Source organism: Anomaloglossus baeobatrachus, chromosome 4, assembly GCF_048569485.1.
Source record: "Anomaloglossus baeobatrachus isolate aAnoBae1 chromosome 4, aAnoBae1.hap1, whole genome shotgun sequence".
Lineage (NCBI taxonomy): Eukaryota > Metazoa > Chordata > Amphibia > Anura > Aromobatidae > Anomaloglossus > Anomaloglossus baeobatrachus.
Window position 1 is genome coordinate 627,190,629 of NC_134356.1, and position 283,750 is coordinate 627,474,378.

General features: G+C 50.7%; 2 protein-coding genes across 5 annotated transcripts; both read right to left on the minus strand.

Annotated features, from left to right (window-relative positions):
• Window positions 1-42,894: 42,894 nt before the first annotated feature.
• LOC142301941 (CD209 antigen-like protein A) lies at window positions 42,895-204,408 on the minus strand. Of its 3 annotated transcripts, none has more exons than XM_075342999.1 (12): window positions 204,299-204,408; window positions 152,982-153,065; window positions 143,765-143,860; window positions 138,154-138,252; window positions 130,215-130,256; window positions 117,151-117,192; window positions 110,368-110,409; window positions 105,179-105,235; window positions 97,557-97,610; window positions 88,465-88,616; window positions 73,972-74,081; window positions 42,895-43,144 (listed from the first exon to the last, which is right to left on the minus strand). In XM_075342999.1, exons 1-12 carry the CDS (start codon window positions 204,330-204,332, stop codon window positions 43,015-43,017), a joined length of 942 nt encoding a protein of 313 aa, XP_075199114.1. In that variant the 5' UTR covers window positions 204,333-204,408; the 3' UTR covers window positions 42,895-43,014. The 3 variants fall into 3 exon arrangements, with proteins under 3 accessions (XP_075199114.1, XP_075199115.1, XP_075199116.1); XM_075343000.1 differs by lacking the exon at window positions 204,299-204,408 and adding an exon at window positions 158,981-159,199; XM_075343001.1 differs by lacking the exon at window positions 73,972-74,081 and having other exon boundaries at window positions 43,030-43,144.
• A 24,674-nt stretch (window positions 204,409-229,082) lies between these two features.
• On the minus strand, window positions 229,083-247,916 carry LOC142301942 (uncharacterized). Of its 2 annotated transcripts, none has more exons than XM_075343003.1 (5): window positions 247,818-247,916; window positions 236,776-236,928; window positions 234,035-234,130; window positions 230,014-230,076; window positions 229,083-229,773 (listed from the first exon to the last, which is right to left on the minus strand). In XM_075343003.1, the coding sequence occupies exons 1-5, from the start codon at window positions 247,885-247,887 to the stop codon at window positions 229,340-229,342; spliced, it is 816 nt and encodes a 271-aa protein (XP_075199118.1). In that variant the 5' UTR covers window positions 247,888-247,916; the 3' UTR covers window positions 229,083-229,339. The 2 variants fall into 2 exon arrangements, with proteins under 2 accessions (XP_075199118.1, XP_075199117.1); XM_075343002.1 differs by having other exon boundaries at window positions 236,743-236,928.
• Window positions 247,917-283,750: the final 35,834 nt, after the last annotated feature.

The following is a 283,750-nucleotide window of genomic DNA, read 5'->3' on the forward strand; positions in this document are numbered from 1 at the left end:
CGGAACCGTAGGACCGGGGATGGGCGGTGGCCCGCCGGTACCGAACCGGGGAGCGAAGAGAAGCCAGCACAAATCGGCAGGGCCTACGGACCCCGACCAGGCTTGGAGTCGCCATTAAACTGGTCAAATCCGTTAGCGACTGGAACCTCCGGGGTTTCCTAGCAGCAAAGACCCAATTGAAGGCAACCGTCCAAACCGAACAAGGGAAATACAGCTACCGCCACAGCTAGAATTCCCAGGGCCAAAGCCTGCGGGCAAAAGGGGCTCCTCCGTCACACATCCAAGCTCGGGAGCGGGTTACCGGTGGGAAGCCGACCGAAGATACACAACAGGTGCAGGGAAAGGCAGCCACCACCACCCGTCCGGGAGTAACCACCGCAGCCGGCTGCGGGACCCGTCCATCCAGCCATTTGTTTTATCGGAGACTCTGTATTCGTCATTGGCTGAGTGAGTACCACCGTGCCGTCTGGCACCGCGCTGTCCCCGTGACCCTGCACCTCGCCAGCCCTGCCTTACCCGCCACAACACCGGGCCCCGGGACAACCAACCCCTACCCACGGAGGGGGAAACAACATCCAAGCTGCTCCCCGCCATCGCTCCCGGGATCCCTGTCACTAGCAGCGGTGGTGTCCAACCTCACCACAAACTGTCGGTGGCGTCACGGACCATACCCTTCAACCCCAAACCACCCCTTTCACTCACGGGCGAGGAGCGCCGCTCGAGTCCCCGGATCCGGCCCACCGCTCGAGCCACCAAGCAGCGGCGAGCAAGCAGCAGCCCAGAGCCGGACCCGAGCGTGGTTAGCGCAGCGCCCTCCCCTCCCGCGACACTACCAGTCCGTCCTGCCTTGTCGGTACTATTGATTCTGTCTGTCCTGGCCCTGCCATCTGTCCTGCTAGTGAATTTGCCTTTCCATTCTGTCCCACTGGTGCTAGTGACTTTGACTTTTTCTATCCTGCATAGGTTACCCTGGAGGTCTCTGTCTACACTTGACACTCTGTTCCATCTGCTCCTGTGTCCGCCCCTGTTCTGAGGGATAGCTGCCACAGTCCCGGCCTCTACCCCATGTGAGGGGAGGCCCGGGGTATCCCTATGGTCCAGTGGGTCCACTTCTAGCTCGCCGCAGGACCACCCGAGCGAAAGTTACAAAAACACTTTTTCATAGGAAACCTATTCACATGATTTTAAAGGTGATGGGCAGAATTTATAACCAAAAAAACTGCTGACCGGTTCCCTTTAATGTCTGATAATTAAATAATAATAAATATATAATATAAATAAATAAAATGTTACACTCAAAACTATACAATCATTTGCGCATAGCTCATACTGATAATATCTCTTTCCTTAGTTGTTTGTAGTTGTAAAATCATCCTAAGGCCTAAGCCACACGGCGAGAAAAATGGTGTAAGTGGAGTGCGATAAAACATCGCATTCCACTCGGACCAATATTAGCCTGTGTGTCAGCGCACATGAGTGATTATTTTCTCAGACCTAATCGTACCGAGAAAACAATCGCAGCATGCTGCGGGTGTAATGCGAGACTCTTTCTCTCGCACCCATTCAAGTCTATGGGGCCAGAGAAAAATCGCACTGCACTCGCGGTACACCGGTGAACCGGGCATGCAGAGCGAGAATCGCAATAGCCAACTACGGAGCAGAGAGGGAGATAAATCCCTTTCTCCCCTCCTCAGTGCCGGCCCGCCCCCGCAGCTGAGGTCCGCTTACATAGTCGGACCTCAGTCGCAGGGACACTAGCATGACACTCGGCTCTGCTGTACTGCCAGCGTGAGCCGAGTGTCATGCGAGGAGATCACAGTAATCCCCGTGTGGCCCCAGCCTTACGGTCTTTCCCTTTCTGCTTAGCCCGTGATGGGCCTGTGCTTACAGACACCAGCTCCTCTGTTCCATGACGTAAAGTATAGGGGAGTGACATCAAGAGCAAGAGTCCGAGACAAGAAATTGTTCCCTTCCCCACACTTTTTTTTTTTGCCAAAAACATACATAGAAAAAAAGAGAGTTACATGGCAAAAACCCAAATCTGATGCCCCCACTCATGCTATGATTTCCATACTAGACAGAAAACACTAGATTTTGCATCTTCAGGCTTCTTAACCTTGCATTTTCTATGGTGATCCTCTGATTTCCCACTTCTGCTTCTGTTCAGTGGTAAAATAAGGAAGTGGTAGGCAAAAAATGCATCAATGAAGACGCCAGCGAGGTCTCAGCATAGTAGAAATGGATTACGCTGGCACAATTACACGGTGACAGCGAAATGAGGCTTAGTGATGATAATGATTAATATTATTAGTGAATTTTCACCTTTATAAAACAAAATTGTCTTAAGATCTAATATTTCCATGTGACTAAATTCTTCCCTGCTCCATGTGGATGACGCATCTTATATCATCCACACAGTGTCCTCCATTGCGCTCCTGCACATTTCTCTCTACCTTGAGGACAGAGCAAAGAACTGTAATTTTATTGGCCCAGTCCAGATTGTGTCTGTCCCTTTAAGTATTTCCACTTATCTTTAATGTATTTCTCATATTATGTGTGCCAGTACCATCTACTGGTGAATATGTATGGCTTATTTTTATCTCACACTGTGCTGAATCTGAAGTGCTGATTGGGTGTTCTCCTATCGACCAGTGAATTGGTCACAAGGCCCATTAGGTGGAGCTACTTCCAGCCTCTGTCTGGCTAAACAGAGCTGGAATTTTCGAGTTCTGGCCCAGACTCCTTTGGGGGTGGACCACATCTTCACCACAAGATTTCCTGCCAGGCCCAAGGTCTATAATTTCATCATATCCTGACTTCCACAGCTAATATACTAAATTCTTTTATCCTGAATCCTCGATTTCCGGATCCAGACGTGCAAACTCTTCAGACAGTAGGGCATACTAAGTATATACAAGAACCTACTGCACGCAGGTTGGGAAAGTTTAAGGGTCTCCCGTCCCACTGCAATATTAGTGCCTTTCATGCTACTGTCCACGCACCAGCCGTCCGGTCCCTGTAGCACGCTGGGCAACTCTTTACGTTTGCTTATAAGTACTCCTGTACATGTCGTGACTAGTGGTGATAATAACCCCAGGATGGCAGTTCTCTACAATTTTCTTATTACAACTACCCTCCTACTATAAGCTACAAAAGACTGTAAACCGGCTTCTAAAAGCACACCAGTATTACAGCTAAAACAAATTGTGCTCTTGAAGTTTCAAATCCTAATTGCACTTCAGTATTCAACTCCAAGTTGTATTTGCCATGGCCTACCCATGAGAGACTGGGAAACGTTTATTCTGTGGTGGATTGCTTCATTCCTGATGTATTAAAGCGACTGTTATCCCCAAAACCTGCGACTGTGGTTGGTCCATCAGCTGTGGATACTGTAGATCACCCAGGGAACACAGCCCCTTCACCCTTGCGCCAGAACAGCAACAGTGACATACAAAACATTCGGGGTCCCCTGTTTTTGGGCTCCTGCATAATGTGCAGGTGCAGGGAAACGTCAAAGGCCACCAGTGTATGCGCACTACAATACTTTGCTCTTCCGTCCGCAGGGCAGAGAGCATTGCACATGTGTAGGAGCTCAGTGGAGGACTCTGTATGGATGACATAGGACACATCATCCACACGAAGCATGAACGGAGGACGACGATCGCAAGAAGAGAGGAGGCATCGGATCAAGACCAATGGACCGAACCGCCCACAGGTAAGTATAATAAAGGTCATTTTTTGATTATACAGAGCGGCCCGGGCTCTTATATACAGTATTTTAGAAGAGCTTACTGGTGGTGGCCACAGCTTATAGGACACAAATCTAGTGACAGGTTCCCTTCAATATAGTGAAAATATAAGATTCTAGATGTGTACAGCCACCACTAGGGGGAGCTTAGACTAAAACTGTGTGCAGTAAGCTCCTATGCTCCGCCTACTGGACTGCAGGCCACCAATATATTATTTTTACTATGTGTCTGACTATTTGGCAACTCAGAGTTATCGTAGGGACACTATGGCGGGCTTTACACGTTACGACATCGCTAGCATCGGCTAGCAATGTCGAGCGCGATAGCACCCGCCCTCGTCGTACATGCGATATCTGGTGATAGATGCCGTAGCGAACATTATCGCTACGGCAGGTTCACACGCACATACCTTGTCGGCGACATCGCGGTGACTGCTGAACAATCCCTCCCTCAAGGGGGAGGTGCGTTCGGTGTCACAGCGACGTCACCGTGACGTCAATAAGTGGCCGCCCAATAGAAGCGGAGGGGCGGAGATGAGCGGGACATAACATCCCGCCCACTTCCTTACGCATTGCCGGTGGAAGCAGGTAAGGAGATATTTGTCGTTCCTGCGGCGTCACACACAGCGATGTGTGGTGCTGCAGGAACGACAAACAACATCATACCGCCAGTGACATTATGGAAAGGAGCGACGTGTCACCGATCAACAATTTTTGACGTTTTTGCGATCGGTGATTGTCGCTCCTAGGATTTACACGCTGCGATGTAGCTACCGGCACCAGATGTGCGTCACTAACGACGTGACCCCGACGATATGTCGGTAGCGATGTCGCAACATGTAAAGCCCGCCTTAGTCTAATAATAACAAACAGCAAAATCAATGTTTGTAGCACATCAAAAGAAATTGTTCAGAAGGATCTGAGCAGCTGCTTTTGAGGTCCAGTATCTCGGTGGGACAGATTTCTACTAAGATTTTGCATTTGTTTTGCTTCTCAAACACACAAGTACAGACAAGATTCATAGGTTATTATAGATTTACTTGTGTTTTACCCGTTACAGATTTGTCCGGTTTTCCTCCTTTTAGTCGATGCATATTCATGTACACATCTCTTTTGTTACAGTTGTCTGAAAATGAAAGACATTCATTTATTAGTGAAATATCACATTTTCCAGACCCAGAAGGTGAGGAAAGAATGAAAATTAAAGTTTAACACATTTTATTGATGCAATTTTCTTTTTTATTGTATTCAGCTAAAATGCAAACCTCCATTTACCAAAACAACAAACACTTGTGAGATCTTAACCAACAACTAAAGTGGAAATATCATAGCACTTTATACATATTAAGAGTATAGACACATAATGAGAGATTCTTGTGAGAAAAGCATCCAACAGATTTATATAGGGACTGCTATTCCTACCTCTAAGGCCCCTTTTACGCGTCAGTGATTCTGGTACGTTTGAGCTTTTTTTTAAAACGTACCAGAATCACTGACATACGCAGACCCATTCTAATCAATGGGTCTGCTCACACATCAGTGATTTTTCACTGAACGTGTCTCAGTGCAGCGTGCACGTGTGGCCGTGATTCTGCACGGAGACATGTCAGTTTTTGTCTAGCATCACTGATAACCCATGGACCACACTATGGTGTGATCCGTGTGTGATCAGTGAAACACGTACCAGAAAATCACGGACATATTAAATATTCAAAATTTTCAACTTACCTTGCCTGCGATTCGCTCTGCAGCCTCCGCTCTTGGCAGCTCCTGCCTGGCTCATGAATATTCATGAGAGCAGGAAAACCCGACCAGGAAGTAGGTGCTGACAGCGGTGGGCAGACGCTGCAGAGCTGGAGACTTCAGCACCAGGGACAGCAGCAGTGAAGGCAGGTGAGTAATGTCCATGTGCAATCACGGATCACGGATTGCACATGGACAACCCACGTGTGCCGTGAATCACGGAACACGGAGGCACATGTGCGTGTTTTACACGTCAGTAAAGAACGTCAGTGTTTTTCACTGACGTGTGAAACGGGCCTTATGCTTGGGCATTCTATCGTCTCACTGCTCTAACTGTAGAGAAGTCTTTCCTGTTTAGCTTTCGGTATCAGCATTCCTCCAGATATAATTGCCTCTGATCTTTGGAAGGAATAAATTATTTGCCAGCCCTTTGTTATGACCACACATGTATTATTACATCCTGTATAAATCTCCTCTGAGGTGTTTTTTCTAAGCTAAACAAGCCCTGCTTTTCTCATCTCTCTTTACATGAGAGGTCTTCCATTCCATGTAATAATTTAGCTGTCACTTTTGTACTGATTCTGACTTCCCAATATCCTTTATAAAAAGTAGAGTCAAAAAACGGATCTCATATTTTAGAAAGGTGATAATACATTGTGATCTGTTTTTTATCTCCCTTTTATAAACCCCTAAAATCTTGTCTGCTTTTGCAGCTGCTGCTTGATGTTGAGTGCTGCTACTTAGTTTATGTAACAGGTTCCTTTTACACAATAGATTATTTTGTGTTCTTTTTCTTTTAAGGCTACATGCGCACGCTGTGTTTTTTGCTGCGTTTTTGCTGCGTTTTTTGGTGCAGTTTTGTTGTCAGAACTTTCTGACATTTGACTTCCCAGTAAAGTCTATGAGAAGTCAGATTTGCTGTGCGCACGTTGCAGTTTATTTGTCAGCCTTTTATTTGTCAACAGTTTTTGACAAAAAAAAATGCAGCATGTTCATTTTTCCTGCGTTTTTGTCAACATTTGTCACAAGAACACAGCAAAAACGCACCGAAAACGTACCTACATTACAAGCATTTTTGGTCACATTTCCAGGCTCTCTCTGACAACGTGCAGTTTGGGCTGCAGTTTGTGAACACAAAAAGATGCAGCGTGTGCATGTAGCCTTAGCCTTGTAAATAATGAAAAGCTGCTATTATCACCATTGTTATGTACCGCCCCCGTGTCAGCAGCCGGGCAGCTAGGATCCGGATCCGCGGTGGCTCGAGCGTACACTCGAATTAAAAGAGGGGTATGTACAGGGGACAATGTCTATAGTTCGTGACGCCACCCGCGGTGTGTGGTAAGATGCAGTACCACCGCTGCCGATTAGAGTACCCTGTGGCAATGGAGTGGGCAGCCAGGTGTTTAACCCCTCCGCGGGTAGGGGAGATGCCCCGGGACTCGGTGATGATGGCGGGGAAGTTCCGTTGGGGAGGTAAGGGTCACTGCGTACTCACTCAGTCCAATAACGCTGACACCGACAACTTAGTAAGTTCTGAGCACCGCTGCCGCTGTGGGAGCACGTTTTGGGTTCTGTTTCTGTTGGTGTTGCCTGTTGGTCTGTGACCCTTTCCTGGCACTGTGTCTTTACTCTTGTTGGATCCCTTTAGTGTAGAACTAATCGGGTCCCACTCCCCAGTCTGGCTAACTGGGTGAGCTTGCTCTCAGGGTTCATGCTTGGGATTTCCTGGACCGTATATGTGGAAAGTCCTACCCCCCTCGTTGCGCTAGTACCCCAATTTTGGAGCAGGTGGGGAACGGATCTTGAAGGCTCCGTCTTCGTCGAGTGAATTGACAGGGAGCCTGAAGCTACTCCCTGTCCTAGGGTCCTCGTACCTCGCCGTGCCCTGGCCCCTGCCCGGAGATGGCACAAGGCCGCCGGCTTCCCTCCTTGGCAGTTCCGTGCCCCTTGTCACGATCTCCTGCGACCGGGGTTCCAGCTCCTACCAGGCCTAGACCAACGTCTGCCACCTAGTAGTTCCAAGGAGCCCAGCTCCTGACCTCCTCACACTTTCACCTCCAACGCTACTCCTCAACTGACTTGCTCCTCACACTCTTGACCCCCCCTTAACCAACCCCCCAAGTGGGTGGCCCTATTCCACCCAGGCCGTCAACTGGTGTGTCTGGTAGGTGTGGTGCAGAGTGTTCCTAGGATTTTACTTACTGTTCTTGGCAACACCGTTTGTTAGGGACCCGTAACCAAGGAGGTGATGGATATTGTACAGAAGGGCAGATTGCACAATACCCTGTGACGTCCTGATAGGCCAGGGCGTCACAGTTAACCAGCTGAGAATCTCTAAACATAGTAAAGGAAATATTTGCTTGTGATATTCTTGTGGTTATATGTTAGGATATGAATGAAAACCTAGTCCAATAAAACAACCTTCTTCTACTATTTTTGCAGCAACAGACATTCCTCCAGCTGCGTAGTCTATTTGCCATAATTGTGTCCCGCTCTGGAAGACCTCTTGTGAGACTGGGACCAGAAGGTCACAAAGCCTTATTGTTTGCAGGTCTACAACTGGTATTTGAATGTAGGTACTTTCCTTTAGTGCTGAAAGGGGTTAAGGACTCTTTCATATTTGGCTGTTCTTTGTAGCCTTAACCTCAGGTACAGCTCTTTTGTGACCACTGCCCTTCACTATAAAAAGTCATGTATCTTTCTATCCAAAGCAGGTTATAGAACATCATTCTTATGCTGACCACTTTGGAAGGAGACAGTCTGCGGAAGAAGCTGAGGAGTCGTGACTATTGCAGCTCTGGGGTTTTCCTGCATTGAAGAAACTTGGAGTGTTTTCCTTTTGTCTTTTTCTTTGTCTGTCTCCCTTATCTTGTGTAGTATTATTGCCGTAGTGACAGTAGTGCTCTCATCGGCCTTCTCACTAGACAGAGTGAAATCAGGGCAAGCAAGGGTCTAGGCACGTGATGGCGACAGCAGAAGGACCTGTAAAGGAATGTTAAGGAGCACAAAGTACAGACTCACAAGGTGCCCCTCTCCCTATTCTCAGAGCCTTCCTTCTATACCATCCCCATTGTCACCTTCATGTTGCACTGTATGCCGAGTATTTGTATGCTCTGGCATGACACTATATTAAAGTGCTTGTTTTTTTCCTTCTGATGAATGGAAACCTGACAGGCATCATGATAGCCAACGATATCTGTCTAGATTTATTGGAATTTGTTTAAAATCAGAAGTCAGAACACTAATGTGAACAAAGTTGTTGGTGTCGTTCACGCCATAGGAGGTGAAGTACAAGCGCTCAGGTAGGAGATCATGTGTAGGATGACTCTTCCTCTAGGTTACCTACAAGAAGGATCATGGCTAAGATCAGACAACTCTAGGTGTGTAGTTTGAAAATATTGAGATGCATCAGTCTGCATATGAGCTGCATACACAAAAAAAACAAATCAAGGCTATTACTAGTTTCTTCATTTCAAATTCATCAAAGCAATACAAAATTATTTCATTTATGTAAAGAAAGTTACCGTATTTTATAAGACTTTTTAACCCCTAAAAATCTTCTCAAAAGTCGGGGGTCGTCTTTTACGCCGGGTGTTGTCTTAAACGTCGGTGCACGGTGCTGCATGAGCCTATTGTTTAGTAATGCCCTCCTACCAGTCCCCTTCATACACACAATAAACATTATTCTCACCTGTCCTCCGTTCCCACTGTGCCTTCAGCTTCTTCTGGCAGACTGCAGGCCCATAGACCCCTCCGCGATAGCGTCCTCTACACGGGGCCGCCGCTGCTGCTGTCAGCGCTTTAGTACAGTTGAATACTTTGCGGTGCGGTAAAGCATTCAACTGCAGTAAAGCGCCGACAGCAGCAGCAGCGGCCCCGTGTACAGGACGCGATCATGGAGGGGTCTATGTGCCTGCAGTCCGCAAGAAGCACTCCTCCATGTTTTCATCCCATACACGGAACCGCTGCTGTCAGCACTTTACTGCAGTTGAATGGTTTACAGCACCGCAGAGAATTCAACTGCAGTAAAGGCAGTAAAGCCATGACAGCAGACAGCAGCCCCGCGCATCGGACGCTATCAAGGAGGGGTCTACAAGAAGCAGCTGAGGTCACGGGAACGGAGGAGAGGTGAGAATAATGTTTATTGTGTGTAAATAACGGCATGATAGGGGACAAGAAGGGGACCGGTAGGAGGGCATTAATAAACAATGGGCTCATTACTACAAGGGGGGGACAAGGAGGGGCACATTAATAGAGGACACATTACTAAACAATGGCCACATTACTGCAGAGCACATTACTAAACAATGGGCACATTACTCAGGTCGGCTTATACTCGATTATAAACGGTATATCCCAAACTCTATATTTTAACTTGAAAAGTTAGGGGTCGTCTATACGCCCAGTCGTATACGCTATAAAATATGGTACTTACCCATTATTATTTCCTCAGTTTCCATAGATATAGCCAGATTTGATTCCTCCACATTCCCATACACATTGTCCTCGTAATCCTTTGCTAAAGAAATTCATGGAACCAGAGATAGAGAGAGAACGTTAACATCAAAAACATAAACAAAAAACCCATAAAGGACTATTCACCCAGGTAATGTCAGGGTTTACTGCGATACCGAAAGCCCATTGCTACGATCTGCTCATATTAGAGTCCTATGTATTTTCTCGTTTCCCTGCAGACAGTGGAATAATGACATCGAACATAGCTCTATTCTTATCTGTGGTATGTCTCAATATATATACAGCAGGTGAAATAAGTATTGAACGCGTCACCAATATTCTGAGTAAATATATTTTTAAACATGCTATTTACCTGAATTTCTCACTATATGTCAGTAATAACCCATCCAATTTATACAGGAAAAGAAATCAAACAATAAATGTCCATAAATTAAGTTATGGGTAATAATGAGACATGACAGAAGGAAAAAGTATTGTACATATGAAGAAAAAGAGGTAAAGCCATGGAAAGTCATAACACCAGCTGAAATCTATCAGAAATTAGAAAGCAATCCTGCCACTTAGAGAAAAATAATATGAGCTGGTTCAAGTGATGGCCTATAAAAAGGTGTCTCATTACCAAGGTGCAACACAAGAAACACCTCATGATGGGTAAAACCAGTGATCTGTCCATAGATCTTTGAATCCTTATTGCTGCAAAACATACTGATGGCATTAGTTACAGAAGAATTTTGACTGCATGGGTGTGTGAGAGGGTTGATGAGCTAGATGCAGGGTCTCCTCCCAGCCACCAGAAGGATGTCTGTGCAGTCTGGGAGCAGCATCCAGAGAGAGGAAAAGAGACTGAGTGAGAGATGCTGGGAAAAAAGTGGCTGTCTGTTTCTGGTTCTATTCTAGATACCTGGAGTGTTAGAGCCAGCCTGCTGATTGCTGTGCGAGCAGACCTAGGGTGTGAGGGATAGTCTGCCGATTGCTGTTCGAGCAGAGGCCATGCAGCTGCATGTGAGTGCATTTAAGCGGCTGCCAGAGAGAAAACTGTGAGTGTAGTTGTTATCCTGGTGATTCGTACCTGAGGCCTTCCTACCAAACCTGACTTCTGCCCTGAGGTGATCTGTCCCCGTGATTGCCAGTGCCATAAAGAACTGCTGTGCTGCCCGGATAACCCTTTGTACTGGAGACCTTCCTGGATCTATCTGTTGGTACTGTAAGTCCTGAGCTCAGTCCCCGCTTATATTTTTCTTTTTTTACAGGCAAGTGTGCACACTTATGCTATAGTGGTTTTAGCGCCAAAACGGGTATAATATGCAGCAGTCACCCCTGCAGAACTGAACCTTAATTACTGTTGTATCCTTCCTAGCAGGTGTTTTACCCAGTGTACTTTCCTGTTTTTTCATATGTGTGAGAGGAAGGGCTGGGGAGAAAGATTTAGCTAAGATTAGTAATTGGCGTGCTGGTCCAGAGACAGGTCCTTATTACACCCACCCAGTGATCTACACTTTCTAGTTCCTTCCTGGAGTTCCCGGTTAGATAAATTGTGTCCCTATTGCAAATCGGCTCCTCGACCAGCACACTGATCCTGTTTTAGTAACCGGGTGTTTGTATATTTATTGGTGTTAATATTTGCTTTCCCTTTGCAGGTTATAAAGGGTTTGCATTTAAACCTAGTCTGGTCTCGTTTTTTGTTCGTGGCCCGCTGTATTCTGAAAGTAACCTCTCTGTTTCACAGGTGTACAGTTCACACAACTGAAGTCCACACACCAATCCAGAACCACGTCTTGTATCTAGCATGCAAGGGCATACAGAGACTATTCCTCACCCACAACTCCTGCCCTGCGCCACTCTACAGAATTATGCAACAAAAACGGTTTAATTCCCCTTTTTCTGCCGAAAGTACTAGAAAAATTGCAACACAAGCAAGATAGGCAGTTTCGTTTCCTTTGCCATGCCGTTTGCACTGACTACATTACAATAAACAGAAGAACAGTGTCTTTCTAGGTAAAAATGAAATTATCATCTTTTTGTGTTATTGTGACTATTATTATTATTATTTATATATATTGATATTTAATAATATTTATCATGAGAACGATTTTAATCCACTTATTTTTATTGCCAACCTGCACTAGCGCGTTTCACAATCAGACAAAGCAAGAATTTTAATAAGGGCAAGTGAATAACTAGAATGAGGGGAAAGGAGAGTTTGCATGGAATCGAGGGCAGCGATCCAATAGGTGGGAAGTATCCCCTGAGGACGCACCTCTTATGGCGATACTTGTGGGGACATCATTTCCATGTGACATTTTCTCTATGAGCCCGGGTGACTATGCACATGGCCCTTTATTGTACAGTGTTACTGCTGACTTCTTTTGATATCATTTATATAGTGTTATCTGTACCTGTGTATTGCACCGCTGTTTAATTATTGAATACTTAATGAGATCATGTTGGGGTACTTCGTATTTATATCTATTTCAGATATCCATTACATGGCTCTATTGGTTATCATGCCGATCATATGGGTTGTTCCCCAATTAGAGATGAGCAGATCAACGTGCGGTGGATGGAGTTAAACTCAAATCTCCTGAAATTCAGTTTCACACGAATCCAAATACTTTGAGATTCAATTCGAAATTTGCAAAAAAAACCCCAAAAACCTGCCCAGCAGTATTTCCCACATTGTTGAAGCATCAGAGAGCTGGCTAATTTTTTTCAGTTTGACCAAGCGGACTTTCCCATAATGCCCTGCAGCTATGACACCTAGCAGATTATCATACCGTGTACAGTGGTTGTCAGCACCTGAGTCATCACAGGTCAGCAGTTCCCAGTGGAGCACAGCTTGTACACCTCTAGAATCACTGGTAAGACTTTCCCTCCTATTGAGCGTAGGGTTTTATGATCAGCAGGGTTTTTCCTCTCTCTACAGTAGAGTGTAAGCTCTTATGGTCACCGCAGTCCTGTCACCTGTAGAGTGTAAGCTCTTATTATCAGCGGGGTCCTCTCTCACCTATACAATAAAAGCTCTTATGGTACGTGGGTTTCGCTCTCTCTTAGGCCTCTTTCACACGTCCGTGAAAATCACGCACGTTTTTCACAGACGTGTCAAAGGTGCGTTTTACCCTCCGTGAGCCGTGTTTATGGCACACGTGTGTTCTCCGTGTGTTATCCGTGATAACACACGGAGAACAGGAACTTTTTCCTCACCTGTCCTGGCATAGCTGTCCATAGTGCTGATCCTAGGGTCTCCGGTCCCCCAGCTGCTGCTTCCGGCCCACAGTGAAGTGAATATGCAATGAGCATAATGAGCGGCGGTCAGAAGCAAGTGACAGCAACGGCAGAGACAGCAGGGCTGGAGAAGGTGAGTAAAGATTTGTTATTTTTTTCTCATACACGTGTGTTTTCTCCGGTGCGTGTCACACGGAACACCTCCGTGTGGTCCGTATGCGGGCCGTGTGACACCCGTGATGCAAGAGAAAAATGGACATGTCTACGTGTAGAGCACACGAGCACACTTATGCTCCACACGTACACACGGTCTATGGCAGAATACGCACATGTGAGCGGACCCATTGATTTTAATGGGTCTACGGGTGCCCGTGTCTCCGGCACGTGAGGAAACAGACCAAACACGTACTGGAGACATGGACGTGTGAAAGAGACCTTATAGAGTGTAAGATCTAATATTCAGCATTGTTCCCTCTCTTTGTTTTCCGTAGAGTGTAAGCTCTTATTGTCGTCAGGTTCCGCTCTCTCTCTTGTAGAGTGTAAGCTCTTATGATCAGCAGGGTCCCCTCCCTCTCTTTTCTGTAGAGTGTAGGCTATTATCTTGAGTGGAGTCATCTCTCTGTTCTGTAGAGTGTAAGTTCTTATGTTCAACAGGGTCCTCTGTCTCTCTTTTCTGTAGAGTGGAAGCACTTATATTTAGCAGGGTTCTCTCTCTCTCTCTCTCTCCTGCAGAGTGTAAGCTCTTTTATTCAGTGGAGTCCTGTCTCGCTCTCTTCTGTACAGTGTAAGGCCCCCTTCACACGTCCGTGATACACGTGCGTGTTTGGTCCGTTTCCGTATATACCGGAGACACGGCCAAACGTGCACCAATGTTAATCTATGATTGTGGTCACACGTGCGTTATTTCATTATGTCCGTGTGTGCGTATCCGTGATCCATATGTGTTTGCGTTTTGCACGGATGCATGTCCGTTATCTGCACGGAGCACGCACACGTGGACACAATGAAAGTCTATGGGTATGTGCACACACGTTAGTAAACACGTATGCATCTACCTATAGTCCGTGTCCGTTTGGTGTTTTTATTTCTAGTGATGTCGGCTATTCTTTCTATTTCTGTGTATGTCGGTCAATCTCCCTGAGTCCGTTGGTCGGTCTCTCTGTCGGTCTCTCTGTCTGTCTGTCCCCCTCTCACAGTCTGTCGGTCAGTTTCCCCCCCTCTCTCATACTTACCATTCCCCGATCACCGGCGCGGCGCTGCACAGCTTTCTCACTGCTGCGGCGGCTTTTACTATTTTGAAAAAGCCGGCCGCTCATTAAACAATCTCCTATTCCCTGCTTTCCCCGCCCACCGGCGCCTATGATTGGTTGCAGTGAGACACGCCCCCACACTGAGTGACAGCTGTCTCACTGCACCCAATCACAGCAGCCGGTGGGCGTGTCTATACTGTGCAGTAAAATAAATAAATAAATAATTAAAAAAAAACGGCGTGCGGTCCCCCCCAATTTTAATGCCAGCCAGATAAAGCCATACGGCTGAAGGCTGGTATTCTCAGGATGGGGAGCTCCACGTTATGGGGAGCCCCCCACCCTAACAATATCAGTCAGCAGCCGCCCAGAATTGCCGCATACATTATATGCGACAGTTCTGGGGCTGTACCCGGCTCTTCCCGATTTACCCTGGTGCTTTGGCAAATCGGGGTAATAAGGAGTTAATGGCAGCCCATAGCTGCCACTAAATCCTAGATTAATCATGTCAGGCGTCTATGAGACACCTTCCATGATTAATCTGTAAGTTACAGTAAATAAACACACACACGAAAAAATCCTTTATTAGAAATAAAAAACACTAACAAAGTCCCTCATCACCAATTTATTAACCCCGACAAGCCCTCCATGTCCGGCGTACTCCACAGTCCTCCAGCGTCGCTTCCAGCATGAAGGTGACAGGAGCTGCAGAAGACACCGCCGCTCCGGTCACCTCCAAGCAGCAACTGAGGTGAGTACAGCGATCAGCTGAGCTGTCACTGAGGTTAATCGCGGCCACCGCTGGATCCTCCAACAGTGACAGCGGGTAACCTCAGTGACAGCTCAGCCGATCGCGCTACTCACCTCAGTTGCTGCTTGGAGGTGACCGGAGCGGCGGTGTCTTCTGCAGCTCCAGTCACCTTCATGCTGGAAGCGACGCTGGAGGACTGTGGAGTACGCCGGACATGGAGGGTTTGTCGGGGTTAATAAATTGGTGATGAGGGACTTTGTTAGTGTTTTTTATTTCTAATAAAGGATTTTTTCGTGTGTGTGTTTATTTACTGTAACTTACAGATTAATCATGGAGGGTGTCTCATAGATGCCTGACATGATTAATCTAGGATTTAGTGGCAGCTATGGGCTGCCATTAACTCCTTATTACCCCGATTTGCCAAAGCACCAGGGCAAATCGGGAAGAGCCGGGTACAGCCCCAGAACTGTCGCATATAATGTATGCGGCAATTCTGGGCGGCTGCTGACTGATATTGTTAGGGTGGGGGGCTCCCCATAACGTGGAGCTCCCCATCCTGAGAATACCAGCCTTCAGCCGTATGGCTTTATCTGGCTGGCATTAAAATTGGGGGGGACCGCACGCCGTTTTTTTTTAATTATTTATTTATTTATTTTACTGCACAGTATAGACACGCCCACCGGCTGCTGTGATTGGGTGCAGTGAGACAGCTGTCACTCAGTGTGGGGGCGTGTCTCACTGCAACCAATCATAGGCGCCGGTGGGCGGGGAAAGCAGGGAATAGGAGATTGTTTAATGAGCGGCCGGCTTTTTCAAAATAGTAAAAGCCGCCGCAGCAGTGAGAAAGCTGTGCAGCGCCGCGTCGGGGATCGAGGAACGGTGAGTATGAGAGAGGGGGGGAAACTTCAGTCACTCGGGGGATTAGCGGTCACCGGTGAATCCTTCACAGGTGACCGCTAATCAGTACTCGACACAGACAGAGCCGCGGTATGAGGATGAAGTCGGGTGAAGTTCACCTGAGTTCATTCTCATCGCGCAACTCTGTCTGCTGTCAGCCGACATTTATAAACGACATTGTGCATCACACACACGGACATTCTACACACAAACACGGCTAGCATACGCAATTCACACAGGTGCCACACGGACCATAACAACGGACACAAAAACGGGACACGGACCCGAAAAACGGCCCGTAACACACGTGCGTGTTTTTCACGGACGTGTGAAGGGGGCCTAAAGCTGGGTTTACACACTGCAACATCGCAAACAACATCGCTGTAACGTCACCGGTTTTGTGACGCAATAGCGATGTCGTTTGCGATGTTGCAGTGTGTGAAACGCATCAGCGACCTGGCCCCTGCTGTGAAGTTGCTGATCGCTACAAATCGTTCAGGACCATTCTTTGGTCCTTTGTTTCCCGCTGTGCAGCATGATCGCTAGAAAGTTTTAGTGTGTAAAGGGACTTTGCAGCGACCTTGTTAGCGACTTCCCTTTCAAAAAGCTGCTTTTCAACGTCCCCAATGACTAGTTCTGCAGGTCCGGATCGCTGTTGCGTCGTTGGCCAGGTTTGCCTGTTTGACAGCTCACCAGCGACTCAACAGAGACTTTGGGAGGTCGCTATTGCGTCACAAAACCGGTGACGTTACAGCGATGTTGTTTGCGATGTTGCAGTGTGTAAACCCAGCTTAAGTTCTTATGATCAGCAGGGTCCTCTCTCTCCTGTAGAGTGTAATCTCTTATAATCAGCAGGGTCCCCTTCCTCTCTTTTCTTTTTCTGTAGAGTGTAGGCTCTTATCTTGAGTGGAGTCTTCTCTCTGTTCTGTAGAGTGTAAGCACTTATGGTCAGCAGGGTGCTTTTTCTCTCTTTTATGTAGAGTAGAAGCTCTTATAATCAGCAGAGTCCCCTCTCTCTCTCGCGCTCTCCTGCAGAGTGTAAGCTCTTTTGGTCATTGGAGTCCTGTCTAGCTCTCTCCTGTAGAGTGTAAGCTCTTATGATGAGCAGGGTCCTCTCTCTCCTGTAGAGTGCAAGCTCTTATGATGAGCAGGGTCCCCTCTCTCTCTTTTCTGTAAAGTGTAAGCTCTTATGGTCAGCAGGGTATTCTCTTTCCCTCTCTTCTGTAGAATCTAAGCTCTTATTGTCAGTGAGGTTCTCTCTCCTGTAGTGTTTATTCTCTCATGGTTAGCAGGGTCCTCTCTCTCCTGTATCGCTCTCTCCTTTAGAGTGCAAGCTCTAATGATGAGCAGGGTCCTGTCTCACTTGTAGAGTGGAAGCTCTTATGGTTAGCAAAGTCCTCTGTGACAGTGTGAAGAGTGCTGTCAGTTGTGCTACAATTCCTAATCAGTGATGTCTCCCTGTAAGTGACTCATCAGCTGTGAAGAGGGCACTAGAACCTAGAGACTCACGGCTCCAAGAAGGTGACGGCCAGACGGCGAGGGAGCAGTGTAAACAGGATGTGTGCAGACAAGCCCAGGAGTCAGAGATTCAAAGGACTGTGCAGAGATGTTGTCAGAAGCTCCGTGAAAAGTGGTCTGCAGTTCTTGCTGAGGTGAAGGTCAGCTGTTGACCGGTAGGTCACCCTGGCACCCAAGGGTGAGGAGAAGCTCTTGCCCTGCTGAGGAGACCAGGGAACTCCTGTAAGAGACGACTTCCGAGCGGAAGACTGATAACCTTAGGCCTACAGAACCGTGAGTGGCACTGTACCGCCCCGTGCTCGGTGGCAGCCGAGCCGCTTGGATCCGGACCTTCTGTGCGTGGCTCGAGGGTCTCTGGACCCGGGGGTCCTGCGGTCGCTCCAACTGAAAAAGGGGGATTTGTGGTATGGGGATGTAGGTGTACAGCCGGAGCTGTGTTTAAGTTCGTGATGCCACCCACGGGATGTGGTGAAGGTGGACACCACCGCTGCAGTTACGGGGCACCCACGGGAGATGGTATGCAGCAAGTTGTTAACCCCTCCGGGGGCAGGGATGGTGGCCCCGGGACCCGTTGGGGGTGTTTTGGCGGTGCAGTGAGATGGGCGGCCGAAGGGCACTGGTGTACTCACTATTAGAATGAAACACTCGAGTGTCTGGTAAACCAAGATGATGGTGGTTGGTGCCTGCAGCCGGCTGCAGTCAGGTCCCCCACCCGGCTGGTGGTCTCTGCCTCTCTCCTGCACCTGTTTGTGATGTTGGACTACCTGCGCCTGCAACTACAGGAGTCCGCTCCCCGGCTTGTGATTGTCGAAGGAGCTCTTTGCCCGCAGATGCTGGCCCGTGGGATCTCTGAGCCTTGGCGGTGGCTGCTTATCCCCCTCGTTGGGCTGTTGTCTTCTATGAGGGACGTTGGGTGGGAAAGGACCTCGAGTCCAGACCACAATCAGTTAATTAACTCAGTCCAGTAGCTTCTGGACCTTGTTTCAGGGTCTGAGTACCCCCCTTTGTGCTTTGGTTTCCGAGTCGGTTCCCAACGGTCGGTACCGGCGGGCCACTACCCTGTCCCGGTCCACCATGGTTCCACCGAGCGAACTTACCGGCTCCTGCAGAGGCCTCCGTATGCCTCCTAGCCAGAGGTACCAGGGCTCCTACCCTGGCACCTGTCAGACAGTTGCAGACCTGACACACAGGCCTGCTTCCACTCAACTCTACCTCCAAAACTGATCTCCAGTTAGCCTGAACTGAACTGAACTGGGTTTTCCTGCCTCAGGCTCTCTGAACTCTTCGGTGGGCGTGTCCAACCACCTGACTCCGACCCCTGGTGTGTCCATCCAGCACTGATGGAGGTACTAGGGTTTGAAAGTGTTTGGCCGGTGTTACCTAGTTAGGCACTGGTGTAATGCAGGGGCCCTATCTGTGACTACCTGGCTGGCCAGGGCGTCACAGCACGGCCGGAGGCCTTTGAACGCTGAGGAGGAGAGAGAACATATCTGTTTGTTTATGTCTGGATTGCTGCCCTATTTGGCACCAAAGACCTCGGGAAGCGGCTGAGGACAGGACTCTTCACAGACCTGTGACTGACTCTGTTAGGCAGTATGGTACCTTTGGTGCAGTTATAACTGAGTATACCAAATTGCTTATAGTATATGCGCATATACTGTGTCTCTGCTTATGTGTTGTATTGTGTTATAGTTTGTGCAGATAAGTTGTAAGTTGTTGTGGGGCCTCAAAGTTCCCCCTGTAGCCACACTCTTATGATTTACACCCCTGTTGCTGTGCAAGTTGTTCCAGCCTGAATACTGTTAGGTACATTTTTTCCAAGTTTGCTGTGAAACTTAATCTGGGGAACTTTGAGACGGCCACACCGACCCAGGAGTATATCTCATTGTACAGTATTACCGTTGTCGTTTGGGGGAACAGTCTGCGTACTGTTGTCTATACCTTATTTCCTGTCCCCCCCAACCTTGTCAGTAAAGTTCAGTAGGATAACTTCCTGCCTGCATCTCTGTCTCATGACTTGCTGGATCCCTATTGGACCTTCGGTCATTACACCTCTCTCTCCTCCACAGTTACAAGAAATGCGAGGTACCAAAAAATTTTGCCTAAAAACATGACCTTTATTCCATAATATTAAAAAATGTAACACCAATAGGAACACAAAGCAACATTTAAGCCATATCTGGCCTTTTTCAGGCTTAGAAAATGCAGCTATCTTAAAATTATGGGATAAAAGTTATGTTTTATATAAGGATTATTTTTTGATGCTTCAGATTTCTTGGAATTATATTGCTTTGGAACTAGTGGGAGGTCAAACAGAGTATTCACAAAAACTATCAATGGAGCATGAGCTCTTATGGTCAGCAGGATTATCCCTCTCTTCTCCCTCAATTGTATTACTACTGGATTATGTTTCACCAATCAGGGTAGACCCAGTACAATGGGAGTAGGAAGGCCCTCCAGTATATAGCAAGAAATTACTTCATAATGCAGGGGTCTTACTCTCAGTTTTATACCATGTTTTATCTGTGTCAGGCATCCCTGAGCAAGTGGTGCTGAGTGATTGGCATAGAGATGGGGTTAGTTAAAATATTGACGGTAAACCCATGAGTTCTTAGAAATTCAGCATCCACCATCTTGACTCCTGCTCAACTGTCCACAAACACAGAAACTTTCTCACTCCTGCTCTCTAGCACCACCTCTGCTGTCAGGACAAAGCGATAATTATATGTAGAAGACAAACAGACCCTGATTGTCCATCCACACACCACCAAGGGTAAACCGAGTACCAGATGTTCCTTTTTGCTTAGGAATTGAGGGATCAACTCCAATAAAATGACTCTCGTTACCACAAAAAAAACAACTCCTCTTCTCTTTGCAGATTTTAGTGAGAACATGAGAAGTAGTGGCTCTGCCTAGCTGCATGGGCTCCTCCAAACCCATGAGTGATGGTTCACCCCTGAATCGACCCCTAACAATGGAGTACTGCCCCCAGAGAGAGTCTCCAGAGAAAATGGTCTAACCAGTTTATATCAGAGGCATCTGTCCACGCATAAAGCCAGGGATATGGCAGCCTCCAAGGTATCTTTCAATGTCTGAAAGGCCTGGACAGAATTTTCTTCTGAGAGCCGGGTCATTCCATTTAGCGCCCATTGCCCATCTACCAAATTCCAACAATAAAGGGGGCTTTACACGCTACGATATCGTTAATGTTTTATTGTCGGGGTCACGTGGTTAGTGACGCACATCCGGCGTCATTAACGATATCGCAGCGTGTGACACTTATGTTCGACCTAAAACGATCGCAAAAGCGGCCAAAATCGTTTGCCGTGGAGAGGTCGTCCTAAAACAAAAAATTGTTTACCTCTCATAAACGATGTTGTTCCTCGTTCCTGCAGCAGCACACATCGCTGTGTGTGACAGCGCAGGAGCGAGGAACATCTCCTTACCTGCCTCCACCGCCGATGCGGAAGGAAGGAGGTGGGCGGGATGTTGCGTCCCGCTCATCTCCGCCCCTCCGCTTCTATTGGACGCCTGCCGTGTGATGTCTCTGTGACGCTGAACGACCAGCCCCCTTAGAAAGGAGGCAGATCGCCGGCCAGAGCAACGTTGCAGGGCAGGTAAGCCATGTGACGGGGGAGCACGATTTTGTGCATGACGGGCAGTGATATGCCCGTGTCGCACAAACGATGGGGGTGGGTATGCACGCTAGCGATATCGGTACCGATATCGCTAGCGTGAAAAGCCCCCTTAAGTCTTTGCTGACTGATCTCCCTGCTCGAGGTGATGCAGCCTGGACTCCGCCAAGGAGACGGGTAACACTTCTGCATTTTTACCCATCCTGGTTTTGGCTACAAATACTGAGGTAAAAAACTCACCAAATACTAAACATGTTGACATGGCCTTAAAAGAGATGGTATCTCAACTAAGGTTGGCTTTACATGCTGCGATATCCGGCCCGATATCGCTAGCATGAGACCTGCCCCCATCGTTTGTGTGCGACGGGCATATCGCTGCCCGTCGTGCACAAAATTGCGCACCCGCGTCACACATACTTACCTGCTCGGCGACGTCGCTGTGACCGGCGTACCGCCTCCTTTCTAAGGGGGCGGTCCGTTCGGCATCACAGCGACGTCACTGAGCGGCCGCCCAATGAAAGCGGAGGGGCGGAGATGAGCGGGAGGTAACATCCCGCCCACCTCCTTCCTTCCGCATTGTGGCCGGAGCCAGGTAAGGAGATGATCCTCGTTCCTGCGGCGTTACACACAGCGATGTGCGCTGCCGCAGGGACGAGGATCAACTTCGCCCCTGCGACACCGACGATAATTGGGAGCGGCCCCCATGTCAACGAGGAGCGATTTTGGACGTTTTTGCAACGATCCAAAATCGCTCCTAGGAGTCACACGCTGCGACATCGCTACAGCGGCCGGATGTGCGTCACAAAATCCGTGACCCCAACGAGGTCGCTGTAGCGAAATCGTAGCGTGTAAAGCCCGCTTAAAACTGGCAAATGATAGGGTTCTTTTATTATTTTATCCCATTTAAGATCTTACCATCTTCAGATTAATACAAAGATTAAAAAAGATTAAAATAAAGTTTTCTGCCAGCTATGAAAAACATTAAAGAAGCCTTAAGCATTAAGTTTTTTCCCCTCTAAATCTGTGTATGGTTTCTAGTGTGAGTGTATTGATATACTCAGCTCGTGCCGCCTTCCCTGAGATTCAGTTCCATTCTGCTCCTCTTTTCAGTGACATCACTGCTCTCAAGGTTCTCCAGGTTACACTGACCTATGCATGACCCGGAAGTGGCTTTTAAGTCTATGGAGCATGAGAATGAGGCTCCTAACGAGGCTCTATTGTCATGGAATATAACAAGGTAACTTGGAATACTGACACTACACTGTCGTTAGGGCTAGGGTGTCCCTAGCGGTCCCTGTTCCAAAAGATATGTCTAATGGGGAAGATGTTTGGGCCGCGTTCCTAACCCTAGCTCCTGGGTAGATTATACCCCTTCTACTCCACCCGCGGGGAGGGCGGAACAGTAGAGATTTGTCCCATACAAAAAATAGACAGACAAGGAAAAAGCAAAACTAATACAGCACACACGCACACACACACACACACACACACACACGTAAGACAATATGTGCTCAGGAGGAAATAAAGAATCAGAGAGGAAATAACAAACAACGACGATATTTCCACATCACACTAAATAATGCACAGGAGATCACCAGAACTAGATCACAACAGCACAAGAACCGGTATCGCAAATTAAGCTATAATCGGCGTGGGGAAACAGGCTCCACCATCTTTTAAAGGTCAAAGGCGGTTGTGATAGGTCTCCTGTAACCTGTGACCCTAGCAGTAATCCACACGCTAGCAAAAATTAACTCCTGCTAGACTGAACACTATTAAGCACACAACTTGTCAATGCCAGAGTCTGACTGTGCAACTCAACAGCACCAGGGAAACCACAGTGTGACGTGTCCAATGCTGCAGTGTGAACAGGGTCAGAAGTCGCCAAGACACTCGGTGAGTTTAGAGCTGAACACTGTGTGACATCCATAGACTTTTATTATAGAAGAGACTTCCGACTCACACACAGAGTGTAATGTGATCCGGAAAGTCAGAAGAGATGTGATGTCACTGAGAAGAGGAGCAGAATGGCGCTAGATACCAGAGAAAGCGGCAGTAGGTGAGAACAGTAATGGACCCACTCTACACCATATGCACATTTACACAGATTTAATGAAAAAAGAAACTTAATGTGAGGAATATTTATATAGTTTACATATTCCTCACATAATATACAGTATATACGGTAACTTCTACTGATCTGGAGTTCTATCCTTTATTATACTTAATAGCAGAATTATAAATGCTGCTCTGGAGTACAATACAAAACAGAATACACCCTTTATACATACTGTAAGTAGTAAAGTGATGTTCACAGATTTAAAACAGGCTAGAGACAAGAAACCATGGAAATCGAGAATGATGGTTATATAATATGGAGTATGGATAGGTTTTAATGACGTCTTATTTCCTACAGTGAACACTTCTAAGCTCAGGACATTTTCATATATTATATTAGTACAAGCTCAGTATAATTTACCTTTCTTTCTTGTATGGTCTTTAACTTTCTTCATTTCTGCTCTTTTCAATGCTAAGTTGCCAAATTCGTAGTTCTTTGCTGTGTCCTTTAGCAATGTTATTCTACGTTCTGGTCACCGTCAAGTGTCGCTAGAAATGTATATATACAGTATGTTATATATATATCCATATGTATTACCTAATACACTGGGAGACCACAAAAAAAAGGGAAGTGAGAGTCTATCGGTGGTGAGCTGCGACTAACATTTACCAAACTTCCTAAAATTATTACGTAGAGATAGTAAAGCTCTAAAATATGAAATGAAAGAGAAACCATTGACAGCTGTTATCATTTTTATTTCATAACTTAATAAAACACATGAAAATAATTAACTTTTAAAATATCTTATCAGAGAAATCTGCTTCTTTCTCCTCCTGGATTGATCTTTCACTCTCAGTTCATAGCTAAAATCTATATTCAGTGAAGACAGGTTTTTCCCATTATTGAAATAGGAGGCGGTTGGTGCTTTTAAAAATCCATGGAAATGGGAAGGGGGAAGAGGAGCTAGGGATGCCACCGGCGTGGATTTAATCATCGCTCAATGTATAGTGAGTGGCAGTTGTAATCACATTCCTGGCACTGACTGACAACCACTGTGTATTGGATCTGGCTGTCAGTCAGTGGCGGAGGCGTGGTTACAGCCGCCACTCACTATACACTGAGTGATGATTAAATCTGCACCTCTATGACTGGAAGCCAAACGCTGGCGGGACAAATAAAGTTAATTTCCTTCCAGCGGTGCGGCTCTAAGTGCCGGCGCCGGGCAGGTTAAACATACTATTAACTCCATTTCTTCAGGTTAAGGCCTTGTGCGCACGCTGCGTTTTTTGCCATGGTTTTCCGCATTTTTCAGATGCAGTTTTTGTCCCAAAACTGCATGCATTGCCTTCTCCAGCAAAGTCTGAGATTTTATTTTTGCTGTGCGTACGTTTTTTTTTTTACTGCATTTTTGTGGTGACCACAAAGATGCAGCATGTCAATTCTTTATGTGTTTTGTCCCTGCGTTTTGGAAGATTTGGTGCAAAGAGGTAGGAGCAAGAATTTCATACTTAGCGATTCACCGGGGCGGCTGTAACACAGCTAATCATTCTTCTTACCGGGCTGCTCATTAGGCTCATGTGACGCCCTGGACTAGCCATGTAGTCACAGACATAACAACACACACACCCCCTCTCCTGGATAGTCACACCAGTCAAACAAAAACCCTTGTTGCCTCCCTCCAGGGTCTGATGTCCACACCAGGTGGGGCGGAGCCAGGCGGTTGGCCCCACCCACCGAGGAGTTCACAGGCCTGGAGGCGGGAAAAAGCAGTTAGTCTAGTTGAGAAGGAGAGAGATTCAGTTTGGAGGTGAAAGTGTGAGGAGTAGAAACTGCAAGTGTCTGGGTCAGAGCCCAGGCACTGACAGCAAGGCTGGCAGACGGTGGTGGCCGTCTACAGGAGTTAGTGGATCTCTGCAGAACCGTAGGACCGGGGTCGGGCGGTGGCCCGCCGGTACCGAACCGGGGAGCGGAGTGAAGCTAAGCACAACAAGGCAGGGCCATCGGACCCCGACTAGGCTTGGAGCCGCCGACAACGGTCAAATCCGAGTGTGACCGGAACCCCAGGGGTTTCCTAACAACCAAGACCTGACAGAAGGCAACAGTTCACACCGTGAGGATATACAGCCACCGCCATAGGCTAGAGATCCAAGGGCCAGCGCCTGCGGGCAAAACAGGCTCCTTCGGCACCTATACGCTGGGGAGCGGACTACCGGTGGGCAACCACAGGAGTCAGAACATTCTAACAAGGTGCAGGGAAAGACAGCCACCATCAGCCGTCCGGGGAGAGCACAAACACTGCAGCCGGCTGCGGGACCCATCCATCCAGCCGTTTGGTTCACCATAGACTCTGTCATTGACTGTTTGAGTGAGTACACCAGTGCCATCCGGCACCGCGCTGCGCTGTCCCTGCAACCCTGCACCCCAGCCATCCAGCCCCCCCGTTACACCATCGGGCCCCGGGATCACCAACCCCTACCCACAGAGGGGACAACATCCTAGCTGCTCCCTACCATCGCTCCCGGGATCCCCGTCACCAGCAGCAGTGGTGCCCTTTATTACCACGACCCGTGGGTGGCGTCACGAACTATCTCCCAAAACAAACCACCCCCTTTTCACTAGTGGACGAGGAGCGCTGCTCGAGTCCCCGGGTCCACCCACCGCTCAAGCCACCGAGCAGCAGCAGAAGCCTCGGACCCGAGCGTGGCGAGCGCGTCCCCTCTGCCCGCGACACTCATACATATTCACTGCTTCCCCCACTCACCGGCATCTGTGATTGGTTGCAGTCAAATGAGCTCCCACACTGAGTGACAGCGTGTCTGAAGCTTCCAATCACAGATGCTGGTGAGCCGGTCTATATCGTACAGAAAAAAAAAATGGCGTAGGATCCCCCCAAATTATATGATACCAGTATAGATAAAGCCCGACAGCTGCAGGCTGGTATTCTCAGTCTAGGGATACCCATGGTTATTGGGCACCCCTCAGCCTAAAAATATCAGACTGCAGCCCCCGGAAATTGTCGCATCCATTAGAAGCAACAGTCTTGTTGTGGCGCCCCTGAGGCTTCAAGCGCCACAGGGTACTGCACCTCACCCGAGGTGCGGTACTCATCTCGGATACGGAGGAGGTCGTCACCGGTAACCACCAACAAAACACTTATTCAACACATAAAACAGGAGCTCTTCCACTGAAACTGGGCTAGGGTAGGTGCTAGGGTGGCCATCATGAGGTTATGGGACCTCTTACCCACTAGTTCAGTTATCAGGGAGGCGGGGCTTCCACAGGGGAAGTGAAGAGCCATCTCACACTCTAGTCAGTCAGAAGTTAGCTCCGGGCGCAGCAGCATCTGGTTGGACTTGGGAGCTAGCAAGAAAGGACACGGATAGTCCGGGGCCCGTGACCTGGAGTTGTAATGGTTAACCTCCGACCCTGTGGGCGCTTCACTGGCACTTTACCCAGCTCTTCTCGATTGCTCTAGTGCTGTGGCGATCTGGGTAATATGATCTAGTAATTAATGGCAGCCCACAGCAGTCACTAAGTCTTAGATTAGTGATGGCAGGTGTCTATGAGACAACTCATCACTAATCTGTAAATGAAAGTAAATAAACACAAACACCCAAAAAAAATCCTTTATCTATTATATAAAGCTGAGTGTATGTGTGTGTGTGTGTGTGTGTGTGTGTGTCCACTAAATGAAGCCACACCTTCGCATGTATAATCACAAAATTTTGCACAGACAACCCATTTGACTCAGGAAACGTCATAGACTATGTTTTGAGGGGAAATTTTAACCCCGCGCTTTACAGTTATTTGCCAAAAAAACCTGCCTCCATTAAAGTCAATGGAGCTGGGAGCCACAATACAGCCAGAACTTCAGAAGAATGTGCAGCCACGCCCTTGAATGGAAAGTTGGCATGTCACAATACAGCCAGGGAAAGAGCCAGACAGACAGAAACACACAGACAGACACAGACAGACAGGGAAAGATACAAACAGACAGGGAAAGATACAAACAGACAGGGAAAGATACAAACAGACAGGGAAAGATACAAACAGACAGGGAAAGATACAGACAAAAAGACAGACAGACAAAGAGACAGACAGACAAAGAGACAGACAGACAAAGAGACAGACAGACAAAGAGACAGACAGACAAAGACAAAGAGACAGACAGGGAAAGAGATACAGAGACAGACAGAAACAGACAGGGAAAGAGACAGACAGAGAAAGAGACAGACAGAGAAAGAGATACAGAGAGAGAGACAGACAAAGATAGACAGACATTCAGAGAGACAGACAGAGAGAGGGAGACAGACAGAGATTGGGAGTAATACAGACAGTTACTATCTTGGGCAATGCCGGGTACTACAGCTAGTTTGAAATAAAAAACAAAAAAGCCACCCTCTTTCACCACTTTATTAAACCACCAAAGGCCCCTGCAGGTCTGACGTAATTCACACGAGTTACCACGGCAACTTAGCTCCGCTGAATCTCAGTCATAGCGAGCAGCCATAGAGCATGACTGCCTGCTGTGAGTGCAGAGAATGAATGTCAAAACACTGTTGTGTCACAGTGTGATTCCACCTGGCATCACGGAACACTAGCATGTCATCAATGCTGCCACCCTTTGCTAGGAACACTGTTGTGTCACAATCCCACTGACCTCATAATGTGCCCTCTGCCTATAAATCTGGCTGCCTGGCAGTAACTGTGCCAGTTGGATAGCTTTTTGTCTGTCTGACAGGCTAACTTGCTGGCTGACTAGATGGCTAACTTGCTGTCTGGCTACCTAGCTGGCTGGCTCACTAACTTCATAGCTGGCTTTCTAGCTAGCTGGCTAGCTAGCTGGCTGACTGGCTAGATGTTTGTCTCACTAGGTGGCTGGTTGGCTTACTAGGTGGCTAGCTAGCATGCTGGCGGCAACCTGGCTGGCTGCCTGGATGGATTGAAAGCTATCTGGTTTGCTGGCTAGCTGGCTGACTGGCTAGCTAGTTGGCCGGCATGGTAGCTGGCTGGATGGCTGCTAGCTGCCTGGCTGGCTAGCTGGCCAGCTTACTAGCTGGCATACTAGCTGGCTGGCTAGCTAGCTGGCTGAGTGGCATGCTAGTTGGGTGGCATGCTAGCTGGCTGGATGGCTGTTAGCTGGCTGGTTTGCTTCCTTGCTTGTACCTAGCTGTATGGCTAACTGGGTAGCTGGCTTAATAGCTGACTGCCAGGCTAGCTAACCATCTAAATGGCTGGCTAGCTTGCTAGCTAGCTGGCTGGTTGCCTGGATGGATGGCTAGCTATCTGGCAAGCTGTCTGGACAGCTAGCTAGCTGACTGGCTGGCTAGCTAGTTGGCTGGCTGGAATGCTAGCTTGCTGGCTAGCTGCCTTGATGACTGGCTAGCTCACTGGATGGATGGATGGATGGATGGATGGATGGCTGGATAACTGGCTGGAATGTGCTAGCTTGCTGGCTAGCTGCCTTGATGACTGGCTAGCTCACTGGATGGATGGATGGATGGCTGGCTGGCTGGATAGCTGGCTACCTTGTGTGCTGGCTATCTTGCCGGCTAGTCAGATGAGTGGCTGGATAGCTGGATGACTTGCTAACTGGCTGGATTAAATTATTATTATTTTGTTTTTCATTGGCAGTCAGTGCCTGTAGATGGAACACTGCTGTGTCACAGTGCGAATCCACCTGGCATCAAAAAACATTAGTGTGTCACCAACAGGGCTGTATTTTGCCTTCATGCTGCCCTAGGCACTCTAAGTGGTCGCGCCCCTTAGTGACAACGTAACACTGAGATTTCGCACACGACATCTGTTTAAGGCAGATCTACTCTGTAAAACACGAAGGGCACTAACCCCCCCCCCAATGGAGATCACCACAGGCACATCAAAACATAGCATGAGTATAAAATATTCCCACCACACCATCCCCACTTATATACTGTGACTGTGACACTGCCCCTAATAAACTACACACTGCCCTCCCTTATAAATTATACCTACCACACCTTCCTCAATTATGAAATATGATCTGCACATTGACCTCACATCATGCTGCCCCCTCCTCACAATGTCCCATGCATGCTGCCCCCTCCTAACAATGTCCCATGCATGCTGCCCCCTCCTCACAATGTCCCATGCATGCTGCCCCCTCCTCACAATGTCCCATGCATGCTGCCCCCTCCTCACAATGTCCCTTGCATGCTGCCCCCTCCTCACAATGTCCCATGCATGCTGCCCCCTCCTCAGAATGTCCCATGCATGCTGCCCACTCCTCACAATGTCCCATGCATGCTGCCCCTTCCTCACAGTGTCCCATGCATGCTGCCCCCTCCTCACAATGTCTCATGCATGCTGCCAACTCCTCACAATGTCCCATGCATGCTTCCCCCTCCTCACAATGTCCCATGCATGCTGCCCCCTCCTCACAGTGTTCCATGCATGCTGCCCCCTCCTCACAATGTCCCATGCATGCTTCCCCCTCCTCACAATGTCCCATGCATGCTGCCCCCTCCTCACAATGTCCCATGCATGCTGCCCCCTCCTCACAATGTCCCATGCATGCTGCCCCCTCCTCACAATGTCCTATGCATGCTGCCCCCTCCTCACAATGTCCCATGCATGCTGCCCCCTCCTCACAATGTCCCATGCATGCTGCCCCCTCCTCCCAATGTCCCATGCATGCTGCCCCTTCCTCACAGTGTCCCATGCATGCTGCCCCCTCCTCACAATGTCCCATGCATGCTTCCCCCTCCTCACAATGTCCCATGCATGCTTCCCCGTCCTCACAATGTCCCATGCATGCTGCCCCCTCCTCACAATGTCCCATGCATGCTGCCCCCTCCTCAAAATGTCCCATGCATGCTGCCCCCTCCTCACAATGTCCCATGCATGCTGCCCCCTCCTCCCAATGTCCCATGCATGCTGCCCCTCCTCACAATGTCCCATGCATGCTGCTCCCTCCTCAAAATGTCCCATGCATGCTGCCCCCTCCTCACAATGTCCTATGCATGCTTCCCCCTCCTCACAGTGTCCCATGCATGCTGCTCCCTCCTCACAATGTCCCATGCATGCTGCCCCCTCCTCACAGTGTCCCATGCATGCTGCTCCCTCCTCACAATGTCCCATGCATGCTGTCCCCCCTCACAATGTCCCATACATGGTGCTCCCTCCTCACAGTTTCCCATGCATGCTGTTCCCTCCTCTCAATGTCCCATGCATGCTGCCCCCTCCTCACAGTTTCCCATGCATGCTGTTTCCTCCTCTCAATGTCCCATGCATGCTGCCCCTCCTCACAATGTCCCATGCATGCTGCTCCCTCCTCACAGTTTCCCATGCATGCTGTTCCCTCCTCTCAATGTCCCATGCATGCTGCTCCCTCCTCACAATGTCCCATGCATGCTACTCCCTCCTCACAGTTTCCCATGCATGCTGTTCCCTCCTCACAATGTCCCATGCATGCTGCCCCTCTCCATGAGCTCCTAATGCTGCCTTCCTCTTTTCCATAATGACACCTCCATGCTGCCCCATTCATCATACTAAAACCATCACATTAACGCTTATGCTGAGACACCCCTCCCACACACACACACACACACTACCCCACTCTTAATATTGACTCCCCTACATTGCTCCACTCCATACTGAGCCCACACATGCTGCCCCTTCTCCATAATGAGCTCCCAATGCTGCCCCCCTTTCATTCTGAGTCCTTACACTCCCCCCCATTGATTTTGTCATTGCATTATCCCTCAACCCTTGTCCTCTGTCTCTAGGATTGGCCCCTCTCTCCCATTCCCCCAGCAGCAGCCGCTCTCCCCCGCCTTCACCAGCAGCCTCTCCCCCAGCATCAGTCTCTCTCCCCCCAGCCCCCCCAGCATCAACCTCTCTCCCCCCAGCGTCCCCCAGCATCAACCTCTCTCCCCCCAGCCTCCCCCAGCTTCAGCCTCTCGCCCCCCAGCCTCCCCCAGCTTCAGCCTCTCTCCCCCCAGCCTCCCCCAGCTTCAGCCTCTCGCCCCCCAGCCTCCCCCAGCTTCAGCCTCTCGCCCCCCAGCCTCCCCCAGCTTCAGCCTTTCTCCCCCCAGCCTCCCCCAGCATCAGCCTCTCTCCCCCAGCTTCCCCCAGCATCAGCCTCTCTCTCCCAGCTTTCCCCAGCATCAGCCTCTCTGCCCCCAGCATCAGCCTCTCTTCTCCCAGCCTCCCCCAGCATCAGCCTCACTCCTCCCAGCCTCCCCAGCATCAGCCCCCCCAGCATCAGCCTCCACCCTCCCAGCCTCCCCCAGCATCAGCCTCCCCCCTCCCAGCCTCCCCCCTCCCAGCCTCTCCCAGTATCAGCCTCCCCCAGCATCAGCCTCTCTCCTCCCAGCCTCCCCCAGCATCAGCCTCCCCCAGCATCAGCCTCCCTCCTCCCAGCCTCCCCCAGCATCAGCCTCTCTCCTCCCAGCCTCCCCCCTCCCAGCCTCCCTCAGCATCAGCCTCCCTCCTCCCAGCCTCCCCCAGCATCAGCCTCCCCCAGCACCAGCCTCCCCCAGCATCAGCCTCTCTCCTCCCAGCCCCCCCCAGCATCAGCCTCTCTCCTCCCAAACTCTCCCAGCATCAGCCTCCCCCAGCATCAGCCTCTCTCCTCCCAGCCTCCCCCAGCATCAGCCTCCCTCAGCATCAGCCTCTCTCCTCCCAGCCTCCCCCAGCATTAGCCTCCCTCAGCGTCAGCCTCCCTCCTCCCAGCCTCCCCCAGCATCAGCCTCCCTCCTCCCAGCCTCCCCCAGCATCAGCCTCCCCCAGCATCAGCCTCTCTCCTCCCAGCCTCCCCCAGCATCAGCCTCCCTCAGCATCAGCCTCCCTTTTCCCAGCCTCCCTCAGCATCAGCCTCCCCCAGCATCAGCCTCCCTCAGCATCAGCCTCCCTCCTCCCAGCCTCCCCCAGCATCAGCATCCACCCTCCCTGCCTTCCGCAACATCAGCCTCCCCCCTCCCAGCCTCCCCCAGCATCAAACTCTCTCCTCCCAGCCTCCCCCAGTATCAGCTTCTCTTCCCCCAAGTCTCCCCCAGTATCAGCCTCTCTCCTCCCACCCCATACGCAGATCTCCAGTCTGCATTAGAGACACCCCCACGCTCCTTATGAATCTTCAGCTCTGCGAGCACTTACCTGCTTCAGGGCCCGCCGTCATCTTCCTGGCTCGTGTGAGTATCCTCTTCTGACACCGGCTTCCATCCTCTGCGGCGTCCTGCTGTGAGCTCTGCATGTGAAATCCACACAGCTTTGGACGCAGCACAGAGGAAGGAGCTGATTGGCGCGCCTGTGACCCCGGAAGTGCAGGCGCCGGCAGTTCCGGGGTCAATCAGCTCTCTGTGCCCGGCTGCCGCAGTTTGTCTGCATTTGCGACTTAATTGACGCGGATACAAATAAATAAAGGTGCGCCTCTCCCCCCTCCCCCCTCCGAAAATACAGCGGATTTAATGAATGTGTAAAAAAAAAATTTTTTTTTTTTTACTGCTAGAAGGTGCCGCCCCCCTGCATCCTGCCGCCCTAGGCACGGGACCACGGGTGCCTAATGGTAAATACGGCCCTGGTCACCAATACAATGATGCCTTGCATGGAACATTGGTATGTCACAATGTGCATCTAACTGGCATCACAAAACACTAGTTTGTCATCAATGCAGCCACACCTTGGTACAGACACTATTGTCACAGTGCCTCCGAACCTCACAATGTGGCCTCTGCCTATACATCTGCCTGGCAGTAGCTGTGCCAGTTGGATAGCTAGCTGACTTGCTGGTTGAATTGCTGGCTCACTGGTTGGATGGCTGGCCAGTTAGCTGATTGGCTTGCTGGCTAGTGGACTAATTGGCTGGCTGGCCAGCTAGAGTGCTGGCTAGCTGACTTAATAGTTGGCTAGTAGGCTAGCTAACCGGGTGAATGGCTGGCTAGCTTGCTGGTTGCCTGGATGGCTGGATGGATGGCTAGCTATCTGGCTGGCTAGCTAGTTGGCTAGCTGGCTTGTTATTTGGCTAGCTGGCTCACTTGCTGGATGGATGGTTGGCTGACTGGCTAGCTGGCTTGCCAGCTTACTGGCTTACTGACTAACTGTCTGGCTAGTTGGCTGGCTGGTTACCTGACAAACTAGTTGGCTGGCTTGCTTCCTGGCTTTTAACCTGGATGACTGGCTCACTGGGTAGCTGGCTGCCAGGACAGCTAACCGGCTACTGGGAGCCTGGATGGCTTGCTATTTGACAGGCTGGCTAGCTAGCTAACTAGTTGACTATCTGGCTAGCTAGCTGACTGGAATGCATGCTTGCTGGCTAGCGGTCATGCTGGATGGCTGAATGGTTAGCTGGCTGGCTAGCTAACTGCTTAATTAGCTGAGTAGTTGGATGACTGGCTAAGTGGCTGGATTAAATTATTATTAGTTTTTCATTGGCAGTCAGTGCCTGTAGATCGTAGGCACGCACCCTTATATGTCAGTCCGAGGGGGCTGAGTTTTACTGCTATTGTTATATTCCATATAGCTTCCCCCGAATAATAAGATAATTGTGAAAAATATGGCAAAACTACGTTAACTGTGCCATCTCCAAGTGTACTGTGTACCTACTTTAATTGTTACACACTTTTTTGTATACAAATCTTTAATAAAGCTCAGAGCACGATCTAAACTCTCTCTATTTTTGATACAAATATGCTGCAATTTCCAAGGTGATGTAAAAACTAGCTGTAGTAAAGGGGATTTCTCATCATTGCAATTTACCTTATTCAATATCCAATCTGTTCTCAAGAGTGTATTTTAATTCTGTACTTTACCGCTCCTTGCCTAGGTTACCAGCCACCACTGAAATTAATCAGCGGTGGCATGTTTACCAGGCAAACAGCACAGTACTTACATGCTTTCTGCCATACAGCTTGCAAGCGCTGCTCTTAAGCTGGCCGGTTGGTTGGGTCCCACCAGCTTCAGTGCCCCTTTGCTCCTCTGATCTGATGCTATAGAAGTAAAGCTTGGAGAGTGCACAGTTTGGGTCAGATGAACAACAATGCCAATAGTCCAAACTGCTCCAGGAGGCATCACCCATGAAGACAATTACATATTACATGGTCAGTATGTAATAGGGTCAGGACTGTGGTCACCCCTGTGTAAGTGGCACACTATGGTTTGGTTTGCGGTATAATGTATTGTATTTTGTGTAGTGGTCACCAGGTGGCAGTGTGGCTTAGGGATAGCAGTCCTGGCACCTGGGTGGGCAGTGTAAGGATTAAAGGAAGGGAGGAGAGAGGCCCTATAAAAGAGACAGTAAAATGGAGGAGGGCTCGGAGTGTCCCCGGGAGTAGATAAAGAAAGGAGGAAGCCTAAACCTCAGTTTTTTTGGCCAGATCACTGAATTATTTGACTACAAAATGGATACAGCCGCACACTAAATGCCATCAAGGTATAAGGGAACTCTGGTACTGCATTACTGCTATATGAAAAAATGAGATTTTTAGTTTATGAATTGGCCAATGCATGTAAGCCCGGACACCAAACGGCAAGGTAAATCTCAATATTCCGGGTCCCTAACTAAAATGCCACTATTGTGAACACAGCCTGGTTTATAGGGCGGAGTGCTCAGATTTTTAGTCTAGCTGCCCAGGCATGGATGTTTTTAACCTAGATAGTGGCATTTTAGTTAGGGACCCGGAATATTGAGATTTACCTTGCCGTTTGGTGTCCGGACTTACATGCATTGGCCAATTCATAAACTAAAAATCTCATTTTTTCATATAGCAGTAATGCAGTACCAGAGTTCCCTTATACATTGATGGCATTTAGTGTGCGGCTGTATCCATTTTGTATTTGCTAGGTTTTTTCAGCTGGCACCTATACACACTTGTAGGATGTGCAGGTCAGTCTTTTGAAATATTTGCAGTGAGTTTTTTTTCTGACTGAGCACTCCGCCCTATAAACCAGGCTGTGTTCACAATCCTTATACCAGGAGTCCTAGCTGCCCAGACATGGAGGTTAGTCCAGATAGTGGCATTTCAAGTTAGATTTTTAGTCTAGCTGCCCAGGCATGGATGTTTTTAACCTAGATAGTGGCATTTTAGTTAGGGACCCGGAATATTGAGATTTACCTTGCCGTTTGGTGTCCGGGCTTACATGCATTGGCCAATTCATAAACTAAAAATCTCATTTTTTCATATAGCAGTAATGCAGTACCAGAGTTCACTTATACATTGATGGCATTTAGTGTGCGGCTGTATCCATTTTGTATTTGCTAGGTTTTTTCAGCTGGCACCTATACACACTTGTAGGATGTGCAGGTCAGTCTTTTGAAATATTTGCAGTGAATTATTTGACTGACCTAAGGGAAGTCGTCCCTGCGCCTATGGATCCACGGGAATTTGCATGTGTGTGAACGTGCAGTCGTGGCCCGCCGTTGCGTGGTGCAGTTCGGTCGGCAGGCAAGGCGTCCGTTTTCTGGATGCATGTCCCTTACGACGTCCCCGGCGGGACTAAAGGTCAGTGGCCCCCTGTCAAGGAAGGGGAGGACCCCAACACTAGTGGAGTCTGTCACACAGGACTATGTTAGCCGGGAGAAAGAGTTGCCTGCTGGTGTTATCAGGAGCCCAAGTGACAGGAAAGCGGTCGGCTGTCAAACTAAATGTGATAGTGGAATGTGGAGGGAACCCTAATGGTACCAGTAGTGGTGCCCAGACAGTGAAGAAGCTAGATGCTGTAGATGTGGTGCTGATGTGTCGCCCCGAGGTCAGCAGGCGGGCTGCTCAGATCTGGATCCGCGGTGGCTCGAGAAGGCTCCGGACCTGGGGGTCGTACGGCTCCTCAAACCAAGAGGGGTTATGTACAGGGGATGGTGTGGAAAGCTCGTGACGCCACCCGTGGTGCGTGGTAAAGTGGAGTACCACCACTGCAATTTGGAGTACCCAGTGGCGATGGTGTGGGCAGCCAGGTGTTTAACCCCTCCATGGGTAAGGGGAATGCCCCAGGAGTCGGTGAAGGTGATGGGGGGTGCCGTTGGGATGGTAAGGGTCACTTGTGTACTCACTCAGTCCAATAACGCTGACACCGACAACTGTAGTAAACCAAAGTTCTGCACACCACTGCCGCTGAGAGGGAGCACACCTGGATCCCGTGCCCGTTGTTGTTGCCTGTTAGTCTGACCTTTGCCTTGGCACTTTGTCTTTTAGTTGGTCCCTTTAGTGTGAAACTAATCGGGTCCCGCTGCCTAGTATGGCTAACTGGGTGAGCTTGCTCTCAGGGTTCACGCTTGGGATTTTCTGGACCGTATGTGTGGCAAGTCCTATCCCCCTCGTTGTGCTAGTACCCCGATTTTGGAGCTGGTGGAGAACGGATCTTGAAGGCTCCGTCCTCGTCGGGTGAATTGTCAGGACACCTGAAGCTTCTCCCTGACCTAGGGTCCACGTACTCCGTCGTGCCCTGGCCCCTGCCCGGTGATGGCACAAGGCCGCCGGCTGTTCTCCTCGACAGTCCGTGCCCCTTGTCACGATCCCCTGCAACCGGGGTCCAGCTCCTACCAGGCCCAGACCAACGTCTGCCACCTAGTAGATCCAAGGAGCCCAGCTCCTGACCTTCTCTCACTTTCACCTCCAACTCTACACTGTCCTGCTCCTGACACTCCTGACCCCCCCTTAACCAACCACCCAGTGTGCGACCCTATTCCACTGAGGCCGTCCACTGGTGTGTCCGGTGGGTGTGGTGCAGAGTGTTCCTAGGATTTTCATTAGCTTGCTCATGGCAACACCAATGGTTGGGGACCCTTAACTAAGGAGGAGGTAGATATTGTACAGAAGGGCAGATTGCACAATACCCTGTGTCGACCTGATAGACCAGGGTGTCACACTGACAAGAAGGAAAATGGAGAAGTTAACTGTATGGAATGTTGAACAGACCAGTATTGAAGTGCATAAGATGTATGCTGTACGTTATACTGAAAAAGAAGTAAAGTTCCGTTGTTTAAAAAACCTATAACTATGTGCAGTTTATTGCGTCAGTGTGAGAATTGACTGTGTGGAAGACATCCTTTCAGTAACGTGGTGCCTGGGAGGCGAGGGGTTACCGTGCGGCTGCTACGTGGCCTGGTAACCCCCGAAAGCACTGTTTCCACCACTGCCGCCAGACCCCGGGCACCCGTTACAAGTACAAACAGTGATATTATACACATTTCTCTACCCATGCTAATAAAACAATGAAAGATTTCTTACTAATTGCCCTCTACAAAGCCCTGCTGGACTTACATTAGAACCAGGACCTCTCTAAACCTTGATAGCCTACCACTTGAGGTCTAATTTATGAGACCTCACAGATCTCTAAAAAAATGCAAGGAGACTGTAATTTACAATTCAATTACATACAGTACAGAGCAAAAGTTTGGACACACCTTCTCATTCAAAGAGTTTTCTTTATTTTCAGGACTCTGAAAATTTTAGATTCACATTGAAGGCATCAAAACTATGAATTAAAACATGTGGAATGAAATACTTAAAAAAGTGTGAAACAACTAAAAATATGTCTTATATTCCAGGTTCTTCAAAGTAGCCACCTTTTGCTTTGATTACTGCTTTGCACACTCTTGGCATTCTCTTGATGAGCTTCAAGAGGTAGTCACCGGAAATGGTCTTCCAACAGTCTTGAAGGAGTTCCCAGAGATGCTTAGCACTTGTTGGCCCCTTTGCCTTCACTCTGCAGTCAGGTTCACCCCAAACCATCTCGATTGGGTTCAGGTCTGGTGACTGTGGAGACCAGGTCATCTGGCGTAGCACCCCATCACTCTCCTTCTTAGTCAAATAGCCCTTACACAGCCTGGAGGGGTGTTTGGGGTCATTGTCCTGTTGAAAAATAAATGATGGTCCAACTAAACGCAAACCGGATGCAATAGCAAGCCGCTGCAACATGCAGTGGCAGGCACACTGGTTCTGTATGCCTTCAATTTTGAATAAATCCCCAACAGTGTCACCAGCAAAGCACCCCCACACCATCACACCTCCTCCTCCATGCTTCACGGTGGGAACCAGGCATGTAGAGTCCATCCGTTCACCTTTTCTACAAAGACACGGTGGTTGGATCCAAAGATCTCAAATTTGGACTCATTAGACCAAAGCACAGATTTCCACTGGTCTAATGTCAATTCCTTGTGTTCTTTAACAAGTCTCTTCTGCTTGTCGCCTGTCCTTAGCAGTGATTTCCTAGCAGCTATTTTACCATGAAGGCCTGCTGCACAAAGTCTCCTCTTAACAGTTGTTCTGGAGATGAGAAGGTGTGTCCAAACTTTTGGTCTGTACTGTATATTCTTTATTATTTCTGAAATACATCAAATACAATGATGCAGAGTAACAGCAAATATACTTACATGTTGGTTCAGAAAATCACACTCGCGATGTGTTGGCGGCAATCTCTATCTCGCTTGAGAATGGGGAAATGCCTCCAAAATATTGTGTGTGATCTCTTCCTGAATATCACAAACAGTGGATGTTACAACCCATAGTGGACATTGCTTAAAAAAGCGGAACGTCCTCAAAACAAATGTGATCTCTTGCTGGATACACCAGTGCTCCTGCCAGCGTTTTCGGGAATAAGAAAAAGGTTCAATATTGACTTTTAGGGTTGCTATTTCCTATGGATGGCACTAGAGTTCCACTCCTTCTCTCTTGAGAGCTTATTTGCATTTGCTACCTTTGTCCTTCCCAAAAGACCTATAATTGGAACATTCTAAATATCACAAGCAAGATTCATTAGGTTTTCCAATTATTTCTTAAATCTAGGGTACCAACACAAGAACTAGATTAGCAAATATTACACATTTTGGGTATTTGACCTAAAACCCAAAGTGCAGGACACCTTTGAACATCACCAATCCAGATAATCTTTATCATTCTCAAGGACTTTTATGGTATATTTCAATAATAATTAATCTTTAAATGATAAAACTAATTGTGTTACTACCTACCAGACCAATATATCTTATACGGGGCCTTACGCAATGTATCTGTGCCATATTATTATTATTTATTATTATAGCATCATTTATTCCATGGCGCTTTACATGTGAAAAGGGGTATACATAATAGGGACAAGTACAATAATCATAAACAATACAAGGCACAGACAAGTACAGGAGGGAAGAGGACCCTGCCCGCGAGGGCTCACAGTCTACAAGGGATCGGTGAGGATACAGTAGGTGAGGGTGCAGATGGTCATGCGGCGCTATGAAGGTCTGAGGGTTACTGCAGGTTGTAGGCTTGTCGAAAGACGTGGGTCTTCAGGGTCCTTTTGAAGCTTTCCAAAGTAGGTGAGAGTCTGATATGTTGCGGCAGAGAGTTACAGAGTATGGGCGAGGTGCGGAAGAAATCTTGTATGAGATTGTGGGAAGAGAAGGTGTGAGGGGAGTAGAGAAGGAGATCTTGTGAGGATCGGAGGTTACGTGCAGGTAGGTCCCAAGAGACTAGGTCACAGGTATATAGAGGAGACAGGTTGTGGATGGCTTTGTATGTCATGGTTAGGGTTTTGAACTGGAGTCATTTGGCCATGGGAAACCAGTGAAAGGATTGGCAGAGAGGAGAGGTCAGGGAGTAGTGGGGGGACAGGTAGATTAGTCTGGCAGCACAGTTTAGAATAGATTTTAAGGGTGCGAGAGTGTTAGAAGGGAGACCACAGAGCAAAGGGTTACAGTAGTCCAGGCAGGAGATTATAAGGGCATGCACTAGTGTTTTTGCAGCTTTACTAGAAAGGAATGTACGAATTCGGAAAATAGCCAGGAAGCGAAGACGGTTTGGATGTGTGGCTTGAAGGAGAGAGCAGAGTCTAGAGCAAACCTGGGCAAGGGGCGGCCCGCCTACTGTCTGTGACCGGCCCGCCCATCTTAGCTCAGAGTTGGAGGCGTGGCTTGATATATGCCTCAGCCCTGCTCTCACAGCTGGGAGCTATGTATCCCGCATTGCAGTGATAAGCAGTGCAGTGATAAGCGACAGCCCCACATCCCCGCAGTCTTCCGGCCATGCCCCTTCTTGCTGCCAGTCATGCCACCTCCGGATGTTGGCCACACTCTCTGGATGCCTTCCATGGTATCTCTACTGCTGGCCACGCCCCTTTTGCTGTCATCCACGAACCCCTCTCAATGCTGGACACACTCTCCTTCATGCCTTTTTTGTCCCCTCTTGCTGCTCTCTCGATGCTGGCCACACCCTCTTTGTCTGCCCCTTCTACCAAGGATGCTCACATGTGACCGGCTCATCTCCACAGCGGCCACTTCAAAAATGTCTGTTCTGCAACTGAGGTAATGTGCACCAGTAGCAGCAGGGAGAGTGCAGTGTGAGTGCAGGAGGGGAAAACAGTGTGCCTGCAGGAGAGGACTGGGCAGGAGAGAGTCCAGCACTTGTGTCTTCTCAAGTCCCCCCTGTGCCTGCAATAGAAGAAGCAGACACACAGGTGACTCAGAGAAAGCAGCTAGTGGTGCCCTCAGGCTCTGCTGCTACAGTGCTGCCAGCTTGGGCCCATAGCGTCTTCCAGTGCTGCCAGCCTGTGCACTCAGTGCCCCCAGAGCGAGTATGTATGCTCCACAGGCCACCACTGTCAGTATGTATGCTCTACAGACCACCAGGGCCAGTATGTATGTTCCACAGGCCACCACTGTCAGTATGTGTGCTCCACAGGCCACCACTGTCAGTATGTATGCTCCACAGGCCACCACTGTCTGTATGTATGCTCCACAGGCCACCACTGTCTGTATGGATACTCCACAGGCCACCACTGTCTGTATGGATGCTCCACAGGCCACCACTGTCTGTATGGATGCTCCACAGGCCACCACTGTCTGTATGGATGCTCCACAGGCCACCACTGTCAGTATGTATGCTCCACAGGCCCCATTAATGTGTATTCTCCCTACTGTCCCCAGTAATGTGTATGCCCCCCACTGACCCTAGTAATGTCTATACCACTTACTGACCCCAGTAATGTGTATGTTCCTTACTGACCCCAGTAATGTGTATGCCCCTTACTGACCCCAGTAATGTTTATACCACTTACTGACCCCAGTAATGTGTATGGCTCCCACTGACCCCAGTAATGTGTATACCACTTACTGACCCCAGTAATGTGTATGCCCCCCACTGTCCCCAGTAATGTGTATGCCCTCCACTGATCCCAGTAATGTGTATGTCCCCCACTGACCCCAATAATGTGTATGCCCCCCACTGACCCCAGTAATGTCTATACCACTCACTGACCTCCATATTTTCATTGAATCTTTGTATTTTTTAACTGTTTATACTATATACAGTATTGGGTAGACCTGAGTTAATGTTATTAGTCCAGCCCTCAAAAACCATCCCAATTTCTCATGCGGCCCCATGGGAAAATTAATTGCACACCCCTGGTCTAGAGTTAAGGGTACTTTACACGCTGCGATATTAGTACCGATATCACTAGCGAGCGTACCCACACCCATCGGTTGTGCGACATGGGCAAATCGCTGCCCGTGGCGCACAACATCGCTAACACTCATCACACGGACTTATCTTCCCTGCGACGTCGCTCTGACCGGCGATCCACCTCCTTTCTAAGGGGGCGGTTCATGCGGCGTCACAGCGACGTCACACGGCAGCCGTCCAATAGCAGAGGAGGGGCAGAGATGAGCGGCCGGAACATGCCGCCCATCTCCTTCCTTCCTCATTGCCGGTGGACGCAGGTAAAGAGATGTTCGTCGTTCCTGCGGTGTCACACATAGCGATGTGTGGTGCCGCAGGAACGACGAACAACATCGTACCTGCAACAGCAACGATATTAAGGAAAGGAGCGACGTGTCAACGACCAATGATTTTCCACGTTTTTGCGTTGATCGTGGCTCCTTGGTGTCACACGCTGTGATGTCGCTAACGGCACCGGATGTGCGTCACTAACGACGTGACCCCGACGATATATCGTTAGCAATGTCGCAGCGTGTAAAGCACCCTTTACTCCCAGGCAGCGAGCACACAGGACTGGGGAGACTGAGCAGCCATTGACTATGATGGATAGGTCTGTTGGGGAGGTGAGTGAGGAGGAGGAAAAATAATGAATTCTGTTTTCTCCATGTTAAGTTTTATCTACTTGGATCTATTGGAGGCATTGGTAAAAACTAAAATGTGGTATCAAAATTGTATTAAGGTGTTAGAAAGGGGAAGGATATTAAAGTAATTATTGGACTTTATCTGAAATACTCATTAATTGCCACAAGTTTGAAATGTAGTTATACCAAGGCTTTTGCACACACCCTCGCCCTGTAAATTTGCATGATTAGCTACTCTATCATGATTTTGACCAAACGTAGGTTCCTCATCAATCCTGCTGGTAACCAGCAAAGTCGTCTTGTCATCCTTTATAAACTGTAATTTCTCTTCTTCCATAGATTCTCATTTTACTCCTTGTCCTCCAACCCCTTCTTGTGTACTGTTATGGCATTCTGATGGATTTTGGGTTAAAGTCTACTGGGCTTTCCACCAGACCCTGGATCACATTAGGTACTACAATAAAGAGACCTTTTATCGACACCACTTGTCTTATGAATAATTAACTATTTATTTCAAGTAATTAAGAACTAAGACAAAATTTATAAAAATATTGACTCTCCTCCTTTCACTGCTTTTGCTCCCATTTGAAATTACACAATTTAATTTTTCCAACAGATTAGCGAAATAATAAAAGTCTGATGTTGCACGATCAGTCTTCGTGAAGTATCAGCACCAATCTCAGCAGCAGCAGCACCCTTTTTTGCAAACATACTTCATTTTACTAGAGCAGCTTAGATCATTCCAGTTTCCAGAACTTTCAACACAATCCTCTGTATTATGGTTATTTGGCTCTCCTTTGTTCCAATTTCTGAAGAAGAATAAAAATTAAAATTTGAATTAAAATAGAAATAAAATGAAATAGAAAGTGATTTAATAGCACCATATACAGTAAGTGAGTAAAATAAATAAATACATTTTTTGATGGAGAATAATTACAGAGAGTGAAACTAGTATTGAACACGTCTCCAATTTTCTAAGTAAATATATTTCTAAAGGTGCTATTGACATGAATTTCTTTCCAGATGTCGGTAACAACCCATCCAATCCACACAGGCAAAAAAATCAAAGCATAGATGTCCATACATTTATTGTTGTGTAATAATGAAAAATGACATAGGGAAGAGCATTGAACATATTTAAAGGGGTTATACGACTTATTTTGCTTATTTTAGTTTATTGCACTATTGAGCTACATTGGGGCAGGTAAGTAAACAGCAACTACCTACCTGCCCTGCTGTCAGGCCCTCTCCCCCGGTTTAGAGCGGTCATATGACCGCTCCTGCCATGATTTTGCTGCTTCCTGTGATGTCACATCGACAGGGGCAGGCGTTTATGCTCGCCTTGTACATAGGATCACAGCTGATGTCAGGTAGCCGCCCTACTGAACAGGTACATTGTGCCGGAGTTCCCGCTTCCCTTCCACCGTACCCTCCCCACATTCCGTACTCTACCCCGCACCCTCCCACGCAACTGCTGGTGGGAGGGTCTGGCCGCAGCTACCGTGGGGTCACCCCCAGAACCGGGCCCCCTGCTCAAGATCGCACTTTCAAATGTATCGGCATCACAGATGTCGATACATTTGAAAGCACTGATGAGAGGGAGCGCTGCTTCTCATCATTGTCCTGCTGTGTGTGCTCTCTGACAGCTCAGTACAGCGGTGACGTCACTACTGTGCTGATATGGCCAGAGGACAGACAGCGTGCGAATGAGGAGCAGTGTCGGAGACTGAGGAGAGGTATGTATTCTCTACATGGTGGGAGCGTATACACTGTGTGCAGAATTATTAGGCAAATGAGTATTTTGATCACATGATACTTTTTATACATGTTGTCCTACTCCAAGCTGTATAGGCTTGAGAACCAACTCCCAATTAAGTAAATCAGGAGATGTGCATCTCTGTAATGAGGAGGAGTGTAGTGTAATGACATCAACACTCTATATAAGGTGTTCTTAATTATTAGGCAACTTCCTTTCCTTTGGCAAATGGGTCAGAAGAGAGATTGAAAAGTCCAAAATTGTGAAATGTCTTGCAGAGGGATGCAGCAGTCTTGAAAATGCCAAACTTTTAAAGCGTGATCACCAAACAATCAAGCGTTTCATGGCTGCACCCTCCGGGGTGTGGCCATTTATGGCTTCTCCACCTGTTCTCTTCTGGTCCCCTCCCATTCCTCAGCAGCATACAGAGCTGAGAGGGACCGCTTGCTACGTCGTGCCCACTGGGGGTGGGCTCCACTCATCACAGGCCATCCTCTGGATCCCGGGTAAGTCTTCAGCACTGCACTGATTGGCGCCCTTTTCAATTGGCGATGCCCATGATAGGTGAGTACTTCCCCTTCCTTTGCGCCATGTCCACTTTTCTTCGGCAGCACGGGTGTCACCCGTGCCACATGGCCTGCACACTGATGTGCTCCGTGTGACATCAGTGTGACACATACCAGATAAAACATGTGTCTGTGAAATAAAATACTTTTCTATACTCACCTGTTTCCACTGCTGAGGTCTCCAGCACTGCTGTCAATTGCTTCCGACCCAGCTCATTATGCTCATTGCATACTCACTGTGTGGCGCCCATGAGACTCCAGTCACCACAGAGGTACTGCACCTTAGGCAGAGGTGTGGTATTTCATTCTCGGGTAAGGAGGAGGCCATAACTCGTTGCACACAAACACAAACACACTCCATCAGGCCAGGGGTTTTCTGTACAAGCCAGCTTGGAGGTGGGGATAGCTATTGGGTGTACACCTAGTGTGTAGGAAGGAAAGTGAAACTAACAGAACAAGTGAGTGCAAGTCAGGAGGAGAATGGAGTTGGATGTGCAGGAGACAGGTCCTAGGGGACTTGAGCTGAAGAACCTCACCCTAGGACCAAAAGGAGAGAAGGGGTCCTAAAGTCCACGGGACGTTCACCATACACCCGTGGTCTCGTTCCACAGCTGGCATACCGGAGTGGAGGGACTTGGCCGCATAGGGGATTGGCCCCTCAACTAGTGAAGAACTTTGACTTCAGCCAGCAACTGGTGGCTAAGCCTACTGCAAGTACTGGAGCCACATCCAGTGAAAAGGTGACCACATAGGGCCAAGCGATTGAGCTTCAAGCCACCCAACAGGGTCCATGGACACCGGCTCGGGGCTCTGTGTGTGAAGCCAGCGCAGGAAGTCGACCAGGGAAGGTATACAGACGGGAACACTAATCTTGGCCTCCGAACTACCGGGGATGGCTGGAGCTCCATCACAGCAGTTTTCAGTGCTCCAAGGGTAGCATCTCAAACTGTGAATAAAAGAACTAGGACTGCAACCCCCTGTGTCTTGGAATTATTTGCCGGCCCTGCACCCAGCCTTTACACCACTACCATTTGTGCAGACTACTACTCCCAACAGCCCTGGGGCCCAGCTGTACCTGTGGAGAGCTATACCAACTGAGCTGCATAACCACCGACGCCCAGGGAACTGATTAGTAGCGGCGGCACCTATCTTGCCGCATACCACCGGTGGCGTCACAAACTATCATCCCCTATAAATAATCCCGCACCATCACTGCCATTTATTAGTCACTCCGCTGGGTCAGGACTCCCCCCATGGAGCTGGCACCTGGCTCTCTTACCGCTGTTTTACTCCACTTCATGGTTTGAATAAAGAATAGTGATGAGCGAGTACCAAAAAGCTCGGGTGCTCGAGGCTGTTAGAGAATAGTCAGCCATAATATGCGGAGCAGCCATGTTGTATCTAATAGCCATCTTGGGCAGACTTGAGCAAACTAACTTTGCAGCTAATGAGATGCATTGGCTAGAGTTCTCCCCCCAGAGAGGAGAGAGATGATATCAGTGTTATTAGCAAGTATAAGAAAAAGTCTAAAAAGGTTAAATCGAATAGAAGAATACAATTGCGTCAGTTGATAGATGGTGATGTGTAGTCATAAACAGTAGGTATATTGAATTGATAAAGAAACAAAGTTGTCAATAGAGTTGTCAGTGTTTAAAGAGTTATGTGAAGTAGAGGCGCCTTCAGGGATCAGAGATGTTAGCCATAACAACATTACTGAATTAATTAAAAGTACCATGGAGGCCCATAGGGATCTGATAAGTTTCTACCGCAATGCTCGTAAATAATGTCATGATGTATCATTATATTCTTTGTTTTCTAATGTGTACGCCTTTCTCTGCAGTATGAGCTTTCCTTTGTCTAACATGTATAAAAGCCCCCACACGCCTATCGGGGACACTTCTTCTTCATCTGTTGCTAATTCTGCTGTTCTACAAGACACCTGCGTGTGTCTTCGTGCCGATAACCTGTCTTATCTGCTCTGTTGCTATCTCGGAATAAACTTCAGTCTTTGCTTGGAACGGATTGTCTACAACGTCTTCTTAGCTCTCGAGGTCTACGAAAACTTTTTCTTTCAGTGGCGAGCCAGCCAGGAGGAGAAGCCAGGACGGTGGCTGCCTCCAAGAAGAACCTAGGAAGAATTTGTAGACGAGAGCTAAGGACTGGAAGGGAAAAAGAAGAAAAAGCGTTGCGCAACGTGGAAGTCACTCAAAGGAAGCCAGCCTGAAGAGAACCACTCACGAGTGCATCCCAGTCTGCCCGATTGTTTTTTTTTTATTTTATAAGAGACTAAGGACTATAGAGATTTATGTTTAACTAAGAAGAAACCTCTTTGTGAGTTTATCTACAAGGACGTGGAGTACTGTTTTTGTGCCACGGTAGCAAAGAGGCTTTAAAAGACGGAGGGATACGCCTGGCAAGCGTAGTGAGTGAGGCTGGAAAGCAACTACATCTCACTTGGTCGACTCAAGCCGGCACACGGGTCTTCCATACAGAGAGGTGTGAGTATCTAACTCTTGCTTGAATCGCATTGGTTGATACTAGAGCAGACTTAAAACGCGTCCTTGTAGACCACTGAACTGATATGGAGTGGTTAAAAAGACAGGCAGAAAGGCACGCTGTCACACCCCAGGTGGAAGGGGTTAATGCAGAAGTTACATCGTTAAAAAGGATGCACTGGTTTGTGCAAGAGAATAGAGAATTAGACAGAAAGAAGATGCTAGTTAGGGAAGGGTGCCGAGTAGCGGCTTTGTGTAAGACAGTGATGGCTTTTGACCAGACAATTGAAAGACAGCCTCAGAGACAGCATATTAGTGGGGTCACGCGGAATGGAGTAATGTATGGAGAGAGAGAAGCGCAGTTGAATGAGACATTAAAGCAAGCAGAGGTAGCACAAAGGGAGGGGTATGAGCTCCGGGACCTGCATGCAGAGGCTGATGATGGGAACGATTCATCCCAGATAGAGGACAAACCTAATGCCACTTCTACCCCTAAAATAGCTCCCGGCCAGGCATCCCTGATACATCTTAAATTTATTAAAAACCTGCCCAATTGGGATGAAAGTAAAGGGGTGTTCCGTAATGTTCGTGGTTTTGAATCATGGTTGAATAAGTTTCAAATTGAGTCCACAGAGGATGCTGCCCGATATTTTCTGTCCTTTGTTCCTCCTGAATTTTTGTCCCACTACAAAGTACAAGAAGGAAGGGGGATTCATTATGACCTTACAGATTCTCAGGGGAGGATGAAGTTAGTGATCTCCCAAAAGCCACGAGGGAGAAAGTCTACTCCAGGATTGTTAGAGTCCTTCAAAATTAAGAAAGGGGATGAGCTTGGAGTTGAAGCAAGTAAGTGGGTTGCAGCCTGGTGCGTAGTGTTTGACAAGTTATTGAGTAGTATGGATCAAGGGAATAGAAATGTGATGATGGAACAGTTTGTGAAGAAAATACCCTTTGACGGGGCTTTCAAGTCAGGGGTTTTGAATAATGCTGAATCTATTGAGGATGTAGTCGAAGCCTTGTTAACCAATGTCAGAACCATGCAGTCCGAGACGAAGGGAGACGAATCTAATGTTTTTGCCTACCGCGCGCCTTGGGTTGCATCTGCTGATTCACGGAGACCAGGGTTTCCAGGGGGGGATGGCCAGCTGCCGAGAATGGGCTGGTCCCAGTCGGCAGAGCCCCCCTTTCGGAACCCCAATAGGGGTCCTCTGGTGTGTTATTTCTGTGGACAGGTGAGACATATCAAACGTCAGTGTCCTCATTTGGAGCAGAGGAACATACCTCGGGTAACATTTAACCCCCCCATGTCCCGAGGTATTCCCGGACCCCATCCACAGGGAGTAAGACCTCCTTATCCCCTCGTGGATGATCCCCGGCAGTATCAGCAGTACAATGGTCTTCAAATGGTTAACCCTGCCACTCAGGGACCTTCCGCCCCCATAGCTCTCAATTACACAGGCCCAGAGATCAATGCTATTCAGGGTGGAGCCACCCCTCCTCGTTTCTATGCTCTGGCAGTGAAGGAGCTTCAGGAATATGAGGACCGGGCTCTCGCTGATGGTCTCTTTGGGGCAGAGGTGGGGGCTGTGGGGCGAAAGACTCTCATAGACAAGAGTGATGGATTTTTTGGGCTTCCCACGGTGGGAGACACGGATTGATGCCGTGAACCCCCTGTTCCCCTCACCTTTCTTGCCCATCTTTCCCTGGGCAGGGATGGACGACCATATGTCAGAGGGAGAATGGAGGGGCTACCGTGGGAAGACATTCTCGTCGATACAGGAGCTTCTGTCTCTGTAACTGGGCACAAATTGCAGTCACCCCCTGGACTGCCTGAAACTACCACTTTGGTAGGATTCGAAGGCTCCTGTATTCAAGCAACAAAAAGCCATCCAGTGAACCTGAGATTTCAGGAGTCAGGGGGATCGAAGCAAAGGGGTCTTCGATGTACTTTTTTGGGTAAATCCGCAGTTGGATTCCACCATTCTGGGAACTGATGTACTAGGAGCATTGGGAATTGTTGTTGATTTATGTAACCGAGCTCTGTGGTGTGACAAGAGAGCCACTGTTTGTTCTGTTATTGTGCCTGTGGAAGAAGAGCTGGAGAGTCATAAAGTAGACATTGCCAGCTTGAATCTATGTACTGATGACATTTTGGGGAAAATGTTGCAAATGATGATTTAAAAGATGAATTGAAACAGTTGTTCCCAGAATTGTGGACTTCAAATGAAACTGATTGTGGTCTAAAGCGGGCTTTACACGCTACGACATCGCTAATGCGGAGTCGTTGGGGTCACGGAATTCGTGACGCACATCCGGCCGCATTAGCGATGCCGTTGCGTGTGACATCGATTAGCGATTTTGCATCGTTGCAAAACAGTGAAAAATCGCTAATCGGCGACACGGGGGTCCATTCCCAATTATCGTTACTTCAGCAGTAACGAGGTTGTTCCTCGTTCCTGCGGCAGCACACATCGCTGCGTGTGACGCCGCAGGAGCGAGGAAGCTCTCCCTACCTGCCTCCCGGCCGCTATGCGGAAGGAAGGAGGTGGGCGGGATGTTACGTCCCGCTCATCTCCGCATCTCCGCTGCGATTGGGCGGCGGTTCAGTGACGTTTCAGTGACGTCGCTGTGACGCCGCATGGACCGCCCCCTTAGAAAGGAGGCGGTTCGCCCGTCACAGCGACGTCGCCGGACAGGTAAGTATGTGTGACGGCTCTGGGCGATGTTGTGCGGCACGGGCAGCGATATGCCCGTGTCGCGCAACAGATGGGGGCGGGTACCCACACTAGCGATATCGGGACCGATATCGCAGCGTGTAAAGTAGCCTTTATGCGAACTCAGGTTAAAATTGATGGTGATAAGCTACCACCTTTCCAGCGACAGTACCGAATTCCTGAAGAAATCATCCCGTACATACGGGTGGCAGTTTCTTGGTTGGAAAAACAGGGCGTGGTCGTGCATAGAAACTTCCTGTGCAACAGCCCCATCGTGCCTGTCAAAAATACAGATGGTAGCTTTCGCATGGTTGTGGACCTGAGACTTGTAAATAAGTACACTCCGTTAGCTGCTTACTTTGTTGCATCTGTCCCTGAAGTCATGTCGCAGCTGAGGAATGAATGTAAAGTGTTTTCATGTCTTGACATTGCAAACGGATTTTTTTCTGTACCCATTGTTCATTTTTCCAGAGAATTTATTGTGGTCTTTGCTTGCCTTGCTAAACCACTATATGAGCTCCTAAAAGGTATTGAGAATGATTATGTCCAAATCATTATCGAAGCCCTACAGGCCTTTGAGGGGTTAAAGCGGGCTCTTGCTGCAGCCATGGCATTAATCAACCCTGATCCATCCCAGCCCTTTTACATCCAAGCCTGCACAGGGGATGTATCCATCTCATCTGTGCTTTTGCAAAGGGCCCAAAGAAAGTTCTGAAATTGCAAGTCATTTACATGCCTTGGGTTTTTCCGCTCAGTTGTTAACGTCCGTGGAAAAGGTTAAATCGAATAGAAGAATACAATTGCGTCAGTTGATAGATGGTGATGTGTAGTCATAAACAGTAGGTATATTGAATTGATAAAGAAACAAAGTTGTCAATAGAGTTGTCAGTGTTTAAAGAGTTATGTGAAGTAGAGGCGCCTTCAGGGATCAGAGATGTTAGCCATGACAACATTACTGAATTAATTAAAAGTACCATGGAGGCCCATAGGGATCTGATACGTTTCTACCGCAATGCTCGTAAATAATGTCATGATGTATCATTATATTCTTTGTTTTCTAATGTGTACGCCTTTCTCTGCAGTATGAGCTTTCCTTTGTCTAACATGTATAAAAGCCCCCACACGCCTATCGGGGACACTTCTTCTTCATCTGTTGCTAATTCTGCTGTTCTACAAGACACCTGCGTGTGTCTTCGTGCCGATAACCTGTCTTATCTGCTCTGTTGCTATCTCGGAATAAACTTCAGTCTTTGCTTGGAACGGATTGTCTACAACGTCTTCTTAGCTCTCGAGGTCTACGAGAACTTTTTCTTTCAGAGGCTCGGGCCGAGCATCCCAAGATACTCGTGTACTCGGCCCGAGCACCGAGCCCAATGTTATCCTATGGGAGACCCCAGTATTTTTCTGAAATGACCCCCGGCAGCATGTAGAAACCCTAAAAATGTCACAAAAGTCTCAGAAGAGTGCTCAAATGACATGGCAACAGCATGGGGAAGACCCCTTGAAGCATTTATCACTCAAAAGTCACAGCTGTGAACAATTTTGTCCGAGTTTTACGCCATTTTTATGGACTCACCAGAAAACCTTCCAAAATAACACCAAAATGAATTTTCATGGCGGAAATGTCAAGGGCACATACCCAATAGTGAGATAGAGCTGGTGTATGTTACTTTTTGAGATTAATACATGAAAGATTTTACGTAAAACATTGTGTGGCACTCCGATGTCCAAAACGCACGTTTTGTGCTTTTTACTAGCGATGTCGGTCATATTTTTTTTGTCATTCTATCTCCCGTCGGTCGGTCTCTCTCTGTCTTATCTGTCCCTCTCACAGTCTGTCGGTCATTCTCCCCCCTCTCTCTTACTTACCGCTCCCCGATCACTGCCGCGGCGCTGCACAGCTGTTCGCTAAACTCCGGCGGTTTTTCCTCTTTTGAAAAAGCCGGCCACTCATTAAACAATCTCGTATTCCCTGCTTTCCTGCTTTTCGGCGCCTATGATTGGTTGCAGTGAGACACGCCCCCACGCTGAGTGACAGGTGTCTCACTGCACCCAATCACAGCAGCCGGTGGGCGTGTCTATACTGTGCTGTGAAATAAATAATTAAATAATTAAAAAAAAACGGCGTGCGGTCCTCCTCAATTTTAATACCAGCCAGATAAAGCCATACGGCTGAAGGCTGGTATTCTCAGGATGGGGAGCTCCACGTTATGGGGAGCCCCCCAGCCTAACAATATCAGTCAGCAGCCGCCCAGAATTGCCGCATACATTATATGCGACAGTTCTGGGACTGTACCCGGCTATTCCCGATTTACCCTAGTGTGTTGGCAAATCGGGGTAATAAGGAGTTAATGGCAGCACATAGCTGCCACTAAATCCTAGAGTAATCATGTCAGGCGTCTCCCCGAGATTCCTTCCATGATTAATCTGTAAATTACAGTTAAAAAACACACACACACACCTGAAAAATCCTTTATTAGAAATAAAAAACACTAACAAAGTCCCTCATCACCAATTTATTAACCCCGACAAACCCTCCATGTCCGGCGTAATCCACGGACCTCCAGCGTCGCATCTAGCTGTGCTGCATGCAGGTGACAGGAGCTGCAGAATACACCGCCGCTCCGGTCACCTCCACGCAGCAAATGAAGACAGCCGCACGATCAGCTGAGCTGTCACTGAGGTTACCTGGATCCAGAGGTGGATGCAGCGGTGGCCGCGGGTAACCTCAGTGACAGCTCAGCTGATCGTGCTACTCACCGCCGCTCCGGTCAGCTCCACGCAGCAACTGAGGTGAGTATAGCGATCAGCTGAGCTGTCACTGAGGTTAATCGTGGCCACCGCTGGATCCAGCGGTGGCCGTGAGTTACCTGACTGACAGCAGCTGATCGCGCTACTCATCTCATTAGCTGCGTGGAGGTGACCGGAGCAGCGGTGTATTCTGCAGCTCCTGTCACCTGCATGCAGCAGAGCTGGATGCGACGCTGGAGGACTGTGGAGTACCCCGGACATGGAGGCTTTGTCAGGGTTAATAAATTGGTGATGAGGGACTTTGTTAGTGTTTTTTATTTCTAATAAAGGATTTTTCGGGTGTGTGTGTTTTTTAACTGTAATTTACAGATTAATCATGGAAGGTATCTCGGGGAGATGCCTGACATGATTAATCTAGGATTTAGTGGCAGCTATGGGCTGCCATTAACTCCTTTTTACCCTGATTTGCCAACGCACTAGGGTAAATCGGGAAGAGCCGGGTACAGTCCCAGAACTGTCGCATATAATGTATGCAGCAATTCTGGGCGGCTGCTGACTGATATTGTTAGGCTGGGGGGCTCCCCATAACGTGGGGCTCCCCATCCTGAGAATACCAGCCTTCAGCTGTATGGCTTTATCTGGCTGGTATTAAAATTGGGGGCACCGCACGCCGGTTTTTTTAATTATTTATTTATTTATTTTACTACACAGTAGACAAGCCCACCAGCTGCTGTGATTGGGTGCAGTGAGACAGCTGTCACTCAGCGTGGGGGCATGTCTCACTGCAACCAATCATAGGCGCCTGTGGGCGGGGAAAGCAGGGAATATGAGATGGCTGTGTGCAGAGCACAGCGCGCCCGCCGGTATAAAGGCTCGGTCACGCTGTGCAGGCCGGCCAATCACTGCAATTCCACAACTAACAGGGCTGTGGCATTGCAGTGGTCTGCCAGCCAATCCCTGCATGAGGGCTGGCTCTCAAAAGAGCGCCAACATGCAGGGATGAAGACCACGAGTACAGCACGAGTATCGCGAAATTACTCGGTCCCCGCCGAGTAGCCCGAGTACAGTGATACTCGTGCGAGTACCGAGTAGTAACTTGCATACTCGCTCATCACTAATAAAGAACAGCTTGGATTTTCCCTGTGAGTGCCGTGATCTTATGTCTTCTTTGGAGTTCATTTAAAACCAAAATCCCCAAACAACAAATCACTTAAAAATCAATAACTTAAAAGCACTATGAGCATTTGTCAATAAATAGAGAGTGAGATGCATTTTTACTTAGATAACTGAGGAAGGTGGTTGATCCCGCCAAAACGCGTTGTATCTGTTTTTTATTTCCGTATGTTTTTGAGCAATAAATTCCATTGTGGACAAGAGGTTTTAAAATCATTACTATGGGGAGCCACCACAGAATTGGTTTACTTCATTCTTAAATTTGTTTTGTTGTGCATTTCCTGTTTTGGAGATATATTGCTTTAAGTTTCCTATCTTGACGCTTTGATGTCTTCCTTGGTCTACCAGTATGTTTGTCTTTAACAACCTTCCCATGTTATTTGTATTTGGTTCAGATTTTAGACAGCTGATTGTGAACAACCAACATCTTTTGCAACATTGCGTGATGATTTACCCTCTTTTAAGAGCTTGATAATCCTCTCCTTTGCTTCAATTGACATCTCTCGTGTTGGAGCCATGATTCATGTCAGTCCACTTGGTACAGCTCTCCAAGATGTGATCACTCCTTTTTAGATGCAGACTAACGAGCAGATCTTATTTGATGCAGATGTTAGTTTTGGGAATGAAAATTTACAGGGTGATTCCATATTTTTTTCCTCGTAATTGAGTGATTCCATAATTTTTCCCCCTGTTTGGTTTTTGTTTGGTGCCATGTCTGTGAGCCGCTTTTTTAAACAAAAGTAAACAACTGAATAAACAACCTCAGAGCCAGGGGAGTCCATAATTTTTGCCAGGGGGTGTAGTAAGCTCTCTGTGTTTCCTCATCTGCAAATAAGGACGAATGTTGTTCATTAAAAGGAACCTGTCATCAGAAATTTAGCTTTAAACCTAAAAGTTTCCCCTTCTGCAGCTCCTGGGCTGCATTGTAGCAAGGTTCCTATAGTTTTTGTGCCCCCTTTGAAACCAAATTAAATACTTTATAAAGTTGTACCTTTTTGTCTGCAATTCTTGTAAATTATCCATGGGGGCGGGCTCTCTGGTGTCCGTTGCTGTCCCTCCTGCAGATTGACGCCGTCCCCCAATGCTCTATTTCATATCTCAGGACGCCGCCCACTTCGCCCGAGGTCCCGTGCACGCGAGGACCACTGGTGACGTGGTCGCAGGCACGAGATTATGGGCGGTGCTGTGATTGCATCGCAAGTGCCTGCCCATAATCTAGTGCCCGCCCTTTACCTTCTGCCTCCAGTGTTCTGCGCAAGCGCTGGCCAAATGACCCGACGTCACCTCTTTCCCATCTTACCCTGCAGCAGGAAATAGATGGGAGGAGTACAGTCCAAGTCTCTCTCACTAAGCTATTTCTATATTCAAATATCAAGAGGAGCATTGCCTATAAGTCTACTAACATCAATCTCCACAAGAAATGACATTACCTTTTCACCTGCGGACTCTCACCTAGCCAACTCAGACCTCCTGCTTTGTACTGATGACGGTAAAACACCCTGAAACATGGTGTCTGTAATTGGAGAGTCTGGTTTGGCTTCTTCTCCAAAGGCATATAGCAAGTGTGACGCCCTGGCCTATCAGGTCGTCACAGGGATTTGTGCAATCTGGCCTTCTGCATGGTACCCACATCCTCTTTGGTTACGGGTCCCTGACCTTTGGTGTTGCTAAGAACAAGCTAATCAAAATCCTAGGAACACTCTGCACCACACCCACCAGACACATGGGTAGCCTAAAGGGAATAGGGCCGCCCACTTGGGGGGTTGGTTAGGGAGGGTCAGGACTGTCAGGAGACAGACAGTTGAGAGAGGGGTAGCGTTGGAGGAGGTTGGGAGCAGGGCTCCTTGAGAATACTAGGTGGCAGACGTTGGTCTGGGTCTGGTAGGAGCTGGAACCCCGGTCACAGGGGATCATGACAAGGGGCACGGAACTGCCAAGGACGACAGCCGGCGGCCTTGTGCCATCTCCAGGCAGGGACCAGGGCACGACGGGGGACGTGGACCCTAGGCCGGGAAGTAGCTTCAATTGTCCTGGTAATTCACCCGACGAGGTCGGAGCCTTCAAGATTCATTCTTCACACGCTCCAAAATCGGGGTACTAGTGCAACGAGGGGGATAGGACTTTCCGAATACACAGTCCAGAAAATCCCAAGCGTGAACCCTGGGAGCAAGCTCACTCTGTTAGCCATATGGGTGAGCGGGACCCGACTAAATCTACACTACAGGCGCTAATCAGTAGAAAGGTGCCAAGGCAAAGGTCACAACAAGCAACACCAATGAGCATGAGATCCAGGCGTACTCCCTCCCTGCTGCAGCGGTGCTCAGAACTTTGGTTTACAAGTTGTCGGTCTCAGCGTCATTGGACTGAGTGAGTACGCAGTGACCCTTACCTCCCCAACGGTATCCCTTTGTCAGCATCACCAAGCCCCGGCGCATTCCCTCTACCCACGGAGGGGTTAAACATCTGGCTGCCATCCCATCACCACCGGGTGTTCCCAACGGCAGCGGTGGTACTCCACCTTACCACACACCATGGGTGGCATCACGAACTTTAAACACACAACCCACTGTAAATACCCCCCTTTTTATTTTGAGTGGCCGCACAACCCCCCGGGTCCGGAGACCCCTCGAGCCACCGCGGATCTGGATCCGAGCAGTTCTGGCTGCTGACACGGGGGTGGTACACCTCGAAACGTCTGGCGTCACGAACAGGATACGAGCAGGACCCACTTACCTGGGTGACGTGCACCTTAGAGCCGAAAACCACTAGTCAAAATTCCTCTTCCCGCCAATTCCGCCATTATCCGCCATCTTTTCGCCGTCTTCCCTGTGAAAGCACACGAAGCCTAAGTCCCGCCCTTCATCTTGCATGTGAGGCCAGAACCAGAAGTTCCCAGAGGGCCACAGCGCGTGAAAGAGTGCTGAGTGAAAAACGAGGGGGCGTGCCGGGATGTAACAACAGCGGAAGAGAAGCAGGGATGCCAGGACTCTGCCATAACGTTCCTGGACAACGCAGAGTCAAGATGCCAGAGAGGCACAGCTGTTAAGCAGAGGCTCCCAGAGCAGCTCCGAGGATGGAGACGCGGAGGATGGCTGTGGCAGTGCAAACTAGTGAAACCGAAGTTCCACGAGAGGAGCGGGTAAGCGGTTACCCAGTCCCAGATGATTTCCTTAATCCGGCTGATGCGGCTGTGGGATCCGAGCCGCCCCCGCTCCAGGCCAGCACGCAGTTGCCGTCACCTTCAGCCTCCGCTGCGGCTGACCCTGGGGCACTGCCCGCACCACCGGCAGCGGAACCCTCAACCCCTGAAAGGGGTGATCAGTCTGTGGCTTCTGACCAAATTGCCCCGGTTACCATGGACTCGGAACCGGAAGAGATAGAGGAAGGTGATTCAGGTTCCAGTACCCCAGAAGCAGCATGGGTACTACGTTATGGAGGAAACGGCCACAGAATGATACTGTCGTCACAGGCACAGTTGGCATTGGAGATCATGGAAATGGAAGCAGAGTCCAGTTCAGATGAGGAGATCCCCGTTGATGCTATGGAAGTAGTGCCTATCTGCCGTCGCTGCGGTTTACCAGGGCACTTTGCAAGAGTGTGCCCAGGAGGTACCCAACATTAAAATGGGGACCGGAACCTGCAAGTTGTAAAGTTTTAAATAGTCTGCGTCCTCCTTGTTGAACCTTTCTCCCACGCTTTTGTGTCGCCCTGGGCAAGCCAGGGGACACATGTCACACACCACCACACCCCACACCCCAGGTAGGCACATCTAAGCTGAACCACAAATCCTTGTTGCCTTCCTCCAGGAGTCTGATGATGCACACCAGGGGGTGGGCCAGGCGGTTGGCTCCGCCCACCAAGGAGCTCACAACTCTGGAGGCAGGAAGTACCAGGCAGTTAGAGCTCAGGGAGAGATGGAGTGAGCAGATTAGCCCAGGCAGGGCAAGTGTAAACAACCAAGTGACAGTAAGGAAAGAAAAGTGGAAAAGGAGGAAAGCAAGAAGTGGTGACAGAGCAGAGAGTGTGCAAGCCTGAGAGCCCAGCTTTGTGTAGGGCCAGAACAGCAAGGTCAGCGACGGCGGTGACTGTCCGGAGGGGGACCGTTTGGAAGTTCCTGGAAGGACCCCGTTGGCTGTGTGCCCGGTGGTCTGGAGCAGTGTTCCGAAAGATAGTCAGCACCAGGGCAGGGGCCTCTCGGACCCCGGCAAGGCTAGGAGTCGCCAAATTTGCCGAATCCGTCAGTGACGGGGACGTAGATTCCCCCAACAACCAAGTCCCGATTGAAGGCAACAGTCCAACCTGTACAACAGAGGCACCGCCACCGCCAGGGCACCAGTCTCTGAGGGCCAGCGCCTGCGGGCAAAGTGTAGTGCTCCTCCGGCCCAGCTTGAAGCCGGGGAGCGGGTTACCGGTGGGGACCCATCGCAACCATCCGTACATACAGGTGCAAGGAAGAGGGACATCACCGTCACCTATCGGGGAAGCAAAGCAGCCGTCTGTGGGACCGTCCTACCAGCCGTTTGGTTTACCGTACAAACTGTGTCCGTGTCTCAGGCTGAGTGAGTACCACAGTGCCGCAAGGCACAGCGCTGCCCCCGCGTCCCTGCGTCCACCAGGCCCTGCACCTCACAAACCATCACCGGGCCCCGGGATCACCAACCCCTACCCACGGAGGGGCAACACAACACCTGGCTGCTCCCCATCACCATCCCCGGGATCCCCGCATTAAGCAGCGGTGGTGCTACACACCACCACAACCGTGGGTGGCGTCACGGACATTATCCCAACACCCCAAACAATCCCCCTTTCACTCACGGGCAAGGAGTGCCGCTCGAGGAAACCCCCGGGATCCGGCCCACGGCTCGAGCCACCACTGAGCAGCCGGACCCGAGCAGAAGGGGTGAGCGCGGTGTGCTGACACCCTCCTCCCCGCCCGCGACAACTTGGCGTCACGAACAGGATCCTACCGCTCTGCCATCTGGTAGAGGTGCGCCTTGTGACAGCCGGAGGTATCCGGCAGAAAAATTTCAGAAGCCGCCATCTTTGGCGCGAAAAGTTCCCGCTCGAGCGTCTTCTCGAGCAGTAGAGGCGCGAAGGCCAGAACCCCGCCCCGAGAGAGGAGGGGCCGGAAAGAGCTAAGGGGGACGGAAACAAGATGTCTGCACCCGACGGAGCCGCTGGAGGAGCGGTGGTCGCAGCCGCAGCGGCACCCGCGGATGGGAATGGGCCTGCCCAGGTCCCGGCCGTACCGGCGGGAGGTGCCGCGGCCCCCGCGCTTGCTCAGGTCATGCCGTTTTCCTTGCCCTATGCGCCCGGAGCTGCCTGGCTACCGCAGTATGACGGGAAACCGGATGCCTTACAGGCCTTCCGGAAAAAGCTTAACCCGTTGCTAGAGCTGTACCCCCTGACTGATAAGCAACGTGCAGCGATAGTGCTAGGCCAGTTAACCGGTGCGGCGGAGCAGGAAGCGGAGACCTGGGCCGAGGGGGACCGGCTCTCTGTAGCCACCATCTTCGAGAAGCTACAGACTGCCTTCGAGACCCGGACTGAAGCTGAGCTGAGGATGCAGTTTTACCAGTGCCGGCAACGAGCTGGGGATAGCATTCGGGACTATGCTCTACGTCTGCAGACCGCCCTCCGCACGCTGAAGCGGGTGAACTCTATTAATGAGGCGGATAGCAACAAGATGTTAGTGGAGCAATTTGCGCAGGGGATGAGATCCCCTGAGGATCGTAAACAACTCCGGCTGTGGGCCCTGGAACACCCTGATGGGGACTTTGCTGTGTTAAAGGAGCGGGCTATCAAAGCACTACAGCCCCCAGCTGCTGAAGTTCTGGAACCCGTCCCGTGGCCCGTCGAGACAGCTCCCGTTGTGGCAGCCCCAGCCAAACCAACCTCCTTAATACCTGCAGCCTCGAGCAGCACAGTGGAAGAACTGGCAGCCCAGGTCCGTCGCATGGACGGAGACCTTGCCAAAATCCTTGCTGCGCTACAACCTCTGACCAGATCTCAGCCTCCAGCACAGATACAGCTTGCTGACAGTCCCGAAGATGTTCCCTGGATGCAGCGGAGAAGCGCTAACAACCCGCGGAGTAGACCTCCAATCTGCTACAAGTGCCGTAAGCCGGGTCATTACTACCGACAGTGCCCGTTAAACGAGCAACCCCTGGGGCCCCGGGCCAATCCTCAGGAGTAGAACACCGTGGCCCCCTGGACTGGCGAGACCGATATGTCCGGGCCCGCCCTATCATCCCCGTGGCTGTGGACGGCATACCAGTGATGGCTCTCTTGGACACTGGATCACAGGTAACTACCATACCGTACACGTTGTATCAGCGATATTGGGCCACAGACGAGCTGGCGCCTCCAGACAATAGTATAAATTTGATTGCCGCTAATGGACTTCCATTGACCCAGGTGGGGTATAAACAGGTGGCTATGACAGTGGGGCAAGCTGAACTGCAACACCAGGGTATGATTGTGATCATGAATGAACCTAGTGATCATAACCCGAAAATAGTGCTGGGAACCAATGTGATGGAACACTGCATGGCCGATGTGTTGAACCTATTGCAACAGCTAGCCGCCACGGCGGCGGGGAGCCGGCAGAGGGCTGTGCAGCGTGAGATCCGCGCCCTGATGTACCGCCAGCATGTAAGCTCAACCGGAGGGGAGATTGGTGGAGTGCGAGTGATGGATGTTGCTCCATTGACTGTGCCCCCTAGGAGTGAGATGATGATCTGGTGTAGGGCAGCAGTAGGGCCTCAGGGGCGTGACTACCCTGCGATGATGGAGCCCATGCCTTCCGAGCACTGGCCCACTGTAGTAGCCGCCCGAGGGGTGGTAGATGTGAAGAAAGGGAGAGTGCCTGTGAGAGTGTTGAACTGTGGGGAGGAAGAAGTCAGGCTCCCCCGGTATGCCACCATTGCCAAGCTGCTCACCCTGGACCCTCACACTATCCAGGAAGCCAGTCCATCCACACTCCCACCTACCACCAGCACTTCCCCACCCCAGGGGGACACAAAGGAGTGGCACCAACAGCTACATGTGGGCACTGATGACACCCCTACACATCACAGGGCAGGGGTATACAGGGTGGTGCAGGAGTATGAACAGGTTTTTAGTAAGCACCCCCTAGACTTTGAGCAGATCAAGGGGGTCCAACACCACATTCCTACGGGTGAACATCCCCCCATCAAAGAGAGGTATAGACCTATTCCCCCTGCACATTACCAGTGTGCCAAAGATATGTTGAGGAATATGAAGGAGGCAGGGGTTATTCGGGACAGTTGTAGTCCCTGGGCCGCTCCGTTGGTACTGGTCAAGAAAAAGGATGGTACCATGCGGATGTGTGTGGACTACCGGAAGATCAACCAGATAACCCATAAAGATGCCTATCCATTGCCTCGTATTGAAGAATCTCTGGCTGCACTGAGAACTGCAAACTACTTCTCGACCCTTGACCTCACCAGCGGATACTGGCAAGTGGCCGTGGCCCCAGAGGACCGGGAGAAGACCGCCTTCACCACCCCGATGGGGCTCTGCGAATTCAATAGCATGCCGTTTGGGCTGTGCAGTGCCCCCGGGACCTTCCAACGGCTGATGGAGTGCTGTCTGGGACATTTAAACTTCGAGACCGTCCTGCTGTATTTGGATGATGTGATTGTTTATTCCCAAACGTATGAAGCCCATCTGGAGCACCTGGCCGAGGTGTTCGCGTCCCTTGCCAAGTACGGGATGAAGTTGAAGCCCTCAAAATGCCACCTGCTGAAACCCAGGGTGCAATATCTAGGGCATGTGGTGAGTGCGGATGGTGTCGCCCCCGACCCTGAGAAGATCACTGCCATCCAAAGCTGGCCGAGGCCCACTACAGTGAGGGAAGTAAGGCAGTTTCTGGGTCTGGTGGGGTACTATCGGCGCTTTATAAAGGGGTACACGAAGATGGCCGCCCCCATGCAAGATCTCCTCGTGGGACAGACCAAAGGTGGTAAACCCGTCGGAGCCCCACTGTTGTGGGAGGACAAGCATGAGGAGTCCTTTGGCCAGCTGAAGGCGGCCCTGACCGGAGAAGAGGTCCTGGCGTACCCTGACTACGGGCGCCCATTCATCCTCCACACGGACGCCAGCAACGTGGGGCTAGGAGCGGTCCTCTCCCAGGTCCAGGATGGAAAGGAGAAGGTGATTGCCTACGCCAGCCGAAAACTCCGGCCTACCGAAAGGAACCCTGAGAACTATAGCTCTTTCAAGCTCGAGCTACTGGCGTTGGTGTGGGCTATCACGGAGCGGTTCCGGCACTATTTGGCGGCAGCAAAGTTCACCGCATTCACGGACAACAATCCGCTGACTCACCTGAACACGGCCAAGTTGGGCGCGCTGGAGCAGCGGTGGGTAGCCCGGTTAGCCAACTATGATTTCACCATAAAGTACCGAGCTGGTCGTGTCAACATCAATGCAGATGCACTCTCCCGGATGCCCCATTTGTCAGAAGAGGGGTGTGAGGATGACGACCTCGAGGAGATTGAGTTGCCTGCGTTTCACCAGCCGCCTACTGAGAGGGTACAAGTATGTCAGCAAAGGGTGGATCTGGACCCACGGACCAGTCAAGAGTGTCAGGACGCCCAGGACCAAGCGCCGGCTGTCCGACTTGTCAAGACTCTGGTGGAACAAGGCGCTATGGGAATGGACCCTAGCGCTCCAGCCGAAGCCCAACGCTTGTGGAAAGAGCGAAAACGGCTCTACCTACACCAAGGGAGGCTGTGCCGTGAGCTGATCAACCCAAAAACCCATGAGAAAATATGCCAGTTGATCGTTCCTCAAGCTGAGGTCGCTACTGTCCTGCGGGCATACCATGATGGTGCTGGCCACTTCGGGTGGAAAAAGCTGGAGATGCTGTTGAGGGAGCGGTTCTATTGGAGTGGGATGCGGGAATCGGTGGAAGCCTGGTGCCGAGAGTGCGGTCCTTGTACACTGAGGAGAAAGGACGAGACTAGCCAGAGGGCACCATTACATCCCATCGTTACCCATCAGCCGCTGGAGCTGGTCGCCCTGGACCATGTCAAACTCACCCCTAGCCGAAGTGGGTACACCTATGCATTGACCATGGTAGACCACTATTCAAGATTTATGGTGGTAGTCCCCGTTAAGGACCTAACTGGTCGAACCGCTGCTCGAGCGTTCCAGGCTTATTTCTGCCGACCCCATGGGTACCCCGAGAAGGTGCTGACAGACCAAGGCCCGGCTTTTGAAGCAGAAGTGTTTCACGAATTCTGCCAGTTGTACGGCTGCAAGAAGATTCGGACCACCCCGTACCACGCTCAAACCAACGGCATGTGCGAGAAAATGAACCACTTGGTCCTGGGACTCCTCAAGACGTTACTGCTGGAAGAACGGAACATATGGCCGGAAAAGCTACCTGACTTGGTCGACATGTACAATAACATTCCGTCCAGCTCAACGAAATGCACCCCAGCGTATTTGATGAGGGCTCGGCCTGGCCGCCTGCCGGTGGACCTGGAGATGGGGTTGGAAGCTCCGGAGGCACTCCCTTCAACGGCGGAGTGGGAAACTCGAAGGAGAGCACAGTACCGGCAAATCCAGGAGTATGTGGAGAAAAACCTCAGTCGAAGTCGAGAGCAGCAAGAGCACCGGTTCAACCAGAAGGCGCCCGCAGGTCCTTTCCAGCCAGGAGATGTGGTGCTGAAACGGAAGAGAAAAGCCCACAAGCTGGATGATCAGTGGGAGCAAGTCCCTTATGTCATACAACCCACAGAATGGGGAAATGGAAAAACTTACCAGATTAGTCGTGACCAAGGGGGCACCCTAGTCACAGTTTCCCGGGACCATCTAAAAAAATGCCCCCCAGCGCTGAAAGCAGAGGCTGAAGTACCGGTTCCTCCACCAGTGGAGAAGGCAGCAGAGGTAATCCACACTGTAATGGGTGACTTCCCACCAAACTGGCCTACACAGAACGGCGCGGTGATCCTTCCAGTGATACTGTTCCCACAACCCGTGGATGAAGAAGTAGTGGAAGCGGTTAACCGTGAGCCAGAACCAATGCCAGTGCCCAGGGATGAACCTGCACCCAGCCCCCCTGCACCTCCGCCTGCTCCACACTATAGCAGGGAGGAGGAACCGATTGTTCCCTCTACCCCACTATCTAGCACCACTGACACCGGGCTCCGAAGGTCCACCCGTTCCAACCTAGGTAGACCCCCACTTAGGTACAGGGAGACCGTTCTATGAGTAAAAGGGGTCCGCAAATGTAAAAGAGTGTTGTTGCTTGGTTGAAAAGTTGAAAGGTTACAGAAATGATAAGTGAAAATGATTACTGAAAAGTTACCTGATTGTCTGCTGTGATTTGCAACCGGCTGGAGCCGGCACCGTTGTCCCCGTGGGGACCGTTTAAAGTTTAAAAATGCATGGGAACTATCCATGGACAAGCCCGTGAACTTGCAGGGCAACCACAGACGTTAGTGGCTTGTAAATATGTTGGGTACCGTTACCGTTTTCCGCAGGCCGCCTCCGGAGAGGCAGGTTGGAGGGAGGGCCCTGAGCAGAGCAGGCTAGGGCCCAGCCACCAAAGGAACCGGTGGCTACCCTCTGGAGGGCAAGGACAGATCCCGCTCGGGTACCGTGTGCTGGACTGTGGGTCAAGGGGTGCTGCCTGGGCTTTAGGGGCAGCATCAGGGCCAGGTTACTTGGGTGGGAGAGAGCGGAAACCGTAACCGTACACCGTTGAAACGTTCAAGTAAATGTGCCTCCCGTCTTGGGAAGATTTATTGAAAATGTATATATGTTTAACCCTGTTATCCCCTTTTTACAGAAAAATAAAACCGGTGTAGGACGGCAGCCCGTGGACGGTCTGCGTTTTGCTAAGGGGGAATGTGTCGCCCTGGGCAAGCCAGGGGACACAGGTCACACACCACCACACCCCACACCCCAGGTAGGCACATCTAAGCTGAACCACAAATCCTTGTTGCCTTCCTCCAGGAGTCTGATGATGCACACCAGGGGGTGGGCCAGGCGGTTGGCTCCGCCCACCAAGGAGCTCACAACTCTGGAGGCAGGAAGTACCAGGCAGTTAGAGCTCAGGGAGAGATGGAGTGAGCAGATTAGCCCAGGCAGGGCAAGTGTAAACAACCAAGTGACAGTAAGGAAAGAAAAGTGGAAAAGGAGGAAAGCAAGAAGTGGTGACAGAGCAGAGAGTGTGCAAGCCTGAGAGCCCAGCTTTGTGTAGGGCCAGAACAGCAAGGTCAGCGACGGCGGTGACTGTCCGGAGGGGGACCGTTTGGAAGTTCCTGGAAGGACCCCGTTGGCTGTGTGCCCGGTGGTCTGGAGCAGTGTTCCGAAAGACAGTCAGCACCAGGGCAGGGGCCTCTCGGACCCCGGCAAGGCTAGGAGTCGCCAAATTTGCCGAATCCGTCAGTGACGGGGACGTAGATTCCCCCAACAACCAAGTCCCGATTGAAGGCAACAGTCCAACCTGTACAACAGAGGCACCGCCACCGCCAGGGCACCAGTCTCTGAGGGCCAGCGCCTGCGGGCAAAGTGTAGTGCTCCTCCGGCCCAGCTTGAAGCCGGGGAGCGGGTTACCGGTGGGGACCCATCGCAACCATCCGTACATACAGGTGCAAGGAAGAGGGACATCACCGTCACCTACCGGGGAAGCAAAGCAGCCGTCTGTGGGACCGTCCTACCAGCCGTTTGGTTTACCGTACAAACTGTGTCCGTGTCTCAGGCTGAGTGAGTACCACAGTGCCGCAAGGCACAGCGCTGCCCCCGCGTCCCTGCGTCCACCAGGCCCTGCACCTCACAAACCATCACCGGGCCCCGGGATCACCAACCCCTACCCACGGAGGGGCAACACAACACCTGGCTGCTCCCCATCACCATCCCCGGGATCCCCGCATTAAGCAGCGGTGGTGCTACACACCACCACAACCGTGGGTGGCGTCACGGACATTATCCCAACACCCCAAACAATCCCCCTTTCACTCACGGGCGAGGAGTGCTGCTCGAGGAAACCCCCGGGATCCGGCCCACGGCTCGAGCCACCACTGAGCAGCCAAACCCGAGCAGAAGGGGTGAGCGCGGTGTGCTGACACCCTCCTCCCCACCCGCGACACTTTGTTCCAGGGAAAAGGCCATCAGGGCCTTGGACAATGCAGTGCTGGTAGACGGCACCAGGAGGCCCCGGTGGGGGTCGGCGCCAGGGGCAACGGCTACCAGGTTGCTCAGGGTTTTACAGAGAAGAGTGTTGAAAAATATTCATAATGCCAGTAGTTTTACGATGCCATAGAACTGTTAGGTATCGGTGTTTTCGGTTATTTTCCACAGTTTGTTATTTTCATGTAGAAATGTTAGCAAATAAATGTTTAAGTAACCAATTGCAAATGAACGAAGAAGTAACCTGATTGACAACCAGATTCCTTTACAGTGTGTACACCCGGTAGATGGACTCCGTTACGTTTTTTATATGTAAGTAAAAGTGGACCATGGTCACAGGATTGGCGTGACCAACACAAACTTGTGTTTTGTATATAGTTGCACCTCCTGTGCCAACCAGAGTCATCTAATACCACGCCCGGGATCTTAACCTGGTCACGGACCCGCGGACAGGTTTGCAGGGGTCAGGTTTGTTTGGGTGGCGGGTTATTGGGATCCAGGACATTGGGACTGGACTGTCGTAGGAAAGGGCTGCAACGGAGCAGGTTGAGCCTCCGTTACCATGAAAACCGGTAGCGTCACATCGTTGGACGATGAACTCTTTAAAAAGTTTAGTAACGTTTAAGAAAAGTGCCTCCCCCGCGTGGGATGAAAATGCAAATAAACATGTTAACCTTGTTTTCTATCTTTTCTACAGTTGAAAAAAAAAAAATAATAAATCCCTGGTGTCCTGTAGCTCGGGTACCAGCTACGTTTAACCAAGGGGGAATGTGACGCCCTGGTCTATCAGGTCGTCACAGGGTATTGTGCAATCTGCCCTTCTGTACGGTATCCACATCCTCCTTGGTTACGGGTCAATGACCTTTGGTGTTGCTAAGAACAAGCTAATCAAAATCATAGAAATACTCTGCACCACACCCACCAGACACACCTATGGGTAGCCTGAAGGGAATAGGGCCGCCTACTTTGGGGGGTTGGTTAGGGAAAGTCAGGAGTGTCAGGAGACAGACAGTTGAGAGAGGGGTAGCATTTGAGGAGGTTAAGAGCAGCGCTCCTTGAGAATACTAGGTGGCAGACATTGGTCTGGGCCTGGTAGGAGCCGGAACGCCGGTCGCAGGGGATCATGACAAGGGGCACGTAACTGCCGAGCAGGGCAGCCGGCGGCCTTGTGCCATCTCCAGGCAGGGGCCAGGGCACGACGGGGTACGTGGACCCTAGGCCGGGAAGTAGCTTCAAGCATCCTGGTAATTCACCCGATGAGCACGGAGCCTTCAAGATTCATTCTCCACCCACTCCAAAACCGGGGTACTAGCGCAACGAGGGGGATAGGACTTTCCGAATACACAGTCCAGAAAATCCCAAGCGTGAACCCTGAGAGCAAGCTCACTCCGTTAGCCATATGGGTGAGCGGGACCCGACTAGTTCTACACTACAGGGGCCAATCAGTAGAAAGGTTCCAAGGCAAAGGTCACAGGCTAACAAGCAACACCAACGGGCACGGGATCCAGGCGTGCTCCCTCCCTGGTGCTCAGAACCTTGGTTTACAAGTTTTCGAGTGGCCGCACGACCCCTCCCGGGTCCAGAGACCCCTCAAGCCACCGCGGATGCGAGCAGTTCTGGCTGCTGACACGGGGGCGGCACACAAGGCTCGTTAAAAGTTCGATAGTGATTTTTACGACTGCTATTGTCGCGGGCGGGGAGGACGCTGTCGCTGCTGCGCTCTCGCTAACACTCGGGTCCGGCGCTGCTGCGGCTGCTCGGTGGCTCGAGCGGTGGGCCGGATCTGGGGACTCGAGCGGCGCTCCTCGCCCGTAAGTGAAAGGGGTGGTTGGTTTGGGGAATTTAGTCCGTGACGCCACCCACGGGTCGTGGTGAAGTTGGGCACCACCGCTGCTGGTGACGGGGATCCCGGGAGCGACGGTAGGGAGCAGCTGGGATGTTGTTTTCCCCCTCCGTGGGTAGAGGTCGGTGGTCCCGGGGGCCCGCTGATGATGTGACGGGGAAGCAGAGTTGGTGGGGTGCAGGGTTGCAGGGACAGCGCAGCGCGGTGCCGGATGGCACGGGTGTAGTGACTCAGAAAGAAAGGTACAAAGTCCTCGGTAAACCAAACGGCTGCATGGACAGGTCCCGCAGCTGGCTGCAGTGTCTCTCCCCGGACAGGTGGAGAGACCGCAGCCGTCTGCCAACCTTGCTGTCAGTGCCTGGGCCACAAACCCAGACACCCAAGTGCTCACTCCTCACTCCTCAAACTCCAAACTCTATCTCTCACTTTTTCCGCCTCCAGGACTGTGAACTCCTCGGTGGGTGGAGCCAACCGCTTAGCCCCGCCCCACCTGGTGTGGACATCAGACCCTGGAGGGAGGCAACAAGGATTTTTGTTTGGCTGGTGTCCCTGTCTAATGGGGGTGGAGGGTGTTGGTATGTTATCTGTGACGACCTGGCTAGGCCAGGGTGCCACATTCCCCCTTGGTGAAATGCAGACCGTCCGCGGGCTGCCCGTCCATCACCGGTTTTATTTTTCTTTTCAAAACTGTAAAAAGATATAAATAACATGTAAACATTTTCAAACATAAGCATTTTTGTTAGGACACTTGAACGTTGCACAGATAAACATAAACATTTTTAATAATGACGGACGGACGGCTGTGTTCCGCTCTCCCACCCAAGCAACCTAGCCCTGATGCTGCCCCTAAGAAGTGGGCAGAACCCCTTGACCCCAGTCCAGGTCCAGGCTACCCGAGCGGAAACGGGTACGGTTTCTCGCACCCGGCTATCACTTCAGGGGACCCCACGTCCTTGGGGGACCTCTGACCCCCGGAGGATGGCCACCGGTCCTGGTGGTGGCCGGCCCCAGCCTGCTCTGCTGCGGGCCCTTCCTCCAATCTGCCTCTCCGGAGGCGGCTCCGACAGAAAATCAACCCTCAACTTATTTACAAGCACACAAGATCGTGGGTGGCCTGCCAGTTCTCGGCCTTGTCCATGAGTAGTCTCTCATGCAGGTTGTAAAACACACAGGGTCCCTCTGGGGACAACTTGCCGGCAAAGGCCGGAATAATCACTTAGAGAATCAGATGAGGATCACGGTTCATGAAAGTCATTAATTTAAACTGCTGAGGGTCCCAACGGGGACAACTTGCTTGCAACGGAGGACCGCTGTCACTTCCACTCTCTTCAGAATAAACGCGGGCATGCACATCCGCTCTCCTGCCCAGGAGCCAGGACCACCTGGGTGCCCACAGTGCCGGCCACGACTGGCCTCTCACACTGCCGTGTGCCCCACCGATCAGTGGCTTGCTCCGGATCAGCCTGCGTGGGGGACGGGCCCAGCTGGAGTCCCTCCGTGCCGGCTACGACCGGCACCTTCAGTAATGAGGGACCCCACTGTGACGTGGCCTGCTCTGCCGCTTGGCAGCTGCGTCCCCGCCGTGCTTCAGCTGAGGCCAGGTGTCTGGACTTCTGGGCGAGGGTCGCCTCCGTTGCGGCCGGGCGAACTGCCGGGGCCGTCGTAATCTCCGTCGCGGCCGGGATGGAAGCCGGGACGGGTGCCAGGGCGGTGACAAAGGTAAGGCCTGGGGGCCCAGGTCTGGGCCGTCTCCCACAGACGCTGCGGGCTCCGCTACCAGTGGCAGGGGTAACGGGTCGGTCGAGGCGTTGGCCGCGGGCATGGGCAGTGAGTGAGGTAGCGTGGTGGACGGCAGCAGGCCGGGCCCCTCAGCCATATCGACCGATCCCTTGGGGACATAGGGGCATGGGTCGCTTACCCGCTCCTCTGAGACCACCTCCACTTTGGATGCCCAAATGGTTGCGGCCAGGCCCTTCATCTCCGACGTCCACTTCGCCAGCATGAAGTGGACTTGGGCCTGGAGCTCCTGGCACATCTTGCGGCTGGATCCAGGAATGTGTCTCAGCAGAGTCCTGGCGTGCCTGCACGCTACAGCGCTAGTTACATGCCGCCGCGGTTGCGACCGCCGCTCCTCCGACGGCTCCGTCAGGCGCAGACATCTTTTTTCCGTCCCCCGTTGGTACTCTTCAGCACTTCCGTTTGTTGTGGGCGGGGCTTCGCTTTCGCGCCTTCCCTGCTCGGAGAAGACGCTCGAGCAAAATTTTCGGCCGGACGCCGCCAGCGGAGATCACAAGGCGCACTTCTACTGGTAAGTAGATGGGTTCAATCCTGTTCGTGACTCCAAGTTGTCGCGGGCGGGGAGGACGCCTTCGCTGCTGCGCTCTCGCTAACGCTCGGGTCCGGCGCTGCTGCGGCTGCTCTGTGGCTCGAGCGGTGGGCCGGATCTGGGGACTCGAGCGGCGCTCCTCGCCCGTGAGTAAAAGGGGTGGTTGGTTTGGGGGATTTAGTCCGTGACGCCACCCACGGGTCGTGGTGAAGATGGGCACCACCGCTGCTGGTGACAGGGATCCCGGGAGCGATGGTAGGGAGCAGCTGGGATGTTGTTTTCCCCTTCGTGGGTAGGGGTCGGTGGTCCCGGGGCCCGCTGATGATGTGACGGGGAGGCAGAGTTGGTGGGGTGCAGGGTTGCAGGGACAGCGCAGCGCGGTGCCGGATGGCACGGGTGTACTGACTCAGCAAGAAAGGTACAAAGTCCTCGGTAAACCAAACGGCTGCATGGACAGGTCCCGCAGCTGGCTGCAGTGTCTCTCCCCGGACAGGTGGAGAGACCGCAGCCGTCTGCCAACCTTGCTGTCAGTGCCTGGGCCACAAACCCAGACACCCAAGTGCTCACTCCTCACTCCTCAAACTCCAAACTCTATCTCTCACTTTTTCCGCCTCCAGGACTGTGAACTCCTCGGTGGGTGGAGCCAACCGCTTAGCCCCGCCCCACCTGGTGTGGACATCAGACCCTGGAGGGAGGCAACAAGGATTTTTGTTTGGCTGGTGTCCCTGTCTAATGGGGGTGGAGGGTGTTGGTATGTTATCTGTGACGACCTGGCTAGGCCAGGGTGCCACATTCCCCCTTGGTGAAATGCAGACCGTCCGCGGGCTGCCCGTCCATCACCGGTTTTATTTTTCTTTTCAAAACTGTAAAAAGATATAAATAACATGTAAACATTTTCAAACATAAGCATTTTTGTTAGGACACTTGAACGTTGCACAGATAAACATAAACATTTTTAATAATGACGGACGGACGGCTGTGTTCCGCTCTCCCACCCAAGCAACCTAGCCCTGATGCTGCCCCTAAGAAGTGGGCAGAACCCCTTGACCCCAGTCCAGGTCCAGGCTACCCGAGCGGAAACGGGTACGGTTACTCGCACCCGGCTGTCACTTCAGGGGACCCCACGTCCTTGGGGGACCTCTGACCCCCGGAGGATGGCCACCGGTCCTGGTGGTGGCCGGCCCCAGCCTGCTCTGCTGCGGGCCCTTCCTCCAATCTGCCTCTCCGGAGGCGGCTCCGACAGAAAATCAACCCTCAACTTATTTACAAGCACACAAGATCGTGGGTGGCCTGCCAGTTCTCGGCCTTGTCCATGAGTAGTCTCTCATGCAGGTTGTAAAACACACAGGGTCCCTCTGGGGACAACTTGCCGGCAAAGGCCGGAATAATCACTTAGAGAATCAGATGAGGATCACGGTTCATTAAAGTCATTAATTTAAACTGCTGAGGGTCCCAACGGGGACAACTTGCTTGCAATGGAGGACCGCTGTCACTTCCACTCTCTTCAGAATAAACGCGGGCATGCACATCCGCTCTCCTGCCCAGGAGCCAGGACCACCTGGGTGCCCACAGTGCCGGCCACGACTGGCCTCTCACACTGCCGTGGGCCCCACCGATCAGTGGCTTGCTCCGGATCAGCCTGCGTGGGGGACGGGCCCAGCTGGAGTCCCTCCGTGCCGGCTACGACCGGCACCTTCAGTAATGAGGGACCCCACTGTGACGTGGCCTGCTCTGCCGCTTGGCAGCTGCGTCGCCGCCGTGCTTCAGCTGAGGCCAGGTGTCTGGACTTCTGGGTGAGGGTCGCCTCCGTTGCGGCCGGGCGGACTGCCGGGGCCGTCGTAATCTCCGTCGCGGCCGGGATGGAAGCCGGGACGGGTGCCAGGGCGGTGACAAAGGTAAGGCCCGGGGGCCCAGGTCTGGGCCGTCTCCCACAGACGCTGCGGGCTCCGCTACCGGTGGCAGGGGTAACGGGTCGGTCGGGGCGTTGGCCGCGGGCATCGGCAGTGAGTGAGGTAGCGTGGTGGACGGCAGCAGGCCGGGCCCCTCAGCCATATCGACCGATCCCTTGGGGACATAGGGGCATGGGTCGCTTACCCGCTCCTCTGAGACCACCTCCACTTTGGATGCCCAAATGGTTGCGGCCAGGCCCTTCATCTCCGACGTCCACTTCGCCAGCATGAAGTGGACTTGGGCCTGGAGCTCCTGGCACATCTTGCGGCTGGATCCAGGAACGTGTCTCAGCAGAGTCCTGGCGTGCCTGCACGCTACAGCGCTAGTTACATGCCGCCGCGGTTGCGACCGCCGCTCCTCCGACGGCTCCGTCAGGCGCAGACATCTTTTTTCCGTCCCCCCTTGGTACTCTTCAGCACTTCCGTTTGTTGTGGGCGGGGCTTCGCTTTCGCGCCTTCCCTGCTCGGAGAAGACGCTCGAGCAAAATTTTCGGCCGGACGCCGCCAGCGGAGATCACAAGGCGCACTTCTACTGGTAAGTAGATGGGTTCAATCCTGTTCGTGACTCCAAGTTGTCGCGGGCGGGGAGGACGCCTTCGCTGCTGCGCTCTCGCTAACGCTCGGGTCCGGCGCTGCTGCGGCTGCTCTGTGGCTCGAGCGGTGGGCCGGATCTGGGGACTCGAGCGGCGCTCCTCGCCCGTGAGTGAAAGGGGTTGTTGGTTTGGGGGATTTAGTCCGTGACACCACCCACGGGTCGTGGTGAAGATGGGCACCACCGCTGCTGGTGACGGGGATCCCGGGAGCGATGGTAGGGAGCAGCTGGGATGTTGTTTTCCCCCTTCGTGGGTAGGGGTCGGTGGTCCCGGGGCCCGCTGATGATGTGACAGGGAGGCAGGGTCGGTGGGGTGCAGGGTTGCAGGGACAGCGCGGCGCGGTGCCGGATGGCACGGGTGTACTCACTCAGCAAGAAAGATACAAAGTCCTCGGTAAACCAAACGGCTGGATGGACGGGTCCCGCAGCCGGCTGAAGTGTCTCTCCCCGGACAGGTGATGGTGGCTGTCTTTCCCTGCACCTTGATGTTCTTCTTCTGACTACTATGGATTCCCAACGGTAGCCCGCTCCCCGGTGTATGGGTACCGGAAGAGCCCGTTTGCCCGCAGACGCTGGCCTCTAGCCTTAGGCGGTAGCTGTATACCCTCACGGTGTGGGCGGTTGCCTTCAATCGGGACTTTTGCTGTTATGAAACCCCTGGGGTTCCAGTCACATTCGGATCTGACTATTGACGACGGCTCCAAGCCTGGTTGGGGTCCGATGGCCCTGCCTGTGTGTGCTGGCTTCACCTCGCTCCCCGGTCGGTACCGGCGGGCTGTCGCCGCGTTGCTCCACCACTCCTGCAGACGGCCACCACCGTCTGCCAACCTTGCTGTCAGTGCCTGGGCCACAAAACCAGACACCCAAGTGCTCACTCCTCACTCCTCAAACTCCAAACTCTATCTCTCACTTTTCCCGCCTCCAGGACTGTGAACTCCTCGGTGGGTGGAGCCAACCACTTAGCCCCGCCCCATCTGGTGTGGACATCAGACCCTAGAGGGAGGCAACAAGGATTTTTGTTTGGCTGGTGTCCCTGTCTAATGGGGGTGGGGGGTGTTGGTATGTTATCTGTGACGACCTGGCTAGGCCAGGGCGCCACACTATCTTCAGAAATCCAATGCTCTTCCTCTGTGAATAGGCTTTCTATCACTTTTAAAGTGAAAATCCATGATTACCTTGCACACCCTGGGATGTTGTATGGACATTTTTTTAATTGTTTTCGAGGTTGTTAGGAGCAGTTGTGTTTTTTAACTATCATTAATCTAGCATTATTGTTTCTGAAAAATGAAGTAGAAATTTTATTTACCTGAAGGACAACACTGATCCATCCAACCAATTCCATTTTGCAGGGTCTTCTTTATCACGCCTCAACCCAATCCAGTAAGTATTATCTCCAAATGAAGATTTCAAAGAATCCTGGAATAACATAAGCCTATAAATGATTATCTGAACTTCTAACCTAATACCAAAAATCCAGTTTGATTTCTAAACCAAATATGCGTTACAATTTCATCTCCATTTTTGAGAGATGAATTTAGGAACAAGTCCGAGTTGTGTCTAAATTTATGAGATTTTTCTAAACTTTCACTCCAGAATTCAGTCATGAAATCTTTCATGAATCGGACCCTTAAGGGGGCTTTACACGCAACGATATCGCTAACGAGATGTCGGGGTCACAGAATTCGTGACGCACATCTGGCCTCGTTAGCTACGTTGTTGCGTGTGACACGTACGAACGACCGCTAACGATGCAAAATACTCACCAAATCGTTGATTGTTGACACGTCGTCAATTTCCCAAATATCATTGCTGATTTTGGACACAGGTTGTTCGTCGTTCCTGAGGCAGCACACATCGCTACGTGTGACACCCCAGGAACGACGAACAACACCGTAACTGCGTCCTCTGGCAATGAGGTGGGCGTGACTTTCATGCGGCTGCTCTCCGCCCCTCCGCTTCTATTGGACGCCTGCCGTGTGACGTCGCTGTGATAACGCACGAACCGCCCCCTTAGAAAAGAGGCTGTTCGCCGGCCACAGCGACGTCGTTAGGAAGGTAAGTATGTGTGTCGGGTACTAGCGATATTGTCCGCCACGGGCAGTGATTTTCCCATGAGGCACAAACAACGAGCGCCATCCATAGCGATGTCGCTGCATGTAAAGCAGCCTTTGGTCCTTAAGGGGATTTAAAAAGCAGGCATAGTGTTAAAAAAAAAATCATTATTTCTCACCAGTTCAATACACTACTCCTGTGCTTCCACTCTGGTGGTCTCCAAGGCTTTGCAGAGATTAATGTCTGCCGATACGCTTTGTTACTGAGCTAAGAAATAGGGGAGCAACATTTCCTGAAGTGTATATGTCGCGGGCGGGGAGGAGGGTGTCAGCACCGCGCTCACCCCTCTGCTCGGGTCCGGCTGCTGCTGTTCAGTGGTGGCTCGAGCGGTGGGCCGGATCCCGGGGGTTCTCGAGCGGCGCTCCTCGCCCGTGAGTGAAAGGGGATTGGGTTTTTGGGATATTGTCTATTGTCCGTGACGCCACCCACGGTTGTGGTGATTTGTTAGCACCACCGCTGCTCGGTGTGGGGATCCCGGGAGTGATGGTGTGAAGCAGCAAGTTGTTGTGTTGCCCCTCCGTGGGTAGGGGTTGGTGATCCCGGGGCCCAGTGATGAGGTGGGAGATGCAGGGCTTGGTGGGCGCAGGGACGCGGGGGCAGCGCTGTGCCTTGCGGCACTGTGGTACTCACTCAGCCTGAGACGTTGACACAGTTCTCGGTAAAACACATGGCTGGAAAGACGGTTCCCACGGACGGCTGCACTTGCTTTCCCCAGTAGGTGACGGTGATGTCCCTTTTCCTGCACCTAATGTTGTTGATGGTCTCGATGGGTTCCCACCGGTAACCTGCTCCCCGGCTTCAAGCTGGACCGGAGGAGCTCTACTCTTTGCCCGCAGGTGCTGGCCCTTAGAAACTGGTGCCCTGGCGGTGGCGGTGTCTCTACTTTAATGGTTGGGCTGTTGCCTTCAATCGGGACTTGGTTGTTGGGAGACAGACGTCCCCTTCACTGATGGATTTGGCAAATTATGGCGACTCCTAGCCTTGCCGGGGTCCGAGAGGCCCCTGCCCTGGTGCTGACTGTCCTTTGTACACTGTTCCAGACCGCCGGGTCACCACCCGTCCGCGGTCCTTCCAGGAACTCTCGAGCAGTCACCCCTGCGGACAATCACCGCCGTCTGCTGACCTTGCTGTCTCAGTCCGGGGCACACACCCGGACCAGCTTCAGGCTTTCTTACTGTCACTTTTACTCCTTTACTCCAGTTTTCTCCTTTGCTCCTCTACCACTTCACTTCCTTCTACTTTCACTTCCTTAACTGTTCTCCATGTTTACTCCTTCACCTCCCTAACTGATCTGCCTGGTTCTTCCCGCCTCCAGAGCTGTGAACTCCTCGGTGGGCGGAGCCAACCGCCTAGCCCACCCCCTGGTGTGAACATCAGCCTCTGGAGGAAGGCAACAAGGATTTTTGGGTTAGCTGGTGTGCCTAGCTGGGGTGTAGGGTGTGGTGGTGTGATGACCTGTGACCCCTGGCTTGCCCAGGGCGTCACATTCCCCCTTAGCAAAATGCAGACCGTCCGCGGGCTGCCCGTCCAACACCGGTTTTATTTTTCTGTAAAGGCATAAAAGGTAAACGGTAACATATTTACATTTTTAATACTTCTTCCCATAACGGGAGGCACTTTACTTAAACGTTGCAAACGGTTTACGGTTACGGTTTCCGCTCTCTCCCACCCAAGCAACCTGGCCCTGATGCTGCCCCTAAAACCCAGGCAGCACCCCTTGTCCCCAAGTCCAGCGCAAGTTACCCGAGCGGGATCTGTCCTTCCCCTCCAGAGGGTAGCCACCGGTCCCTATGGTGGCTGGGCCCCAGCCGGCTCTACTGCGGGCCCTCCCTCCAACCTGCCTCTCCGGAGGCGGCAATGCGGAAACGGTAACGGCAAACAACTTATTTACAAGCCACTTAACGTTTGTGGTTGCCCTGCAAGTTCACGGGCTTGTCCATGAGCAGTTCCTCATGCAAACTTTTTAAACGGTCCCCACGGGGACAACGGTGCCGGCAACGGCCGGTTTCCTCAATCACGGTAGGACAATCAGGTTACTGTTCGGTAATCATAATTTTTCATCATTTTCCAAACTTTCAAACAAACTTTTAAACACTTTTAAACATGAACTCAGTGGTGGTCCCAACGGGGACTGGACAACGGTGCTCCGCTGCCCTACTCCGGGTAGCCGGCTTCATCCGAGGGAGGGGGTGCAGAACCCACTCGGCTCTCCTGGCTGCCCCTTAGTTTTACGTCCAGGGCAAACCACCCCCTCTCTCCACAGTGCCGGGTGTACTGTACAATGTCGCCCGGCATTAGGTTACGGCCGGGATGCTCTTCAGGCAGGTGGGCATTCACATCCCGCCGGGCTACAAACACTTCGGCCTCCAGGCCCGGTTCATAAATAAACCCATAGCCCCGGCGGACATCAAACCGCCTCACCTGCCCCACGTACAGCGGGCCCCGGACACGGAACGTGGCCTGGCGGAGATTCTCCTTCTCCCTTATCGCTCGGGCCACCAGCTCGGCCTTCTTCCTCTCCCGTTCACCGATCTCCAGGCCCAGCGGTACCGGCTCCCTATCCCAATATGGCGCTGCTGCGAGCTCCGGCGCACGGGTCGGGCCCCGCGGGACATCCTGGACGTTGCCCACTGTCAGGAATCTGGGCGGCAGGTCCCGCGGTGTCTTGGCCTTGGGCGCTGCCTTACAGCAACAACCCGGCGCTACCTCAGCCAAGGTGTGGGGGATGGGCATAGGGGCTTTCCGCTGCTGGGCCTTCGGCTCGGAGCGGGTCATCAGCTCCGGCTCGGGGGACTTTTCAGGGGATGCCTCCGGTTCAGTCTTTGGGACCTTCCATGGCAACACCACCGGTCGACTACGGGCTCCGGCTACAGGTCGGCCCGCCTGGGCGGGGACGCTGGGTATTGCTACCGGTTGCGGTGGTAGCAGGCCTAATGGCGGGGTCACGGCCTCCGGGACGGGTGGCGAGGGAGGCAGCGGGGGGAGAGGGCTTGGACCGGGTCCCGCAGCCGCGATGACCGGCCCTTCCAGGGCATCGGGGCGTGGGTCACTCACCCTCCCTTCCTCCGCTTCCTCCTCGCGTCTCCGCACGGCTGCTATAACGTCCGCCATGTCGGTCTCCCACTCCTCCATGAGGAGCTGCATCTTGACCTGCAGCCGTTGGTAGAGCTGAGCGGTCCGGATCTCCACCCACGCCACGGTCCCAGGCGCGGGGGCTACGGTGTCGCGGGACGGCATCCACATGTTGCTGGCGGCTTTTCCCAGGAACAAGATGTCTGCAGAGTCCTGGCGTCCCTGCTTTTATAGCTGCGTTCACATGCAGCCAGCCGCCATCGCGTCCCCCTTAGCTCTTTCCGGCCCCTCCTCTCTCGGGGCGGGGTTTTGGCCTTCGCGCCTCTGCTACTCGAGAAGACGCTCGAGCGGGAACTTTTCGCGCCAAAGATGGCGGCTTCTGAAATTTTTCTGCCGGACACCTCCGCGGTAACAAGGCGCACCTCTACCAGACGGCAGAGCGGTAAGATCCTGTTCGTGACGCCAAGTTGTCGCGGGCGGGGAGGAGGGTGTCAGCACCGCACTCACCCCTCTGCTCGGGTCCGGCTGCTGCTGCTCAGTGGTGGCTCGAGCGGTGGGCCGGATCCCGGGGGTTCTCGAGTGGCGCTCCTCGCCCGTGAGTGAAAGGGGATTGGGTTTTTGGGATATTGTCTATTGTACGTGACGCCACCCACGGTTGTGGTGATTTGTTAGCACCACCGCTGCTCGGTGTGGGGATCCCGGGAGTGATGGTGTGAAGCAGCAAGTTGTTGTGTTGCCCCTCCGTGGGTAGGGGTTGGTGATCCCGGGGCCCAGTGATGAGGTGGGAGATGCAGGGCTTGGTGGGCGCAGGGACGCGGGGGCAGTGCTGTGCCTTGCGGCACTGTGGTACTCAGCCTGAGACGTTGACACAGTTCTCGGTAAAACACACGGCTGGAAAGACGGTTCCCACGGACGGCTGCACTTGCTTTCCCCAGTAGGTGACGGTGATGTCCCTTTTCCTGCACCTAATGTTGTTGATGGTCTCGATGGGTTCCCACCGGTAACCCGCTCCCCGGCTTCAAGCTGGACCGGAGGAGCTCTACTCTTTGCCCGCAGGCGCTGGCCCTTAGAAACTGGTGCCCTGGCGGTGGCGGTGTCTCTACTTTAATGGTTAGGCTGTTGCCTTCAATCGGGACTTGGTTGTCGGGAGACAGACGTCCCCTTCACTGACGGATTTGGCAAATTATGGCGACTCCTAGCCTTGCCGGGGTCCGAGAGGCCCCTGCCCTGGTGCTGACTGTCCTTTGTACACTGCTCCAGACCGCCGGGTCACCACCCGTCCGCGGTCCTTCCAGGAACTCCCGAGCAGTCACCCCTGCGGACAATCACCGCCGTCTGCTGACCTTGCTGTCTCAGTCCGGGGCACACACCCGGACCAGTTCAGGCTTTCTTACTGTCACTTTTACTCCTTTACTCCAGTTTTCTCCTTTGCTCCTCTACCACTTCACTTCCTTCTACTTTCACTTCCTTAACTGTTCTCCATGTTTACTCCTTCACCTCCCTAACTGATCTGCCTGGTTCTTCCCGCCTCCAGAGCTGTGAACTCCTCGGTGGGCGGAGCCGACCGCCTAGCCCACCCCCTGGTGTGAACATCAGCCTCTGGAGGAAGGCAACAAGGATTTTTGGGTTAGCTGGTGTGCCTAGCTTGGGTGTAGGGTGTGGTGGTGTGATGACCTGTGACCCCTGGCTTGCCCAGGGCGTCACATATAAATTCAGCGAGTGTCAGATGCTCCATTAGCCACAATCGGTGTTATCCATTTAACCCCAGAGATCTCTTAACTGTGGCATCTAAATGGTACACAAGGAAGGGTATTGGGACTCTTAGATTGCATATGTGTGGTCCCAATTTCAAGTAATGGCTTCAGAGTTTGCCAGCTATGGTGGTCTGTTAGGATGTTAGCAATATTTTAGAGAAATAAAATATATATACATTTTTTACTTTGTTATTTGCTATCTAGCACCTGAAGGGTTAACAAACCACCTGACAGCAGTTTTGAATTCTTTGAGGGTGCTGTTTTTAAAATGGTTTCAATTTTGGAATTGTCTAATATATCAGCCCATGAAAATCACTTCAAACCTAAATAGGTCTCGAAAAAATATAAACTTTGTAAATTTACTTAAAAAAATTAAAAAAAAATGTATTATGTACCTTACATCTTGAGGCTCTTAGGCCAGAGTTCACACATATGCCCATTAAGTGCAGACATCACATGTTCGTCCTAGACCCGGTCGATACATAGGGTCCTCCGTTTTCTTCCTTCCTTCTTTGTGGATCACAGTCCATTCTTTCAGACAAGACTACCCGGGTACAAGTCCTTGGACACAGGGCAAGGGGCAGAGTCCATGGGCAAAGAGCAGTGTCCATGGGTTAACAGGTCAGTGTCCATGAGGCAAAGGGCAGTGTGCAAAGTCCAGGGGCACGGACAGAGTCCATGATGGAGGGTATACAGCTCTCTCGCCGCCTGCAGTCCTGCAATCCAGTAGTGGGGTGCGCAACAGGCACAAAAACATTTTGAGAGGGGGGAAAAACAAAAACAAAACTCTGGCTGCTCCGTCACAACTTCAAAACGTCAGGGGGGCCAGATGTCCTGACCTTCCCCTCCACGAAGCGCTGAACAGTCCCATAGATTTGGGTGCAACAATCATGACTAGAGGGCTTTAGGAGCCGTCTTCTGATTGTAAACATTCTTTACGTTTCCTGTGGCCGACCTCATACTGACGTAGCCTTAGGGCGGCTTTGCACGTTGCAACATCGCACGTGCGATGTCGGTGGGGTCAAATCGAAAGTGACGCACATCTGGCGTCACTTTCGACATCGTAGTATGTAAATCCTAGATGATACGATTAACGAGCGCAAAAGCGTCGTTATCGTATCATCGGTGTAAGCTCCGACTTTTTCATAATTACGCTGCCGCGACAGGTACGATGTTGTTCCTCGTTCCTGCGGCAGCACACATCGCTGTGTGTGAAGCCGCAGGAGCGAGGAACATCGCCTTACCTGCCGCCAGCGGCTATACGGAAGGAAGAAGGTGGGCGGGATGTTTACATCCTGCTCATCTCCGCCCCTCCACTTTGATTGGCCGCCTGCCGTGTGACGTCGCTGTGACGTTGTACGATCCGCCCACTTAGGAAGGAGGCGGGACGCCAGCCACAGCGACGTCGCAGGACGGGTGAGTGCATGTGAAGCTGGCGTAGCGATAATGTTCGTTACGCCAGGAATTACAAGATATCGCTGCTGCGACGGGGGCGGGGACTATCGCGTGCGACATCGCAGCATTGGCTTGCGATGTCGCAACATGCAAAGCTCGCCTTAGACTCAGACACCTTCACACACACGCCCGAGTGGGGTCCCTGGGCCACATTCACCACAGCCAGGAGACTCGTCGCCTTCATGGCCCCAACTCAGGACTTCAGCACCGCGTTCCAGCCCTGGAGACCATCTTCCTTGATAAAGCGGACCTAGTCTTCCCAGGTAAGAGCTGGACCCTCCCACACCAACCCGGCATTCACGTACACTTTGGTGTCGGTTCCCTCCTCCTGGATGAAGGTCCAAATGATGGATTAGGTTATGCTGCTGCCGACTGCGCAGACACCCAGGAGCAACAATTGGGTTTGGACCTGGGCCACCCACTTCACATCAGCTAGATGCAGGCCAGGGGGCCTCTCGTCTTTATGGCTCCAGGGTAGGGGCTTTTGTGCCTTACGATCACTTATGGTCATCTTCGTCTGTGGTGGCCGGCCCATCGGGGCCACCCCTCAGCTTGAAAGGGGCTTATCAGTTCTAGGGCCACTTACTGTTGTCTTTGTCTGTGGTAGCATTGGGGCCACCTTTCCAACTCCCAGCTCCTTTGCAGCCAGGAAAGCCTGTAGCTTCCAGATGTGCTTGCCACAGCTGGGGAGATGTGGGTGCGTATTGGGGGTTGTCACTGCAACTGGCTGGTCTAGTAGCATGGCCCTACCTTTCATGGCCATCAGCTTGTACCAGAGCTGCAGTCTTCCCTGCTGCTCCTCCTTACCCTCTGTGGTCATTTTAGTGACACAGTCCTGCTAGCTGTCATGGCCGTGACCAATAAGGGCCCGCAGCCTGTACTAGTGGCCATCCCTAGCAAAAAATGGCTCCATCTCATTGTCTTTTTCCATCCTGCTCCGTGTCATACACAAAATTGGGGCCGACCTGTTTTGTTGTCGGGGGAGTCTCCACCTTCTGGCCCGCACCCTGCAGGGTGGGGTTCTTCCGTCTCTTCTGCCCATATGCTCCAGAGCTGCCACCCATTTCCTATCAGCTTTCTGGGAAGGGCGTGCTCTCTCTCTTTGGTACACCCACTGGAGGTGGTCACCACTAAACACGGGGTGTTTCTTAATCCACAACTTCAGAGCAACCAGAGTCTAACTTTGCACTCTTATACCACTGCACCAGCCACGCTGTCCTGCCATTTTTATTTCTGCTGCCATCAATAGTTTGTTAATCTTAGGCGTCTCCCCTGCAGCCTTATTTCCCAGGTTGTGGAGAAATAACCCTACTTGCAGCACTACTTGAAGGAGTGTGCCAGTCCTGGGCCATTCTCCTTCACTGAGGAGACTCTGGATGGGCAGCGGACTTTGGGGGAGTGCATTGCATTTACTTGCTGCTTCGGGTTGGTGCTTATCACTGTTTTTGCCAGTCATCGACGTAGCCAGGTAATCAGACCCACGACACCAGAGTTAGAGAACCAGATATGCTTACTTTTATTCTGCTCACCATTATGACAGACATGGCCTTTGTTCCTCTCTCTGTGGGGTAGTACTCTTTGTGCGGTCCCCCGTTATCATCTTGGACCGTATTCTCAATACTCTGGAGTCTGTGCCTCCTTCTCCCCTAATATTGTACACCTTCATCCTCTTCTGGGCCCCAATGGTTCTCTAGCCAGCTGTCTTTCTAAGCCTGTTGGGGTGAGCCGTAGGCTATGAACCTCTAGAGATTACCTCAGGGTTCCCAGACTGGCTCTAGCACTGAGGCCATGCTTTTTCACTTTGAATCCAGTTCATTGACTGACTTCCTCTGGTATCCCCCTCTTCTAGCCATCTGCCCGGCCCCTGCCACGTCTCTCTTTTCTATTTTCATCCTTTCTAACCTAACATGGCAATATATTCTAACCCTTCTGCAAGGATTCTCACAAATGGCACACTCTCTAAGCCCTTTAGAATAACGGAACAAGATGAGGGTGCCCATTGTCTCTGTAGCGCCCCTGAAACCATCAGGAGCTATAAGGAGCTGCATTCTGTCAGAGATGCAGGACTTATCCCCAGGGACCCAGAAGACCAATGCCGGTAACACCAAAGCACATATATAATCCCTGTTTTTCCCTTCCCCAAGGACTGGTGACAGGCGAGCGTTGGACCCAATGGATGGCCACCTAAGGGTGAAGCCGATCCAGTCCAGTCCAGGTCCAGATCCGAACCAGAGACAGGTGCAGGAGAAAGAAGCCACCAGGTTACCACACTGGCACTGGGACTAAGGGAACCAGTGGTGAGGACTAGCCTTCTTTGGGTTGCAGCCATAACAACGCTGTGAGTAAAGAAACCAGTTATACTGCAATCCCTTGTGAGGCCTACCTTCTTTCCGTGCCTAAAGCCTGGTTTACACGTTGCAATTTCGCATACAATATCGTATGCGATTTGCAACGCCCCCATCGTATGTGTGGCACGTTCAATTTGTTGAACGTGCCGCACAAACGAGTAACCCCCCGTCACACGTACTTACCTTCCACACGACCTCGATGTGGGCGGCGAACGTCCACTTCATGGAGTGGCAAGGGACGTTCGGCGTCACATCGACGTCACGCGGCAGCCAGCTAATAGAAGGGGCGGAGCTGAGCGGGACGTAAACATCCACCTCTTTCCTTCCGCATTGTGGGCCGGGAGCCGCAGGACGTAGGTAAGATCTGTTCATCGTTCCCGGGGTGTCACACACTGCAATGTGTGCTACCCCGGGTACGATGAACAATCTGACGTGCAATTCTAGAGAAAGGTACGATGTGTATGCGATGAACGTTTTAACGTTCAATCACAATCACACGTACCTGTCACACACTGCAATGTAACTTACGATGCCGGATGTGCGTCACTTACAACGTGACCCCTCCGACACATCGTAAGATACATTGCAGCGTGTAAAGCGGGCTTAACTCCATCACCTACCCCCTGCAGCCCGGCCTTACTTGCGGAGGGCCCGACATCCAGGCTGGCAATAACATCAGCGCCAGCGGTGAGAGAAAGTGCAGCGGTGGCTCCATCTACCTAGCCGCAACCCGCAAGTGGCATCACGACAAAACCTTTATTACTATTCCACTGTATATAACCCCTTTTAAGCGATCCCCAGGGTCACGGAACCGGTCAATGGCCACCCAGTGAACTGTCCCCGTAAATATACGGCCCGGGACTGAATACCCCATAGCCCTGGGGTGAGTCAGCTTTCTGGCGTCATGAACAGGATTGGACTAGACCCGTTAATACTGGGTGACGTGCCCCTTATGGACTGTTTTTGTGACTTGTGCAACTGCCGCTATTTTTTGTGTGAAAAATTGACTGTGCCACAGCAGTGGTGAAAAGGACGTGAAAAGTAAACCCTGCCCCCTGGGAGTGACCACCATATAAAAACGAAACTGGAAGCAGGGAGCCAGGAGGCCCTGCCACAGAATGCCTCCAGGAACGCTAATAGTAATACCATGGCGGCTCCAAAGGACCGGGAGAGTGAATCAGGCTGTCCAGGGGAACTGGACTGCGGAGAGGCTGGAAGCGGAGGTCCAGTGGCTGTGCTGGGCGATGCGGGTGCAGCAGCTCCGGCAGATTGCAGAATGGCAAGCGGAAATGATGCAAACGGTGGCGACTATGCGGGCCCATGAGAACCGGGCGCCACTTGCAGAGACGACACCAGGACCCTCCAAGACCTCTACAATTCAAACGCTTGCACCTTTCTTTAACCAGACCGTGCTGCTACCTGACCCAGCCAGACCAGAGCAGGCCGCTCCGCCTTCCCCAGCTGAGAAGGACCAGGCTGCACTGCCTTCCCCGGCCAGACCAGACCAGGCCGCACCACCTTCCCTAGCTGAGAAGGACCAGGCTGCACCACCTTCCCTGGCCAGACCAGACCAGGCCGCACCGCCTCCTGACCTAACTGCGACAGAACAGGCCGCACCTCCACCGGGAGCCATGGAGGAGGATGCCGCCCCCGCTGTCGACGACTAGGTACTAGGGGTGGATCCGATCCAGTCCACTAGACGACAACCAGGGAGGAGGGGTAAGACAGTCAGTAAGTGGAAGTGAAAGGAGATGGACGTAACCGTACTGACGGCAGAGTGTAACAGTGGCCTGTCAGGCTGCAGGCATTTGGTTGCCGAAGGAGTACGGTGGAGTACTCTCGAAACCATACCACTGACAGGGTACAGAGCCTTAGGTCAGGCAAACGCTCCCTGCAGACCTGATAAAATCTGTACAGTGAGGGGACCATCCAGGACCTCACTGACCGAAAAGTCTGGGGCACCAGAAGTGACGGGAGAACCAGGGACCGGAAAAGAGCACCGAACTCTACATGGTTCAAACTGCCCACCGTACGGACTAAAGACTGAAAGACTACCAGGAGAGGACCCCCAGACGCTCCAAGCCACATTGACCCACCAACCAGAGACAGGTGCAGGGGAAAGAAGCCACCAGGTTAACACACCGGCACTGGGACTAAGGGAACCAGTGGTGAGAACCAGCCTTCTTCGGGTTGCCAGCCATAATAACGCTGTGAGTAAAGAAACCAGTTACACTGCAATCCCTTGTGTGGCCTACCTTCTTTCCACGCCTAACTCAATCATCTACCCCTTGGGTCCCAGTCCTATTTGCGGAGGGCCCAACATCCAGGCTGGCAATAACATCAGCCCCAGCGGTGAAAGTGCAGCGGTGGCTCCATCTACCTAGCCGCAACCCGCAAATGGCGTCACCACAAAGCCTTTATTACTATTCCCCTGTATAAAATCTCTTTTAAGCGACCCTCAGAGTAACGGAATCAGGCAACGGCCACCCAGTGAACTGTCCCCGTAAATATATGGCCCAGGACCGAGTACCCCATAGCCCTGGGGTGACTCATCTCCTCTCTTATTTGCTTTGAAAAATTGAGCAGCTGGCCCAATCTATAAGAATGAATAAGATATAGCAGGCATAAATATAGGAGATTCATCTGATAAAATAGGACTTTATACTAATGAAATTATTAAAGCAATGGAAAAAGCGAGGGAATCTTTGGCAGCAGTCCAAGAATATTTGAAAGTTTTAGTAGTACATCGTTTTATAAGATTAATGAAAATAAATCTAAAATAAAAATAAAAAGACCTGTAAACCTTGAACAGTTAAATTATAAAATGAAAGGGTGTATGTGGCTGGTCCTGGGGACCTCTATATTCTCAGGTTATGTATTACATTGAAGCTTCCAGTAGTATTTAGACCCCCAAATTACAACCAACCTTTTGGTTTTCCTTGTTACAGCAATGCCCTTTTACTTTGGCTGATGCAGCATAAAGTAGAGAACGTTGAAAACGGTTCCACTATACAATGCAAATTGCCTGTAAAGAGTCTTGGAGACGATACTGCATTTCCTAAAGGACGCTTTTGTGACGCCCTGGACTATCTAGGTCATCCCAGGTAGTTATACACCACACCACCCCCCCTTCCAGTTAGGTAACACCAGCCAAACCAAAACCCTTGTCACCACCCTCCAGGTTTGATGTCCACACCAGAGGAGGAGGAGCCAGGCGGTTCACTCCGCCCACCGAGGAGTTCACAGGCCTGGAGGCGGGAACCTAAGTAGTCAAGTTCAAGTTGAAGTACACAGTAGTTTGGACGGTGAAGGAGGAAGGTTGAGTCCAGAAGCAGACCTGTACTCAGGCCTGCCAAAGACTGCTCCGGTGGCTGGGTTAGAGCCCAGTCACCATTGGCAAGGAGGCAGACGGTGGTGGCCGCCTGCAGGAGACCGGGAATACGACTGGTGGAACCGTAAGGGACCAGGACAGGGTAGTGGCCCGCCGGAACCGAACTGGGGAGCCAACTAGATACCGGAGCACCAGGCAGGGTACTCAGACCCAGTACAAAGCCCTGAACCGACAGGGCTGAGTCGAATCAACTGATTGCTGGCAGGACTTAAGGACCTACCCCACACAAGTCCCTTTAGAAGACAACACCCAACCATACCGGGTAACGCCACCGGCAAGGCATAGAGACCCAAAGGACCAGCGTCTGTGGGCAAACGGGCTCCTCCGGCAAATACCAGTCGGTCAGCGGACTACCGGTGCCTAGGCACAGGAGTCAGAATATTTACATAGAGGTGCAGGAGAAAGGTGGAGACCACCAACTTAATCTGAAAGAAGCTGCAGCCAGCTGCGGGCCCCGTTCATCACTCCGTTTGGGTTACCAGCGACTCCAGTGTCTTGTGTCAGAGTGAGTACACCAGTGCCATCAGGCACCGCACCGCACCGCGACACTTCACCCTGCACCCCGACCCTCTCCTACTGGGCCCCGGGACCAACAACCCCTACCCACGGAGGGGTCAACACCTAGCTGCGCCATTACACCACTCCCGGGATCCCCGCACCTTCACCGCAGCGGTGGTGTCCATAATCACCACAACCCGTGTGTGGCGTCATGAACTGTCATTCCAAATCAAACACTCAAATCCCCGCGTGTAGCGCCAACTCCTTTGCAGAGCGACGTGACCCCGGGTCCATGAGAAGCTCGAGCCACCACCCACAGTACGAACACGGATCTGAGCGGCTCGGCGGTCGCAGCCGAGCCCACGGGGCGGTACACATCACACGCAGTGACATCGCTAGCAATGTCGCTTGTGAAAGCACCCGCCCCCGTCGTTTGTGCGTCACGGGCAAATCGCTGCTCGTGGCGCACAATATCGCTTGGAAGCGTCACACATACATACCTTCCTAGCGACATCTCTGTGGCCGGCGAACAACCTCTTTTTTAAGGGGGAGGTCCGTGCGCCGTCACAGCGCCGTCACACAGCGGCCCGCCAATAGAAGCGGAGGGGTGGAGACCAGCCGCATTAACGACACGCCCACCTCGTTGCCAAAGGACGCAGGAACGCTGTTGTTTGTCGTTCCCGGGGTGTCACACGTAGCGATCTGTGCTGCCTCAGGAACGACGAACAACCTGCGTCCAGAACAAGGAACGACAATTGGGAAATGACCGACGTGTCAACGATCAACGATTAGGTGAGTATTTCTGATCGTTAACACTCGCTCATAGGTGTCACAAGCAACGACGTCGCTAACGACGCCGGATGTGTGTCACGAATTCCGTGACCCCGACAACATATCGTTAGCGATATCGTTGCGTGTAAAGCCTCCTTTAGAGTCAAGCAGTCCAGTCGCCCTCTTTGCTTGAGTGACATCCCGGATCTGGTGGCCCCCGGCACATGGACAGTGAAAAGAGATGTATTGGCCCTTGATTTCATCTGGCATGTGTATAATGCCATTGCAGTTTGTATCACAGATTTTGGAGCGTTAAACAAGCCAGGTGGGGAAAAGGTCAGTGCAAATGAATGAATGCAAGAGAATTAATGTGATTACATTTTTCTGAAGGTTCTTACCAATTCTTCCATATTCCTCAGAATCAGAAGAGTTGACCCTTTTTGAATGCAGTCATCTTTAGCGTTGTCCCAGGGTAAGGTATCCTTAGAGAAGTAGTAACAGAAAACACCTATTGACTTCCATCCAGGGGGGCAAGTTCTGCACAAGATCTCTGAGTGGGAGAAAGGTAAAATATAACAAATGATGTTGAATAACCCACTGAGGATGACAAACAGCTTAAATACAATACTGTTTTTGGAAATTGTTATTAAAAAAGTGATCTAGATTTACTATTGTTTTAGGAAAAACAGTGGTCTGATTAAAGGGCACCTGTCAGGTGCAATATGCAGCCAGAACCACGAGCAGTTCTGGTGGCATATTGCTAATCCCTGCCACTGTCCCTGTATACACTAGCATAGATTTAGGGATCTTTAGAAAAAGTATTTCTAAAGATCTTTTATCGTATACTAATGAGCGAGGGGACTAATCCACTGGGCAATAGTTCCCCTGGCTAGTTGGCTCCATTAGCATATTAGTACGCCCCTGTGGGTGTGCTAACATGCTAATGAATGCACAGTGTCATACGATGATCTCACTCACCTCTAGACTGCCATCACCGCCCGAAGCTGGATTTCGATTCAGTGCGCATGACCCCAGATTTTCGGGCATGCGCACTACTACAGTTTGAAGCCAGGATGCGTAACAGTTTGAAGCCAGGACGCTTACACCCAACTTCATAGTGCGCATGACCGAAAGTCGGAGATCATGCGCACTGAACCGAAATCCAGCTTCGGGTGGCGATGGCAGTGGAGAGGTAAGTGAGATAATCCTCTGACGCTGTACATTCATTAGCATGATAGCATACCCACAGGGGCATGCTAATGTGACGCCCTGGGCAAGCCAGGGGTCACAGGTCATCACACCACCACACCCTACATCCCAGTTAGGAACACCAAAGCTACTAAAATCCTTGTTGCCTTCCTCCAGGGGCTGATGTTCACACCAGGGGGTGGGCCAGGCGGTTGGCTCCGCCCACCGAGGAGTACACAGCCCTGGAGGCAGGAAGAACCAGGCAGTCTAGTTAGGGGAGTGAAGGAGGAAACAACAGAGTCAGCTCAGGGAAGAGCTAGAGTGAGGAAGGAGTAAACAGCTAAGTGAAAGTGAAGTGGTAGTGGAGCAAAGAAGAAAAGGAGTAAAAGTGACCGTAGAAAGACCTGAAGTTAGTCCAGCTAAGTGCAGGACAGGTCAGCAACAGCGGTGATCGTCTGGAGGGGGACTGCTCGGAGGTTGCTGGAAGGACCGCGGACGGGTAGTGGCCCGGCGGTCTGGAGCAGTATACGAAGGACAGTCAGCACCAGGGCAGGGGCCTCTCGGACCCCGGCAAGGCTAGGAGTCGCCATAATTTGCCGAATCCGTCAGTGAAGGGGACGTCGATCCCCCAACAACCAAGTCCCGACTGAAGGCAAAAGTCCAACCATTAAGGAGGAACACCGCCACCGCCAGGGCACCAGTTCCTCAGGGCCAGCGTCTGCGGGCAAAGTAGGGCTCCTCCGGCCCATATCCAAGCCGGGGAGCGGGTTACCGGTGGGAACCCATCGCTGCCAACACAGAAACACTAGGTGCAGGTCAAAGGGACATCACCGTTACCTACTGGGAGAGCAAGTGCAGCCGTCCGTGGGAACCGTCTTTCCAGCCGTGTGGTTTACCGTAAAACTGTGTCAACGTCTCAGGCTGAGTGAGTACCACAGTGCCGCAAGGCACAGCGCTGCCCCCGCGTCCCAGCACCCACCAGGCCCTGCACCTTCCACACCATCACTGGGCCCCGGGATCACCAACCCCTACCCACGGAGGGGCAACACAACACCTGGCTGCTCCGCATCACCACTCCCGGGATCCCCATATTGAGCAGCGGTGGTGCTACAAATCACCACAACCGTGGGTGGCGTCACGGACAATAAACCATCCCCACACCCAACAACCCCCTTTCACTCACGGGCGAGGAGCGCCGCTAGAGTCCCCGGGATCCAGCCCACCACTCGAGCCACCGAGCAGCAGCAGGCCGCAGCAGCCGCGGCAGCTGGACCCGAGCAGCAGTGGAAGAGCGCGGCGTCCCCTCCTCCGCCTGCGACAACTTGGCGTCACGAACAGGATCTTACCGCTCTGCCGTTGGGTAGAGGTGCGCCTTGTGACCGCCGGAGGTATCCGGCTGAAAATTTCCAGAAGTCGCCATCTTTGGCTCGAAAAGTTCCCGCTCGAGCGTCTTCTCGAGTAGCAGAGGCGCGAAGGCCAAAACTCCGCCCCAATAGAGGAGTGGCCGGAAAGAAGCTAAGGGGGACGCGATGGCGGCTGGCGGCATGTAACCGCAGCTATAAAAGCAGGGACGCCAGGACTCTGCAGTCACTCCGTTCCTGGAAGAAGAAGTCGCTATGTGGATGCCGTCCCGAAACACCGTGGCCCCCGCGCCGGGAACCGCAGCGTGGGTGGAAATCTGGACCGCACAGCTCCACCTAAGGCTGCAGGTCAAGATGCAGCTCCTCTTGGAGGAGTGGGAGACCGACATGGCGGACGTTATAGCCACCGTGCGGAGACGCGAGGAGGAGGCGGAGGAAGGGAGGGTGAGTGACCCACGCCCCTATGTCCCCGAGGGACCGGTCGCTGCGGCTGCGGGACCCGGTCCAAGCCCTCTCCCTCCACTGCCTTCTTCGCCACCCGTCTCGGAGGCCGTGACCCCGCCACTAGGCCCGCTGCCACCGCAACTGGTAGCGATACCCAGCATGCCCGCCCCGGCGGGCCGACCTGTAGCCGGAGCCCGTAGCAAGCTGGAGGTGTTGCCGTGGAAGGCCCCGAAGTCTGCACCGGAGGCAGCCCCTGAAAAGTTCCCCAAGCCGGAGCCGATGACCCGTTCCGAGCCGAAGGCCAAGCCGCGGAAAGCCCCTGTGCCCATCCCCCACACCTCGGCTGAGGTAGCGCCGGGTTGTTGCTGTAAGGCAGCGCCCAAGGCCAAGACACCGCGGGACCTGCCCCCCAGATTCCTGACAGTGGGCAACGTTCAGGATGTCCCGCGGGGCCCGACCCGTGCGCCGGAGCTCGCAGCAGCGCCGTATTGGGACAGGGAGCCGGTACCGCTGGGCCTGGAGATCGGAGAGAGGGAGAGGAAGAAGGCCGAGCTGGTGGCCCGAGCTATCCGGGAAAAGGAGAATCTCCGCCAGGCCACGTTCCGTGTCCGGGGTCCGCTGTACGAGGGGCAGGTGAGGCGGTTTGATGTCCGTCGGGGCTACGGGTTTATCTATGAACCGGGCCTGGAGGCCAAGGTGTTTGTAGCCCGGCGGGATGTGAATGCCCACCTGCCTGAAGAGCATCCCGGCCGCAACCTAATGCCGGGAGACATTGTCCAGTATACCCGGCACTGCGGAGAGAGGGGGTGGTTTGCCCTAGATGCCAAACTGCGGGGCAGCCAGGAGAGCAGAGTGAGTCCTGCACCCCCTCCCTCGGATGAAGCCGAAGAACCGGAGTAGGGCAGCGGAGCACCGTTGTCCAGTCCCCGTTGGGACCACCTTTGTGTTTGTTGAAAAAGTTTGAAAGTGTTGAAAATGATAAGCAAGATGATAACCGAAGTTTAACCAGATTCACAGTGATTGAACCGGCCGGAGCCGGAACCGTTGTCCCCGTGGGGACCGTTTAAAAAGTTGTTTTGCATGGGAACTATCCATGGACAAGCCCGTGAACTTGCAGGGCAACCACAAACGTTAAGTGGCTTGTAAATATGTTGTTTTACCGTACCGTTTTCCGCAGCTGCCGCCTCCGGAGAGGCAGGTTGGAGGGAGGGCCCTCAGCAGAGCAGGCTGGGGCCCAGCCACCAAAGGAACCGGTGGCTACCCTCTGGAGGGGAAGGACAGATCCTGCTCGGGTGACTTGTGCTGGACTGTGGGTCAAGGGGTGCTGCCTGGGTTTTAGGGGCAGCATCAGGGCCAGGTTGCTTGGGTGGGAGAGAGCGGAAACCGTACCCGTAAAACCGTTTAGTAACATTTAAGAAATGTGCCTCCCGTTGTGGGATGATGTTATGCTTTACATGTTATCTTTTTACATTTTACAGAAAATAAAACCGGTGTTGGACGGGCAGCCCGCGGACGGTCTGCATTTTGCTAAGGGGGAATGTGACGCCCTGGGCAAGCCAGGGGTCACAGGTCATCACACCACCACACCCTACATCCCAGTTAGGAACACCAAAGCTACTAAAATCCTTGTTGCCTTCCTCCAGGGGCTGATGTTCACACCAGGGGGTGGGCCAGGCGGTTGGCTCCGCCCACCGAGGAGTACACAGCCCTGGAGGCAGGAAGAACCAGGCAGTCTAGTTAGGGGAGTGAAGGAGGAAACAACAGAGTCAGCTCAGGGAAGAGCTAGAGTGAGGAAGAAGTAAACAGCTAAGTGAAAGTGAAGTGGTAGTGGAGCAAAGAATAAAAGGAGTAAAAGTGACCGTAGAAAGACCTGAAGTTAGTCCAGCTAAGTGTAGGACAGGTCAGCAAGGTCAGCAACAGCGGTGATCGTCTGGAGGGGGACTGTTCGGAGGTTGCTGGAAGGACCGCGGACGGGTAGTGGCCCGGCGGTCTGGAGCAGTATACGAAGGACAGTCAGCACCAGGGCAGGGGCCTCTCGGACCCCGGCAAGGCTAGGAGTCGCCATAATTTGCCGAATCCGTCAGTGAAGGGGACGTCGATCCCCCAACAACCAAGTCCCGACTGAAGGCAAAAGTCCAACCATTAAGGAGGAACACCGCCACCGCCAGGGCACCAGTTCCTCAGGGCCAGCATCTGCGGGCAAAGTAGGGCTCCTCCCGCCCATATCCAAGCCGGGGAGCGGGTTACCGGTGGGAACCCATCGCTACCAACACAGAAACACTTGGTGCAGGTCAAAGGGACATCACCGTTACCTACTGGGAGAGCAAGTGCAGCCGTCCGTGGGAACCGTCTTTCCAGCCGTGTGGTTTACCGTAAAACTGTGTCAACGTCTCAGGCTGAGTGAGTACCACAGTGCCGCAAGGCACAGCGCTGCCCCCGCGTCCCTGCGCCCACCAGACCCTGCACGTTCCACACCATCACTGGGCCCCGGGATCACCAACCCCTACCCACGGAGGGGCAACACAACACCTGGCTGCTCCGCATCACCACTCCCGGGATCCCCATATTGAGCAGCGGTGGTGCTACAAATCACCACAACCGTGGGTGGCGTCACGGACAATAAACCATCCCAACACCCAACAACCCCCTTTCACTCACGGGCGAGGAGCGCCGCTAGAGTCCCCGGGATCCGGCCCACCGCTCGAGCCACCAAGCAGCAGCAGGCCGCAGCAGCCGCGGCAGCCGGACCCGAGCAGCAGTGGGAGAGCGCGGCGTCCCCTTCTCCGCCCGCGACACTAACATGCTAATGGAGCAGACTAGCAAGGGAATTAACGCCTTTGGGACTAGTCCCCTCACTCATTAGCATAAGATAAAAGATCTTTAGAAATACTTTTCTAAAGATCTCTTTATCTATGCTACCAGGTGCAGGGACGGTTAGGCAGGGATTAGCAGTATGCACCCAAAACTGCTTGTGGGTCTGGCTGCACATTAGACCCGAGAGGCATTGTTAGTTTAAACAAACTAATTGCGGGGATCCTCCCCAGTAGCATTATCATGACTATTAATGTGATGCCCTGGCAAAACCAGGTAGTCACAGTTAGGCCCCCGCATTACACCTTCCCTCATTAGGACACATACAGCCAACCAGAAAACCCTAGTCACCCCTACCTTAGGGAAAGATAGACACACCAGTGGGCGTGACCAAGCGGTTGGGACACGCCCACCCAGGGGTCCAGACAGTCCAGGGTGGGAAAAACAGTTAGTTAAGCTGAGAGTGGAGTTTGGAGAGGAGTGTGGGCTGGAGCTAAGTGTAGCTCCAGCAGTGAAGTTCAAGTTGAACGGTACCAGGGTAGGAGCCCTGGTGCCACTGGCTAGGAGGCAGACGGTTGTCTCCGTCAGCAGGAGACGGGAAGACGGCTCGGTGGAACCGAGGTGGACTGGGACAGGGTTGTAGCCCGCCAGTACCGACACGGGGAACCAACCCGGAAAACGGAGCACAAAGGGGGGTACTCGGACCCTGAAGCCAGAACCAGAACCAACTGGAGCTGGTTAATTAACCGATTGAGGCCAGGAATAGAGGTCCTGTCCCACCCAAAGTCCCTCATAGAAGACAACAGCCCACCGATTGGGGATAAGAGGTCACCGCCAAGGCCCATAGATACCACGGGCCAGCTCCTGCGGGCACAGCTCCCTAGGCCAAATCCAGCCGGGAGCGGACTCCTGAGTTTCACACTAGGAAAGTCCACCTTACACACAGCAGTGCAGGAAAAGGATAGAGACCACCCGCCGGGTGGGGGACCAGAACGCAACCGGCCGCAGCACCAGCCACCATCACCTTGGTTTACCAGAGACTTGTGTGTTCTACTAACAGTGAGTACACCACACACCGTGGGTGGCTTCACGAACTTAATACGGCCCAGCCCGTACATATACGTCCCCCCATTTATTCAGCGTGTCCGCGAGACCCCCGGGTCCGGAGACCCTCGAGCCACCACCCCTGAAGGCCTGGATCCGAGCAGCGGCGGCTGCTGGCAAGGGGGCGGCACATTAACTTAAAAGGATAAGGTCTAAAATGTTATTTGTCAACTGTCCGATAAGAAATAGACAAGTGATTTACTCTTAAAAATCGACCCGCCAAAGTATTCCCTGTTAGGCCCCCTTCACACATCCGTGCAGAAAAGGAAAGTGTGTGTTGTCGCGGGCGGCCGGGTGCTGCGCTCGCTAACGCTCGGGTCCGGCGCTGCTGCTGCTGCTCGGTGGCTCGAGCGGTGGGCCGGATCCGGGGACCCGAGCGGCGCTTCTCGCCCATGAGTGAAAAGGGGGTGGTTTGTTTGGGGATTTAGTCCGTGACGCCACCCACGGGTTGTGGTGAAGGTGGGCACCACCGCTGCTGGTGACGGGGATCCCGGGAGTGATGATAGGGAGCAGCTGGGATGTTGCTTTCCCCCTCCGTGGGTAGGGGTTGGTGGTCCCGGGGCCTGGTGGTGTGACGGGGTGGCAGGGTCGGTGAGGTGCAGGGTTGCAGGGACAGCGCGGCGCGGTGCCGGATGGCACGGGTATACTCACTCAGCAAGAGATGCACAAAGTCTCCGGTAAACAAAACGGCTGGATGGATGGGTCCCACAGCCGGCTGCAGTGTCTCTCCCCGGACAGGTGATGGTGGCTGTCTCTCCCTGCACCTTTGTGTACTGTTTTGACTTCAATGGCTTCCCAACGGTAGTCCGCTCCCCGGTGTATAGATACCGGAGGAGCCCGTTTTGCCCGCAGGTGCTGGCCCTTGGATTTCTAGCCGGTGGCGGTGGCTGTATATCCTGACGGTGGGAGCGGTTGCCTTCAATCGGGACTTGGTTGTTAGGGAACCCCGGGGGTTCCTGTCACATTCGGATTTGACTGTTGACGGCGGCTCCAAGCCTGGTCAGGGTCCGATGGCCATGCCTGGTTGTGCTTAGCTTCACTCCGTTCCCCGGTCCAGTACCAGTGGGCCACCACCAAGCCCCGGTCCTTACGGCTCTGCGGAGCTCCACCAACTGCTGTAGACGGCCACCACCGTCTGCCAACCTTGCTGTCAGTGCCTGGGCTCCGACCCAGACACTTCAAGTGTTTACTCCTCTCATTTTCACCTCCAAGACTGAACTGTCACTTTGCCCGCCTCCAGGCCTGTGAACTCCTCGGTGGGTGGGGCCAACTGCCTGGCTCCGCCCCACCTGGTGTGGACATCAGACCCTGGAGGGAGGCAACAAGGATTTTGTGTCTGACTAATGTAACTGTCTTGGGGGTGAGGGTGTGTGTGTGTGTTTTGTCTGTGGCTACCTGGCTAGTCCAGGGTGCCACAGTGTCCCTGGTGCTGTCCGTGTGCTATCCATGTGACAACCAGATAGCATACGTACAGCATGAACTTGTATACTTACCTGTTACACTTGCTTCCGGGTCTGCAGTCAATGCAGTGAATATTCATGACACATAATGAGCAGGACCAAGAAGCAACAGCAACATCGGAGAGGTAAGTATAAAAATCCATTTAACTTCAGTGAGGTGTCCTCCGGTACGTGTTACACTGATGTCTCACGGATCACATCAGTGTGCGGTCCGTGCTACATCTGTGCTGCTGGACAAAAACGGACATGTCACCGTGTGGAGCACACAGACACCTGTGTGCTCCACATGGACCACATCAAAACACAGACGTGTGAACAAAACTATTGAAATTAATGGGTCTACATGTGTCCATGTCTCCGGTACATGTGGAAACAGACACCACACGTCCATAAACACGGTGTGTGAAGGGGATTTTCAGCTGAGAGTACATGTCCTGTAATTATCTATTAGAATGGATCCTGTAGAGAGATCCATTTGCAAAAAAAAGGTCTGCAAACACAACTTTTTGTCCATTTTTAAATAACTGATGTCTGACGGATCCTTTTTTTTAACATTAGAGTCTATGGAGGATGGATCCATTAACAGATTGCTATATAGTCATCAGTTATTCTTACATTTTAAAGGATCCGTTGTTTTTTTTTACAGGATCCGTTACAAATGGAAGATAAAGAGCAATCTATTAACGGATCTGTTCTCCATAGAATCCAATGTTAAAAAACGAATCCGGGAAAAATCATTTTCCCAACAGATCTCTGCAGGATCCGTTCTTAGGCTCGAGTCACACTTGTGAGTGCCTCGCGTGTAACTCACGCGAGTCTCTCATTGAATCAACTGACATGGCCGCACACTTTGCTGACAGGAGCGGGTCAGTTGCATGTATCTCTATGCAGCTGAGACGCTCCTGTCCAGAGAGTGTGCGGCTGTGCCGGGTGATTCAATGAGAGACTCGCGCGAGTTACACGCGAGGCACTCACAAGTGTGACTCCAGCCTAATGGATGAATACAGGAAGTGTGAACTCAGTCTGACTTTGGTGGTTTAGTCTAAAGCTGATAAAGGATTAGCAAAACTTGATATATAGACGATTACATTTTTGGTGCACTCTCATTTTTACGTCACTTACCCATTGTTTTGTTAATATTTTTGGTTTCCTGGAGAAAGTTTAGTTTTACGTTTTCTGTAACAAAGAATTATTATGTTTAGTAAGTAATTAACTAACTTAGCAGTTACATTGTGAGCTGAAAATGATCAAGGAAATTGCTAAAAACAGGACCATTCCAACCATTTCACTTTTTATTTTTTTTTATTTAGCCAAAAAAGCCAACAATCTGTTAAAAATGGTAATGTTTCCATCATTTTTTATCATTCGTATATCATTAACATGTCTGTCTATGCATCCTGTAATTTTCAAAATTCCATGATGATGTTCTCTTTTTGTTGTTGTATTTTCAATGTTCGTGTATGAAACAAATTATCAAAAATATTTTTTATCCCTCAAACATAAGCATTTAAGTAAAAAAAAAAAAGGTAGGCAACTCTTTGAAATCTAGTAATGCAAAACAATCCACAATAAAAGGTATCAAAGCAGGGGCGTAACGACCGCGGTCGCAGAGGTCGCCACTGCGACCGGGCCCGCGGGATTAAAGGGGCCCGGCAGCCGCTCTGCAGAGCTGGCTGCCGGGCCCCTATGTGTAGTGCCGCTGTGTAGTGGCCGACTGCGCGACTGTTAGGGGGCCGGCCTGTGAGTCAGGGGAGCCCGGTGTCAGCAGGGGGCATAGGGGCCCCTGACCTGGAGAGGCCACCAGGCGTTCCTGACCTGCAGCAGAGCAGGACTGCTCCTGCACGGCAGACGGAATCCATCCTGCAGGACCTGCGATGATGTCATGCCCATGTGACTGTGGGAGGAGACACAGGATGCCGGGGAGAAAGCAGGAGACGATACTTTGGACACATGACTGGTAATGAGAAAAGAGGAAACATGAGGGGGAGGGGGGCTGCAGGGTGAGTGCAGACTGCGACAGAAGCATGTGAAGGGGTGCAGAGTGTTTGAGAGGGGTAATTTGGGGTACAGGCAGGGTGAGTTATGTGGGGCAGGGTGTGTGACATATGGGGGTGTAGTGTGTGTGTGAGTGATATGGAGGGATGCAGGCTGTATGGGGAGCAGGGTGTGTGACATATGGGGGCAGGGGCGTAACTACCGCGGTCGCAGGGGTCGGAAGGAGAAGAGAGGTATTGTACTTGTTTTTTGTTATTTTGCTGGCTCCATGACACGTAGAGGCCCCGGGGGAAGCTGGCTGCATGACACATAGAGGCCCTTGGGGGGGGGGGGGGGCTGGCTGCATGACACCTGGTGGGACTGGCTGCATGACACATGGAGGCCTGGGGGGGCTGGTTGCATGACACATAGAGGCCTGGGGGTCTGGCTGCATGACACCTGGTGGGACTGGCTGCATGACACATGGAGGCCTGGGGGGGCTGGTTGCATGACACATGGAGGCCTGGGGGGCTGGCTGCATGACACATAGAGGCCTGGGGGTCTGGCTGCATGACACCTGGTGGGGCTGGCTGCATGACACATAGAGGCCTGGGGGTCTGGCTGCATGACACCTGGTGGGGCTGGCTGCATGACACATAGAGGCCCTGGGGGGGCTCGCTGCATGACACCTGGTGGGGCTGGCTGCATGACACATAGAGGCCTGGGGGTCTGGCTGCATGACACCTGGTGGGACTGGCTGCATGACACATGGAGGCCTGGGGGGGCTGGTTGCATGACACATGGAGGCCTGGGGGGCTGGCTGCATGACACATAGAGGCCTGGGGGTCTGGCTGCATGACACCTGGTGGGGCTGGCTGCATGACACATAGAGGCCTGGGGGTCTGGCTGCATGACACCTGGTGGGGCTGGCTGCATGACACATAGAGGCCCTGGGGGGGCTCGCTGCATGACACCTGGTGGGGCTGGCTGCATGACACATAGAGGCCCTGGGGGGGCTGGCTGCATGACACATGGAGGCCTGGGGGGCTGGCTGCATGACACCTGGAGGCCTGGGGGGCTGGCTGCATGACACCTGGTGGGGCTGGCTGCATGACACATAGAGGCCTGTGGGGCTGGCTGCATGACACATGGAGGCCTGGGGGGCTGGCTGCATGACACATGGAGGCCTGGGGGTCTGGCTGCATGACACCTGGTGGGGCTGGCTGCATGACACATAGAGGCCCTGTGGGGGCTGGCTGCATGACACCTGGTGGGGCTGGCTGCATGACACATAGAGGCCCTGGGGGGGCTGGCTGCATGACACATGGAGGCCTGGGGGGCTGGCTGCATGACACCTGGTGGGGCTGGGGGGCTGGGCTAGCAGCATGACACGTAGAGGCCCCGGGGCAAGCTGGCTGCATGACACGTGGAGGCCTGGGGGGCTGGCTGCATGATACATGGAGGCCTGGGGGTGCTGGCTGCATGATACATGGAGTTCTATGGGACTGCATAATAAACATGAAGGACACCTTATACATGGACTATAGGGGTGCATTATACATGGAGGAGTATGGGGCTGCATAATACAATATGATTCATGGGGCTGCATTATAATACATATAGGACTATGGGGGCTACATTATAATATATGGAGGACTATGGAGGCTAGTTTATACATGGTCTGTGGGGGTGCATTATAAAACAGGGAGGACTATGTTGTGCAGTATAAAATATGGAGAACTATGGAAAATGTATTATAATACATGGAGGACTATGGAAGTGCATTCTAATATATGAACGGTTATGTGGGACCCTTTATACTATATGGAAGGCTATGTGGGGGCCATTATAGTATTTGGAGAACTATGTACGAGGGGGGACAAAGATACAAGTATGGGATGGGAATGTTTTGTGCTGAGGTGTGAAGGCTCTTTCCCTCAGCACCCAGCTTTCCCATGCTCTGCTATACATCTCTCAGCACCCAGCTTTCCCATGCTCTGATATGGGAAAGCTGGGTGCTGAGGGAAAGATGTGTGACAGAGCATGGGAAAGCTGGGTGCTGAGGATAAGATGGATATCAGATCATGGGAAAGCAGGGTGCTGTGGGTAAAAGCCAAGTGTCAGCATCATTATCCCGTACCCTAAGTGTCGGTGTACATGGAGGGGGGCCCTGGTCCAAATTTTGCACCAGGGCCCATCAAACTCTAGTTACGCCACTGTATCAAAGACAGCATGCAAAACTAAAAACAAAAGCAAAAAACCCCTGTTCCCCGGCTGCAGTGTTTAAAAGACAAACAAACACAGACTGTGCTTCATTTCCCCTCCCTGAGTCTCCTCTACTTTTCCCAGTGTCTGTTAAAGGGAATCTGTCACCAGATTTGGCCCCTATAAGCTGCGGCCACCACCGGGCTCTTATATACAGCATTCTAACATGCTGTATATAAGAGCCCAGGCCGCTGTGAGAACATAAAAAACACTTTATAATACTCACCTAACGGCCGTGCCTCGGTGGATGTGGCTCAAATGGGCGTCTTCGTCCTCCGGTGCCGAAGCCTCCTCTTATGGCCATCATTGTCCTTCTTATTCCGTATATGTCATACAAACTCGCCGGTCCCGCTCATGCGAACTACAATACTTTAATCTGCCCTGCTCAGGATCTGAATGCCGGCAGGTGTGTATGACGTCAGACGCGTCATGCACTGCGGCTTCAGATGGATGACAGAGGCGGCGACAAAGATGTCCGAAAGAGGCGGCGCCGGCATCGGAGGACAAAGATGCCCATTTGACCAACATCCACCGCAGCGACTCGTTTAGGTGAGTATTATAAAGTGTTTTTTATGTTCTACACAGCGGCCTGGGCTCTTATATACAGCATGTTAAAATTCTGTGTCTAAGAGCCCGGTGGTGGTGGCCGTAGCTAATAAAGCAAAAAACTGGTGACAGATTCCCTTTAAGGCATCACTCCAGCATTTTGTTTTTTTTTAATTTTCTCTCTGGAATGTCACTTTAAATCTAAGCCCCCTGCCCTCTGTCTTATACTCACCTTCCGGCAGCTTCACCTTTTTTCAGCGGCGCTCCTATCGTACTCTGACGATTTGTGACCTGCCGGCACCTTCAGTGTTTCCATGGAGCACACTGGAGGTCACAACTCAGTACAAGTCTATAAGAGTGTAACGGGGTGCCAGGGGTGCCTCTGGCCTTGTAGTCGTGGCCCTTGCAATCAGGCTTACCCCTGGCTCCACCGTCACTATGGGGACAGGAGATGATTTGGTGGGGCAGAGTGTGGTGGTGGTGTAGATGTTATCCGGCGCACAAACACTCCTCAGGCAGGGTACAATGCAATGAACGAACATTCTTTTATTCTTCACAGATAAAAGTCCAGACAAAGCAATCCGGTCAGCAATAAATCTGGCAGATGACAATTCCTGTGGAGCTGGGGACAACCTGACCTTGCGCACCCTCTGGTGGGGATATGCCCAAAGTACTCCACTTCCTCCGGGCTCCCACTCTTCAGCCAAGCATACACCGGACCCACACCGGCAGAATAGGCTCTGAGGTTGCGTCCACCTCCTTATCTCCGGTGTCCCCTGCTGTTCCGCTCACACACTCTGCCCGACGTGCACACACTGCTGTCCCGGATGCTACTTCTCACAAAGTCCCAAACAAAGCCATAAAGGTGAGGATACACTTTCTTAGCTGGGGGAAGCCTGTCCTTGCGTCCCCTCCAGTGGGGATGTGCCTGACTACTCCACTTCGCCCGGCTCCCACTTCTGGCTACCCACAGCCCGGACCCACACCGGACTGCTTCACACTATGAGGTTCCGCCCGCTCCTTTTCTCACCGGCTTCCCTGATTTCCAGCTCCCTTCTTTCTTTCTTTCTTTCTGCCCACTCAGCTCCACACTCTGCCCCGGCTCTGCTGCTCCGCTCCTGTCCCCGAGACAACTGCTCCCTTGATCTAATCTTTTCCTCACACCCTTGCTCTCTCCTCCCCTTGTGTCTGCCGGCTCCTCCTCCCCACTGTGGTGACAGCCGTCCCACCCGGCCACTAGGGGTACCCTAACACAATGCACATGCACATACAAATAAAACATTTTTATTAATAACATTTCCGGGTTAACTATGCTCCCTTTTGCAGGGGGTCTGCTCACCCACTGCATACCTCCCCTCTTAAAACCCGAGCCTCCCGGCACGGCTCTTACTTAAAACACACAGAAGCACGTAAAGTCTGCAATACCGTCCACAATAGGCGCAGCTCCCACACAGAGGGTACCAGTGTGCCCAGTTCTCCTCCTCTGGACGGCCACCAGTCCCGCGCCCGGCGGTTTCTGCAGCGCTCCCGGTCCTTCTTTCAACTAGCGCCCGGAGGCTCAACAGCGCTCCCGGTCTTAGATGGGCGCCCGGAGGCTTGGCAACAGCGCTCCCGGTCTTAGATGGGGCGACTGCCCGTAAAACTTTAAAAGAACTTCTGCCGGCTAAACGGCGCCGGACTTAAACAACAGATCAGCAGTGGTGACTTACTCTGGGGGCCAGGCCCTCTTCCATCCCTCCGCTTGGGCCTGGATGTATGCCCCCAGGGATTGTCCCGGCTGCTGACGGATCCTCTGGAAGGACGCAAGGGCGTAGGGTGGCTCCACGGGCGCAGCTGCTGCAGCTCCTCTCGGTGGTGAAGGCGTCGCTGCCCCTGACAATCTTGCTGGTAACGGCGGCGGTGTCAATGCTGAGACTGGGTAGAGTGGAGACGGGTCCTCGTTTCCCGCTCTTAAAAAGACTCCTCCCCCATCCCCACGCATCATCTTGACTCCTCCGCTGAGGTACTTCTTTTTCTTCTTCCGTGCCCTGGAGCTGGCGCCTCCCCTCTTTGGGCGGAGTACTCCATGCTTTCTCTTCGGCACCGGCCAGCCCCAGGCTCTTCTTTCGGCGCCAATTTTCCGCGCCTTTTCTTCCTCACAGATAACGGCCTCCTTGCCGCCATCTTGTACCCGGTCCAACGCTACGGGTACTAGGTTCTCTTCCCACCACGGGACTGGAAATCCTGTATCACGGTCCGGATCCTGTGCTTCAGGCACGACCCGATCTCCAGCCTCCTGGGCTCCTGGCAGGGGAATCGCATCCTGCCGACTACGCCACATGTAACGGGGTGCCAGGGGTGCCTCTGGCCTTGTAGTCGTGGCCCTTGCAATCAGGCTTACCCCTGGCTCCACCGTCACTATGGGGACAGGAGATGATTTGGTGGGGCAGAGTGTGGTGGTGGTGTAGATGTTATCCGGCGCACAAACACTCCTCAGGCAGGGTACAATGCAATGAACGAACATTCTTTTATTCTTCACAGATAAAAGTCCAGACAAAGCAATCCGGTCAGCAATAAATCTGGCAGATGACAATTCCTGTGGAGCTGGGGACAACCTGACCTTGCGCACCCTCTGGTGGGGATATGCCCAAAGTACTCCACTTCCTCCGGGCTCCCACTCTTCAGCCAAGCATACACCGGACCCACACCGGCAGAATAGGCTCTGAGGTTGCGTCCACCTCCTTATCTCCGGTGTCCCCTGCTGTTCCGCTCACACACTCTGCCCGACGTGCACACACTGCTGTCCCGGATGCTACTTCTCACAAAGTCCCAAACAAAGCCATAAAGGTGAGGATACACTTTCTTAGCTGGGGGAAGCCTGTCCTTGCGTCCCCTCCAGTGGGGATGTGCCTGACTACTCCACTTCGCCCGGCTCCCACTTCTGGCTACCCACAGCCCGGACCCACACCGGACTGCTTCACACTATGAGGTTCCGCCCGCTCCTTTTCTCACCGGCTTCCCTGATTTCCAGCTCCCTTCTTTCTTTCTTTCTTTCTGCCCACTCAGCTCCACACTCTGCCCCGGCTCTGCTGCTCCGCTCCTGTCCCCGAGACAACTGCTCCCTTGATCTAATCTTTTCCTCACACCCTTGCTCTCTCCTCCCCTTGTCTCTGCCGGCTCCTCCTCCCCACTGTGGTGACAGCCGTCCCACCCGGCCACTAGGGGTACCCTAACACAATGCACATGCACATACAAATAAAACATTTTTATTAATAACATTTCCGGGTTAACTATGCTCCCTTTTGCAGGGGGTCTGCTCACCCACTGCAAGAGCCTCGTAATGTCTCTCATAGACTTGTATTGAGCTCTTCTGACTTAACTTCTGACTTCTAGCCACAATATGGAGCCGCAAGAGCAGCATCTGTAAAAGGTGAAGATGACGGAGGGGGAGTAAACGGCAGGGGGTAGGGGAGTTACATTTAAAACGCCACTCCAGAGCTGAAAGAAAATTCGCTGTAGTGATGCTTTAACACTAGAACTACTGGACTCGTGACACCTATATAGAAATACATAGTGCAAAGTGGTCAAAATGACTACCTCAGTAGTTCTAGTGTTAAAGTCTGCCATGCTGCCACCAATCAGTGACCTTAGCGGCTCTGCCCATGTTGAAGGCAAAATCTGCTCAGAGCTACTGCAATGCTGTCAACCTGATGTCAGCCCTATACGATGAATCCAGGGCAGGTGAACAAAGCACAGGTTTTGGTTTGTTTTTTTTAAAAAACAAACTGCAGACATGGGTTTTCCAAAACCAGAAAACACTATAAACCTCTATATGTGAACAATCACTAAAAAACATCTGGTCATTTAAAATCAGAATATTCGACTCACGAGGGACTAAAAATCAAAGATGTAACAAGAAATTTGGAACTTTGATGTTTAAAGTCATAATTTAAGAGCCAAACATTTTTTTAAGGACTCACCTAAATCTTTTTTGACGGTATTCACATCCTCCAGGACTGTCTGCTGTCGGTCGTTTGCTGGAGATACAGTTACATTAAAAGGTAAAGTAAATGGATAAACTAATTTGTTTAAAAATCTAAATCAGTGGTTGGCAATATACAGCATATATACAGTAAATTAGATGAACTCCTTTTTATATATTGAACGCTAGCAACAAATAGGAGAGATATATGGTACAATTTGATGTTAAAAAGTCTAGGTAAGCTGGTCAGCAGAAAAGGCAACGCTGTACACAACCAGAATTAAATGTGCCGCTAACTAATTTCCATAAGACTTGTGGAGTTGACGTCCATTGCTTTTGATGAGTGGTAGAATAATTTTCAACTGCACATACATTATATGGGTGTATTGTGAGTTAAGATAACCAAACATATGGAACCACGCCTCATCGGAGAACCATGTGATGTCCAATATTCCTTTGTTGTCTCTGACAAACGTCTGGAACCAGTGACAGTGTCTGACTCCTTTCTCCATATCACTTGCTTTGAGATCCTGAATGACACGATACACATGCAGCTTTGCTCCTTTAAGATCTCCCAGTCTCCTGTGCTGTCTCAAAGGCTTCATAGGCAACTGCTTCTTATGATGTTGCACATAGGGATGGCGAGCATGCCGGTACTCGGTGCTCGCCCGAGCATCTCACTACTTGAGATACTCAGCGAGCGCCAAGTACCAGCGAGATGCTCAGGCACATGCTCGGCTCCCCCTCTCTGCATGTTGGCGCTCTTTACAGAGTCAGCCCACATGCAGGAATTGGCTGCCACACACTGTAATGCCACAGCCATGTTGGTTGTGGCATTACAGTGATTGGCTGGCCGCACAGCGTCATCAGATCTATATAATTCCTGACGGCACTGTGCTCATCACTCTGATCCACAGGCAGCTAGTATAGGGAGAGGTGCTTCTGAGCTAGGGACAGATTTAGTGTGTCAGAAAGAATTGGGGGAGGAAGAATGCTTCTGCTCCCCGTGCTGTCTAATCACTCAATGAGTGAACAGAGACTGCAGGTTGGCAAGCGGTGACGTCACTGCTGCCACCGTTGCCATAGTAACCTAATAAGCGGGTTACTATAGCAACGGTGATCTCCAATCACTTGATTACCGACACCGCTATTCACCAACTGCTGCGGAAGCTGCAGGAGTTAACTCCCTGTTTATCTGCGCCACTATTCACTTGCTCATGCAGGAGCTGGTGAATAGTGGTACCGGTAATCAGGTGATCGGAGATCACCATTGCTATAATAACCTGCTCGTTGGGTTACTATGACAATGGTGGCAGTGGTGACATCACCGCTTACCAACCCGCAGTCTCTGCTCACTCATTAAGTGATTAGACAGCACGGGGACCAGTCGCTCATAAAAGCCGGCCGGCTTTTTAGAACCCAGCCGGTTTAAATGATCAGGTGATGCTGTTAGGCGACAGCATCAGCTGCTTACCGGCGGGTCCTGAAGCCGATCGGACGTGTCCCGCGAGTCTGCAGAGAGGTGAGGATAGAATTTTTAAACAATCAGCTAATGTGTTATTTGATTCAGATCCTTGAACCTAACAAATCATCTGATCGGTTTGCCTTCCGGCAAACCGATCAGATGATATTGGATCCGGATTGGACATCGCGGGTCCCTCAACAACTCAGAACTACGATTTAGTTCAATAAAGATGGAGTCACTAGTTGTGTTGTATTTTTTTTTTAATAAAAATATTTTTCTCTGTGTTTTTTATTATCTTTACTAGAAATTCATGGTGGCATGTCTAATATTGGCGTGACACCATGAATTTCGGGCTTAGGGCCATCTGATAATACACAGCTGGCCCTAACCCCATTATTACCCACCAGGGCCGCTGGAAAAGTTGGCTACAACACCATAAGATGGCGCTTCTATGAACGCGCCATTTTCTGGGGAAGCTGTGGACTGCAATTTGCAGCGGAGGGGGCAGAAAACTTGGGACACCCTGTACTGCGGATTCCAGGCCCCAGTTGCTAGTTGAACCTGACTGGACACAAAAAATTGGACAAACCCCACATCGTTTTTTCTTAATTATTTCATGAAATAATTAAAAAAAAGGGCTTCCCTATATTTTTGGTTCCCAGCAGGGTACAAATAGGCAGCTGAGGGTTGGGGGCAGCCCGTACCTGCCTGCTGTACCTGGCTGGCATACAAAAATATGGCAAAGTCCATGTCAATTTTTTTTTAAAATTCATTAAAGAAAAAACAAAACCGAACCCTAACCCTAGAGTTAGGGGTAAAAAAAATATGTGGGCTCCGACTGCATTTTCTATTGCTAGCTAAGGGTAACCCAAGCAGCTATTGACTGCTAATCCCCACTGCTTGATGTTACCTTCACTGGCAATGGAGAATCCAGGGAAGCCCCCAACCCCCAGCTGCCTATTTGTACCCACCTGGGTACCAGAAATATAGGGAAAATAATTTTCATGAAATAATTTAAAAAAAAAAAAATGACTTGGACTTTGCCCAATTTTTGAGTCCAGCCAGGTACAACTAGGCAGCTGGGGACTGGAATCCACGGCGCAGGGTGGCCCAAGCTTTCTAGCCCCCCCACTGCGAATGGCAATCCTCAGCCACCCCAGAAAATGGCACTTTCATAGAAGCGCCATCTTCTGGCGCTGTATCCAACTATACCAGTGGCCCTGGTGCCAGGTGGCATGCTGGGTAATAAGGGGTTAATAGCAGCTTTGTTTTACCAGCTGGTATTAAGTCCGAGATTCCTAATGTCAGGCCAAGTTTGACCCAGCCATTAAGAATCTCCAATAAAGGGTTAAAAAAAAGACACCACACAGAGAAAAAATACTTTATTAGAAACAAATACACAGACACACTTAAGGGCCCCATCTTTATTACTCCCTGTCACACCTCTACGATCCTGGTCTTCTGTCTTCTTTCTTCAACCGATGCAGCTCTACTATTTCAGAAAGCACAGAGAAAGCACTCAATCAGTGAGCAGAGACTGCAGGTTAGTAAGCGGTGACGTCACCGCTGCCACCGTTGCCATAGTAACCTAACGAGCGGGTTACTAAAGCAACGGTGAGCTCTGTTCACCTGATTACCAGCGTTGTCTATTCACCGGCTCCTGTGTTAGACTGGCCAAACATGTGTGGCACCCCTCAGGCTTTAGTTGCCACAGGGTACTGCTCCTCACTTAAGGTGCAGTGTTCATTCCGGGTTAAGGAGGAGGTTCATTGCCGGTGTGATCACATTTCATCCATACACACAGGTTAGTAGCCAACCACTGGGGCTGGGCTAGGGTAGATGTTGGAAGTGGCCGTCATGGGAACAGGACTTTCCACTCACTAGTTAGCACCTGGGAGGTGGAGCTACACAAGGGTGGAAAGAAGGAGCAACATTCATACATAGTCAGTCCGCTTAGGACAGGCAAGGAGTCAAGTCGGGACCTCGGTCCAGGCAACATCACACCGCTGAGAAAGGAAGCTAACCAGGGCGCCCACGGCTTGGAGATGGAAGCTCAGCCCCAGCGCTCTAACCCTGGGGTGGAGGAAACTTTGGGGAAAAGGCTCATCCTTCATTACACCAACGGTGACCTCTGAATCGATCGACTGAGGCCCATCATGGTGGACATCGGCACTCCACAGGTGATGATATTATAGTTAGTAAAGAACTTGAACTGCAATTCCTGGTGTCCTCGTCATCGGCTACTACTCCTATCATCATCCTTCCTGGGGCTGAGCTCTGCCAGTGGAGAGTGTGCTGCCCTGGCAAAACCAGGGTGTCACAGAGGTCTGCATCCATCTTTTTGGTGCAGATCTCCCTCTCCCTTGGGGAGTTTCCCACACCAATACACACCAGCCAATCAGACCCACTCGCCCCCTCCTCAGGAAAACGGGAGGGGGAGAGAGGAGCTTGGAGAGAGTAGAGTTTAGTTTCAGTCAGTCTGCAGGAGGAGAGAGGTCCGGAAGCAGCCCCTGTGTGGGGCTAGGAGAAGTGGCAGTGAAGGCCTCAAGAATAGGCCAGCCACTTCCTGTGTACGGAGCAGACACAGGCATAGACACCAGTCAGGAGAAAAACACCCGAATTACACAGCCGTGGGCACCAGTTACCAGCAACTTGGTTAATTCTTGGACTCGTGTCAATTATTGCCTTATACTGTGAGTACTCCTGCACCACCCGGTCCAAGCCGTGGACTGCACCCGTTACTCCCCAATCCATCACACCGGGGTCCCGGGACATCAGCACCCTACCCGTGGAGGGAAAATCACCACCTTGCTGCCCATTACCTTCCCCGGGATCCTGTGACCGGCAGCGGCGGTCCTCCATTACCTCACCGCACACCACGGGTGGCGTCACGGAACATAGACTACCAAATCTCCCCTGTATATAAGGCCCCTTTTGTTGTGGTGCTGGGATCACAGACCTGGTCACGCCACCGTGATACCTTCAGAAGCGACCCCTTGGCCTGGATCTGAGTATCCCCTATCCCTGGGCAAGACAAGAGCTGCAACATCCGAGCTGCATTAACATCCGCCCCAGAAGAGAGAGATCTTCCGCAGCGGCGGCTCCTCTCATAGCTGCATACCACAGGTGGCGTCACGAGACAACTACTCCCATCATCCCCAACCCCTCCATATTCTGTATTGACACGGACGGGGTCACGGAACCAGGCCAGGCTGCTGTGACAAGCCCAAGCATCACCGTCCCGGTGACGAGTAGTGACCCAGGGACCCCATGGGTGCGTCATATGTCTCCAGACCTAAACCCTATTGAGCATCTGTGAGGCCTCCTTAAACGAGAAAGAGATTGCAAGGTCTGTGACATCCACCAGCTCCGTGATGTCATTGTGGAGGATGGAAGAGGAATCCATCGGCTCCTGTGAAGCTCTAGTGACCTCCATGCCCAAGAGAGTTAAAGCACTTCTTGAAAATTAAGGTGGCCACACAAAAAAATTGAAACTTTGGCACAATTTGGTCATTTTCACTTAGGGGTGTACTCACTTTTGTTGCCAGTGGTTTAGACATTAATGGCTGTGTGTTATTTAGAGGACACCAAATTTACACTGTTATACAAGCTGTACACTGACTCTGTACATTGTATCAAAGTTTCCTATCCTCAGTCTTGTCCCATGAGGTGTGTAACGGTATACTTACTTTATTCATATGCTGTATGAGTAGGATACTTACTTTGATTCTGTAGTAGTGACATCTCTTTGTTCATTGCCAAATCTGTGGAGAACAAAGCAGATTAGTGTGAAGACCGTTTCATCTTATTCTAAAGACCCCCATAAACATCAGACTAAAATTTACTGGACCCGGTAATGTCATCAAGAACGACCCACGGGCCAATGTGTATGGGGGGACGTTCCGGACGACAGGAGCAACTCACAAAGTGATCTTGCATTTGGGGGATCAGAGCACCTTTTTCCAGCTGCGTGAGTCACGGGTGTGACAAAAAGTACTGTGTATGATGCCATGAGGCTGCGCTTGACTAGTAGAACCCACTGGCTAATTTTTCATGGGTGATCTAAGAGAAGTCCAGAAGTGTGTGACATCTCTCCTGGTGACAGATCCCCTTTGAGCATCTCCTATACAGCTCAAATATTCAGTGTTAACCGCTTGATTCTACACTAAATCCTTAAAGCATATGGAAATTTTGACCTATGCCTGAGTATTTTACAGTCTTGTCCTGAAATTATGAGCAAAAACTGAAGCCAGAACGAAAGAGGGTGCTCATGTAGTATGTATAGAGAAAGTCCAGCTCACCATTACTGCTGACCAGTGACCACCTCCTCTTCAGGGATCAGACATAGGCTAAATACAATTCCCATACAATATTGTTCTACAGGGAACACATGAAAAGCTTTGTATTGCTCAAATAATGGTATTTGCTTCAGGCCCCCTTCACCCTTCACACGTCCGTGAAACACGTGCGTGTTTGATCCGTTTCCGTGATACCGGAGACACGGACATACGTACGCCAATGTTATGCTATGTTTGTGTTGACACGTGCGCTTTTCCATACAGCCCGTGTGTCCGTGTGCGTGATCCGTATGTGTTTCCTTTTTTGTACGGATGCATGTCCGTTTTCTGCACGGAACACGCACACGCGGACACCATGAAAGTCAATGGTTATGTGCGCACAATACGTGACACGGATGCATCTCTGTATGCTCCGTGTACGTTTTGTGCTTTTTTCTAGCGATGTCGGTCATTTTTTTTTTTCAGTCTATCTCCCTCAGTCCGTCGGTCGGTCTCTCTGTCTGTCTGTCGGTCTCTCTCTGTCTTGTCTGTCCCACTCTCACAGTCTGTCGGTCAGTCTCCCCCCTCTCTCATACTTACCATTCCCCGATCCCCGGCGCGGCGCTGCACAGCTGTTCACTAAACTCCGGCGGCTTTTCCTCTTTTGAAAAAGCTGGCGGCTCATTAAACAATCTCGTATTCCCTGCTTTCCCCCGCCCACCGGTGCCTATGATTGGTTGCAGTGAGACATGCCCCCACGCTGAGTGACAGCTGCCTCACTGCAGCCAATCACAGCCGCCGGTGGGCGGGACTATACTGTGCAGTAGAAGAAAAGAAATAATTAATTATAAAAAATGGCGTGCGGTCCCCCCAATTTTGATTCCAGCCAAGATAAAGCCATACGGCTGAAGGCTGGTATTCTCAGGATGGGGAGCCCCACATTATGGGGAGCCCCCCAGCCTAACAATATCAGCCAGCAGCCGCCCAGAATTGCCGCATACAATAGATGCGACAGTCCTGGGACTCTACCCGGCTCTTCCCGATTTGCCCTGGTGCGTTGGCAAAACGGGGTAATAAGGAGTTATTGGCAGCCCATAGCTCCCACTAAGTCCAAGATTAATCATTGCAGGCGTCTATGAGACACCCCCAATGATTAACCGGCAAGTTAAAGTTAATAAACACACACAGTGAAAAAATCCTTTATTTGAAATAATAAACAATAACAAATACCCTCGTTCACCAATTTATTATGCCCCAAATACCCATCCATGTCCGGCGTAATCCACGGAGGGCCAGTGTCGCTTCCAGCTCTGCTACATGAAGGTGACAGGAGCTGCAGAAGAACACCACCGCTCCTGTCACCTCCACGCAGCAACTGAGGTGAGTAGCGCGATCAGCTGTGCTGTCACTGAGGTCACTCGCGGCCACCGCTGGATCCTCCAACTGTGACAGCAAGTCGCCCGAGTGACAGCGATGAAGTCACAGGTGACTTGCGGTCACGGGTGGAGGGTCCAGCTAGCCACGGGTAACCTGAGTGACAGTAGCGCTAATCGCGCTGCTCTCTGCAGTCACTCAGGGGATTAGCAGTCACCGGTGAGTGCTTCACGGGTGACCGCTAATCAGGACGCGACACAGAGCCGCGGTATGAGGATGAAGTCGGGTGAAGTTCACCCGAGTTCATTCTCAGCGCGCGACTCTGTCTGCTGTCAGCAGTTATGTATCAATAACATTTAGCATCACACACGGACATTTCACACGGACAACACACACACGTCAGTTAAGTTTCACACGCACACACGGGCATTACACATGCACACACGGCTAGCATACGCAGTTCACACAGATGCCACACGGACCAAAAAAAAGGACACAAAAACGGAAAACGGACCCGGAAAACGGACGTAACACACGTACGTGTATTTTCACGGACGTGTGAAGGGGGCCTCATAGTGTCTCAAGAGGTCTGTCAAGTAAGGCCGTACTGGGGGCACAGCCATAAATGTGCAAAACATTATGTCCCTGCGCATGCGCTTTTGTGATTGTTTTTGCTCGCATGCGCATTTCGACCTTGGAGTTTGTATAGTGACTTCCAGGCACCGCACCATTGTCCACCAGCGCTTAAACAAGTTATTGCCACATATGTATGGTCTCCCATCAATAATTAAGGTACTAGTCTAAATTGACTTATGGTATGTATAAATATATATATATGAGTGTATGTTACTTTGTATGTTAGCATCTCTTTCTACCCTTGAGGAAGCCGTACATAGCTTATGGCAATACGCATGGAACAGGCATCCCCAGGCAACCTATTTGTATGCGTGGCCACTTTATTTGGATGAGTGCTTTACCCATCTATTGCTTGGACACTAGTTAACTTATACCCTGCATGGTGCTTACAGCTGGTCAGTATTGTAAGCTTTTGATTTTACAAATGATAATATAGTATTGTCCTTGTATTTGGCAGATCTCTGTGTATGCACTTTGCTGTCCCTACTAATCCTTGCTCATAGGTCACACCGGCATTGGTAGATAGCATTTTGGTTTGTATTTATCTAATTTCTCTGAGTTTTTTCTTATTTGTGTATTATCTGGGGAGATTTCAGTAGCACCCACTGGGCAAGGGATTAACTTTACTTGTCGCTGGGCCGGTGATGTCGGGTCTGGGAATGTCACGGGTGGCCCTGCCCGGCTTCATGACCCCAAGGCGTACAATAAAAGGAAGGATGATGATGGTTGTTTGTCTTGTGACGCCACCTGTGGTGTGCGGCCAGGGATTAGCTGCCACTGCGGGTGATGTCCTCTGAGGCGGATGGTGTCGCAGCTGGAATGGATTAGGTCCCCACAGGTGGAGCGGGCCCCAGGGAGGGTGATAGGCAGGTAGTCTATGCTGTTGTACACTGGGGAGTGGGGCTGAGGATGCCGACAGTAACTAGATGACACAGGCTGGTAGTTTCCTTTACCTTTTACTGATCAGTTGTTATGGTCCCAGGTTACAGTGGTCCGGGCAGCCGGGAAGCAGTGAGGAATCCCTTCTTTGCCAGGTACGTTGGAGGCCTTCCTTAGTGCGCTCTGACTGTGGGTCGCTGTGGCCTGGAGCAGCACAGCGTCCCTCTTCCTAGATGTTATTTGTCTTGTCCCTTGTGGCGGGCAGCGCGAGATCGATGTAGGGCCTCTCTCTAACCCCTCCCCAGCCCAGAATGCACAGGGAAGCTCGCCCCAAACAGGACTTGACCTCCCCCTTCTGGCCTGGATTAGGAAGTGTTGTGTGTGTGATTATACCTGGCATAGAGGTCTCCCCGCTGCTTCCAGGCATAGCATTGCCCTCCGGTGAGGAGAACACCACTACTGTGGCTCCCATGACTACTGGGGTGCCACATTTCTATCTATCCCTTGCAATTTATTTCAGTTTGCTCTATACCAAACTTGAAGTTTGGATTTATACACAATGCAGATATTTGATATATAAGCATTGCTAAGATCCTTTTGTGATTGTGTTCTAATTTATCTATTTTGTGGCATTTATGTTCCTAATTTCACTGGTTTTATTAATATAAATTTCATGCAGCTAATATTATATTAATTTCTTGTATTTTTGCCTAAAGGATGCCTAGACAGCTTTTGGATGCATTTTAATTGTTCTTAACTTTGCACGTTTGTTTTGTGTGATTACACTCCAATAAAGATTTATATATTTTTTTCTATTTATATCGTGATCCTGGTCATGTGGCATACATTTCCCTTTTTCTATTTTTGAAAATAATGGTGGCCAAACAGAAAAATTGACACTTTTGATCATCATCATGATCATCACAATTTGATCATTTCCACTTAGGGGTGTACTCACTTTTGTTGCCAGCGCTTTTTACATTAACGGCTGTGTGTTGAGTTATTTAGAGGACAGCAAATTTACACTGTTATTCAAGCTGCACACTGACACTGTACATTGTATCAAAGTTTCCTATCCTCAGTGTTGTCCCATGAGATGTGAAACTGTGTACTTACTTTTGTGATATACTGTATACTAGAAGGTGGCCTGATTCTAACGTATCGGGTAGTCTAGAATGTATATGTAGGTTAGATTGAATAATAAGGTAATGAATGGACTGGATGGGTTAGGTTTAATTTAGTATATTCTTATAATTGTTTATAGGCTCTTTAGCGCGTGCGGTGTGGCAATGGTTGTCACTATAATGACATCATTTTGGAGCAAGACAGACAGACAGACAGAATAAGGCAATTATATGCAGCATCCTGGTCTGTGTCCCATCCTGGTATAGTCTCCATCCTTGTATGGCCCCCATCCTGGTATGTGTGCTGATGCTGTGATGTGGCCCAATGCTGGTATGTGCCCCCATCGTGGTGCAGCCACCATCCTAACATGTGCCCCCATCCTGCGGGGTAATGTTTGCGAGGGGCGGAGTGTGGGGGTGGTGGAGCCGAGCGGGGCCATGGCGCTGAGGACGTCAGTGCCGGGGACTGCATGGCTGGGGACAGGTGACTATCCAGGTGTGTGTGTGTGTTCAGTGTATACATGCGTAGGGTGGAGTGCGGGGGCGGAGCCAAGTGGGGTAATGTGTGTGGGGGGCGGAGTGCGGGGGGGTGGAGCCGAGCGGGGCCATGGCGCTGAGGACGTCAGTGCTGGGGACTGCATGGCTGCGGACAGGTGACTATTTCTGTGTGTGTGTTCCGTGTATACATGCGGAGGGCAGAGTGCGGAGGGGGGTGGAGCCGAGTGGGGTAATGTGTGCGGGGGGGCGGAGGAGAGCGGTGGATATGTGTCGGCTGGGTTGCCGGTGTGGGCTCCCGGAGGTGCAGCACTCACCAGGGAGTCGGGGCTCCATGTAGGGGCGGGGAAAAGTGTCGGACGTCGTCCTGTCGGCCCGTAGTTCGGGCTGTTCAGTTAGCTGAGCCGTTGGTCGCAGGCTCTTTAGCGCGCGCAGTGTGGTGACGGTTGTCACTGTAATGACGTCATTTTGGAGCAAGACAGACAGACAGACAGAATAAGGCAATTATATATATAGATGAAGGATTTAGTTACATAGTTACATAGTTACATAGGTTGAAAAAAGACCTCGGTCCATCTAGTTCCCCCTTCCTCCACCAGTTCTACATTTTGTCCCTAAGTCACTTATAATATAACCGACAATGTTGTGTGTACTGAGGAAATCATCCAGCCCTTTTTTAAAAGCTAGAAAAAAGCAAGAGAAGTGGGGATCTACCAGTGAAACCACAAATGGCTGAAAATGAGCACATAAACACCCTCTCAAAATATCCAATGAAAAATTTTTATGTATCAAAAAAATTACAACCATAGGAGGGTATAAATATATAATATAAATATATAATAAGTTTAAATAGAAGTGAGCAGTTTAAAAAGTCCAGAAAACACCAAAACCTGACACCCCGAATGATCAGCAGAAGGGATAACAACATCAAAAGAGGGGGCACTAAATAGGTCCCAAATTATCCACATTGGTAACAAGGAATACCCAGAGGAAACCCCAAGGTAGGATGGCAGAGGACCACTAAGCCTCCTGATAAAAAATGTATCACAATAAATGGTGGAAATGTTCAATCCAGTAAAATAATACTTGGAATGAAAACAACCAGGTGCCAGTGATCCATACCAAACCACCAGGGGTTAAATCTGGCCAAAAAACAGATATTATTAAATAGAAGGACCAGAAGAGTAGTGCTTTTTTAAAAGCTGTTATAGTATCTGCCATTACTACCTCTTGTGGTAGGGCATTCCACAGTCTGACTGCTCTAACTGTAAAGAACCCTTTCCTATTTAGCTGTTGGAATCGCTTTTCTTCCACGCGCAGTGAGTGCCCCCTGATCCTTAGTACTGTCTTTGGAAGAAATAAGTCATGTGCCAGTCCTTTATATTGACCACACATGTATTTATACATATAAATGAGATCTCCTCTGAGACGTCTTTTTTCTAAGCTAAACAAATCAAACTTTTTCAACCTCTCATAATATGTGAGACCTTCCATTCCTTGTAGCAGTCTAGTTTACCGCCTTTAAACTGACTCTAACTTCTTAATATCCTTTTAAAATGTTGAGCCCAAAACTGGATCCCATATTCCAGATGTGGCCTTACAAGTGATTTATAGAGGGGTAACAATACGTTGGGATCACGGGATCTAATCTCTCTTCTTATACACCCTAAAATCTTGTTTGCTTTAGCAGCTGCTGCCTGACATTGAGTAGGATACTTACTTTGATTCTGTAGTAGTGACATCTCTTTGTTCATTGCCAAATCTGTGGAGAACAAAGCAGATTAGTGAGAACACAGTTTCATCTTATTCTAAAGACCAGCATAAACATCAGACAAAAATCTGCTGGACCCGGTAATGTCATCAGGATCGACCCACGGGCCAATGTGTATGGGGGGGCGTTCCGGACGACAGGAGCAATCACAAAGTGATCTGCCATTAGGGGAGCAGAGCGGCTTTTCCAGCTGTGTGAGTCATGGGTGTGACAAAAAGCTCAATAGACAGATTCTTTTTTATTTCTTGAAAATTTCATACATGGGACATCAGATATCACATGGAGAAACGCTATTATAGTGTGCATCATTTGATTATAGCGTTTCTCCATGTGATATCTGATGTCCCATGTATGAAATTTCAAGAAACAAAGAAGCAGTGCTTTTTTTGCGGTGGTACGCGCTGGTACGGCGTATCGGAAAATCTGAAGAGCGCCCCTGGCTCTGTCCACATGGCTAATTTGTAAACTATACAAATTAGCCATGTGGAGCGAAGGCACAAGCCAGAGGCGTCTCCAGGGGGCGCTGTCGGGCTGCCTGATGCGGTGGTGTGGATGTCTGCCGGGTGGGAGCCACTATTCTCTGAGCGCAGCTGTCACGCTGACAGCCGCACTCATAGAAAGTGCAGCGCGCGGCTCTGCTCAATTGTCCTTGCATCTGTCAGATGCGAGGACAACTGAAACAGTGAGGCCGGCGCTGACTTCTGGGTCAGCGCGAAGGCTGTCATGTGATCAGGTCAGCTGATCAGACTGCTGACCCGGAAGCCAGCACCGCAGCGCAGAGGCGGCAGAGAAATGCTGAGAAGTGCTCCACTGTGGAGCTGAAGAAGACACGGACGGAGGAACATTATGGGGTAAGAGGGGATTATTTATGAAACAGTATGGGGGAGAGAGGGGGGGGAGAGGGAACTATCTGTGGACACACTATGGGGGGATAGAGGGTGGGGGAGGGAACCATCTGTGCACACACTATGGGGGGACAGAGGGTGGGGAGGGGGCAATATGTATATACACAGTATGGATGGGGGAGGGAACTATCTGTGGACAGAGTATGGGGAGAGAGAGGATGAGGTTTCATGCATGGGGAGAGAAATGATGAGGGGTGATGTATGGGGAGAGAGGATGAGGTTTCATTCATGGGGATACAGAATGAGGGGTGATTTATGGGGAGAGAGAGGATGAGGGGTGATGTATGGGGAGAGAGGATGAGGTTTCATTCATGGGGACAGAGGATGAGGGGTGATGTATGGGGAGAGAGAGAGGATGAGGTTTCATGCATGAGGACAGAGGATGAGGGGGGATGTATGGGGAGAGAGAGGATGAGGTTTCATGCATGGGGACAGAGGATGAGGGGTGATGTATGAGGAGAGAGAGGATGAGGTTTCATGCATGGGGAGAGAAATGATGAGGGGTGATGTATGGGGAGAGAGAGGGTGAGGTTTCATTCATGGGGAGACAGGATGAGGGGTGATGTATGGTGAGAGAGAGGATGAGGTTTCATGCAAGGGGAGAGAGGATGAGGGGTGATGTATGGGGAGAGAGAGCATGAGGTTTCATGCATGGTGACAGAGGATGAGGGGTGATGCATGGGGAGAGAGAGGATGAGGTTTAATGCATGGGGACAGAGGATGAGGGGTGATGCATAGGGAGAGAGTGGATGAGGTTTCATGCATGGGGAGAGAAATGATGAGGGGTGATGTATGGGGAGAGAGAGGATGAGGTTTCATGCATTGGGACAGAGAAGATAAGGGGTGATGCATGGGGAGAGAGGATGAGGGGTGATGTATGGGGAGAGAGAGGATGAGGTTTCATGCATGGGGACAGAGAGGACGTGGAGCGAACTGGAAAGAAATTTTGAGGACACAGAATAAAGAGTGACATGGTATGAGGAGCAAGTGGGCAGGATGGGGAGTGAGGTGGAAAAGTATATGGACACACAGGAGGTAGTGCGGAGACAGTAAGGGATGAGAAGAATGTGAGGGGCACAGAATAAGGACTGGGTAGTGGAGAGGGGTGGTATGGAGAGGGGGCAGAATGGGAGGACAGTGTGAGGTTATAGCAAGGAGGAGGAGTGTGATGAAGGCACAGTATAAAGACGGGGCAGTGTGGTGCCCTGGACAAGCCAGGATGTCACAGGTACTGCAACAACACACCCCACACCCCGGTTAGGCACATCAGTCACACACAAATCCTTGTTGCCTCCCTCCAGGGTCTGATGTCCACACCAGGTGGGGTGAAGCCAGGCGGTTGGCCCCACCCACTGAGGAGTTCACAGTCCTGGAGGCGGGAAAGGAAGTCAGAACAGAACAGAACAGTGAGGGAAAGTGAAAGGAGAGGAGTGAAGTGGTAGTGTAGCAGACTGACCGTGTCCGGGTACGTGGCCCGGGCACCTGAGAGCAAGGTTGGCAGACGGTCGTGACCGTTTGCAGGAGAGGCCAATTGACGCACAACCGTAAGGCCCGGGGACGGGCGGTGGCCCGCCGGTATCGAACCAGGGAGCAAAGAGAAGCCAGCAACATTCGGCAGGGCCTACGGACCCCGACCAGGCTTGGAGTCGCTGTTAAACCGGTCAAATCCATCAGCGACGGGAACCTCCGGGGTTTCCCAGCAGCAAACACCCGACTGAAGGCAACCGCTCAACCGTGAAGGGAAATACAGCTACCAACACAGCTAGAGTTCCCAGGGCCAGAGCCTGCGGGCAAAAGGGGCTCCTCTAGCAAATACACCGCTGGGGAGCGGGTTACCGGTGTGAAGCCATTGGAGCCAAAAACAGATCACAGGTGCAGGGAGAGGCAGTCACCGCCAACCTACCGGGAGTGACCACCGCAGCCGCCTGTGGGACCCGTCCATCCAGCCGTTTGTTTTACCAGAGACTCCGTGTACGTTACTGACTGAGTGAGTACCACCGTGCCGTCTGGCACCGCGCTGCCCCCGCGACCCTGCACCTCACCAGACCCTGCAATCCACCTCCCAGTCACCATCACCGGGCCCCGGGACCACCAAATCCCCCTACCCACGGAGGGGAGAGAAGCATCTCGGCTGCTCCCTGTCATCGCTCCCGGGATCCCCGTCCAGAGCAGCGGTGGTGTCCCCAACCTCACCACACACCGTGGGTGGCGTCACGGACCGACTTCCCAATCCCAAAAGCTATCCCCTTTCACTCACGGGCAAGGAGCGCCGCTCGAGTCCCCGGATCAGGCCCACCGCTCGAGCCACCGAGCAGCAAGCAGCAGCGCCGGACCCGAGAGTGGTGAGCGCAGAGTACCTTCCCCACCAGCGACAACTTGGCATCACGAACAGGATCTTACCGTTCTACCGCCTGGTAGAAGTGCGCCTTGTGTCCCGCCGGAGGTGTCCGGCCGAAAATTTTCAGAAGCCGCCATCTTGGGTGCGAAAAGTTCCCCGCTCGAGCGTCTTCCCGAGCAGTGGAGGCGCGAAGGCCGAAGCTCCGCCCCTGAAGAGGAGGTGCCGGAAAGAAACCAAGGGGGGACGGAAACAAGATGTCTGCGACCGACGGAGCCGCTGGAGGAGCGGTAAACGTAGCCGCAGGAGTGCCTGTGGATGGGAATGGGCCCGGCCGTGCGCCGGCCGAAGGAGCGGGAGGGGCCGCGGCCCCCGCCCTTGCTCAGGTGATGCCGTTCTCCTTGCCCTATGTGCCCGGAGCTGCCTGGCTGCCGCAGTATGACGGGAAACCTGACACTTTGCAGGTTTTCCGGAAGAAGCTTAGCCCTCTCCTAGAACTGTATCCCCTGACTGATAAGCAGCGTGCAGCGGTAGTGCTGGGGCAGCTAACTGGCGCGGCTGAGCAGGGCAGGAGACGGAGACCTGGGCCGAGGGGGACCAGTCCTCCGTGGCCGCTATCTTTGAAAAGCTACAGATTGCCTTTGAGACTCGCACCGGAGCTGAGCTGCGAATGCAGTTTTACCAATGCCGACAGCGGCCTACCGACAGTATTAGAGACTATGCCCTGCGTCTGCAAACTTCTCTCCATACGCTGAAGCGGGTGGATACCATCAATGATGCTGACAGAAACAAAATGCTGGTAGAGCAGTTCGTGCAGGGGATGAGATCCCCGGAGGACCGCAAACAGCTTCGGCTGTGGGCCTTAGAGCACCCTGATGTGGACTTTGCCATGTTGAAAGAACGGGCCTTTAAAGCTCTGCAGCCCCTGGCGTCCGATGTCCCTGGAGCGGCCCCGTGGCCAGCTGAGACGGCTCCCATCGTGGTAGCCCCTTCTCCCCCAGCTCCCGCAGCGCCTGCAAATTCTGGTGGAATGATGGAGGAACTGGCTGCCCAAGTCCATCGCATGGATGGAGACCTCGCCAAAATCCTCGCCGCACTTCAGCCTCCAACGAGACCCAGGCCCTTGGGGGGGGGGGGTACAGCTCGCCGACCGCCCAGAAGACGTCCCTTGGATGCAGCGGAGGAGGGCTAATGATCCACGGTATGGACCTCCGATCTGTTACAGGTGCAGCAAGCCCGGCCACTACTCCCGACGGTGTCCGTTAAACGAGCAACCCCTGGGGCCAAGGGCCAATCCTCAGGAGTAGAACCCAGTGGCCCCCCCGACTGGCGGGACCGGTTCATCGGGGCCCTCCCCATCATCCCTCTGGCCGTGGACGGCGTCCCGCTGATGGCGCTCCTGGACACTGGATCTCAGGTAACCACGATGCCATATACACTGTATCAACTGTATTGGGGGGATAATGAACTTGCCCCTCCAGATGGCAGCATGACATTGATCGCCGCTGATGGCCTCCCCTTGACGCAAGTGGGGTACAAACGAGTGGCTATGACTGTGGGGCGGACCAAGCTGCAGCACCAAGGAATGTTCGTGATAATGAATGACCCCAGCGATCATGATCCAAAGGTAGTGCTAGGAACGAATGTAATGGAGCATTGCATGAGTGAGGTGCTGACCCTACTACAACAGCTGGCCGCCACCGCAGCAGGAGGCCGACAGAGGGCTGTGCAGCGCGAGATTCGGGCCTTGATGTATCGGCAGCAAGTGAACTCTGCGTGAGGAGAGATTGGGGGAGTGAGAGTGATGGATGTGGCCCCTTTAATTGTGCCTCCCCGGAGCGAAATGGTGATTTGGTGTAGGGCAGCGGTAGGTCCCCAGGGACGTGATTACCCGGCCATGGTAGAGCCCATGCCCTCCGAACACTGGCCCACTGTAATGGCCACCCGGGGAGTGGTTGACGTTAAGAAGGGGAGAGTGCCCGTGAGGGTGTTAAACTGTGGGGAGGAGGAGGTTAGGCTTCCCCGGTACGCTACCCTTGCCAAGCTGCTTACCCTGGATCCCCACGCCATCCAAGAGGCCGTTTCCCCGACCTCCCCGCCTTCCGCCAGTCACCACACGTCCCCTGAACAGTTAGATGAGTGGTGTCGAGAGTTACACGTAGGCACTGACGATACCCCCACACATCACAGAGACGGGGTATACCGGGTAGTGCAAGAATACGAGCAAGTTTTCAGCAAACACCTGCTAGATTTTGGGCGGATTAGAAAGGTCCAACACTTCATCCCCTCCTGTAAACACCCCCCCATTAAGGAGAGGTATAGACCTATCCCGCCCGCACACTATCAATGCGCCAAAGACATGTTGAAGAACATGAAAGAGGCGGGGGTTATTCGGGATAGCTGCAGTCCCTGGGCAGCTCCGCTGGTGCTGGTCAAGAAAAAGGATGGCACCATGAGAATGTGTGTGGATTACCGGAAGATCAACCAGATAACGCATAAAGATGCCTATCCTCTGCCCCGTATTGAAGAATCTCTGACCATGCTAAGAACCGCTAACTACTTCTCTACCCTTGACCTCACCAGCGGGTATTGGCAGGTGGCCGTGGCGCCCGAAGACCGTGAGAAGACCGCCTTCGCTACTCCCATGGGACTCTGCGAGTTCAACAGCATGCCGTTCGGGCTGTGCAACGCCCCTGGAACCTTCCAACGGCTAATGGAATGCTATCTGGGACATCTGAATTTTGAGACCATCTTGTTGTACCTGGACGATGTAATTGTGTACTCACAGACGTATGAAGCCCACCTGGAGCACCTAGCTGAGGTGTTCGCGTCCCTTGCCAAGTATGGGATGAAATTGAAACCCTCCAAGTGTCACCTGTTGAAGCCCAGGGTGCAGTACGTCGGACATGTGGTGGGCACGGAAGGCGTCGCCCCAGACCCAGAGAAGATCACTGCCATACAAGACTGGCCGAGACCGACCACGGTGAGGGAGGTGAGACAGTTCCTGGGTCTGGTGGGCTACTACCGCCGCTTCATTAAGGGGTACACGAAAATGGCTGCCCCCATGCAAGACCTCCTTGTGGGACAGACTAAGGGTGGTAGACCTCCTGGAACCCCGTTGGCGTGGGAGGAAAAACATGAAGAATCCTTCCGCCAGCTGAAGACGGCTTTGACCGGGGAAGAAATCCTAGCGTACCCCGACTACAGCCTCCCATTCATCCTCTACACCGATGCCAGCATTGTGGGCTTGGGGGCGGTATTATCCCAGGTCCAAGACGGAAGGGAGAAGGTGATCGCTTATGCCAGCTGAAAATTCCGACCTACTGAAAGGAACCCTGAGAACTACAGCTCTTTCAAGCTCGAGCTCTTAGCACTGGTGTGGGCTATCACCGAGCGGTTCCGCCATTACCTAGCAGCAGCCAAGTTCACCGCTTACACGGACAATAGCCCACTAACCCATCTGGATACAGCTAAGCTGGGTGCATTGGAGCAGCAGTGGGTGGCCAGGCTAGCCAATTACGACTTCACCATCAAATACTGGGCCGGCCATACAAATGCTAATGCTGATGCCCTCTCCCGGATGCCCCACCTGTCGGAAGACAGGCTGGATGATGATGACCTCGAAGAGATCGAGTTGCCTGCGTTTCACCGGCCGCTAGTTGAGAAGTTGCGTGTCCATCAGCAACAGGTGAACCTAGACCCGCTGCCCAATCAGGGGTGGCAAGAAGCTCAAGACCAGGCACCTGCTGTCCGCTTGGTCAAGACCCTGGTGGAACAGGGCTCTGCTGGGATAGACCCTGTCGCCCCTGCCGAGGCCCAACGCCTGTGGCGGGAATGAATCCGGCCGTACCTGCACCAAGGGAAGTTGTATCGGGAGTTGATCAACCTGAAGACCCATGAGAAGGTTTGCCAGCTGGTGATTTCCCAGGCTAACGTGCCCATTGTCCTACAGGCATACCATGACGGTGCCGGGCACTTCGGGTGGAAGAAGCTGGAAATGCGGTTGAGGGAGCGGTTCTATTGGAGTGGGATGCGGGAATCTGTGGAGGCCTGGTGCCGAGAATGCGGTCCCTGCGCACTGAGAAGAAGGGACGAGGCCAGCCAGAAGGCCCCTCTACGCCCAATCATTACGCATCAACCGCTGGAGCTGGTTGCCCTCGACCTCAAGACGCTACCGCTGGAAGAGCGGAATCTGTGGCCAGAGAAGCTACCTGACCTGGTCGATATGTACAACAACATCCCTTCCAGCTCTACGAAATGCACACCGGCGTACCTGATGAGAGCTCGGCCCGGTCGACTGCCAGTGGACCTAGAAATGGGTTTGGAGGCCCCAGATTCACTCCCTTTGACTGCAGGATGGCACGCTCGGTGAAGAGCGCAGTACCGACAGGTCCAGGACTATGTGGAAAAGAACTTGTGTCGGAGTCGGAGGCAGCAGGAGCAGTGCTTCAACAAGAAGGCACCGGCAGGTCCCTTTCAGCCTGGGGATGTAGTCTTGAAGCGAAAGACCCATAAGCTGGACGATCAAAGGGAGAAGACCCCGTATGTGATACAACCCACCGATTGGGAGAATGGGAAAGCCTACCAGATCAACCGTGACCAGGGGAAAACTTTGGCCACGGTTTCCCGAGACCACCTGAAGAGGTGTCCACCCCCATTGAGGATGGCAACTGAAGCCCCGGCCACCGAACCGGCTGAGGAGAAGGAAAAAGGGGTAATCCACACCATGATGGGCGATTTCCCGGTCGATTGGCCTACACAGAACGGCGCAGTGATTCTTCCAGTAATACTGTTCCCACAACCCGTGGAGGAAAAAGAGATGGAAGTGGCCGTTAATGACCCAGCGCCCAGGGATGTGCCTGTACCCAGCTCCCCTATGCCTCTGCCTGCCCCACACGATAGCCGGGGGGAGGAACTAGCTGTGTCCTCTGCCTCACTTCCTACCACCACAGATATTGGGCCACGTAGGTCCACAAGTCCCAACCTAGGTCGACCCCCGCTTAGGTACAGGGAGACTACCATTTAGGGGTGTGATCTGTTGAATGTGTGAATATGTAACCGAATGATAAGAAAAGTAATCAACCGAGAAGTTCATCTGATTTGCAACCGTTTGCGTAAGGAACTGCTTACGGACAAGCCCGAGAACTTGCAGGGCAACCACAAACTTGTGGCGTGTAAATAAATGTTGGCTTTATTCCGTGACTGCCTCTGGAGAGGCTGATTTGGGAGGATGGGCCTGGAGGGAAGGGATGGCCCAGGCCCGCCACTACCGAAACCGGTGGCGATCCTCCGGGGGTCAGGGGTTCCCCATGGACGTGGGTCCCCTGAAAGAGACCGTACCCGCTCGGGCAACTTGGTTCTGGACTGGGGCAAGGGGTGCTGCCCACTTCTTAGGGTCAGCATCAGGGCCAGGTTGTTTGGGCGGGGGGAGTGCGGAAGCCGTTACCGTTAATAAAAATGTTAGTAACGTTTAAGAAAGTGCCTCCCATAAGGGAAGTTTATAAAATGCTTATGTTTTTACATGTTTTCTACCGTTTTTTTACAGATTTTGTGAAAATAAAACCGGTGATGGACGGTCTGCATTTAACCAAGGGGGAATGTGGCGCCCTGGACAAGCCAGGACGTCACAGGTACTGCAACAACACACCCCACACCCCGGTTAGGCACATCAGTCACACACACAAATCCTTGTTGCCTCCCTCCAGGGGCTGATGTCCACACCAGGTGGGGTGGAGCCAGGCAGTTGGGCCCACCCACTGAGGAGTTCACAGTCCTGGAGGCGGGAAAGGAAGTCAGAACAGAACATAACAGTGAGGGAAAGTGAAAGGAGAGGAGTGAAGTGGTAGTGGAGCAGACTGACCGTGTCCGGGTACGTGGCCCGGGCACCTGAGAGCAATGTTGGCAGACGGTGGTGACCGTTTGCAGGAGAGGCCGATTGACGCACAACCATAAGGACCGGGGTTGGGCAGTGGCCCGTCGGTACCGAACCGGGGAGCGAAGAGAAGCCAGCACCATTCGGCAGGGCCTACAGACCCCGACCAGGCTTGGAGTCGCCGTTAAACCGGTCAAATCCGTCAGCGACGGGAACCTCTTAGGTTTCCCAGCAGCAAAGACCCGACTGAAGGCAACCGCTCAACCGTGAAGGGAAATACAGCTATCGCCACAGCTAGAGTTCCCAGGGCCAGAGCCTGTGGGCAAAAGGGGCTCCTCTAGCAAATACACCGCTGGGGAGCGGGTTACCGGTGGGAAGCCATCGGAGCCGAAAACAGATCACAGGTACAGGGAGAGGCAGTCACCGCCAACCTACCGGGAGTGACCACAGCAGCCGCCTGTGGAACCCGTCCATCCAGCCGTTTGTTTTACCAGAGACTCCGTGTACGTTACTGACTGAGTGAGTACCACCGTGCCGTCTGGCACCGCGCTGCCCCCGCAACCCTGCACCTCACCAGACCCTGCCATCCACCTCCCAGTCACCATCACCGGGCCCCGGGACCACCAAATCCCCCTACCCACGGAGGGGAGAGAAACATCTCGGCTGCTCCCTGTCATCACTCCCGGGATCCCCGTCCAGAGCAGCGGTGGTGTCCCCAACCTCACCACACACCGTGGGTGGCGTCACGGACCGACTTCCCAATCCCAAAAGCTATCCCCTTTCACTCACGGGTAAGGAGCGCCGCTCGAGTCCCCGGATCAGGCCCACCGCTCGAGCCACCGAGCAGCAAGCAGCAGCAGCGCCGGACCCGAGCGTGGTGAGCGCAGCGTACCCTCCCCGCCCGCGACAACTGTATAAGGGGACACAGTGTAAAGGACACTGTAAAAAGTAGGAATATATAGGCCATGTACCATAAGAGGGACAGTGTGGGTCATATTTTGTGCAGAGAATACTGTGAGCGGCCATTATTTATTCTGGGGCACAGTGTACGGCAGATATTTTTAAGTAGAAGTATTATAATCATTCTGCTATTTTAGGGGCAGCGTGTCGGGATGTGCTGCAGGAGACCGGAGAAGATGGAAATCTGCAGAGACGAGATGTGAATGTGAAAAGTCATCATGGCGTCAGGACAAGATGAAGAATAGAAATAAACGACTCAGAGACAACGTGATCTATAAGGTACCTGAATGTTAATGTTTATTTGTGATACTGATTATGTCTTATCATTAGGCCTTGGTCCCACTTGCGCATTGCTTCTGATGTGAGCGCAATGGGACCCCCACTGATCAGCTGATTATGGTGCAGGTGTCCGGAAATGCTTATTTCTGGATCTGCTCCGTCCTCTGATGGTGTCCGCGGCCGGGTACTGCACATCCACCTCATTGATTTTAATAGGAGACTGCTGCCACTATCAGAAGACGGAGCAGATCCAGAACCGAGCACTTTCGGCCAGCTGCCACCACCGACACCTAGAGTAGGGAATTGGTGGTGTTGCCAGGTGCCGGACCCCGACCAGTCAGACATTGGTGACCTATCCTAAGGAAAGGTCATTAATGTTAAAGTAGTGGACAATCTCTTTAATAAAGTCTTGTGCCGTCTGACAAGTTAAGGGTTACTATGTTTTTATTTATGTTGTTAGGAGCATTAAAGGGGTTGTCCAAATTTGTGATGAGTCTGCAGTCACTCCTTGTGTCACTCTGTGACTGCAGCCTTCTGAATTCTCACAGTGTGCACACTGCACGCTGTCAGGATTCTCTGGTGCCGCCGGTGAGAGTGGGAGGTTATGAAGCTGCAAGTATGCGATTTACATAGATGTGGTCACGTGCTGAACAGACATGCTCAATGAAAATGAATTGACCGAGGCCGGACACATCAAAACATCAAATCAGAATGAGGCCAGAAGTATAAAATCCCATACTTGTGCTCACGTGATCGTCCACTCTCTCCACTGGCACCGGCACACCCCGCCGCAGCCCTGCTACTCAATGTTGGCAGTCAGCGCGCCTGACAGCACCCCCAAACACCCCCCCCCGCTCCTTGTCTCAGAGATGCGTACCAGCAAATATTTTTTTACAAAAAGAGCACTGCAAAGAAGTATCTGATAATTTGTTAATTGAGCCGGACCTCTCTACTTTATATGTGTTTATCTAGTACCCTTGACCACCAGGAATGTTGTAATTTAAACATTAAAAAACGAGGCTGGATATACCGTAGGTCTGAGAAAGCTTTGAAAAAGTGTGAAAGGAAGAAAAATTGATAAAAAAACACTGCCATACAATTCCCATACAATATAGTCATACAGAGAACACATAAAAAGCTTTGTATTGCTCAAATAATGGTATTTCCTTCAGAGTGTCACTAGAGGTCTGTCAAGTAAGGCCGTACTGGGGGCACAGCATATATGGGAGGCCGACGTGACAGGATTTGAGGTGGGAAATGGTGCTATTAAAGAAGCTTGGCATGATAAGGGTTAATTATGAGATGGAAAGGGGAGGTCATTATGGGCTTGGGGTTTGTTCTTAAGGGGGAGAAGTAAGCAATAGGTTATATAATGGAGTGTCCATCTTATAAGGTCAGCCCTTTTAGGCACCACCCAGCTAAGAATCTCCCACCCACCCTCTCTTTATTTGGTGGCATTGAGTTGGTATGGTGGACTACATTTTGGCTCAGTAATGGCTGGAATTAGGTTCAGGAATGATAATGGGTTGCTATGTATTGTCCAATTTATCTGTCATAGCAGCTTGGCATGGGGGTGAAGGTCCGCAAAGTTGGTGGATGTTGTTATTTGTGGATTTGTTCTAGACCCCTCAAGTCGAATGCAGTCAAGTGGTTATGTGTAAATGAACTCCCTTGACAAGAGTTAGGGAGTACACAGAATTTTGTATTTAGGGTGACAGAGGTGAGTTGGCTAACAGGTGCTTAAACGGCTTGAGGAAATTCAGCCTAAGTTTAGGTTATAGGTCACCTGTAAGGTATTTTTGGGCTAAGGCTATGTTCAGACATCAGTTTTTTGCATCAGGCACAATCCGGCTCAAAAACCTATGCAACGGATGCGGGGAAAAAAACGGATCTGTTGCATAAGTTTTTCCATGCAGCCCGTCCGTTTTTTGACGGATGCGGCTTGATACTGAGCATGCGCAGTTCAAAAAAACGCATCTGGCGGCCGGATGCGTTTTTTGCCGTAGGACGCCACATCCGGCATCCATAGGCTTGCATCGGAAATCGCGCCGCATCGCGCCGATGCATTTTTTTCGCCGCAGACAAAAACGTTCACTTGATCGTTTCATCCGGCTGCCGCATCAGCTAAATATGCCGCATCCGGCAAAAAACGGACGCAACGCGAGGCCATGTGGCGCAATCCGGCGCTAATAAAAGTCTATGAGGAAAAAAACGCATCCGGCGGCAAAAAAAGGATGCATTTTTTCTACAAAGCGCCAGATTGTGCCACACAGCAAAAACCTCATGTGTGAACATACCCTTAGAGGACCATCTTCCTCTCCATGAAAGTTATTATTCTAATTGCTGTTTGTTAATAAAAGGCTCTGTGGCTGATTTTATCCATACCTGTGTTTTGTCTGTTATTTTGGAAGGGAGAGGGGTGGTGGGAGGTCAGCGGAGCAGATAGTGGAACGGCACAAGACTCGCCATTACCCATTGTTTTGTACGTTAGACCCTAGTGGGGTCCATGCTTGTCCTTGCTTAGACCTTCCAGAATAATTAAACAGAGATCATACTACCATTACACATTTCTTTACATTAAATAAGAGAAGACTGTAATAGTTCAATTTGACAATACCAAGTAATATATGAGAAAGCTTATTTTTAGGTGAAGGATACTTACCGTGATTCTTTAGCTCTGACATCTCTTCATTAATTGCCAAATCTGTGGGAAACATAGTGAGATGACAGATTCAGCTAATTCTTACGACCATTATACACATTAGACTAAAGTGGGTCAGACCCACCCTTATTGGTAGGTACAGTCCACAGGCTAATCTGTATAAGGGCCTCCTGAATCTCCCCGACATATGATATCAGGGTAGAGAAGAAACCGACCTGCTGAATTTCAAAAGCAGAGATAGGCAATGAAAAGACAGGGTATTGATGCCGCGCCGCCGTGATGAAAACAAGTCCAGGTTATTGGAATTGTGGTTTATTTCTATGCATTTCATAGACATCCTTCTCCATCTTTAAGAAGAAATCACATATGATTTTTCCAGAAGATGGAGAAGGATCTCTCCAAAACGCATAGAAATAAATCACAATTCCAATAACCTGGACTGGTTTTTCATCACAGCGACGCGGCTTCAATACCCAGTCTTTTCATTGCTTATCTTTCCTTCCGAGTGGGCCTACAGCAGCCGTGTACCTAGGGCTTTTACAGTTGGTTTTGACTTCCTCAACCTACAAAGATGAGCTTCCTAAGTTCTTCACTTTCCTTCATCCCTCGGATAAGACCCTTATTTGCTCTCCCTCTTGTCTTCCAGCATTTTTCATTTTCAGAAGCTGATACTTTTATTTGTTGGAGAGATAAGCCAGCAACTCTCATAGAGAACACAGGAGCACCCAGCCAAATGGAGTGTCTTGTTTATGGAGAAGATGGAAGTGATAGTGGACTGATATCTAATGTGTATCGGGGCCTTAGGTATTTTGTGTGCTTTTCATAATCATTGATAATATTAAAGTGTTTTAAAAAGTATTCATACCCAGTGACATTTCTCCACATTTTTTCACTTTGAAACAAAAAAAACTAAATGTATAATACTGGGACTTTATGAGCTATCCCAACACAAAGTAGCAAGTATTTGTGAAGGTAAAGGAAATTATAAAAGATTTTCTATTTTAAAAATGTAAATCTAAAAATTGTGACAAGCCCCCTAAGTCAACTGTAGGACAACCTTTTGCCACAATTATGGCTGCAAGCTTTCTGGAGTTTGTCTCTTCCAGCTTTGTACATCTAGAGGTGACATGTCCCATTCTTCTTTGCTCTAGCTCAGTGAGATTGGATGATGTCTGTAAACAGCAATTTTCAAGACAATTCTCAATGGGATTTAGCTCTGAACTGTGACTGGGCCGTTCACACACATGAATGTGCTCTGATCTAAACCCTTCAATGTAGCTCTGGCAGGATGTTTAGGGTCCTTGTACTGCTGGAACCTACATACCAGTTTCAAGTCTTCTGCAGACTCTAACAGGTTTTCTTCCAGGATTGCCATGTATTTAGCTTCATCCATCTTCCATCAACTCTGGCCAGCTTCCTGACCCTATTGAAGAAAAGCTTCCCCATAGTATGATGCTGCGACCACCATGTATGACAGTGGGGATGGTGATTTCAGGGTGATGTGCAGTGTTAGTTTTCTGCCACACGTAACATTTTGCATTTAGCCCAAAAAGTTCTTTATTGGTCCCATATGACCAGAGCATCTTCTTCCACATGCTAGTTGTCCCCCTACATGGCTTTTTGCAAACTGCAAATGGGACTTCTTATGGCTTGCTTTCAAAAAGGAAATCCACAAAGGCCAGAATTAATAGGACTGCAAGGGTATTTTTTTTAAGGCCCCTTTCACATGTCAGTGATTCTGGTACGTTTGTGCTTTTTTTTAAACGTACCAGAATCACTGACATACGCAGACCCATGAATTGGTCTGCTCACAAATCAGTGATTTTTCACTGCACGTGTCTCCGTGCAGCGTACCCGCGTGTGCGTGATTACCGCACGGAGACATGTCCATTTTTTTCTGGCATCACTGATGTCCCACGGAGCACGCAGTGGTGTGGTCCGTGAAACACGTGCCAGAAAAAAACGTGCTTTTAAAATAAAAATCATTTTTACTCACCCGGCTCCAGCGATGTCCTCTGCAGCCCGTGCAGCCTGCTGCTTCTGAGCAGGGGTCAGTGCCAGCCGGATGCTGCACTGCGGGAGCGATCAGCACCATGGAGAGCGGGAGCGCGCACAGGTGAGTTAATCTCTAAGTGCAATCACAGGCCACGGAGAACGTAGCCCGGATTGCACATAGACAACCCACGTGTGCCGTAATTCACGGCACACGGAGGGACATGTGCGTGTTTTACACGCCAGTGAAAAACGGCAGTGTTTTTCACTGACGTGTGAAACGGGCCTAAAAGTAAGGAGTCATTTTTATACAATTTAAATCGCTGAGCTCAGTACAAATATAAAAAAAATTCTGCCACATACAAGTTTTTTCACAAATACTGACGCCGTAGGCTTTTTCGTGCAAGATACCTTGACCCCTTTGCGTGTCCTTTTATGGATGATTTTGGTGTCATTAGATTGGTTAGAAATTAATAAATGCTGTGTTGCAATTGGCTGCTGTGGGCAGAAACGATTTTCTTACCCCAGTTTTAAAAAGAATGTGGTAGTGTCCATAACATCCAACGAGAGCATAGCTTTCTTTTTACCTCAGCAGTATAAGAAATGAAAGCTGACCTGTGATTGGTTGCCATAGAGAGCAAAGGAAGACTTTCAGAGTTCTTACCACGTTCAGTATTTAGTGGTTATAGTGGATTAGGCTTCTGCTTCTAACAACGTGATCAAAATGGCTATAAGGGGGTGTTGAAGTTTACCTAACAACTTTTGCTACAGTTTTTGTTGTTTTGTAGGGAAGAAACAACGTAGGAACAGTATAGACTTTGTTAGAAGAGTGTATCATGCATACATTGATGTAAAACTAGGTGATCAGGACAAGTCGTGAGCTCCACATGGTGTGTTCTGTTTATGTAGAAGTACGACAATGGTCAAAAGGGAAGAAAGAGCTTTTGTTTTGGCGAGCCTATGATCTGGAGGGAACCTTTTAATTTAATAATTAATAATTATGAGCCTGAGTTCTCGTGCATGCCCAGTGGCACTAGTGCGGGGCTGAGCATTGAGCACATTGCGAGCGCTGGTGAGGTTATTGCGCAGGTGCGAGATTATGGGCGGCGCTGTGAATGTCATCACCAGCGTCATCCAAGTACCCGCCCATAATCTTGCGTCTGCATTGTGCACATTGCGAGCGCTGGTGAGGTTATTGTGCAGGCGCAAGATTATGGGCGGGTACTTGGATGACGCTGGTGATGACATTCACAGCGCCGCCCATAATCTTGCGCCTGCGCAATAACCTCACCAGCGCGCGCAATGTGCTCAATGCTCAGCCCCGCGCTAGTGCCACTGGGCGAGAACTCAGGCGAACTGCGTTACATGAGGGCGGTGGCATCATGTATGCAAATGAACGATGGGGGACGGCGAAGAGCGGCAGGAGGGGGATAACGGACGAAAAACAGCCCGCCCCCGTGACCATAAACCATCATTACCTTAGCAAAAAGTAAGATTTTGTAAAGTCTTTATTTAGGTCTGCAGGGGGCACAGTAGCAAGAGGAACCTTTCTAGAATGCAGCCCAGGAGCTGCAAAGGGGGATTATTTTAGTTTAATTGCGAAAATTCTGGTGACAGGTTCCCTTTAATAGATGAGTGGAGCCTGCACCCAGCAGAGCTACTGACTGCTCCCTCGTCCCCAGCGCCGCTCTCAGTGGTGATGCGGCGGCATCTGGTGATCGAAGCAGAAGTTGACTCCGGTGGAGACGTGACAGTAACCTTACATAACCTCACTGCTCGTGGGAAACTCTGGGTCTGGCGTTTCCCTGTGCAACCACAATACCCGGCGAGAGCAGTGAGGTCATATAAGGTTACTGATGTCATAACCTCTCTTGCCTGGTCACACAGCTGCCAGTGCCAGACCTGGTGTTTCCCACAAGTGGTGAGGTTATATAATATCAGGTTACTGATGTTAGTGTCCATTGGAACATCCAGGGCTAGTGCTCACTGATAGTAATCTATGGAGCCTTGGAGAACTTCTTCAGAATGAGACTCCATAGGAATGAATGGATGTTGTGGGACATTACCTGTTGGATTATCGTCGGAAGTTCTATGAATTTTTTTTTATTTAATAAATTGGTGAATGAGGGTGTGTGGAGGAGTCTTTATTCAAATAAATTATTTTTTTAATGTGTGCATCTTTTTTAACCATTCACTTACCAGGCTAGTAATGGGGGTGTCTGATAGACACTCACCTATTACTAACCTCTGGGCTTGATGTCACTCAGAGGAATTTGGAAGAGCCAGGTAAAAAGCCAGATTTATTGCATCCAATGGATGCGCCATTTCTGAACCAGTTGCGAGCTGCTATTTTTAGGCTGGAAAGGGCCAAATAACCATGGGGCTTCCATCCTGATAATGCCAGCCCCCAGCGGTCTGCTTTACCTTGGCTGGTTATCAAATAAAGGGTAGAGTCCATGCCATTTTTAAAAATAATTTATTTAAACAGTTAAAAAAAACAACGTGGGATCCCTTCTATTTTTGATAACCAGCCAAGGTAAAGCAGGCCATAGTGGGTTGCAGACAGTAGCAGTCTGTTTTACCCACACTCAAACAAAGAGTAGGAGACCACATCATTTTTTTAATTATTTATTTTTACACTAATACAGCTGACTGACTGCAGCCGATTAGAGAAGGCGGCACAGAGGGTGGACGGCAGGAGGTGTGTATAGCAGTCTGACTGCAATCAATCAGAGACGCTGGCACACAGGGTGGGTAGGAAAAGCAGGGAATATTCATGTAGTTTAATGAGCAACCAGAAAAGTGTCTGATTGTTGTTTTATCTTCAGGGAAACAAGCTATGAATAAGTGTCCTGCTCTTACCCCCATTTAGCTTCCTTTTTCAACCCCTAGCCTTTACTACAACCATTTTACAGCATGGAAGTTTGGGTCCCCATTATTAATTTGTATCTTCTTCATTTTCCGGAGTCAAGTTCAGTTCCTGAATCAAACTTTTTTTTAAGTCCGGCTGAACTTGTCGATCCTGAATATCCACGAGTCCGCTCATTTCTACCTATGATCGATTTGCACTGTTCCTCATGGTCCAGGAATGTCCTCTTCACCTTCACCTCCTGAGAAACTTGAAGATACATCTGATTCAGAAGATTCAGAACATGAAATGCAGAATTCTGAAGAAGACTTTCATGCTAGTCCCAATGAGCCATGATTTAGTCAGTTGCTTGGACCTTCTGAAACATTCTGCAGAACCTTTAGGCTCTAGACTAAAGGAAAAGAACCTGCTAGCTCCTGGTATCTGTTTACATGGTACAAAAGCAGAAAAATGTAATTTCTTACATACTTTTCTCAAGACGGTGCTCTAGTATATTGTAGTGAAGTTCCTGGGCTGATGAAAAAAACTAACTGACTACGATGTGAGTGGGTGGAGACTCTTTGTTGATTCATCCCAAAAGAGTCTGAAAGCTGCTACTGGGACATGGGACAGCTGTGATAGAACTCATCACTAGAGCCAAATGAGTTGGCCAATGAAAATATCTTTACAAACTGGACTTAAGGACATTTTTGTAAAAAGTTTAGTTTATCCCACTAAAGTTTTCTTGCCATGACTACAATATAAGCTTAGACTGATAAAGCAGTTTGTGAAAGCTCTCCCGAAAGAAGAAGAAACTTCAAAGTACCTGTGTACCAAGTTGGAGATCCGATGTTATCCATACAAAGTCCCACAAGGATCTTGGCTCTGCTGCATACTGAAGTCGCAGTGTACGGACACATTTGAAAACCATCTGCTGTGGCTCCAGGCAGACACTGACTGAGCCACAGCTGTGTGTGGTGACATCATTGAGTGTACCTGCAGTCACAGCTGGAGGTTCCCACGGTCCTTCACCTGTGACAGAAGGTAAACTCACCTCAGTTGACCTCACTGAACTCAGAGACCTCACCTCAGGTGAACTCATGGAGTTCAATGAGATCTCCTTCTCTTGGCAAAATAACATTTTTTTTCTCAAGATATGCAGTTTTGGTACTGGAATTTATACACCAAATTCCTGCACCAAATTTGCATTTTCTAGCAAAAAAATGCAGCTAAATGCGATGCGGTATTGATTTGATATTGAAGCCGATTTTTGCCAGCAGATGCAGATTTAGTGCAGGAATTTGGTGTATAAATTTCAGCACTAAATCTGCGTTGTCTGGCAGAAAATCGCATAAAAGATGAGGTTTTGACATTCCTGCACCATATCTGCATCTGCTGGCAGAAAACTGTCCCAAAACTGCAATTTTTTGTGCATCTGCTTCTCCTGGCAAAAAAACCCACTCCCAATATTGCATCTAACTGCATCGCGTTTTTTGCCAGAAAATGCAGATTTGGTGCAGAAATTTTGTGTATAAATTTCAACACTAAAGCTGCATCTGCTGGCAAAAAAGCGCACAAAAAACGTGGTTCTGATGTCGTTTTGGTGCAGTTTTCTGCTGGGAGATGTAGATTTGGTTCAGAAATGTATGCCCCAGATTTCTTCAACAATTTGCATCTCCTGGCAAAAAAACGCCCCAAAACAGCATTACATCTGAGTTTTTGTGCACATTTTCTGCCAGGAGGTGCAGATTTGGTGCTGAAATGTATACACCAATTTCCTGCACTTGTTGTGGCAGAAAATACCTACTTATTTTAAAAAAAAAATTCTTTATTTATATGCATTAAAAACCAAACAAAAACAAAAACCAAATGTGGACTAAAAATTCTCAGGTAGCATGGAGGTTACTATGAGCCCAATTTAAAGACTCTGAGGCCTCTAAGCGCCAAAAACAGATAAATAGTCAGATTAGGAGGCAAAAAACGGGGAGGGGGGGGGTTCTTTTCCCTCACCCTAATTAGATATATCACTGCCTGCCAATGGAGTACATCCTAATGTAAACGATGCCCCCATTCCTCGGCGGCTCTCCCTTATCTGGTCCTCACTCTTTCGTGTCAGGTCACTTGGGTCTCAAGTAAGAAAAATACATTTTTACCACTGGGGGCTCGTAGACAGTTTTCTGTAGGGAGATGTAGATTTGGTTCAGAAATGTATGCCCCAGATTTCTTCAACAATTTGCATCTCCTGGCAAAAAACCGCCCCAAAACAGCATTACATCTGAGTTTTTGTGCACATTTTCTGCCAGGAGGTGCAGATTTGGTGCTGAAATGTATACACCAATTTCCTGCACCAAATCTGCACCTCTTGGCAAAAAAAGCATCAATATCGCATCAATACGTCACCACTCGCTCACAGCTGCGGCTCAGTTATTGTCTGCCTGAAGCTCCCACCTGTCTGTTTTATTATTGTGGCTGGATATCAATATGGGGGTGGACTCCACATCTTTTTTTCACCTCTAGTTTGATATCTAACCACAGTAAAGTTCACAGGTGGGGGCTGCAGCTTGTAGGTCTTGTTTTACCCGCACTGGCTATCAAAATATGGTGGCAGCCTACATCTTTTTTCTTTTTAATTATTTATTTCGTTACCCTACTATACAACAAACTGACTGCAACCAATCACAGATGTGGACACAGGGTGGGGGGAGTGTATAGCAGTCTGCAACCAATCACAGACACTGGCACAGAGGATGGGTGGGGGAAGCAGTGAATATTGATGAACCTAAATTAACAGGCCCGGAAGAGAGTCTGCCTGCAGTGTAATCCAGTGGGAAACACTGTATGTATAACTATCCTGCAATTACTCCCATTTAACGTCCATTTGCAGCCCCCTAGTTCTTACCATGGGCATTTTACAGCCCGGAACGTCTCGTGTCCATTGACTTGTATGGGGTTCGTTATTCGGGCCAAGTTTGAAGTCAAGTTCGGTTGCCTAACCTGATTTTTTTTCCTGTGCTGGTCTGGCGAACCCAAATATCCAGGGGTTCACCCATAAATACTGTTGAACTAAAACTGCAACAAAGTTGTGTTATTGATACTTACAGTATTTAAAGAGGAGACCTGTGATAATGCTCAGTATCAGGAACATGATAATAAGAATGATCAGTGCTGCCAGTAATTTTGTGTTGCTTGTTGACACTGCTGAAAATGAACAATAAAAGTATCAGCACAAGAAAAAGTTAAAGAGATCTTGTCACCAGTTGTTTTGGTTATAAACCCTGCCCATTGCCTTTAAAATCATATGCATAGCATAGGGTTCCTATAACCTCTTTATTTCCTCGCAAGTGCCCCTGACTACTGTCCGGTCTAATGGGCAAATCCAGATTGCGATCAGCACCGCACCGATCCCTGCAAATGCCGCCTATTCTACCTTGATGGAAGTGGATGACGTCTCTACTTCATCCCCATGGTGGTTGACGTCTGGCATCTGTGCAGGAGCGGCTCACTGGTGATGTACAAGTGAAGTAATTGCCTATGTAGGCCCGAGATTTCGAGCTTTGAAGTCATTTAATGTGCAGTCGTCGGCTTCACTTATACATCACCAGTGAGGCGCTCCTGTTCAGGTGCAAAACGTTGACCACTGTGCGGTTGACGTAAAGACATCATCCACTTCCATCAAGCTAGAATAGCGGGGATTGCGGTCGCACTAATCACAATCTGGATTTGCCCATCTGACCGCACCGCACCATATACATGTAGGAGGTTGACCAGTGCCCTGCGCCCCCCCGAAGACGTTATGGTTATTTTGTGTATTTATGTATGGGAAATGTTGTATATATGTATGTGTTCTTGGGTGCACTGTGTTCAGGCACCACTAGGTGTCACTGCTCACTGGTCCCTTAGTTTGGGGTTGGGATGGAGAACAGGCCTAAAGCAGTTAAAGGTTAAATCTGCCCAGCAACAGGGAGTTAACAGTTGGGATTAGTCGATAGGGACAAGGTTAAGTACAGTAAAGAAGCTGTACCTGAGGGAGGTATAGTGAGAGAAGCCCAGAGCATTAGGGCCGGACCCTCAGGGTCACCCCAGAAAACCCAGATCAAGTGGACAACGGAAACTCTTCAGTAGCCGAGTGCAGAAATAGGTTCAGACCGACCCTGAAGTTGTGAGCATTGATTCTAGTGATTCCAATAGGACCGGTCTAGGCGTGAGGTAACATAGACCGTAGCATAACATAACATAGGCGAAAAGGTCGTCACAGAGACAGTGGCGGAGGAACTCCATCCGGTGGTGAACTACATCCCTGTGGGAGGGGACGCGATTGGATCCATGTGGGACTCCATGGATTTACTAGCTGTCACTGTGGTGTTACCGGGAGAAACAGACAGTCCTATAGTAACCGGAGAGATGTGCAGGAGGGAGCAGTGTGCTGGAAAATGTGAAAAGAAACCAAACAGTAACATGCCTGTAACGTTCAGCTATGTGCCCACAGTGGATGTAACATGCCTGTAATGTTCCAGGTATGTGCCCGCAGTTGATGTAACGTGTCTGTAATGTTCAGGCTATGTGCCCAAAGTAAATGTAACATGCCTGTAACGTTCAGCAACGTTTTTTGTAGCGGCAAAAAAACGCATGTGTCATGAGTCCATCGTAATCCATCAGGAGGCATAATGTATGTCAATGGTGCAGGATTCCGTTGTCATGCGTCAGGGGACGGATTCCAGTGCACTATGTCCTGTTCTACTGAGCATGCCCAGCATGTCAGGCGTAGGTTGGATATCGTCTGAAATCATGCCTGGTCTCTCTCTCTCAAATCATTTCACCAACGGAATCTGCTTTTTCATGACAATCTATTCCATTTCTTGTCACCCGTTGTACAGTGCATCGGTCACAAGCGTCAAGCAATGCAGGAGACTGGTGCAATAAAACGGTAATGTGAACACAGCCTAATGCCGGCGTCACACAGGACGCTATATCGTGTGATCGCATGATTCATTCATTGCCCGTGGCGCACAAAGTTGGTAACCCCCGTCACACGTCCTTACCTCCCGCACGACCTCACTGTGGGCGGCGAACATCCTCTTCCTGAAGAGGGAGGGACGTTCGGCGTCACAGCGACGTCACACAGTGGCCGGCCAATAGAAGCGGAGGGGCGGAGATGAGCGGGACGTAACATCCCGCCCACCTCCTTCCTTCCGCATTTCCGGCGGGACGCAGGTAAGCCGTGTTCGTCGTTCCCGGGGTGTCACACGTAGCGACGTGTGCTGCCTCGGGAACAATGAACAACCAGTGCAGAGAAGGTGGGACGATATTATGGAAATGAACGACGTGTCAATGAGCAATGATAAGGTGAGTATTTTTGCTGTGTCACATGGTACGATATATCTAACGATGCTGGATGTGCGTCACTAACGACGTGACCCCGACAACATATCGCCCGATATATCGTACTGTGTGACGCCGGCATAAGACAAGAAAATTATTCCCCCCCCCCCTTTTTTACCAAAAACATACATAGAAAAAAAGAGTTACATAGCAAAAACCCAAATCTGACGTCCCCACCCACTTAATGCTACGCTACGCTTTCCATACTAGACAGAAAACACTAGATTTTGCTTCTTCAGGCTTCTTGACCTTGTATTGCCTACAGTGATCCTCTAATTTCCCACTTCTGCTTCTATTCAGTGGTAAAATAAGGAAGTGGTGGGCAAAAAGTGTGCCAATAAGGTATCAGCATAGTAGAGAGAGATTATGGAGACTTAAGCCTGCTTTACATGTTACGATTCTGCATACGATATCGTATGCAATCGTAACCGCCCCCATCGTATGTGCGGCACGTTCAATTTGTTGAATGTGCCGCACAAACGATTAACCCCTGTCACACGTACTTACCCGTCCATACGACCTCGCTGTGGGCGGCGAACATCCACTTCCTGGAGTGGGAGGGACGTTCGGCGTCACAGCGACGTCACGCGGCAGCCGGCCAATAGAAGCGGAGGGGCGGAGCTGAGCGGGACGTAAACATCCCGCCCACCTCCTACCTTCCGCATTGCTGGCCGGGAGCCGCAGGACGCAGGTAAGATCTGTTCATCGTTCCCGGGGTGTCACACACTGCGATGTGTGCTACCCCGGGTACGATGAACAACCTGACGTTCAATTCATGAGGAATGAACGACGTGCGTGTGATGAACGTTTTACCGTTCAATCGCAATCGCACATAGCTGTTACATGCTACAATGTACCTTACGATGCCGGATGTGCGTCACTTAAGACGTGACCCCGCCGACACATCGTAAGATATATTGTAGTGTGTAAAGTGGGCTATAGTCACACGGTTTACCACTGAGAGCCCCTCCATTTTGAAGTGGGTGAACAAAAGAGGATACAGCTATATGAGGCTCAGTGATGATAATGATTAATATTATTAGTGATCTAATATTTTCATCTGATCAACTTCTTAATATATACATTTATATATATATATATATTTTTTTTTCTGATAAAGAACTACAAATCCCTTTACTTAAAGGGAATCTGTCACCAGGTTTGTCACCTATAAGCTGCGGCCACCACCAGTGAGCCCTTATATACAACATTCTAGAATAATGTACATATGAGCCCAGGCTGCGCTGTATAACGTAAAAAACATATTTTATTATGCGGTGCAGTCTGGTGGGTGCACTGGTCTTGGTCCAGCGCCTCCTATCTTCCTACTGGAGCACCCCATGGGGTCTTGGGAATACTCATCACCGGGCAGGTGAAGGTCAGGGGATACCACGGGTGTCCCTGCCCGATTTCATGACCCCGAGGTGTCCATGAAAGGGGAATGGATGATGGGATGAGGATGTTGGGGATGTAGTAGTCGTCTTGTGATGCTACCTCTGTGGTACGCTGCCAGGGATTAGCCGCCGCTCCTGTGGGTGTTGTCCTCTGGGGCGGATAGTATCACAGCTGGGATGGTTCAGCTCCCCACAGGTAGAGTGAGGCCCCAGGGAGGATGATGGTGGTGGTAGTGGCCGTTGGCGCCGAAGCGCTGGGCGGTAGCGCCGGCAATAATGAGACGACACAGGGGGCTGCGGTCAAAGTTCTTTTTACTCACAGTACTGTCGTCACCCTTCGAGTGCCGGTTTCCGCAGTCATGGGCCCCAGCCAATCCCGGATGATTCAGAGGCCACCACCGGTGTTGTGAAGCTGTGAGACCTTCCTTCCTTGCGCTCTGTAGTGTGGATCACTGTGGCGTGAAGCTACTTAGGGACCCCAATGTTCTTGGGTCCTGTCCCGTCCGCAGGCAGCGCGAATCAAATGTGGGCCCGACCATGGTCTTGACTCCTGACTCTATCTGCTGCTGTGCCCTGGGACCTATGTGGTGGGCAATGGGACATGAGATCCCCCTTCCCTGCAGATTCTGATGGTGCAACATGGAGTGTATGCCACCCTAGGGTTCTGCACCCTGACTGCGCCGGTCCTGAAGGGACTTTTAGGCTCAACCCTCGGCTATCGTGTTGCTACTTTGTTTCACCAGCTCGCCCAGTAAACTCCTGCTTCTTCCAGTTGGGCCGGCCCTAACAGAGTAAGCTCTGAAGCACTCTCCTTTGCGGTCGTGTTGTTCTGTGTCCCGGACTATTTTGAGGTAAATGTCTGCGTATTCCTCACTTCCCTCATGCTGCCCCCCACCTTCCTGATGACTCACTAGTGGCTGGGGAAGTCCTGTTGCTATGGTGGTCACCTCTAGCCCAGTGCCAGCGGGAAAGCATCTGAGCTGTGTGTGTTGTGTAAGTGAACACCAGTGATTAACCTCTTCCTTACCCAGGATGAGTACTGCACCTTAAGTTAGATGCAATACCCTGAGGCGACTGAAGCCTCAGGGGCGCCACACTTCCATCGCCGTTCTCCTTCTTTGCTACATGTGGATGACGCGTCCTGCGTCATCCACACAGAATCCTCCATCACGCTCCTGCACTTGCGCACTTCTCTCTGCCCTGCTGAGGGCAGATCAAAGTACTGTAATGCGCAGGTGCAGAGAAAGGTAAAAGAATGGAACACCCGCACATGCTCACCACAATACTTTGATTTGTCCTCATCAGAGCAGAGAGAAGTGCGCATACTCAAAAGCGCGATGGAGGACTCTGTGTGGGTGATATAAGACACATCATCCACACAGAGCAGGGAAAGAGGATGGCAATCGTAAGAAGAAAGGAGGTGCCGAACCGAGACCAGCAATGCCCATTGGACCGAACCACCCCGAAGGTGAGTATATTAAAAGATCTTTTTTACGTTATACAGGTCAACTTTAGCTCTTATATACTTGTATATAACTGCTGACTGGTTGTGGCCGCAGCTTATAGGGGACAAATCTGGTGACAGGTTGGACATGTATAGCCACCACTAGGGGGAACTTGTAGTAAAATTGTGTGCAGTAAGCTCCTTTGCTCCGCCTACTGGACTGCAGGCCGCCAAAATATTATTTTTACTACGTGTTTACCCATTTGGCAGCTCATTGTTATCATAGGGACATTATGTGTAGTTACAAACAACAAAATCAATGTTTGTAGCACATCAAAGGAATAGTTCAAAGGAATCTGAGTAGCTGCTTTTGAGGTCCAGAATCTCGATGGGGCAGATTTATAGTAAGAGTTTGCATTTATTTTGCTTCTCAGACACACAAGTACAGACAAGATTCATAATTTACTAATAATTTACTATTATAAAGATTTACTTTTGTTTTTCGGGTTTTTATCCTTCACAGATTTGTCCGGTTTTCCTCCTTTTAGTTCATGCATATTCATGTACACATCTCTTTTGTTACAGTTGTCTGAAAATGAAAGACATTCATTTATTAGTAAAATATCACATTTTACAGACCCAGAAGGTGAGGAAAGAATGAAAATGAAAGTTTAACACATTTTATTAATGCAACTTTCATTTTTAGTGTATTCAGCTCCAATACAAACCCCCATTCACTAAAACAACAAACACTTGTCAGATCATAACCAAGCACTAAAGTAGAAATATCATATGCACTTTATGCAGATTGAGAGTATAGACACACAATGAGAAAAGCATCCAACCAATTTATATAGTGTCTGCTACTCCTAACTCTTGTGATAGGACATTCCACAGTCTCACTGCTCTAACTGTCAAGAGGCCTTTCCTGTTTAACTGCCGGAATTGGCTTTCCTCTACACATAATTCATTTCCTCTGTTCTTTGGAAGGAATAAATCATTTGACAGCCCTTTGTATTGACCACACATGTATTTATACATATAAATCTCCTCCCTTTTTCTAAGCTAAACAAGCCTAGTTTTTCTCATCTCTCTTTATATGAGAGGCCTTCCATCCCATATAATAATCTAGCTGCCAACTTTGAACTGATTCTGACCGCCCAATATCCTGTATGAAATGTGGAGTCAAAAAATGTATACCATATTCTAGAAGTGTAAAAATACATTGTGATCACTGGATTTTATCTCCCTTTTTAAACACCCTAAAATCTTGTTTGCATTTGCAGCTGCTTGACGTTGAGTGCTCATACTTAGTTTATGTAACAGGTTCCTTTTACACAATAGATTATTTTCTGTTGTTATTTTTCTTTTAAACCCTGTAAATAATGAAAAGTAGCTAGTCTCACACCATTGTGAGACTCTCCAAACTTAGTCATGGCAATAATTGCTTGTGATATTCTTAAGGTTTAAATATCAGGATAAGAATGAAAACCCAGTCCAATAAAAAACCTTCTTCTACTATTTTTGCCTCCAGCTTTGCAGCTTACTTGTCATGAGTGTGTCCCGCTCTGGGAGTCCTCTGGGGAGTCTGGGACCAGAACATCACAACACCTTACTGTTCGCAGCTCTATAACTGGTATTTGAATGTATCTACTTTATTTTATTGCTGAAGGGATTAAGGGCTTTTTCCTATCCATCTGGCTGTTCTTTGTAGCACTCCTCTTCGCTATAAAAAGTCATATGTCTTACCATCCGATGTCGGTTATAGAACCTCATTCTTATGCTGACCACTTTGGAAGGAGCCTGTCTCTGGAAGAAGCTGAGGAGTTGTGACTACTGTAGCTCTGGTGTTTTGATGCATTGAAGGAACTTAGAGTGTTTTCCTTTTGTTTCTTTTTCCCTCTGTCTGTCTCCGTTACCTTGTGTTGTATTATTGCAGTAGTGAGACTTGCCGGCTTTCACACTAGTCAGGGTGAGTTCAGGGCAAGCGAGGGCCTAGACACGTGATGGTGGGAAGAACTTGTATAGGGATATTAAGGAGCTCAAGGTACAGACTCAGGTGAGTTGTAGGAGGTATCCCCTCTCCTATCACCAGAGCCTTCCTTCTATACCATCCAAATTGGATATAAGAAAATAAAAAATAATAGAATAGGGACTTTTCTGTGAGATACGGTGCAATGCAATAAATATGACTGCTAAATCTTCGATATGCGACTTTATTCAACACGTTTCGGAGCAACATCCTACATCAGGATCATCACATTTACATCTGCTTACTGGACAGGGGTATATATATAGCAGGAAAAAAGGCACTTTGAGTCAGCTGATCCATGCGGCATTTCAAACATAATGTTGCTCCGAAGCACATTGAATAAAGTCACATATCGAAGGTTCAGCATTCATCTTTATTGCACAGCAACCTGGCAATTTATCCCTTTCCACCCCTATTTGTGATACCATCCCCATCGTCACCTTTGTGTTACGCTGAATGCTGAGTATCTGTACGCTCTGGCGTGGCACTATATTAAAGTGCTTGGTTTTTTCCTTCTGATGAATGGAAACCTGAAAGGCATCATGATAGCCAATGATATCTATCTAGATTTATTGGAATCCATTAAAAAATAGAAGTCAGAACATATTCTGTCTCTTCCTAGAAGTTGTGAATCCCAAGCACTCTAATTATCAGTCCCTTAGATAAATGTATGCTTGTACTCACTCTTCAAAGCATCAACAGATAGTTTTAACTCAGCCCAACGATGACTTGTAGGAAGACGAGGAGAAACGCTGTAGTTTTCTTCTAGAATCTTGTATTAAGTACAAAGTAAAGGCAGGTGAAAAGGAATAATCTGTACAGGGTTGTAGACATGTGTCCAGCAATGGTTCCTCTCTAGACTAAACTGAGGAAGAAAAGGAGGAGCATTCTATACAGAAGCCAACTAAGGGAGGAACATAGGGACAAACTTCATACAGTCTAATCTACCTAGAACAATAAGGAATTTCCTGATAGGAGGAAAAATATGCAATGCAAGAAATATAAACAACAGGTTGTTCCCATTCATGGGACACAACACTCCCCGTCTGAAATCATCTGATTTCACAAGTCCTTCTACGACGTAAGATCTCAATCCTGTCCCTCGATGTCATGAAACCTGTAACGACAAAAGAGAGAAACACAAAAAAATGCAACGGTAATGCACTGAATTCAAGTCCATGCTTGGTCGATGACGCATAGTCCTTGCGTAAAAATGTAAAAGTAGAAAAATGGAAAAAATGAATCCAAGTTCAACAAACCCATCTTCAGATTGGGGAAGCCGCAAACATGCCAACTCTTCCTCCAACCCAATAACCCTACGGTAAAGTCTTAGTCCAAAGGAAAAGTTCAAGGTTCAATTGGACACGATCAGTTGTGTCTCAGTACAGCAGGGGTAAGGAAAGTTAAGCCCCCCGGTGTGGCAGTATCCAACGACAAAGTTAGTTCATGTAACGTCCTCCTTTGATAAAAGTAGCACGAATTCGGTGACACCAAGATGATTCATGCACATGTGCCAGCCATGGCACGTTGAAGACTTGTAGAAACAGTGAGCGATGAGAATAAGACGAGCTACGGCTCGCACCGCAGATGACCAACTTGAGAAGCGCTTGAAGCGATGAGGTCTCAACTTCTGTTTTGATGTCACTGAAGTGTAGCGAGCAGAGATGATTGGTCTAATTTCCTTGTCGGATTCTGGTTCCACCAGCTCGTACATGTTGCCGGCATAGTTATCGCAGGTCTCCTCGTATAAGATACTTGGAGGTGTCAGCCACATGTTGTTGCCGAGATTGGACGCAGCAATGAGTCTCGTTCCTTGGTCAGCTGGGTTTTGTTCTGTGGGAATGTGGTGCCACTGTTCGCCATGATCTCTGTCGAGGATATTTTGCATGAAGTCGACAAAGTGTTTCTCCATCTCTGGTTGTCTTTTCAAGGTGCGTTTTAGAGAGGAGAACCTTACGGTTGCTTGCTGGGAGTTGTTTGGCAACCTTGGCCTTGGAGACCGAAAGGGTAATGGGGCTACCCAACTGTTAGAGGCACTTTGCACACTACGACATCGCAAGCCGATGCTTGTGATGCCGAGCGCGATAGTCCCCGCCCCCGTCGCAGCTGCGATATAATGGTGATAGCTGGCGTAGCGAACATTATCGCTACGCCACTTAGAAAAATAAAAGAGGAATGTGCACCGCACTGCTTACCTATACTGGAGGTAGTGTAGTATTTCCGTACCAAACACAGTTCAGTGTGAAGTTTCCTTGGTAATATCCTTTGGCTTGTCAGATGTCACAGTAAGCCTTTTGTCTGATCTTGATGGATCCAACGCAGTCCCTTACCGAGGTGCTATTGCCCAATTTTAAACAAGTATATCCGTAGAACAAGAGGAGACAGGGCAGCACTCACCGATAATCTGGGACTATTTTATTTTTCAATGCTGACAGGTGAAACGGACATGAGGGAATGCAGGGAGGGGAGCACGAGGACGACGGTACCGTTTCGCACCACTAGGGGTGCTTTCACGGGTCCATATATATCCACGGGTATGGACCCGTGAAAGCACCCCTAGTGGTGCGAAACGGTACCGTCGTCCTCGTGCTCCCCTCCCTGCATTCCCTCATGTCCGTTTCACCTGTCAGCATTGAAAAATAAAATAGTCCCAGATTATCGGTGAGTGCTGCCCTGTCTCCTCTTGTTCTACGATTATCGCTACGCCAGCTTCACATGCACTCACCTGCCCTGCGACGTTGCTCTGGCCGGCGATCCGCCTCCTTATTAAGGGGGCGGGTCGTGCTGCGTCATAGCGATGTCACACGGCAGGCGGCCAATAGAAGCGGAGGGGCGGAGATGAGCGGGGCGTAAACATCCCGCCCACCTCCTTCCTTCTGCATAGCTGGTGTGAGCCGCAGGACACAGGTAGGAGATGTTCCTTGCTCCTGCGGCTTCACACACAGCGATGTGTGATGCCGCTGGAACGAGGAACAACCTCGTAACATCGGTCATTTCCAAATTATGGAAATGACCGACGCTACACCGATGATACGATTACAACGATTCATGTACGTTAATCGTATCAAAAAGGCTTTACACACTACGATATCGCCTGCGACGCCGGATGTGCGTCACTTTCAATTTGACCCCACCGACATCGCACCTGCGATGTCGTAGCGTTCAAAGTGCCCCTTAGAGTCATTTTGAGAGAATTCTTTATCCATAATCTTTATGAATTCCTTGTCTTCTCTCATTGGTGCCAATTTGTTGTCTTCGTTTGTAGACTCGAACACTGTTGACCCTAAGTCGTCATCCCAGAGGTGGTGTGCATCCCCGCAGTCTGGCGGCTGCTGTCTCCACGTGGTGTCGCTCAGCCTCTCTTTCATCCAGTAGTGATGCGGACATGGTTGAAAGTGAGTGCCGCGACCATTTGGGAGGATGTGCGTCTTGTAGGAGGAGATCGCATCGGGACTCTTCATTTTGCCTACGCAGACGTTTCCTATGATCACCCCGCCTAAGTCGTAGCGCTGAGCGAATGGTGCGTCATGTGGCCCATTGATGTGTTGGCGTACTTTGTGTAGCTGGAGGATGTCCCTTCCAAGCAGAATTAGGATTTTTGCATTATGATCAAGAGCTGGGATCTTGCTAGCGATAGTTCTCAGATGAGGGTGGTAAAGACAAGAGCTGCCTCCGGTGTCGGAATCTCTTCCCGGTTAGCCGGTATCTGATTGCACTCGACGAGTGTCGGTAGAGGTATCTCTACGGTATTTTCAAGAGATGTTAGCATGAGACCACTGGCTCTTCTTTCGCAAGCTTCTGAGATGCTGCTGCAAGTACCTAGTGTGTAAGGGTAGGCATTTCCTTTTAAGCCGAACAAGTCGAAGAGTTCAGACCTGGTGAGTGACCTGTTGCTCTGGTCGTCCAGGATGCTGTACACCTTCACGGCCCTTTCTGGGTGACCTTTGGGATATATCCTTACTAGGCATATTTTTGCACAAGACTTGTCCCAGAGATCTTCTCCACAGACTTCGGTGCACGTGGAGGATACTGTGAGGTGGTTTGCAGCTTGGCCTGTACTCTCCCCGCCATGACTTGTGGTAGGAGAAGGTATAGGTGCAGGATCAGGCTGAGATGGGTGGAGCGCTTGTACGTGATCCGTGCTGTCACACTCCATGCACTTAATTGTAACCTTACAGTCCTTGGCAAGTTCTGTAGAGGCACAACACCTGAAACATACCCCAAACCTTTTCAAGAGTTCCTTTCGTTCTTGGAGGGGTTTCTTCCTGAAGCCAATGCACTTCTTCAGGGGATGTGGCAGTTTGTGAATAGAACACTGGCGGTTCAGATTTTCCGCCTTCCCGTCTTCATTGCCCTTGTCTGGTGCTGACGTTGGTGTAGGTGGTAGAACATCGGTCTTTTTGACTGATACTGGGCCCCTACGTTTTCTATCATTTTGATGAGTGCTCTCATACCTGGGAGCTGGTGAAGTGGAGTCGGTGGGTTCTCCACAGGTGAAGCTGGGGTCTGCCTTACGTTCCGCGATGCCGTTGATGAACTCGCAGAAGTAGGAGAATGGAGGGAAGGAGGCTTAGTGCTCTTTTTTTATAGTTTGTTCCTACCGTGGTCCACCTTTCCTGCACTTTGTAAGGTAACTTGGCGATTATGGGTTTCACCCCACGAGCAGTGTCCAGGTAGCTGAGGCCAGGTAGGTGTGTGTCTGTTTTGGCCAGCTGGAGCTCGGACAGTAGATCGCTGAGTTCCTGGTACTTTGAAGCATCCTTGCCAGATATTTTGGGAAGGTCGTATAGTTGTTTCAGCTATGCATCTTCAATTGCTTCAGGACTGCCGAATTTTTTCTCTAGTCTGTCCCATGCGGTTGCGAGACCAGTTGTTGGGTTGCTGATGTAGACGGATCTGAGTCTCTGGATTCTCTCAGTAGACCGTGGCCCTAGCCACCTTATTAGCAAGTCCAGCTCTTCGGCAGCCGTAATGCCGAGGTCACGCGTTGCGGTTTGGAAGGCAAACTTCCACCCTCTATAGTTTTCAGGCTGGTCATCATACTTTGTGAGACCGGTGTTGGTGAGCTCTCGGCGGATCATGTACCTCGCAAAGTTGGACATGTCTGATCTTTCCGACATTGGGGGTACATTTGCTGACTGTATGGTGCTGGTTGCGTGGTTCGTAGCTTCTTGGTTCGGGAACATGGGAAAGTACGGAGTGGCGTAGGCGTTTAGACCAGTGATCGGTTTGGTATGTACAATCTCTGTTGTATATGGGGCCGGAACTACACAGTTGTTGGGAGTGTAGCGCCTTGGCGGCATGTTAGGTTGCATGTAGACATGGGCATAGAGAGGTTGTTGATGCGCAGGGTGTGGCTGTGCATTGGAATATGAAGCAGGTTCAGGCTTGAAAGTCTGAGGTGCATTGGACTGACCTGGAAGCTGTAGGTGGATCAGTGTCTTGAAGCTCTGGAGAAGTGTTAGCGCTGATGGGAATGTTGATGGTAGTTGGAAGTTTGTCGGCTTGGCTCAGCACGTAATCTCTTGTACGCTTAAGTGAGTCTTCTGTGTCGAGATCACACAAACTGGCGCTGCCTTCTTGGCTCCAACCCAGAGCTTGCTCAAAGACCTTTAGCCTTGCCATGGCCGCCACATGTTTACATTCCTTCCGAAGGGCTTCAATTTTTGCTTCCTTGCGTGCAGATTCTGCAATTGTCTCTGCTTCCTTGCGTGCAGATTCTGCTTTCATCTCTGCGTGCAGATTCTGTTGTCATCTCTGCTTCTCTCTGGGCGAAGATGGCTTGTACTTTTGTTGTTTCTGCTTCAGCGTGCGCCTTTATGAGCTGCTCGCTGAGGGTTGAGTACCTTGATGAGCCTGATTTGAGTGAGTGCCTTGAGCTCTTAACGGACCTGGATTTGTAAAATGCCGCTCCTAACATTTGCACAATTTTTGCTTCAGTCTCGCTCACAATGTCGCGCACGGTTTGGTCTCGTTCAGCATTAAGCTGTTGGAAGTCCAGAAGTTCTTTTTGAGACTCAGACGTATTTGATCTAAGCAGGGTAGAGGAATATTTTTTACAAATCTCTTTGTAGGACTGGTATGTTGAGTACAGTTGTTCAAGGGCTCCCTCTAGTGGTAGCTCAGGAGCACCGTGCGCAGATAAAACAGTCACTTGTTTTTGCACTCTTTGCCACAATAATGTTGTGTGGTTAAGCAGTTCACTTTTGGCTGTTTCTAGGTTCTCTTTAACCTTCCATGTTGGTCTGGTCAACCGCTTAGATCTTTCACTGTAATTTGATTGTGAGTCCATGTCTTTCTCTTGTTGCTCTAGGACAGGTAGTGAAAGGGTTCTCTTTGCCTCCATCAAGAAGGTTGTCAGGGAAACCAATACAATGTTGCAATCTGATCAGGGGAGCAGCCTGTGTTTGCAGAATGTATTTGCAGAGTCTCTGGCTGTAACTGACAATTAGCTTATGGGTGATTCTAGGTTTATAGCTGCACACAGTTCTGATAACAGGTTAATACTTTACAGGGCACTTTCTGTTTGCAAGCTGCTATAACGTTTTATGCTGTGGCTTGTTATCAGCCCCTTGGGGTAATCCTTTCTCTGGATTGTATGCAGTATAGCACTCCTGGAAACAGGTTCTTTACTGATATATGAATACTAATCCCGGTCACAGCTAGTCCTTTTCACTATTCTGTCTCTTCCTAGAAGCTGCGAATCCCAAGCGCTCTAATTATCAGTTCCTTAGATAGATGTATGCTTGTACTCACTCTTCAAAGCATCAACAGATAGTTTTAACTCAGCCCAACGATGACTTGTAGGAAGACAAGGAGAAACGCTGTAGTTTTCTTCTAGAATCTTGTATTAAGTACAAAGTAAAGGCAGGTGAAAAGGAATAATCTGTACAGGGTTGTAGACATGTGTCCAGCAATGGTTCCTCTTTAGACTAAACTGAGGAAGAAAGGGAGGAGCATTTTATACAGAAGACAACTAAGGGAGGAACATAGGGACAAACTTCATACAGTCTAAATCTACCTAGTAACAATAAGGAATTTCCTGATAGGAGGAAAAATATGCAATGCAAGAAATATAAACAACAGGTTGTTCCCATTCATGGGACACAACACAACACTAATGTGAACAAAGTCTATTGGCGTCATTCACTCCATAGGAGGTAAAGTACAAGAGCTCAGGTAAGAGATCATGTGTAGGATGACTGTTCCTCTAGGTTACCTACAAGAGGAACCATGACTGTGAGAGAACAGAATCCATTTTGTTCTTATAGTTTCCATCTTGTCCTATAACTAATGATGTCATAGGGTTCAACTAATATTGATGGGTGGGGAAGTTTCACATTTCTGTTCATGCCCCTACTACACTTATTGGTGCATAGTTCAGAAGGGCAAGGCCTTTGCCTGTGACCTTAGATAAATTGGTTTCATCCACTAATAAAGCAGAATTCTTTGAGTACACCACAAAGCATGTGTGTGCTGTATTGATTTCCCAAGTGCTTCGAAAACAAATCTTATTAATTTGGCGTTCCAGAGGCATAAAAGGAGTATACTTCACTCACACACAAAAACAAAAGGAGATTTTTAAAAATCAAATCAAGGCTACTGTTACTGCTTTCTTCATTCCAAATTCATCTAAGCAATACAAAATCATTTCATTTATGTAAAGAAAGTTACTTACTCATAGTTATTTCCTCATTTTCCATGGATCTAGCCGGATTTGGTTCCTCCACATTCCCATACACATTGTCCTCATAATCATTTTCTAAAGAAATTCATAGAACCAGAGATAGAGAGAGAACGTTAACATCAAAAACATTAGCAAAAAACTCTAAAGGACTATTCACCTAGGTAATGACAGAGATTTCTCTAAGACAGAAAGCCCATTGCTATGATCTGCTCATATTAGTGTTCTATGTATTTTCTCATTTCTCTGCAGACAGTGGAATAGCGGCATCAGACAATGCTCTATTATTGTTTGGGGTATGTCACAATATATACAGCAGGTGAAATAAGTATTGAACACTTCCCAAATTTTCTAAGTAGATATATTTCTAAAGGTGCTATTGACATGAATAAAAAGCAAGGAAATCAAACCATAGATATCCATAAATTAAGTTATGGGTAATATTGAGAAGTGACACACACAAAAAGTATTGTACACATGAAGAAAAAGAGGTATAAAAATCCATGGAAAGTCATGACACCAGCTGAAATCTGTCAGTAATGAGAAAGCAATCCTGTCACGTAGTGAAAATAATAGTGCTAAAAAACAGAAGCGCTGATAGGGTTTTACCAGATAAGTACAGGTTAGTATATAGATAAATACACTCACCAAAAATGGTTGTGAAGGGTCACAACCACCATAGATAGCATAGGATAATGGCGGCTGCCGCGGCCCCACGTGCAGAAGTCTTCAGTGTAGGAGGAGAAAAAGGGGTTAAACCCGCGCAATCCGCCAAATAAGATGTAGAGATGTTGATAGTTTAATCACTCTTTTATTCCATAGGTCTACGCGTTTCAAGGTGCAGGGACCTCTTCCTCAGGACCAGAAAATCAACATTCATTCATGTTGATTTTCTGGTCCTGAGGAAGAGGTCCCTGCACCTTGAAACGCGTAGACCTATGGAATAAAAGAGTGATTAAACTATCAACATCTCTACATCTTATTTGGCGGATTGCGCGGGTTTAACCCCTTTTTCTCCTCCTACACTGAAGAGTAGTGAAAATAATATCAACTGATTCAACTGATGACCTATAAAAAGTGTCTCATTACCAAGGGGCCACACAAGAAACATCTCGTGATGAGTAAAACCAGTGAGCTGTCCCTGGGCCTTTGCAACCTTATTGTTGCAAAACATACTGATAGCATTGGTTAAAGAAGAATTTCTATACTATTGAAGATTCCTGAAGTGGAAAGAAAATCATTTCACCATAAATCGGCCACGAACAGGCGCTGCCGGCAAGAGGTCAGACAGAGGAGTGAAAAGAATTATCAGAAGAGTTGTCCAAGAGATAAGGACCAGCTGTGGAGATCTACAGAAAGACCTGGAATCAGCAGATACAATTCTTTAAAAGAAAACAATAAGTAATGCACCCACCCCCTCACCACCTGTATGCACGATCACCACTCCAGAATCCATTGCTAAACAAAAAGCATGTTCAAGAGTGTATAAAGTTTGCTCAACAACATTTAGAGAAACCTGTGAAATACTGGGAGAATATAATCTGGTCAGATGAGACCAAAATGGAACTCTTTGGATACCATAACACACACTATGTTTGGAGGCCAAAACACAGCACTGCATATCACCCCAAAAACACCATTCTAACAGTGAAGTTGGAGGTGAGAACATTATGGTGTGGGGCTGTTTTTCAGCATACGGCACTGGCAAACCTCATGTAATTGAAGGAAGGATGAATGGACAATTGTATAGAGACATTCTTGATAAAAAATCTGCTGCCATCTACCAGGATGATAAAGATGAATCGAGGGTGGACAATTCAGCAAGACAATGATCCCAAGCAGACAGCCAAGGAAACTCACAGCCAATGAAACACTCAGCCAAGGAAACACACAGCCAAGGAAACACACAGCCAAGGAAACACACAGCCAAGGAAACACAGCCAAAGAAACACACAACCAAGGAAACAAACAGCCAAGGAAACACACAGCCAAGGAAACACACAGCCAAGGAAACACACAGCCAAGGAAACACAGCCAAAGAAACACACAACCAAGGAAACAAACAGCCAAGGAAACACACAGCCAAGGAAACAAACAGCCAAGGAAACATATAGCCAAGGAAACAAACAGCCAAGGAAACACACAGCCAAGGAAACAAACAGCCAAGGAAACACACAGCCAAGGAAACAAACAGCCAAGGAAACACACAGCCAAGGAAACAAACAGCCAAGGAAACACATAGCCAAGGAAACAAACAGCCAAGGAAACACAGCCAATGAAACAGACAGCAAACACAGCCAATGAAACACAGCCAAGGAAACACACAGCCAAGGAAACACAGCCAATGAAACACAGCCAATCCACTAGTTTCTCCATACAGGAGGTGTCTTGAAGCTTCATCAACAATAAAGACTTTTATACAAAATATTAATTCAATTTCAGTAATGTTTAATACTTTTTCCTTGTAGCATTTCTCATTATTACACATCACTAACTTTATGGACATCTATGGTTTGATTTCTTTGCCTGTGTGGATTGGATGGGTTGTTATCGACATATGGTGAGAAATTCATGTCAATAACAACTTTAGAGATATATTAATAAATTGGTGACGTGTTCAATACTTATTATATACATTTATGAAATCCAGTAAAGTTCAGCACTGTACTGTTACAGCAAGTCTAATCTCAATCCTTAAGAGGAATCAGCTCTCACTACAATATTACATTAACCCCTTCACCACCCAGCCTGTTTTACCCTTCTTGACCCGGTCAAATATTACAATTCTAACAAACTGTTTTTGAATTCAGTAATAATTCTGGAACGCTTCACCAGATCCCAGTTATTCTGAGATTGTATTTTTGTGACACATAATAGTTTATGATAATTGTAAAATTAGGTTGATATTTTTTGCATTTATTTGTAAAATTATTGGAATTTTGGCAAAAATGTTTCAATTTTTAAGGTTTATGCCCTTACACCGATCTAGTTTATCACATAAAATAGTTAAAAAATAACATTTCCCACATATCTACTTATCTATATCACCATCAGTTTTGAAACATTATTTTTATTTTTAGGAAGTTAGAAGGGTTAAAAGTTTATCAGCAATTTGTCATTTCTACAACAAAACTTACGAAACTTATTTTCTCTCAAACCACATCACATTTTCTGTCATAGGACTATGAGACAGAAAATGCCCAAAAATAACACCATTTTAAAAATTGCACCCCTCAAAGTGCTCAACACCAGATTCAAGAAGTTTATGAACCCTTTCGGTGCTTCGCAGGAATTAAAGCAATGTGGAAGGGAAAAAATGATCGACGATAAGGTGAGTATTTTTGTACCGCCCCGAGGCTCGGCTGCGACCGCCGAGCCGCTTGGATCCGGGCTCGCTTGTGTGCCGGTGGCTCGAGTGTCTCCGGACCCGGGGGTTACGTTGCTCTGTAGGGGGGGGGGGTAATTGCTGGCACTGCACGGTGGGGTAGGTGGGTGTTTACGACCTGGGGCCATGGTGTAGGGTTAAGTTCGTGAGACCACCCACGGGTTGTGGTGATGGTGGGCATCACCGCTGCAGATGACGGGGTTTCCCGGGAGAGATGGTACGGTGTAGCCAGTTGCTGACCCCTCCATGGGTAGGGGATGTTGGTCCCGGGGCCCCGGTGTGGTGAGGTTGGGGTGCAAGGGCAGGGGGATGTCACAGGGCGGAGCGGTGCGGTGCGGGATGCTGCACTGCCCGAGGGAACTGGTGTACTCATGATTATAAACCACTCAAGAGTCTCTGGTAAACCAAGTTCGGTGATGATCGGTGCCCGCAGCCGGCTGCGTGTTACCCCCGTAAGGTTGGTGGTGTCCGCCTTTCTCCTGCACCTCAATGTTGTCGTTTTGACTCCTATGCCTAAGCAACGGTAGTCCGCTCCCCGACTTGTGTATGCCGTAGGAGCCCATTTGCCCGCCGACGCTGGCCCGTGGGATCTCGATGCCTCGGCGGTGGCTTTCTATCCCTAGCTTTGGACGGTTGTCTTCAATCGGGACTTGGGGTGAGCAAGGACCTCTAGTCCAGGCTCTAAACAGTGATTGACACGGTCCGGACAAAGCCGGGGCTGGTTCAGGGCCTGAATAACCCATTCCTGGTGCTCTGGTTTCCAGTCGCTCCCCGGTTCGGTCCCGGCAGGCCAGTACCCGGTCTCGGTCCCTGCGGTTCCGCAGACTGTCTTCCCAGTCTCCTGCAGACGGTCACCACTGTCTGCCTCCTGGCCAAAAGGGTACCCGAGCTCCAACCCGGCTCCCTAACAGACGTGACTCCTTCACCTCCTCTCTACACCTCCTCTCCTTTTCCTCTCCCTAACAGCACTCTCTGTTTTTCCCCGCCCCAGGCTATCCGAACTCCTCGGTGGGCGTGGCCAACTGCCTGACTCCGCCCCACGGTGTTTGAACGTCAAGACCTGGGAGGGGTGACTCAGGGTTTTAGTGGTTGGCTGCTGTGACCTTTTTAGGGGTTGGTGTTGTGCAAGGGACTACCTGTGACCCCTGGCTAGTCCAGGGCTTCACATTTTTGATCGTTAACAGACGCTCGGAGCTGTTAGATGCAACAACGTCGCTAACAATGCCGGATGTGCATCACGAATTCCGTGACACCGACAACATATCGTTAGATATGTCCTTGCGTGTAACGGGGCCTTTAGGCCCATTTCACACATACAGCATTTTGCCGCTTTGCCAGATCCGTCACACTCCAGTACAGTGCAATACAATACAATCGCATCGCGGCAAGCTCCGGTCACATTCTCCGGTCACATGACAGCATGTGACCGGAGCTTGCCACGATGCCATTGTATTGTATTGCACTATACTGGAGTGTGACAGATCCGGCAAAGCGGCGAAATGCTGGCTGTGTGAAACCGGCCTAAACAATGGAAACTCCTCGTAAGTGACCTCATTTTGAAAACTACAGTCCTTATAGGATAAAAAACAAAAAGCCAGCACCAAATGTGCACTACAGCACTAAACATTCCAAACTGTACTTATTATAAAAAAAATTTTGAGATTTTTGGCAAAAAATTGCAATTTCTTGAGCTGCTTCGCCACGTCACGGCAGTCCTTATAGGATTTAACTAGCGGTGTGGCGAGCACCTTAAACATACAGGTACTTCACAGAATTTTATAACATTGATCTGTGAAAATAAAAAAATCACATTTTTCCCACAAAAACCCAGACCTGACCCAAACGTGACCGCATGCCCCAAACCTTCTAGAGGTGAATGGTGACCCGAACGTTTGTGATCTAAAATGATCATAGTCAGAACTAGCAGGCTGGTAAAGCAGAGATCTGGAAAATACATTCTGGATTTTGAAAGATGCAGGTAATGCCAGACAGAAAGCAACAAGAATAATGACTGCTGTCATTTTGCACGGACCAATAAATCGGGGTCCTAACTTCAATGAGAGTATTTTAAGTTTAAAGGGAACCTATCACCAGATTTGGGGCCTATAAGCTGCGGCCACCACCAGTGGGATCTTATATACAGCATTCTATCATGCTGTAAATAAGAGCCCAGGCTGCTGTGTAGAAAATAAAAAACACTTTATAATACTCACCTAGGAGGTCGCTCTGGTGCAGACTGGTCAATTGGGTGGCGCCATTCTCTGTGACCGACGCCTCCTATTTTGGCCATCTTGGTCTTCCTTCTTCTGAAGCCTGGGTGCATGATGCGTCCTACATCATACACAATCGCCGGCACTGAGGTCCAGCGCAGGCGCACTTTGATCTGCCCTACTCAGGGCAGATCAAAGTATTGTAGTGCACTTGCGCAGGACCTCAGTGCTGTCCTGTGTGCATGACATAGTGTAACGGGGCAGGGGTGCCTCAGGGGGTGTAGTCGTGGTCTCCTGCCCAGGGGGCGGCAGGCTGACCCCCGGCCCGGCCGTCACTAGTAAGACAGGTGTGTTGTTGGGGCAGAGTGTGGATGGCAGGGACACATGCATGTCGGTACCTTAGTTCCCGGTGGCGCCTTTTTCCCTCGGCTCGCCGGCCTCTTCATCACTCCCAGTAAAGAGCCACGGTTTCCCTTTTTCTCCGGTAACTTTCCTTTGCCTGCAGAGGCCAAGTGTTATCCACCTAGTAGCTGCACTCCAATCCCGGATTTAGTCCAGCCCTGTTCTAGGGGTTTGTTTAGACTATGGGACGGCTCCAGTACTCACTACCGGCTCCAGATAAGTTCCCACTTTTTACACTTCTTCCTCAAGGATCTACTTTGCTTACTATGGGCGTTCCTCGACTTCTTTGTCAAAGCACTCACTCTGGCTTACTGCCACGTCTCACTCCCACACTCTGCCCCGTCACCTCAGACAGAGCTCACTCGCATGTCACATCTGACTCCACACTGCCCTGCATTCAGAGCCCATCCCCACCTAGGCTGCCCTGCCCCTCCTTCCCTGCCACTGTTACCAGGGGAATCACTACTCTACACTGGCACCTAGTGGGAACACCGTGTATTAACCAACACAATAGGTAACATTTTACCATCATTATCAACATTTGCCACCACACCATGTGGCATCTTCAGGGGGGAATTCTCTTTCCCAGCTCGGGGGTCCGACTACCCCCTTACAGTAGGACGTATCATGCACGCCGGCTTCAGAAGAAGGAAGACCAAGATGGCCAAAAGAGGAGGCACCAGCACCGGGAAACAGCGCCATCCATTTGACCAGTCTGCACCGGAGCGACCTCCTAGGTGAGTATTATAAAGTGTATTTTATGTTCTACACAGCAGCCTGGGCTCATATACAGCATGTTAGAAGGCTGTATATAATAGCCCACTTGTGGTGGCCGCAGCTTATAAGCCCCAAATATGGTGACAGGTTCTCTTTAATGTTTTTGGTACATAACCACACCAGATCACCCACACACAGGTCCGGACCAGGCAGACAACTACAGTCAGTGGCACGTTTATAATTTGAACCCTTCTCCCATACAGCTGATAATGACGTGCTCCCAGACTTTGGCCCCAAACTGAAGGTTCTGGAGGATGAGACTTTAGCGACCAGGCCTTAAGCCTGAAAGGTAACAGGTCAGAACTACAGATGAGCGAACCGGTCGCAGTTCGGCTCGAGGTCGGTTCGCCGAACGGAGGTCCCGTTCGAGTTCGGCTCGTCGAACGTTCGACGAACCGAACTCGAACTGCATAGGAAACAATGGCAGGCAATCACAAACACATAAAAACACCTAGAAAACACCCTCAAAGGTGTCCAAAAGGTGACAAACAACTCACAACACAACACAAACACATGGGAAAGTGACAAGGACATATACTCATGCGAAAACAAAAGAGCTGGACAAGGAAAAAGAGGAGGACACACAGATATAGGCATGGCACACCCTTCTAAAATCATGTAAAACACCGCAAGGTGACTCCAAGCGGAGTCTCCCTTTTTTCCAAAAATTGGGCCACACACCCACCCATTCAGTGGCAGGACTTGTGCCCTAGTTGTACACTTCACAGCTAGATTTGCATCAAGCACATTCAAAAATACGCTATTCTTAACCGTCCCCAGGATGACACCGGGGTTGGTAGCAAAGTCTTTCCTGATGCCAGCTCTGTTCATCTTGGATCATTTTTAAAAAACACAGCAAGCAAGGGTTACTCCAAGCGGAGTCTCCCTTTTTTTCCAAAAATTGGGCCCCACACAGACACCTTATCAGTGGCAGCACTTGTGCCCTAGTTGCAAACAGGATGTTTTGATTTGCATCAAGCACATTCCAAATCCACAAGCATTTACTCTCCCCAGGATGACACAGGGGTAGTAAATTCCTTCTGGATCCATGACTTGTTCATTTTGATGAACGTCAGTCTGTCCACATTGTCACTGGACAGACGCGTGCGCTTATCTGTCAGCACACACCCAGCAGCACTGAAGACACGTTCAGAGACAACGCTGGCAGCTGGACACGACAAAATCTCCAAGGCGTAACTGGAGAGCTCTGGCCATTTTTCAAGATTTGAAGCCCAAAAGGAGCAAGGCTCCATTTGCAAAGTCATGGCATCGATGTTCATTTGGAGATACTCCTGTATCATCCTCTCCAGTCGTTGACTATGTGTCAGACTTGTTGTCTCTGGTAGCCTTGCAAAGGAGGGTCTAAAAAAATTATGAAAAGATTCCATAAAATTGCTGTTACCAGCACCAGATACGGTACTACTGGTACGGGTAGACTGTTGAAGATGACGAGACCGTCCCATGTTTGGCAAGTTACAACTGGGAGAATCACTCCCTGCACCTGCACGGTTGTTTGGTGGAAAAGCCGAGCTAAGATCGAGTAACAGCTTCTGCTGATACTCCTGCATACGTGCGTCCCTTTCTATGGCTGGAATTATGTCACAAAATTTGGACTTGTACCGGGGATCCAATAGTGTGGCAATCCAGTAGTCATCATCACTTCTAATTTTGACAATACGAGGGTCATGTTGGAGGTAGTGCAACAAGAAGACACTCATGTGTCTTGCGCAGCCATGCGGACCAAGTCCACGCTGTGTTTGTGGCATAGAGGTGCTAACCGTTCTTTCTTCCTCTGACATCTCCCCCCAACCTCTTTCAACAGAAATTTGACCAAGGTCTCCCTCATCTGCTGAGTCTTCCATGTCCATGGACAGTTCGTCCTCCATTTCTTCATGTTCTCCTGCACCTTCCTCAACATTTAGCCTGCTACTATGCGCCCTTGTTGATCCCTGTCCCCCATGGTCCCATGCCTGCTGCGTTGGTGATGATGAACGTCTGGACCTTGGTGATGTTGTTGTCCCTTGCGCATATGAATCCTCCTGTAGTTCCTCCCCTTCCTGTTGTCCCACCCCCTGACTCCGAATAGTGTTTAGCGTGTGCTCCAGCAAGTAAATGACTGGAATTGTCATGCTGATAATGGCATTGTCAGCGCTAAACATATTCGTCGCCATGTCGAAACTGTGCAGAAGGGTGCATAGGTCCTTGATCTGAGACCACTCCATCAGGGTGATCTGCCCCACCTCTGCATCTCGTTGGCCCAGGCTATACGTCATTACGTATTGCACCAGGGCTCGGCGGTGCTGCCACAGTCGCTGTAACATGTGGAGAGTCGAATTCCAGCGTGTCGGCACATCGCATTTCATGCGATGAACCGGCAGGCCGAAAGACTTCTGGAGCGATGCAAGTCTCTCAGCTGCGGCGCTTGAACGGCGGAAGTGAGCAGACAGTTTTCGTGCCCTGGTCAGAAGGCCATCTAGGCCGGGATAGTGTGTTAAAAATTGCTGGACGACAAGGTTCAACACGTGAGCCATACAAGGTACGTGTGTCACCTTGCCCAGGCGAAGGGCCGCACCCAGGTTTGCAGCATTGTCGCACACGGCCTTACCAGGCTGCAGGTTGAGTGGAGACAACCATTTATTAAACTCGGACCGCAGAGCTGACCACAACTCCTCAGCTGTGTGACTCTTATTCCCAAGACATGTCAAGCTAAAGACCGCCTGATGCCGTTGCGCTCTGCTGCCAGCATAGTAATGAGGAGTGCGTGATTCCTTCTGCGCAGTGAGAACGCTGGTGGCCTGACCAGGCAGGCTTGGGGCAGAGGTGGAGGACCCAGATGAGGTGGAGGAGGCAGAAGCAGTGGCGGAACTTGGACAGACAGAGGATTGACACACAAGTCGTGGGGACGGCAAGACTTGTGCAGCAGACCCATCACCATCTATCACCATAGTTACCCAGTGCCCAGTCAGCGACATGTAACGTCCCTGTCCATGCTTACTGGTCCAAGTATCGGTGGTGAAATGCACCCGTTGACACACAGAGTTTCTCAAGGAAGCGGTGATGTTTTGTGCGACATGCTGGTGTAGCGCGGGCACACCTTTCTTAGAGAAGTAGTGGCGACTAGGCATCTGGTACTGGGGCACAGCGACAGACATAAGGTCTCTAAAATCCTGTGTGTCCACTAGGCGGAAAGGCAGCATTTCGGTAGCCAAGAGCTTACAGAGGGATAGAGTCAACCTCTTAGCTTTGTCATGGGTCGCAGTAAATGGCCTTTTATTTGACCACATCTGAGGGACAGAGATCTGGCTGCTGTGTGTAGACGGTGTTGGGTAGGGTGTCCCTGGAAAAATGCAGGTTTGTGAGGAAAGTGCAGGCGGAGACATGATGTTGCCTTCATCCAACGTTGGTGCTATCGATGTCTGAGAGAGCTGTACACACTCACTTGTTTCCCCTTCCAAACCAACTGACGACCTACTAAGCAAAGTGCCTGTTGCGGTTACAGTGGTGGAAGTTGTGCGTGGAAAAACAGGTGTGACAGCTGTCCCCACAGTCCTAGAAGATGAAGAGCGCGCGGATGCACTGGAAGGGGCAGGCGGTGGATGGTTCGCTCCGCTAGGCCGCATTGCAGCACAGTGAGCTTCCCACCGGGACATATGATATTTATTCATGTGACGATTCATGGAAGAAGTTGTCAAACTGCTGAGGTTTTGACCTCTACTAAGAGAACCATGACAAATTTTACAGATCACATAATTTGGGCGATCTTTTGCTATGTCAAAAAAGGACCAGGCTAGGCAAGGCTTAGAGGGCATGCGACCTGTTGATCCACCCCGACTAGTGCTCAGAGGCAGAGTGGTGGCTGAGGATGCAGTTGTAGACGTGCTACCAGTACTCCGACTCTGTCCAGGAAGGCGCAAGGTAACTTCGTCATCAGTTGCATCCTCCTCCACCACCTCTGTTGACCTCCTCGAGTGCCTGACTGTGGGTTGACAGTAGGTGGGATCTAGAACTTCATCATCAATTGTTGTGTTTGCACTCCCCTCCCCCTCAGACCGAGCCTCTTCTTGCCCTGACCGAATATTTAAGTTGTCATCCCAATCGGGTATCTGCGTCTCATCTTCATCAGTATGTTCCTCATTGTCTATAACCACAGGTGTTACAGTTTGTGACAAAGGGTCAACATTATGCTCAGAAACTTGGTCCTCACGGCCTGAATCAGAGTCACAAAGGTTCTGGGCATCACTGCAGACCATTTCCTGTTCTGTACTCACTGTAGCTTGGGAGCAGACCTCTGATTCCCAGGCTATAGTGTGACTGAACAGCTCTGCAGACTCAGCCATCTCAGTTCCACCATACTGTGCAGGGCTGATGGAGACTTCAGAGCTTGGAGAAAGCAAGTTTGATTGGGATGACAACTCAGAGGACTGGTGTTTTTTGGATGCGGTACTTGAAGTGGCTGAGAGGGCACTTGTTGGACCACTTGAGATCCATTCAAGCATTTTCCTTTTTTGGCCATCATCTACCTTTGTTCCTGTTGTTCGTGTCCGTAAAAAAGGGAGCACATCGGATTGTCCACGGTAAGTAGTAGACATCTTACTTTTGCTGGTAGATGGTCTATCTTCAGCAGATGATAATGGAGCTTTGCCACCTTCCCCACGGACAAACCCTTTTTTTCCTTTTCCACCACGCCTCTTCCCCTTTCCACCAGCATCTGTCATTTTGCCACTCATGTTGATTGCGACAAGATTGTGCACTGAAAATGTGGTAGTAAAAATTGAGAGGTGGTGTAGATTGCAGCGGTGGTCTAGCTTTATTAACAGCAGAATAATAAAGAATAAATATCCCTGACAATGCAACTACGGCCCTTAAACTGGCAGCATAAATTGCTAGTATAATGGCTTAGTAACTATCAGTTTGAGTGTGCAATGCAGGCAGAGGTGCTGCAAATATCTGTGCACTAGTGGGACTATACAGAAGTCCAACAGCCACGTTTAGGATGACACTAAGTTCACTCAGTGTTTGCTAGTATAATGGCTTAGTAACTATCAGTTTGAGTGTGCAATGCAGGCAGACGTGCTGCAAATATCTGTGCACTACTGGGACTATACAGAAGTCCAACAGCCACGTTTAGGATGCCACTAGGTACACTCAGTGTTTGCTAGTATAATGGCTTAGTAACTATCAGTTTGAGTGTGCAATGCAGGCAGACGTGCTGAAAATATCTGTGCACTACTGGGACTATACAGAAGTCCAACAGCCACGTTTAGGATGCCACTAGGTACACTCAGTGTTTGCTAGTATAATGGCTTAGTAATTATCAGTTTGAGTGTGCAATGCAGGCAGACGTGCTGCAAATATCTGTGCACTACTGGGACTATAGCAAAGTCCAATAGCCACGTTTAGGATGCCACTAGGTACACTGAGTGTTTGCTAGTATAATGGCTTAGTTATAATGAGTTGGAGTGTGCAGAGGACAGGAGGGTACAGTGCCAGGATTGTGGGGCTCTGGGTAGAGTAATGGAAGCCTGCCTTTCTATTCCCTCCTAATGGTGAAATGCAGGGAGGAAATCCCTGACCTGGGCTACACAGACGCTGTCTCTGTTTTCAGGACCTGTCACCTATGGCTCTGACCCTGCCGGTACGAGCCCTTAAAAGGACTGATAGAAAGTGCTCTCCCTAAGCTGTCCAGCGCTGTGTATGGTGCGCATACAGCAGTATCGGCGATAGGACAAAGGACGGAGCTGCACCAGTGATGTCTGACACCAAGGACGCAGAAGGCAGATAATGGCATGCTGGAGGAAAATGTCCGGTTTTATAATGCAGGGACATGTGACATGGACATCCTATCACACATGCCGTTGCTTCTCTGGCTAAAAGTCCACTTAGCTGTGTGTGTGTCTGGGATTGGCTGACATGCTGGCCCGCCCCACTACACGCGTGCGCTTAGGGAAGGAAGACAAGGGGAAAAAAAAAAATGGCGATCGCCATTATAGAGACAGCAGTGATCTGAAGGCGCTGTTCACGCACACTATACACTGAAATGTCATAATAGTGTGAGTCACAGAGTGACTTACACTACTACAGCGGAAAGCCAGCTAGGAATTAGCTGTTTTTTTGCTGCTAGAACCGTTCTCGAACGTTTCTAGAACTATCGAGCTTTTGCAAAAAGCTCGAGTTCTAGTTCGATCTAGAACAGGCCCCAAAATCACTCGAGCCTAGAACTGGAGAACCTCGAACCGCGAACCGCGCTCAACTCTAGTCAGAACAGACTAAGACATGTGCAAAGTTGGCTTTTCAAAGTGGAGTCTCCCCAAACATCTGAGAACATAAGGCTCTACTCTAGCACTACTGGCTAACCCCTACCTCCCTTCTCTATCAGGTGAAGAGGCGTGGATCTGAAGCATCTGGGGGTGTAAGGCTCTATTTTGGCCGTAATAGCAAAACTTGTACCCCCCTCTATGAGAAAGAAGAGACAGGAAAAGGAAAAGTGACTGTCACAAATTGGACTGTAGGCTGGGTTGTGCTGGAACTTACAGGACCAGTAAGAACAAAAACAACCCAGCAGCAACTGCAAATGTGTCTGATTATGCTTTGTACAACTGAGCCATGCTGGAAGATGTGTGCCCACTATCTCGTGTGTAACGTTGGTGAAGATGAATCATTAAGTAAAGAGTTGTGGTTTAAACTGAGCTGGGAAGCGAATCGTCACTTGGTCCTGGTCACCTAACATCAATGGCAACATGAGGAATGCACGGGCATACAGTTCACACAACAGAAGTCCACACACACAGAACCATGTCTTGTAAGTAGCATGATGCGTCGTACAGAGTCAATCCCTCGCCCACGACTACAGCCCTGCGCCACTCTACAGAATTATGCAACAAATCTGTTAAATTCCCCTTTTTCTGTCCACAATACTAGAAAAAGTGCAACACAAGCAAGATAGGCAGTTTCGTTTCCTTTGCCATGCTGTTTGCACTGATTACAATAAACAGAGTGACAGTGTCCTTCTAGGTAAAAGCAAAATCCTTATCACTTTTTTAGGTTATTGTTACTATTATCCAAGTGAATAACTATAATGAGAGGAATGGAGAGTGCAATGAAATGAGGGCAGCGATCCAATAGGTGTGACGTGACCCCTGAGGACGCACCTCTTATGACGATAATCGTGGGGACATCATTTCCATGTGACGTTTTCTCTATGAGCCCGGGTGACTTTGCACATGGCACTTTATTGTACAGTGTTACTGTGCCAACCCGTGCTCGGCTGCAACCGGGCCGCTCGGATCCGGGCTCGCTGGTGGGTGGCTCGAGCATCTCCGGACCCGGGGGCCCTGTGGTCACTCTGATCTAAAAGGGTGGTTGGCGCTTTTGGGACGTAGGTGTGTGGCCGGAGCCCTGTTTTAAGTTTGTGACGCCACCCATGGGATGTGGTGAAGGTGGACACCACCGCTGCAGTTACGGGGCACCCGGGGGAGATGGTATGCAGCAAGTTGTTAACCCCTCCGTGGGCAGGGATGGTGGCCCCGGGACCCGTTGGGGGTGCTTTGGCGGTGCAGGGAGATGGGCGGCCAGAGGGCACTGGTGTACTCACTATTAGAATGAAACACTCGAGTCTCTGGTAAACCAAGATGATGGTGGTCAGTGCCTGCAGCCGGCTGCAGTCGGGATCCCCCACCCGGTTGGTGGGCTCTGCCTTTCTCCTGCACCTGTTTGAATTGTTGGGCTGCCTGCGCTTGCAGCGTCAGGAGTCCGCTCCCTGGCTTGTGGATGTCGGGAGAGCCCGTTTGCCCACAGACGCTGGCCCGTGGGATCTCTGAGCCTTGGCGGTGGCTTTCTATCTTCCTCGTTGGGCTGTTGTCTTCTATGAGGGACTTGGGGGGGAGAGGACCTAAGGGCGGCTTTGCACACTACGACATCACAGGTGCGATGTCGGTGGGGTCAAATCGAAAGTGACGCACATCCGGCATCACTTGCGATGTCGTAGTGTGTAAAACCTTTTTGATATGATGAACGAGCGCAAAAGCGTCGTTATCGTATCATCGGTGTATTCTCCGACATTTCCATAATGCCGGTGCAGAGACAGGTACGATGTTCTTCCTCGTTCCTACGGCAGCACACATCGCTGTGTGTAAAGTCGCAGGAGCGAGGAACATCTCCTACCTGCCTCCCGGCTGCAATGAGAAGGAAGGAGGTCGGCGGGATGTTTACATCCTGCTCATCTCCACCCCTCCGCCGCTATTGACCGCCTGCCGTGTGACGTCGCTATGATGCCGCACGACCCGCCCCCTTAGGAAGGAGGCGGGTCGCCGGCCAGAGCGACGGTCGTACGACAGGTGAGTGCATGTGAAGCTGGCGTAGTGATAATTTTCGCTACGCCAGCTTTCACAAGATATCTTACCTGCGACGGGGGCGGGGACTATCGCGTGCGACATCGCAGCATCGTCTTGCGATGTCACAACGTGCAAAGCCCGCCTAAAGTCCAGACCGCAATCAGTTAATTAACTCAGTCCAGTAGTTTCTAGACCTTGTTTCAGGGTCTGAGTACCCCCTCTTGTGCTCCGGTTTCCGAGTCGGTTCCCCGGGTTGCTGTATTTATACAAACTTATAACGGTAATACAAAATAATGTCCTGTAAATTATTACAGTACACTAATACAAAATACTGTACAGCAAAAGCATATAAAACAAATTAAACTGCACTTTAGCATACAATAAAATTGTTGGTGTGTGAGGTACAGTATAAGTAACGTGCTGTACTGGTTAGCCGAGAGTACAATACTGTATCCACAAATGCAAATTGATAGACATGCTATATAGTATATACTGTACAATGGTATACTGTATACAGTACATATGGACAGAAAGTTACCTGCAGAGCGGGTCAGAGCGTGGTGAAAGGATAGATCCGGAAGTGTACGCAGTGAGAATTTGCTCTTCTTGCAAAGCATTGCTCTTAAACCAAATTACAAATTTGTAAAAAGCTTTGCTTGTCTTGCAAAACACTTTTGTGGTGCCCTGGACTAGCCAGGTAGCCACAGACAACACACACACACACACACACACATCCACCCCCAGACAGTTACATTAGTCAGACACAAAATCCTTGTTGCCTCCCTCCAGGGTCTGATGTCCACACCAGGTGGGGCGAAGCCAGGCGGTTGGCCCCACCTACCGAGGAGTTCACAGGCCTGGAGGCGGGAAAAGTGACAGTTGAGTCCTGGAGGTGAAAGTGAGAGGAGTAAATGTCGCGGGCGGAGGAGGGGACGCTGCACTCACCATGCTCGGGTCTGGCGCTGTTGCTGCTCGGTGACTCGAGCGGTGGGCCGGATCCGGGGACTCGAGCGGCACTCCTCGCCCGTGAGTAAAAGGGGTGGTTTGTTGGTGTTTGGGATGTCGGTTTGTGACACCACCCACGGTGTGTAGTGAGGTTGGGGCACCACCGCTGCTCTGTACGGGGATCCCGGTAGCGATGACAGGGAGCAGCTGGGATGTATCTCTCCCCTCCTTGGGTAGGGGGGTTTTGGTAGTCCTGGGGCCCGGAGATGTCTGGTTGGTGGATTGCGGGGCTTGGCCAGGTGCAGGGTCGCGGAGCAGCGCAGTGCCAGACGGCACGGTGGTACTTACTCAGCTAGTAACGCACACGGAGTCTCTGGTAAAATAAACGGCTGGATGGACGAGTCCGACAGACGGCTGCGACGGTCACTCCGGTAGGTTGGCGGTAACTGTCTCTCCCTGCACCGGTGTTATGTTCTCGGTCCCGATGGATTCCCACCGGTAACCCGCTCCCCAGCGGTATATTGGCTAAGGGAGCCCCCTTTTTGCCCGCAGGCTCTGGCTCTGGGAGCTCTAGCTCTGGCGGTAGCTTAATCTCCCTCACGGTTTGGACGGTTGCCTTCAGTCGGGTCTTTACTGCTGAGAAACCCCGGAGGTTCCCGTCGCTGACGGATTTGACCGGTTTTACGGTGACTCCAAGCCTGGTCGGGGTCCGTAGGCCCTGCCGAATGGTGCTGGCTTCTCTTCGCTCCCCGGTCCGGTACCGGCGGGCCACCTCCCGTCCCCGGTCCTTACGGTTGTGCGTCAATTGGCCTCTCCTGCAGATGGTCACCACCGTCTGCCAACCTTGCTCTCAGGTGCCCGGGCCACGTACCCGGACACGGTCAGTCTGCTTCAGCTCCTCCACTACCACTTCACTACTCCTTCACTTTCACTCTCCTAACCAAATCTGACCTTCTTTCCCGCCTCCAGAGCTGTGAACTCCTCGGTGGGTGGGGCCAACCGCCTGGCTCCACCCCACCTGGTGTGGACATCAGCCCCTGGAGAGAGGCAACAAGGATTTGTGTGTGTGACTTAGGTGTTCCTAACCGGGGTGTGGGGTGTGTTGTTGCAGTACCTGTGACGTCCTGGCTTGTCCAGGGCACCACATTCCCCCTTGGTTAAATGCAGACCGTCCGTGGGCTGCCCGTCCATCACCGGTTTTATTTTTCTTTTAACTGTAAAAAGTAGAAAACACATATAAAAACAGCAACATAAGCATACTTTTATGACTTTCCCTAACGGAAGGCACGGTACTTTTAACGTTACAAACGGTAGTCAATTTTTATTAAACAAACGGCTTCCGCTCTTTCCCCCGCCCAAACAACCTGGCCCTGATGCTGCCCCTAAGAAGTGGGCAGCACCCCTTGCCCCAGTCCAGAACCAAGTTGCCCAAGCGGGTACGGTCCCTTTCAGGGGAACCAACGTCCATGGGGAACCCCTGACCCCCGAGGATCGCCACCGGTTACGGTAGTGGCGGGCCTGGGCCATCCATTTCCTCCAGGCCCATCCTCCCAAATCAGCCTCTCCGGAGGCGGTTACGGTAACAAGCCAACATTTTTATTTACACTCCACTAGTTTGTGGTTGCCCTGCAAGTTCTCGGGCTTGTCCGTAAGTAGTTCCTTACGCAAACCGTTGCAGAAAGTCCCTACGGGGACTAGTTGCCGGCAACGGCCGGTTCAATCACGGTGCTAATCTGGTCACAGTTCGGTTGATTCATCTTTCTTATCATTCGTTTACATTTTCAACGGTGCTGGGGATCCCAACGAGGACAACTTGCGGCGGAAGGCCGCTGCCATCACTTCAGGTCCACCCCACCGACCGGGGGAGGGGGCTGGGTTGGTGCTTGGGGCCCCTGGCCTCCCCTCAGCTTGGCGTCCAGGGCAAACCAGCCCCTCTCCCCACAATGCCGGGTATAGGTGACAAGGTCCCCGGGGAGCAGGTTGCGGCCCGGGTGGTCGTCCGGCAGGTAGGCGTTAACGTCCCTTCGGGCTACAAGGACCTCAGCATCCAAGCCCGGCTCAAAGATGAAGCCATATCCCCGACGGACATCAATCTCCTCACTTGCTACCAGCTCCGCCTTCCTCTTCTCCCTCTCCGCAATCTCCTGGCCCAGCGGGGTCGGCTCCCTGTCCCAGTAAGGGGCTGCTGCGGGCCCCTGCGCGCAGGTCGGGCCCCGCGGGACTTCCTTTACGCTGCCCATTATTGGCATCCTGGGTGGAAGGTCCCGCGATGTCATGGTCTGGGGTGCTGCCTCACAGCAACGACCCGGCGCAGCCTCAGCCAAGGCGTGGGGGATGGGTACAGGGTTCCTCTCCCACTCGACCTCCTCTTCCTCTTGCACGGGACGGGCTGCCGGAGTCGGTACGGAATTGGGCACGGTTGCTGCGGGTGCCTCCGGTATATATCCGCCGACGGGCTCAGTCTTTGGCAGCTTCCAAGGAAGCGGTTCGGGACGATGACGGGCTTCTGCAGCAGGTAGGTCCGCTTGGGCGGACGGGCAGGGTACCGCTACCGGTTGGACGGGTAGCGGGCCTAGTGGCGGGGCGGGTAGCGACTAACACGGGTGGCGGGGGAGGCAGCAGGGTGAGCGGGCGCAGGCCGTGTCCCTCAGCCGCTACGGCCGATCCCTTCGGACTACAGGGGCGTGGGTCACTTACCCACTCCTCCAAATCTTCCTCCACCTCGCGTCGCCGTATAGCCGCCACTACGTCCGCCATGTCGGCCTCCCACTCCTCCAGGAGGAGCTGCATTCGGACCTCCAGGCGGCTGCTCAGCTGGGCGGTCCGGACCTCCACCCACGCCGCGGTGCCGGGCGCGGGGACTACGGTGTTGCCGGTTGGTCTCAGCATCTTAGCAGCGGCCTCTTCCAGGAACCAAAGATGGCTGCAGAGTCCTGGCGTCCCTGCTTTTATAGCCGCGGTCTACATGCGGCCGGACGCCATCCATCCCCCCTTGGTTTCTTTCCGGTACCTCCTCTTCAGGGGCGGAGTTTCAGCTTTCGCGCCTCCACTGCTCGAGGAGACGCTCGAGAGGGACAACTTTCGCGGCAAAAATGACGGCTTCTGGAAATTTTCGGCCGGATACCTCCGGCGGGACACAAGGCGCACTTCTACCAGGCGGCAGAACGGTAGGATCCTGTTCGTGATGCCAAGTTGTCGCGGGCAGAGGAGGGGACGCCGCGCTCACCACGCTCGGGTCCGGCGCTGCTGCTGCTCGGTGGCTCGAGCGGTGGGCCGGATCCGGGGACTCGAGCGGCGCTCCTCGCCCGTGAGTGAAAGGGGTGGTTTGTTTTTGTTTGGGATGTCGGTTTGTGACGCCACCCACGGTGTGTGGTGAGGTTGGGTCACCACCGCTGCTCTGTACGGGGATCCCGGGAGCGATGATAGGGAGCAGCTGGGATGTTTCTCTCCCCTCCGTGGGTAGGGGGGTTTTGGTAGTCCCGGGCCCGGAGATGTTGTCTGGTTGGTGGATTGCGGGGCTTGGCCAGGTGCAGGGTCGCGGGGCAGCGCAGTGCCAGATGGCATGGTGGTACTTACTCAGCCAGTAACGCACACAGAGTCTCTGGTAAAACAAACGGCTGGATGGACGAGTCCCACAGACGGCTGCGACGGTCACTCCCGGTAGGTTGGCGGTAACTGTCTCTCCCTGCACTGGTGTTATGTTCTCGGTCCCGATGGCTTCCCACCGGTAACCCGCTCCCCAGTGGTATATTGGCTAAGGGAGCCCCCTTTTTGCCCGCAGGCTCTGGCCCTGGGAGCTCTAGCTCTGGTGGTAGCTTTATCTCCCTCACGGTTTGGACGGTTGCCTTCAGTCGGGTCTTTACTGCTGGGAGACCTCGGAGGTTCCCGTCGCTGATGGATTTGACTGGTTTTACGGCGACTCCAAGCCTGGTCGGGGTCCGTAGGCCCTGCCGAATGGTGCTGGCTTCTCTTCGCTCCCCTGTTCGGTACCGGCGGGCCACCGCCCATCCCCGGTCCTTACGGTTGTGCGTCAATCGGCCTCTCCTTCAGACGGTCACCACCGTCTGCCAACCTTGCTCTCAGGTGCCCGGCCCACGTACCCGGACACGGTCAGTCTGCTTCAGCTCCTCCACTACCACTTCACTACTCCTTCACTTTTACTCTCCTAACCAAATCTGACCTTCTTTCCCGCCTCCAGGGCTGTGAACTCCTCGGTGGGTGGGGCCAACCGCCTGGCTCCACCCCACCTGGTGTGGACATCAGCCCTTGGAGGGAGGCAACAAGGATTTGTGTGTGTGACTTAGGTGTTCCTAACCGGGGTGTGGGGTGGGTTGTTGCAGTACATGTGACGTCCTGGCTTTTCCAGGGCGCCACATCAACACTTGAGGTGTCTGGGTCGGAGCCCAGACACTTACAGCAAGGTTTGCAGACGGTGGTGGCCGTTTGCAGGAGTTGGTGGAACTCCGCAGAGCCGAAAGGACCGGGGCTGGGCGGTGGCCCACCGGTACCAGACCAGGGAACGGAGCGAAGCTGAGCACACACAGGCAAGGCCATCGGACCCTGACCAGGCTTGGAGCCGCCGTCAATAGTCAAATCCGAATGTGACAGGAACCCCCGGGGTTCCCTAACAACCAAAGTCCCGATTGAAGGCAACCGCTCACACCGTGAGGATACACAGCCACCGCCACCGGCTAGAAATCCAAGGGCCAGTGTCGCGGGCGGAGGAGGGGACGCTGCGCTCTCCTACTGCTCGGGTCCGGCTGCTGCTGCTGCTGCGGCCTGCTGCTGCTCGGTGTTTCGAGCGATGGGCCGGATCCCGGGGACTCGAGCGGCGCTCCTCGCCCGTGAGTGAAAAGGGATTGGTTTTTGGGATTGTTTGTTGTCCGTGACGCCACCCACGGTTGTGGTGATTGTGTGGACACCAACGCTGCTCTGTATGGGGATCCCGGGAGCAGTGACAGGGAGCAGCAAAGTTGTTGGTTCTCCCCTCCGTGGGTAGGGGGTAGTTGTCCCGGGGCCCAGTGATGAGGTGGGTGATGAGGGATGGCGGGGCCAGTGCAGGGCTTGGTGGGGTGCAGGGACGCGGGGGCAGCGCTGTGCCTCACGGCACTGTGGTACTCACTCAGCCTGAGACGGGGACACAGTTCTTGGTAAAACACACGGCTGGAAAGACGGTTCCCACGGACGGCTGCTGTTGCTTTTCCCCAGTAGTTGACGGTGACGGTCCCTTGTCCTGCACCTAAGTCTATGTTGGTAGCGATGGGTTCCCACCGGTAACCCGCTCCCCAGCTTGGATATGGGCCGGAGGAGCCCCTCTTTGCCCGCAGGCGCTGGCTCTGAGAGACTGGTGCCTTGGCGGTGGCGGTGTCTCTCTCTAACGGTTGGACTGTTGCCTTCAATCGGGACTTGGTTGTTGGGAGACCCAGAGGTCCCCTTCACTGACGGATTTGGCAAATTCACGGCGACTCCTAGCCTTGCCGGGATCCGAAAGGCCCCTGCCAATGGTACTGGCTTCTCTTCGTATACAGCTCCGGTACCGCCGGGCCACCACCCGTCCACGGTCCTTTCGGCAACCTCCAAGCAGCCTCTCCTGCAGACGGTCACCGCCGTCTGCTGACCTTGCTGTCTCAGTCCGGGGCACACACCCGGACTAACTTCAGGCTTCCTCAACTGTCACTTTCTCTTCCACTTTTACTCCTTTCTCTTGCTCCTTTTCCACTTCCCTCCTACTTCACACTCTCCCTAAACTGTTCTGCCTGGTTTTCCCGCCTCCAGGGCTGTGAACTCCTCGGGGGGTGGAGCCAACCGCCTGGCCCACCCCCTGGTGTGGACATGAGCCCCTGGAGGAAGGCAACAAGGATTTTTGGTGTAGCTTTGGTGTACCTATCTGGGGTGTAGGGTGTGGTGGTGTCATGACCTGTGACCCCTGGCTTGCTCAGGGCGTCACATTCGCCCTTAGCAAAATGCAGACCGTCCGCGGGCTGCCCGTCCAACACCGGTATTATTTTTCTGTAAAAGGTAAACATAATACAAATAAAATAACTTCATCCCACACCGGGAGGTGCTTTGCTTAAACGTTACTAAACGGTTTCAAACGGTTGCGGCTGCCGCTCTCTCCCACCCAAGTAACCTGGCCCTGATGCTGCCCCTAAGAAACAGGCAGCACCCCTTGACCCCAGTCCTGAACCAAGTCACCCGAGCGAGATCTGTCCTTCCCCTCCAGAGGGTAGCCACCGGTTCCTGTGGTGGCTGGGCCCCAGCCTGCTCCACTGCGGGCCCTCCCTCCAACCTGCCTCTCCGGAGGCGGGTAACGGTAGCTGCAACAAACATATTTATTTACATGCCACTAATGTTTGTGGTTGCCCTGCAAGTTCTCGGGCCTGTTCATAGAAGTTTCTATGCAGCTTTTCAAGCGGTCCCCACGGGGACAACAAGGCCGGCAACGGCCGGTTCTAATCACGGTTGCAGACAATCAGGTTACTGTTCGGTAATCATTTATCATCTTTGGCAAAACTTTTCAAACTTTTAAACATACATAGTGGTGGTCCCAACGGGGACGGTGCAACGGTGCTCCGCTGCCATCACTCGGAGTCCTCGACATCACCTGAGGGAGGGGGCTCGGCGCTCACACGGGACTCCTGGCTGCCCCTTAACTTGGCATCCAGCGCGAACCACCCCCTCTCTCCATAGTGCCGGGTGTACTGGACTATGTCGCCCGGCATCAGGTTACGACCGGGGTGCTCCTCTGGCAGATGAGCATTCACATCCCACCGGGCTATAAACACTTCGGCCTCCAGGCCCGGTTCATAAATAAATCCATAGCCCCGGCGGACATCAAACCGCCTCACCTGCCCTTCATACAGCGGGCCCCGGACCCGGAAGGTAGCTTATCTCAGGCTCTTCTTCTCCCAGATCGTACGGGCTACCATCTCCGCCTTCTTTCTTTCTCTCTCACCGATTTCCAGGCCCAACGGTACCGGCTCCCTGTCCCAGTACGGCGCTGCTGCGAGCTCCGGCGCACGGGTCGGGCCCCGCGAGACCTGTTGGACATTGCCCACTGCTGGTGATCTGGGCAGCAGGTCCCGCGGTGACTTGGCCTTAGACGCCGCTTTGCAGCGGCAACCCGGCGCAACCTCAGCCGAGGTGTGGGGGATGGGCACAGAGGCTTTCCTCTGCTGGGCCTTCGGCACGGAGCGGGCTATCGGCTCCGGGACTTTCTCGGGGGACGCCTCCGGTTCGGTTTTTGGGGCTTTCCATGGCAGCACCTCCGGTCGGCTACGGGCTCCGGCTGCAGGTCGGTCCGCTTGGGCGGACATGCTGGGTATCGCTACCGGTTGCGGTGGTAGCGGGCCTAGTGGCGGGGTCACGGCTTCCGGGACGGGTGGCAAGGGAGGCAGCAGGGCGAGAGGGTTTAGACCGGGTCCCGCAGCCGCGATGACCAGCCCTTCAAGGGCATCGGGGCGTGGGTCACTCACCCTCCCTTCCTCCGCTCCCTCCTCGCGTCTCCGCACGGTCGCTATGACGTCCGCCATGTCGGTCTCCCACTCCTCCATGAGGAGCTGCATTTTGACCTGCAGCCTCTGGTAGAGCTGCGCGGTCCGGATCTCCACCCACGCCGCGGTCCCAGGCGTGGGGGCTACGGTGCTGCGGGACGGCTTCCACATGTTGCTGGCGGCTTCTCCCAGGAACAAGATGGCTGCAGAGTCCTGGAGTCCCTGCTTTTATAGCCGCGGCTACATGCGACCAGTCGCCATTTCGTCCCCCTTAGCCTCTTTCCGGCCCCTCCTCTATCGGGTCGGGGTTTTGGCCTTCGCGTCTCCGCTACTCGAGAAGACGCTCGAGCGGGAACTCTTCGCGCCAAAGATGGCTGCTTCTGAAATTTTCCGGCCGGACACCTCCGGCGGTAACAAGGCGCACCTCTACCCAACGGCAGAGCGGTAAGATCCTGTTCGTGACGCCAAGTTGTCGCGGGCGGAGGAGGGGACGCTGCGCTCTCCCACTGCTCGGGTCCGGCTGCCGCTGCTGCGGCGGCCTCCGCTGCTCGGTGGCTCGAGCAATGGGCCGGATCCCGGGGACTCGAGCAGCGCTCCTCGCCCGTGAGTGAAAAGGGATTGGTTTTTGGGATTGTTTATTGTCCGTGACGCCACCCACGGTTGTGGTGATTGTGTGGACACCACCGCTGCTCTGTATGGGGATCCCGGGAGCAGTGACAGGGAGCAGCAAAGTTGTTGGTTCTCCCCTCCGTGGGTAGGGGGTAGTTGTCCCAGTGATGAGGGATGGCGGGGCCGGTGCAGGGCTTGTGGAGGTGCAGGGACGCGGGGGCAGCGCTGTGCCTCACGGCACTGTGGTACTCACTCAGCCTGAGACGGGGACACAGTTCTCGGTAAAACACACGGCTGGAAAGACGGTTCCCACGGACGGCTGCTGTTGCTTTTCCCCAGTAGTTGACGGTGACGGTCCCTTGTCCTGCACCTAAGTCTATGTTGGTAGCGATGGGTTCCCACCGGTAACCCGCTCCCCGGCTTGGATATGGGCCGGAGGAGCCCCTCTTTGCCCGCAGGCGCTGGCCCTGAGAGACTGGTGCCTTGGCGGTGGTGGTGTCTCTCTCTAACGGTTGGACTGTTGCCTTCAATCGGGACTTGGTTGTTGGGAGACCCAGAGGTCCCCTTCACTGACGGATTTGGCAAATTCACGGCGACTCCTAGCCTTGCCGGGATCCGAAAGGCCCCTGCCAATGGTGCTGGCTTCTCTTCGTATACCGCTCCGGTACCGCCGGGCCACCACCCGTCCACGGTCCTTTCGGCAACCTCCAAGCAGCCTCTCCTGCAGACGGTCACCGCTGTCTGCTGACCTTGCTGTCTCAGTCCAGGGCACACACCCGGACCAACTTCAGGCTTCCTCAACTCTCACTTTCTCTTCCACTTTTACTCCTTTCTCTTGCTCCTTTTCCACTTCCCTCCTACTTCACACTCTCCCTAAACTGTTCTGCCTGGTTTTCCCGCCTCCAGGGCTGTGAACTCCTCGGGGGCGGAGCCAACCGCCTGGCCCACCCCCTGGTGTGGACATGAGCCCCTGGAGGAAGGCAACAAGGATTTTTGGTGTAGCTTTGGTGTACCTATCTGGGGTGTAGGGTGTGGTGGTGTCATGACCTGTGACCCCTGGCTTGCCAAGGGCGTCACACCAGCGCCTGCGGGCAAAACGGGCTCCTCCGGTATCTATACACCGGGGAGCGGCCTACCATTGGGAAGCCATTGGAGTCAGCTCAGTACACAAAGGTGCAGTGAGGGACAGCCACCATCACCTGTCCGGGGAGAGAGACTGCAGCCGGCTGCGGGACCCGTCCATCCAGCCGTTTGGTTTACCGGACACTTTGTGCCTCATTTGCTGAGTGAGTACACCCGTACCATCCGGCACCGCTCCGCGATTTCCCTGCATCCCTGCACCTCACCGACCCTGCCTCCCTGTCACACTACCGGGCCCCGGGACCACCGACCCCTACCCACGGAGGGGGAAAACAACATCCCAGCTGCTCCCTACTATCGCTCCCGTGATCCCCGTCACCAGCAGCGGTGGTGCCCATCTTCACCACAACCCGTGGGTGGCGTCACGGACTAAATCCCCAAACAAACCACCCCCCTTTTCACTCACGGGCGAGAAGCGCTGCTTGAGTCCCTGGATCCGGCCCACCGCTCGAGCCACCGAGCAGCAGCGCCGGACCTGAGCGTTAGCGAGCGCAGCGCCCCGCCGGCCGCGACACTCTCACACCAAGTTACTCTTAATCCAAGGTTCCACTGTGTATATATATATATATATATATATATATATATATATATATATATAGTGTTATCTGTACCTGTGTATTGCACCTGTTTTATCTATTGAATACTATTTGAGATCATGTTAGTGCCTATTTATATCTATTGGTTATCATGCTGATCAGATGGGTTGTTCCCCAATTAGAGATGAGCAGATCAATGTGCGGTGGATGGAGTTAAAATCAAATCTCCTGAAATTTGCAGTTTCATGCAAATTCGAGTTCTTTGAGATTCATGTCACCATTTGCAAAAAAAAAAAATATCTGCCCAGCACCATTTCTCACACTGCTGAAGTGTGACGCCCTGGCAAAACCAGATAGTCACAAAAATCTGCACCCTCCTTGTTACCACCAAAACCCACACCCAGGTACAACACACAACCATTAAAGCCTAGCCACCCCCTCGTGATAATAAGGGCACACCAGTGGGCGGGATCAGGTGGATGAGAACGTCCACCTAGTGGTCCTGAGCTGTCAGGGGCAGGAACATGTCAGAAAGACACTAGTTCAGTTCAGTGCAGTTGAGTTCAGTTCAGTGCTGATGTCGCGCGCGGGTGGTGTGCGCTGCTCGACCGCGCTTGCGGCCCGGGTCCGGCTGCTGCTGCTGTCGCTCGGTGGCTCGAGCGGTGGGCCGGATCCCGGGGCTCGAGCGGCGCTCCTCGCCCGTGAGTGAAAGGGGTGGTTTGTTGGGGTTTAGGATGTCGGTTTGTGACACCACCCACGGTGTGTGGTGAGGTTATGACACCACCGCTGCTCTGTACGGGTATCCCGGGAGCGATGACAGGGAGCAGCTGGGATGGTTCTCTCCCCTCCGTGGGTAGGGGGATTTTGGTGGTTCCGGGGCCCGGTGATGTTGGTTGGTTGGTAGATGGCGTGGCCTGGGGAGGTGCAGGGTCGCGGGGGCAGCGCAGTGCCAGACGGCACAGTGGTACTCACTCTGCCAGTAACGTACACGGAGTCTCTGGTAAAACAAACGGCTGGATGGACGGGTCCCACAGGCGGCTGCGGTGTTCACTCCCGGTAGGTTGGCGATGACTATCTCTCCCTGCACCGATGTTGTGTTTTCGGCCCCGATGGCTTCCCCCTGGTAGCCCGCTCCCCAGCGGTGTGTTGGTTGGAGGAGCCCCTGTTTGCCCGCAGGCTCTGGCCCTGGGAGCTCTAACTCTGGCGGTAGCTTTATCTCCCTCACGGTTTGGACGGTTGCCTTCAGTCGGGTCTTTACTGCTGGGAGACCCCGGAGGTTCTCGTCGCTGACGGATTTGACTAGTTTTACGGCGACTCCAAGCCTGGTCGGGGTCCGTAGGCCCTGCCGAATGGTGCTTGCTTCTCTTTGCTCCCCGGTCCGGTACCGGCGGGCCACCGCCCGACCCCGGTCCTTACGGTTGTGCGTCAATCGGCCTCTCCTGCAGACGGTCACCACCGTCTGCCAACCTTGCTCTCTGGTGCCCGGGCCACGTACCCGGACACGGTCAGTCTCTTTGCTCCTCCACTACCACTTCGCTTCTCCTTCACTTTCCCTCTCCTTACTCAAACTCTGACTGTCTTCCCGCCTCCAGAGCTGTGAACTCCTCGGTGGGTGGGGCCAAACGCCTGGCTCCACCCCTCCTGGTGTGGACATCAGCCCCTGGAGAGAGGCAACAAGGATTTGTGTGTGTGACTGATGTGCCTAACCGGGGTGTGGGGTGCGTTGGTGTAGTACCTGTGACGTCCTGGCTTGTCCAGAGCGTCACACTGAAGGAGAGTCGAGTTTGGAGTTGTAGTTGAGTGGAAGTGTAGCACACACTGAGAAGTGGAGTCAGGGGTGGGGGTCCTTGGACTACTCGGCTAGGTGGCAGACAGTGAACAGGGCCACAGGCGACAGAGATCCGGTCACGGGAGACCTTAAGTGGAGTGGGGCAGGGTTGTAGCTCGCCGGTGCGGACAGCGGGAATCCGGTCTGGAGGCCGTGCAAAGACGGGGTGCCTGGACCCTAGGACGAGGTTGCATGCCCCTTGTTAGTCAACCATCAGAGGACGAGGTTTCAGGCCTTGTTCTCCAGAAGCCCAGAGAGCGAAACGGAAGCCCAAGGATAGGGTGTCCGTCAGAACCCACAGAAATCCCAAGGGTCAGATTTTGCGGGCCACAGCTCCCAAACATACACAGTATCGGGAGTGGACTTCTCTGTTCCATGCAAAGTCGTCCGACAGAAGAGACAAACACAGAGTGCAGGAGGAAGGGACACCTGTTTACTAACCTGGGTGTGGGACCCGTATACACCCTCCAACGGCAGCTGGTCACTGGCTACTTGGTTTACCACTGGACTTGTGTGAGATTACTGAACTGTGAGTACACCATTGACCCCCGGTCCAAACTGGCACGCCACCTCCAGCAGCCATTACTCCCATGTACCGACCACGGGCCCTGGGACTAAGCCTCCCCTACCCATGGAGGGGATCCCATCGCGCTGCCCTGCTACACCAGCCCCAGGCGCCTCATCACCAGGCAGCGGCGGTGTCACCATCCCTCACCGTAACCCACGGGTGGCGTCACCGACACAACAACCCCCCTGTAAATATTCCCCCTTTCCGACGGTTGTGAGGATGGACGGCCGTGCGAGCCCGGGTTCAGTCACCACTCGAGCCACAGCAGCGAACTCGGATCCAAGCGGGCCCAGAGAAGCGTCAGTGGTTCCCGCCTGCAACAGAAGCATCAGGAAATTGGCTAATTTTTTTCAGTCTGACCAAGAGGACATTCCCATAATGCCCTGCAGCTATGACACCTAGCAGATTATCATACCGTGTACAGTGGTTGTCAGCACCTGAGTCATCACAGGTCAGCAGTTCCCAGTGGAGCACAGTTTGTACATCTCTAGAATCACTGGTAGATTCTTCCCTCCTGTTGTGTGTAGGCTTTTATGATCAGCGGGGTTTTCTCTCTCTCTCTACAGTAGAGTGTAAGCTCTTATGGTCACTGGAGTCCTGTCACCTGTAGAGTGTAAGCTCTCCTAATCAATGCGGTCCTCTCTCTCTCTTCTGTAGAGTGTAAGTGTTTCGCCCAGGGACCAGGGGTACTCAGATCCGGGCCACAGAGTCACTTCTGCGGGTATCACGGTGGCGTGACCCGGTCTGTGATCCCAGGCTCCACAGTAAAAGGGGGTTTTGTTAGGGGAGATTGTCCGTGACGCCACCCACGGTTGTGGTGATGGTGGAACACCACCGCTGCTCTGGAAGGGGATCCCGGGAGCGATGACAGGGAGCAGCGTAGTTATGTCCCCTCCGTGGGTAGGGGGGTTGGTTGTCCCGGGGCCCAGTGATGGGGTAAGCAGGGGGCAGGGCGCAGTGCTGCAGTGCGATGCCCGAGGGCACGGGTGTACTCACAAGAAAGTCACACGGAGTCAGTGGTGAACTAGAATTGCCGGTGTCCGCAGCCTTTGGTACGGGGTGTTAGTGTCCCACACACGGTGCAGCAGCCCTGGTTGTTCTTTCCCTGCAGCAAGTGTCTTTCTCTCCACTCTCTTCCACTGCTCCTCAGCCGGGAACGGGGAATCCACTCCCCTGTAGTGATCCGGGTACCCAGGCACCGAGGGGCCACCGCCCGGCTCCGGCTACCTGTTCTGGCCCCTTCCTCACTCGACCTGTCCCGGCCCTCTCAGAGCACACTTCACTCCCAGCCGGGAGCTACAGCTTCAGACTTCCGTCCTGTCTGCCTCCACACACTCTCTGCACCCGCCCCTCCCCTCTGCTTTTCCCTTACACTGGGGGCTGTGCTTTGTCATGCTGCACCGGTGTGAGATCAGATTACCAAGGAGGATTAACTCTTTATGTGACAACCTGGCTGTGCCAGGGCGTCACACACCCCCTTGGTAAAACACGGCCCGTCCTCGGGCCGGCTAGGCACCGACATTTTATTAAACTGGAAAAGATAAAACTTCAAACACAAGCATGTTCAATCCTCCCACAACGGGATGCACATTACTTTAACGTTGCAATAACAGTCAAACACTTTTAATAATAACTGTGTAACGGGTCCTTTAGTCACCCACCCAAACAACCTAGCCTTGGTGCTGCCCCTAAAACCCAGGCAGCACCCCTTGACCCCAGTCCAGAAACGGTTCCAGGTTGGTCAACGGGACCGGTACTTCGCTGCCGTTGCGGCCGGGCGGACTGCCGGAGCCGACGTCATCTCCGTCGCGGCCGGGCGGACTGCCGGGGCCGGTGGCAGGGTGGTGACAAAGGTGAGGCCTGGGGACCCCAGGTCTGGGTCCTCCCCAACAGGCGCTGCGGGCTCCGCTACCGGTAACAGGGGTAACGGCTCGGTGCATCGCTGCGGCGGCCTCTTCCAGGAACCAAATGCTGGCAGAGTCCTGGCGTCCCTGCTTCCACAGTCTTTGTTACATAAGCTGCAGTTCCTTCTTTCTGCTCCCCCTTGGTACTCGGGAGCAGTCCTTCCAGCAACTTTTAAAGTTTCCCTTTCGCTTCCGGTCCTCCGGAGCTTCACTTCCGCCCGCGTTCTCGGGGGGGCGGAGCCTCTTTTTCGCGCCCAACGCTTGGGGAAGAAGGTGCTGGGCGGGAGATTTTCGCGCCCAAAATGGCGGCAAAGATGGTGACTTTAAGATTTTTGCAGCGGATCACCGCTGACAGTCCAGAATAAGGCGCACTTCCTCCAGGTAACTGGATGGGTTCGATCCTGTTCGTGACGCCAAATGTTTCGCCCAGGGACCAGGGGTACTCAGATCCGGGCCACAGAGTCACTTCTGCGGGTATCACGGTGGCGTGACCCGGTCTGTGATCCCAGGCTCCACAGTAAAAGGGGGTTTTGTTAGGGGAGATTGTCCGTGACGCCACCCACGGTTGTGGTGATGGTGGAACACCACCGCTGCTCTGGAAGGGGATCCCGGGAGCGATGACAGGGAGCAGCGTAGTTATGTCCCCTCCGTGGGTAGGGGGGTTGGTTGTCCCGGGGCCCAGTGATGGGGTAAGCAGGGGGCAGGGCGCAGTGCTGCAGTGCGATGCCCGAGGGCACGGGTGTACTCACAAGAAAGTCACACGGAGTCAGTGGTGAACTAGAATTGCCGGTGTCCGCAGCCTTTGGTACGGGGTGTTAGTGTCCCACACACGGTGCAGCAGCCCTGGTTGTTCTTTCCCTGCAGCAAGTGTCTTTCTCTCCACTCTCTTCCACTGCTCCTCAGCCGGGAACGGGGAATCCACTCCCCTGTAGTGATCCGGGTACCCAGGCACCGAGGGGCCACCGCCCGGCTCCGGCTACCTGTTCTGGCCCCTTCCTCACTCGACCTGTCCCGGCCCTCTCAGAGCACACTTCACTCCCAGCCGGGAGCTACAGCTTCAGACTTCCGTCCTGTCTGCCTCCACACACTCTCTGCACCCGCCCCTCCCCTCTGCTTTTCCCTTACACTGGGGGCTGTGCTTTGTCATGCTGCACCGGTGTGAGATCAGATTACCAAGGAGGATTAACTCTTTATGTGACAACCTGGCTGTGCCAGGGCGTCACATAAGCTCTCATGATCAGTGGGGTACTCTCTTCTGTAGAATGTAACCTCTTATGGTCAGCGGGGTCCTCTCTCTCTCTCTTCTATAAAGTGTAAGCTCTTATGGTCAGAGGTGACCTTTCTTGCCTATACAGTGTAAGCTCTTATGATCAGTGGGTTTCGCTCTCTCCTATAGAGTGTAGGCTCTTACAGTCAGCAGGGTCCTGTCTCACTCTCTCCTGTAGAGTGTTAATTCTTATGGTTAGTGAGGTGCTCTCTCTCTCGTCTGTAGAGTGTTAACTCTTAAGGGGGTGTTACACGCAGTAATATCGCTAGCGATATCGCTGGTGAAAGCACCCGCCCCTGTCGTTTGTGCGTCACGGGCAAATCACTGCCCGTGGCGCACAAAATCATTAGGAGCCATCACACAGACTTACCTGCTTATCGACGTCGCTGTTGCCGGCGAACCGCCTCCTTTCTAAGAGTGCGGTTCGTGCGGCATCACAGCGGCGTCACTAAGCGCCCAATAGAAGCGGAGGGGCGGAGATGAGCGGGATGTAACATCCCGCCCACCTCCTTCCTTCCGTATTGCCGGCGGCCGCAGGTAAGTTGCAGGTCGTCGTTCCTGAGGTGTCACACGTAGCGATGTGTGCTGCCTCGGGAACGACGAACAACCTGCGTCCTCTACAATCAACGATTTTATGAAAATGAGCGACGTGTTAACGATGGACGATAAGGTGAGTATTTTCCATCGTTAACAGTCGTTCCTTGCTGTCACATGCAACGACGTCGCTAACGATGCCGGATGTGCGTCACGGAATGTGTGACCCCGGCGATATATCGTTAGAAACGTCGCTGCGTGTAACGGGGCCTTTATAATCAGCAGAGTCATCTCTTTCTTCTGTAAAGTGTAAGCTCTTATAGTCAGCAGGCTCCCCTCTCTCTCTTTTCTGTAGAGTGTAAGCCCTTATCGACATCAGGGTCCTGTTTCACTCTCTCCTGTAGAGTGTAAGCTCTTACAGTCAGAAAGGTCCTCTCACTCTCTATCTCCCCTGTACAGTGTAAGCTCTTATGGTCAGCAGGATCCTCTAACCTCTGCAGAGTATGACTCTTATGATCGGCAGGGTCCCCCCACTCTCTCTGTCCTGTAGAGTATAAGCAAGGTCCTCTCTCTCCTATATAGTGTAAGCTCTTAAGGTCAGCAGTGTCCGCTCTCTCTTTTGTATAGAGTGTAAGCTTTCATGGTCAGTGGGGTTCTCTCTCTATCTCTTTTCTTTAGAGTGTAAGCTCTTATGGACAGCAGGGTCCTCTCTCTCTCTCTTTTCTGTAGAGTGTAAGCTCTTATGCATAGCAGGGTCCTCTCTTTTTTCTGTAGAGTGTAAGCAGGGTCCTCTCTCTCCTGTAATGTAAGATCTTATAGTCAGTGAGGCCTTTGTCTCTCTCTCTCTCTCTCTCTCCTGTAGAGTGCAAATGTAGCGCCCCACGGGGCAAGTGTGTTAACTTACCGCTGCTGTCGCTGGTGGTAGCAGCTATGGATTGTATTGCTCCCCACAGGTGGAGCGGGCCCCAGGGAGGATGATGAGGGGAGTAGTAATGGCGGGTGCTGAAGCGTGGAGCGGCAGTACCAGTAATAAAGAGTCAGAATCTATGGCTGCGGATCCAGGTTGTTTACTCACTTTTGTACTGTGCCGCTCACCCAGGTAATACCGGTCACTTGCTGTGATGGGCTCCGTCGAACCCGAATCCCTTTTGGGATCAGTCTGGTTTGGATGTTCGGTGGGTTCTGTGGCGCCCCTGACCTGGTCAGGCACCACTGAGTACTGCACCCATGCTGGGGACAGTACAATACAGGTAATCCAGAAGGCTGACAGGGGTGTGGAACACAGGCGCATAGTGATCAGGTCTCACACATGTACCCATGAGAGGACCCCTGGGGATCCCAGGAGGGGGCAAGCCTTCACCTTCACTGGAATAGTGGAGGGGGTAGAGCCTCCATCTCCTCTCAAGGGGTGTGGTAAGAGAGTCTGGTTGCTAGGTGGCGTAGGCAAGAACAGGAGAGGAGGGGCAGTGAGTCAGTTAGAGCAGAGAACTCGATAGGGCTCAGTGAGGAGCAGACCTGTGGGGTTGATGCTGTCTAACAGCGCCCGCGCAGTGGCTACTGACGGGGGAGAACGGTCAACTAGGAGTGCTGCCTGAAAGCCAGCTTCAGCTAGAGAGAAAGCACGGAGTGGGAAGTAAGGAGACTGCTAGAGAGCACCAGGCCCAACCGGGCGGCAGATCCCGAAGCGAAGATAGATCCAGCTTTCTTCTGCTAAACCTGCCGGTGTGGGGCTCTCAAAGCCCACACCACAACACCACAAAAGCCGCAGCCACGTAACCGCAGTGAGGGCCCATAGGTCACAGGAGGCAAGAAGCTGGAGTGGCCTGGTCCGGGGAACAAGCAAACGGCAAACAAAAGGGGGAGAGAGGCTGCAGCATCTTCCCTGGGCGACCCCCATAGGGACTAAAAGTCGGGGTCACCCCAAACCACCAAGGGCTAAGGAAGGCGAGTCAGTAGTCACCCTCATAAAGTCAGCCTGAAGGATACCTGGTTCCCATCTGGTTCATCTCAGCTACGCCCGGGCTACTCACCCTGCCATCAAATGTGAGTAAAGCCCTTGAAAGACAATTCTGTCTGTGTGGAGTTATTCTGCGCCTTGTGGTACTACAAACCTACCCCGGGCCCTGGGGCTTGCCTCACTCTCAGGAGGCTATTCCAACTAACTGCACACACCATCAGCCCCAGGCGTCCCCTAACCTGCAGTGGCGGTCCCCACTGACCGCAATACTGAGAGTGGCGTCACGATCAAAACCGAAGATTTCCTACCTGTGACCAGCACCAGCTACGTGGAGTCCCTGAAGGTATGCACCGATACAACACCGGCGGGGCTTCACATCTGGCGTCACGAACAGGATAAGGACTAGACCTGTTCAGACAGGTGACCATGTGCCTAGGCGGTCCGCTTGAAAAATTGGAAGCGCCGCCATATTGCCACCATGAAAAGCGCGCTGAAAAACAACAGCAGCCCGCGCTGGAAGAAGTTACCGCCCACGAAGAGGTGTGGCTACCCAGAGATCCTCTGCAGAGTTCTGAGCTTGCCAGCTATGAGAGTGGAAGCGTCGAGAAACGGCGGAACAGAAAGGGAGCCACAAGCCTGCTGCTGGGAGAGGAGCTGCTGAAAGAGGCAGAGCAGAAACTGGACAGCTTGTTACAGGAGGCAGCGAAGAGTCCACTGCTGGGAGATCGTGCAGAAGACGGCGCAGAAGAAATGGCGTCTGACCGCAGGAACCCAGAACCAGGCTCCGCTGCCTGGTGGTATCGGGAGCTGGCCCAGTTCTGTGACCGACTGGAGACCCGGGTCATAGAGCAGATCAGGGAAGAACGCACGGAGCTCCTGGAGATGGCTGCGGCGGTGCGGACCTACGAGGAGGGAGCCGCGCGGCGCCTGCCAGACCGAGCGGCGACGACGCAGACCCCGATGCTGCTACCGGTGGGTGAGTCCAGAGATGCCCCGGCCAGCGCAAGTGCCCCGACCCCTGCTGCCACGCCCGCGGTCCCAGAAGAGGCGCCCGGCGCGGCGACGCTGGACCAGGCCGCAGCCACGCTAGAAGCGGCCCGCCAAATCCAGGCTGCTGCAGCCATGCCCCGCCTGTCCCGCAGGGCTCCGACCACCACGGCAGTGCTCATCCGTGCTGCAGGTGTGACGCTGACCCAGGCTGCCACCCTGCTGAACCCGGTCCGCCAAGACCCCAACGCAGCAGCGACGCTCGTCCGCGCCGCAAGTGATATGCTGAACCAGGCCGCAGCCCCGCCGGGTGCGGCCCGCCAAGCTCCGATCACTGCAGCGACGCCCGACTCAGCCTGCACGGACCCCATCGAGGCTGCGACGCCAAGTGAGACCGCGGCTGCAGTGTCCAGTCCGGCCCGCCAGGAACCGGCCGCGACAGAAACGCCAATTCAGGCCGCCGCCATACAGGGTGCGGCCCGCCAAGACCAGGCCGCCGCCATACAGGGCGCGGCCCGCCAAGACCAGGCCACCGCCATACAGGGCGCGGCCCGCCAAGAAAAGACTACCTCATCATTTACCCCGGCCTGTAAGGCCAGAGCAGACACCGCTCCCCGGTCCACAGAGGTCCCTGATAGGCAGCCCACGGTGGGTGAAGACCCTGCATATTGGCAGATGAGGGCTGACTTGGAGGCCAAATTTCCACAATGGTTGGTGAGCCAGTACATACCCCCTCCGCATACCCCAAAGAGTCTCTTGATAACTCCTGCAGCAGCTACACCAAAGAGTCCCCCACCTGGGCCGGCTGAAGAGCATCCATCCCCGGCACTGCCACAGCCGGAGTGCCAAGAAGAACTAAGGGGGAGAGGAGGCCAGGAAGCAGAAGGGTTGACTCCGACTCCAGTGCCACCCGCAGCAGATGTGTACTCAGAGCCGGAAATGCTGCCATACTCTCGCTGGGATGAGGAAGACCTGACACCGTCTGCTGACGAAGATCAGCCCCAAGACCTCACCTGGGAGTTTGTGAGCTGCCCTCTACAGAACCCAGCCCGCAAGACACGGCGCCACAGAACACAGTGTGCTCCAGCCCCACAGTCTCCAGAGCAGAAGGAAGTCACCGCCAGAGACCTACAGGAGAAACGGTCCCTGAGAAGGGCCAAAAGCCAGGCTAGAGGACCCCTGTGTTATGGCGTAGTGGAAGACTTTAATCTGAGAAGCGGCTATGGATTTATTGTAGCACCTGGCATCAAAAAGGGAATATTTGTTAACAGGAGAGATGTCAGCGCACACCTGCCTAGAGGACACCCTGGCAGAAATCTGAAAATGGGAGATTCGGTACAGTTTACCATGCACCAAGGTGAAAGGGGATTGTACGCGCTTGACGTAGCCTTACGTCCCAGCAAACCCTACAGCCATCCCATGCCACAAGAAAGACAAGAAAGACAAGAAAGACAAGAAAGACAAGAAAGACAAGAAAGACAAGAAAGACAAGAAAGACAAGAAAGACAAGAAAGACAAGAAAGACAAGAAAGACAAGACAGAGATAAAGAAACAGATACAGAAAAGGAATCAGATGCAGACCAAGAAAGGAAAGACACAGAACCTACAGATGAGGCAACCACAGATGAAGAAAGAGGCAAAGAGCAAGAAAGTCACAGGTGCCAGTGCCCAACGTGCCCTCGCCCTAGTGAAAAAGAGGAGTAAAGTAAAGAAAGAAGTAAAGAAAGTTTGACCAGTTTTGACAAGTTTTGTTTGCAACGTTTAAGAAATGCGCCCACAAAAACTATTGTGAGAAATAAACCTTAAGGCTATGAACTGGCTATAGCCACAAACTCTCGCAGTGTAAATAGTTACACCAGTGGCACCACCACCAGGGCCAGCCTGTTTAGGGGCTTGGCTCGTCTGCAACCAGGGGGGCCCGTCCGTAGAAAAGGGCCTTGGCTCACCTGCGACCAGAGAGCACGCCTGTTTATGAGGCCTTGGCTCACCACCACAAAGAGGGTACCTGGTCAGCACCAACTGTGGAGGCCGCCTCTGAATCCTGCCAGAAGAGGCTGACGGCGCGGATCCACCAGGCCAGGTATACCCTGAAACCACCAGCCCATGAAAGCCGCCTCTACATCCTGCCAGAAGTGGCTGAAGTCGCGGCCAACGGGAGAGGAAGATTGGAGGAAAGGTCTGGGGAAGTAGATGGCCCAGATCTGGTTACCAAAAGGACCGGTGACCTGCCTCCTGAGAGGGTTTTGGGTGGGTTAACGGACTTGTGGGTGGAGGGTGGTGATGTCTGATACCTGGTGCTTTTAAATGTTTTACATGTTTTAATGTTTTATGCATTTTAAAATGTTGTCTTGCAGCCCGAGGACGTGCTGGTGATAACTAAGGGGGAATGTGGCGCCCCTGACCTGGTCAGGCACCACTGAGTACTGCACCCATGCTGGGGACAGTACAATACAGGTAATCCAGAAGGCTGACAGGGGTGTGGAACACAGGCGCATAGTGATCAGGTCTCACACATGTACCCATGAGAGGACCCCTGGGGATCCCAGGAGGGGGCAAGCCTTCACCTTCACTGGAATAGTGGAGGGGGTAGAGCCTCCATCTCCTCTCAAGGGGTGTGGTAAGAGAGTCTGGTTGCTAGGTGGCGTAGGCAAGAACAGGAGAGGAGGGGCAGTGAGTCAGTTAGAGCAGAGAACTCGATAGGGCTCAGTGAGGAGCAGACCTGTGGGGTTGATGCTGTCTAACAGCGCCCGCGCAGTGGCTACTGACGGGGGAGAACGGTCAACTAGGAGTGCTGCCTGAAAGCCAGCTTCAGCTAGAGAGAAAGCACGGAGTGGGAAGTAAGGAGACTGCTAGAGAGCACCAGGCCCAACCGGGCGGCAGATCCCGAAGCGAAGATAGATCCAGCTTTCTTCTGCTAAACCTGCCGGTGTGGGGCTCTCAAAGCCCACACCACAACACCACAAAAGCCGCAGCCACGTAACCGCAGTGAGGGCCCATAGGTCACAGGAGGCAAGAAGCTGGAGTGGCCTGGTCCGGGGAACAAGCAAACGGCAAACAAAAGGGGGAGAGAGGCTGCAGCATCTTCCCTGGGCGACCCCCATAGGGACTAAAAGTCGGGGTCACCCCAAACCACCAAGGGCTAAGGAAGGCGAGTCAGTAGTCACCCTCATAAAGTCAGCCTGAAGGATACCTGGTTCCCATCTGGTTCATCTCAGCTACGCCCGGGCTACTCACCCTGCCATCAAATGTGAGTAAAGCCCTTGAAAGACAATTCTGTCTGTGTGGAGTTATTCTGCGCCTTGTGGTACTACAAACCTACCCCGGGCCCTGGGGCTTGCCTCACTCTCAGGAGGCTATTCCAACTAACTGCACACACCATCAGCCCCAGGCGTCCCCTAACCTGCAGTGGCGGTCCCCACTGACCGCAATACTGAGAGTGGCGTCACGATCAAAACCGAAGATTTCCTACCTGTGACCAGCACCAGCTACGTGGAGTCCCTGAAGGTATGCACCGATACAACACCGGCGGGGCTTCACAGTTCCCTCCTTGAAGTGCCTGTACAGTGGATCCCCTGGCTTGAAGCTTCATGGGGACCCGGGTTTTCACGAGTAGTACTCTTGTCCCTATATGCAGGTACCGCGGTTCCGATATGGGGTCCGGCGTTATGCGAGGCCCCGGATCCTCTCTGGCACTGTGCTTTCGGGCGTGGCATGGCCATGGAAGCTTGAAACTTTCCCCGTCCAGGCAGATTCTGGAAAACCAACGTGAACTATGATCTTCCCTAGGGTCCTGCCGCCCTGTGTGGCGCCAGTTCCGAGGGGAGCAGACGCCCTCTCCCCACAGTAACTGTGTGAATTCTTCCTCCTTCCCACCGGAGCACCCGTGAGACATGTCTGCTCCTTTCCTCTCCTGCTGTAGAATTCTCTAACTGTTGTATTGGTTCCTGACTCCCCTTGCTGGCTGCACCTTCTCCCTCCCAGGTCCTAAGCTAGTGGGACTCTGGGCCCTGTTTGAGGGCATCCTATAAATGATAATAACTAATAAAGATTCATATTGTAATGATTTAGGAAGTGCAATCGATCTCTTTTATCAATCTTTCCTTTATTTTTTATTATTACAATAGGCGTGAAGTGTTCATTATGTCCTGGGAACCTGTATGTGCAATGAAAGGTACCATGAACCAGTCTCCAAGCGGCGCCAATGTCTGCACCCACACCAACATAATATCCAGTGATGCCAAGAAGGCAGCAAAGTATGGATCATTGAGATATATGTGGCAAGGTCTGGTCATGAAGACGTGAATGACATCTTAAGGCCCTGTCACATGCTACGATTTATCTGACGATATGCCGTCGGGGTCACGGTTTTCGTGACGCACGTCTATCATCGTTAGCGACGTCGTTGTGTGTGATACCTACATGCGACTCCGAACGATCACAAATCGGGTGAAAATCGTTGATCGTTGACATGTCATTCAGTTTCAAAATATTGTTCGTCGTTTGGAACGCAGCAGACATATTGCTATGTTTGACACCCTGCCAATGACGAATAGCATCCACACGACCGCCTTGGTCAAACAATATATCGCTGAACGAGGTAGCGTCGTTTGTGAGATGTGTACGTGTAACCGCTACTAAACGACCTATGAGCGATCTCGGCAAATCGTAACAACAATCTGGGCGTGTCACATCGTTAACGAGATCGCTAGCGATGTCGCTGCATGTGACAGGGCTTTTATTACAATGGCCTCCGTCAAGAGGTGGGAAACAGTTTTTTTAGGCAGTAAGTGAACAGTCTGCTTTTGACGTTGACGTGTTGGAAGCAGGAAAAATGGGCAAGTGAAAAGGTCTGAATGACTTTGACAAGAGCCAAATTTTCGTTGGTTGAACAACCAGGTCAAAACATGTCTAAATCGGAAGGTCTTGTAGGAAATCTCAGTGTCTGGTATCTAGTAATTTTTCCACTAAGCTAATATTTCAAAAAGAATGAAAAGCTCAGCCTGGGAATCACTGATTAGTAAATTTATCAAAAATATGAAAGCTTTAGGCCACGTTTACACACTGAGTATTTGGTGAATTTTTACCTCAGTATTTGGTGAGTTTTTTACCTCAGTATTTGTAGTCAAAACCAGGAGTGGGTAATACATACAGAAGTGGTGCACATGTCTATTATACTTTTCCTCTGATTGTTCCTCTCCTGGTTTTGGGTTACAAATTCTGAGGTAAAAAAAAAATCACCAAATACTCAATGTGTGCACGTGACCCAATTAGGAAATATGAACAATTTTAGGTCACGGTCACACATTGAGCATTTGGCGAGTTTTTTACCTCAGTATTTGTAACCCAAAACCAGGAGAGGAACAATCAGAGGAAAAGTATAATAGAAACACGGGCATCACTTCTGTATTTATCACCCACTCCTGGTCTTGGGTTACAAATACTAAAATAAAAACGAAATACTCAGTGGTTGCACGGTTCCTTAAAGGAGATGTTATCTCAACTAAAACTGGCAATTAATAGAGTTCTTTTATTATTTTATCCCATTCAAAGGAAACCTGTCAGGTGCAATATGCACCCAGAACCACAAGCAGTCCTGTGTGTATATTGCTAATCCCTGCCAAACCATCCCTGCATTTTGTAGCATAGATAAACAGATCTTTGAAAAAAGTATTTCTAAAGATCCCATATGATATGCTACTGAGGTCAGCGACTAGTCGTAAGGGCGTTAGTTCCCTTGGCTAGTCAGCCCCTTTAGCATGTAAGCACTAGAGATGAGCGAACCGGTCCCGGTTCGGCTCGAGGCGGTTCGCCGAACGGGGGGTCTGGCTCGAGTTCGGCTCGTCGAACGTTCGACGAACCGAACTCGAGCCCATAGGAAACAATGGCAGGCAATCACAAACACAGTAAAACACCTAGAAAACACCCTCAAAGGTGTCCAAAAGGTGACAAACAACTCACAACACAACACAAACACATGGGAAAGTGACAAGGACATGTACTCATGCGAAAACAAAACAGCTGGACAAGGAAAAAGAGGAGGACACACAGATATAGGCATGGCACGCCCTTCTAAAGTCATGTAAAACACCGCAAGGTGACTCCAAGCGGAGTCTCCCTTTTTTCCAAAAATTGGGCCCCACACACCCACCCCTTCAGTGGCAGCAGTTGTGCCCCAGTTGTACACTTCACAGCTAGATTTGCATCAAGCACATTCAAAAATACGCCATTCTTATCCGTCCCCAGGATGACACCGGGGTAGGTAGCAAAGTCTTTCCTGATCCCAGCTCTGTTCATCTTGGCTTCTTTTAAAAACACAGCAAGCAAGGGTTACTCCAAGCGGAGTCTCCCTTTTTTCCAAAAATTGGGCCCCACACACACCCACCCCTTCAGTGGCAGCACTTGGGCCCCAGTTGTACACTTCACAGCTAGATTTGCATCAAGCACATTCAAAAATACGCTATTCTTAACCGTCCCCAGGATGACACCGGGGTAGGTAGCAAAGTCTTTCCTGATCCCAGCTCTGTTCATCTTGGCTTCTTTTAAAAACACAGCAAGCAAGGGTTACTCCAAGCGGAGTCTCCCTTTTTTCCAAAAATTGGGCCACACAGACACCCACCCCATCAGTGGCAGCACTTGGGCCCTAGTTGCAAACAGGATGTTTTGATTTGCATCAAGCACATTCAAAAATACGCTATTCTTAGCCGTCCCCAGGATGACACCGGGGTAGGTAGCAAAGTCTTTGCTGACCCATGACTTGTTCATCTTGGCTTCTTTTAAAAACAATGTAAGCAAGGGTTACTCCAAGCGGAGTCTCCCTTTTTTCCAAAAATTGGGCCACACAGACACCCACCCCATCAGTGGCAGCACTTGGGCCCTAGTTGCAAACAGGATGTTTTGATTTGCATCAAGCACATTCAAAAATACGCTATTCTTAGCCGTCCCCAGGATGACACCGGGGTAGGTAGCAAAGTCTTTCCTGATCCCAGCTCTGTTCATCTTGGCTTCTTTTAAAAACACAGCAAGCAAGGGTTACTCCAAGCGGAGTCTCCCTTTTTTCCAAAAATTGGGCCACACAGACACCCACCCCATCAGTGGCAGCACTTGGGCCCTAGTTGCAAACAGGATGTTTTGATTTGCATCAAGCACATTCAAAAATACGCTATTCTTAGCCGTCCCCAGGATGACACCGGGGTAGGTAGCAAAGTCTTTCCTGATCCCAGCTCTGTTCATCTTGGCTTCTTTTAAAAACACAGCAAGCAAGGGTTACTCCAAGCGGAGTCTCCCTTTTTTCCAAAAATTGGGCCACACAGACACCCACCCCATCAGTGGCAGCACTTGGGCCCTAGTTGCAAACAGGATGTTTTGATTTGCATCAAGCACATTCAAAAATACGCTATTCTTAGCCGTCCCCAGGATGACACCGGGGTAGGTAGCAAAGTCTTTCCTGATCCCAGCTCTGTTCATCTTGGCTTCTTTTAAAAACACAGCAAGCAAGGGTTACTCCAAGCGGAGTCTCCCTTTTTTCCAAAAATTGGGCCACACAGACACCCACCCCATCAGTGGCAGCACTTGGGCCCTAGTTGCAAACAGGATGTTTTGATTTGCATCAAGCACATTCAAAAATACGCTATTCTTAGCCGTCCACAGGATGACACCGGGGTAGGTAGCAAAGTCTTTCCTGATCCCAGCTCTGTTCATCTTGGCTTCTTTTAAAAACACAGCAAGCAAGGGTTACTCCAAGCGGAGTCTCCCTTTTTTCCAAAAATTGGGCCACACAGACACCCACCCCATCAGTGGCAGCACTTGGGCCCTAGTTGCAAACAGGATGTTTTGATTTGCATCAAGCACATTCCAAATCCACAAGCATTTACTCTCCCCAGGATGACACAGGGGTAGTAAATTCCTTCTGGATCCATGACTTGTTCATTTTGATGAACGTCAGTCTGTCCACATTGTCACTGGACAGACGCGTGCGCTTATCTGTCAGCACACACCCAGCAGCACTGAATACACGTTCAGAGACAACGCTGGCAGCTGGACACGACAAAATCTCCAAGGCGTAAGTTGCGAGCTCTGGCCATTTTTGTAGGTTTGAAGCCCAAAAGGAGCAAGGCTCCAGTTGCACAGTCATGGCATCGATGTTCATTTGGAGATACTCCTGTATCATCCTCTCCAGCCGTTGACTATGTGTCAGACTTGTTGTCTCTGGTGGCCTTGCAAAAGAGGGTCTAAAAAAATTATGAAAAGATTCCATAAAATTGCTGTTACCGGCACCAGAAAAGGTCCTACTGGTACGGGTAGACTGTTGAAGATGACGAGACCGTCCCATGTTTGTCAAGTTACAACTGGGAGCTTCACTCCCTGCACCTGCACGGTTGTTTGGTGGAAAAGCCGAGCTAAGATCTAGTAACAGCTTCTGCTGATACTCCTGCATACGTGCGTCCCTTTCTATGGCTGGAATTATGTCACAAAATTTGGACTTGTACCGGGGATCTAATAGTGTGGCAATCCAGTAGTCATCATCACTTCTAATTTTGACAATACGACTGTCATGTTGGAGGTAGTGCAACAAAAAGGCACTCATGTGTCTTGCGCAGCCATGCGGACCAAGTCCATGCTGTGTTTGTGGCATAGAGGTGCTACCCGTTCTTTCTTCCTCTGACATCTGACCCCAACCTCTTTCAACTGAAATTTGACCAAGGTCTCCCTCATCCGCTGAGTCTTCCATGTCCATGGACAGTTCGTCCTCCATTTCTTCATGTTCTCCTGCACCTTGCTCAACATTTCGCCTGCTACTATGCGCCCTTGTCGATCCCTGTCCCCCATGGTCCCATGCCTGCTGCGTTGGTGATGATGAACGTCTGGACCTTCGTGATGTTGTTGTCCCTTGCGCATATGAATCCTCCTGTAGTTCCTCCCCTTCATGTTGTCCCACCCCCTGACTCCGAATAGTGTTTAGCGTGTGCTCCAGCATGTAAATGACTGGAATCGTCATGCTGATAATGGCATTGTCAGAGCTAAACATATTCGTCGCCATGTCGAAACTGTGCAGAAGGGTGCATAGGTCCTTGATCTGAGACCACTCCATCAGGGTGATCTGCCCCACCTCTGCATCTCGTTGGCCCAGGCTATACGTCATGACGTATTGCACCAGGGCTCTGCGGTGCTGCCACAGTCGCTGTAACATGTGGAGAGTTGAATTCCAGCGTGTCGCCACATCGCATTTCAGGCGATGAACCGGCAGGCCGAAAGACTTCTGGAGCGATGCAAGTCGCTCTGCTGCGGCGCTTGAACGGCGGAAGTGAGCTGACAGTTTTCGTGCCCTGTTCAGAAGGCCATCTAGGCCGGGATAGTGTGTTAAAAATTGCTGCACGACAAGGTTCAACACGTGAGCCATACAAGGTACGTGTGTCACCTTGCCCAGGCGAAGTGCCGCACCCAGGTTTGCAGCATTGTCGCACACGGCCTTACCAGGCTGCAGTTTGAGTGGAGACAACCATTTATTAAACTCGGACCGCAAAGCTGACCACAACTCCTCAGCTGTGTGACTCTTATTACCAAGACATGTCAAGCTAAAGACCGCCTGATGCCGTTGCGCTCTGCTGCCAGCATAGTAATGAGGGGTGCGTGATTCCTTCTGCGCAGTGAGAACGCTGGTGGCCTGACCAGGCAGGCTTGGGGCGGAGGTGGAGGACCCAGATGAGGTGGAGGATGCAGAAGCAGTGGCGGAACTTGGACAGACAGAGGATTGACACACAAGTCGTGGGGACGGCAAGACTTGTGCAGCAGACCCTTCACCATCTATCACCATAGTTACCCAGTGCCCAGTCAGCGACATGTAACGTCCCTGTCCATGCTTACTGGTCCAAGTATCGGTGGTGAAATGCACCCGTTCACACACAGAGTTTCTCAAGGAAGCGGTGATGTTGTGTGCGACATGCTGGTGTAGCGCGGGCACACCTTTCTCAGAGAAGTAGTGGCGACTAGGCATCTGGTACTGGGGCACAGCGACAGACATAAGGTCTCTAAAATCCTGTGTGTCCACTAGGCGGAAAGGCAGCATTTCGGTAGCCAACAGCTTACAGAGGGATAGAGTCAACCTCTTAGCTTTGTCATGGGTCGGAGGAAGTGGCCTTTTATTTGACCACATCTGAGGGACAGAGATCTGGCTGCTGTGTGTAGACGGTGTTGAGTAGGGTGTCCCTTGAAAAATGCAGGTTTGTGAGGAAAGTGCAGGCGGAGACATGATGTTGCCTTCATCCAACGTTGGTGCTATCGATGTCTGAGAGAGCTGTACACACTCACTTGTTTCCCCTTCCAAACCAACTGACGACCTTACAAGCAAACTGCCTGTTGCGGTTACAGTGGTGGAAGTTTTGCGTGGAAAAACAGGTGTGGCAGCTGTCCCCACAGTCCTAGAAGATGAAGAGCGCGCGGATGCAGTGGAAGGGGCGGGCGGTGGATGGTTCGCTCCACTAGGCCGCATTGCAGCACGGTGAGCTTCCCACCGGGACTTATGATATTTAGTCATGTGACGATTCATGGAAGAAGTTGTCAAACTGCTGAGGTTTTGACCTCTACTAACAGAATCATGACAAATGTTACATATCACATGAGTTGGGCGATCTTTTTCGATGTGAAAAAAGGACCAGGCTAGGCAAGGCTTAGAGGCCATGCGACCTGTTGATCCACCCCGAATAATGCTCATAGGCAGAGTGGTGGCTGAGGATGCAGTTGTAGACGTGCTACCAGTGCTCCGACTCTGTCCAGGAAGGCGCAAGGTAACTTCGTCGTCGGTTGCATCCTCCTCCACCGCCTCTGTTGACCTCCTCGAGTGCCTGACTGGGGGTTGACAGTAGGTGGGATCTAGAACGTCATCATCAATTGTTGTGTTTGCACTCCCCTCCCCCTCAGACCGAGCCTCTTCTTGCCCTGACGGAATATTTAAGTTGTCATCCCAATCGGGTATCTGCGTCTCATCTTCATCAGTATGTTCCTCATTGTCTATAACCACAGGTGTTACAGTTTGTGACAAAGGGTCAACATTATGCTCAGAAACTTGGTCCTCACGGCCTGAATCTGAGTCACAAAGGTTCTGGGCATCACTGCAGACCATTTCCTGTTCTGTACTCACTGTAGCTTGGGAGCAGACCTCTGATTCCCAGGCTATAGTGTGACTGAACAGCTCTGCAGACTCAGCCATCTCAGTTCCACCATACTGTGCAGGGCTGATGGAGACTTCAGAGCTGGGAGAAAGCAAGTTTGATTGGGATGACAACTCAGAGGACTGGTGTTTTTTGGATGCGGTACTTGAAGTGGCAGAGAGGGCACTTGTTGGACCACTTGAGATCCATTCAAGCATTTTCCTTTTTTGCCCATCATCTACCTTTGTTCCTGTTGTTCGTGTCCGTAACAAAGGGAGCACATCGGATTGTCCACGGTAAGTAGTAGACATCTTACTTTTGCTGGTAGATGGTCTATCTTCAGCAGATGATAATGGAGCTTTGCCACCTTCCCCACGGACAAAACCTTTTTTGCCTTTTCCACCACGCCTCTTCCCCTTTCCACCAGCATCTGTCATTTTGCCACTCATGTTGATTGCGACAAGATTGTGGACTGAAAATGTGGTAGTAAAAATTGAGAGGTGGTGAAGATTGCAGTGGTGGTCTAGCTTTATTAACAGCAGAATAATAAAGAATAAATATCCCTGACAATGCAACTTAGTTATAATTAGTTGGAGTGTGCAACGCAGGCAGACGTGCTGCAAATGTCTTTGCACTAGTGGGACTATAGCAAAGTCCAATAGCCACGTATAGGATGCCACTAGGTACACTGAGTGTTTGCTAGTATAATGGCTTGGTTAGAATGAGTTGTAGTGTGCAACGCAGGCAGACGCGCTCTGCAAATGTCTTTGCACTAGTGGGACTATAGCAAAGTCCAATAGCCACGTATAGGATGCCACTAGGTACACTGAGTGTTTGCTAGTATAATGGCTTGGTTAGAATGAGTTGTAGTGTGCAACGCAGGCAGACGCGCTCTGCAAATGTCTTTGCACTAGTGGGACTATAGCAAAGTCCAATAGCCACGTATAGGATGCCACTAGGTACACTGAGTGTTTGCTAGTATAATGGCTTGGTTAGAATGAGTTGTAGTGTGCAACGCAGGCAGACGCGCTCTGCAAATGTCTTTGCACTAGTGGGACTATAGCAAAGTCCAATAGCCACGTATAGGATGCCACTAGGTACACTGAGTGTTTGCTAGTATAATGGCTTGGTTAGAATGAGTTGTAGTGTGCAACGCAGGCAGACGCGCTCTGCAAATGTCTTTGCACTAGTGGGACTATAGCAAAGTCCAATAGCCACGTATAGGATGCCACTAGGTACACTGAGTGTTTGCTAGTATAATGGCTTGGTTAGAATGAGTTGTAGTGTGCAACGCAGGCAGACGCGCTCTGCAAATGTCTTTGCACTAGTGGGACTATAGCAAAGTCCAATAGCCACGTATAGGATGCCACTAGGTACACTGAGTGTTTGCTAGTATAATGGCTTGGTTAGAATGAGTTGTAGTGTGCAACGCAGGCAGACGCGCTCTGCAAATGTCTTTGCACTAGTGGGACTATAGCAAAGTCCAATAGCCACGTATAGGATGCCACTAGGTACACTGAGTGTTTGCTAGTATAATGGCTTGGTTAGAATGAGTTGTAGTGTGCAACGCAGGCAGACGCGCTCTGCAAATGTCTTTGCACTAGTGGGACTATAGCAAAGTCCAATAGCCACGTATAGGATGCCACTAGGTACACTGAGTGTTTGCTAGTATAATGGCTTGGTTAGAATGAGTTGTAGTGTGCAACGCAGGCAGACGCGCTCTGCAAATGTCTTTGCACTAGTGGGACTATAGCAAAGTCCAATAGCCACGTATAGGATGCCACTAGGTACACTGAGTGTTTGCTAGTATAATGGCTTGGTTAGAATGAGTTGTAGTGTGCAACGCAGGCAGACGCGCTCTGCAAATGTCTTTGCACTAGTGGGACTATAGCAAAGTCCAATAGCCACGTATAGGATGCCACTAGGTACACTGAGTGTTTGCTAGTATAATGGCTTGGTTAGAATGAGTTGTAGTGTGCAATGCAGGCAGACGCGCTCTGCAAATGTCTTTGCACTAGTGGGACTATAGCAAAGTCCAATAGCCACGTATAGGATGCCACTAGGTACACTGAGTGTTTGCTAGTATAATGGCTTAGTTATCAGTTGGAGTGTGCAGAGGACAAGAGGGTACAGTGGCAGGATTGTGGTGCTCTGGGTAGAGGAATGGAAGCCTGCCTTTCTATTCCCTCCTAATGGTGAAATGCAGGTAGGAAATCCCTGACCTGGGCTACACAGACGCTGTTGCTGTTTGCAGGACCTGTCACCTATGGCTCTCTGACCCTGCCGGTTGGAGCCCTTAAAAGGACTGCTATAAAGTGCTCTCCCTAAGCTGTCTAACGCTGTGTATGCAGCGCATACAGCTGTATCGGCTATAGGACTCAGGAAGACGGAGCTGCGACAGTGATGTCTGACACCAAAGACGCAGAAGGCAGATAATGGCGTCCGTGAAGAAAATGTCCGGTTTTATAATGCAGGGACATGTGACATGCAGATCCTATCACACATGCCGTTGCTTCTCTGGCTCAAAGTCCACTTAGCTGTGTGTGTGTCTGGGATTGGCTGACATGCTGGCCCGCCCCACAAGACGCGCGCGCTTAGGGAAGGAAGACAAGAAAAAAAAAAAAAAAAAATGGCGATCGCCATTATAGAAACAGCAGTGATCTGAAGGCGCTGTTCACGCACACTATACACTGAAATGTGATAATAGTTTGATTCACAGAGTGACTTACACTATTACAGCAGAAACCAAGCTATGATTTAGCTGTTTTTTGGCTGCTAGAACCGTTCTCGAACGTTTCTAGAACTACCGAGCTTTTGCAAAAAGCTCGAGTTCTAGTTCGATCTAGAACATGCCCCAAAATCACTCGAGCCGCGAACTGGAGAACCACGAACCACGAACCGCGCTCAACTCTAGTAAGCACACCCCTGTGGGCGTACTAACATGCCAATGAATGTGTGACGCCCTGGCCTATCAGGTCGTCACCGGGTATTGTGCAATCTGCCCTTCTGCACAGTATCCACTCCTCCTTGGTTACGGATCCTGGTCCTTTGGTGTTGCTAACAGCTTAGCCAGTCAAAATCCTAGGAACACTTTACACCGTACCCACCAGACACACCATTGGGGGGCCTGAAGGGAATAGGGCCGCCCACATGAGGGGTTGGTAGGGGAAAGTGAGAAAGTGACAGAGAAGTGAAACAGGAGTGAAAGGAGTAGGAGGTGGAAGGTGACTCTCTGAGAGGGAGAGGTCACCGGTCCAGAGAAGGGCTCCTGAAGTCTACTAGGTGGCAGGCGTTGGTCTGGGCCTGGTAGGAGCTGGAATCCCAGTCGCAGGGGATCGTGTCAAGGGGCACGGACTGCCGAGGAGGGCAGCTGGCAGCCTTGAGCCATCACCGGGCAGGGGCCAGGGCATGACGGGGTACGTGGACCCTAGGCCGGGAAGTAGCTTCACATGTCCCGGCAATTTACCCGACAAGGGTGAAGACTTCATCATTCATCCCCACCCGCTCCAAAATCAGGGTACTAGCGCACCGATGGGATAGGACTTTCCCAAATTACAGTCCAAAGAAATCCTACACGTGAACCCTGAGAGCAAGCTCCCTTCGTTAGCCATACGGGTGAGCGGGACCCGAAAAGTTTCAAGCTTGAGGGTCCAACTTTAATGGATGTTCTGTGGCAGATCATGCAGCCGCTATATGACCCATGAGTAAGGGGGCTCAGTGTCAGCTCCATGCTTGATCATTCTCTCCCTGTGCCTGCGATCCACGTCTGACCTCACTTCTGTGCGACTGCTAAGCTGAGACTGCAGAGTACAGCGCGCAGGATGGGAGGATGCTGTGACCGGAGTATTGAGGGAACGAGGAGAGGTAAGTACTTTTTTTTTTTAAATCATTGAGTACATGGTGGCTGGAGGACTAGGGGGCTGCATTATACATGGGGTCTAAGGGGCTGAATTATACATGGAGGTCTATGGGGCTGCATTATATATGAAGGACTATGGGGCTGCATAATGCAATATGAAGGACATCTTATACATGAACTATAGGGGTGCATTATACATGGAGGATTATGGTTGCTGCATAATACAATATGAGGGCCTATGTGGCCGCATTATAATACATACAGGTCTATGAGGGCTGCATTATAATATATGGAGGATTATGGGGGCTACCTTATACATGCACTATGGGGGTGCATTATAAAACAGTATAATATATGGTGTTACCATGGGGTGCATTATAATATATGGAAAACTATTGAGTGAATTATTATACATGGAGGACTATGGTAAATGCATTATAATATATGGAGGACTATTTGGGGGAATTTTAAGATATGAAGGGTTTTGTGGGACCCTTTATACTATATGGAAGGCTATGTAAGGGCCATTATTGTCTTTGGAGAACTATATACGAGGGGGGACAAAGATAAAAGCTTTGGATGGGAAAGTTTTGTGCTGAGGAAAAAAGGCTCTTTCCCTCAGCACCCAGCTTTCCCATGCTTTGCTATACATCTCTCTGCACCTAGCTTTCCCATGCTCTGATATGGGAAAGCTGGGTGCTGAGGGAAAGATGTATAGCAAAGTATGGGGAAGCTTGGTGCCGAGGACAAGATGGATATCAGAACATAGGAAAGCTGGGTGCTGATAGAGGGATTTCAGATCATGGGAAATCTGGGTGCTGAGGGTAAGAGCCAAGTGTCAGCGTCATTATCCTGTATCTTAAGTGTCGGCGTCATTATTCTGTACCCCAAGTGTCTGTGTATGTGGAGGTGGGGGGCCCAGGTCCACACTTTGCACTGGGGTCCATCAAACCCTAGTTACGCCACTGCTTCCAATTCACACATAGAGCGATCTAGAGAGTCAGAAGAGCGGTGATATCACTGAGAAGAGGAGCAGAATGGCGCTAGTTACCAAGAAATTGATGGTAGGTGAGAATATTAATGCACTCACACTACACTATACACATGTATACAGATTTAATGAAAAAAAAAACCAAAAACTTGAGAGGAATATTTATACAGTTTACATATTCCTCAACTAAAATATTTGACTTGTACTGAACCGGAGTTCTAGCCTGTATTATACAATATTGCCCACTGTTTCCAACAAGGAGAATTATAAATTCTGCTCTGGAGTACAATATAAAACAGAATACACCCTTTATACATAAGTATATAACCACTAAAGTGATGTTCACAGATTTAAATCAGACTAGAGACACGAAAGCATGGAAATCGAGAATGAAGATTACATAATATTGAGTATATTATATTAGTACAAGCTTAGTATAATGTACCTTTCTTTCTTGTATGATCTTTAACTTTCTTCATTTCTGCTCTTTTCACTGCTAAGTTGTCTAATACGTAGTTCTTTGCTGTGCCCTTTAGCAATGTTATTCTACGTTCTTGTCACCATTAAGTGTCGCTAGAAATGTATATATACATATATACCGTAAATGTTATATTCATAGTTATTACCTAATACGCTGGGAGACCACAAAAAAAGGGAAGTTAGAGTCTGTCGGTGGTGAGCTGCGACTAACATTTACCAAACTTCCTAAAATTATTACATAGCGATAGCAAAGCTTTAAAATATGATATGAAAGAGAAACCATCGACTGCTGCTATAATTTTTTTTTCATAAATTAATAAAACACATGAAAATAAGTAAAGTTTTAAAATATCTTAAGAGAGAAATCTGCTTCTTTCTCCTCCTGGATTGATCTTTCACTTTCTCTTTCACTTTCACTTCGGGACTCAATTCTATATTCAGTGAAGACAGGTTTTTCCCATTACTGAAATAGGAGGAGATGGTTGGTGTTTCTAAAGCTCTATGTAGGGGGGAAGAGGAGCTAGGGATGGCACCGGCGTGGATTTAATCATCGCTCAGTGTATAGTGAGTGGCGGTTGTAACCACACCCCCGGCACTGACTGATAGCTACTGTGTATTAGACCCGGCTGTTAGTCAGTGCAGGAGGCGTGGTTACAACTGCCACTCATTATACACTGAGCAATGATTAAATCCGCACCTCTATGACTGGAAGCCTAATGCTGGTGGGAGGAATAATTTAATTTACTTCTAGCGGTGCGGCTCTAAGTGCCGGCAGCGGGTAGGTTCAAAATACCATTAATCCCATATCTGCAGGTTACTAGCGTTTTTCACATGACAAGTTCTCTTTACATTTTACATTGGGGCTTGGAATCTTCCAGGTAAATTTTTGGCGAATGGTAAACAACCTCTACTGATAAATTAGAAATCATTGGTACCCACACAGTGATTATGTGGCACAGGAGGACTCGTGCTCAGTCCATGGTTTCTCCAATCAAGGCGACTTAAGTCTGCTTTACACCTTATAATTAAGGCTGCTTTCACACATCCGACTGTAGCAGTGCGGCACAATCTGGCGCTCTGCTGAAAAAATGAAACAGTTTTTTTTTGCCACCGGTTTCGTTTTTTCCAGCATTGACTTGCATTGGCGCCGCATTGTGCCGCATGGGCTTGCGTTCCGTCCGTTTTTTGCCGATGCGGCGGCCGGATGGAACGTTCCCTGGCACGTTTTTTGCTCCGGCAAAAAAAAATGCATCGCGCCACATCCGGCCGATGTGGCGCATTTTTCAATGCATACCTATGGACGCCGGATGCGGCGCGATGCGGCAAAAACCGCATCCGGCCGCCGCATGCGATTTCTTCCACTGCGCATGCTCAGTAGCGTGCCGCAACCGGAAAAAAACGGACAGGCCGCATGTAAAAACTTATGCAAAGGATGCGGTGTTTTCGCCGCATCCATTGCATAGGTTTCACAGCCGGATAGAGCCGCAGTGCTCAAACCGGATGTGTGAAAGCAGCCTCAGCATACGATATCGTATGCGATGTGACACGCCCCCATCGTATGTGCGGCACGTTCAATTTGTTGACCGTGTCGCACAAACGATTAATTGCCGTCACACGTACTTACCTACCATACGACCTCGATGTGGGCGGCGAATATCCACTTCCTGCAGTGGGAGGGACGTTCGGCGTCACAGCGACATCACACAGCAGCCGGCCAATAGAAGTGGAGGGGCGGAGATAAGCGGGACATAAACATCCCGCCCACCTCCTTCCTTCCGCATAGCCGGCAGGAGCCGCGGGACGCAGGTAAGCTGCAGTTCATCGTTCCCGGGGTGTCACACACTGTGATGTGTGCTGCCTCGGGAACATTGAACAACCCGACGTTCAATTTTTAGGTTTTGTACGACGTGTATGCGATCAACGTTTATTCGTTCAATCGCAATCGCACGTAGGTTTCACACACTACAATACCACTAATGATGCCGGATGTGCGTCACTTACGACGTGATCCCGCTGACACATCATTAGATATATTGTAGCGTGTAAAGCCCGCTTTAATCTCTGAAATCATGTACTAGTAATTGTGGTAAAAAAGAGAGGTTACTGGGAATCAGGTTGATGTGATCACTGCAGTTTTCTTTATTATATAGGCATGTTTTACACCTAATATACAGAAATATAGAGTCCGATTCATCAAAGTTTTTAAATGTCATAAAATGTTTGTGCAGTGTTCAGTTGAGCAAAAATTTTACAACTTTTTGCTCAATTTTTTTCACACTAATTTGAGGTGGGGAGGGGTAGGAGTGGGCCGGGGCATGGCCACACCCGCCCATCCAATTTATCAAAACTACTGGTGTTTTTCAGGGCAGAAATGCAACTACTCCGTTCCCTAACTAGAGTAGCATTTCTGGTGCAGCACATGGAGGTGCCCGCCACTCAGAAGGCACCTCTTGTATTCCATCAAGATTAGCAGAGCACAAAAATATACTACGCTTGTCTTGATGAATCGGCCCCATTGTCCTGACTGAGTTGTATTCATAGTTTTTATGGGGTCTTTATAACAGTCAACAAGCTTTTCATCATTCCCTTATCAGCAACAATGTAAATTGGTCTATGCGCCTCAATATCTGTTGGTCAAATACTCATTTCACCTAAAACTGTTCCTTCTGAACCTCCAGAAAGTTGGCCCAACCAAGCCTGCATGCTTCTTCAGAGAAAAGCTGTCATGCAGTGACTAACAGGATTTTACCAGGTATCAAAAAAACCGACAGCAGGTGCCGCAACACACAGGGTATACAGGGGCCACAATACAATGAAGGGCCCTGGTGCTAATGTCGCGGGCGGAGGGGCGCGCTCGCCTCGCTCGGGTCCGGGACTTCTGCTGCTGCTGCTCGGTGGCTCGAGCGGTGGGCCGGACCCGGGGACTCGAGCAGCGCTCCTCACCCGTGAGTGAAAAGGGGTGGTTTGGTTAGGGAGATTGTTCGTGATGCCACCCACGGGACGTGGTGATGATGGCACCACCGCTGCTGGTGACGGGGATCCTGGGAGAGATGGCAGGGAGGAGCTAGGATGTTTTCCCCTCCGTGGGTAGGGGGGTTGGTGCTCCCGGGGCCCGGTGATGTAACGGGGAGGCCGGATGGCTGGGGTGCAGGGTTGCAGGGACAGCGTGGCGCGGTGCCGGACGGCCCTGGTGTACTCACTCAGACAATCACTGACAGAGTCTTTGGTAAACTAAAACGGCCGGATGGACGGGTCCCGCAGCCGGCTGCAGTGTTGTTGTTGTGCTCTCCCCGGACGGCTGATGGTGGCTGTCTTTCCCTGCACCTTTTAGAATGTTCTGACTCCTGTGGTTGCCCACCGATAGTCCGCTCCCCGGCGTATAGGTGCCGTAGGAGCCCGTTTTGCCCGCAGGCGCTGGCCCTTGGATCTCTAGCCTGTGGCGGTGGCTGTATATCCTCTCTGAGTGGACTGTTGCCTTCAATCGGGACTTGGTTGTTAGGAAACCCTTGGAGTTCCTGTCACATTCGGATTTGACTATTGACGGCGGCTCCAAGCCTGGTCGGGGTCCGATGGCCCTGCCTGTGTGCTTAGCTTCACTCCGTTCCCCGGTCTGGTACCGGCGGGCCGACGCCCGAACCCGGTCCTTACGGCTCTGCGGAGTTCCACCAACTCCTGCAGACGGCCACCACCATCTGCCAACCTTGCTGTCAGTGCCTGGGCTCCTACCCAGACACCTCAAGTGTTCACTCCTCTCACTTTCACCTCCAAAACTGATCTGACACTTTTCCCGCCTCCAGGCCTGTGAACTCCTCAGTGGGTGGGGCCAACCACCTGGCTCCGCCCCACCTGGTGTGGACATCAGGCCCTGGAGGGAGGCAACAAGGATTTTTGATTGACTGTTGTAACTGCCTAGGGTGGGGGTGTGTATGTTGGTATGTATGTGACTACCTGGCTAGTCCAGGGCGTCACACTAAGGAGAGAGGAGCAGGGTCACCACCTGTACTCACCTGAGGCTGTACCCTGCACTCCCTGATGTCCCTATACGGGTTATTTCACCCTGTTGCCGATCACCTTCCTAAGCCCTTGTTTGCTCTAAACTCACTCTTGCTACAGAACAGCAAGAGCACTAGTCTCACCTCTGCAATAAACAATCCTAAGGGTAGGAAAACAAACAGGGGAAATTGGCACAAAAAGGAAAAACACTCCAGACAGCTATCATGCAGCTAACACCACAGCTGCAAATTACACAAGAAAAAAGTTTCTTCAGAGCCCAGCTCCTTCCAAAGTGGACCACAAGAAAATTAGGTTTCAGATTCCTACCGACAGCAGCCAGACAGGAAAAGGTGCTCAACCCTTAAGGCCGCTTTACACGCTGCGATATCATTACCGATATTGCTAGCATGCGTACCTGCCCCCATCGGTTGTGCGTCACGGGCAAATCGATGCCCGTGGCGCACAAAATCGCACAGACCCGTCACACTACTTACCTGCCTAGCGACGTCACTGTGCCCGGCGAACCGCCTCCTTTCTAAGGGGGCGGTTCCTTCGGGGTCACAGCGACGTCACTAAGCGGCCACCCAATCAAAGCGGAGTGGCGGAGATGAGCGGGACGTAACATACCGGCCACCTCCTTCCTTCCGCATTGCTGGTGGACGCAGGTAAGGAGTTGTTTGTCGTTCCTGCGGTGTCACACATAGCGATGTGTGCTGCCGCATGAACGACGAACAACATCATACAAGCTGCAGCAATCTGTGAAATTCATCTGTTCTACCCATTGTTCTGTGTCTTATCTGCCTTATGAAGTACTGATTGCCAATATGGCCAGACTAGGTACTGTCACACTAAGCGACGCTCCAGCGATCCCACCAGCAACCTGACCTGGCAGGGATTGCTGGAGCGTCGCTACACGGGTTGCTGGTGAGCTGTCAAACAGGCAAATCTCACCAGCAACCAGTGACCAGCCCCCAGCCAGCAGCGACGCGTGGAAGCGATGCTGCGCTTGGTAACTAAGGTAAATATTGGGTAACCAACCCGATATTTACCTTGGTTACCAGCGCACACCGCTTAGCGCTGGCTATCTGCACTCCTAGCCAGAGCACACATCCGGTTAATTACCCGATGTGTACTCCAGCTACGTGTGCAGGGAGCCGGCACTGACAGCGTGAGAGCGGCGGATGCTGGTAACGAAGGTAAATATCGGGTAACCAAGGAAAGGGCTTCTTGGTTACCCGATATTTACCTTTGTTACCAGCGTCCGCAGAAGCCGGCTCCCTGCTCACTACACATTCATTTGTTGCTCTCTCGCTGTCACACACAGCGATGTGTGCTTCACAGCGGGAGAGCAACAACTAAAAAATGGTGCAGGACATTCAGCAACAACCAACGACCTCACAGCAGGGGCCAGGTTGTTGCTAGATGTCACACACAGCAACATCGCTAGCAACATCGCTGTTGCGTCACAAAAGACGTGCCTCAGCAGCGATGTTGCTAGCGATGTTGCTTAGTGAGACGTGGCCCTTAGCTTCAAGCTTCCTGACACTTTAGGAACTCCTGCCCCGAGCACTCACATCATCTCACTTTTCCATTCTATCCTGGCCTATTATATTTCAAAGTTGTAACTGTCGCGGGCGGAGGAGGTGACACTGCGCTCTCCCACTGCTCGGGTCCGGCACGGCTACTGCTGCTGCGGCTCGGTGGTGGCTCGAGCGGTGGGCCGGATCCCGGGGACTCGAGCGGCGTTCCTCGCCCGTGAGTGAAAGGGGGTTGATTGTGGGAATTTGGATATTGTCCGTGACGCCACCCACGGTTGTGGTGATTTTGGTGACACCACCGCTGCTCTGGACGGGGATCCCGGGAGCGGTGACAGGGAGCAGCTTGGTTGTTAGTTCTCCCCTCCGTGGGTAGGGGGTTGGTTGTCCCGGGGCCCGGTGATGGGGTAGGTAGGGATGATGGCAGGCGGGTTGCGGGGCCTGGTGAGGTGCAGGGTCGCGGGGATAGCACTGTGCCGTACGGCACGGTGGTACTCACTCAGCCTGAGACGATGACACAGTTCTCGGTAAAACACACGGCTGGATGGACGGGTCCCCCAGACGGCTGCGGTTGTTTCTTCCCCGTAGGTTAGTGATGACTGTCTCTCCCTGCACCTATGTTCTATGTTGATTCCGATGGGTTCCCACCGGTAACCCGCTCCCCGACTTGGATGTGGGCCGGAGGAGCCCCTTTTGCCCGCAGGCGCTGGCCCTGGGAAACGGTTGCCCTTGGCGATGGCGGTGTCTCCCCTTCACGGTTGGACGGTTGCCTTCTGTCGGGACTTGACTGTTTGGAAACCCAGGAGGTCCCCTTCACTAACGGATTCGGCAAATTCACGGCGACTCCTAGCCTTGCCAGGGTCCGAAAAGCCCCTGCCAATGGTGCTGGCTTCTCCTTGTGTACCGGTCCGGTTCCGCCGGGCCACCACCCGTCCACGGTCCTTACGGTAAACTCCGATAGGCCACTCCTGCAGACGGTCACCACCGTCTGCCAACCTTGCTGCTCCATCCGGGCAACACACCCGGACTAACTTCAGATCGCTCAACTACCACTTTGCTCCTCACACTTGCTCCTCCACAACTAATCTCACTGTTGTTCCCTCCTCCAGGACTGTGAACTCCTTGGTGGGTGGAGACCAACCGCCTGGCTCCACCCTCTGGGGTGGACATCAGCCCCTGAAGGAAGGCAACAAGGATTTTGTGTCTGGCTTAGATGTGCCTAACTGGGGTGTAGGGTGTGGTGGTGTAGTTACCTGTGGCCCCTGGCTTGTCCAGGGCGCCACATAACCTCAGGGCCGTATTGCTCTTCTTCTCTGCCTCAGAATCACGCTATCCTCTGTCTTGGTCTCAGCCTCCTCTTACTACACTGACACCCAAATCATGCACCACTGCAACTAGCCAGACCTTAGGTCTGCTACTGTTAAAACACTGGGCCCTATCTGACCTTCTCCAAATAAATAATATGAATAAAAATATTTTTTTATCAAAATATTGAAAACCTGTTAAAAGCATTTAAAAAAGAGATCGTCCAAATAGAAAAAAAAATGTGAATGGAAAATATCACATCTCCCTTGATATAGAGCAGTTCTCAGAGCCCAAATGTGGACCAACTTATATACCATAAAATGTGGCTATACCTTCACAATGTGGCCTGATGGAATCACAAAATAGACCAGGTGTAGTAGGATAGGAGTTATGATAGAGATGGAGTGGTGAATGATGTGTGCAATGTCAAAATAAGCACACCAGCATTTGCTGTACAGAGTTGGATTAAATGCGTACAATATGCATGAAGGATTAAATAATGGACTTATTTAGGCTTCTGTATCTGACCTTCTCACAGGGAACAGTCACAGTCCCTGCACTCAAGCCCCTCCCACTCTAAGATAGTCTCAAACATTAACTGTTCCTTGCCCTACCTTCACATAACACATTCAGCATTCCATTTTACATATCATCACAATAACGCATTACACAATATACATCATTCAAAAGAACAACACTGATGTCTATGAGATGGAAGGTGGGCAGTATGTCAATTTCCTTACACTGTTCAGGGATAAGGTTTACTACTTTATCCAATTTTAGCCAGATGCTCAGCAATTTATTTCTTGATTTTCCTAATTATTATTATTATTTTTTATTATTATTATAGCGCCATTTATTCCATGGCACTTTACAAGTGAAAGAGGGTATACATACAACAATCATTAACAGTACAAAACAGACTGGTATAGGAGGAGAGAGGACCCTGCCCGCGAGGGCTCACAGTCTACAGGGAATGGGTGAGGGTGCAATAGGTGAGGACAGAGCTGGTTGCACAGAGGTGTATTGGACTGAGGGTTATTGTAGGCTGTAGGCTTGTTGGAAGAGGTGGGTCTTCAGGTTCCTCTTGAAGCTTTCCACGGTAGAGGAGAGTCTGATGTGCTGAGGTAATTGTGCTCCTTATATAATAAATATTACTGAATATAAATTTCATGCAGTTTTACAACGTATTGTGTATCCAGCTGATAAATCTATCTATTCTGCAGTACACATTATGTGGGAAAACTCACCAGACTTTCTTTCAGCAAGTTACACTCGCTCCCACTATATTTGTGCAGACCTTTTTCTGACAGTCATAGTTTTTTATTTTTTTGTTAGATGATAACATATCAGCAAGAAATTTGCCCTTTTTTTAGCTACTGCAGAACAACCTTTACTCACGACCTCTTTAAAGAGAACCTGTCAGCAGGATTTAGGTCTATATAGTAAAGCTATGGCCATAATGGCGCTGTGATGCAGATTGAGGTGAAGGAATCCGATCTGTGGCTGTTGAATAACCATCCTCTAAATTGTTCATTTACTGACGTCTTCTGTGCATTGGGGTGGGACTTGGTAGTATGGTCTTTTTCCGCCCCTCTACCGGCCTCCTCTGTTGTCATGCTTCGGGTTTTTGCTCTGCTGATGGTCTTTTACTTTTGCTTCTATGTTTTTTGTTTGCAGTTATCAGGCGCTTCACTTGCTCATTTTCTCTGTCCTATCAAATCCCAGGTGGGGCTATTTATATTCTCCTAATAGTAGCCATCTCTGCTGTCTATATTTCTATGTGGATTTCTGCTAAGGAGTTCCAGGCCAGCAGCTAAGGATTCAGGCAGAGGCCAGTGTTATTTTTTCTGTGTTTTCTAATTTGCTTGCCCTGCACCTATCTTCCTTTTTCTATTAGGTTGGTAGGAGTTTACCCTTGCTTGTGTTGTTATTTTTCCTTTGTCCATTTGTGCATGTGTTCTATGTTATCTCACATTGGTTCCCCATCTATCTCTGCACGCTTTCCAATCTTGGTTTGTAGTACATAGCAACTTCCCCTCTGGTTCCAAAGGAGGTACGAGAAACTTGAAGGCCTTTCAGGCAGACAGGTCAGAGTTGTGGTATTTTAAATATTTAGCTAGGGATCTTCCAGTCTGTGCAGCTACTATTAGGGTGTTGCGTAGCTAGGCATACTAGTCTGTACGGGAAACAGTACGGTGTGGGTGCAGTTGATGTGGGATAGGCATTCTTCTTTTATCCATGTTGGAATATGTATGCACATAACACAGATCAGTGATTTATCTTACTCATTTCTGGATTCACAGCTACAATGCTCAGTACACCTGTGTAATTTATTACTGCTGTCTGACTATAAGTAAAGGGAAAAAAAGAAAATAGGAATCTCTGTTTCTTCATGTTTAGTGTATGTGAGACATATTAGCAGCAAGTTCCCTTCCTCTAAAACAGGTTTTGAATCTGCATTCTTGTACTGACCTGAGTAATCATCTTGCCAGATCAGTTTTACCATACAGTTAACATGGTAAATAAAAAAAATTGTGTTTTTGTGCACTTTTTTATGCAATTTCAACACACTTGGAATTTTTTTTTTTCAGTTTTCCAGTACACTATGTGGTAGAACTAATTATTAGCCTTAAAATTACAACTCTTCCTGCGAAAAACAAGCCTTGATATGTAATGATGGGCGAACCCGGCCACCTGGATAATAAAAAAAATGTAAAAAGGAAGCAAAATGGAGAGTAAAAGCAGACAGCTGGGGTCTGCTATTCTCAGACTGGGAAGGCTCATGTTTATTGGGCCCTCCCAAGTCTAAAAATAGCATCCTGCATCTGCTCCAAAATTGGTGCATCCACAGCTGGTAGGCTGGTAATCTCAGGCTTGAGAAACCTATGATTATTGGGCTCTCCCCAGCCTAAAAATAGCAGCCTGCAGCTACCCCAAAATTGTTGCATCTGTTAGATGCGCTAATTCCATAGCTTTAACCGGCTCATTCCGTTTGCCTAACCTGGTAACCCGGCATTGAGCTCTATGACTTCATCTGAGGTGAGGTCAATGAGTTAATCTCAGGTCAGTTCACCTCAGGTCACAGCTGGGGTACCATGGGAACTCCAGCTGTGACCTCAGTTGAAGTAATTGAACTCAATGCCGGATTAGGCTATGTACACACCTTCAGTATTTTGTTACAGACATTATTTTACACATTTACATCTCCTGGCAAAAAATGCACCAATACCATATGCGTTTTGATGCAGTTTCTGTGCGTTTTTTTTGCCAGGAGTTGCAGATTTGGTACAGAAATGTCTACAACTAAATACTCAATGTGCGCACATCGCATAATCTGGTAATCCTGCATTGAATTCAATGACATATCCTCAGGTGAGGTAACTAAGTTCAATGAGTTCACCTCAGGTCAGTTCACCTGAGGTCATAGCAGGTGTACCATTGTAACCCCAGCTGTAAACTCAGGTGATGTCATTGAACTCAATGCCAAATTACCAGATTAGGCTATGTTCACACGTTCAGTTTTTAGTTGCAGACATTTCTGCATCAAATCTGAATTTTCTGGCAAAAAATTCACAGATACTCCGTGCATTTTGAAGCTGTTTCGGTGTGGTTTTTTTTTTGCTAGGAGTTTAAGATTTGGTGTAAAAATATCAGCAACCAAATACTTAATGTGTGCACATCACCTAATCCAGTAATCCAGCATTGAGTTCAATGACTTCACCTGAGGTGAGGTCACTGAGTTCACCTGAGGTCACAGCTGGGGTTCCATGGGAACTGTTAGCTGTTAAGTCAGTTGAACTCACTGATGTCACCTTTCACAGCTTCGGCTCCGTCAGTGTGCCCCTGACACCGCAGTGCATGGTCACGTTTTCTAATGTGACTGTGAACTGCAACCTCAGGATGTAGGAGACTTGGAATCATTGTGGAATGTTGTGTCTGTGGATTACGTTGGACCTGCAGGGGTGTTTTGGGGTTAATAATTTAGAGAAGGGTGTTTTTTGTATTTTTTTTTTAAAATAGAGGATGTTTCTCTGTGTTTTGTACTTATTTATTTTTATTTAAAGGGTTAGTGCAGGGTGTCTCATAGACCCCTTCCCATTACTAACCTCAGGCTTGCTGACACCTGTGATTTTTTCACAATTCACAGCTGTCATTATCCCCTTATATTACCACGATATTCACCGCACCAGGGAAAAGGAGGTCAGCTGGTTAAAGTGCCAGAATTGTAATGTAATGGATGCGACAATTCTGAGGCAGCTGTCGGCTGCTATTTTTAGGCTGGGGAGGGCCCAATAACCATGGGCCTTCCCAGCCCAAGAATACGAACCCCCAGCTGTCTGCTTTATTTTGGCTAGCTATCAAAACGCGATAGACCCTGTGCCATTTTTTCCAATTATTTATTTATTTTTAAACTCCACAACGGGGACCCAGACATCTAGTGTGAGGGCAACCAAACACAGACACCAGCACAGGGAAAGCAGTGATATACAGTACATGAACTTTAATGATGAAACCCTGAAGCAATGTGACAGTCATGGGTAAACTCAGTAATTATTATTCTCCTGCTTTAATGTCGTCATTTTTTTTTCACTGCACCTCCCAATCACAGTAATGCCAGTAGCAAAGATGGCTACAGCATTAATTCGATTGGCAAGCAATCCATGCATGCCTAGTGGCTCTAAATCAGGTGCCAAGCATTCGGAGAGAAGACTTAAAATTCACAAGGCGAAAACTAAGACACTCGAAGAGTAACGGATATTGCTCATACCTTAATATTCGTGTAACGAATAGTACCGAGCATTTTCTCTCAGCACTAATTGTTAACCCTCTATAAATCACTATAAATCACTTGTAAGGCCACATCTGGAATATGGCATTCAGCTTGGGGCTCCACAATTTAAAGGGAGCCTGTCACCAGTTTTTTGCCATTTAAGCTGTGGCAACCACCACTGGGCTCTTATATACAGCACTAGAAGGTGGCCCGATTCTACGCATCAGGTATTCTAGAATTTACGTATTGTGTAGTTCATGTATAATTTTTGTTATATATATAGATGTTGTTGTGTGTAGTTACTAAGTGTTTGTGTAGGGCGCTGTACATGTTCTGGGTGTTGTCTGGGTGTGGCGGGGGGTGAGAGCGGTGTTGTTTGTGTGTTGCGTTGTGTGTGTTGCGTGTGTTGCGTTGTTTGTGGAGCGCTGTGTGTCTGTAGCATTGTGTGTGTGTTGCGTGGTTTGTGTGTGTTTTGGGGGAGGTATGTTTTGTGCAGTGTGTGTGTTGCGCGGTATGTGCTTATATTTATGTATGCCACGGTGTTTGTGTGTTGGGTGTTGTGTGTGTGCAGCGTTGTCTGTTTGTGTGGGTGTCTGTGTAGGGCGGTGTTTGTGTTTCCCAGTGTGTGTGTGTTGTGCAGTGCGCGTGTGTGTGTGTTGGGGGGAGGTGTGCACCTCCCATCGTGCTCCATCCTCCATGCTGCGCACCCCCCATCGTGCTCCATCCCCCAAGCTGCGCACCCCCCATCGTGCTCCATCCCCTAAGCTGCGCACCCCCCATCGTGCTCCATCCCCCATGCTGCGCAGCCCCCATCGTGCTCCATCCCCCATGCTGTGCATTCCCCATCGTGCTCCATCCCCCATGCTGCGCATTCCCCATCGTGCTCCATCTCCCATGCTGCGCACTCCCAAACATGCTCCATCCGCCATGCTGCGCACTCCCAAACGTGCTCCATCTGCCATGCTGCGCACTCCCTATCGTGCTACATCCCCCATGCTGCGCACCCCCCATAGTGCTCCATCCCCCATGCTGGCCGCAGCATCAGCCTCTGTGCCCGCAGCATCGGCCTCTGTGCCCACAGCATCAGCCTCTCTGCCCGCAGCATCAGCCTCTCTGCCCGCAGAATCAGCCTCTGTGCCCGCAGCATCAGCCTCTGTGCCCGCAGCATCAGCCTCTCTGCCCGCAGCATCAGCCTCTGTGCCCGCAGCATCAGCCTCTGTGCCCGCAGCATCAGCCTCTCTGGCCGCAGCATCAGCCTCTGTGCCCGCAGCATCAGCCTCTGTGCCCGCAGCATCAGCCTCTGTGCCCGCAGCATCAGCCTCTGTGCCCACAGCATCAGCCTCTCTGCCCGCAGCATCAGCCTCTCTGCCCGCAGAATCAGCCTCTCTGCCCGCAGCATCAGCCTCTGTGCCCGCAGCATCAGCCTCTCTGCCCGCAGCATCAGCCTCTGTGCCCGCAGCATCAGCCTCTGTGCCCGCAGCATCAGCCTCTCTGGCCGCAGCATCAGCCTCTGTGCCCGCAGCATCAGCCTCTGTGCCCGCAGCATCAGCCTCTCTGCCCGCAGCATCAGCCTCTCTCCTCACAGCCTACCCCAGCCTCAGCCTCCCCCAACATCAGCCTCCCCCCTCCCAGCCTCCCCCCTCCCAGCCTTCCCCAGGATCAGCCTCTCTCCTCCCAGCCTCCTCCAGCACACCGTGCTCCTCTGCAGCCACTCACAGATCCGATCGTATACACTCACACTCACACCCACCCGATCGCATACACTCACACCCACCCACCCGATCGCATACACTCACACCCACCCGATCGCATACACTCACACCCACCCAATCGCATACACTCACACCCACCCGATCGCATACACTCACGCACACACACATTGACGATATTACACATAGGCGCTCATACTCACAACATCCGGAGATACCACATGCTTCCGGCCATGTGATCCTCCGGCAGGTCCTGAAAGCTCACAGCACAGTACCGCCGCCGAGAAGCAAGCGATATCCCAGGATGTTGTGAGTGTGTGGATGTGATGTGTGTGTGAGGTGTGTGTGAGAGTGAGTGTGATCTGATGTGTGTGTGTGTGTGTACTCACCTGGGGCTCCGTGTCAGTTGGGGGAATGCGTGCGGGGGCGGGGCCAGAGCGAGCGTGCATTGCGTGAGGGGGGCGGGGCCTGCAGAGAGCCGGGGCGAGAGGCCAATCCGTGGGGGAGGGGCGGGGCCATGGCGAGCCCAGCGGCCAATCAGCTTTGTGTCACCGTAAGGACACAATTTTGGAGCATGACAGACAGACAGACAGACAGACAGACAGACAGACAGAATAAGGCAATTATATATATAGATTCTAACATGCTGTATATAAGATCCCAGACCGCTGTGTAGAACAAAAAAACACTTTATAATACTTACCTAAACTGATCGCTGCGGTGGATGTGGCTCAAATGGGCATCTTCGTCCTCCGGTGCTGGTGCCGCCTCTTTCAGCCATCTTCATCCTCCTTCTGAAGCCACAGTGCATGATGCGTCTACGTCATACACACTCGCCAATCCCGCGCAGGTGCACTACAATACTTTGATCTGCCCTTCTTGGGTTAGATCAAAGTGCGCCTGCTCAGGACCTGAATGCCGGCAAGTGTGTATGATGTCGGACGCGTCATGCACCGCAGCTTCAGAAGATGGAGGACAAAAATGGCCGAAAGAGGAGGCACCGGCACTGAGGACGAAGACTCCCATGTAACCCACATCCACCGCAACGACCAGTTTAGGTGAGTATTATAAAGTGTTTTTTTATGTTTTACACAGCGGTCTGGGCTCTTATATATAGCATGTTATAATGCAGTATATAAGAGTCCACTGGTGGTGGCCGCAGCTTATAGGGCAAAATACTGGTGACAGGTTGCCTTTAAAAAAGATTTTTAGAAATTAGAGTCAGTTCAAAGGTGGCAACTAGATTATTGCAAGGAATGGAGGCTTCCCATGTGATGAGTGGTTGTAAAAGTTGGGCTTGTTTAGCCTAGAAAAAAGACGTCTCAGAGGAGATCTCATTTATATGTATAAATACTTGTGTGGTCAATATAAAGGACTGGCACATGACTTATTTCTTCCAAAGACAGTACTAAGGACCAGGGGGCACTCACTGCGAGTGGAAGAAAAGCAATTCCAGCAGCTAAATAGGAAAGGGTTCTTTACAGTTAGAGCAGTCAGACTGTGGAATGCCGACCACAAGAGGTAGTAATGGCAGATGCTATAACAGCTTTGAATAAAAGCTGGATGATTTCCTCAGTGTATAATATTGTCAGGTAAAAATTATTTAGTGATAAAAATTTAACTAGATGGACCCAGGGCTTATTTAAACCTATGGAACTATGTAAGTGTAATTTAATGAGGTTTATTTTAATTTCGTCAATAAAGCTCACCATTTCAGGTGGAATATTTTTTCTGGTACTATCATCTGACATTATATACCCTTATATTCTACTACCCATTAGCTCTTATCCATATCCCTAAATAGTTACAAAGTCAATATAATGGGTTGGTATATGAACGATTCATTCCAAAAACTGTATAATGGCCCAAAGGAAATAATATATTTGTAAAATTAATGTTGCATCGTTAACATGGGAAATGGGTCTCATTTTGTTTCCTTCAATGTAATAATGTCCAATATCAACTATTGACCTCCAAGGATATCCGATATTAATCCATAGCCACCATAATTATCCATTCTATCTCCTTAGTACACCAGGTATTGTCTGCTAGACCAAGAGAATGATAAGGATACTATAGTCATGGCCAAAAGTTTTGAGAATGCTACAAATATTAATTTTTACAAAGTCTACTGCTTAAGTTTTTCTAATGGCAATGTGCATATACTCCAGAATGTCATAAAGAGTGATCAGCTTAACAGCAATTACTTGCAAAGTCAATATTGGCTAAGAAAATTAACTTTAACCCCCAAAACACATTTCAACATCATTGCATTCCTGCCTTAAAAGGAGCAGCTAACATTGTTTTAGTGATTATTCCATTAACACAGGTGTGGGTGTTGATGAGGACAGGGCTGGAGATCAATCAGTCATGATTAAGTAAGAATGACACCACTGAACACTTTAAAAGGAGGCTGGTGCTTGGTATCATTGTTTCTCTTCAGTTAACCATGGTTATCTCTAAAGAAACACGTGCAGCCATCATTGCTCTGCACAAAAATGGCCTAACAGGGAAGAGTATCGCAGCTACAAAGATTGCACCTCAGTCATCAATCTATCGCATCATCAAGAACTTCAAGGAGAGAGCTTCCATTGTTGCCAAAAAAGGCTCCAGGGCGCCCAAGAAGGACCAGCAAACGCCAGGACCGTATCTTAAAACTGTTTCAGCTGCGGGATCGTACTACCAGCAGTGCCGAGCTAGCTCAGCAATGGCAGCAGGCTGGTGTGAGTGCTTCTGCACGCACTGTGAGGCGGAGACTGCTTGAGCAAGGCCTGGTTTCAAGGAGGGCAGTAAAGAAGCCCCTTCTCTCCAGAAAAAACATCAGGGACCGACTGATATTCTGCAAAAGGTACAGGGAGTGGACTGCTGAGGACTGGGGTAAAGTCATTTTCTCAGATGAATCCCCTTTTCGATTGTTTGGGACATCTGGAAAACAGCTTATTAGGAGAAGAAGAGGTGAGCGCTAGCACCAGTCTTGTCTCATGCCAACTGTTAAGCATCCTGAAACGATTCATGTGTGGGGTTGCTTCTCAGCCAAGGGAATCGGCTCACTCACAGTCTTGCCTAAAAACACAGCCATGAATAAAGAATGGTACCAGAATGTCCTCCAAGAGCAACTTCTCCCAACTGTCCAAGAGCAGTTTGGCGCCCAACAATGCCTTTTCCAGCATGATGGAGTACCTTGCCATAAAGCAAAGGTGATCACTAAATGGCTCATGGAATAAAACATAGAGATTGCGGGTCCATGGCCTGGAAACTCCCCAGATCTTAAACCCATTGAGAACTTGTGGGCAATCATCAAGAGACGGGTGGACAAACAAAAACCAACAAATTCTGGCAAAATGCAAGCATTGCTTATGCAAGAATGGACAGTTATCAGTCAGGATTTGATCCAGAAGTTGATTGAGAGCATGCCAGGGAGAATTGCAGAGGTCCTGAAGAAGAAGGGTCAACACTGCAAATATTGACTTGCTGCATTAACTCATTCTAACTGTCAATATAACCTTTTGGTACTCATAATATGATTGCAATTATATTTCTGTATGTGATGTAAACATCAGAGAAACACAATTAAAAACCAGAGGGCAACAGATCATGTGAAAATATAATTTTGGTGTCATTCTCAAAACTTTTGGCCATGACTGTATTACTACTAAAATACTTTCACTAATCCTTTAGCCGCATAGGTCTGTATATTGTCACCTCCTTTTTAACATTCTCTAAGTAGTTATGCAATTTCTGAAAGATCTAATTTTAGCTTCAGATTGGCCTTTATCTTTTTCTTACACAAAAAATATACTTCTTCTTTCCATCAAGTTCCGTTTCTTACATGACTTCCTTTTTTAGAGTTTACCCATTTTTGAACTATACCCAGAAAATTGTATTAGCCAAAAAAGACCTCTCTTTTTGGCTAGTACAAAAGAAACTCTGTTCTCGGCTATCTTTTGTAGCCCCATAGAGAATGAAAGATGTGGAGGTGAACATAACTGACCACCGCTTCATTTACCCAGGACTCTCCATTTACCCGGAACTCTCCATTCACCCGGAACTTTCCATTCATCTGGGACTCTCCATTCACCCGAAACTCTCCATGCACACGGGACTCTTCAGAGCCCCAGTTCTCAGGATCAGTACAGGTCCCATGTGTTGGCTCCTGAGTGATCAGGAATTTATTTCCTATCTTATGGATAAGGGATAACTTGCATATGTGGCCCCCCCTGAGGCTTCAGTCGCCACAGGGTACTACACCTCACTTAAGGTGTGGTACTCATCCTGGATCCAGAGGACGTCGATACCGGTTCCACCACACACCCACTCACACATACAACCAGGTTGACCTCCCTACTGGGGACCGGCTAGGCTTGGGTCTTAAGGCAGTCACCAAAGGAACAGGGAACCGGGGGAGGAACAGCCACCAGGGTGAGTTAGGAGCAACACAACAGTTAGGAGGTTCTCCAGCAGGAGAGGAAGAGAGCAGTCGGGTTTTACCAGTGGCTCTGGTGGGACGCAGGAGTCAATACGGTCAGCAAGAGGAGAGCTTAATTGCTCCCTCGGGACCGGCGCAGTGCAGGGTGTAGAATCCTAGGGTGGATTATACTTCAGGTTGTCCATCAAAATCTGCAGGCCAGGGGGATTGCACGTCCCTCCGGCCCCCACAGTTCCTGGAGTTCTAGATAGGATCCGGGGTCGTGTACCAAGGCAGGTCCCACAATGGACCCGCGGCACCTGCATACGGGATGGGAGTAAAACACTTTTCAAGAACCGGGGTCCCCAAGAAGCTTCAGGCCACGGGGATCCAACACCAAGCACAAGGAGAAAGGGCCCACCATCCACTGTACCGGTTCTGACCTCAAACGGATCCGGGATCGGCTGGGGCCCATGACGGTGGTGACTGGCATCTTCCAGGTAAAACCAAGACTGTAAGGAAAGAAAACAGACCTCAGACCTTTATAAAGTGTCCCGCCATGTATGTAAATTATCCGGTCCAGTTCGATGGGTGTCATACTCTGCACCTCCTGTCCTTCCTTTCACAGTTTTCCTGTGCTGATTGATGTGGATGACGCCTTGGGCACCATCCACATAGGCAGGCAAAATCTCACAGCTGTGCATATTCCTGGCTTGCACATGCGCACTTCGCTCTACCCTATTGCAAGCAGAGCCAAAAACATAGGTGCTCCTCGAGTTCTCTGCGCAGGTGTGAGATTTTGCCTGGTGATGTGAATGAAGCGGGTGATGTCATCCACATCGCGGGGCAAAAACTCGCGCTTGCGCAGCACAGAAGGACGGCGAATGCAGGGACAGGAGGTGTAAATTAGGATGCCCATCTGACCGGGCGGGCACAATTTACATACATGGCAGGAGATTTTATAAAGCTATTTGTGGGGTCTGGGGGATACGTGCACTTTTATAGACTGCAGCAAAGGCGCTGCTTAAATGGAACCTGTCACTAGTTTTTTGCTTTATAAGCTGCAGTCACCACCAGTGGGCTCTTACATACAGCATTCTAACATGCAGTATATAAGAGCCCAGGCCACTGTGTAGAACATAAAAAACACTTTATAATACTCACCTAAACCGGTCGCTGCGGTGGATGTGGCTCAGATGGGCGTCTTCCTCCTCCGGTCTCTTTCCTCTTTAGGCCATCTTTGTCGCCGCCTCTGTTGTCCTTCTGAAGTCGCGGTGCATGACGCGTCCGACGTCATACATACTCGCCGACATTCAGGTCCTGAGCAGGCACACTTTGATCTGCCCTGAGCAGGGCAGATCAAAGTATTGTAGTGCGCCTGCGCGGGACCGGCGAGTGTGTATGACGTAGACGTATCATCCACATTAGCTTCAGAAGGAGGAAGAAGATGGCCAAAAGAGGAGGCACCGGCACCGGAGGACGAAGACACCCATTTGAGCCACATCCACTGCAGCGACTGTTAGGTGAGTATTATAAAGTATTTTTTATGTTTTACACAGCGGTCTGGGCTCTTATATACAGCATGTTAGAATGCTGTATATAAAAGCACACTGGTGGTGGCCCCAGCTTATAAAGCAAAACACTGGTGAGAGGTTCCCTATAAGGTGCTAGTTTTAGTTTAGAAGGCCAAAATCTGGTGACAGGTTCCCTTTAAGGACGAGCTATTTGGAGCTTTTTGGACTAAGTGGGTTTATTTACTACCATATTCTAAAAAACATGAAGTTTTTAGCTTCCTATTGACTTAGCTATATTGGGGACTTGTTTTTTGTGAGGCTATTTTTAATGCTTATTTCCACCATTACATTCTTTTGGAGAGAACAAATTTTTAAAAATTGCAAGTTTTTTTATGCTGTTAACTGCTTAACCCAAAGCAAAACAGACAACATGTAATATCATTACCTTTATTCATAGTGGATATGTCGCGGGCGGAGGAGGGGACGCCGCGCTCTCCCACTGCTCGGGTCCGGCTGCCGCTGCTGCTTCGGCCTCTGCTGCTCGGTGGCTCGAGCGATGGGCCGGATCCCGGGGACTCGTGCGGCGCTCCTCGCCCGTGAGTGAAAAGGGGATTGGTTTGGGGGATTTATTGTCCGTGATGCCACCCACGGTTGTGGTGATTGTGTGGACACCACCGCTGCTCTGTATGGGGATCCCGGGAGCGGTGATAGGGAGCAGCCTTGTTGTTATTTCTCCCCTCTGTGGGTAGGGGGTTGGTTGTCCCGGGGCCCGGTGATGGGGCAGGGATGGATGGCAGGCCAGGTGTGGGGCCTGGTGAGGTGCAGGGTCGCGGGGGCAGTGCTGTGCCGCACGGCACGGTGGTACTCACTCAGCCTGAGACGTTGACACAGTTCTCGGTAAAACACACAGCTGGAAAGACGGTTCCCACGGACGGCTGCTGTTGCTTTTCCCCGGTAGTTGACGGTGACGGTCTCTGTCCCTGCACCTAGTGTAATGTTGGTAGCGATGGGTTCCCACCGGTAACCCGCTCCCCGGCTTGGATATGGGCCGGAGGAGCCCCTCTTTGCCCGCAGGCGCTGGTCCTGAGAAACTGGTGCCTTGGCGGTGGCGGTGTCTCTCTCCAACGGTTGGACTGTTGCCTTCAATCGGGACTTAATTGCTGGGAGACCCGGAGGTCCCCTTCACTGACGGATTTGGCAAATTCACAGCGACTCCTAGCCTTGACGGGATCCGAAAGGCCCCTGCCAATGGTGCTGGCTTCTCTTCGTATACCGCTCCGGTACCGCCGGGCCACCACCCGTCCACGGTCCTTTCGGCAACCTCCGATCAGCCTCTCCTGCAAACGGTCACCGCCGTCTGCTGACCTTGCTGTCTCAGTCCGGGGCACACACCCGGACCAACTTCAGGCTTCCTCAACTGTCACTTTCTCTTCCACCTTAACTCCTCTCTCTTGCTCCTCTACCACTCACTTCAACTCCTAAACTCATCTCACACTGTCCTCTTCTCAAACTGTTCTGCCTGGTTTTCCCGCCTCCAGGGCTGTGAACTCCTTGGTGGGCGGAGCCAACCTCTTGGCCCACCCCCTGGTGTGGACATCAGTCCCTGGAGGAAGGCAACAAGGATTTTTGGGTAGCTTCGGTGTACCTATCCGGGGTGTAGGGTGTGGTGGTGTCATGACCTGTGACCCCTGGCTTGCCCAGGGCATCACATTCCCCCTTAGCAAAATGCAGACCGTCCGCGGGCTGCCCGTCCAACACCGGTTTTATTTTTCTGAAAAGATAAAAAAAACACAAGACAAGTATAATAACATCATCCCACAGCGGGAGGCACTTTTCTTAAACGTTACGGTAACATTTTAAACGGTTGCTACTGCCGCTCTCTCCCACCCAAGTAACCTGGCCCTGATGCTGCCTCTAAGAAACAGGCAGCACCCCTTGACCCCAGTCCTGAACCAGTTACCCGAGCGGGGCGGGATCTGTCCTTCCCCTCCAGAGGGTAGCCACCGGTTCCGGTGGTGGCTGGGCCCCAGCCTGCTCCACTGCGGGCCCTCCCTCCAACCTGCCTCTCCGGAGGCGGTAACGGTAGCTGCAACAAACATATTTTATTTACATGCCACTAATGTTTGTGGTTGCCCTGCAAGTTCTCGGGCCTGTTCATAGAGAGTTCCCTATAAAACTTTTCAAGCGGTCCCCACGGTGACAACAATGCCGGCAACGGCCGGTTCCAATCACAGCTGCAGACAATCAGGTTACTTGCTCATCGGTGGATCACTTATCATTTTCTTCAAAAACTTTTCAAACTTTTAAACACACACACATAGATGGTCCCAACGGGGACAACTGCAGCGGGACTCCGCTGACCTTGAGGCGGCTACCACCGCAGGGGGTCGGCCCACTCAGGGACCGAGCGGTACATGCGGTTCTCCCTCCATCGGCAGTTCAACCCCGAACCACTGACAGCCGTTAGGAATGGCGGTGGAGGCAGCATACTTTGGACCTCCTCCTCCATCAACGGCATTCTCTCCGGACCCCCGGCCACGGTGCTGGCCTCCATCTCCCACTCAATCAGGGCTGGTTCTGGGGTTTGGGTGGACTGATCGTGATGCGGCACGGCTGCAGCGGACCCTTGCTCACGGGCCCCCACTACGGCAACCATTCTGCGCATCTCCGCTTTCCAATCCATCAACTGCTGCAGGCTCTGCGCCCTCACCTTCAAGCAGAACCGGCCCAATTCCCGCTCCAGCCACGCAGCGGTCCCGGCGGGGAGCTCACCCGGGCCGCAGTCCTAAAAGGCTACTCCTCCTCGTTTCCCCCAGAGCTTGGATGCCCCGGTGGCGGGTATTCCCGCGCTCCAATTCGAGGACGCCGCCATTTCTCCATCCGCGTCCCCCTTAGCCTCTTTCCGGCCCCTCCTCTCTCGGGGCGGGGTTTTGGCCTTCGCGCCTCCGCTACTCGAGAAGACGCTCGAGCGGGAACTTTTCGCGCCAAAGATGGCGACTTCCGAAATTTTTCGGCCGGAAGCCTCCAGCGGTAACAAGGCACACCTCTACCAGACGGCAGAGCGGTAAGATCCTGTTCACAGCGCCAAGTTGTCGCGGGCGGAGGAGGGGACGCCGCGCTCTCCCACTGCTCGGGTCCGGCTGCCGCTGCTGCGGCCTCTGCTGCTCGGTGGCTCGAGCGATGGGCCGGATCCCGGGGACTCGAGTGGCGCTCCTTGCCCGTGAGTGAAAAGGGGATTGGTTTTGGGGATTTATTGTCAGTGACGCCACCCACGGTTGTGGTGATTGTGTGGACACCACCGCTGCTCTGTATGGGGATCCCGGGAGCGGTGACAGGGAGCAGCCTTGTTGTTATTTCTCCCCTCCGTGGGTAGGGGGTTGGTTGTCCCGGGGCCCGGTGATGGGGCAGGGATGGATGGCAGGCCAGGTGTGGGGCCTGGTGAGGTGCAGGGTCGCGGGGGCAGTGCTGTGCCGCACGGCACGGTGGTACTCACTCAGCCTGAGACGTTGACACAGTTCTCGGTAAAACACACAGCTGGAAAGACGGTTCCCACGGACGGCTGCTGTTGCTTTTCCCCGGTAGTTGACGGTGACGGTCTCTGTCCCTGCACCTAGTGTAATGTTGGTAGCGATGGGTTCCCACCGGTAACCCGCTCCCCGGCTTGGATATGGGCCGGAGGAGCCCCTCTTTGCCCGCAGGCGCTGGTCCTGAGAAACTGGTGCCTTGGCGGTGGCGGTGTCTCTCTCCAACGGTTGGACTGTTGCCTTCAATCGGGACTTAATTGCTGGGAGACCCGGAGGTCCCCTTCACTGACGGATTTGGCAAATTCACAGCGACTCCTAGCCTTGCCGGGATCCGAAAGGCCCCTGCCAATGGTGCTGGCTTCTCTTCATATACCGCTCCGGTACCGCCGGGCCACCACCCGTCCACGGTCCTTTCGGCAACCTCCGATCAGCCTCTCCTGCAAACGGTCACCGCCGTCTGCTGACCTTGCTGTCTCAGTCCGGGGCACGCACCCGGACCAACTTCAGGCTTCCTCAACTGTCACTTTCTCTTCCACCTTAACTCCTCTCTCTTGCTCCTCTACCACTCACTTCAACTCCTAAACTCATCTCACACTGTCCTCTTCTCAAACTGTTCTGCCTGGTTTTCCCGCCTCCAGGGCTGTGAACTCCTTGGTGGGCGGAGCCAACCGCCTGGCCCACCCCCTGGTGTGGACATCAGCCGCTGGAGGAAGGCAACAAGGATTTTTAGGTAGCTTCGGTGTACCTATCCGGGGTGTATGGGTGTGGTGGTGTCATGACCTGTGACCCCTGGCTTGCCCAGGGCGTCACAGATACATCGCTCATCACACATACACTGTAACATAACAAGAGAGAATAAGCAACCGCACATGGATCAGATGCACACCAAAAGTATAAGATAAAATAGCCTTTATTGTATACCAATTTTAAAAACATTTAAAAAGGTGCAAAACATGCAAACAGCCAGAGGTGGAGGCAGGAGTGCCCTGGGCAAAAAAATCACAACAGCATCACATAACGGTAATAATTACATACATGAGTAGATTAATCAAAAATGCTGTAAAGAAAAAGTGCCAATATATAATGCTGAATGCCCAACAATGTTAGGTCTGGACAACCAGGAGCAATAGAAGTAACATAAATCAGCCAGATATATGCAATGTTCCAAGAAGGGGATAGTAAATATAATAGTACGGAGGGAGGGTCACAGGTACACAATTTGCGCAAATAATGAAATACAATAATACAAAGCATAAATCACAAATACGCAAGAAATGAAATCTGAGTAGGAGGTTTCAGAATAGGAATAACAAAATCATTTCATTTCTTGCGTATTTGTGATTTATGCTTTGTATTATTGTATTTCATTATTTGCGCAAATTGTGTACCTGTGACCCTCCCTCCGTACTATTATATTTACTATCCCCTTCTTGGAACATTGCATATATCTGGCTGATTTATGTTACTTCTATTGCTCCTGGTTGTCCAGACCTAACATTGTTGGGCATTCAGCATTATATATTGGCACTTTTTCTTTACAGCATTTTTGATTAATCTACTCATGTATGTAATTATTACCGTTATGTGATGCTGTTGTGATTTTTTTGCCCAGGGCACTCCTTCCTCCACCTCTGGCTGTTTGCATGTTTTGCACCTTTTTAAATGTTTTTAAAATTGGTATACAATAAAGGCTATTTTATCTTATACTTTTGGTGTGCATCTGATCCATATGCGGTTGCTTTTTCTCTCTTGTTGCGTTCACCCACTCTACCGCACCAGATAGCACCCCTTTGTTATCATCCCTTAATCTCTCTAGAATGTTAGTGCGCTCCTATCAACTTCTATACATACACTGTAACATGCCATAATGGTAGATATACAGTATGTACAGTTTTATGCTCAGACTGCATTTTACACACAAAAAAAGTCCATCATTAGCGACATGCAGTATGCAGAGATACGTAATCGGATATATACACATTACCACGTAAAAAGAAAATCTGATCAATATGTTACAATAAAAATCTGTATAAAATCTTCATTTTATTAAACATCTGGGGGATTTTTAAACAGTTTTTTTAATCTTGTGCAGATTTTGAGCAATCTCTTTTCTACTCTATTTACTGCCAAAGCAGAAAGTCTACTGGACGCTACTGTGTATTTTTATGTTATATATAGTATGTGTACTACCAAGTCATTAACACAGGAATGGGCATAAATCAGTAGATAAAAATATTCAAAAAAATGTTATAACCCCTTTTCTTGAGCACAAGCCCCTCCATCTAGTACGTTCCCATCAAGATTCCGAGCTCTCCAACGACTCCAAACCCCATTTCCCCAATAAAGCATGACCATATTTTTTGGATTATTCCCATAGTTAAAGAAAAGGTTTTCCCCTTTGACTCCCAGCAAAGTATCATTGTAGCACTCCCAGCTCAAGGTCTTGTCAGCATTACATTGAGAAAGCCTTAGTGGCTTCTGCGATTGAGGCTTTCCTTCCACCACCACACATAGTCCCTCTCCTAAGCTCATGAGACGGCCTCCTGGGAGCCAGTGGAAGAGCTGAGAATCGGAAACTGAGGAGCAAATGGAGGTGGTGAGCTCCAAAAGATCTTTCCCGGTAGAAGATGAGCGCACCTCTGCACACTTGTTATGGGCTTCGTTATATAGAAGGAAGGAACCTGTGGAGATAAAAGTAAGAGTATGTTTTATTAAAGGACTCATAGGAATGAAGCCTATGTAACCTGAAGCTCCTGGCCACCAGTGAAAAATATGTAACAGGGACCCGACCGACTATGCGCCATTTATACTGGATTCTGCATATTTAGCAAAGTGACCTCTACCCAGACTGTAGATACCAGGGTGCGGATGTACTTTTACCTCTGCACCCCTCTAGAATATGTGTATATATAAATACTTACCCATTGTTATATGCCGCTTATTCTGCTCTTTTACGTGCTCTAATTCTGTCTCCATAGCGTAATCTGCAAGTTAAAAATCATATTTAATATAAATAAGAAAAGTATTTATTAGTAAACTGAATGTACTATTTGAGAGCTATAAATTGATAGCCTTGCATATTCTGCTGTTGTCATTCATTTTCCTCTGGGCGATTTGCTGTTGGTCTATTGCCCCCATCACATTTAACGACTTACCAGCAATCCCGAAAACGATGCGACCTGATAAGGATCGCTGGTAAGTCGCTGGGAGGTCGCTGGTGAGATCTCACACAGTCAGATCTTACCAATGACGCAGTAACGATCAGCGACCTGTATAATGATCTCGGCGGGCGTTGGGACTGTGTTAGGAGGTCGTTGGTAGGCGTCAAACACAGCGATGTGTCCTGCCCAGCAGGACATCGCCTTTGAAGAAAATGGTCCCAACCATTCAGCAACGACTAGCGATCTCACAGCAGGGGCCTGATCGCTGGCAGGTGTCACACATAATGAGATCGCTGCTGCAACGATCTCGTTAGTGATCTCGTTGTGTGTGACGGGGCCTTATGACTAGTACCAAACAATCATCTTTACCACTCCCTGAAGTTAGCTTGAATATACTCATGACATGTATGCTGCTGAACAGGGCATAGTGACAAACCCTTCCTGGGCTTTCAACCTACCACCTACGTTTGTATCTCCTACAGGAGTTGCTGTATCTATACTTCTGATCTGGTGACCACTAGAGTTGAGCGGATCCTTTGAAATCCAAATTTGCCAACTTTTCTGAATATATCCCAAAAATTAGATTTGCAGCAAATAAATCCACACAAATCTCAATAATGGAAAGCCTATAATTGCTTGGAAAAAAGTGAGGAAGAGGACAGAGGACCCTGCTGATCATGACAGCGAAAGAGGACTCTGCTGCCAGAGAGAGAGTGAGAGAGAACTTTATTGACTAAGAGCGAGGACCCTGCTGACCGAGAGAAAGGACCCTGTTGACTGGGAGAGAAGGAGCCTTCTGACCGAGAGAGAGGACCCTGCTGACTGAGAGAGAGGGCTCTGCTGACCAAAAGAGAGAGAGAGCTCTGCTGACCAAAAGAGAGAGGGGACCCTCCTGACCTAGAGAGAGTAAAGATCCTGCTGACCAAGAGAGAAAATGAAAACCCTGCTGACAGAGAGAGAGAGAAGACCCTGTTGACTGACAGTAAGAAAGAAAGAGTGGACCCTGCTGATCAAGAAAGAAGGAGGTCCCTGCTGACCAAGAGAGAGAGAGAGGTCCCTGCTGACCGAGAGAAAGAGGACCTTGCTGACCGAGAGAAAGAGAGAATGAGGACCCTGCTGACCAAGACAGAGGTCCCTGTTGACTAAGAGTGAAAGAGGACCCTGCTGACAGAGAGAGGAATAAAAAAGGACCCGGGTGACCAAGAGAGAGACACAAGACTCTGCTGACCAAGAGAGAGAGGACCCTACTGACCAAGAGAGAAAATGAGGAACCTGCTGACCGAGAGAGAGAAAAAGGACCCTGCGGACCGAGAGTAAGAAAGAAAGAGGACCCTGCTGACGAAGAAAGAAAGAGGTCCCTGCTGATCAAGAAAAAGAGGACCCTGCTGACCGAGAGAAAGAGGACCCTGCTGACTAAGATAGAGAGGTCCCTACTGACCAAGAGAGAAAGAGGATTGTGCTGACTAAGAGAGAAGAATTAAAAAGGACCAAGAGAGAGAAGACTCTGTTGAACAAGAGAGAGTGTGGACCCTACTGACCGAAAGGGAGAAGTCCAGGCTGACCAAAAGAAAGAGGACCAAGCTGACCAAGAGAGAGAGAGAGAGAAAGAAAGAGGAGCTTGCTGACAGAGAGAGGGGATTCTCCTGACCTAGAGATAAAGGGGACCCTCCTGACCTAGAGAGAGAGAGAAGATCCTGCTGACCGAGAGAGAAAATGAGGAACCTGGTGACCGAGAGAGGAAAAAAGGACCCTGCTGACCGAGAGCAAGAAAGAAAGAGGACTCAGCTGACCAAGAAAAAAAGAAGTCCCTGCTGATCAAGAGAAAGAGTGAAAGAGGACCCTGCTGACCAAGAGAGAGAGGTCCCTGCTGACCAAGAGAGAAAGAGGGCCGTGCTGACCTTTCTTTTCTGTTTCTTAAATTTTATTGATACCTTCAAGTATCCAGCCACATGTACATGTATCATTCAGGGGTGGTTTCCTTTTCCTTTAGCGCTCCGTTTTAAATTGTAAACTATTTAAGTCTGTCTTTGGTATGTTTTATTTACTATTGGGCAATTGCGGCGGCTAGGATTGTGACCACGACCATGCCCGGGGGTGCAGGGATCTCGCCGACCCCAGCGCCTGTTTCAGATGGATGTGTGCGTCTGGGAGTGTGCCTCCACAATGCATCACTGCAAAGAGACCCGTCGGGTCCCTGCACTACAACATGCCAGCTGCTGATTAAGGATATGAATATTCACTGCTCCCACTCTCATAATCCTGCCCACTTCTTTGCACTGAACCCAGTGCTGATAGGTGGGTGGGATTATAGGCATGGGAAGCAGCAAATATTCATCTTTAATAGCAGCACACATGACCGCCCAGCATTCGGCTTTCTGCAGCGGCTGGGCAGTCAGTTTCATTACAGTCTGCCAGTGATGGAAGAATATGGATATTCACTGCTTCCCACGCCTGCCCATAATCTCACTGATGGTGATGTAAGTGGGTGCGCATGACAGTGATGTCATGCACTGCGCTACTTACACGCTAAAGTCAGTTGCAGGCATGACAGCATCGGAGGAGGACACCGGGGCAGCGGAGGGAAGGGGAGTATAATTGATTATTTTTTTACGAGGCATGATGGGGAATCATATGTATCAGGATGCAGCCAGGACAGGGACATATGCCGAGATGGGGCCATGATGGGGACATATACCAGGATTGGGCTATGATGGGGACATAAATACCAGGATCAGGCTATGATAGGGACATATATACCATATATACCAGGATCGGGCTATGATGGGGACATATATACAAGGATGGGGCTATGATGAGGACATATACCAGGATGGGGCCAGAATGTGGACATATATACCAGGATAGGGCAATGATGGGGATATATATACCAGGATGAGGCCATATATAACAGGAAATAGCCATGATTGGGGTCATACACCAGAATGGGGCCATGATGGGGACATATACCAGGATGCGGCCATGATAGGACATGTACCAGGATGGGGGCTATATATAACACAATGGGAACATATCTACCAAAATGGGGCCAAATATGCCAGGATATAGCCATAATGGGGTCCTAGACCAGTATGGGGCCATGACTTGAACATATATCAGGATAGGGACATGATAGGGACATACAGTATATACCAGGATGGGGCCATGATGGGGAAATATATACCAAGATGGGGCCATATATTCCAGAATATAGCCATGATGGGGGCCATACACCAGGATGGGGCCATCATGGGTACATAAGTAAAGCATGGGAGTCATTACTACACAATGAAGGGGAAGGGGGGCAGTGCTTATGTCTTTATAAGATTTAGAATGGCCCTTATATCTAACCAACCCTGGAGGGAGGGGGGCCCAGGCTCAAACTTTGCACTGGGGTCCATCAAACTAGAGTTTTGCCACTGCTATTGGGGTTTTCCTGATGAAAAAAGTGTTTACAGCTTTGAAACATGTTAAAAATAAATTTGGTAATCCTATCTTGTATTATGATCTACAGATTTTTTTAATTTAATACTACAGCACAAACTACTACTCCTATCCTCCTACCACTTGTCTACACAGCAGGATCTCCTGACCTGAGGGTACTGTAGCAGCTGTCACACCTTGAGTCGTCAGTTGTGGGTTTAACAACCCCAATTTGTGAACAACTCCTTTACCACTCACCTAGAATTATTTCCTTATCAGCTAGGACACTATTACACTTGGTGTTTCCCACTGTTTCAGGTTAGCAAACTTATAACAGGACATAAAATATGTCAGTACTTACACTTGTTCATAAAATAACCCAAGATGAAGATGCTCAAGAGCAGCAGAAGGCCACAGCTAGAAACAACAATCAAGAGTCGGGACTTCTGATAAAAACCTGGTAAAGAAGAAAATGTTTCAGAGGTGGTCTTCAAAATCAGCACTGCAAAGTAAACCAGAGAGACTTCTTAATATTCGGAAACCCATATCTGAGTTGTTAAAAACCGAAGTGAGATTTTCCAAAACGGCTAAAATAAATTTGAATCATTGTTGTACTTTTCAGTCTGGACCATTAACACCTTTACTATCTTACACCACCAAGAATATTAAATGCTAGCTCCTAAACCACCATAGACTTCCTAGAAATATTAGGTATTTACTCACAAAAACATTAAACCATCATAAATTATTTATTCTACCATTAACAATATCCGGTGCGAGCAGATATAAAAGATACTACCCTTCCAACACCCTAGAACATCAGGGGTGTTAAAGGAATACCATCACTAACCATCCTTGTGTAAAGTCTACCACCCATCTAACAACCCTACAAGACCAATGAACATATATCATAGTATCATAGTATCATAGTTTTTAAGGTTGAAGGGAGACTCTAAGGGGCACTTTGCACACTGCGACATCGCAGGCCGATGCTGCGATGCCGAGTGCGATAGTCCCCGCCCCCGTCGCAGCAGCGATATGTGGTGATAGCTGGCGTAGCGAAAATTATCGCTACGGCAGCTTCACACACACACTCACCTGCCGTGCGACGTCCCTGTGGCCGGCGACCCGCCTCCTTGTTAAGGGGGCGGGTCGTGCGGCGTCACTGCGACGTCACACGGCAGGCGGCCAATCAGAGCGGAGGGGCGGAGATGAGCAGGATGTAAACATCCTGCCCACCTCCTTCCTTCCGCATATCCTACGGAAGCCTCGGTGACGCCGGTAGGAGATGTTCCTCGCTCCTGCGGCTTCACACACAGCGATGTGTGCTGCCGCAGGAGCGAGGAACAACATCGGACCGTCGCGTCAGCGTAATTCTGAATTACGCCGACGCTGCACCGATGATACGATTACGACGCTTTTGCGCTCGTTAATCGTATCATCTAGGCTTTACACACTGCGATGTCGCATGCGATGCCGGATGTGCGTCACTTTCAATTTGACCCCACCGACATCGCACCTGCGATGTCGCAGTGTGCAAAGTGCCCCTTAGTCCATCTAGTTCAACCCGTAGCCTAACATGTTGATCCAGAGGAAGGCAAAAAAACCCCAATGTGGCAAACAGTTCCAATGGGGAAAAAATTTCCTTCCTGACTCCACATCTGGCAATCAGACTAGTTCCCTGGATCAATACCCTGTCATAAAATCTAATATACATAACTGGTAATATTAAATTTTTCAAGAAAGGCATCCAGGCTCTGCTTAAATTTTAGTAGTGAATCACTCATTACAACATCATGCGGCAGAGAGTTCCATAGTCTCACTGCTCGTACAGTAAAGAATCCTCGTCTGTGATTATGATTAAACCTTCTTTCCTCAAGACGTAGCGGATGCCCCCGTGTTCCAGTCGCAGGCCTAGGTGTAAAAAGATCTTTGGAAAGGTCTCTGTACTGTCCCCTCATATATTTATACATTGTGATTAGATCCCCCCTAAGCCTTCGTTTTTCCAAACTAAATAACCCCAAGTTTAATAACCTGTCTTGGTATTGCAGCCCCCCCATTCCTCTAATAATCTTGGTGGCTCTTCTCTGCACCCTCTCCAGTTCAGCTATGTCCTTCTTATATATCGGTGACCAGAATTGTACACAGTATTCTAAGTGCGGTCGCACTAGTGACTTGTACAGAGGTAGAACTATATTTTTTTCATGAACACTTATACCTTTTTTAATACATCCCATTATTTTATTAGCCCTGGCAGCAGCTGCCTGACACTGTCCACTAAAGTGAAGTTTACCATCCACCCATACACCCAAGTCTTTTTCTGTGTCTGGTTTACCCAGTGTTCTACAATTAAGTACATAATCATAAATGTTATTTCCTCTACCCAAGTGCATGACCTTACATTTATCTACATTAAACTTCAATTGCCACTTCTCAGCCCAATCCTCCAATTTACATAAATCTCCCTGTAATATAAAATTATCCTCCTCTGTATTGATTACCCTGCAGAGTTTAGTATCATCTGCAAATATTGAAATTCTACTCCGCATGCCCCCAACAAGGTCATTTATAAATATGTTGAAAAGAAGCGGGCCCAATACTGACCCCTGTGGTACCCCACTATGAACTAAGACCCAGTCCGAGTACGTACCATTAATAACCACCCTTTCTATCTTATCACTGAGCCAGTTTTTAACCCAGTTACACATATTTTCCCCTATCCCCATTATTCTCATTTTATGTACCAACCTTTTGTGTGGCACCGTATCAAAAGCTTTTGAAAAGTCCATATACACAACATCCACTGCATTTCCCTGAAGTGTTCCCTGAAGTGTTCAATGTTTTCAGAAGTGTTCTGATGGTGAGGAAATAACTGGTCTTCTTACATATATTATTCCTTACCCCCAATTGCCCAGATTGATAAGTATGACTAAATAGTTTATGTGGATGTGGCTTGGTCAGGAGAAACCTTGGATTTGAGATTGCTCGGTTAGGAGGCTACATAACGATATAATTTGGCCATGAGCCATTGTTTCACACCAGTTTATGGTACCCTTGTGGTATTCTTACAATCCTTCTGATAAGAAGGCATCCAAGCTTTACTTCTTTTTGGTGGGCCTTTGCTCCACCGAAGTGTAGTATCTTCCTCACTGCTTCCAATGGATGATAGTCTCCAGAGGTTCTCAGAGTCCGGCTTCTCACTGCCCCGCACCGGTTCATATATACTTTCTTCTTGTAGATATATATCACTATGTTCTGAAAAAAGACGAGGAACAAATTTTAACCATAAAGATTAGTGGATCATTTACAAATGAAGAACATTTCTGGAATACAGAGGAGCAAAAGAGTTTGAGTCAATAATGGGACTTTCTCTCCCAAAGCGGGCACATGAAAAGCATAGCTTTGGGCAGAGTAATAAGTTATTATTACCTAATTATGCAATATATTCAATCATGTCCATTAAAGAAAAGAAGCCTCACGGCAAAGATTTAAATGAGCCCTATCCACCATTTTGGTGCAGGGTTTCAACCCCCAAGAGCAGAGAGGTCTGTTGTTTGTTGCATCTTCCACAACTCAAAAATCGATGACCTACCTAACGCTTTGCGAAAAGTGCAGCTCCTCTGAAGAGGGGAGTCCTGCCCTAGGATCTTGCTATATAATCGGAAAAAGACTGGGAAGAACTAAAGACCCAACACACGTTAGAGCAAAATTGGCTGAACTTGTTGATTACACCTGAACCATCCGAAGTACATGGAGACCTCCTGACTCTCACCTTCGGATGATGACAATGAAGAAAAGTCACCTAGAATTCTAATGCCCAATTGTTGTAGGAGACAAGCCACCAAAGGAGGTGTCAGCTTACTCTTCTCTCCCCATAAAGAAGACATATTAAGAGATCGAGAAAGATTACTGTCAGCCAACAAGTATATATTTATGGCTTATTTAAGGCTCCATAGCAAGTGCATAGTCATTGAATGGGATTTTGTTAAAGTCTATTATATATATATAGATCCTTCCTAAAAAAAATAATATGGAAGAGTTTTGCGTTGTCATCTGGTGGCCATATGCCAATGATCTCAGGACGGGTGTCCTACTCTTCCTTTTTCCTACAGCGCTGAATTGTTGATAACTTTTAGTTTGAAGTTCCTGTTTTACAGTAAGTTTCTAACACAGTTTTTTAAGATGGTTTTTCTGTTTTGCAGCATAAAGGGGAATTTTGGTTTCCGGAATCACTATGTAGCAAAGATAGTTTTTGCGCCTTCCACCTCTGTTCCCTGATTGCTATCAGCTAATTGACATTTTTTTGTTTACATTCAGGTCATGTTACAGATTATCAGTCTCCAGATTTCCCAATGCAAAAAAATACATTATGAAATGGATATCTTACACCTGACTAGGCTGGAGTACTTGTTTTGAAAATCCACATAAAAATGGTTGTATTATTCTGCGTGAAAGGTTCCCTGCCTAATTTTAGAATTTTAGATTTTTCGAGCATCAGAAAATGCACATTTTTTTTTATTTCCAGATTATACAGCTCTACTGGCGTGAATTTTTAAAAGTAAGAACATCGGCAAGATCAAGTCTAAGATATCTATATGAAAATTGATTCAGTTTGTATTGTGAAATCTGGTGACAAATCCGCTTTAAGCCCAGCAATTCTGCAGTTGTTGTCGGCAAGACTAGATGTGAATGAAGTCTTTGCCCCTGGGTGAAAACAATTGTTACTAATGCCTGATTGCAATCAGATATATTTTAAATGGTAAGGGGCGTGTCCTGGCTATGGAGGAGTGAGGACGTGTTTGTCTCAGCTCCTGCCACCGGACTACATTACTGACAATTAAACCAGCCCAAGAGCCTGGAAGAAAAGGATATGCAGCGCAGGAGAAGGGAGAGCTCCCAGGGGCCCAGCAGAGGAGCGTCACGGACAGAGGAGAAGGGAATTAGAGGCTTCCTTACCGGGCCGAAGCAGAGGACAGCACTGCAGACATCTCCCAAGATGGAGAGGCAGGGGAAGCCCCAGCAGCAGCAGAGACAGAGGGAGGAAACCACCCGGGCAGTGGAGGAGAGGCAGCTGATAACCCCAGACAGCCAGCGTGTCCAGGTACAGGGGAGCCCTGGAGCAGGGAGCATGGGTACAACCCCCACCATTGCTGATTGCAGACCTGCAGTGGGGAGGCCTCAGGAGGGGGGAGAGGTGCCCTTACCCCTGTCACAGAAGGAGGACAATAATAAATCTCAAGCAGAGGCTGTTAATGCTGCAAATGGGGAACAGGGCCCTGCTAGTGGAAATCTCCTATCTTCAGTGAGACACAGCCTGAGTCAAAGTGTGTATGATATGGAAATGCAAGCAGAGTTAGAGCCTGCCACAAGTACAATAAGATCACATGAACCAGGAGTGCTAACAGAACTTAATGAAATCCGGGCACACATCTCTTCTATGCCCACCAGAGAAGATATGGAGACATATATAGCAAGGCTGGAACAGGCATACCGCACAGAGCTGTCGGCCCTGAGGGGGGAGGTGGAAAGAGTGGACACTCAGAACCAAATACAGGCAGCTAAAATACAGAATATAGAAGACACCACTCAGGCACAAGGGGCCATTTTGGATCAACACTCCTGCCAAATACAATATATGGTGGAAGCAATGGACGATGCTGAAAACAGGGGCCGGAGAAACAATTTAAGGGTCCGGGGTTTACCAGAGTCTGTTGAACCTAAGGATCTCCAGAGAGCCCTCCAAGTGATGTTTAATGAGATCCTGGGTGAACCATCAAGCCAACCCCTGGAGCTAGACAGAGTGCATAGAGCGCTTGGCCCTAGACCTACACAGAATGACAGACCACGAGATGTGATTTGCAGGGTCCACCGTTATGTCCTTAAAGAGGCCATCCTGTTTAAGCTGCGCAGTGGAGTTTCACCAGCATACGAGGGGAGCCAAGTCCAGATTCTGCAGGACTTATCCCGTTTCACTTTACAAAGAAGGAGAGCACTGAAACCTCTCCTGGACATGCTCCGTTCGTATGAGTTTCAATACAGCTGGGGATTTCCCTTCCGCCTGCAGGTCCGACATGCGGGAAGAATGCATGTTCTTAGGAACCCGACTGATATGCCATCGTTTGCTGCAGCCCTGGACATTCCATTGGTGCCTATAGAGGAATGGCCGGTGTTTCCAATGGGGGTTTGGGGTGCTGCCCCAGATGGTGATCGGATGCGTGGCCCTCGAAGAGGAAGACCAGTCTGATGTTTAAGGAGTTATTGGTTCATAAACAAAAATTCATTGGGTTGTTTCTCAATAGAATGTACCTCCCAGTTTTGCTATAATTTTTTTGCCAGGGGGATTAAGTCTTTCTGATTATGAGGGGGGGGGGGTTCCCTCCCGCCTTCCTGGAAGAGGGGGCGGGGGGGCACCCCCTGACGGTGTATAGCACAATATTCTCTCTAGACCTTGTGTCCTCACATTATATAGGGCTCTGGCTGACAAACTAAGTTGAATAATTGCTTATTGTTAGTCCGGGGCAGGGGGCTCCTTTGTAGAAAGTTCCCTCCCTGATTGGGATAACACGCCATAAAGGAGTGGCGTAGTCTCACCATCCCTAAGTTAGACAGTTTGGTATTCTCTTATACAGTTACTTTTAGTCTTTTTAGACCAGACGTTAGGGTCTTGTTGTGACCTTGCAGGCGGGAGGCACTCTGACCTCCTTGCCTTTGGTTTCTACTGCTTTGTTGGTAGTTTCTTTTGTATTCTCGACCTTCTTACCTCTTCTCTTTTATTTCCTCTTCTTTTTCCCTGCTCTTCCTATCCTACTTGCCTGCACATCTCTCTCTCCCTAATCCCCGAACCTATCCCTAGAGTCCCCACCGTTCCTCCGCATTGAAATGACGCAGATTAATTGGGGTTCACTAAATGTGAGGGGACTTAATGTCCCGCAAAAACGCTCCCAGATATTTTTTGACATGCACAAAAAAAGAGTCCATATACTATTGATCCAAGAAACACATTTTAAAACGGGCCACCTCCCCATCTTTAGAGACAGATATTACACTAACTGGGTCCACAGTTCCAACCCAGAGTCAAAATCCAAGGGAGTGTCCATAGGCATCCATAAGTCCCTAGTGCACACAGTTCTAGATACACGGGTGGACACGGAGGGAAGATTTATATTCCTGAAAATTAATGTTAACTCATCCATCTTTACCATTGTCAATTGGTATCTACCGAATAGAGATCCGGCGACGACCTGCTCCTCTCTCCTGTCATCACTGGATGAATTCGCAGAAGGGACCGTGATCGTGGGCGGTGATTTAAACTTCACTTTGGACCCTAAGGTAGACACAACGTCGGGACATAACTTTCTCTCAATAAGGAAACTAACGAAGGTTAAACGTTGTATACAGGAACTCAGATTAGTGGATGTATGGAGAACACTACACCCAGTAGACCGTGACTACACATATTTTTCCCCGGCTCACTCTTCATACAGCCGCATAGACCTATTCCTTGTAAGTCAGAAGGCCCTGACATGGCAGATACAGGCCTCTATAGGCAGTATCTCTTGGTCAGATCATGCCCCCATATTTTTGAGCCTCACTATGCCGGATGGGCCTGGGAGGCCGTGGTCTTGGCGGTTGAATGATAGTCTGCTGAGGGACCAGGGATGCTTGAAAGACCTGCAGAACACAATAGATGAATTCTTGGAGATACACTCAGGAGACACTACTACCCTACCTGTTCAATGGGAGACACTAAAGTGTGTGTTGAGAGGGATTCTGATCAAACATGGGGCTAGGATTAAGAGGGAGAGAGCCCAAACCATTCTGTCTCTACTTCAGAATATTTCAGACCTAGAGAAGATCCATAAGCAGACATTATCCCCGGTGACACTAACAGAGCTAGTTAAAAACAGAGAGGAACTTAAATCCATTCTGGACCGACAATACGAGCGCCACAGGAATAGACTAAAAAGATTTATGTATGAATATGCGGACAAATGTGGCAGACCACTAGCTAGGTTATTACATCCGAGGGGGGACCCCAGTCACATCCCTACGATCAAAAAATCGGACGGCCTTTTGACTCAGAACCCAATCCACATAGCGGAGCAGTTTCAAAAATATTATAGTGACCTTTACAACATAAGGGGCAAATTTGGGGATATGCCACAAGAAGCTTTGGAGACTAAAATAAATGATTACATACTTAAAACAGCCCTGCCGACTATACCCAATACTGAGGTTGAAAACCTAGAAGCAGACTTTACAGAGACAGAAGTGGCATCTATTATCAGGGATTCTCCTTCAGGCAAAAGCCCAGGTCCGGACGGGTTTACCCCCAAGTTCTATAAAATTTTTCAGACTCAGTTATCCCCGTTCATGACCAAAGTATTTAACTCCATATCTGAAAACTCCCAGTGGGTAGCACAGTCTCTTGAAGCACACATATGTGTTATCCCCAAACCGGGAAAGGACCACTTGCTGGTTACAAATTACAGACCCATCTCACTGATTAATTTAGATTTGAAATTTTTCTCTAAAGCACTTGCCAACAGACTTGCCCTGTCCCTGCCTGGGATAATACATACAGACCAGGTGGGATTTGTAAAAGGCCGGGAGGCACGGGACAACACCAACAAATTGTTCCTCCTGATGGCTCGGTCGAGGGCTCAGTCTCTCCCCATGTGTTTACTTTCAGTGGACGCGGAGAAGGCCTTCGACCGGGTCAGTTGGAGCTTTATGATGGCAGCCTTGAGACAGGTGGGTTTGGGTCAGAAATTTTTGGGTAGAATTGCGTCCCTGTATACGAGACCCTCAGCAAAAGTCAGGACAAATGGGTTTCTATCATCATCCTTTCTGGTCCACAATGGAACGAGACAGGGATGTCCACTGTCGCCCCTCTTATACGTCATAGTCATGGAGCACCTTGCGGTCGCCCTGAGAAACAACACAAGCATCCACGGGATAGAGGCGGGGGGGGAGAGCCGTAAGCTGGCTCTATTCGCGGATGACCTTCTCATGTTCATTTCCCAACCACACATATCCTTCCCGTCCTTGCTTAAGGAGTTCGAACAGTTTGGCAACTTAAGCAACTTCAAAGTAAATTTTTCCAAATCAGAGGCCATGAACGTGACTTTATCGGCAGAAGACCTTGCGAGAGTATCACAAAACTTCCCTTTTAAGTGGCAACCGTCAGTTTTAAAATATCTGGGAGTTATGGTACCTAGGGATCCAGCAAAAATTGTACATCACAATTTTTTCCCCTTATTAGAAAGGACAATCAGGGACTTAAAGAAATATGACAAAAAGAGATTGACGTGGTTTGGGCGTATAAACGCGATAAAAATGGATGTGTTACCGAGGTTCCTGTTCCTGTTTCAGACAATACCCATACAGCTACCGCTAAGTTACTTCTCCAAGATCCGGACAGCCTTGTCTGGGTTTGTCTGGGGGAACAGGAGACCCCGAACAGGAATTAAAACTCTGACCAGACACAAAAGTGACGGGGGGGCGGGGCTCCCAAATTTTCAGTTATATTACAAGGCAGCTATCCTAACGAGATTACTGGACTGGCATTTTCATGGTAATTCGAAACAATGGGTGGTGATTGAACAGGATGTACTGGGAACTCCCTTACATTTACTTCCATGGTTAGAGAAAGAAAGTAGGATCCAGATAGCGAAAGGAATGGAGTTCACGCGGACAGCGATGGGGATGTGGGATGGAGAGATAAAAAAGGGATCTCTCTCTCAGGAGCAGGGCCCACTTACCCCCGTATTCGGTAATAAGAAGTTCCCCCCAGGACTCCACTCCCATAGATTCGGGGGATTTACTCGGGCGGATGATACCCGTTTTTGTCACGTGCTCCAGGGACACACCCTACCAACTTATACTTCCATGCAGGCCACAGGGAGAGAGATTTCCTGGATGGAATATATGCAGTTGAAATCTTTCCTCTCGTACCAGGACAGGGAGAGAAGGATGAGGACACCCCCTACTCCTTTTGAGAAAATATTTTTACAGGGGTCATCACCTGGACATGGCATCTCACTCATCTATAAAATGCTGAACCAGAGAAATAGGGTGGATAAACCTCACTTTGTCTGTAGGTGGGGAGAGGAACTGGGAGAGGATATTGCAGAGGACGATTGGAGCAGAGCGTACCTGTGGACCCACAAGCTTTCCTTGGCGTGCGCCGCTCAAGAGAAAAGTTATAAAATTCTCACAAGGTGGTACCATTACCCGACTAAATTACATGCTATATTTCCCTCTGTGTCTGATGTGTGCTGGAGGTGTGGCACAGACACAGGTACAATGCTACACATATGGTGGAGCTGTACTAAGCTGCAACCCTTTTGGGACTCAGTGTTCTACCTGTACAAAAAGATGAGCGGAGGTGAAATAGAAAAATCCCCCCAGGTTGCCCTTCTTTCTATGCTCCCAGGAGCTATTAAAACACAAAAAAGGGACATGTTGCGATTTTGCCTGGCGGCTGCCCGTATGATTATCCCACGATTTTGGAAACAGACTAGATGCCCTACGGTGCTGGATTGGTTGGAGGAGATGACAAACCTCCAGAGAATGGAGGAGCTGACAGCAGAACTAAATGGGAACACAGAAAAATTTACTACAGTTTGGAGACCATGGATTATGTTCATGGAGTCCCCAGAGTTTGTGGAGAGTTTGGCGAGCTTTTTGAGCTGAGAAACGGTGGGGTCTCATTCCTTCCCCCCCCTTTTTTCTTTTCTTTTCTTGCTTCCCCCCCCTCCCCCCTTTTCTCTAATTTCCTCTTCTTTATGCTTATATCTTTCCTCTTCTTTCTTTCTTTTCTGAACATTAATCTGCATTTTTCTAGTTTCATTTTTTATATGAAAAGATTTATCAATAATTCATAAGACAATAGACATACAAGGAGAATGAGTATATTAGGATACGGGAAGTCAAAAGAAGTAAAATTCTGACCTATAATTTACAAGTGGTTGTATGGTAATAGCACAAAGATAATTTGAAGAATTCCAAGAAATTTAGTAATGTAACAATTTCTGGATGTTATCCCGGCATTGAGAAAATGATGTTTATGTATTGTAATTGCACAAATGATATGTTTGTATGTTGACAACAGTTTCATCAATAAAACAGATTTGAAATAAATGGTAAAAAATAGGAATAACGTTTGGAACACCATTCTAAGTCCGAACTGGGTGCAAAAACCTAAAAAAACATCACTATGGGGAGATAAGGTATGCACACCAGTGACTATGTAAGGGGAATACATGGAATAGCAGAAACTGCTGTGTGAATACTGACTTGAAAAATCCAATAGCTATATGTAAGAGTGAAAATGTGAAAAATGGATTCTGCATTACTGCCATGAACATATGAATCAAGAGAAATTTAGCTACTGAATTGATCAATGCAACAGAGCCCCAACACTACGCCAAAGTATTTCTCTACGTTGGGGTCCCTAGCTTGTGTGTGTCCTCTCATGCAGTTAAAAAACTTATCGTGTATGGGAAGCTGAGACCCAGGCTTTGGCGTAGTGTTGGGGCTCTATTGCATTGATCAATTCAGTAGCTAAATTTCTCTTGATTCATATGTTCATGGCAGTAATGCAGGTTCCATTTTTCACATTTCATTCTTACATATAGCTATTGGATTTTTCAAGTCAGTATTCACACAGCAGTTTCTGCTATTTCATGTATTCCCCTTACATAGTCACTGGTGTGCATACCTTATCTCCCCATAGTTATATTTTAAATGGTGAGAAATTAATATTATAAAGTTACACAATGATTACGGTAATTATAATACAGTTGACGAAGATAAAGCTGAGACTACGGGAACCTCCAATAGACCCAGATTCGAATACCATGAGAGGTCCCACTATCATGTCCTCTTTAAAAAGGGCCGAACCCTATCAAGATAAATGGTCAGGAACAGACACATAGCCTAATCACAGGACAGGGGCCCATAAAGGAGAGTGGATCCCCAGCTTCTATTTATTGGACTAGTTGGTCCATGATCACTCAATCATGGGGGTTCCTTCTCTCAGACTCCCGACAATATGAAATTGGCCCCTATAAATATTTGATGTCAGCAGGATTGGTGTACAGTCTAATGTGTATGAGGGCCTCACATCAATGCCAGAGGAGAAAAGTACCCAGTGTGTTGGCTTTCTGATGGCCAATCCTTTTACTCTTTGGCAGATGCCGCTGTCAGATGATTTTGGCGTAGACTCTCTCATAGAGACTACAGGAGCGCTCGGCCAACTCTTCCTGTATATGGGTTAGTTAAGTCAGGGAAGATAGATAAACAATTGTCCGACTGACCGTTTTCTAATGTGGGGTGAGGGGGTAGAATTTGCCATTATTATTATTAATAGTAGTGGACAAACCTTTAAACCTCTCCATTTCACGATATTAACCATTTGGGGGGGTTATCAATATTCTCTAATCATTGCCCTAGACTTCTAGGGGTGTTACCATTAAAGAGGTTGTCCACTGACTAGGTCATCATGTCTGATCAGTGGGGGTGCGACATACGGCACCCCCGCTAAATCACCTGTTCCCGGTGTCGGTGGTGGCCGGAACTGCTCAGTTAAGGAGCTGCGCAACCACGTCAACTCTATAGTGGCCACGGGCAGGTACTGCACATCCACTTCCTATTCAGATCAGTAGGGAGAGGATATGCAGTACACAGCTGAGGCCATTATTCCGGTGATGCCACTGCACTGTGCAGTTCCATGACTGAGCAGTTCCAGCCACCGCCGAGACCGGGAACAGCTGATTGGCGATAGTGCTGGGTGTCGCACGCCCACTGATCAGACATTTATAACCTATAAATAACATAAAGTCCAGCTACAACAGAGAAGTACCTTATTTTGCTTTTTTTTATTATTATTTTTTATTTTTATTTTTAGCACATATTGTGACACATTACAGTCGGAACAAAGTCATGACCAACGTCAGCTGACGTCTGTTGGAGCTGTACTTTACTTTATTTATGGACTTGCTTTAGGCGTGGCGGCACCTTGTCCGGAGCTCCAGAGGGTCCCTGAGATTGATTGAAAATGGTGAGCTGATTCTCCTTTCTTATTTATAACCTATGCAAAGGATAGGCCATCAGTATTAAAGTAGTGGACAATCTTTTTAACTGCTTCACTGGCCTAAAGGAAATCAAGGGTGAACATATAATCATTGCAACCCATTTGACTGCACAGGGGCCTAAGAGGTAAAGGGGCCCATTTCTACCTCCAAATCAGGTAGAATTGTGCATTATCAGCAGTTATTGCACTGCAAAGGGCCATATATTTTGTTATTGCACAAGGGGCCCTGTTCTATCTTTGTGAATGTAATATTTACAGTATATATAAAGTATACACTGCCACACTCATGAGGATATTTTTCATTGCCTTTTACACTTTTTATTTGTCTCCTTAGGCAACTTGAACCTGCAGTCACTTGCACAATGCACTGAAATACTGCAGTTTTGCAGTGCACTGGTAAACTATTGCTCTGTGAAGATCAGCCACAGGCCAGGCTTCAGTGATGTACATGCATGGTTATGAGAACTCCTTAGGCTCCCTATTTCCAAGCTCTCGAATACCATTGTCATAATTGACAGCAGCATCTAAGGGGTTAAACTGACGCATTGCAGTGAGACTCTGGAGCCTTCTTCATACTTCGACAAGTCAATTGACCCAAGAGTGCAGTAGACCCTGCATTTGTCCAGGTTCACTGGGTTCTGGTGCCGGACCTGAGTCTATTATTTGGTCTATCATCTGTCGTTATTAAAAGAGGCACGACTGACCCCCAATGTGTTAGCACCTAAATCTTCCACCCTGATCTGTTTTATCATTTGCTGGAAGTAGTGCAAAGGCGCTGCAGAAGATGTAGCTTCAGCCCCAAATTGGGCAGTGTTGTGTAGACTAATGTCGGACAGTGTTATTTCATCACTTTGCACCCTGAATGACGAAATCGTTTCATACACGATAGATGGAGGCAAGTAATAAAAGCTAATGCAGAATGCACTCATAAAAAAAAGGTAAAAAACAGGAACAGGAACCACATACCCCCACATTCAAGCAACCAGAGTTACAGTATAAACAGAGCCCTCCGTACTACAACCATTAGCCATTTTGTCTTAATTACCTGATGGGCTTCTCTTTAGGAAAACTTCTCCACGTTGAGCTGGGGGAACACAGTCCACATTGCCGTACATGTTTCCATATGTGACAAATGATGAAAGTGATCAGTGTATTCACGGAAAGGACTTATTGTACAAGGAGATAAGACGATGTGGCCGGAGACACATGCCACATATATGATTATACATCTCATCATGTTTGGATCCTTGAGACAGAGAACAGGAAGAGATAGGGGAAGCAAAGTGTCGCCAAGTATGAGAATGGCCCTGCTGCATAGGAATCCAATACGGACGGCTGGCAAGCCAACATCAAAATAATACTACTAGTACACCCAATATAAAAATGTGGTGAAGACGAGTATTCATGTATAATTAATCCCTGTAAACATTTTATACACAGGGAAAGAGTGTAAGTTGGATAAATGAACAGCACTTAAGGAGACCACGCAAATTAGAAAACCTTCATCCAAATGTTAGTTCAGCCTTCAGCTTTATCCTCCAATTGCCCCATACACATGGACGCTTAGCTCAACCAAGAGCTTTTTCCCTGATACCCCAAAACACATGGACAATTAGTTTGACCGAAAGCTTTCTCTACAATTTCCCTTACCCATGGACACTTAGCTCAGCCTAGAGCTTTCTCCCCGATTCCCCCTTACACATGGACGCTTAGGTCAGCCGAGAGATTTCTCCCCCAATTTTCCTATACACATGGATGACTCGCCCACCCCAGGGCTATGGGACACCCGGTGCCGGGCCGAACTAGTCCGGGGGACGTCAGTGGTGGCTGGGCCCGACTCCGTACCCTGGTGGGGTCAATTAATATGGCTGGTGAATAAAGTTTATGGTTGTCGTGACGCCACCTGTGGTTTGCGGCTATTAAGCCGCCGCTGCTGTATGGGGCCTCCGGGGCTGATGGAATGGCAGCTTGGATGGTCCTGCTCCCCACAGGTGGAGCGGTACCCCGGGGCAACAGTTGGTGCTCGTGAGAGTCTATGGTGTGATGTTGTGTGAATAATACGGTGCAGGGCCGACAGGCAGTGAAAGAAACAGGCACAAACAGTAGTCTCTTTACCTTCTCCTCTTTTACTTGGCAACAGTGTAGTCCAGGGAGACCGACACAGGTGGTAAAGATGATCCGGCCGGCCTGGAAGTGCCTGGGGGTGATCTCCTTGGCCAGTTGAGTATGAGGCCTACTCCCTGTTCTTTCTTTTCTTCTACAGGACCCTGCACTCTGAGTTTAGCATTGGCCCTCTTGCTGCTGGGACCGGTGGTTCGTCCCTTTTTCTGTGTGGTAGGCTGCGCAGGCCCTCTCGGGTGCTTTTCTGCTGGAGTCCACACCAGGCCCTTGGAATGCAGCTGTACCTCCAGATTGCTGATAGGCCAGGGGGCTTGCAGCTCTCCTGCCCTCCGGATTCGGCCACCAGGGAAAGATTTTATACCCTGGCAACCACAGACTCCGATGTCTGAGTCTCTTCTGTGCCTCTCTGCAAATCTTGCTTCACTGGGCCAAGCTATTCCAGCTCTAGGCCCCAGTTCCACAAGACAGCACACTCTGCATCTGCACTCTCTGCTCTCTCTCTCCAGACTGACCACTAACTCCTCCTTCAGGTCAGACTTGAGGAATGCTCCTTGGAACTCCAGGTTCAGAGCTCCCCCTGCTGGCCTGAGGGAGAAACTGCGTTGGATGTTGAACTTACTGGCCAAGGATTCCCCCAATTACCTCCAGGCTCAGCATTAACCCTTTGGAGGGGCAATGCTATTGTGGCGACCAGGTCCTGGGGCGCCACACTCCCCCTTAGTTAAACTCAGTACTCCCGGACTGAAGAAAACAAAAAAAACAAAACATAACATGTCAAAACATTTCATCCCATTATGGGAGGCACATTACTTAAACGTTAAAACTTAAACAATACTATAAGAGTCCAGTGTGGCTCCCTGCCGGGTGTCCATTACACTGCTCCATGGGGGACCCGCCGCGATAAAACCCCCAACGTAGGCTCTGGGCGTGCGTCAGAGCATTGATGACCCCACTCTATGCACGCCGGACGGGTTTTTCTTCAGGGGTGCTGAGCACACTGGTGCTAACTATGTACAGTTAGAGTGTTGGCCACCCATAGTCCATTTACTTAATCACCTAAGACAAAAAGCATTTTATACAAGACATTTTAAATAACTATGTACATTCTAATAGGTACTTTTTCTTTTTACTCTCTATACCTTGGAGGGGGCTGTCCCCGAGTGCTGCGTTGGGACCTGCATAGCTCTGGTGTTTGTCCCTGACTACTTGGAGCGTCTGCTACCTCAGCATTACGGGTAGGCCTAACCCTGATAGGTATGCGTGATGATTGCCTACGTGGTCTGAGAGTCACCAAGGGTACGACAGGTTCACCACTGACAGGGGGTTGATTCTCCTGTTCCACTGCTGACGTGTCATCTTGTGTTGGGGCGGACAGTTCCTTAGGTGGATCTGGAACCTCTTCTGTCTCTGGCTCGACCAACTGCGGGAACGTCAAGACTGGTACCACTATGGCATTATTTATTCGGGTCCAAGTTTTGGGGAATTTTCCAAGGATTGTTTGTATCATCTCTTCCTCTTTTTCTGGAATTTGGGGACTTTCTTGTACTTCTTCCACTTCTTTTTGGATTTTGCACCGCTCAGGGCACGCTTTCAGGCGGTCTCTAGAAACTGTTTGATAGGTCTTGCCTTCATCTTTGCTTATGAGGCATACCTTACTATTGTCAAAGTTGGAGGGAATAATGGTGTAGGGTTCATTCTCCCACTGATCATCTAATTTATGCGTCCTCCGCTTTTTCTTGACAACCTGTTCTCCAGGTGCTAAGGGAGTTGCTGGGGCTGTTTGATTGTAGTTCTGTTCTTGTCTCGTTCTTGCTTGGGACAGGCTCTTTTCTACGCATTCCTGGACTTTGCGGTACTGCTGTTGTCGCTCTGTATCCCAGTCTTCTATCTCTTGAACCGCTTCAGGTGACACAGTTCCCATCTCAAAGTCTACAGGTAACTTGCCAGGTCTTGCTCGCATCAGGTAAGCAGGGCTGCAGTTGGTCGAATTTACTGGGATATGGTTATACAAGTCTACCAGATCTGGTAACTTCTCTGGCCATTGGTTCCTCTCTTCCAGAGGTAGAGTCTAGAGAATATCAATAACCACATGGTTCATCTTCTCGCACAATCCATTGGTTTGGGGGTGGTACGGTGTTGTTCTGATTTTCTTACAGCCGTACATGTTACAGAACTTTTGAAACACTTCTGCCTCGAATGCAGGACCTTGATCAGTCAGTACCCTTTCCGGATAACCGTGAGGTCGACAAAAGTATGCCTGAATGCTCTAGCTGCTATTCTGGCTGTCTGGTCTTTCACAGGCACTACTACCAGGAAACGAGAGTAATGGTCCACAATGGTGAGGGCGTACACATAGCCTGACCGGCTTGGTGTTAACTTCACGTGGTCCAGGGCCACCAACTCCAGGGGCTGCTTCGTGACAATTGGCTGTAGGGGAGACCCCTGGCTGGCATCATCCTTCCGCCTCAGGTTACATGGACCACAGTCTCGGCACCACTTCTCGACTGTCTTTCTCATGTGCACCCAGTAGAACCAATCGCGGAGTAGGGTCTCCAACTTCTTCCACCCGAAGTGTCCTGCTTTATCATGGTAAGCTGCTAGGACCATTGGAGCATCCCTCTGTGGGACCACTATCTGCCAGACGAGTTCATTCATTTGCCAGTTGACATATCTCTTGCATAGCTTGCCTTGGTAGGTGAACAGTCGTCCCCTCTCCTTTCACAGCTGCTGGGCTTCTTGTGGAGCGTCTGGACCGAGATGGGTCTCAGCTTGTGCTAGCTTTTCTTTGACCAATCGCACGGCCGGGTGACCGTTCTGGGTCTCTTCCCAATTATGGTGGAGTAATGGGTTGACCGATACCTTGTGCTGGCTCGAGCGCTTCTCTCCTACAGCATGCTCACACTGGGAAACACCTTGGTGATGGAAAGCCGGTAACTATATCTCTTCGAGTTCATCCAGGTCTTCTCCAGACTCGGGTAAGTGAGGCATTCTGGACAGCGCATCAGCATTGTTATTCTTCTTGCCAGCCCGGTATTTGATGGTAAAGTCAAAGTTAGACAGCCGGGCCATCCATCGCTGCTCCAACGCACCTAGCTTGGCTGTTGCCAGATGTGTCAATGGATTGTTGTCCGTGAAGATGGTGAACTTGGCCGACGCCAGATAGTGCTTGAAGCGTTCAGTCACTGCCCAAACAATAGCGAGGAACTCCAGCTTGAAGGAACTGTAGTTTTCTGGATTCCTTTCTGTGGGACGAAGCTTCCTACTGGCGTAAGCTATCACCTTCTCTCTGTCTCCCTGCACCTGGGACAGAACTGCTCCCAGTCCCATGTTGCTGGCGTCTGTGTACAGTACAAACGGCTGGCTGTAGTCAGGGTAGGCCAGAATTTCTTCTCCCATGAGAGCCCCTTTCAGCCGGACAAAAGATGTTTCTATTTGGCTGTTCCATTCAAATGGAGGGCTTTGCTTCTTAGCCTTCTTTGGCTGGCCCACCAGGAGATCTTGAAGAGGCGCTGCTATCTTGGTGAAACCATCAATGAACCTTCGGTAGTAGCCCACCAGCCCAAGGAACTGCCGCACCTCCTTTACCGTGGTGGGTCTTGGCCAGTCCTTGATTACGGTGACTTTCTCCGGATCAGGTGCCACACCTTCTGCGCTGACCACATGACCCAGGTACTGTACCTTTGGCTTCAAGAGGTGACATTTGGACGGCTTTATCTTCAGGCCATACTCCGACAAGGACTCAAACACTTCTGCTAAGTGCCTCAAGTGATCTTCGTAGGTCTTGGAGTAGACTATGACGTCATCCAGGTACAATAGCACGGTTTCAAAGTTGTGATGGCCCAAGCAGCACTCCATCAATCTCTGAAATGTCCCTGGGGCGTTGCAGAGCCCGAACGGCATACAATTGAACTCGCAGAGACCCATTGGTGTCGTGAACGCAGTCTTCTCCTTGTCCGCCTCTGCCACGGGAACCTGCCAATACCCACTGGTGAGATCCAGGGTGGAGAAATAATTAGCTGATTTTAAGGCTGTTAGTGACTCTTCTATTCTGGGTAGTGGATAAGCATCTTTATGTATAATGCGCTTAATTTGTCTGTAATCTACGCACATTCTCATTGTACCATCTTTTTTCCTTACGAGCACTAGTGGAGCTGCCCAGGGGCTACAACTATCTCTGTTAACCCCAGCCTCCTTCATTTCCCGTAACATTTCTTTGGCACGCTGATACTGTGCTGGGGGTACAGGGCGGTATCTCTCTTTAATGGGATGATGATCACCCGTGGGGATTTGATGTTTAACCCCTTTTACCTGCCCAAAATCTAGGGGGTGTTTGCTGAAGACCCGCTCGTACTCCTGTACCACCCGGTAAACCCCATGCTTTTGGTGTGAGGGGGTGGAGTCGGTGCCCACATGTAATTTTTGGCACCAGTCTTCCAGCTGCCCCTTGGAGCCATTGTCTTCCGCCTGGTCGGACGGGATCAAGGGTTCCACTGCTTTGATGGTATTGTTACTGACAGTGTACAGTTTTGCAACAGTGGCGTACCGGGGCAATTTGGCTTCCTCCTCCCCACAATTCAGGACACGGACGGGCACTCTCCCCTTGCGGACGTCTGCTACCCCTCTGGCTATCAGGACTCCAGGCCTGCTGTCTAAATACACCGGTTCTACCAAGGCCTGGTAATCTTGGCCCTTGAGGCCTATTGCTGCCCGACACCATATCAACATTTCACTTCTTGGGGGTATTGCAATGGGGAGGGGGTCACTTACCCTCACACTGCCAATTTCTCCTCCGGCCAGCTCTACCTGCTGCCTCCTCATCAGGGCTCGGATTTCCCTCTGTAGGGCACGCTGCTGCCCGGAGCTGGCAGTTTCAGACGCCTGCTGCAACAAAATTATCACTTCGGCAATACAATTTTCCATCACATTTGTACCAATGGCTAGCAGTGGGTTAGATTCTTTGCGATCAATATCTACAATTATCATCCCCTGACACGGCAATTCTACCTGCCCCACTTTAATGGTTACTTCCTTATACCCAATTTGAGGCAAGGGCTGACCATTACTGGCCACAATTGTTAAATCATCATCTGGGCCATGGTCAATGTCTGAATCAGCCCAATATCTTTTGTACAGTTTATAAGGGATGGTTGTTACCTGGGACCCCGTATCCAGGAGGGCATTCAAAGGGATCCCATCCAGCACAATAGGAAGGACCGGGCGTCCTCCCACATACTTGCTGCGACTGGGGGTTGAGCCGGGCTTCCTTACACCTGGGGGTTGGCTCCTGGCCCCAGGTTCGGCCCATTTAAAGGACAGTGTCTTGCAATATGGCCCGCCTGGCTGCAGCGGCGGCAGATCGGTTGTCCCGTTGAATCATACCGGTCTGTGTCTTTTCCTCGGGTCGGCGGAATCCTCCTCTGTCGCATCCATGGGACGTGTGGCGCCCCAGGACCTGGTCGCCACAACAGCATTGCCCTCCCAAAGGGTTAATGCTGAGCCTGGAGGTAATTGGGAGGTCCATTGGCCAGCAAGTTTAACATCCAACGCAGTTCTCCCTCCGGCCAGCAGGGGAGCTCTGAACCTGGAATTCCAGGGAGCATTCCTTAAGTCTGACCTGATGGAGGAAGTAGTGTTCAGTCTGTAGAGAGAAGTGAAAGGAAGCAGACGCAGAGTGTGCTGTCCTGTGGATCTGGGGCCTGGAGCTGGAACAGCTTGGCCCAGGGAAGCAGGAGTAGCAGAGAGGCAGAGAAGAGACTCGGACATCGGAGTCTGTGGCCACCAGGGCTTAAAATACTCCCTGGTAGCCGAATCCGAAGGGCAGGAGAGCTGCAAGCACCTGGCCCATAAACAGCCCGAAGGTACAGCTGCAGCATCAGGGCCCGGTGTGGACTCCAGCACAGAAGCACCAGAGAGGGCCTGCGCAGCCTACCACAAAGGGAAAGGGACGTACCACCGGTCCCAGCAGCAAAGAGGGCCATTGCTGGATCCAGAGAAGCAGGGTCCTATCGTAGTAAAGAAAGGAACAGGAGTAGGCCTCATACTCAGCTGGCCAGAAAGATCACCCCAAGTACTTCCAGGCCGACCGGAACCCCTTCACCACCTGTGACGGTCTCCCAGGATTGGACTGTTACTAAAGTAAAAGAGGAGAAGGTAAAGAGACTGTTGTTTGTGCCTGGTTCTTTCATTGCCTGTCGGCCCTGCACCATGTTAGCCACACAACACCATAGACTTTCACGAGCACTAACAGTGTCCCCGGGGCTCCGCTCCACCTGTGGGGAGCAGTACCACCATTGCTGCCGTATCATCACCCCGGAGGCCTCACACAGCAGCGGCGGCTTAATAGCCGCAGACCACAGGTGGCGTCACGAAACAAATACTTTAATTGCTCCCAAGTCACCAGCCATATTAAACTGACACCCACCAGGGCCACGGAGTCGGGCCCCGCCACCACTGACGTCCCCTGGACTAGTCCGGCCCGGCACCGGGTGTACCATAGCCCTGGGGTGGGCGAGTCAGACGTCATCTGGGCTGGAGGCCAGCTCGATTCTTGCAGGCGAAGGGGTCACTTGTAGAGACTGCACGGTCTTGGCAAGGACAGCTACAGTCTTGGTCAGCTCCTGGACCTGCTGTCTGAGCTCTGCAGCGGGATCCTTATCCAGGGACTGCGCCTCAGCCCCCGCAGCAGCTCGTGTTGCAGGCACCACCCCTGGGTACGTGATAGCAAGAGGCCGGAGTGGTACTGGGTCATTCGGTGTAGATTCTCTCAGCACCCGGATGGCCTGGTCCTTAAACTTTGCAAAGTCCAGAGCAGGGTTCTGCAGGACCATGATACGCAGCTGTGTCCTGTGGGCATCTGACAGGAGCCCTTCTATGAACTGCTCAGTTAGGAGTTTGTCTTCTTCACGTACACTCTCTGGGTCCACCTGTTTAATTGCTCTCAGGGCCTCTTGCAGGTTTAAGGCATAGTCCCTTATGCTGTCTGTGGCCCGTTGTTTGCACCCAAAGAATCTCATTTTTATTTCTGCTGCGGTGCGGGTGTCAAAAGTACTCTTTAACTTGGCCAGTATCTGGGTTGCTGTCCCTTTATCTGTATCAGGCCAGGACTTCACTTCACGCTGGGCCGCGCCGGCTAGCTGCCCCATTAGTATGCCCACCTTCTGGCTCTCAGTCAGAGGATACACTCTAAACAAGCTGTGCAGCCATTCTCTGAAGTCGCTCAGGGTATGTGACTCCCCGGGGTACTGCGGCAGCCATTCTGCTCCCGGGATGTACGGCATTGTGATCGGCATTACCGGCGCTACAGCGGGGGCTGGGGCGACGGCGACTGGGATTACATCGGCCGGTGCTGCGGCGTCTCGGGCTATGGCAGCCACCTGCTCTCCCTCTGAGTCGGACATCTTCCTCCCCCTTAGTGAACCTTACCAGGCTCCGTTCACTTTTCAAAATCTCTTCCGGGTAGCGCGGGGTTAACGACCCTCCGCTCTGATGGCGCGCTCCCTTAGCGCTCTTGTTCAGGCACGCCCCCCTTCTTCCTGTGCTCAGCGAGGCTAATGGCGGCGGCAGTTTTCAAACAGTAACACAGTCTTTTAAGCACAGTTTCTGCAGGCGCACAGTACCCGGTGGGACCGGGCACGAAATCCTGTTCGTGACGCCAAAGTTGACTCACCCACCTCAGGGCTATGGGACACCCGGTGCCGGGCCGGACTAGTCCGGGGGACGTCAGTGGTGGCTGGGCCCGACTCCGTACCCTGGTGGGGTCAATTAATATGGCTGGTGAATAAAGTTTATGGTTGTCGTGATGCCACCTGTGGTTTGCGGCTATTAAGCCGCCGCTGCTGTATGGGGCCTCCGGGGCTGATGGAATGGCAGCTTGGATGGTCCTGCTCCCCACAGGTGGAGCGGTACCCCAGGGCAACAGTTGGTGCTCGTGAGAGTCTATGGTGTGATGTTGTGTGAATAATACAGTGCAGGGCCGACAGGCAGTGAAAGAAACAGGCACAAACAGTAGTCTCTTTACCTTCTCCTCTCTTACTTGGCAACAGTGTAGTCCAGGGAGACCGACACAGGTGGTAAAGATGATCCGGCCGGCCTGGAAGTGCCTGGGGGTGATCTCCTTGGCCAGTTGAGTATGAGGCCTACTCCCTGTTCTTTCTTTTCTTCTACAGGACCCTGCACTCTGAGTTTAGCAATGGCCCTCTTGCTGCTGGGACCGGTGGTTCGTCCCTTTTTCTGTGTGGTAGGCTGCGCAGGCCCTCTCGGGTGCTTCTCTGCTGGAGTCCACACCAGGCCCTTGGAATGCAGCTGTACCTCCAGATTGCTGATGGGCCAGGGGGCTTCGGCCACCAGGGAAAGATTTTATACCCTGGCAACCACAGACTCCGATGTCTGAGTCTCTTCTGTGCCTCTCTGCAAATCTTGCTTCACTGGGCCAAGCTATTCCAGCTCTAGGCCCCAGTTCCACAAGACAGCATACTCTGCGTCTGCACTCTCTGCTCTCTCTCTCCAGACTGACCACTAACTCCTCCTTCAGGTCAGACTTGAGGAATGCTCCCTGGAACTCCAGGTTCAGAGCTCCCCCTGCTGGCCTGAGGGAGAAACTGCGTTGGATGTTGAACTTACTGGCCAAGGATTCCCCCAATTACCTCCAGGCTCAGCATTAACCCTTTGGAGGGGCAATGCTGTTGTGGCGACCAGGTCCTGGGGCGCCACATGGATGCTTAGCTCAGCCGCGAGCTTTCTCCCTGACTACTCCATACACATGGACACTTAACTCAGGTGAGAGCTTTCTTCCTGATTCCCCCATACACATGAACGCTTAGCTCACCCGAGAGCTTCCCCCGATTCCCCCATACACAAGCACGCTTAGGTCAGCCGAGAACTTTCTCCCCGATTCCCACATACACATGGCTGCTTAGCTCAGGTGAGAGCTTTCTCCCCCAAATCTCCCATACACATGGACACGGGACACTTAGCTCAGGCGAGACCTTTCTCCCCAATTCCCACATACACTAGAACGCTTAGCTAAACTGAGAGCTTTCTCCCCAATTCCCGATATATACATGTGTGCCGCCCCGGCACAGACCGGGGTGCTCGGATCCGGCGTGGTCATGGCTCGAGGGGTCTGGACCCGGGCTCGACACTTGCTCCGATCCTTGGAAGGGGATTATTTACAGGGGAGACGTTCATGACGCCACCTGCGGGTTGCGGTAATGGGAGTACCGCCACTGCTGGAAGGAGTACCAGGGCAAATGGTGTGGAGCAGCAAGGTGTCAGTCCCTCCACAGGTAGAGAAGGCCCCAGCATCTGGGGTTTTTGGTAAATATTTGGGAGCGCAGGGTGCAGGGGAACGAGGATACTCACTGTGGGTATTCGTGGTGCTGGATGAGGATTATAAAGTATTCAAATTGTCTCTCCAGGAAAGGAGGCAAACTCTAGCGCCACCTATTAGAAAGTAGACACTCACACTGAAGATAAACCAAAGTCTCTGTGCATCACAGTTACTACGTGGGGAGCCCGTCCAGGTGTCCGCTCCCACCGGTGTCACTTGGTAATCCAGAGCCGCCTCTGTGCAGAATTTAGTTCTCTGTTGTGACTTCTCGGCTTGAAGCTGTTGGGGCCTCGCTCACTATATTTTTAGTATAGCTGTGCTCTTGATGGCTGGCACTTGGGATTTTAGTGGGCCGTCTTACTGGAAAGCCCTATCCCCCCGCGGTGTGCTGTCGCCTTCAATCTCTGAGTCCTTAGGGAAGTTCATAAAGAGACTCTCCCTCCCAGGTTAATTATCAGGATATTGAATTGGTTCCTGACCTAGGGTCCTGTACCCCGTCGTGCTCGGTACCGGTCAGTTCTTTTGGGTCCCTGATGTTGAGAGTCCTCCTAGACTATGTTTTCGCACCATATTCAATGTCACTGCCACCGGTCCCCGACTCATCTGGTCCCGGACCACCGTCTGCGACCCACCTCGGTCTAGCTCCGCGGGAGCTACCACTCCAGCTCCTCACTCTTTGAGGGCTCTCACTCAACTCCTCTTCTTCCCTCCCATCAGTCTCCCTGAACCCTAGGTGGGTGGCCTTATTCCGCTTAACCAACCCACTGGTGTGTCTGACAGGTCATGATGTGAGGTGTGATTGGGATTTATGCTGAAGGTAGTGATACCGATTTCTTAGGAACCTGGAACCATGGGGGGGTAGGTCCTGTACCCTGGGTAAGGATTGCAGTACCCTGTGGCACCCTGATATAGTCAGGGGCATCCCACATGGACAGTCAGCTCAGCCGAAAACTTTCTCCCTGATTACCCCATACACATGGACGCTTAGCTCAGCCGAGCGCTCCTGTGTTCCCCATGAGAGAGCCACTGCCAGACATCTTTGGTGGAGACTTATCTTCCCATCGATCAAAAGGATCTGCCATGGAATATCCAAGATGCCAGATCATTCTCTACTCCCAACATCATTTGTAAGGTGCGGGTTGGAAGATCCCCATATACATTAGATTGTCAGCCTGTCCTTACAAAATTAGTGCGCTTGGACGACTTTTACCTATTGGGTTTGGTGGGGCCTTTCCTAAAATCTTCCAGTGCCACTCGCATACATACAGTAGATAGGACCAGCCCTTCTTAAAGAGAACTTCAGATTTCCTGAATTTTACTAGTACCTATATAGCAGTATTATCTATATGTAGACAGATCAGTATTATTATATGCACAGTGTATAGCATTGGTATTAGATTGTATTTGTGGCGCCCCTGACCTGGTCAGGCACCACTGAGTACTGCACCCATGCTGGGGACAGTACAACACAGGTAATCCAGAAGGCTGACTGGGGTGTGGAACACAGGCGCATAGTAATCAGCTCTCACACATGTACCCATGAGAGGACCCCTGGGGATCCCAGGAGGGGGAAAAGCCTTGACCTTCACTGGAATAGTGGAGGGGGCCAAAAGCCTCCATCTCCTCTCAAGGGGTGTGGTAAGAGAATCTGGTTGCTAGGTGGCGTAGGCAAGAACAGGAGAGGAGGGGCAGTGAGTCAGTTAGAGGAGAACTCCAGAGGGCTCAGTGAGGAGCAGACCTGTGGGGTTGATGCTGTCTAACAGCGCCCGCGCAGTGGCTACTGACGGGGGAGAACGGTCAACTAGGAGTGCTGCCTGAAAGCCAGCTTCAGCTAGAGAGAAAGCACGGAGTGGGAAGTAAGGAGACTGCTAGAGAGCACCAGGCCCAACCGGGCGGCAGATCCCGAAGCGAAGATAGATCCAGCTTCCTTCTGCTAAACCTGCCGGTGTGGGGCTCTCAAAGCCCACACCACAACACCACAAAAGCCGCAGCCACGTAACCGCAGTGAGGGCCCATAGGTCACAGGAGGCAAGAAGCTGGAGTGGCCTGGTCCGGGGAACAAGCAAACGGCAAACAAAAGGGGGAGAGAGGCTGCAGCATCTTCCCTGGGCGACCCCCATAGGGACTAAAAGTCGGGGTCACCCCAAACCACCAAGGGCTAAGGAAGGCGAGTTAGTAGTCACCCTCACAAGTCAGCCTGAAGGACACCTGGTTCCCGCCTGGTTCATCCCAGCTACGCCCGGGTTACTCACCCTGCCACCTGAAGTGAGTAAAAACCCTGAAAGACATTCTGCCTGTGTGGAGTTATTCTGCGCCTTGTGGTACTACGCACCTACATCGGGCCCTGGGGCTTGCCTCACTCTCAGGAGGCTATTCCAACTAACTGCACCCACCATCAGCCCCAGGCGTCCCCTAACCTGCAGTGGCGGTCCCTACTGGCCGCAATACTGAGAGTGGCGTCACGATCAAAACCGAAGATTTCCTACCTGTGACCAGATCCAGCTACGTGGAGTCCCTGAAGGTATGCACCGATACTGCACATGCGGGGCTTCACATCTGGCGTCACGAACAGGATAAGGACTAGACCTGTTCAGACAGGTGACCATGTGCCTGGGCGGTCCGCTTGAAAAATTGGAAGCGCCGCCATATTGCCACCATGAAAAGCGCGCTGAAAAACAACAGCAGCCCGCGCTGGGAGAAGTTACCGCCCACGAAGAGGTGTGGCTACCCAGAGATCCCCTGCAGAGTTCTGACCTTGCCAGCTATGAGAGTGGAAGCGTCCAGAGACGTCGGGACAGAAAGGGAGCCAGAAGCCTGCTGCTGGGAGAGGAGCTGCTGAAAGAGGCAGAGCGGAAACTGAACAGCTTGCTATCAGAGGCAACGGCGAGTCCACAGCTGGAGAGTCGTGCAGAAGAGGGCGCAGAAGAAATGGCGTCTGACCGCAGAAATCCAGAACCGGGCTCCGCTGCCTGGTGGTATCGGGAGCTGGCCCAGTTCTGCGACCGACTGGAGAACCGGGTTGTGGAGCAGATCCGGGAAGAACGGATGGAAATGCTGGAGATGACCGCGGCGGTTCGGGCCTATGAAAGGAGAGCCGCGCGCCGAGTGCCAGACAGGACGGCGATGACGCAGACCCCGATGCTGCCACCGGTGGGTGAGTCGAGTGATGCCCCGGCCAGCGCAAGTGCCCCGACCCCTGCTGCTACGCCCGCGGTCCCCGAAGAGGCGTCCGGTGCGGCGACGCTGAAGCAGGCCGCAGCCACGCCAGGTGCGGCCTTCCAAGCCCCAGCGGCCGCAGCGATGCCCTGCTCGGCCCACCAAGACCCGGTCCCTGCAGCAACGCCCAGTCCGGCCCGCAAAGAACCGGCTGCCACCGCGACCCTCATCCGCGTCGCAGGCGTAACGCTGACCCAGGCCGCCGCCCTGCTAGGCCCGGCCCGCCGAGACCCCACCGCCGCAGCAACGCTCGTCCGCGCCGCAAGTGAGGTGCTGAACCAGGCCGCAGCCCCGCCAGGTGCGGCCCGCCAAGCCCAGACTGCTGCAGCGACGTCCAGCCCAGCCTGCACAGAGCCCCCTGCAACAGCGACGCTGATCCAGGCCGCCGCCAGCCAGGGCGCGGCCCGCCAAGACCAGGCCGCCGCCATCCAGGGCGCGGCCCGCCAAGACCAGGCCGCCGCCATGCCAGGCGCGGCCCGCCAAGAAGAGATTGCATCACCATTTACCCCGGCCTGCAAGGCCAGAGCAGACACCGCTCCCCAGTCTAAGGAAGTCCCTGCTAGGAAGTCCATGATAGGAGAGGACCCCGAATACTGGCGGCTGAAGGCTGACATGGAGGCCAAGTTTCCACAATGGTTGGTGGACCGGTACATGCTCCCTCCGCACACCCCCAAAGAGTATCCCGACAGCTCCTGCAGCAACCACGGCAAAGAGTTCCCCACCTGGGCCGACAGAAAGAAGTCCATCCCCAGCACTGCTACCCAAGGAGTGCCAGGAAGAACTAAGGGGGGGAGGAGGCCAGGAAGCTGAGAGGCTGACTCCAGAGCCATACCCAGAGCCAGAGATGCTGCCCTATTCTCGCTGGGATGAGGAAGACTTGACACACCGCAACAGAACGCAACTATCCCCTGCACCGTCATCCCCAGAGCAGAGAGAAGTCACCGTCAGAGACTTGCAAGAAAAACGAGCCCTGAGAAGGTCCAAAGCCCAGGCCAGAGGACCCCTTTTCAGAGGAGTAGTAGAGGATTTTAATCTGAGAAGTGGATACGGATTCATCGTAGCACCTGGTATCAAAGAAGGGATATTTGTCAACAGAAGAGATGTGAGAGCTCATCTGCCTCGAGGACACCCTGGCAGAAATCTAAAGATGGGAGATTCAGTCCAGTTTACTATGCACCAAGGTGAAAGAGGATTGTATGCCCTGGACGTAACACAAAGTCCTAAAGAAAGAGAAGGAAGACAAAGCAGAGAAAAAGAACCTACGGATGAGACGACCACAGACGACGATAAAGAGCAGGAAAGCAGCAGGTGCCACCGCCATACAGGCTCAAGCCCTGGTAAAGTAAAGTAAGAAGTACAGAAGTTAAAGTTTTGAAAAGTTTGTTTTGCAACGTTCTCAAGTTCAAGTAATGTGCCCACAAAAACTATTGTGAGAAATAAACCTTAAGGCTATGAACTGGCTATAGCCACAAACTCTCGCAGTGTAAATAGTTACACCAGAGGGCACCACCGCCACCAGAGTCAGCCTGTTTAGGGGCTTGGCTCGTCTGCAACCAGGAGGAGCCCGTCCGTATATAGGGCCTTGGCTCACCTGCAACCAGAGAGCACGCCTGTTTATGGGGCCTTGGCTCACCACCACAAAGAGGGTACCTGGTCAGCACCAACTGTGGAGGCCGCCTCTGCATCCTGCCAGAAGAGGCTGAAGGCGCGGATCCACCAGGCCAGGTATACCCTGAAGACCACCAGACCATGAAAGCCGCCTCTACATCCTGCCAGAAGTGGCTGAAGCCGCGGCCAACGTGAGAGGGTTTTGGGTGGGTTAACGGACTTGTGGGTGGAGGGTGGTGATGTATGGTACCTGGTGCTTTTAAATGTTTTACATGTTTTAATGTTTTATGCATTTTAAAATGTTGTCTTGCAGCCCGAGGACGTGCTGGTGATAACTAAGGGGGAATGTGGCGCCCCTGACCTGGTCAGGCACCACTGAGTACTGCACCCATGCTGGGGACAGTACAACACAGGTAATCCAGAAGGCTGACTGGGGTGTGGAACACAGGCGCATAGTAATCAGCTCTCACACATGTACCCATGAGAGGACCCCTGGGGATCCCAGGAGGGGGAAAAGCCTTGACCTTCACTGGAATAGTGGAGGGGGCCAAAAGCCTCCATCTCCTCTCAAGGGGTGTGGTAAGAGAATCTGGTTGCTAGGTGGCGTAGGCAAGAACAGGAGAGGAGGGGCAGTGAGTCAGTTAGAGGAGAACTCCAGAGGGCTCAGTGAGGAGCAGACCTGTGGGGTTGATGCTGTCTAACAGCGCCCGCGCAGTGGTTACTGACGGGGGAGAACGGTCAACTAGGAGTGCTGCCTGAAAGCCAGCTTCAGCTAGAGAGAAAGCACGGAGTGGGAAGTAAGGAGACTGCTAGAGAGCACCAGGCCCAACCGGGCGGCAGATCCCGAAGCGAAGATAGATCCAGCTTTCTTCTGCTAAACCTGCCGGTGTGGGGCTCTCAAAGCCCACACCACAACACCACAAAAGCCGCAGCCACGTAACCGCAGTGAGGGCCCATAGGTCACAGGAGGCAAGAAGCTGGAGTGGCCTGGTCCGGGGAACAAGCAAACGGCAAACAAAAGGGGGAGAGAGGCTGCAGCATCTTCCCTGGGCGACCCCCATAGGGACTAAAAGTCGGGGTCACCCCAAACCACCAAGGGCTAAGGAAGGCGAGTTAGTAGTCACCCTCACAAGTCAGCCTGAAGGACACCTGGTTCCCGCCTGGTTCATCCCAGCTACGCCCGGGTTACTCACCCTGCCACCTGAAGTGAGTAAAAACCCTGAAAGACATTCTGCCTGTGTGGAGTTATTCTGCGCCTTGTGGTACTACGCACCTACATCGGGCCCTGGGGCTTGCCTCACTCTCAGGAGGCTATTCCAACTAACTGCACCCACCATCAGCCCCAGGCGTCCCCTAACCTGCAGTGGCGGTCCCTACTGGCCGCAATACTGAGAGTGGCGTCACGATCAAAACCGAAGATTTCCTACCTGTGACCAGATCCAGCTACGTGGAGTCCCTGAAGGTATGCACCGATACTGCACATGCGGGGCTTCACATATTATGTGGAGAGCTATTTGGTCACTGTATGTTAGTATTTTTTGAGTTCTGTATGGCGATATGTACGTTGCCATTGTATTATGCAGATTATAAGGCACTACACAATAGGTTATTTTTCAGCGTATGTGATGACATAGGCACTGTTTAATATAGTGTACCCCATCACCCAAAGTTTGGTGTGGCCAAATACTTCAGTGCACCATGACATCTACCTGTTTTCCACTTATCGCCACCCTCCTCTTTCTTGATTGACAGTTCTGGCTTTATGGGAGAAGGAGATCAGTCATCAAGATAAGATAATGGGGGGTCCCACACTTTATAAAGCCAGGGCTGCCACTAGGTTGGCGAATTCTGCATTGAGGATGCCCCTTATACAGGAGATTCATTTATCAGCCAGAGCTGAGGGGCTGTCTCCTTCTGATGGACCTCATACTTCCAGGTTCTACATGGTCATCTTATTGAGTTCAACTTCGGCAATACTTCAATTCCCCTGTGGTGGCGCTGCTGATGATTTAAAGGGGTTTGTCATTTTCAGAAAACATTTCCATTTGTATTTTGTTGTAAAAAATAACAATAAAACCTATGTTTTATTAACCTAGCCGGGGTCTAGTACAGAGTCTACACTTCCCAAGTCTCCATTACTTGGCTGCATAGATGACATCACATCAACATCCCTGCAGCCAATCACTGACCTCATCACCTGTGTCTGGCTATTGCCATCTACATAGGCATAACCACTGAACACAGAGATTGGCTGCAGCGCTGTCAATATGACATCATCTCTTTAGCCAAGATGAAGAGACTGGGCCAGCGTTGGGCCCCAAGAGGGTACAATGACCTGTACATGTAACGTCCCGCTCTCAGCAGCCGAGCTGCTCGGATCCGGTCCTTCTGTGGGTGGCTCGAGGTTCTCCGGACCCGGGGGTCTCGCGGTCACTTCAATCAAAAAGGGGGTTATGGTGGTGGATGTAGGATGTATATGTATGGGCTGAGCCGTATTAAGTTTGTGACGCCACCCACGGTGTGTGGTGAGGTTGGACGCCACCGCTGCAGTTACGGGGGCACCCAGGGGAGATGTTGTGCAGCAAGTTGTTAACCCCTCCGTGGGCAGGGATGGTGGCCCCGGGACCCGTTGGGTTTTCGGTGCAGGGAGATGGGCGACCGCAGGGTGCTGGTGTACTCAGTATTGAAGGAAACACACGAGTCTCTGGTAAACCAAGATAATGGTGGTCAGTGCCCGCAGCCGGCTGCGTTCTGGTCCCCCACTCGGCTGGTGGTCTCTGTCTTTCTCCTGCACCTTTGTGAAATGGTGGACTGCCTGTGCTTGCAACTTCAGGAGTCCGCTCCCGGCTGGATGTGGCCTAAGGAGCCCTTGCCCGCAGACGCTGGCATGTGGGATCTCTGAACCTTGGCGATGGCCTTTTTATCCCCCTCGGTGGGCTGTTGTCTTCTAATAGGGACTTTGGGTGGGATAGGACCTCTAGTTAATTAACCAGTTCCAGTAGCTTCTGGACCTAGCTTCAGGGTCCAAGTACCCCCCTGTGTGCTCCGGTTTCCGAGTCGGTTCTCCGGGTTAGTAGCGGCGGGCCACCACCCTGTCCCAGTCCACCTCGGTTCCACCGAGCCGTCTTCCCGGCTCCTACAGACGGAGACCGCCGTCTGCCTCCTAGCCAATGGCACCAGGGCTCCTACCCTGACACCGTTCAATTTGGGGTTTCTCGCCTCTGCACACAGCTCCAGCCCACACTCCTCTCCAACTTGAATTCTAACACTTGTCTGTATACTTTCCCGCCCCGGTCTGTCTAGACTCCTTGGTGGGCGTCTTCCAACCGCCTGGTTCCGCCCCCTGGTGTGTCTATCAGGCCCTGAGGGGGGTGACTAGGGTTTAAAAGGTTGGCTGATGTCACCTGTGAGGGAAAGGTGTAGTGCAGGGGCCTATTTGTGACTACCTGGCCCAGCTAGGGCGTCACATACATATGAGGAAACGTTTTATAAAAAGGGACAAGCAAGCAAAATGGCAATAAAGATTAGGGCAGTGAAGGACATGATGGATTAATTAGGCTCGTAGAGCTGGAAGTTTCAGTATTTTAATTACTGGGGTGAAGCTGATGTGAATGTAGCAGAAGTGAAGATATTCTGTATATGTAGTGATGGGGTGGAGCAGCTTAGAAACTGGTATAATGTAGGTCATTAACATGTAAAGCAGACAAAGTTCTAAAGTCTATTGTTGTATGTCTCATAATATATTTTTTTTTTCTTACATGATATAGATAAAGAACCAGAAAAGTTGTAGTGCTACTTTGTTTATTATTATCATCCATACATACAAATTGCTGCAATTGTCCATCAGAATTCCCAACCTTGGTCAATACGTAAGAAGAAGATATCCACCTCTTTCATCACTACCCTTCCATAGCTCTGATCAACATGTCCCAGAATCGAGAAGGACCCCCATACAGCAATTACCATCCCCCCACATCACAGTGTAGCCATAAGCAAAGAACCGACCTGTATCGGAAACCTGTAGATTACATACCAATTTAGACCTGCAGCTTACAAGAATTGTCAGGATACATGGTTATGGATGATCTATCTGCAGGATAGGTCATCAATAGCTTATTAGTGGAGTCTAACACCTGCTGCCCCAAAAAATCAGCTATTCCCCCCTCCACCGATGTAAACACTTTGATCCAATGTCACAGGGTGTCAGGAGGTATCTAATGATGGGACAAGTGACCCTAGGTTGGCCATCAGACTACCGTCCCTGTGCTGTCCCTTATCTCGGAGGCAGTTTTGATGGTAACCAGGTCCGAGCCCCCAGCCTTATCCTAACTCCTGTACGAACTCTGATCTTACTCCCCCTCTCCCACACCCTCGGGGCGGACAGACAAACACAAAGACAAAACCCGAAAAAATGACACGGACAAGGGAGAACAGAAACTCATACACACAGCACTCAAAACACACAGGAGAGACAATATGTGTACTGGGAAACAACGGAAAAAAGGGAGGAAAATAATGCACAAAAGGGGAACACTCCCACCACTCAGAAATGCAGCATGGATTACCATACACAGGAAAATCACCAAGACCGGGAATCGCTGGAGCTAAACCTGAAGCTATAATCAGTACAAACAGGAAGGAAATCGTACTTTAAATAGAGAGGAGACAGCTGCACAAACCAAATAGTAAACTGAGCTCTAGGTTCTGCTCAGCAGTCTGCAGGAATTAACTCCTGCACAGCTGAAAACCAGGGAACCTGAATCAGCCAACGTCCGGCTTTGGCTGAACAATACCGAAGCCTCAGGCTGCTTGCCAGTCTCTGTGGTGTGATCAGGGTCCGGCAACGCCGTGCCAACAGGTGTTATGTGTGACGCCCTGGCAAAACCAAGTAGTCACAGATAGGGCCCTGCACAACACCATCCCTCACTTAGGTGACACACAGCCAACCTGAAACCCTAGTCACCCTCCCCTTAGGGAAATACAGGCACACCAGTGGGCGGGACCAGGCGGTTGAACACGCCCACCTAGGGGTCTAGACAGCCCAGGGCGGGAAAACAGAGAGTTCAAGTCCAGTTGAGAAAAAGAGTTCAAGTTGAGAGGAGTGTGGGCTGGAGCTAGATGTAGCTCCAGCAGAGTAAGTTCAAGTTGAACAGTGCCAGGGTTGGAGCCCTGGTGCCTTTGGCTAGGTGGCAGACGGTGGTCTCCGTCAGCAGGAGACGGGAAGACGGCTCGGCAGATCCGAGGTGGACCGGGACAGGGTTGTAGCCTGCCGGGACCGACACGGAGAACTGACCTGGAAACCATAGCACAGAGGGGGTACTCGGACCCTGAAGCCAGGACCGAAATCAGCAGCCTAGCTAATTACCCGATTGAGGGCAGGATAGGTCCTGTCCCACCTAAAGTCCCTCAAAGAAGACAACAGCCCACCTATAGGGATAAGGCCACCGCCAGGACCCATAGATCCCATGGGCCAGCGTCTGCGGGCACAGCTCCTTAGGCCACATGCAGCCGGGAGCGGACTCCTGAGTTCCAGACCAGGCAGTCCACCATACACAAAGCAAGTACAGAGGAAAGGACAGCGACCACCAGCCTGGGTGGGGGACCTGAATGCAACCGGCCGCGGCGGCCGGCCACCAGCACTTTGGTTTACCAAAAGACTCGTATGGTTCATTTACTGTGAGTAACCAAACATACCCCCTGCATCCATCCAGGTCTGGTTCACACAATGTCCTGTACCTGACCACACAGAGTCTCTCGTCCAGCCTGCGCAGAGACCCCCCTGGTAGACGGGAAGCGACACTGCAGGCGTCACCTTCACTGTAACACAAGCACGAAATTTAGGGGTAGTTGGTTGAGGGAACTGTGTCCCTTTAAATATATTTAGAGTATGGTAGCTATATAGGCACTTGGGTAGAGTGGTGAAAGAAATGCCATTATACATATTACATATTAGAACAACTTTATCCACAGCAACAAGCAATTTAAAAAAAAAAATTCTTAAGAGGCAGCAAACATGGTGCTTATAAATGTCACAAGAAGCCATATCTTGGCTTGAACAAAGGAAGACAAGTGACACCTTCACCATTTTACTGTGTACTCCTAACTTACAGGAATAGACCTCTTGGACCTCGCTCTTGTCGCAGCAATCTACACCAACTTTCTCTCTGTGCAATGGTAGCACTAAATTGCAAATGGGTTGGCTCTATTATACAGATAGTACTAAAAGCTGGATCATTATTTCTCTGTGATCCTCTCCATAGCTCTATAGTAGTGCACCATATATAATATGTTACTTACCCCCACTTCTAGTTAACTGTGATGCAGACATTCACTGCTGGGCTCCACACCCTTACGTTTTGTGTCTGACTTTCTGTCTGCAGCTGTTTTTTTTACTAGAGGTAAAACATGAACATTTCTATATTCCATCATGTTTTCAGTGGCATGTTGCAGCAGATACTATTAAAACTGGTAGTCGCTGTGGGCACCAGGCAAAATATCAAAGGCTCGGTGCTAGTGTTATAAAGGATATCTCATACAGAGCATACCACAATCACACACTGAGAACTTTCCATTTATACAAGCCTACTGCATAGAAACACAGAGTGGAGAGTCTAAATTTACAGAACTTTCATTGAGCAGTGTTACCGGAGGTAGCGAGCCCCTTACAAGACCCAAGATTGCCAGTATTTTCCAGTCATCCTTGTTGCTAGCCATGTCAGCACAGACTGGCTCAGCACAAAGAGAGTCCTCTCAGTACTTTCCGTATGGGCTTCTCTCCTTGTCTACAACCTATTTCATCTGCCCTCCCTGAGACTGCACATGCTTTCTCCTTTTCCCATGTGGTGGACTTCTCTGTACAATCTTCCACCTCGCTGTTGCCATCCATAACACTGAGAGAAGGGCAGAGGGGGAAAGGCAGAGACTATATAGAGCAGGAGTTTAGACAGATTTGTAACAGTTTTGTGATCACTCAGCTAGATAAAGAACTCACAGATGCCCTGTGTAACGCTTACGGCCAGTATAGAGGCAGCGAGTGGGGTTAGTGGACCCACCGGACTACAAAGGGACCCAGGGCCTACCCTTTAGTGGGAGGGGATTGACTAAGTGCCCACTCTTAGGCCCCCTTCAAACGCACGTGTCTCCGGTACGTGTTTGGCAGTTTTCTCACGTACCGGAGACACGTACACACATAAACCTAGGTATTCCTATGGTTTTGGACACACGTAAGTATTTGAGCACGGAACGTGTGTCCATTCCGTACTCTTGTGTGTCTGTATGTTTCTCACGCCGACATGTCCGTTTTCCGGCATCACAGTTGTCACACGGAACGCAAACGTGTCACACGTAACACACACAGATGAGTTCTGTGTGACATGCACCGGAGAGAAGACATGTGTCTGTGAGAAAAAAACCAAAACATTACTCACCTTCTCCAGCCTTGCTGTCTCTGCCGCTGCTGTCACTTGCTGCCGACCGCTGCTCATTATGCTAATTGAATATTCACTTCACTGCGGCCGGAAGCTGCAGCAGCGGGGAGTCGGCAGGACCGGAGACCGAAGATCAGCACCACGGACAGCAACGCCAGGGACAGGTGAGTAGAAAGTTCCCATTCTCCGTGTGTTAACACGGATAACACATGGAGAACACACGTAGCCCATAAACAAGGGTCACACATGGCAAAATGCACCTCTGACACGTCCGTGAAAAACGTGCGTGGATTTTCACGAACGTGTGAAGGGGGCCTTAGGCAGACACCAGGTACCACTCCCAGGGCAGTGACCGGGACTGTGGCAGCTGACCCTGGGGACAGGTGATGGACTCAGGTATAGATGTGTACATGTGGAGTGCCTGAGGCAGGATGGACAGATGGGTACGCACAGGAATGGTAGGTATGGCAGGGATAGACAGGCATGGAAAGGCAGGTACAGGTGATGGACACAGGGGTAACAGGACCTGGCAACTAGCTAGAAGACTGGTATACTGACTAACTTAATGTGTTGCACAGACACCTCCCCAAATGGGAGGATGCCTTAAATATATAGTGCCTCTCAGCCATAGGCTGAGAGGCATTTCCACGAAATGATGCGCTGGCACTTAAAGAGGAGGGCCCGTGTATGAGTGCGCATCTTAATTGCCCTCCTGGGAAGCCTGTGCAGGAGGGGAAGGAGGCAGCAACACACACATGTGTGGCACCCTGGACAAGCCAGGGGCCACAGAGAACAACACCAACACACCCCACACTCCCAGCAGGCACACCGAGGTCAGACACAAAACCCTTGTTGCCTTCCTCCAGGGGCTGATGTTCACACCAGGGGGTGGGCCAGGTGGTTGGCCCCGCCCACCGAGGAGTTCACAGTCCTGGAGGCGGGAAAACCAGGCAGATTAGTTGTGGAGTTTGAAGTGAGAGGAGTGAAGTAGCAAGAGAGCAGCCTGAAGTTGGTCCGGGTGTGTGGCCTGGACGGATCAGCAAGGTTGGCAGACGGTGGTGACCGTCTGCAGGAGTGGCCTATCAGAGCTTACCGTAAAGACCGTGGATGGACCGGTATGCAAAGAGAAGCCAGCACCATCTGGCAGGGCTTACGGACTCCGGCAAGGCTAGGAGTCGCCGTGAATTTGCCGAATTCGTTAGCGACGGGAACCTCCTGGGTTTCCCAGAAGCCAAGTCCCGACAGAAGGCAACAGTCCAACCAAGAGAGGGAGACACCGCCACCGCCAAGGCAACCGTTTCCCAGGGCCAGAGCCTGCGGGCAAAAGGGGCTCCTCCAGCCCATATCCAAGCTGAGGAGCGGGTTACCGGTGGGAACCCATTGGAACCATCTACCGTACATAGGTGCAGGGAAAGGCAGTCACCATCAACCTGCCGGGAGAAACAACACCGCAGCCGTCTGTGGGACCCGTCCATCCAGCCGTGTGTTTTACCGAAAACTGTGTCCTCATCATTGGCTGAGTGAGTACCACCGTGCCGTGCGGCACAGCGCTGCCCCCGTGACCCTGCACCTCGTCAGGCCCCGCAACCCGCCTCCCATCGATCCCTACCCCATCACCGGGCCCCGGGACAACCAACCCCCTACCCACGGAGGGGAGAACTAACATCAAAGCTGCTCCCTGTCACCGCTCCCGGGATCCCCGTCCAGAGCAGCGGTGGTGTCACCAATATCACCACAACCGTGGGTGGCGTCACGGACAATAACCAAATCCCCACAATCAAAATCCCCTTTTCACTCACGGGCGAGGAGCGCCGCTCGAGTCCCCGGGATCCGGCCCACCGCTCGAGCCACCACCGAGCAGCAGCGGCAGCGGCAGCAGCAGCGGCCGGACCCGAGCAGTGGGAGAGCGCAGCGTCCCCTCCTCCGCCCGCAACACATGGATGGCCGGAGGAGTGCGGGGTAGGACGCAACTCGGCCAGGACGGTGAGTAAACGCCGGCGCTACACTCTGCAGTAACACAATGCTTAAAAATATATTTTTACTGAAGATTAATTAGAAAGTTGCTTGATTGTGTATTTAGGAATAAATTTAGCAACAATAAAACCTCTGTACAAAGGTGTATGTGGCGCCCCAGGACCTGGTCGCCACTACAGCATTGCCCTTCCAAAGGGTTAATGCTGAGCCTGGAGGTAATGGGGAGGTCCATTGGCCAGCAAGTTTAACATCCACCGCAGTTCTCCCTCCGGCCAGCAGGGGGAGCTCTGAACCTGGAATTCCAGGGAGCCTTCCTCAAGTCTGACCTGAGGGAGGAAGTAGGGTCAGTCTGTAGAGAGAAGTGACAGTGAGCAGACGCAGAGTGTGCTGTCCTGTGGATCTGGGGCCTAGAGCTAGGGTAGCTTGGCCCAGGGAAGCAGGAGTAGCAGAGAGGCAGCAAATAGACTCGGACATCAGAGTCTGTGGCCACCAGGGCTTAAAATACTCCCTGGTAGCCGAATCCGAAGGGCAGGAGAGCTGCAAGCACCTGGCCCATAAACAGCCCGAAGGTACAGCTGCAGCATCAGGGCCCGGTGTGGACTCCAGCAGAGAAGCACCAGAGAGGGCCTGCGCAGCCTACTACAGAGGGAAAGGGACGTACCATCAGTCCCAGCAGCAAAGAGGGCCATTGCTGGATTCAGAGAAGCAGGGTCCTATCATAACAAAGAAAAGCACAGGAGTAGGCCTCATACTCAGCTGGCCAGAAAGATCACCCCAAGTACTTCCAGGCCGACCGGATCCCCATCACCACCTGTAATGGTCTCCCAGGACTGGACTGTTCCCAAAGTAAAAGAGGAAAAGGTAAACAGACTGTTGTTTGTGCCTGGTTCTTTCATTGCCTGTCGGCCCTGCACCGTGTTAGCCACACAACACCATAGACTTTCCCGAGCACTAACAGAGTTCCCGGGGTTCCGCTCCACCTGTGGGGAGCAGTACCACCATTGCTGCCATAACATCACCCCGGAGGCCTCACACAGCAGCGGCAGCTTAATAGCCGCAGACCACAGGTGGCGTCACGAACACAAACTTTAATTCAAGCCACATATTCTACTGACACCCACCAGGGCCACAGAGCCGGGCCCAGCCACCACTGACTACCTCCGGACTAGTCCGGCCCGGCACCGGGTGTCCCATAGCCCTGGGGTGGGCGAGTCAACTTTTGGCGTCACGAACAGGATTTCGTGCCCGGTCCCACCGGGTACTGTGCGCCTGCAGAAACTGTGCTTAAAAGACTGTTACTGTTTGCAAACTGCCGCCGCCATTAGCCTCGCCGAGCGCAGGAAGAAGGGGGGCGTGCCTGACAAAGAGCGCGAAGGGAGCGCGCCATCAGAGCAGAGCGCCGTTAGACCCGCGTGACCCAGAAGGGAATTTGAAAAGTGAACGGAGCCTGGTAAGGTTCACTAAGGGGGAGGAAGATGTCCGACTCGGAGGGAGGGCAGGTGGCTGCCATAGCCCGAGACGCCGCGGCACCAGCCGAAGCAATCCCAGTCGCCGTCGCCCCAGCCCCCGCTGTAGCACCGGTAATGCCGATCACAATGCCGTACATCCCGGGAGCAGAATGGCTGCCGCAGTACTCCGGGGAGTCCCATACCTTGAGCGACTTCAGAGAAAGTCTGCACAGCTTGTTCCGGGTGTATCCGCTGACTGAGAGCCAGAAGGTGGGCATATTAATGGGGCAGCTAGCCGGCGCGGCCCAGCGTGAAGTGAAGTCCTGGCCTTATACAGATAAAGGGACAGCAACCCAGATACTGGCCAAGCTAAAGAGTACTTTTGACACCCGCACCGCAGCAGAAATAAAGATGAGATTCTTTGGGTGCAAACAAGGGGCCACAGACAGCATAAGGGACTATGCCTTAAACTTGCAGGAGGCTTGAAAGCAGTTAAACAGGTGGACCCAGAGAGTGTACGTGAAGAACACAAACTCCTAACTGAGCAGTTCATAGAGGGGCTCCTGTCAGATGCCCACAGGACCCAGCTGCGTATCAAGGTCCTGCAGAACCCTGCTCTGGACTTTGCAAAGTTTAAGGACCAGGCCATCCGGGTACTGAGAGAATCTACACCGAATGACCCAGTACCCCTCCGGCCTCTTGCTATCACGTACCCCGGGGTGGTGCCTGCAACACGAGCCGCTGCAGGGGCTGAGGCGCAGTCCCTGGATAAGGATCCCACTGCAGAGCTCAGACAGCAGGTCCAGGAGCTGACCAAGACTGTAGCTGCCCTTGCCAAGACCGTGCAGTCTCTACAAGTGACCCCATTGCCTGCCAGAATCGAATTGGCCTCCAGCCCAGATGACGTCCCATGGATGCGACAGAGGAGGATTCCGCCGACCCGAGGCAAAGACACAGACCGGTATGATTCAACGGGACAACCGATCTGCCGCCGCTGCAGCCAGGCGGGCCACATTGCAAGACACTGTCCTTTAAATGGGCCGCGCCTGGGGCCAGGAGCCAACCCCCAGGTGTAAGGAAGCCCGGCTCAACCCCCAGTCGCAGCAAGTATGTGGGAGGACGCCCGGTCCTTCCTATTGTGCTGGATGGGATCCCTTTGAATGCCCTCCTGGATACGGGGTCCCAGGTAACAACCATCCCTTATAAACTGTACAAAAGATATTGGGCTGATTCAGACATTGACCATGGCCCAGAAGATGATTTAACAATTGTAGCCAGTAATGGTCAGCCCTTACCTCAAATTGGGTATAAAGAAGTAACCATTAAAGTGGGGCGGGTAGAATTGCCATGTCAGGGGATGATAATTGTAGATATTGATCGCAAAGAATCTGACCCACTGCTAACCATTGGTACAAATGTGATAGAAAATTGTATTGCCGAAGTGATAATTTTGTTGCAACAGGCGTCTGAAACTGCCAGCTCCGGGCAGCAGCGTGCCCTACAGAGGGAGATCAGAGCCCTGATGAGGAGGCAGCAGGTAGAGCTGGCTGGAGGAGAAATTGGCAGTGTGAGGGTAAGTGACCCCCTCCTCATTGCAATACCCCCAAGAAGTGAAATGTTGATATGGTGTCGGGCAGCAATAGGCCTCAAGGGTCAGGATTACCATGCCTTGGTAGAACCGGTGTATTCAGACAGTAGGCCTGGAGTCCTGATAGCCAGAGGGGTAGCAGACGTTCGCAAGGGAAGAGTGCCCGTCCGCGTCCAGAATTGTGGGGAGGAGGAAGCCAAATTGCCCCGGTACGCCACTGTAGCAAAACTGTACACTGTCAGCAACAATACCATCAAAGCAGTGGAACCCTTGATCCCGTCTGACCAGGCGGAAGACAATGGCTCCAAGGGGCAGCTGGAAGACTGGTGCCAAAAATTACATGTGGGCAGCGACTCCACCCCCTCACACCAAAAGCATGGGGTTTAACGGGTGGTACAGGAGTACGAGCGGGTCTTCAGCAAACACCCCCTAGATTTTGGGCAGGTGAAAGGGGTTAAACATCAAATCCCCACGGGTGATCATCATCCCATTAAAGAGAGATACCGCCCTGTACCCCCCGCACAGTATCAGCGTGCCAATGAAATGTTACGGGAAATGAAGGAGGCTGGGGTTATCAGAGATAGTTGTAGCCCCTGGGCAGCTCCACTAGTGCTCGTAAAGAAAAAAGATGGTACAATGAGAATGTGCGTAGATTACAGGCAAATTAACCGCATTACACATAAAGATGCTTATCCACTACCCAGAATAGAGGAGTCACTAACAGCCTTAAAGTCAGCTAACTATTTCTCCACCTTGGATCTCACCAGTGGGTATTGGCAGGTTCCCGTGGCAGAGGCGGACAAGGAGAAGACTGCATTCACGACACCAATGGGCCTCTGCGAGTTCAACTGTATGCAATTCGGGCTCTGCAACGCCCCAGGGACATTCCAAAGGTTGATGGAGTGCTGCTTGGTCCACCACAACTTTGAAACCGTGCTGTTGTACCTGGATGACGTCATAGTCTACTCCAAGACTTATGAAGACCACCTGAGGCACTTAGCAGAAGTGTTTGAGTCCTTGTCGAAACATGGCCTGAAGATAAAGCCGTCCAAATGTCACCTTTTGAAGCCAAAGGTACAGTACCTGGGTCATGTGGTCAGCGCAGAAGGTGTGGCACCTGATCCGGAGAAAGTCACCGTAATCAAGGACTGGCCAAGACCCACCACGGTAAAGGGGGTGCGGCAGTTCCTTGGGCTGGTGGGCTACTACCGAAGGTTCATTGATGGTTTCACAAAGATAGCAGCGCCCCTTCAAGATCTCCTGGTGGGCCAGCCAAAGCAGGCTAAGAAGCAGAGCCCTCCATTTGAATGGAGCAGCCAAATAGAAACATCTTTTGTCCGGCTGAAAGGGGCTCTCACGGGAGAAGAAATTCTGGCCTACCCTGACTACAGCCAGCCGTTTGTACTGTATACAGACGCCAGCAACGTGGGACTGGGAGCAGTTCTGTCCCAGGTGCAGGGAGGCAGAGAGAAGGTGATAGCTTACGCCAGTAGGAAGCTTCGGCCCACAGAAAGGAATCCAGAAAACTACAGTTCCTTCAAGCTGGAGTTCCTCGCTATTGTTTGGGCAGTGACTGAACGCTTCAAGCACTATCTGGCATCGGCCAAGTTCACCATCTTCACGAACAACAATCCGTTGACGCATCTGGCAACAGCCAAGTTAGGTGCGTTGGAACAGCGATGGATGGCCCGGCTGTCTAACTTTGATTTTACCATCAAGTACCGGGCTGGCAAGAAGAATAACAATGCTGATGCGCTGTCCAGAATGCCTCACTTACCCGAGTCTGGAGAAGACCTGGATGAACTCGAAGAGATAGAGTTACCGGCTTTCCATCACCAAGGTGTTTCCCAGTGTGAGCATGCTGTAGGAGTGAAGCGCTCGAGCCAGCACGAGGTCTCCGTCAACCCATTGCTCCACCATAATTGGGAAGAGACACAGAACGGTGACCCGGCCGTGCGATTGGTCAAAGAAAAGCTAGCACAAGCTGAGACCCATCTTGGCCCAGATGCTCCAGAAGAAGCCCAGCAGCTGTGGAAGGAGCGGGGACGACTGTTCACGTACCAAGGCAAGCTCTGCAAGAGATATGTCAACTGGCGAACGAATGAACTCGTCTGGCAGATAGTGGTCCCACAGAGGGATGCTCCAGTGGTCCTAGCAGCTTACCATGATAACGCAGGACACTTCGGGTGGAAGAAGTTGGAGACCCTACTCCGTGATCGGTTCTACTGGGTGCACATGAGAAAGACAGTCGAGAAGTGGTGCCGAGACTGTGGTCCGTGTAACCTGAGGCGGAAAGATGATGCCAGCCAGAGGTCTCCCCTACAGCCAATTGTCACGAAGCAGCCCCTGGAGTTGGTGGCCCTGGACCACGTGAAGTTAACACCAAGCCGGTCAGGCTATGTGTACGCCCTCACCATTGTGGACCATTACTCTCGTTTCCTGGTAGTAGTGCCTGTGAAGGACCAGACAGCCAGAACAGCAGCTAGAGCATTTCAGGAATACTTTTGTCGACCTCACGGTTACCCTGAGAGGGTACTGACTGATCAAGGTCCTGCATTCGAGGCAGAGGTGTTCCAAGAGTTCTGTAACATGTACGGTTGTAAGAAAATCAGAACCACACCGTACCACCCCCAAACCAATGGATTGTGCGAGAAGATGAACCATGTGGTCATTGATATGCTCAAGACTCTACCTCTGGAAGAAAGAAATCAATGGCCGGAGAAGTTACCAGATCTGGTAGACCTGTACAACCATATCCCAGTAAATTCGACCAACTGCAGCCCTGCTTACCTGATGCGAGCAAGACCTGGCAAGTTACCTGTAGACTTTGAGATGGGGACTGTGTCACCTGAAGCGGTTCAGGAGATAGAAGATTGGGATACAGAGCGACAACAGCAGTACCGCAAGGTCCAGGAATGCGTAGAAAGGAGCCTGTCCCAAGCAAGAACGAGACAAGAGCAGCATTACAATCATACAGCTCCAGCAACTCCCTTAGCACCTGGAGAACAGGTCCTCAAGAAAAAGTGGAGGGCGCATAAATTAGATGATCAGTGGGAGAATGAACCCTACACCATTATTCCCTCCAACTTTGACAATAGTAAGGTATGCCTCATAAGCAAAGATGAAGGCAAGACCTACCAAGCAGTTTCTCGAGACCGCCTGAAAGCGTGCCCCGAACGGTGCAGAACCCAAAAAGAAGTAGAAGAAGTACAAGGAAGTCCCCAAAGTCAAGAAAAAGAGGGAGAGATGATCCAAACAATCCTTGGGAAATTCCCCAAAACTTGGACCCGAATAAACAATGCCATAGTGGTACCAGTGTTGACGTTCCCGCAGTTGGTCGAGCCAGAAACAGAAGAGGTTCCAGATCTACCTAAAGAACCATCCGCTCCAACACAAGATGACACGCCAGCAGTGGAACAGGAGAATCAACCCCCTGTCAGTGGTGAACCTGTCATACCCTTGGCGACTCTTGGACCACATAGGCACTCATCACGCATACCTATCAGGGTTAGGCCTACCTATAGTGCTGAGGTAGAAGACACACCAAGTAGTCAGGGACAAATACCAGAGCTACGCAGGTCTCAACGCAGCACTCGGGGACAGCCCCCTCCAAGGTATAGAGAGTAAAAAGAAAGAGTACTTATTAGAATGTAAATAGTTATGTGCAATGTCTGTAATGTTGTGTATAAAATGTTTTTCTTTTTTGATTGAGAAAATGGACAATTGGGCCACTGGACTATGGGTGGCCAACACCGAGCTGTACATAGTTAGCACCAGTGTGCTCAGCACCCCTGAAGAAAAACCCGTCCGGCGTGCATAGAGTGGGGTCATCAATGCTCTGACGCACGCCCAGAGCCTACGTTGGGTGTTTTATCGCGGCGGGTCCCCCATGGAGCAGTGTAATGGACACCCGGCTGGGAGCCACACTGGACTCTTAAAGTTGTTTAAGGTTGTAACATGTATGTCTTGTTTTGTTTTCCACAGTCCGGCAGTACTGAATTTAACTAAGGGGGAGTGTGGCGCCCCAGGACCTGGTCGCCACAACAGCATTGCCCTTCCAAAGGGTTAATGCTGAGCCTGGAGGTAATGGGGAGGTCCATTGGCCAGCAAGTTTAACATCCACCGCAGTTCTCCCTCTGGCCAGCAGGGGGAGCTCTGAACCTGGAATTCCAGGGAGCCTTCCTCAAGTCTGACCTGAGGGAGGAAGTAGGGTCAGTCTGTAGAGAGAAGTGACAGTGAGCAGACGCAGAGTGTGCTGTCCTGTGGATCTGGGGCCTAGAGCTAGGGTAGCTTGGCCCAGGGAAGCAGGAGTAGCAGAGAGGCAGCGAAGAGACTCGGTGTGACGGGGTGTACATCAGAGCAAAGAGAGACAACAGGCCGAGGATGATCCAACAGGTTTACTAACAGGAATACAGGAACAGCACGCGATTAGTCCACATAAAACAGATTCGGGGGCCCTTCCCGACAATCCTCGGACCGGATAACAAAGCAATCGTCCTTACAGTAGTCCAAAGAGTTCCACACAATCCCACGGGCCGCCACACAGGCCTAGCTCCGTCCGTTCCACAGCCACCCAGGCTGGGGCTCCTGCTCTCTTCAAGTTTCAGCTCACTCTGAAGTTACAAAAAGGGAAATGCATTGTCTGTGCTGCTTGACCAGCCCACCATGTTTGTTCAGGGGGTAGGGGTCACACATCCTATCATCAATGGTTTGGTCCATCACAGGGCTCCAATATGTCTGCCAGCCACAGTAGATGAAGGGATCCCCTGCTGTAAAGAACAATGACTATTCCTTCACTGGCCAATGCAATTACAGATTAGATACACAACTCTGGAAAGAAGAGGACAGGCTATTTACATAATCACATTAGAGGCCAAGACTACAATTGTATGAGAGAGACACATTGAGACCAGTAGCTCCCCCAAGAAAATACATGAATTACAACTAATACAACCAGGGAAATATACATATCATGACATAGTATCACAGCATATACAGTGAGAGGGTAAATTACATCTTCACAATCCCTCCCCCTCCCAACTTGTGTACGTACTAGGGACCTCTACAGGTCACTGGTTAAGTACACACAGGCAGAGCGTTACTTACATGTGTCTTCATGCAGCCACGAATTGGCATCGTAGCTCTCCCACATCATTGCCCAGGAGAACAGCTGCAGGCAGACCACCCATCACCCCAACCACACATCGCCTGACCCCAAAACCAAAGTTCAGATCCACAGTGGCTGTGGGAATAGTCCTCCATTGTCCACCAGCCAGTTCAATAACAATCCCAGGTCCTCTATGGATTGCCTCAGGCCGAACCACTCGGGGATCAGCCAGTGTGAGGAAAGCACCCGAGTCACAAAATCCAACAAGTCTCTGTCCATCCAGCACAACCTCCTGCAAGTGCTTACCTCGATGAGCAGAAGTCGTCATAACTGCGGGTCGCACCCCGTAAACTCCTGGTGGTGCAACATGGGGGGCTGAGTCACTAGGCCAGTCCTCACATAACGGTGCCACATCTTCCTCCATGGCACTGGGCTGTAAATAATTAACAATCCGATTGGGTGCAGGATCAGTCCTCATTTGAACAGCTGGGCAGGAGACTTGCCAATGCCCTGGCTGTCCACATTGATAGCATCTGAGCTGGGTCTCCCTCCATCCAAGGCGTCCTCTTGGGTAAGGGGTAGGGGAACTTGGAGGCCGGCTCCCACCTGAAGGTGCTGTAGGGGTTTGAGGATGATTCCTCCATGGCCTGGCTGGGCATGAGGCCTGCAAATGCCCGGGATGCCTACAAACATAACACCTGCGCTCTGTTACTTCCTCTCCCCGGCGTATTCCAGAAAGTGCAGTAGAAGCAACTGGAGGCACATTAACACGGGTATCAACATGTGGTGGCTTAGAGGAACGGGGAACAATGGGGACAGAATAACTGGGGGCATCCGGTGTTGTGGAGCTGTTAGGCGTCTCTCCATCCTCCAACAGAACCCTCCACTGAGGCTTGATGGTGAGAGCCTCATTAGCGAGAGCAGCAGCTTCCTCCACTGTTGCTGGTTTTCTCTCACGCACCCATTCCCGGATCTCAGCGGGGCACTGGGCAAAGAATTGTTCTTTTAGGATGACCTGCAGGAAGGTCTCCCAAGATAAGGCCTCCTCTGCCTCCAGCCAGCGATTACATATTTGTTTGAGTCTATGGGCATATATCTTAAAAGACACTTCCCCATCACAGGCTAAAGCACGGAACTGAGTCCTGTAAGTGTCTGGGGTCACAGCATAATGTTCTAGAATAGTCTGTTTAATATCTGCATACTCACAGTTCCACCGAGGGTCCATAGCTCTATAGGCTTCAGCAGCTCCCCCCTCTAGGAGCCCAACCAGATGCCGGACACGCTCCCTGTCCGGGACTTCCATTAATCGACACTGATGCTCAAAGTCCTGTAAGAAGCCCTCAATGTCACCAGCAGCCTCATTAAACTGCTTGAAGTCTTTGCGGGACACTCTGGGAAGTTCCCTCATGATGGGTGCTGGGGTTACAGTCTGTCTGGAACCTCTCGCGGCTTCCACAGCGAGCTGCTTATCCAGCAATGCCATCTCCTCCATCCTGCGCTCCTTCTCTTTAGCTCCACGCATGGCCTCCCTCTTATCTTCTATGGTGGCCTCATCTCCAAGCAGTGCCATCTCCTCCTTGTACCACACAACCCATTGACTTTTTTGGGTATTCACCTCCGGCTCCCGTCTTTGCTCCCCTTGCTGTGGAAATTGTTCCTCGGTGCCATCTTGCAGGCAAGCGTGTTCCAATGCCTCAATTAGTTGCTCCTTAGAGAGTCCTTTGTAGCCGACACCTAATTCACGGGCCTTTGTTTGTAGACTCGCCACAGTCCAGTTCCTGTATCCTGAGGTTCTGGTTTCAGACGTCGATTGGCTGCTGTCCTCCATTTCTTCTGCTCTGATCCCGCCGCTGCCACCAGTTTGTGACGGGGTGTACATCAGAGCAAAGAGAGACAACAGGCCGAGGATGATCCAACAGGTTTACTAACAGGAATACAGGAACAGCACGCGATTAGTCCACATAAAACAGATTTGGGGGCCCTTCCCGACAATCCTCGGACCGGATAACAAAGCAATCGTCCTTACAGTAGTCCAAAGAGTTCCACACAATCCCACGGGCCGCCACACAGGCCTAGCTCCGTCCGTGTCCACAGCCACCCAGGCTGGGGCTCCTGCTCTCTTCAAGTTTCAGCTCACTCTGAAGTTACAAAAAGGGAAATGCATTGTCTGTGCTGCTTGACCAGCCCACCATGTTTGTTCAGGGGGTAGGGGTCACACATCCTATCATCAATGGTTTGGTCCATCACAGGGCTCCAATATGTCTGCCAGCCACAGTAGATGAAGGGATCCCCTGCTGTAAAGAACAATGACTATTCCTTCACTGGCCAATGCAATTACAGATTAGATACACAACTCTGGAAAGAAGAGGACAGGCTATTTACATAATCACATTAGATGCCAAGACTACAATTGTATGAGAGAGACACATTGAGACCAGTAGCTCCCCCAAGAAAATACATGAATTACAACTAATATAACCAGGGAAATATACATATCATGACATAGTATCACAGCATATACAGTGAGAGGGTAAATTACATCTTCACACTCGGACATCGGAGTCTGTGGCCACCAGGGCTTAAAATACTCCCTGGTACCCGAATTCGAAGGGCAGGAGAGCTGCAAGCACCTGGCCCATAAACAGCCCAAAGGTACAGCTGCAGCATCAGGGCCTGGTGTGGACTCCAGCAGAGAAGCACCGGAGAGGGCCTGCGCAACCTACTACAGAGGGAAAGGGACGTACCATCAGTCCCAGCAGCAAAGAGGGCCATTGCTGGATTCAGAGAAGCAGGGTCCTATCATAACAAAGAAAAGCACAGGAGTAGGCCTCATACTCAGCTGGCCAGAAAGATCACCCCAAGTACTTCCAGGCCGACCGGATCCCCATCACCACCTGTAATGGTCTCCCAGGACTGGACTGTTCCCAAAGTAAAAGAGGAAAAGGTAAACAGACTGTTGTTTGTGCCTGGTTCTTTCATTGCCTGTCGGCCCTGCACCGTGTTAGCCACACAACACCATAGACTTTCACGAGCACTAACAGAGTTCCCGGGGTTCCGCTCCACCTGTGGGGAGCAGTACCACCATTGCTGCCATAACATCACCCCGGAGGCCTCACACAGCAGCGGCAGCTTAATAGCCGCAGACCACAGGTGGCGTCACG

Coding starts and splice junctions, on each gene's coding strand:
- LOC142301941 (XM_075342999.1), bottom strand. CDS start 204,332: ATGAAGAAAGTTAAAGATCATACAAGAAAGAAAG. Junction 143,861..152,981: donor AAATGAGGAAATAACTATGA/GTAAGTAACTTT, acceptor TTTCATTTTCAG/ACAACTGTAACAAAAGAGAT. Junction 130,257..138,153: donor AGGTCTCCTCTTTAAATACT/GTAAGTATCAAT, acceptor TGTTTCCCACAG/ATTTGGCAATTAATGAAGAG.
- LOC142301942 (XM_075343002.1), bottom strand. CDS start 247,887: ATGTACGGCAATGTGGACTGTGTTCCCCCAGCTCAACGTGGAGAAGTT. Junction 230,077..234,034: donor GGGTTATTTTATGAACAAGT/GTAAGTACTGAC, acceptor TTTAACTTGCAG/ATTACGCTATGGAGACAGAA. Junction 229,774..230,013: donor TAAGCGGCATATAACAATGG/GTAAGTATTTAT, acceptor TTATCTCCACAG/GTTCCTTCCTTCTATATAAC.